The sequence below is a fragment of the Eulemur rufifrons genome, chromosome 16 (genome assembly GCF_041146395.1).
Source record: "Eulemur rufifrons isolate Redbay chromosome 16, OSU_ERuf_1, whole genome shotgun sequence".
Classification (NCBI taxonomy): domain Eukaryota; kingdom Metazoa; phylum Chordata; class Mammalia; order Primates; family Lemuridae; genus Eulemur; species Eulemur rufifrons.
Genome location: NC_090998.1, coordinates 57,857,976 through 58,135,743, shown reverse-complemented (window position 1 = coordinate 58,135,743; position 277,768 = coordinate 57,857,976). Strand labels below are relative to the sequence as shown.

The 277,768-nt window shown below is 34.9% G+C and overlaps 1 protein-coding gene across 15 annotated transcripts; it reads left to right on the top strand.

The window, feature by feature from the left end:
* Positions 1 to 53,741: 53,741 nt before the first annotated feature.
* KCNC2 (potassium voltage-gated channel subfamily C member 2) lies at positions 53,742 to 225,395 on the top strand. Of its 15 annotated transcripts, XR_011235687.1 has the most exons (7): positions 53,742 to 54,378; positions 55,589 to 56,294; positions 214,094 to 215,018; positions 215,418 to 215,521; positions 217,081 to 217,245; positions 223,106 to 223,200; positions 224,280 to 225,395. XR_011235687.1 is itself a non-coding variant. In XM_069489345.1 (6 exons), exons 2-5 carry the CDS (start codon positions 55,608 to 55,610, stop codon positions 223,165 to 223,167), a joined length of 1,839 nt encoding a protein of 612 aa, XP_069345446.1. In that variant the 5' UTR covers positions 53,742 to 54,378; positions 55,589 to 55,607; the 3' UTR covers positions 223,168 to 223,200; positions 224,280 to 225,395. The 15 variants fall into 15 exon arrangements, 14 of the variants coding, with proteins under 14 accessions (XP_069345446.1, XP_069345449.1, XP_069345447.1 ...); XM_069489345.1 differs by lacking the exon at positions 215,418 to 215,521; XM_069489348.1 differs by having other exon boundaries at positions 222,252 to 225,395.
* Positions 225,396 to 277,768: the final 52,373 nt, after the last annotated feature.

The following is a 277,768-nucleotide window of genomic DNA, read 5'->3' as shown; positions in this document are numbered from 1 at the left end:
TGCTTGTTCAATAGAGAACAATGTAGTTATTCTACTGACCTGTTGTGGTCTTTCTTTTATTCTATATTTAATTTAACTGCAATCCTTTTCATCTGCATAGAATTATTATTTAGCTAGAAACAATACAATATGGAAGGGGAAATGTTCTCTTAGATTATTAAATAAAGATCTCAAAAAGTACATTATTGCATATATGGATCTAAGGGATAATTTAGTAATTCTTACCCTAAATGTAAAAGTATATTTTGTGTCCTAAAATGAATGTATGCTATTCTAACCATCTCTTTTTGGTATACCAAACAACTAAATCATATCTTTCTAAATACATATTATTTAATGTTTAGATGTATTGTATTATAATTATTCTTTCTAAATTCTCCATTACTCACTTCTCCCTGGGAATACAGAGAGAAGAGATAACTTTATGAGTTGTTTTCAAACTCATAATTTTAATTTTTATATGTTAATAGAACATAAATTAGAAAAAAATAAGTGGTTCAAAAATGAAAATATATACTTTGTAGAATATCACTTTATCCATCTATACTTGAAGCGCTATCAGAAGTGTGATATATATGAACCCAATAAATTCAGAGTCATACTTTTCAAGATTTGAGGAGGTACTAAAGCTTACTACTAAAATATCAGAAAGAAAATATGTACAAATCTCTTAGTGCTATTTTCACTTGCTAAATTCTGTATTTCTTGGCATTTTTATTTCAGTTAGATTATTGAAATTAAACAATATGCTAGAAGAAGTTTTGGCAGAAATTAGTTTATAACTATTTCTAAGTCATATTTTTTTCTTGGGAAAATTCATCCAACCCTCTTAAACCCTACAAATTGTTCCTGTGGTAAAATGACTAATACTATGGGTGCTCAATATGCATATAGTATTTTTAGCTGATAAGTTTTTATTTAGTTCTCCTTAACAAAAACCTGTTCTTAATACGGATACACCAGAAAATGTATAGGCTGTCATATTGTAAAAAAAAAAAAAGAGAGAGAGAGAAGGTCCTTCTGGAATTTAATACCTTAATATGACAACATTCTCTATTAACCTTTATATTCTTAATATAAATATTCATATATAGTTATTTGTAGGAAATACCTCTACTTGTGAGATGTAAGTTTTTATAGTTAATTTCTTATTTTATATCATTGTTTCCGTGTAGAGTTAGAAAATACATAATCAAATATGTTTTTTGTTAGAACTGGTAACACAATAAATTATTCTGCTTTTGAATTTGCCTCACTGCCTGCATTCTTCATTGACTTTGGTATAGTAAAATCTGTTATTTAGTATACAATTTAATAGAAGTGACATTTTCAAACATACACAACATAATAATTGACTTTTGAAATCCTATTCTCAATAATCTTCAAGATTCTAAAATATTTAAATAACTAACATATTAAACTATATGTTGTAATGTTGTTACATGAATTTTATAGATCTCTAGACCTTTGAAAGTTACTTTTGCATGTGGTGTAGAATTGCTTTCCTAATTAACCATACTATTTATGGAATTATATAGACTGATTTTATTTTTATTTTTATAAATAAAATTTTACATAATTTTCAGGAAAAACTCACATTTCTAAAACAAGGGATATTATATAGGAATTTTAGCTATATTTTAATGGAAAGAAGATATATATTTGCACAATACAGCAATTATAGTATGATTAAAATGTTCCTGTTTTAAATTTTATAATATATGAGCTAATGAGCCAGTGTTTCTCCACAGAAACCATCACTTAGAATAATTCATAATTTTGATACCATTTACCACTTTTGACTTCTAGTGAGTCTAAGTTGTTGATAATTACTTCAGGAGAGAATTGTGCACAATAGACTATGCTTACTGCAGGTTGTTTAACGTGGTTTTATGAGATTATAGTTTGTAGTGCTTGCAGAAATAAAATACATACCCTGATAAACTGTAATCACTCCTAAGTTGACCGGTAAGGACAAACACCATGGTCAAATTGCTTAAAGAAGTAGAAGGAAATGAGCCTATATAACACAAGCAAAAGAAGACCAACAAGAATCCAAAGAGTTGACAGGGATGTATTAGTATCCAATCATGAGAAGCAGCTCCTATCATACCCTTCCATTTTTAAAGTTATACAACTTCAATGGAAAACTTATTTATTGGATGTGCTTCATATAATAAAGAATAAATGCCTCATATTGGAGCCACTGTAAATTTAATCGTTATTTGTTGTCAGTCAGTCATTTTTATGTGGTGAGTAGCACTATCCATGCAATTGCCCAAAGCTCTGAGATATTCCAGATTTTTCTCCCACTCTCTATATCCACTCATTCTCGATTCCTATGGGTTCATACTTTTGAATCTGTCTCTTTCACTATTCCCAATACTTATGCCTTGGGTTAAACTCTTACCACTTCTCAGGTGTATTGCCCCCTCATCAACTCTGCCTGCTCCCTAGTCCTATTTCAACTCATCCTACACGTGGATGTTGGGACGATCTTTTAAAGACATACATAACTTCCTGAATAAAATTCTTTCTGATGTTCCATATCTTTCAGAAAATTCAGAGTCTGATCTTAACACATAAAACCTAAATGATCTTGTGTCCTTAAGCTCATCTGTCTATACTCAGCTTACTCCCCACACTCCTTCAGCCATCCTGAACTATTTAACAGCTTTTAAAATGGATTGTGAGGTTTCAAACCTCTGTTCTTTCATACCTATTCTGCTACTTTTATTAATATCTAAAATTATTTTCTCCACTTAGTGCCTTTAACTTAATTCATACTAGCCTTCTAAAATTACATCAAGAATCATTTCTTCTAAAAAGTTTAGTCAGAAAAACTCTTAAATCTGATTATAGTTGTCCTTCCTTGAGATCCCATTGGCACCCTGAGTGTGCCCTTACTCAGCACCTTACTCTGTAATCATCCCTTTGCTTATGTTTCTCCCACTAGATTGTAAACTACTTGAGGGTAGGAACAATATCTTATTTAACTTTGTGGTCCTGGTGCCTAGCACAGTGTCTGACATGGAGCAGTTGTTAAATCAATATTTGTAGTCTGTGTAAATGTGTGATTTATTGAGTAGTAATAATTATGGTTTTTGCATTTGAACAGTTTTGCATCAAAACATTTTGGCATAGATCATGCAAATAGTATGAATGTGCTATATTGTGCAAGCTTCAACTACATACAGGCAGTAAATTACCCTAACAAAGAATGCACAGACTTCAGGTTTTAGCTAGCTCTTTTTCAACAAGGCCTTACTACTCAAGGACTACTATATTCACTTGAATTATATGGAACTCATTCAACATCTGATGCCCAGCTAATTAGCCTTCTAAGCACAATGAATTTTATCCATGAAAATAGTGCCTTGTTAGAGCCCTAAATGGTCTTTGGTCCACCTTTGGATTAGAACTACTCTGGTTGCCTGACTCTAAAGGAAAGGTAACCGGATGCTGCCCCCTAGAATGTTGCTGCTACTTCTGCTCATGAACCTTTCATGCACAATGGTGGCTAGAACTCTTAAAAGGACAAACTGTTGGGATTTCTCTTAGTTTATAGAACAGGTTGTGTAATCTTTTTGTACCTCCTTGCTAAGAAATGTTTGTTTAACAAATGTATTTGTCAGAATTTACTCTGAAATTTATATCATTGCAACATGGCAGCTGGGGTAGCTAATTTTCACCTGTCTCAAAGATTTCTGGGGAGAGGGCCACGATTAGCTACCAAAGGGAACCTACTCCTTGTGCGTGACTGAATTGGCTTAAGTCAGTTCATAGCTGCAATTCTCCATCAGACACTTACGCAGTAGTCACTGCAAACCCCAAAATGGCGTGGCATTTGGGCATCCAGGATGCCTAAAGTAGTAAAGTTAAAGATTCAAACACCTGCCGTCCATAATTAATATAACACAGGCATAAACTAGGCACAGAATAGCACAGAAGGCCTGCCTGTGTCATCCCAGGTGAGTAACAATAATTCACTACTCTGAAAACATAATTTATTAAGGTATTACTGAGATGGAAGTTCATGTGTTCTATATAAAAACTGAAATGGTAAACGATTTTGGAGATTTGATTGTATAAATTGTGAAAAGATATTAATGGATACACATTTTCAGATTTCTCTCTTTAATCCCATGTAAGCTGATTTGTATAGTTTTTGGATATCCACACAAGGTAAAGTTATTTGGAAGGATTTGAAAAAAAAATTACCTATCCAGTGACAAATTTTATGTGAGGAGAAAACAATCAAGGTCTCTGTTGAGTTTAACTTTTCCTTTTATTAAGTTAGAATGGGACTTCTGAGCCATGGCTAAATGAAATTATATATAAAATGAAAAGATTTTCACCTACTGAGTTTCCCGGGACTTTAAAATGATAATAAAGCCAATATGAAACAAATGACTGCATTTCAAGAAAATCTTGTGTCACTTACAAAATTTGCCACTTATTTAGTAGTTGAAGAGTCTCTTATAGAAGAAGAACATTTAGAAAATATGTTGTAATGAAAAGTAATTTTGGGGAAGCATTCAGATGACTCCTCTAAAGAAATCTCCATCAAGAAATAGTATGTAGTTATATTAATATTTTAATATAACTTATGTTGTGGAATGAACACAGTCTTTGGAATCACTGAATACTGATTTCAAACAAGCTCTCCTGGAAGTTAGCTGTATGACTTTGGGAAGCTATCACGTCACTGCTTCAGCTGCAGGTTGATGTGAGGATTGAATAGATATAGATATGCGTATAATATACATGTAGATATAGAATAGTACTTACCACAATCTAGCATGTAAATTTTATCCAGAGTGCATTTATTTCCTCTGTTTTTTTTTTTTTTTGCCTGAAATAAAGAAATTAACCATAAGTTTTCCTTTGCTTACACTGATTATCCCAAATGGCAATCATAAGAGCTGTTCTCTTAAAGCGACATTTTTAATAGGTAGGAATAACTTGCATGCCACCACTTCCTCCTGCATTTAAGAAGCTTTTATTATTATTAGTTCTCTTCTTTCACAACACATGAAGGAAAATAAAAATCTTGCATTAAGGCTATTAACTCTTTTTCTTCAAAGCGTGAAGCAAGGTGGCAGATTAAAAAAGGGATTAGTAACAAAATTTGTTGTTATTCAAATTAATTGGAAGATGATACATGTGTAAGACTAATTTTGCATCTCTAGAGACTTTAGGCAACATTCTTATTATCTTTGGTGTGCATACTGAGGCCACTGATGACCTTGAATCCTTCGGCAACAGATTGCGTTTTCCAACGATGGCGGCAATAGTATCTCTTATCCCATATACTCTTTTTACATAGTAAACTTGTCTTCACATCAAGAGGTGGGGTCTATGTCCCCTCTGCTTGAACCTGGATGACTTGTTAGTTGCTTGTAGCCAATAGATTGTGGCTAAAGTGACGATGTGTTAGGCAAGGAAAAGCAACGTAGTTTCTGCCTTGTTTGCTGGGAAACTTGAACCACCAGGTAAGAAATTGGACTACTTGGGAATGCCAAACTGGAGAGGCCATGTGCAGGTGCTTTGGATAACAGCCAGAGCTGAGCTCCCAGCTGATAGCTAGCATCAGTTGTCTACCATGTGAGTGAAATACCTTGGATTGATTACAGCCCAAGTCCACATCTTACTACTGTGGTCCCCAACCCTGGGGCCACAGACTGGTACCAGTTCATGGCCTGTTAGGAACTGGGCCACACAGCAGGTGGTGAGCAGGAGGGCGAGCGAACGAAGCTTCATGTGTATTTACAGCCGCTTCCCATCACTTGCATCACCGCCTGAGCTCTGCCTCTGGTCAAATCAGCTGCAGCATTAGATGCTCATACGAGAGTGAATCCTACTGTAAACTGTGCATGAAAGGGATCTAGGTTGTGTGTTCCTTATGAGAATCTAATGCCTGATGATCTGAGGTGGAGCCAAAGCGGTGATGCTCGTGCTGGGGAGTGGCTGCAAATACAGATTATCATTAGCAGAGAGGTTTGACTGCATGATAAATGTAATGCACTTGGATCATTCTGAAACCATCCCCTCAACTCTGTGGAAAAATCATCTTCCATGAAACCAGTCCCTGGTGACAAAAAGGTTGGGGACCGCTGTCTTACTATATTCACATGAAAGATCACAAGTGAGAAACACCCAGCCAAGCTCTGACATATTCTTGATCCATTACTTCATGAACAAAGTAAAATGTTTGCTTTAAGTTGCTAAATTGTGAGGTTATTTTTTTACAACAATACTAAGTAGAACAAATCCTTAATTAGAATTTGAATAAAAGCAAGAATATTAAAAACATTTTATCAAATATTCAGGGAATTTAATTAATATGACCCGCAGTTTACAAAATTCTTCTGAGACATTAAAGGAGAAAATAGCCACAGTTGATATGTTCTTTCTTATTCATCAATATATTACACTGTCTAGTCCAGTTCCTGGCTCTGCGTCTGGCACATAAATAAAAAATAAATACTTATTGACTGACATTAATACAAAAAATTTCATCTGCCTAAACAATCCTAATACTTTTGGATAATTTTTACATCAGATATTTTATGCTTTTTATCTTTTCTGTCTCTCTCCTGTCCCGTTTTTCATGATTTCTATATGAATAGCTGACATTTTTTGAAGCATGCTTTTGATCCAAAAACTATTGCAATTAGTTAAAATTCACAACAACTTCTTCTCCTTCTTGGTGCTTGTATTATACCCTTTTTAATAATAATTCTTTTATCTTATTCTTCTTGCTATTATTTATGTATCACTAAAATGAGTAATTAGTTTACAGGACATCCAAAGATTTTATTCTGAATTGTCCTGTCGTCCTTCAGTCACTGGTGTTCTAGGTACCATATGTTACTATTCTCTGAAGAAAGATACAGGAATGGAAAAGATGTTGGAAGTTGGCACATCTTAGAACGGCCCCTGCAGCCACCATGCAGTAGGGACAACTTGAGGGCATGCTCTAGCAGTATTGAATCACATGCTTTCTTTTTAAGAGCTCTGAATGTATCATTCCACTGTCTTTGGCAGTCTGAAACTCCTTAAATTTGGTTTGCTGATAGTTTTCTGTTTACTTTCTTCCCCACTTTTAAAGTTTGGAGAATTCTTTATTTTTTTCCTGAAATTTAAGGCTTGTATTAGAATGTATCACAGTATTGACTTCAGTTTGTTTATTCGACATCATATGAAATTTTTCCATTTCTCATATTTATTTTTAATTTCAGAACTTTTTTTATTATAATGTTGATTGTCAATTTTGTTCTATTATTCAAATAGTTTCTTCAGCCATTTCAGGGTTAGATTTCAGTGGTGTAATATCCATGTCTCTATTCTCTTTTATTAAATGTGTGCTGTTCTCCATATTTTTCTTGAATCTATCTTCTGTTTTTATAAACATCATCTCTTTATGTGTCATTCATTATATCTTTCTAAGTAAAAAGCTTTCTCAGTAGAGGCCGATTAACATTTCCATATTTACCTATATTACTTTACAAGCTCCCCTCTCTCATTCTTAAGTTAGACCTGATCAATTGCATCTTTGGAACTATTAATAGCTTTGCCTCAGAACTCAATAAGAAGTTACCTTTTAGAAAAATTAAGCCAAAGAATATGCATCGGTGTATGTGTACACACACACATGAACATTCTATTTTATAGTCTCTGTTTCCATATTATTTTCCAATTAAACTACTAAATTTTAGTTTATTTATTAAGAGGCTCACTCATATTCCTTATGCTTGGCTAATTCTGAAGCTATAGATAACTACTAATCTTAATTGAAAGTGTTTAGTCCTAATTGCTTTTCACCCTTAGGAAAACCCATGGTTCTTTTCATTTATTCTTTCCTTCAGTAAACATATATCAAATACTTACATGTCAGGCACTGTGCCAGGCACTGAGAGTATACACCATGGATCACACAGTCACTACTCTCATGGAACTATTTTTCTAGTGCATGAAATAGCCATATCATTAAGCAATTATTAAAATAAGTAACTGAGAAGCCCCAGTAATGTGAGAATGGCAGCTGATCAGAGAAAACTGCCTATAGCAATTAAAGCTAGAGATGCTTCTTATGGGACGAGGAGGGATTAAATAGTGAATATCAGGGATGGAGATGGGAGAAGTGGGAAAGAGAAAGGCATTCTAGACAGGCCAGGCATAAGAAAATGCACAGAACCAAGGAAGAGCACAGTATGTGTGTGTATGTATGTTGGTATATATGCACATACACATGCATGCTCTTGGATAGTTCAGTTTTTTTCTGGAATTTGACTAACCCATTAAAACTTTTTAAAGTTCTTAAAGTATCTTTAAAATGTGTTTAAAATAAAAAATGAAAGGAAAACTCTAAACAACAACAATAACCTGGTGCAGGAAGGGGTTGTGAAAGATGGTCTGATTGGTTGGGGGTGGAGGTAGGAATACTGTTAAATTTTGTTAAAGATTATAGTTAAGTATTTGTGTCAAAATTTTAGTGGAAACCACCAAAAAAGAATAAAAATACAGTCTACAGCTTTGGTCATCATGGAAAAAGGATGCATAAAAATGTTTATCAAATGGATAAGAGGGAAGGAATCTAAGGAAAAGTTTGATTAAACATAAACCACAAAATAAGATTGTAGTCAAGTCCTAATATATTAGTACCACAATAAATTCACTTGCACTAATCTCACCAGGCAGATTTTATTAGATTGGATAAAAAGAATAAAAGTTCATTAGATTGTATGAAAAAAATAAAATTTTAGCCACATGCCGCTTACAAGGAATACCCAAATTCAATCACCTACTTAACTAAATCAAAATCACACAAAAACGGATGAGGAGATTTTATATATATATACACACACACACACATTTATATGTATATATATTAAATTCAAAAAATGACCAAAAGAAAGCTGATCCCATTAAGTTAATATCAGATAAAACAGAACATAAGGCAAAAAGTATTTATAAAGATACAGTGGGGGTAGATTAATAAGAAGAATAAGAAGGCAAAAGGGAAGGTATAAAAAAATAGAATAATAAAAAATGGAATGTGCTGATGGAATAGTAGATAGCTTGGGACAAGATGGATGAACTTTAAGACTATGCAGAAAAAATAGCTGGGATGGGAAGATGGGTGTGACCTAGTTGCTGGAGGCCTCTCCCATCTGCGGTTAAAGAAATAGGGTTAAAAATGGAGAAGTGGGGCATTTTTATTTATTCCCAGGGGCTGTTAGCCACCAACCTATTCAAAAAGCATGAATCTCACTTCTGGGAATCTTCAACATGATATTTCACATGTTCTCAGAACCCATTCCACCAGCTGCATTAACTATGCTTGTAGTGGGCTGTGAGGCTAAGGAGTAGATAGCAATGGCAGTGGAGGGTTGGATGCCTGTTCAAAGCACCAGTGAGCTACAGGTCCTTTACCCAGGACTGAGTCCATCATGTTCCTCTGTGCCCAGTCCTCTCTGGGTCAGACACTACATCTCCCACCTGGTGAAGAATTTGGGTCCAGAGGTCTTGGCAGTCTGGAATGGATCCAGTTATCTGAGCTATTGAAACTCTACCTGGAAAAGAGATAGAAATTCCAACCACAGGAAAAAGGGGCTGAGCTTGATGGAGCTACCCTTGAAAACAACAACAGTTTGTATTGAATGTAGAAAAATGTTAAAGTCTAAGGGGTTTAACCAACTTTGTTTTTGATATTGCACAGAAACTTTTGTCCTGGCTGCCAATGTTTTGAACAGATCTTTGGCTCTTAGGATGGTGAAACCTAAAACTTGTCTTAGCTTGGAGTCTGTTTTTTCTGCTGTCTGCCAGAGCAGTTGACGAAGAATGCAATGTTTTATCCATTCATGAAGTAATCTGGATTATAGTCAATGTAAATGCACTCTGACCAAAAATAAAAAAAGTTAAAATTAATTTCAGAAAAAATTCAGTACTATGATTGGAGTGTACTGTACCTTAAACTTCTTTTGCTTATACAAAACTATTATACTCTATATTTCAGAAAAGAAAGAAATAGTGAAGCTTGTAAACTGGAAACTCAGCTGAAAGCTTGCAATTTTTTTACTAGTCTTTTCAAAAGCAAAGCCAATTTTATTAGCTTTGTGCCTTCTTAATCTGAAAGTTGAAATGTTGTGATTTATTGAATTATTGAAAATTCTGCTTGTTGTAAAGCATTCAAAGATTAATGACACTGAGTTATTTTGCTGGAGGGAGGTAGTTTCTAAATGGTTAGCTGAATATTTTCTTTAAGTGTTGCAAGAAGTTGGTTTGGATTGATGCTAAGTGCAAAGCCCAGACCCTCTGAGACCACTGTTATAATGTTCCTAAGTTGTCAACAATACTGGAAGGTAGCTGTTCTGATGAAAGTGAAAATGAAGACTCTGAAGATGTGAGTTATGGAAATTAAAGTCTCAGCAGCTCTCCACCTCAGTGATCAAAGATGCACACATTTTTCAACTTGAAAGTGACACAACTTCTGTGCTTTTCATTTTAGAAATCTAATTGTATTATGTCAAAATTTAAAGGCTGTGTATAGTTTATAAGCAACAAATGGGGGAGTAGGTATTCTCATCCAGTTTCCACGTAGGCAGGAATATTATAGACTAGAACACTAGCCGTCTATTATTATTCAGACCAGATCTGGTCTGTTTTCACATTCTAAGCCATAAAATAGGTTAGGGCCTCTCAGACAATTGAAAATAATTTAAATATTGGCACTTTGTTTTTCTCTTTGAATAACAATGATCTTTAGCTACTTGGGGGCATAGGAAAGGGGTGGATACTTTGAATTTATTATTTACCAAGAAGATTTATATAATGAATTCCATAGCTTATCTTAAATTTTGTGTAAAGTCTCCAGGCATCTTTATTTAAAAAGACTGGCAGTGTGCAAATGCTTCGTTAAGAGAAAGAGGGAATAAGCCTTTTAATGGTTTATCTTAGATCCCCTCAACTGACCTTCCCTATCCCATTTCTCAGAACAGAGAACATACTATTAAATGTCAAGAATTCCCCCTTTTAATTTAATGCTCAGTGTTCTTTCTGGTTCAGGCCCTATAAACTTAGGAGTATACTATTGACATTTCTGTGAATGTTATTTTATAATGTTTTAATGGAGGGCACAATTAAATGACAGGCTCAGGCTGTTAGCTGGTTGTGCTTCCAATGGCTGTGTATTGCCTGACAATGGACTAGTTTTGCATGCACATGTATAAAGCTGTGTAAGAAGTTCAACAGAACTAGATAGCTTTGTAAGTGATAAGTACTGTTCCATTGATTAATTTTACCTAATTTTTTTACATTAAATACCATGTTTGTATTATGGTGTTTTCCTTTCTTTGAAATTCATATTTCAAAAATAATTATTATTTATTAGCATATGGATATTAAAATTAAATACAAATTTAAAAAAGCTTTGTCATATTATAGTTTAAACTTATTTCTTAAATATGGTGATAGGGCCACAAGAATGATGAAATTTAAATTTTTTACACATAAAGTTTTATGTAGAGAAATGTGTGCTTTTTTAAAATTTGGAAAATGTTCATAAAATATGAATCAAAAAAATACAGATTTTTAATATCATGTATGTAATAGTCTAGTCATTGAATGTCATTGAATGTAGATAGGAATCATTAAATTTCTGTACCATGTATTTATATATTTATGACTTGTTTTTTTTTTACTGATAAGTCAACATGTTGAATGTTTTTCTTTTTTTCTTCATTTTTAAAAATCATTTTAGTTTATTTAGGATGTGCATATGCTTTTTAAAAGTAGTAACATTCATCGAGTTACTGGCAGATGGGAGAGGGGAGGATGGGGTGGCTATATTCACAGGTAACGGGCGCGGTGCGCACCGTCTGGGGAATGGATGTGCTTGAAGCTCTGACTCTGGTTTGGTAACCTAAACATTTGTACCCCCATAATATGCTAAAATAAAAAAAAAATTGAGATATAATTTAAAAATTAGAAATAAAAATCATAAAGTTGACCATTGTAAAGCATACAATTCAGTAGTTTTACTATATTTATTATATTGTACAATCCTCACCACTATCTAATTTCAGAACATTTACAATCACATCCCAAAAAGAAACCCTATACCTGTTAGCAGTTAGTCTTAATCCTTCATGCCCATCACGTGTCAACCACTAATCTACCTTCTGTCTGAACAGATTTACCTATTCTGGACATTTTATACAAATGGAATCATACAATATGTGTCTGGCTTATTTCACAAAACATAATGTTTTCAAGATTTATATCAGATATTTCTCTAAAGAGAATATTTTTGAAGTGGTAACAGATGACAAATCAACAATATTAATTAAGGATAAAATGGATGATTAAATAAAATAACATAATAGAACTTTTGGAAGATTATAAAGAAAAACAAAAAGATGAAGAGAAAAATAAGAAAAAAAGGATCAAGATAAATACAGGAGGTCCAACATATGATTAAGCCTGTAATCCTGTTATGGGAAAAGAAAACAGAAAAAAATGGGATGGGAGAGGAGGGGAATTATGGAAGAAATTATACAATAAAATTTCTCAGAATTGATGGATGTGATCCCAGTTTGAAAGGTCACACCCTACACACAACAGAATGAATGAAAAGCATGTGATAGATTTATCCTAGTTTCTTGAAAAAAATTACCAGTGAAAATATAGAAAGGTAAACAAAAGGAAGAAAGATGTAGAGATTATTATCTTGAGGAAAGAGTAAGAATTATAGCATCACATGTACTCACCAGAAAATTGGTTTCCCTGATCATCACCTAAATACAAATCTGGAAACGACACCAATTGGACATCAGACTGAGGTGGGGGGTGGGGGAGGGGATGGGGGTATGCCTACACAATGAGTGCATTGCGCACCGTTTGGGGAGTGGTAACACTTGAAGGTGCTGACTCGGGAAAGGGGGGGTGGGGAAAAAATATGAAACTATTGTTTTTAACTTGCACTGTTCACTTAATAATTTATCATGAATATTTCCCATATTATTTCATATCATTGTACAAGAAATAATGTATACATTATGAGGACATACTGTATCTAACAAGATATACTGTTAGACTCTTTGATTCTGTAAAATTAAATTGAAAAAAAAAAAAAAGAGTAAGAATTATAAAAGAAATGCACTGTTAATGGATTACTTGGTTCAGGGTAAACAAACTTTACATGGAAATTATACAGCAAACACTTTTAACGAAAGATTATTTTATTTCTATATTAGGAGGGTGGGCAGATGAGGAAAGATTGGCAAAGGCTGTGATTTAGGTAGTGAGCCCCTGAAAACCATAAGAAGTATTTAATAGATTTGGGTTGATAATGGAGACACTGGTGTATGAACATATTATCTAGAAATACTGCCGTAAATGCTAGAGAAACAAAGTTGTTGAATACAGCTGCTTCTTAATTGACACTAAGGTTGGAGAGGGGTGGTGGAGGGAACTGTGACTTTTTTATATAGCTTTTTGGTACTATGTGATTTTCACCTATGATAAAAATTTAAATGTCAATATTTTAGGTTTCTTTAAACCTCCTGAATCTAACTTCTATACTTTACTCATTTTTATTACTATTATACACTATTCACTTTGTTAGTCTGGCTTTTTTTCTAATGGATCCAAGATATATCAGTATTAACCTAACCTACAAGTATAGTTTTCTTTGACAGAAATTTACCTCCTTCACATGTTTTTTTAAAGGAATTAATTATTGTATATCTGTGTAATGTCCATATGAAAAATTCCACATTTAAATAAATATATAGGATCATTTACCATAAAATATATTTTCATCAAATGACATTCTTACCTGGCACTGGGTAATTATGATAGTTATTTAATAACTGGAGGAGCCAGCAGTCAAGAGAACAAAGTAAATTTTTGTTAGCAGCACTTGGCAGGTCCAAGCCTTTGCACATGCTCCATGTTTTGGTTTATGACCACTTGCCGGGGGGAAGATCATGTAATATGGGTATTGACGGATAATTCAGTAAGCAGACCAAGCACACCCATAGCCAAAGTTCTTATAAAATGTCGAATTTTTAAAAAAGCCTTTTTAATGTTTACATATTATTAAAGTAGCTCTTTAAGAAAAAATAAAAATCTTGTTGAAATTTTTTATATTTATTTCACTATTAATTATATACTTATTTTGAAATCCATACAGAGTATGAGAGGCAGCACTGTAATAATTTCAGTGCTTGTCAGCCACAAATGGTTATATCTCTTCTACTTAATGGTGGAGAGTAGCTGTGCCATTCCTGTATTATAAACTGCTAATCATGGTCCAAATCACTAAATAGCCTTTGCTCAGTCTCTTGGAATCTAATAAAATTCAGTAACAGGTCAATGATGGGTTTGCCAAAGGTTTAGAGTGTTCAACAACTGCTTTAAGATGGAGCCCACTGTGTTTCCATTTCATCCAGGATTTCTCTGGAGGGTAGAAAGTGCATTTGTGATCTCTTTGTTGCACAAAGAAGAATCCAAAGTAGCAAGAGGATTCTATTATGGTACCCAGTCCAATGCCAGTTTTCAGATTCCAAACTAGTTTGGGTCAGATTAATCAATGTCACAGAAAATACTTTAGGGTGTTGTATATTTACAAACTATAAATTCTCAATTGGGAATTTTGATGGGATCCCCTTTCTGGTCCTCTGGACTTTCAGAGTGTAGATAACAAGGCAAAGAGATTAAGAGGTCCCAAAAGAAAGATTAAAGAAACATGGCAGTTTATTATACACAGAAAAGCGTCCTGCATGGCAATGGATATGGTAAGGGGTTTGTTTTGTCAACAGAGAGAAGCATTAGCATGCAAAGTCTGACGTGGTAATGATACAGATGCTATAGGAAAATAAGAGTGTGGGATGTTGAAATTTTTCAGTGATTAAGAAACTCAGTAATAAGAATTGTTTACAGGTGATTATTTTCAGATATTTTCTATTCTAAATTTTGTGCAAGTCATTTTCGTGCAGGAAGTGCTAAACCTTGCCCATCAGTCACAGGGAGATGATAAGGACTATGTGTGAGGAATTTCAGCAGGCATCAGTAGTTCTGATAAATCCAGGGCTTTTTTAAACAGGGTTAGAAATGGTGATGAGTCATTAGTTTAAGACCCTTTATTACCAGCCTCCGAGTATCTTATAATTAATTCCGATGGTGACAAGATGATTTCCTTTAGCTCAGCAACTCTTTACTGCCAGGTCAGAAATGAAGACCTCAAAACAGGATATTTGGTTTCTATGATGCCCACCTCTTCAACTTCTTTAGGACAGTTAAAAGCATGCCAGCTGCTGAACAACGGTTACTCAGCAAACTTAACTTTAGGTCCCATAATGTCACATCTTTTGATCTATTCACCATATCTTAAATCCTGATTCTTTTGTTGGAATTATTTCCTTTTATCAACAATTACAGCAACACTATTGTCCCTCCCCCACCCCGCAAGTGCTATTTCTTCCTCATGAGAGATCTCTAAAAATGTCACATCAGAGTAGACACCACAGAACCCTTGAAGCTCTTTTTCTTTGTCGCCAAAATGATTCTGATATTTTGAAATTACATTGCACTTTTTATCTGGAAAGCATTGTGAAGAAATACTTCCCTCTCCAAGGAAGTTATTGGGTATTGAATGAGTTATAGTCCCTGTTTTCCCTGTTGGTGAAAAAGTGTTCAGATTATCTTCAAATAGACTATTTCCATGATTTATTAATGACCACATGACAGTCATTTGAAATGGTAAGGCTAGAAATAGTGAAATAAAAAAACACATTTTTATGATAAATTCTGAAATTTAAAGAGTTATATATTTTTTTGAATATTTTTATCATTTTATTTTTTTTTTTCTCTATGCCTCCTAATTTTTTTTTTCAGCTCATTATGGGGGTACAAAAGTTCAGGTTATATATATTGCCCACGTCTCCCCATCCACCCGAGTCTGAGCTTCAAGCCTGTCCATTCCCTATACGGTGCACATGGCACTCATCATGTAGGTATGCACCCATCCCCTCCCCCCACCCCATCCCCCACAGTCAGAACTTCAAGTGTGTCCATTTGATTTAGCTTGAAGGAGCTGCAGTCATATCTAGAAGGAACTGAAGGCAAGCCACTGAAATGATGGGGAGTTTGGAGCAAGTGACAAAGGGGAGTTTGTCTTAAAAGGCAGAGGGTGGCCTCAGGAAAGGAGACTTGATAAAGGTACTGAGCAAAGGCAGGGAATAATACAATTGCCAAAGTGGGTTTTTGAAGCTATCTGATGAGACTTAATCTGGAATTGTTGAATTTAAGTCTAACAAGAAAGGACAGAGTAATAGTTGAGGCTTTTATCAGTGGTTTGCTAGCCTGAGGGGTTACTAAAAAAATAATGCTAACTTCAGGCTGAATTGTTTAATTTTTACCTCTAAATGATTCTGTTCTTACCTAGATACCATAAAGAACAAGCTGACATTTATTAAACAAAATCAGAACGTATTCTATCATTTAAACATCAAATAATTTACAGAATTTTAAAAAAGACAAAATTTCACAATTGTTCTGAGAGGAGGTGGAGATTTTTGGTGGGCACTTAGAAACAGCCTTTAGAATCTGGAAAAGTCAAGAACACTGATTTTCCCCTAGTAACGTCGGAAAGGAATGCAGCCCTGCTGACACCTTGCGTATAGCCCAGTGAGACCCATTTCCGCCTTCTCCAGAATTGCAGGATAATAAATTGGCATTGTTTCAAGCCACTAAATGTGTGGTAATTTGTTACAACAGCAATAGGAAACTAATACAGACGTGAATTTATGGACATTGATGTGATTGATAAAGGAAAGAAGAGAGGAAGACAAATATACAAAAGAAATTTCTTTCTTTTTCTTTTTTTAGATTAAGTGGCCATTTGGGATAACAATGGATCCAGAGAAACAAATGGGAATTGGCAATGGGAGTTGTTTTGGGAGAGAAGATAATGCAATTCAACTGATTTATGTTGAGTTTGAGGTAGTAGAATAATATTAATGCATAAATATCCCAAAGAAGAAACAAATGGACATTGACAATATAGAGAAGCTATGGGAATGGAAAATTAATCGACAGCGTTTTAGGCAAAAGCAAAATAATGATTGAGCTTTGAAGATTTTCAAGTTTAGGAGTAAACTAAAATTTAAAAAAATAAAATAATGAAGCAATCAGAGAAACGGAAAGGAAATTAGTAAAGGATAGGGACAGGTTCTCAGAGAGTTTGTGGTATGTAACTGGAGTTCAGTGAACATCTGTTGAATGAGTATAATAGCAACATCTTGGAAACTAGATAAAGGATAAGGCTAAGGTTATTAAAAGTGACCTTACTAGTCCAGAGTGGTAAGGACTGCTCCTAGATATTATTATAGGCTTGGGAACTGACTAGTTTATTATATGTTCCAAAAAACAAGGAAAATTTTAAAGATTGGCGTTTATGTCCTGAAAAAGTACTACCTAAATGTACTAGTTGTTTCACTCATGCCCATGCCCACACTGAATGTTATAATTTGAAAAGGATGATTTCAGGTGCACCCAACTAAATGGAGGTATATTTCCCAGTACATTATCAGATGATATATGACAAATTTTTTGTTTTATTTTTTATGCCCTTTATTTCCCACCAGCATCACATCCCTTTTACTTCCCCTTTTTTGTGCTTACTTTATGTTCTACCAATCTATCTTCCGTAAATTTCTTTACTTATGTGTTCATGTAAAATATACAGCATCATTTCTTAAAATGTATTTATACGCTTATATGTAGATACGGATTATATCTCTTTCATGTAAATATGAGATTCATATATCACCATATGAGTTATATTTCTTAGTTTTTTCATTCTACCCATATAAAACTGGAAATTATTTAGATAAATATATTGAACTTATCCTTTTAGTGTTCACTTATCTAGTCTTAAAATGATTGATATCTAGATTGATTTCAATATTTTACTAGTATTGAACTTCAATGAGCATCTTTATACATGTCTATTTGTATACCTAAGCAAAAGCTTCCCCAGAATTTTTTGGATTGTGAGATATGTACATATCCTTAGTTCATTAAATGATGATATTATTTCCAAAATGAATGCCAGTGATTCCATCCAACATTAGTACATAAGGATTTATGTTTTCCTGCATGTGCACCAACACCTGATATTATTTGAATTTTTGTCAACATGATGAACATACAATGCATCTCATTTCTATTTGCACTTCTCTGATTACTACTGAGGTTCATTTTTCTTTACATATTTAGTGTGTTTGCTTCTATAAATTGCCTATTCATATCCTTTCCCTATTTCTATTCTGGTTTACATATTTCTTGATAATTTGTAAGAATTCCTTATATATTGTAGATCTTAATCCTTTGTTGGTTTGAGGTGTTGCATATATCTTTTTATTGCTAACCTTACGTGAAGGACTATTGTTTGAGGAAATCGTCACTTTTGATGTAGTGCTAGTCATGATTTCCCCATACATAACTAATGCCTTTTGTTCTTGTTTAAAAATCATTCTCCATAGACAAAGGATACAATGCACTTTCTACTAAGTCTGTTATTATGCTTTTCATAATGTCTTCAATTCTTAAAACTTATTTTTATAAAATAGAATCATACTTTTATGTTTTCCATATAGTGAACCAATTATTTTGATATTATTTACCAAAGAATCCACTTTTTATCCATTATATGCTATATTAGTATTTTGTCTTTTTACATCTGATACTGCTGTTTGGAAACCTCAGGTCAATGATTTAAATTTAAGGTTTTACTTTTTTCACTCTAGAAACTTAGAGAATTCCTCTTTGTGTTCAATGTTTTTAGATATTACTGCACCATATTTAAATATGCATTGTTTTATCTTTTCTGTCCTGCTATGTATTCTATGAAGCTTCTCAACTGAAAGTATGTATCTTTCCTTAGTTACAAAAAATTCATGACTGTTATGTCTTTAGTTATTTCCTCCCCTTCACTTTCTTTTCTTTTTTAAAAAAATTTTAAAGCTTTAGTTATTATGAATACACAATTTGTAAATTTTTAATTATTTTTTAAATTAAAAAAATTTTTTTAGTTATTTGAATTTGATCTTGTATTTAGGAAAACCTAGAGACTCCATCAACAAACTATTAGAACTGATAAACAAATTCAGTAAAGTTGCAGGATACAAAATGAACATGTGAAAACTGGTAGCATTTCTATATGCCAACCATGAACAATCTGAAAAAGAAACCAAGAAAGTAGTCCCATTTACAGCAGCTACAAGCCCATTTATCCAAAGTGAGGTATCACAAGATCAGAAGAATAGGCTCCACATGTACTCGCCATCAAATTGGCACTAACTGATCAACAAACAGTATAATGCGCACATGATAGTAATATTCTCCAGGGATTGGGGGTTGGCGGGGGAGGGGGAGTAAACTCACAGCTAATGGACTCGGTGAGCATTGTAGAGGGGAAGGGCATGCCTCTAATCCTTGCTTGAGTGAGGCAAAGACAAAATGTAACCAAAATGTTTGTACCCTCATAATACCCTGAAGTAATAATAAAAAAAAGATATTCCATGCTCAGGGATTGGAAGAATCGATATTGTTAAAATGTGCATACTACCCAAAGTGATCTACAGATTCAATGAAAATATCATTTTCTTATTTATTTTTCTCTTTCTGAGATTTCTATCAGATTAAAATTGATACTTCTGCCTTTACTTTCTGTATATCTTTTTTTTGGTTTGTTTTAACACATCTTTTTAATTAAAGAATGTGAAATTTTGCCAAATGCAGCCGAGGTTTTTGCAGAAACCAAATTTCAGATTCGTGTTGGGTTTAAGTGAATGTTTGCTGTTGTCCTTTCCTCAAAAGAACATTTTAAGGTTTTCCAAAAAAATAAGCCTTTCCTTAGTTAATACATTTAAAACACTATTTTTTATGATCAAGCAATGGTTACAACAGACATCTCTCATTTTCATGCCATTCTATACTCCATCTGGTGGTGTGGATTATGATCCTTAAGAATAGGGTAAGGACATCTCTGTACATATCAGCTAGAAGATCTTTTTAAAAAGTTTTGGCATCTCTTCCATTTTTATAGTTAGGGTTAAGGTTTGTACAGGTACGTGAAAGCTTATCTCATTTTAAAAAATAGCTGTTTAATATATTACAATATTATAAAAATAATTTATTGATGAACATTTAGGTTTCCAATTTTAACCACCACAACAAAGAAATCACTCTGCAATGTACTCTGGTGCTCACATGTGAATATTTCTTTAAATTTTTTTCTTAGAAGTAGATCTGCTGAGTCAACGGTGATGCATACTTTTATTTTGATAGACTGTCAACTTGTTTTTCAGAATATTAATAGTTTCTCCAATTTATACTCCCACTAAGAGTGTATGAAAGTACTATTCTTTGTATACTTGCCAAGGCTTGATATTATCACTCTTTTTAATTCTTGCCAATCTTATGAAAAATAATTCCCTTTAATTTGCATTTTTCTTATTACTAGTCAGGTTGAACATCTTTATATATATTTATTTGGTTGTTTGTGATTTTCCATTGTAAATTGCCAGTATTTATCCTATCCATTATTTTTATTGGGCTATTTGTTTTTTATATTGACTTTAGGAAGTCTGTGTAAATATTCTAGATAGTAATTTTTGTCTGTAATATAGGTTGCAAAATTTTCCCCAGAAGTTTGCTTACATTTTAACCTTATTTATGCATTACATTATTTTAGAAAGACTTTTAGTTTGTGTAAAATAACATGTCAGTTTTTTACTTTGGTTTTTGCAGGTTTATTTATTTATTTATTCTTTTTTATTTTTTTTAAATTTCAGAATATTACGAGGGTACAAACATTTTGGTTACACATATTGCCTTTGCATCTCCCCCTACCAATATTAATTTATGTTTTACTACTTTTGTAATATTAGTAAGCCTAGAATTTAAATACCCCCACAGGTCTACTCTATTTTTCTTCAGTGTGTAAATCCTGTTGTTCAAATGTTATTGATTGAATAGTCCACATTTTCTTCTTCACAAACCTATACATGGATCTGTTTATGGATTTTGTGTGTGTGTGTATGGATTTCTTGTGGATATTTTTTGTAATATATTTTAACCTTTGTCAATTGATGTATTTTCTCATTATTTTTACTTTTAAAAAAACTTCATAGCTTTATTTTCCATAGAATCCTTACTTTATAGTTTTAAATAACTTTAAAAATAGTTTTTGTATCTTGCCATTAGCTAAGATGGTACATAAACATAGATTTATTTAATTGTTCCTCTATTGCTCATGATCCTGCTCTCCCTTTCTAGTTCTTCTTTTAGGTCTCTTAGTAAACTTTTATAGTGTATTATTGCTCCCCACTTTTTTTAGTTTTCCATTATCATACTTTTTTTTTGTATTTTGCAATTTCCTACTTATTCTTCAGGAACATTTGATAACTAAAAGAAAATCCTTTTCTTTTCAAATTTGTTAGCATGAAATTATATATAGTATATTTCTTATAATTTATAATTTCTTTGATATATTTATTCTCTTTATTATTAACATTTTGTACATATTTTGTCCCTTTCTCTTGATGAGGTTTATCATTGCTTTTTGAATTTTACTGTCATTGCCTCAAAGAATCAGCTCCTGATAGTAATCAATTCTATTTGTTCCCTTAATCAACTTATATATAAATTTTGTGTTTATTTAAAGTTTTTCTTTGTTTTTTATTTTATGGTAATTTTAAAACAGGATATAAATAAGATAACTTATTCTTATTGTTTATTTATTTTTTTTTGGAGACAGAGTCTCGCTTTTTTGCCCTGGCTAGAGTGCTGTGGCGTCAGCCTAGCTCACAGCAACCTCAAACTGCTGGGCTTAAGCAATCCTACTGCCTCAGCCTCCCAGGTAGCTGGGACTACAGGCATGCACCACCATGCCCAGCTAATTTTTTCTATATATATATATTTTAGTTGTCCAGCTAATTTCTTTCTATTTTTTAGTAGAGACGGGGTCTCACTCTTGCTCAGGCTGGTCTCGAACTCCTGACCTCGAGCAATCCTCCTGCCTTGGCCTCCCAGAGTGCTAGGATTATAGGCGTGAGCCACTGCGCCTGGCTGATAACTTATTCTAATTATGTATTTTAAAGTAATGGAAGCTATGAAATTCATACTTCTGTTACAGCTTTGATTTTCTCCCACATAATTTGATATATGTGTTTTATTATTATCCTTAAGATACATTCTTTTTGTTTAAAGTATAAATATATAATTTAGTATTTCAATAGTATTTATTTCAATAAATGCTGGGCATTGACGTGGAGAGATAGGAACACTTTTACACTGTTGATGAGACTGCAAACTAGTACAGTTTCTATGGAAAGTAGTATGGAGATACCTCAAAGAACAAAAAATAGAACTACCATTTGATCTACCAATCCCACTACTTGGTATTTACCCAAAGGAGAAAAGGACATTTTATAAAAAAGATACCTGTACCTGAATGTTTATAGCAGCACAATTCACAATTGCAAAGATGTGGAAACAATCCAAGCTCATCAATTCATGAGTGGATTAATAAAATGTGGTATAGTATACCATGGAGTACTACTGAGGCATAAAAAACAGTGAATTAATACCTCTTGTATTAACCTGGATGGAACAGGAGACCATTCTTCTAAGTGAAGTATCACAAGAATGGAAAAACAAACACCACATGTACTCACCATTAAATTGGAACTAATCGAATAACACTTATGTGCACATATGGAAGTAACACTCATCGGAAATCAAACAGGTGGGAGGGGTCAGGAGGGGGTGAGTAAATTCACACCTAACTAGTACAATGCACACTATCTGGGTGATGGACATGCTTATAACTTTGACTAAAACTGTACAAAATCTGTTTATGTAACCAAAACATTTGTACCCCCATAATATTCTGAAATAAAATTTTTAAAAATCAACATTAAATTACCAAAGGAATATGCTAATAGTGAAAAATATGCATCAATAATAAAAATTAGAAAAGAGTGTGAAATGTGGTTTAAAGATTTGAGGAATCTAAGGGCTGCAAGAGAGGGGGAGAATGTATTAGGAAGCCATATCATTTTATAATCCACTGTAAATAAAATGTAGGCAAACTGACTGACAAAGAATTGAAGGAACTATTACAACTACCTAATTTTTAATGGCAAGAGCTAGATAAAAGTGGGGTTTATAAAGAAGCAAAATTTGATCCTAATTAAGCCTACCAAAATTTCCTGGATGCCACAGTTTATGTAGGGCAAGGTGACTGCTTTAGATATTATTCTCATATTACTCTTTTAACTAGATTAGTGAGACAGCTGAGGCTAGTTCTCAGTGAGAGCTGTCAAGTCAATGAGAATAGTTAGATAGAAAGCACTGAGAGTACTCCATAATTACAGGGTAGAAACTCTTCAGCAAAGAAAAGAAAAATCCATGCTCTGATTACATCCAAGTATAATCTCTTTGTTCACTAATATTGCAAAGTAAAATTATAAATAAACCTATGTTTTTTCCCTTCTTACTTTTATGATTTGAGCAGAGTCTCATCCCATTTCTCAAAATTTATCTCAACCTCAATATTGTTTAAACATAAGCCTCTCTTTCTAAGATTAAGTAAACAAAAAATTTGACTAATATATTGAAAACTGCACAATTTTAAATGAGACTAATCTGAGGAAGTAAAACAAATACCCACCTATAAAACAGATATTATAGAAACTAGATAAGACTTTTATAAATCCATAATCTGTAAATGTATTAAGATTTGAGATGTGTGTGTGTGTGGTGTGTTGAAAAAAAAAAAAAGATTTGAGAAAACTAGAGTAGAGTTGTGAAAGATCCAAGAAAGGTATATACAGATTAAAAATATGATAGCTGGATTTTGAAAATGAATTACACAGAATACCACCAGATGAACTGGTATTTTTATCCTGCCAAATAAAACAGAGCGAAATGATAAATGGAACAAAGAGATTACATGAGAACACAGTTGACTAAGTTTACGTTGCCAATTCTCTTTAATTTGTCTGCTGCACTTAAGATCTCTTAAGATAATGTCTCAGTTTTTCATGATGTTAATGATGATAGGTACATAGAAACTTTCCAAACTGAAATCCAAAGAGAAAGAGAATGAAAAAAGAAACCAGAACTTTCAAGACTATGAAATAACTTAAAAAGATATAACATACCTGTGATTGGAATACCAGAAGAAGAAGAGAGAAGAAAGTAGAAGAAATATTTAAAGTAATAATCTCTGAGAACCTTCCAAAATTAATGACAGACACCAAACCACAGATGCAAGAAGTTCATAGATCACAAACAAGTTAAATACTATAAATCCATACCGAGGTACATTGTAGTCAAACTGCAAAAAACCAAGAGAAAATCTTGAAAATAGTTGAGGGGAGTGGAGTGAGGGAATATTACTATGGAGTATGAGAATTACAGCAGACTTCTTGTCAGAAATCATGTAGGCAAAAGAGGCTGAAATAAAAGATTAGGTGGTGAAAGAGAAAACTCACCATCTAGAATTTTATATGCGACAAATTTATCCTTCAAAAGTGAAAACATAAATAAAAATTTTCTTGAACAAACAAATAATGAGAGATTCATTGCCAGCAGACCTGCTCTGCAAGAAATGTTTAAAAATTGCTCTTCAGACTCTCCCTCACAGCCCTCAGAAGGAACCAGTCCTGCCAACGCCTGGCCTCTAGCACTGTGAGAAAATAAATTTCTGTTGTTTAAGCCAAAAAATAAGATAAATACAATAAAAATAAAAATTGTTCTTGAAGAAGAAGGAAAATGATATAGATCAGAAACTTGGATCTATGTCAATAATGAAGAGCACTGAAGAGGAATAAATGAAGGTAAAATAAAATCTTTACCGTTTTTATTCTTAATGTATCTAAAATTCAACTGTTTAAAGCAATGTCCATAACAATATATTAAATTTTTATGGCATATATTTAAATAAAATAAATGACACTAATGTCACAGGAACAGAAAAGGGGAATTGAGAATACTCTGTTATAAGGTAACTGTACTGCATATGAAATGGTATAGTGTTATATAAATACAGACTTGGATTACTTGAAAGTGTGGACTTATGTTAGTTAAAAATGCATATTGTAAACTCTAAGATAACTACTAAAATTTAAAAGTAACTATAATTGAAATTATAAAAGAGAAGAGGAATGGTATCATATAAAAAGTTCAATTAACTAGAGAAGGCTTAGAAACAAGAGGGAAAAAAATAACAAATAGAAAATAGTTATAAATATGGTAGATATTAACCAACTATACCCATAATCATTTTAAATATGAGTATTCTAAATAAACTAATTAAAGGATAGATATTATGAGAGTGCACGATAAAAACAAAACTCAAATATGTATTGTGTACAAGAAAGCTACTTTAGATATAAAGAATCAGACAGGTTAAATGCAAAGAGATGGAGAAAGCTATACCATACTAACATTAATTACAAGAAAACTGAAGTAACTATATTAATTTTAGACAAAGAAGACTTCAGAACAATGAAGATTATTAGGTTAAAAAAAGGAATTCTACAATGATAACAGTGATAATTATCCAAGAATATATACCAATCCTAAGCATGTATGCACCTAATAACATGTGCTGGAACAACTGGACATCTAAAAATTGAATGTAGACACAGTTCTTAAACTTGTCACAAAAATTAACACAAAATGGATCATAGACATAAATGTAAAATGCAAAACTATAAAACTCCTAGAAGAAGATACAGGAGAAAACCTATGTGACCTTGGATTTGGTGATTAGTTTCTAGATACAACACACAAAATACAATCTAAGAAAGGAAAAATTGATAAATTGGACTTTATTAAAATTAAAACCTTCTATGTGAAGGATATTGTAAAGAGAAGGAAAAGGCAAACCACAGACTAGGAGAAAATATTTATACAAAACATATCTAATAAGACTTGCATCTAAAACAAAGAACTTGTTAAAACTCAACAATAACAAAATAACCAACCAATTTAAAATTGGGTAAAAAATATGAATTGGCATCTCATCAAAGGAGATGGCAAACAAGCATATAAAAATATGCTCAATATCATTTGACATTAGGGAAAAAATATTAAAATAACTTTATACCTATTAGGATGGCTAAAATGCAGGAAACTAACACTAGCAAATTCTGGCAAGGATGCTGAGCAACTCATTTGTTGGTAGTGAAGATACAAAATGGTACTGCTATTTTGTAGACTGGCAGTTCTTTACAAAACTAAACATAGTCATACCATATAATCCAGCAATTGTGCTCCTAAATATTAACCCAACTGATTTGAGAAAATTATGGCTACAGAAAACCTGCACATGAATGTTTATAGTAGCCTTATTTATAAACAACAAAAATTGGAAGCAACCAAGATGTCTTTCAATAGATGATTGGATAAACAAATTTTGGTGCTTTCATACAATGGAATAGTATTCAATGATGAAAAGAAATGAGGTTTATAGCCATGTAAAGACATAGATAAATTTTAAATGTGTACTGCTGAGTGAAAAAAGCCATTCTGAAAATGCTAAATACTTTATAATTCCAATTTTATGACATTCCAAAAAAGACACAACTATAGAAATGGTAAACAGATCAGTAATTTCCAGAGGTTTGTGGGGGAGGAAGAAAGGTTGAATAGGAAATATTCATAGAGCAATGAAACTGTTATGTATAACACTGTAAAGGTGAATATATGACACTGTGCATTTGTCAAAACCCGTGGAATGTCACAGTATTAAGCTTGCAGATTACTGTATGCAAACAGAAAAACAATTTAGGAGATTAGGGGATCCCAGAATTGGGTGGAGAATGTGACAAAAAAAATCTATCTGGGTTACTAATGTGTGAGACAATCTCAGTAAAGAGGATGGGAGAAAAATCTGTTGGCCTAAGTAACTTTGGAAGAGGGGAGTCTGTAAGAGTAAAGGCAAAATGACCTTTACGTAAGCATTGAGCTCTGCTCTTGTGGTAATGTTGTTTCCCAAGTGTATTAATTAACAATTCTGAAATGACTATATGTGTATACTGGAACTGAACAATTAAATATGTGAATGGTGAAGAGTGGGAGCGGATGCAGGAATAATCAAGGAGAGGAGGCTAGAATGAGTTATGAGTGAGAGCTGGAGACCTCAGTATAGACTCATCTTTGGCTTAATATAGAAATAGGTGGTTTCATTTGGAAATGTTTATAATATCTGTGTGTACATGGATTAGTATACATACAAATATATCCTTGTTCTGGCAGCCTAGGGACCCTAAAAATAGTAACACTGAAGTCATGGAGAGCACATCTAGATCTTGCTTTTGCAAATACCATTCTCAAATACACCAGGCCTCCTTGGGGAAAATGACTGATCGCAGGATAAGGATAAGGATAGGAAATATTCAAGATGAGCCTGGAACATCTTGTAATACCATAAAGTAAAGAAGTGCTAAAAAAAATCCAAAAACCAAAATCCCCCACAATGATGGGGGTAACTCCTAATGGCTAAAGCTGGAACAATTTGGGCAACAATAATAAATATTAGATTATAATCCAAACTATCGAATAAATATCTATAAGTAAATAGGAATATAAATAAATTATTAAATACATAAATAGGAAGAATAGACACAAATCTTCCAAGCTGAAGAATGCCAAGTAGCTTATGTAGATAGTTTGCTCTCAAGTGAAGCATAATTAATTCCCCACTTCTTGACTGTGAGTTGTGCATAGCGACTTCCAAAGAATACAGTATGAAAAGGGGAGGAAGGGTTAAAGGGTAACTTTACAGTGAAAAAATGCAACAAACATTATTTCAGCCAGGTGATCCAAATTAACAGTGACAAGAGCTTTTGATCTTATGTACCACTGGTGTGATGGAATGAGTGTAGCACTTTACCTCTGTGTTCTTCCTCTCCCAAACTCAAAACTCAAGCCAAATCATGAGAAAAAACTTAGACAAATTCCTATTGAGGGACACTTTACAAAATAACTGACTAGTATTTCCCCAAACTGTCAAAGTAATAAAAAATAAGGAAAGCCTGAGAAAATGTAACAGCCAAGAGAAACCTAAGTAGACATGACAACTAAATATTATATGGTTTCCTGTATGGGATCCTGTAACAGAAGAAGGACATTAGGCTAAAAACTAAAAAATGTAAATAAAATATGTACTTTAATTAGCAAAAATGGTCAATATTAGTTGATTAATTGTGACAAATGTACCATAATAATGATGTTATTAATAGTGGAAACTGGGAGTGGCTGTATGGAAACTCTTTGTACTATATCCTCAATTTTTCTGTATATTTAAAACTATTCCAAACTAAAAAGCTTTTTAAAAAATATCTGTGGCAGGAGTAATTTTTTTTTCATAGTAAAGCGTTTTCTTTGATCTGTAATTCTATCCTGCATGCCATTTATGTAGTAGCTGAAAATAGAAAGACCACCTAGATGGACTCTTACTAACATAGATGGTAACTGAGTATGCCTGGGGGAAAAAGATCAATGGGAGAAAAAAATGTCCTTGTGATATTACAGTCAGAAATCCTGCAGAAAGCCACAAACTTCTTGGAAAGGTTTCCTATGGTGAAAATACAGAGAACCTAATGAACCCAAAGAGCTGAGAATGGGGCCCTGAAGCTTACCTTATTTGGCAAGTGTAATGGTGATTTTTATCTACACCAAAGATAATGAATCATTGCTTTATCATGTGAAGTGGCACTGAACACATAACATATCCTGTCTCTAGATCCTCTTTAATCTCTATCCCTTGTTAAATAGTCATTTAATCCAAGGCTGGTATTCAATTTAATTGAACCATGGCTAATTTATATTTCTTTATCTTTTCTTAGGGGGTCTATAAAATACATTGCCTCTACCTACAAATTGCCATACAAAGAATGTATGACCAAAATTTCCTTGACCTGGAACCTGTGGGGTTTAAGGGAGTGTCAATCAAGAGAGTGAGAGCATCACAGGTAAAGGGAACACCATGTGCAGAGCCTGTGTGGGAAAACGCATTGGAGGATGTCAAATTAGAGGAAATTGAGTTATTGATTCAACAAAAATGTATTGCATTTTTATTACAGGTTGAATATTTTGAATCTGAAAATCCTAAATCTGAAATGCTCCAAAATCTGAACCGTTTTGAGCACTGACATGATGCTACAAGTGGAAAATTCCACACCTGACCTCATGAAATGGAGTCATAGTTGACTCAGTCAAAACTTTGTTTCATGAACAAAATTATTAAAAACATGGTATTAAATTACCTTCAGGCTAGGTGTATATGGTGTATATGAAATATAAATGAATTTTGTGTTAAGATATGGACCCTATCCCTAAGATATCTCATTATGCATATGCAAACATTCCAAAACCTGAAAAAAATCCGAAATCTAAAACACTTCTGGTCCCAAGCATTTTGGATAAAGGAGACGCAACCTGTATGTGCCAGAGTTTTGATGAAAGGGAGGCCTCTGAGGATGGAGCATACAAAGCAAAGGAGAGAAGGAAAACTAGGTTAGTATTATATCACTTGTCACTAGTAAACTTATTATTTCCTAATAATAGCAGCTTTATTTCATAAAGCTCATAAGCTATACCATTATAACCTGTTCTGGAAGACAGTCTTTGGGTCTTTGGGATTTTTTTTACCTTGTTCTCTGCCCTTTTGAATATTAGAGAGATATTAGATTCTCTCTAGGTTTTCAGTAGCTCATCTCTATTCACTAAGATTTTTAAAAGATTAATGCCTGTCATATTTCCTTCAGCAAATTCATTTGTAAGTTATTTTAACACTCTGAGGGTAATTTACCTGGTCTAAGAAAACTGGCCTTATTTTGAGATGTTAGTGTATCCCTCTAAGTATCTTGTGTTCTGGCTTTCAACTCCCTTTTTCCAGTCTACCTATTTTACTGTTTAAATATAATTATTCACCCTGTAGGAAAATACAAATGCAAAAATAATTAAATTTCTGGTGTTAGGACCAAGCCAAAAGGAGTTTCTTCTCAGAATCCATTAATATTTCCTCAAGCTGTTTCTTCTGTAGTTGTTTTTATGCTCCAAGAATGAGAAAAAATTTATTTTAGTTGTCTTTAATATTTTTGTAAGTTTAAATTTGTTATGAACAAGACTTCTTTAAAATATTCTTAAGTGCCACTATTTTATGATTATCACTAGCTTGTCTTTTTAAATAGGGTGTATCAGAAAGCTTTCTTTGTGGAAATATTAGCTTTTCTGTTTCTGCCTCTATGTTCTTTCTCATCAGAATTTCTTCCATAATGATATAAACAGAAGTACACTTTGTGGAACATTCTGAAAATGCTTGAGGTCTTTACTCTTAGGTTCTCATGGCCTGAGTCTATTTTCACTTTGTTCTTAAACTAATTAAAAAAATCACATTTTCCTCAAAGATACAGAATGTTTTCTAAATGTACCCAGGATTTTCTTTTGTTATGATTTTAAACACTAAGGAAACATTATTTCCAGTCCCCAAGGTTCTTACCACTTTTCTAACCAATTTTTCTTTTTGGGTCATTACTAAGCTTAGAGTAGCAATTTCCCCAAGTTGCTTCCACTAACCTCTAAGAGGTAAAATGGTGATTTGAATAACTCTAGTTACTATTTTGAAAGTCCAGGCCACTCCTATAGTGTAGTGGGCTAAGGGAAGTTTTTGTAGTCACTTGGGTAGAAATATTACAGCAGTTAACTTAGTTGTAATACAGCACTATAACTCATGTTATATTCTTTTAAAAAGTTATAGAGCAAAGCTGAGTTGTTCTTGCTATAGACCATAAGGTTCTACATGATCCACACTCTGTGTTTCTCTACCACTTCAACTCATACTAATCTCCTGCTCACATACCATACTTTAGCCGTGAACTGCTAGCACAGCAAGTTCTTTTTCTTTTTCAGGATATTTGTTTACTTAGTTACTTCTGCCTGGACACTGTTTCATACCACTCTACAAGGGGATTTCTTCTTAGTGTTTAAGTTTCAGCTTGCCATTTACTTTTCTATACCAACCCACTATTTATTCTCTTCATACTGCTTATTATAATCTGAAGTTATATAACTATTTATTTATTTATTATATTACACCAGTGAAAAGTAAATGCTTAAGGGGCAGGAAATTCATGTGTCTTTTCATTATTGTATGCTTATGGTTTACAATAGTACCTCATGCATAGTAAACCCTCAGTGAATAACTGTTAAATAGGTGAATAAAAGGTATTCTAAAATAAATTCTTTGCAAAACTAAATTAAATTGTTGAGCCATTATTTTTCTTATGTAATTACTACATTAGTATGGCCCACCCATACTTCTTTTGAATAACCTTTAGCAAAAGTTGGTAGAAAAGTTCTTCTTGTAATGGCAAAGAAATGTAGACTAGAATATCTAGAATATCTGGAAAAGTGGACAAGATATAAAAACAAAATTATTTGGAAGCACAGAGAATTAACAAGACAATGAGAGAAATTATTAAGTCAGATCAGGAATAGAGGAAAAACTCAGAGAAGTGAGCCTGACATTTGACACAGCATTTTAACAAGGAATATCTGTCAATTCTAGAAAAGGAATCTCAGAAGGTAAGAGCTGAGCAGAGCTTTAGAAAGACTTGGACTATGGGGAAAAATTGGTATTCAGAATTTATCAAGAAAGGATAATACTGGTAAGTTTCCCACCTTTGGGGTACAACTTGAAAGTCTACATTCTAGAAATAAAGTTGAACAAGAAGTAGAAAAACCCTTCACAAAAGCTTAGCCAAGATTCAAGTCACTTTTATCCCTGTAAAGGGATCTAAGTGATCTATGATTACTAGTTCTCGTAGCTGCATGTATTTAACAACAATTTATTTAACAATAAATTGTTGTTAAATACATGAATAAAGGGTACCCTAAAATACCAAAAAATTTTTTTGCAAAATTATCTAAATAATAGTTGAGCATCACTCTGTCCTATATAATTGCTAAACTAGAACAGCCAATTCATAATTTTTTTGAGTAAGCCTTAGCAAAAGACCATAGAGCAGTAAAAGAGATTTTAGCAAAAATAATTCCTCTCTAGAGGGAGTTAATGTCATCATAGGATTCAGGCTATTTTCATAACATTTCATATATGGGATTTCAATAAAAAATAAAGAAACTGATGAAGGCATTCAACATGGTTTAAAATTAAGGGAAACAATAGAATATATAAATAGACCAATGAGAAATAAAGACAATAAAGTTAAGAGATACAGACCTCAAAATAACTATGGTATGCCCATTCAAAGAATTAAAAGAAAAAACTTAAAACTTTGACAGAAAAATTGAAAGTATAAAAAAATAACAAGATGCAGGAGTGATGTCAGAAATATGGTGGAATAGGAGGTATCCCACCCATATCCCACCACAGCAGCAATACTTTGGCAGTCATCCACGGACACAAATGCCTTTTTGGGATCTTTGGGATCCAGGTAGGATGCTGTGAAATGTTGGCACTCAAGAAAGGGGAATGCAATTTTGAGAAGGCAGACCAGTACCCACCTGGCAGGCAAGCTGACCATGGTTCTGGCTAAGCCTGGAAACAGTTCTGTGCCTCTGTGGACTCAGACATAACTCCTTTTGGCTTTGTACTAACACCAGAATCATCTGCCAAGAAATACAGGAAGATCCATGACGACCCATACCTTGGGTAACAGGTCTGCTAACGTTCGCTGTGGACCCTTGTCCCAGCATTAGCCCTCCTGGCTAAGGGAGCAGAAGTTGCTGCTTATATCAACAAAATATACATTCTGTCAAAATCTGTTATAAGAGACAAAAAAGTTCACTACATAATGATAAAGTTGTGCTTCAGCAAGATGATACAATATATGTGTGTGTGTGTGTGTGTGTGTGTGTGTATATATATGCACCAAACATCAGAGCACCTAAATATATAAAGCAAATATAAATAGAATTGAAGGGAGAAATAGGCAGCAATGCCATAATAGTAGAGGACTTCAACATCATTCAGACAGAAAATCAATAAGGAAATGGTAAACTTGAATAACACTATCAACCAAAATGACCTGACAGACATACATAGATCATTCCATCCAATAGCAGCAGAATACAGATTCTTCTCAAAGTGCACACAGAACACTCTCCAGAAGAGACAATATGGTAGGCCACAAAAAAGTCTTAACAAATTTAAGAAGACTGAAATTGTATTAGGTATCTCTTCTGACCACAAGGTATAAAATTTGAAATTAATAGCAGGAGGAAAATTGGAGAATGCACAAATATGTGGAAATTAAACAATACACTCCCGAACAACCAATGAATAAGGAAAGAAGTCAAAAGGGGATAAAAATATCTTGATACAAATACAAATGGAAACATAACAGACCAAAACTTTGGGGATGCAGCAAAAGTAGTTCTAAGATGGAAGTTTATAGTGATAAATGCCTACATTAAGAAAAAAGAAAGATCTCAAACAACTAAACTTCACACCTCAAGGAACTATAAGAAGAACAAACTAAGTCCAACATTAGCAGAATGAAGGAAATAATGATTAGAACAAAAAAGATAAAATACAGACTAGAAAGAAAATTAAAAAATTAATAAAACTTAAGAGTTGGTTTTTTGAAAAGATACACAAAATTGTTAATTTTTTAGCTAGATACCCCATATTAACAGAATGAAGAATAAAAATCATACATTCATTACAGTAGATTCAAGAAAAGCATTTGACAAAATTTAACATTCTTTCATGATATAAACTGTCAACAAATTAGGTGCAGAAGAAATGTACCTCAACTGAATAAAGGCCATATGTGGTAAGTCCACAGCTAACATCATACTCAATGGTGAAAAGCTAAAAGCTTTTTCTCTAATTTTAAGGAAAAGACAAGAGTGCCCACAATTTGCAGATGACATGTAATCTTATATACAGGAAACCCTAAAGATGTCACCAAAAAACAATCAGAAGTTATAAAAAAATTCAGTAAAGTTGCAAGATACAAAATCAACATACAAAAATCAGTTATATTTCTGTACACTAACAACTATCAGAAAAAGAAATCAGCCACCTGATTTTTGACAAAGGCACTAAGCACACAATGAGGAAAATATAGATTCTTCAATAAATGATATTGGGAAAATAAAATCCATATACAACAGAATGAAATTGAACCCTTATCTTAAATCATAAATAAAAATCAACTCAAAATGGATTAAAGACCTCAACCTATAATCTGGTAATCATTGTTTGGATAAAACACCAATAGCTCACACAACAAAAGCAAGTGGGACTCCATCAAATTAGAAGGCTTCTGCACAGTAAAAGAAACAATGAACACAATGAAAAGGCAACTTACAGAATAAAAGTAAATATTTGCAAGCCATATATCTGATAGGGAGTTAATATACAAACAACTCAACTCTATAGCAAAAATATTCCCAAACAATCCAATTACAAAATGGGAAGGACCTGAATACACATTTTTCCAAAGAAGACATACAAATGGCCAGCAGGTGTATGAAAGGATACTTAACATCACTAGTCATCAGAGAAATGCAAATCTAAGCCATAACAAGATATTACCTCATACCTATTAGGTTAGCTATTGTAAAAAAGACAAGAGATAAATGTTGGCAATGGCGTAAAAAAAAAGGGCACCCTTGTACACTGTTGATGGGAATGTAAATTGGCACAGCCTTTATGGAAAACAGTATGAAGTTTCCTTTAAAAAATTAAAAATAGAATTACCATATGATGCAACAATCCCACTTTCTGAGTGTATATCCAAAGATAAGGAAATCAGTATCTTGATATCTGCACACTTATGTTCAATGCAACATTATTCTCAGTAGACAACATATGGAAAAAACCCATTATAAATGTTTGTTGACAGATGAATGGATAAAAAGTCTGGTGTATATACATATAATAGAATATCATTCAGCCTTAAAAGGAAGAAAATTCTGCCATAAACCTGGAGGACATTATGTTAAGTGAAATAAGGCAGACACAGAAAGACAAATTCTGCATGATCTCACTTATTTGTGGAATCTAAAATAGTTGAACTCACAGAAGCAGAGTAGAATGGTTGTTGCTACATGTTTGTGGGTGATGAAAATAGGGTGATGTTGGTTGAACAGTACAAAGTTTCAATTATGCAAGATGAATAAGTTCTAGAAATCTAATATACAGTATGGGATGATATCTTCAAAATAATGAAAGGATATGAGTGCCAAACTAGAATTCTATGTCCAATAAAGATACCCTCTAAAAATGATAATAAAATAGTCATTTATAGAAAAATGAAAATTTAGAGAACTTGTCATCAGCAGATTGCTCTGTAAAAAAATAGGAAAAGATTGTTCTTTAAGAAGCAGAAAAAAGATCCTAGAAGGGCAGGTCTGAGATTCAGGAATGAATTAATAGCAAGAGTCAGGAGAAATGTGTAGACAAATATAAATGAACAGTGACAGTGCAGAATAACAATAATGAGGTATTGTAGAGTTTATATATGTTGTGTGTATATATGTATACATATATATCTATACATGTAATAAATGAAAACAATATTACTTTAATTTGGATAAATACGTTTAAGACATTCCAAAATCCTTTCATTTTTTAAGAGAAGGTTAAAGGTGTTAATTTTCTTAGATTTTTATAAGTCGAGAATATCTGTTGCAATTTCTATGAAAGCTGCTATAGGCCCTTCTCAACTAATAGAAGGAAAATGTGAAATAGGGAAACATAATCAATAAAATGACAAGAAAAAGGAGAAAAATGAACATAGAACAGGTCAGAGAAATAGAAAGTGAATAAATATAAATACAAATATACAATAAATACATTAACATTAAAAGGCCAAATGTTTCAGTCAGAGGATTGTTAGAAATTAATAGGTAAAAGAATAATGAGAAACAGTATATTTATGTTGTTTCAAAATATCTTCCCACAAAATACACATTAATTCCAAAGAGAACTATTAAATTTCCAGTGGCAAACACCACCCAACATGTGATCAGAGTTAAGATCACTAGTGATAAGAAAAATTGAATTCCTGTGCCTCTGACATGATGCAGTGGGAAGGATACAGTATCAATTTATGGGATTCCTGCCAAAATCATTTGGATCATCTCACTGGGCAAAGAGAAAGCATTCATAATTTTACATATGAATCTATAATTTAAACACTTCTGTAAACTAACTGAGAATAGACAAAAACTTTCTTGATATGCTACAGGCTATCTTTGAAATGCCTATAGAACATACCATACTTACTGGTCAAATATTGAAATCTTACCCCCTGAGAAGGAGAACAAGGTAAAAAGGGCTCCTGTCAGCACTTCTATAGAACATAACAGAGGACATTTTTGCTATTGCAATAAATAAAAAGGTAAATAAAATGTATAAAAGTTGGAGAAAAAGCAAGAAAAGCATCATTCAAAAATTATACACAAATTGTAGTAATTCTTTGTAATAACTATTGAAAAGTAATGAAAATAAATGAAGCACGGTTACACTCAGCAACACAAATGAATCTCACAAACATAATATCCAGGAAAAGAAGCCACAAATAAAAGGAGTCAAACTGAATGATTCTCTATGTAAAGTTAAAAAATAACATAGATATGCTTTGTGTTAGAAGTCAAGGAAATCATTGGCAGAGCACATGAAGAATGTTTTTGAGATGTTAGTAATATCTCTTCCTTGACTTTACATGGGTATTACAAACCTAAAAAGTTCTCTTAAAAAGATTAAAGGCATTCCTAATGTCTAGCAATTAAAACAAAACACTATTAACAAATAAAATTGGTATATGTAATTTTTGAGCCATGAATTACTTTGACACTTCAAAGTCAGACATTAATGGACAAACAAATCATGCATAACTATTAATTTTCTTTCTCTCTTTCTTTCTTAGAAGAGACTTGTACACAAATTCTTTTGTGAACACTTGTAGTTCTGATAAAGCTGGTTTGCTTTTGATGTTTCCTAAATAATGACTTCCCAAATGTGTGTGAATCAAAGCACAGTTATTCAAGGACAGAGTGACTTACTTATGTATTTGTTGAAGTTACTAATTTCTATTGCACTTATTAAACACAAATGGCTTTATTTTAGCACATTAATTTATCTAATGGCTTCCGCTTGTTCTTAATTATATTATAGAATGACAAAGTATTTTTTTTCTGATGGTTTCCTTCTTTTGGAACCAATGATAACAATTTCAACACTTATGAAGGATGCCAACCACATTTGATGTTTGAGTATGACACATTTTTCAGTGCTCTCTTATGTATGTACTTTCATTTGATTTATTTTTTTTTATTTATTTTTATTTTTTCAATTTAATTTTACAGAATCAAAGAGTCTAACAGTATATCTTGTTAGATACAGTATGTACTCATAATGTATACATTATTTCTTGTACAATGATATGAAATAATATGGGAAATATTCATGATAAATTATTAAGTGAACAGTGCAAGTTAAAAACAATAGTTTCATATTTTTTTCCCCACCCCCCCTTTCCCGAGTCAGCACCTTCAAGTGTTACCACTCCCCAAACGGTGCGCAATGCACTCATTGTGTAGGCATACCCCCATCCCCTCCCCCACCCCCCACCTCAGTCTGATATGCAATTGGTGTCGTTTCCAGATTTGTATTTAGCTGATGATCAGGGAAACCAATTTTCTGGTGAGTACATGTGATGCTTGTTTTTCCATTCTTGGGATACTTCACTTAATATAATGGGTTCCAACTCTCTCCAGGAGAACCATAGAGATGTCGTATCTTCATCATTCCTTATAGCTGAGTAATATTCCATGGTATACATATACCACAGTTTACTAATCCAATCATGTATTGATGGGCATTTGGGTTGTTTCCACATCTTTGCTATTGTGAATTGTGCTGCTATAAACATTTGGGTACACGTGCCTTTGTTACAGAATGACCTTTTTTCCTTTGGGTATATGCCCAGTAATGGGATTGCTGGGTCAAATGGCAGGTCTACTTGAATCTGTTTAAGATACCTCTATAATGCTTTCCATAGGGGTTGCACTAGTTTGCAGTCCCACCAGCAGTGTATTAGTGTTCCTGTCTCTCCACACCCACGCCAACATGTGTTGTTTTGGGTTTTTTTGATAAAGGCCATTCTCACTGGGGTTAAGTGATATCTCATTGTGGTTTTGATTTGCATTTCCCTGATGATTAGAGATGTTGAACATTTTTTCATATGTTTGTTAGCCATTTTTATATCTTCTTTTGAAAAATTTCTATTCATGTCCTTTGCCCACTTTTTGATAGGGTTGCTTGATTTTTTCTTGCTGATTTTCCTAAGTTCTAAATAGATTCTTGAAATTCTATAAGGTAGGCAATATAGGTTTCCTTATAACCATTTTAAAAACTGGGGATACTGAGGACCATCAAAGCTAACTGACATTTTTGCCACGGTTAAGCACTAAGTCCAGGGATAGAACTAAGTTATTTAAACTTCTAGTCCAGTATTTTGTCAAGACAATAAATCCATCTAATTTTAGGCTACTATTAGGTATAGCTTGAGCAAACAGACTTATCTATTAGGGTGTTATGTTATCTTACCACTTACCCATAGCAACACTTAAACTTATATATTATGTCATTCAGGATAGGACATGTGATTATAAATAATATATATCAAATCAATCTGGTATGTGAGTGTTCCCTGGGACTTTCAGTCTCATAGTTCTTATACTTCTGGATCACAGGAATTCAGGTAAAAGATAAACATTGAGCACATTAAAATATAGACATTAGTTTTATTATATATTGGTTATTAATATTTACTGGTAACATATTCTATGTCCATAGTTTATTTCCATTATTTTATTTATTGCTTACAAAAATTTCATGATCTAGTACTAATACCATCCTCACTTTACAGATGGGGATTAAAGGATTAGAAGAGGTAAAGTGACTTTTCCAAGGCTATACAACTAAAGAGTAAAAGAGATGAGATTAAAATAAGTGTAAATTAATCAAGAACATGTTTTAATCACTGGGATAAATTTTCTCTAATACTTTAAAAATTTTTTTCCACCTGTTGTTTGTTTCTTTCCACCTCTAGATTCTTTGAGATTAATCAAATAATTTTCTTTTATTTTTCCATTTTTCCTTCTATTAACTTTTAGTCAAAATCACTTTACTGTATTATTTAGTGGTTGCACTGGAGATTACAATATGTATCTTTGACTTATTTAAGTAGCACAATATAAATTAATACTCTTTACCATATGTCAGACAACTAAAAGACATTAGAACATGTAAAATTCTATATCTCCCTCATGTGTGGTATTTTTGTTGTGTTTTTAGTTCTATATACATTTTAGACAGCACATATAATTATTTTTATAGAGTCACTATTCATTTGGATTTAGCTACTTATTTACTTTTCCCATTGCTCTTCATTCATTTTCCTTTCCTATGCTTCCAACTGGGATCAATTTAAATAATTACCTTTCTTATTTCTTTTAGATGGATCTGCTGTTGAAAAATTTTCTCAGGCATGTGCGTGTGGGCGGCAGTGGGGGGAGAAAATTTAGTGTTTCATCTTTTTTTGAGGAATATTTTTGTTGTTAGGTTGATAGTTGTTTTCCTTCAATACTTTGAAGATTTAATATTTTATTATTCTAGCATCCATTGTTTCAGTTTATAATTCATCTGTTGGTCTTTGTATAACTTCATTTGAAGGGAATGTGTCTTTTTCTTGGCTACATTTAAATGTTTTCCTTACCTTTACTCCTTAGCAATTTTACTCTGATGTGTCTAGGTGTGCTTATCATGTTATTAATATGGCTTGGAATATAGGAATATTTCTTGAATCTGTAACTTGGTGTTTTATTCATTTTGGAATATTGTTAACCATTATCTATTCAAATATTCCTCCTGCTCAATTATTTCTCTCCATTTCTTCAGGGGTTTTAACACTCATATTAGACTTTTTATATTATCCTATATATCTCCTATATTGTTTCTTCATTTTTTATCGTTTTTTCCTACATGTGTTACAGTGTTGATATTCTCTACTGATTGATTGATCTTCCACTTTACTATTGTCATCATCTGTGTCTAATGCCCTATTAAACTCATATAATAATTTCTTAATTTCAGTAATTACATTTTTCATTTCTAGAATTTCCATGTTGCAACAACTAATAAAGCAATCAGTTCAGGCAAGGATTATCAAAGAATGCTATCAAATGAAATCTTGGGAAAGGGAAATTTCATGTAATTTTCAAGAGTCACATCACAGATTATTTGCTAATTGCAATGGTCAAAATGTACTTGTACATGAAAAGATTTGGCAGTCACTTGATCACCAAATAGTAATCACCAATAGTAATACATTTGGATATTGTATATCCTCAGATGCGATGAAATTAAAAAGTACACTATATCACCTATTTATTATTCTTTCTAAACATGTTTAATTGAATCTAAAAATGAGGGAACAATCAGGCAAATTCAGAACGTGGTCATCCTTCAAGACAAATGACCTGGTCTTTTCAGAAGTATAATAAGAAACAAAGGAAGGGCAAGAAGTTCCAAATGAAAAGACATTAAAGATACATAATGAACACATGAAAATGTGTGAGCATTGATTAGTTCCTGGATTAGAAAAAACTATAGCTCTAAAAGACATATTGGGGACATTTTCAAAATTCAATATAGAATTTTTTTAGACATTATTGGATTATTATTGATTTTTCCTAGGTGTTATGAATATATAGAAGAATGTCTTTATTTATAGGAAATACATATTGACATCACGTTAAGTGAAATAAGTCACGAACAGAAAGTTAAATACTGCATGTTCTCACTTGTGTGTGGAAGCTAAAAACGTTGAAATAGAAGTAAAAAGTAGAACAGAGGATACTAGAGGCTAGAAAGGGTAGGGGGAAGGGAAGGAATTGTTAAAAGAAACAATATTATGGCTAAAAAGGAGGAATAAGTTCTAAATCATTGTAGGATGACAATAGTTACCAATAGTATATAGTTTCAAATAGCTAGAATGTTGAGTATTTATTCTAGAATAATAATAGCTAGGGTATTGAACATTTCCAACACAAAGAAATGATAAATGTTGGAGATGATGGATGCTAATTATCCCGATCTGATCATTGTACATTATATGTATCCAAACATCACTATGTACCCCATGAATATGTACAATTATTACTTGTCAGTTAAAACAATAAATAAAAAACGTACTGAAATATTCAGAGATAAAATCTCAAATCATCTATAACTTATTTTCAATTGATTCAGCAGTATATACACACATATACACACATGTGTCTCTGTATAAGTGCATGTACAGTGTATATATAAATGTAATTATACATATAAATTAAATACATATTGAAATATACATATATAATGAGTTAAACTCACCAATTCTCAAATAAATGCAAAGTAATAAAACAATAATATAGGATTTTTCTCCTATCTCAATAGCGAGGATAAATGTTTTTTAACAAAATTCTTACATATCTTACACTAAAGCAGGAATGTTAAATACATTCTAGATAACTTTTTAAAAAATATTAAAAAATAAATATTCAAAATATAAAGGGATAATGCCACATATCTTGAAAATGTAAATGTATAGGACATGTCCTAGCAATTTTTGATAATAGAAATGAAATCCTAATTTTATACCTTAAATAGAGCTGCTACTTTTATCTGGAAGTAAAATGTCCAACCCTGTGGAATCTTCTATTTCTTTCAGGGTAGGATAGCATATATGTAGTGGACATGTTATAGTATCATTCAGCAAATTATGTTTCGGTTGCCCTTTTTGGTCAGAGTTCCTTCATTCGGTTTTCACTGGAAGTATTTTTGCTGCAATAAAGTAATTTTATCTCCATTGGAAGAGGTTCAAGACTTTTATTTTGCTAGCCTGAGCACAGGGCTTCCAGGTACTTTTTCCTAATGGGTTTTGCAAGTTACCTGACTTGCCTATGCTTTTTTAGTTCAGTAATGGCACAGAGATATTTCTGTATTGCTTTTTTCACCGTATAATAGATTCTAGCATGATTCCCATGAGTTTCATTCTGTGGAAACATTTTTCTTACTAAGAAAAAAATGTATGTGAAATTAACTTGCTTCTTCTCACTCTTGGTGGAAATGATGAAACTTGATGTTTAATGATATTCTCTTGTGAATTGGAGTGCACATTTCTAAGACTAGGACAAGACTACAATTAAATTTCTAGTCTCCTCTATTGCCTCAAGGAAGAGTTCATCCAAGCTGATCTAAGAATTGCTTTCTAATAATTTCCTTTGCATCTAATATGACAATGCAACACATTTCATTCTCTTATAACCATTGAACTCAGAACTTTCTCCCTAAGTTAACATAAATTCCTAAACTTGCATTTCATTTGGTGTTCTGTTGTTCAGTGAGAAATAATGAGACTTTATAAGATATTTTTGAATGAATAAAATGCATAAATGTTTGTTTAATGATGGATATTTCCTCCACCCTCTATATGTTGCTGCTGCTGTTGTTCCAGGTATGGGAATAAAACATAATAGGAAGATGATTTAGGGGTGATTGACGTAGCTGATGGGAGGAGGGTTGAGGAATTTTTAGGGCTGGTGACTGTGCTCACTAGTACCAACATTTGTTAGCCTGGGGATCCTAACTTACTTCTTCTCATTATAATTATACATACCCCAAATCTCTAGGTGAAGGAGAAGAAATAAAGAGGCATGTGAAATTAGATTGTGAATAACTTTGCTTTTCATAAGACCACAGAGATTCAAGGAGGGAAAGAAAAAGCAGGAAAAAAATCAAAGTCATAAATATTTGTAGTTTCTTACCAACTGCAAAAGAGGGTTTTTTTTTTTTTTTTTTTTTTTTTGAGACAGAGTCTCACTCTGTTGCTCAGGCTAGAGTGAGTGCCGTGGCGTCAGCCTAGCTCACAGCAACCTCAAACTCCTGAGTTCAAGCGATTCTCCTGTCTCAGCCTCCCGAGTAGCTGGGACTACAGGCATGCACCACCATGCCCGGCTAATTTTTTCTATATATATTTTTTAGCTGTCCATATAATTTCTTTCTATTTTTAGTAGAGATGGGGTCTCGCTCTTGCTCAGGCTGGTCTCGAACTCCTGAGCTCAAACGATCCGCCCACCTCGGCCTCCCAGAGTGCTAGGATTACAGGCGTGAGCCACCGCGCCCGGCCAGAGAGGGTTTTCTTTTTCCTATTGAATCTCCACTGCACATCCTCCATCTCTTTAAGAAGAGTAACATTTCTTTATGGATCTTGGGCGACTGACGCAGAAAGTGCCTCTCTCAGGAAAGCTGCTACATGACATTAAGTCTCAGCAGAGATTTGAAAGACATAAATGGCAATCCAGGAAAAGGATTCATGAGAATAGCAATCCAGGCAGAGGAAATGGTTAGTGAAATGGTCCCAAGACAAGAACTAGTTTAGAGCATCAAGTAATAGAAATAAAGCACTTGACTGAAGCTTAAGGTTAGGTTTTCAACATCATAGGAATACTTACACTTTCGATCACAATCTGTTGAATTTATTGCTTTTGAAGCTCTGAGCTTCCATGTAAAGTATCCAATTGCCCTGGGCTGCCATACTGGAGATCCTATGTGGAGACATCCCTTAGAAAGACCCAGAGACCATGTAGACAGCAGATTATCAGCCAGTCCCAGCTGATCCAGCCCACAGTTATCCCATCTGAAGCTATAGAGAACACGGAGCCAGGATGAGCCCTCTTTGTCATACTCTAAGTTCCTGACCCACACAGAACATTAATGTTAATAACAATATGGATCTTGTTGTAAGCCATAAAGCTTGGTGGTAATTGGTTATGCTGCTCTAATCAGAAGAGAATTTGGATCTGAAAGTGTGGTGCTGCCATAACAAAAACTGAAAGCATTTGTCATAGGCTTTGGGACTTAGTGACAGACCAAATCTGAAAGGACATTAAGGAGGCTGTTAATAGAAGCTGGAAAGACCCCAGAGAACCATTGGTGAGGGCTTGAAGGAGAATGAAGAAAACATTATTGAAGATTGATAAAAAGGGGACCTTCGTTAGGCAGTGGCAGAAAGTTTGACAATACTGCTGCCTGTAGTAATGTGGAAAATGGAAAGGAAACCTAATAAATGCATGGATCTGGCAGGGGAGATTTTCAGGCAGAATGTAGAAAGTGACAAACTGGCTTCTTTTTGCTGCTTGTGATAAAATATGAGAAGAAGAAATGCACCAAAGATGAAATCGTTTTTTTTGAGCAGAATTTAGAGAAATGGTATGAGCCAGAACTTGCTGGATTTGAAAATGAAACTATTTCCTTCCTCAATCTCTCCTAGCAAAAGAATATCAAACTAAGAAATCAAATCAAAATAGAAGTCTAAAAGCCTTTGTTAAAATCCTGGAAAAGTAGAAGATGGTGTCTCATAGACACTTTGTTAGAGAAAAGCCATCTAAAGAATTTAAGGATGTGCCTTATGGACCGTCCCTGTTAAAAGAACAGAACTCCTAAGACTGTTAAGGGTTTTGTACCATAGCAGCCTCGTAGGGGACCCAAGGTTTAGATGAGCTTTTAAAAAAGATTTATGGCCATGTCTTTTGTTTAATGGAGTGGATTATAATTGGATACACAAGGATTTAAGGGAATTACATCAGCTTGGATAGAAAGGAGCAGGGAAAGTTCAAGAAGAAGAGGCTTTGGGATTCCAACGTGCTTCAGGTAAGAAGCGGACGGAGAAAATCTTTTACATTTAGGAATATTTTTTTCCTTTTTTTTTTTTTTAAATATGGAGGACTATTACTATAACAGGACATTAACTGGAAAGTAATGTCACAAAATTAATTAAAAAATCAGGAGGATATTTTTTTCCATCACATTAAACATTTATCATTTCTTTGTTGATCTATAAACCTCTAAATATCTATTACAACCTTTTAGCTTTGTAAACTTATTGTATATTAGTAACTTTATAATTATCCAAAGAAACACAACATTTAGAATTCTGTAGAAAATGAAGCAGAGCTGAATGCACAGGATTATTACATTGTGAATGAGTAAGATTGAAACATCATAAATCCAACAGAATAGGAATCCAATATCTAAAATTCTCACTTATGGAAACTCAGACTCATAAAGAATAATTTCTTCCATATCACCTGCAACATTCAACAAAACTCAACACAAATATTACTGAAAAAGACAACCTTTGCAGGCAAAACATCTGGATTCAAGTCTTATTTACTCCAATTAATAAAGGTTTGATTTCAGGCAATTTAAGTATCAAGGAAGCTTTGGAGGAAGTAATGATGCTCCAACTGAGATTTGAAGGGTGAGTAGGAAGCAAAACCTATTCCCTCAACCCCTTTTATAAGAGCCCTAATTCCATCCATGAGAACTCCATCCTCCTGAATTAATCATTAATCACCTTCTAAATGAACCACTTTTTAATACTATCACACTGGCGGTTAAATTTCAACATATGAATTTTGGGGGACACACTCAGATCATAGTACCAACTAAAGAAGCTCTTAAATTTGTTTAATTAAATGTCCAGATTTAAGTATGACGATAAAGAGATTCAGGACATTTAGAGAACACTGAACTTTTTAAATTTATGTATCTAAATATAGTATTAAAATTGATTTTTTTTTCTAGCAGAAGTTTGAAAAGTGCTTTATATCTCTTGGAAACAATTCACTGTGTATTTCAGTGTGTGGTTTAACATTTTCTTTGAGGAGTTGTTTTGTCATGCTAATCCATATTGGAGTTTTATATTATTTTTCATTTCCATTCCCCAAACCACATGATATTCTATGCTATCCCATAATCCAATTTCTTTAAAAAAATAAATAAAAATAAAATTGAAAAGCAAGTTTCTGTGGTCTGGCTAAAGGAGAAGAATTTCAATAATGTGCACCTCAATATGGTTTCTCTTTAGAACTACTTCTTTGCCCTGATGTTATTTTTACTTCCCTTGATTCCGTTTGAAAGCTGCATATAGTAGCTTTACAGAAAAGCCTGCTTTTCCACCTGTCTAGATGTTTTTCTAAATAATGAAACTAAACTGGTGTGCTTAGACATGCTTTAGTCGTATTGCAAGTCTCTTTCAGCTTCCTCATTCCTGGAGCTCTTACTTTTATTTCCTGAGGAAATCAACCTGATTACTCTCAACCTTTTGCAGAACAATATCTGTAACTTACAGTTTCCATTATTCTCCTTTTATACTAAACAAATTCAAACAACGGTTCTTTTTTTTGATAATCCACTTTACTTGCCTATTTTGATTCTGCTTTTACCATATGCTGGTTATTAAGCAGAGGGAGGAGATAGAGCTCTGAGATAGAGCTATGATAGACCTCTATTTTGATAATGAGTTTTCAATTCACTAGAGAATTGAGATACATGAAGTTTGGTATTTATTTTTTGTTATATCTATTATTTTATATTTTCCATAGAAATCATGGTTCTACATATGTTCAAATAATGGCTCTACCATTTACTCTATGATCAAGACAGGAATTAGAATTAAATACCTGTGAGTTTGAATGCTACCAGTTGTTTCTAATTAGCTGTGTGAACTTGGGCATGTTATTTTACAATTTCAGTCTCAGCCTCCTTATCAGTTAAATGCTGGTAAAAATGATAGGTTGAAGACTAAGTGAGTAAAATCTAAAGCTCTTGGAATTTTATTTTGCACTGCAGTAATTACATTTTGACAGCTGCAATTACAATAATACTTTTCATTACTCTGACAATCCTTTTGCCAAGTATAAAAATAATGAATATTCCAATACTTTCTTGGTAGACCTACAGTAATGAATAATAAAATAATATATATATATACATATATATATAAAGTGTAATGCCTGGCATTATAGTTTGTCCATAATAAACAGTTCTCTTTCTGCCTCACTCCTTCCTAATATATTCTGCAGATGGTATGTTCAGCTAATGTCTTGTCATATTTTTATAAATATTTTTTTCAATACAGTTTCCTATAGACAATGTTTCATAAAATGTAGGATACTTTTTAAAAACACAGATTTACAATTTTTTTGCACCAAATTTTACTAAAACAGAATCTCAGAGAGAAGCCTTTTGCATTTAAAAACCTTTTCAGAGGAGTGTGATGTAATTCAAAATATAGAACTCACTTATGGCTGAGAGGTTATAAAGAAAATGTAAAGATAGAAGATCTATAAGAGTGTATAACTTAGTAGAGTAAGTCATACACTTATTCTATAAATAATGAAATAATTTGTAGTAGAAATTATTAGTAGCAGAAGGAAGGAAAGTACTAAAAACACAGATTATAAAATTTTAATCAAGTGTCTTAGTGAGCATCTACGCTCTATTGAGGAACAAGACTAATAAAGCAGAATGCATTTTATTGATACCTGCCAATAATATAACCCGTAGTGGTAGGGCAGTCACCCCATGAAAAACTCATCATTGCCCCTTTGTAAGTTATAATGACTTCAAATAGTGTGGTATTAATCACGGGCTGCTCCATTTGCTAAAGTTTATCTATCTATCTATCCCCTTTTCATCTATCTTCATCTATTTAAATGAATGACTAGCACAGAAGACTATGACAGAGAATTTTTCATCACAAGAAGGCTATTTTCAACTCCTGCTTTTAATGCTTATCAGTTCACATCATCTTATATTTATGGAAATTTTTTCTCTTCCTTCAATCTAAAATGCCTTTTTACAGCACTATTGCACATTAATTATCCAAATATACAGTAAGCAAATTGCTAAATATCTAAGTTGCTGTGCTAGATATTTATGCAGAGCCCCTGGCTCTTAACAACCAATGTAAATGTGTATTTCTTACAAATCAAATGGTCAAGTTGTAAAATTAGTAGTCCATGAATTCCTCATATGTAGGTTTATTTTATCATAATTATCACAAGTACAGTTGAATAACACAGGTTTGAATTATGAAGGTCCACTTATACATGAATTTTCTTCCACCTTTGACACCCCAGAGACAGCAAGACCAACCCCTCCTCTTTCTCTTCCTTCTCAACCTATTCAGTAGAATATGATGAGGATGAAGATGTTTATGATGATCCACTTCCATTTAATGAATAGTAAATATATTTTCTCTTCCTTATGATTTTCTTAATAACATTTTCCTTTCTCTAGCTTACTTTATTGAAAGAATTCAGTATATAATATATATAATATCCAAAAATATGTGTTAATCAACTGGTTATAATATCGGTAAGGCTTCCAGTAAATAATAGGCTGTTAGTAAAGGTTTGGGGGAGTTAAAAGTTATAACTCAAATTTTCCATTGTGGGGGGGGGGGTTGTGTCCCTAAGCCCTGCATTGTTCAAGGGTCAATTATAAGCAGTTTGGGCAGGAAAAAGTGTATTTCGTAAATGCTATGGTATGAATGAGTTCTCTCAAATTCTTGTGTTGGAAGCTTGACCCCACTGTGGCGGTGTCGGAAGGTAAGGGCTGTGACGTATTTAGGTTGTGAGTGCTCCACCTTTATGAATGGAATAATGCTCTTATAAAAAAAGCTTTCAAGAGTGGGTTCTCTTTCTCTTTTTGCCCTTCTGCCATGTGAGAATACAGAATTTGTCCCTCTTTTGTGCTTCTGCCTTCCACCATTTGAGGATGTAGTAAGAAAACCCACACCAGATGCCAGCACTTTCATCTTGTGATTCCCAGCCCCCAGAACTGTGAGAGAATAAATTTCTGTTCTTTAGAAATTACCTAGTCTCAGGTATTCTTTGATAGCAGCACAGAATGACCTAACACAATAAAATGGGTCTTTAAAATGTGATTAATACATATACTTTTAAGTAAAAATAATTTGAGAGGAATGAAGATTTATTATAAGAATTCTAGAACTTCAGTTTCATTACATTTCTATGAAATAGCCAACATTTGAGCTAGTTTTGACCTCTGTTCAAGGCTACACGGTATAACAGATAGAAATTAGGGTTGCCTTCAGAGGATGTGGACTATGGTTTTGCTTCTGCCAATTATTAAATATGTGATTTGGGAGTGAGACTTTTCCTCATTTGATAATAACAAAACACCAATTAGTAGAAACCTACAATGCTCTGGAAAATTTCCCAAGTGCTTTATAGGCCTTATGTCATTTAATCCCCATTGCTACTAGAGGGTTATCAAATTCATTCTAGAATAGAAAATTGGGGCTCAAGGAGTTGTGAACTTTCTCCAGGACAGATACACAGTGAACAACATTCGGAAGATGAATTCAGTTTTACTTGGCTCAAAGGCCTATGAAATTAACCACTGTAAAATAATGCCTCTCAAAAATTTATGAAATGAATAAAATATACACCAGATACTGGTTTTCTTTTAGAATTCACAATATGTGATATAAGTGTTAGTTATTGTTAAGAGGGCAGCCATGTAGATGCACATTTTTTACTTTTCAGATGAAGGAAACTTAGAGGACGAATCAGTAATATATTCCTATATAACAAATCATTCCAAAACTTAATAGGTTAGATATAGTATTTTATTTAGCTCCTGATTCTGGGGGTCAGTGCATTAGGACTATGTTCAGCTGGACAGTTCTGGACAGATGAATAAGAGGAAGGCAGCTCTGTTTTGGGGGATCAGCTAAATATCATCTGGGGGCAGGGATGAGAAGTTCAGGTGTTTGAGAGGCACTTTATTTCTTTTGGGTGTTGTCCTCCACAATAATAATGTTCTCTGAGTTAGTTTCTAATACAGTTTCTTATTGTACTGAAGGGATGTGCGTGTGTATGTGTGTGCGTGTAGATGTTATATATGTCTCTCATCAGGATGCCAACTAGCTATTATAAGACTTATTCCCACAGTATGGAGGCAGAGTTCCAAGAAAGAGGGAGAGGGAAAGGGAGAGAGAGAGAGTGCACACAGAAGCGTGCCAGACCTTTTGAAGCCCAGGTTTGGAACTGGTACTCTGTCACTTCTACTACATTCTCTTGGCCAAAGCAAGTTACAAAGCCAGCACAGATTCAAGGGCTGGAGAAACAGACTTGATGGGAGAAGTTGCAAAGTCACATTATTAAGGGGCAAACCTATAGGGTGGGCTGAGAAATTGCAGCCATCTTTTAATCTACAGCAGAGGAATTGTGTTTATGAATATATTACTTTTTGATTGTGAAAAATAGTTTACAAAATCCTTATATTAGACTTTAAAAGAATGAACTTGTTCAGATACTAAACTTTGGCGAGTATGTCATTCTATTAATAACAGTCACAGTGTGGTTTAATGAGATCAATCCACATTTCCAATGGTGATGTAGTGCTCAGTTTCTATAGCTTTCTATGATGCTGACTCAAGAATATAAAAGAAGCAGCATTTAAGCTGCTTCCCTGCAAGGGGTAATGTCCATACAGTATTCTAAATCCTCGCTCCACACAGGCCACAAAGGAAACCACAGCTGTTTTTTCCTTCTCGGTTTTCCATCACCATCTTTCAAAGCTTTGCTTTCTTTTCACTTTTATCTGACTTTTACAGTGGGATCAGTGGAGTTAGTTGGCTGGAGGGGTTTCTGTTCTCTCCTGTCTTACATAATGAAACCTGAATATTTGTCTTAAGATCTTCCCCTCTCATGTTGACCAGAAAATAATAAAAGAAACCATATTTCATTCATTGCTTTGTGTATTAATTCTCCACTGACATGCATATCTCATCATTTTGTCTTCTCATATTCTTATTTTCAAACTTATCTGATATGTTTGCATCTAATCCTTTATGAAAAATAAAGTCTGAGTTCTTTTAAAAGATAATCACTCTGTTAATGTGATTATTTCTAGATAGCTCATATGTACTTAGATGCAAATTAATTCACTAGATCCTGGGTTTTTCATTTTTCTCCCCATGAGTCCTTTGCATCATTTTCTCTCTTCCTTTTGGTTTCTCTATATATCCCTCATAATACAACTTAATATTATGAAACTAAAGGCTTTCTTCGTTGATTTCTGTTATCTGTATGAGTTATCTTTCTACTTTCTACAGTCTTGTAACAATGTAAATATTTTCTCCATTTAAATGAAAAGGATAATTTATGTAAAGTATTTTGTACATAGTATGATCTCAGTAAGTGTTACCTATTATTATAAATATTGCTACTACTATTTCTATAATTTTTTAAGCAAATCACATGCTCCTTTTTCCTATTGACTTTATAACATTAAGCAATATAAGGAACCATCTAAACAATAACATGCATGTTAGAATTTGAATATACTTTTTCTCTTTCTTTCTTTTCTTTATTTCTGTTTTTTTTTTTTTTGAGAAAGGGTCTTGCTCTGTTGCCCTGACAGAAGTACAGTGGTGTGACCATAGCTTTCTGCAGCCTCACACTCCTGGACTCAAGCAGTCTTCCAGCCTCAGCCTCCCAAGTAGCTTGTACTTCAGGCATGCACTACCATGCTCAGCTAATCTTTTATTTATTTTGTTTTTTGTAGAGATGGGGTCCTGCTTTGTTGATCAGGCTGGTCTTGAATCCTGGCTCTAAGCAATCCTCCCTTCTTTGCCTCCCAAAATGCTGGGATTACAGCCATGAGTCACCATGCCTGGCTGAATACACATTGTCTTTGTAATTTTTCTGGCAATTGAAATTTACTGTCATTTTTATTTTTAGAAATATTTCAGTGAATGATAATTGTACAAAACTAAAATAATTTCCTTAGTATTCAAGCCTTACACTTTTTAAAAATTTTAAATTTTTTAATTATTATGGTTACATAATAGTTGTATATCTTTATAGGGTATATGTGATGTTTTGATATAGACATATAATGTTAATTAATTAAATGAAGGTAATTAGGGTATCCATCACCCCAGGTATTTAACATTTCTTTGTGTTGGGAACAGTTCAATTTCACTCTTAGTTTTTTTAAAGTATACCCTAACTTATTGTTGATTATGATCACTTTTTTGTGCTAGCAAATATTGTTCATTCTATCTAACTATGTAACTATATTTTTGTACCCATTAACCACCTCCACTTTATCCCCCACTCCCTGCTACCCTTCTCAGCCTCTGGTAACTGTCATCCTACTCTCTGTTTCCATGAAATCAATTGTTTTTAATATTTAGCTTCCACATATGAGTGAGAACATGTGAAATTTGTCTTTTGTGCTTGGCTTATTTCACTTAACATAATGTTCTTCAGTTCCATTCATGTTGTTTCAAATGGCAGGATTTCATTCTTTTTTGTAAGGCTTACACTTTTGTGTGTGTGTTAGTAATTCAAATGCTGGTTCCATATAGTTGTTGTTAATATTTACATTGTCATTATATATTTACTGTCATATTGTCAGTAATTTTCTTATGTATGTATACGTAACATATTTTCTTGCATTTTTCCCTAGAAACATCAATGACCTTCCAAAGACCATTTAGTTCTTCATTTTCTTTAATTATAGAATATGTCATAACAGACAGGTGTTTTATTTAGTGAATTGTTTATATTTCACTACCCATCTTGCAGTACTCTATATTACTAAAACTTTCTTATTAATAACTCATAAGTCTTGCTCTTTCCAAACCATAGTATCAATATTAATACCTGGTTTTCAAAGATACCTTCTTCCACATACACCCTGTGTTTTTCCTACTTGGTCAACTTCAGTTTTGCCAAACTATGCCTGCAAAATAATTTATTCCTCCCTTCCTTCCTGGCTTCCTGGCTTCCTGCCTTCCTGCCTTCCTCCTTCCTCCTTCCTCTCTTTCCTGGAACATACATATAGACACGCTCACAGGCTGATGAGGCCTGTTATAGGTTGAATTGGGTCCTCTCCCCAAAATGTAAGCCAGATTTGTTGGAGTCTTAACCTCCAGTACCTCAGAATGACCTTATTTGGAGACAGAGTCTTTATAGAGATGATCAAGTTAAAATGATCGTCTTTTAGGGTGATCATTTTAATTTGATTTAAAGTGGGCCCTAATCTAATATATCTGGTGTCCTTATAGAAAGGGGAAATGTGGACACAGATGCAGCCATGCATAGAGAGAAAATGATTTAAAGAGACACAGGGAGAAGATGGTCATCTACAAGCCAAGGAGAGAGGCTTGGGACAGATTCTTTCTTCACATGCCTCAGAAGAATCCTAACCCTATCAGCGCCTTTATATTAGACTTCTAGCCTGCAGAACTACAAAACGATAGAGTTCTGCAGTTTAAGCCTTCCAGTTTGTGATACTTCATTATGGCAGTCCTAGCAAACTAATACAAGGCCTCCCACCCAACCCCCCCAAAAAAATTGAGAAAGAGAGAAATTGGCTTATTAGAAAATTACTTTGATACTTGGGTATCGGTAGTCCTTCTCTTTAGCTTTAGATAAAGAAATATAAAATTTTACTTTCTAAAGCATTATATTTCTAGGATAAACTTTTAAAACTTGTTTTGTTTATATAACCACGATGTGGTGGCTGGAGACCTACATTTTACTAAAAAAAGCAAACCAGAGGCAATGAAAGACACAAGAAACAATATTCCGTGTCACCTGTAAGCTCTCTCTGGTCAGCTGTCATTAAGAAAAAAATGCAATTGCTCTTAGATTGTTTCTTTCACTTATAAGGAGGGGGGGGGCATGGAGCGGGGGAGAAAGGGTGTGGAGAGTAGGGTGTAAATAAGGCAGGCAGAACCTCCGGAGAGGGTGGAGACAGAGCTTCGCGGAACAAAAATATGTGAACCTGGTTGGTACAACATAGCTTCCCCAGACCGACCCACCCACCCTTTCCTTAGCTCTGTGTGCTTTGGATGGCGGCGGGAGGTTGACGGCGAGTGGTGCTGAAGGGACAGCTCCGGCAGTGGCTGCTTTGGGGGAGACATAAAATCTGCAGATCTCCTCGGAGCTGGGCGAATTCACCTTCAGGTGGGTGAGCTCTCCTGACCTCTGACCAGTCTCCGCTCCAGCCGCGGCTAGGCGAGCTGCTCGCTCCCGGTGGGGTCTGGCAGCGCCCGCTGGACCCGCCCCGAGCTCCATGGTTTGCCCAACCCTGCGCGATGGTGACTCTGGGCGCGGAGGTTGGCGACGGGCAAACCCGCAGCTCGCAGAATGAAGGCGGGCGGCGCGGCTGGCGGCCGGCGGAGGCTGTCTCCCCGACCCCAGCGCCCAGAGAAGCGGCCCAACCACCTGAACCCGGAAAACGCCAACAAGTAGTTTCTCGTCGGAGAAGGGCGGCTCAGCTGGGCGCCAAGACTCAGTCCTGCTGCCCGGAGAACCTCGTCCACTTGGAAACCAAAGCGGAACCACTTTTCTCTCGGTCTTCTTAAGGTATCTGGAATTGGGGGGCTTGGGGGTGAAAGCGGTGATTTCCCGGGAAGGGCACGCTGACCCTACAGTCAGGCATCTCCCCGCCTTTCCGCAATAGGAATGTAGAGATGAAGCCCTGGGGAGAGGTGGCTGGGAGGCTGGAAACCAGGACACTGCCAGCCAGACTTCCAGCTCAGGGACCCAGGGGGTGTGCCTCTAAGCAGCTTTTCCCTGGGCCTCGCCCCTCCTAGAAAGCAACCCCCCCACCTTCCACCCCGCAAGACATTTGTTTTTCTTGGGAAGGGGGATGGGTGGGATGGGATGCTTTGATCACTTCTATTCTCAAAGATGGATCCTAGTTTCTCATTTCCTTTTCCAAGTAATAATAACATCATCAACAACAACAACAATGTGAAAAGGAAATTGGCGAGGAAAGGAGTCAGAGGTTTCCTTGGTGAAAGGCAACAGCAGGGAGTTTTTGTTTTTGTTTTTGTTTTTTTCTCTGACTTCTACGTTCAGTCTTTTTACATGGTCTGCGAGGGAGAGTAGAGGTGAACCAAGAACAGGTTGCGCAAAGGGCATTCCCTGAGTGCTCGGGAGTAGCGAGGTGTTCGGGTTGATCCAGGGTATGAGTGCAATCCGGGCTGTTTGCGGGGTCCGGGGGTCTCACCCAACATTGCCAAGTTGCCTTAGTGAAGAGAACTCCCTGTCTAAGGGAACTGCATCCAGGCTAGGGGAGGGGGAGAAAGAGGGGCTAGGAGAGTGGAACAGAGAGACCAATCAGGGGAGGGGGAAAGAATGTGGCAAGGGAGGGGGAGAAAGAGGGCTTAGGAGGGAGAGGCAGGGATTTGGGGGAGGGAGAGAAGGGGTTAGAGGCTGAGAGCAGGTTAGACTTGAGAGGGGACAGCGGGGAGGAAGGGTGGAGGGTGAAAAGATGAAAGAGGAGAGATCAGAGCCCAAAAAGGAAGGTGTGAGGCGGGGAAAACGGTGTCATGGCAGGTCAAGGAACACTTGGACTGTTATCTCTTTAGTTCTCTGGAAACCCGGGAAAGGTGTGATGCAAGAGGCGGGGACAGGGCTGGACGCTGACTTCCCCCGGGGAGGGTCCTTTGGCCCTGCCTATCTGCCAACCCTGCATCTTGGGACTCTTGCGCTGGGGTGGTGGCGGGGGTCACGGTGTGTCTCTGACGGCCGAGATCGTTAACTTGGCGCTGTGTTCACCTCCCCCCAGTCATGTCTGAGCCACAGAGATGGGCAAGATCGAGAACAACGAGAGGGTGATCCTCAATGTCGGGGGCACCCGGCACGAAACCTACCGCAGCACCCTCAAGACCCTGCCTGGAACGCGCCTGGCTCTTCTCGCCGCCTCTGAGCCCCAGGGCGACTGCTTGACCGCGGTGGGCGACAAGCTGCAGCAGTCGCCCCCTCCGCTCTCACCGCCGCCGCGTGCGCCCCCGCTGTCCCCCGGCCCCGGCGGCTGCTTCGAGGGTGGCGCGGGCAACTGCAGTTCGCACGGCGGCGGCGGCAGCGAACACCCCGGGGGCGGCCGCGAGTTCTTCTTCGACCGGCACCCGGGCGTCTTTGCCTATGTGCTCAACTACTACCGCACCGGCAAGCTGCACTGCCCCGCCGACGTGTGCGGGCCGCTCTTCGAGGAGGAGCTGGCCTTCTGGGGCATCGACGAGACCGACGTGGAGCCCTGCTGCTGGATGACCTACCGGCAACACCGCGACGCCGAAGAGGCCCTGGACATCTTCGAGACCCCCGACCTCATCGGCGGTGACCCTGGCGACGACGAGGACCTGGCGGCCAAGAGGTTGGGCATTGAGGACGCGGCAGGGCTGGGGGGCCCCGATGGCAAGTCTGGCCGCTGGAGGAGGCTGCAGCCCCGCATGTGGGCCCTCTTCGAAGACCCCTACTCGTCCAGAGCCGCCAGGGTAAGGCCAGAACCGACCTCTTCCCTGCTGCTCCAACTTCTCCTAACTCCCTCCCCAACTTTCTGTTCTTTTCCTCCAAAGGTCTCTGAGATGGGGGTAGGGCAAGAAGAGAGTAGGGGCTTCCTGTCGGTGGGGTTAGAGGCTCATCCTGTGCAGGGCAAACCCGGGCATCCTGGCCACCATTCCTCCCACCCCCACCTACGTGCCCCTCCTCTCATCCCAACTCAGATTTACTTTGCAGATGGAACCTAAAGGGCAAATGCTGACTCCTCTGTCCAGGTCTTCTGGGACCTTGATCTGGAACCGGTATCACCATTCGTCTTCAGTTTTTTCCTCCTTGTTCTAACTTCCTTTAGCTCAGATGTCTCTTCAGGCCTCCTGGTCATCCCTATTTGACATTTTCAGTAAGGTTCCTTCACATCTGGCTCACCTAGAGCAGTGGCTCCAATTAGGTATCTAATCTGAGAACAGAGGAGGGGTAAATGGAATATATGACATGGCTGGGACAGGGGGAAGGTGTGCCAGGAGGTTCATTTTGTGAACGGAATCTCCAGAATGCTGTTTAGGCCCAGGGAGAAGAATACTGGATTGCTTGTTCCAGTGAGCTGACCAAGTGCCCACCCACACCCTGAATGTTTGAGCCTGGTGCCTTTCCCCTTGGGCTCTCTGTTCCTTACAGGCTGAATGTGAATTAGCCAATTTGGTGATCCTAGTTTTCGAAATCTGAGTAATTTAGATTGCAGCAAACTTTATTTTACTTCTTGTATTGTGACCCCAGCCTCAATTTTTCTTTCTGGTTACTAGTTTAAGTGCCAGCTTATTTTTAATCTTTGACATTCCCAGTGAATTCTTTAAAATCCCATGAGGGGATTATAAAAGTAACCAATAAAGGTTTCTCCAGTTTAAATGAAATAAAAGAAATATAAATAACCCAAAATTATACAGTATGTGAATGGTTTTTAATTATATATGAGAACAGAGTACTGTATTTAGTTAAATCTCTGCAACTGCTTGTGTCTAGGTTGCTTCTGACACCCAGAAAAGACACCCCCTGGGCAGAATGGGAATTCTCCCAACTTAACTTTGGCTCTATCCTCATTATTTTCTTCCTCTGTATGTCAGAAGTGTCTGCATCTGAGATATTATGCAGCTGTCTATCTACTAATCTGTCAGAAGATGTGCTTTTGATACTACTTTGGAAGTCCGTGTTTGTGTTTTGTTTTCAGTGTGAAATAGAATATGAAGGACACAATTTAAAGCATTGCTACTCTTTTGGGTCAGTATTTAAATGCATGCATAAATTCTGGAATGTCCATATTCACATATTGAAACATAGAATTAATAATAATTTCAACTTTGAAATCTTTTTTTAAGATCATTCTATAAATTCAACAAGAATTGGTATTCAGAAAAAAAAAGTACATATTTATTTAAATTAAGTCACAGGATCATGACCAGTACATCTGTGTTTTTTGAATTCCAGCTGAGTGCCATGGAGTGCTTTCCACTTGGTGGCTAAAAAGATAATCTGAATTTGTTTTCAGGCTCATCATGTGATTTTTTTTTTTCCAGTTCATGTGCTACAAAAAGACAGAATGTTTTATTTTCTTTCCTTATGATACCATAATACATTTTATTGTAGGCAAGATTGCAAAGCAAAAACTTTAAAAAGGTGTTCAACTTTTATCATTGCTATGAAATTTGGTTCTATTGATTATTGGTCAAAAGAGTAAACCATTGACTTAAAAATTGTGTTTTTGTTTTTAATTTTACTAAAGTTTCATTGTAACAATATTGAGGATTTGATATGCATCTATTTTAGGCCAGGAAAGAACACAGATACATTAAAGATTAACACAAAGTCAAAGAGCAAGTAGAAACAGAATCAGCTAAGAACTATAGACCTGAAAAATTTCTTGGAGGTCATGTTGTCAAGACCCTTTATATTGTAGGTGAGGAAAATGAAGACTGCTGATGCTAAGTGGTGGCCAAGGTCATACTCCAAGTTAATAGCAAAGCCAGAATTATTCTAGAGGTCTCATGACACCCTCTTCAGGCCCTTTACACCAAAACTACTGATTATAACTGACTGTCTAGATCTCTGCAGATCATATTGCTCTTGAGATTTAATGCAGCAAAGACATTCACTGGAATTCTAACTTTGAAAGGTCATCTATGACTTTTTAAATATATATATTTCAGGACTTTGGCCTCCTAGAATTTTTATCTTCCACCACCCAACAATAGACTAAAAATATAGGATTTGAATTAACTTTGTAATCCTGTTTGAACTTTCCATTTTTATTGACCCGTCAGTGTTTAATGTTTTACTGTCTTTTGTGGACCTTGTCTTCAGGAAAATCCCTTTTCAAATTACTAGGAGGGGGGTTCCTAAAAAAGCATAATCAGAAGTCACCATTCTATTTAAAAGTGATTTAGTATTTTTACATGAACACTTTTAGTTCAGATAATGGCCTGGCTTAATGTTATCTAACTAGTTTGATAAATACAATTACATTGGAAGGTCACAGGATGAAATTATATTTTGCATGGACATGATTCTAGGAAAGATAAATCAATTATCGAATGGTTTGCTTCAGTTTTCATCTTACTGCCATGGGTCTCATTCTTAATAGAAGTTAAGTATTTACACTTTTATAAACACTCTTACTTTTTTTTAATATTAGTTCATCTTTTATTGAATGGCTTGAGATGAAAAATTTTAAATGTCTGAATTTTTTTCCACTTGTTATACCTGTTTCATTATTTTCTTTATCCTTTCCCAATATTGAAGAGATTGGCTCAATTGTATACTAGATATTTTTATTTCTAACTTTTATTATCTAAATGGCAGACTAAAATCATAGTTATAGGAAAAGGATAATTGAATTTTGCAACACTTCATTTTTGCTTTTTATTTTGGTTGGCATGTCTCTTCAGACTTTTAATTTATGAAGTAAATATATATTTGAGAGGTCTAAATCATTCTAGTTCTAATTTGGTAAATAAGTTATATTTTATACTCTTGAATTCTTATCCTTAAGAATGGTATTCAAAAAATAGAAATTTATAAAAATTCAAATATAAGTTGTCATGGAAACCTGTTGTGGAGAATGAGATCATGAAAAAAATAAGAGATTATTCTGTTGATGCCAGTGAGTGATATTTACAAATAGTAAAAAGCAGGGATGCATAGATGTATTTGTGAAAATGTTATGCATTGTATATTTTCAATTTAATGCTTAAGTGTTAGGAAAAAATGAAACTCGTATGTGCTTTCCTCTGAAGACTCCACCATAAGTAGGTGGATAGGTACCAGGTAGAAATTCCTTGATAGAACTAAATTTTTTTAGAAGTTTTAAAAAAGTAGTATAAGGACAAAATACTAAAGACAATTAAAAAAATTGTTTCCATATTAAAGAGCTGAGAGAAGTTTCCCTTTCTCCCTTTGCTTTTCACTTATATTTTTGTGGGGGAGGGAAGTGATAGAATTCAGCTCTATTTTAGAATGTGGCTCTTCCTTGCTTATTTATGCATATCTTTGATTACCTGCTAGACCTTTTGTTTGTTTGTTTGTTTTTACTTTCAAAGAACATTTTAGAAAAGAAAAACAAAAGAATAACTGCCATGGAACCCCAGGTAAGATATTGGCTGTGTGTGTTTTGGTGTATGTGATTTTTCAAATATATTTTCCTGAACTTTATCTCATATCCCATTCTTGTGTGCATTACAATCATCTGGAATCATACATGGATTGTGATAGCGAATCTATTATTTTTTAATCTTGAAAATATTCACTTTATTAGCATTTTGGATTGTTTTATTTCCACAGCAAAATATACTCTTCAATAGCTATTAAAATTTAAATTTCAATGTCTAGCATTAAAGTCAAATCTGCAAATATTTAATTTACTTTTTATGGTTTACTTTTTCCTCTTCCCCAAACCACAAAACAAAACAGGAAAGAGATGATCTAAATAACTATTTGCTAGCATTAAATATAACATTTGATTTTTAAAAATTATAATAAGGTAGGGACAATTTAAGTCATATATTAAGATTAAAGTAAGAAAATATATTTTTACTCTGTAAGCATCACTCCAATTAAAAGAATTAATGGCAACATATAGCTTGTTCATAAAATATTATGGTCAATTCTAAAAATTTTTAGAAAGCTTATTTATTCAATGAATATTGATTATGCAGTCATTTTAGACTGGAAAATATGCAAAGCACTGGGAATGTATGGAAAAGATATAGTCTTTTGCTATCTATAAGCTTTCCTCTGTATTTATAATAAAACATTTTCTAAAGATAGTATTTATTAAATTTAAAAAATACAACAAGATAATAGCAAACAAAATTTCAGAGATGTTAAAGTTTTCCTCAAAACATTATCTTGTAGGAATATTGCCTCACACATGCAGTAAAATATTCCTTTTAGAAATGATCATGTTAAGTTATTATTAGTTTTTATTTTATTATAAAAATGTTAGATTCTTTTAATCTTGATTTTTCTATTTTTAAAATGACATATAGGCTCTCTCCTTGCAATATGATGAAGGCTGTGCTTATACCAAACAATTGAACTATGTGGGGGTATGGCCAGATTTCTTCATTTTTTTGCATATCAATTACAAGTTATGGTCAACCATATGACAATGCAAATCCAAGCTTCACATTCCTGAAGAGTCTGCTGTAATGGTCCAGTGTGTTTGCCTTTGCCGTATAAGCATCTAAGTGTCTTTTGACCTTTTCCAGGCCACTAATTGTACGGCTCTTAAATAAATTTAATTTTATGCTTATATTCTGAGCATTGGATAGGATCAGAGAGTATCTAATTCAATATATCACTGAAAGAACCAAGTAACTTTAATTGCCAGTTGTAGGATATTTTCAGTAGTATATTTGATCAATCACTAGGTGATTCGATCTATTTGCTGGGCATTAGGTGTGCCAAAGGTGAATGTAGTTGGACAGATAAAGTATGACTTTTTTTCTGTAAAATTTTGCTAAGAGCTTATTTGTAGAGTTGACGAAATTAAATGAAAGACAAGAACATTTTTCATCTCTGTCAAGAAAGCTCATTTTCAAAACAACTGAAAAGGAAATGTGTAAGTTTCTATAAAGATGTAGATCAGCCTTTCCCATTTGAGAATGTATATCAACGCCATCCATTTTTACTACTAGAAATAAAGGAAAAGTAATTTTCAAGTCTTACATTTTTTGAACTTCTGAGGCACATTTCCTTTTTGTTATGGCAACCTTTAAAAATATGTCTAAAAGAAATAGTAAAGGGCACTAAAGATAAACATAGATCTTTAGAAGGAAATATATAGTGGCAAAATAGTCCAGACAATAGCCATCAATATATTACATAAACTTAATTCGATTCTGTTTGAAGTATGAAGGGCTTTTCTTTTAGAAGAGCAGTCAAGATATTCTTTTATGACAGAACAGCAGGATAGCACTTTTTGCTCTCCTTACAGGTTGAAGGATGGTACTAATTTTAATACTGCATAATCAATATTTTGAACAGGAAGTGAATAGAATGTGAATGTTGGGAGGAGAAGAAAGCAGGACTAGATATTATATGGAAACATAATTGGAAAATCACCTGGATTAGCATGTATGAGACCTACACACTACCCTTGATTTCAACACTAGCTACATGACCTTGGAGGATTTACTTCATCTTCCTGAGTCTTGGTTTCCCTTGCCTTATTCTGAAAACAAACAAAAAAATTGGGGTGACATATTGAACTAGATAGTATCAAAACTTCTTTCCAGCTCTATGATTTTGAGGTTTGTAGAATAATTATTGTGAAATACCCTGAGGGTGGGGGGAAGGAACAACATGTCTGTGCCCAGTTTGATTGCACTCTAAGGACCATCAGGGTAACAAGGTAAACCCGAATCGATTTTTTTTTTTTTTTTTGCATTTGTAACTTTCTGCCCTTTTTTCCTACAGCTGTTGGGTAGCTACTGCTCTGGTTACCATAGAAACAGGTTAGCTCCTAGCTTCCTGTTTCCATTGAAAACAGCTTTCTCTCAACCACATATTGATCTCAGGAAATCATTTTGCTGTGGCTCTGTCATGAAAGCCATAAAGATGATCTGCTCTGTCATTTCCTAGGTCTCAGATTCAGTGCAGCTGTATATCCACCCACCCACAAGGGTAACTGATTAGATAATCTCAGTTTTATTTCCATTTGAAAAGTGTCTTGTCAAAGACACCATCCTTTTCCCCTTTCCTTATTTTATACAGAAGGGAAAGTCTTACTCACTTGAAGATTTACAGATATGCCTAACACATTTAAGTGTTTACAAAACAGTGTCAAATTATTCAGTTCTAATCTCTTTCAAAACCTATTCCATCAGAATAACCACAGAGAATAGTATGCTGTCTAGCACACTTCGTAAGTTTATATTATAATGTGCTCATTAATGAAGCCTATTTCAAAATAAATGTGTATGTGTATCATATAGTGCCACATATTTCTCTTTTAAGAAAATAGTTTTTGTATTTATGCAATATGTATCTACATAAAAAAGATATATTCACTGTTATAGATACATACTCAAGGAATATGTTTATTAAATTTGTAGGTTGGTAAGAGATGGAACAGACTTGCAGGGATATAGCTTAAAGTTTTGATTGGGAAGTGTATGTGTGTATTCTATATATATCCAGAATATATACTATTTTAATGAAATTGGCACTAGAAATACATGATAGACTTTTAATGTTTATGAGGACTAGAACTAGAGTGAAACTGGCGATCTTCTGACACAAGTGCCTCAATTCACAGAAAAAGCAACTGACATGTTTCAGCCACAACTAGTTAGTGACAACAGCAGCACTGGAATTTAGATTTCTGACTTCTGATACAGTGTTCATCCTATTCGATCTCGAGTGCTCAGTTTAAACTGTGTTTAACATTAAATGCACACATTTTAGCTGTTGGGAAGCAGCAAGCATGTTAGGAATAGTTAGGATAGGCTCCACCTCCCTCCATGTTTCCACATCTTAGTTTTGAACACTATCAAGAAATTGTCACCATTTTGGGTATTCACTTTATCTCCAGACTCCCCTCCAGTTACAGTTTTCCAGTGCTGCCTTCTCCACCAGTTCTATATCTTATTGTCCTACTACCTTTAAAGCCTCTAGACTAACCTTCCTATTCACTTATCCACTGTCTTTTCCCTACGCTCATAATCTCTATGAGAGGATCTATAGAAGCCTTAGATCCTAAGCTGAGCCAGGAGATATTTAGATAACTAAGAAATGATACCCATTTTGCCACTGACCCTTTTGGGTAATGCCTTTTGTTATGTGTTTTACTACTTTTGTTTGGTGTATTGTTTTGGTTTTTTTTCTTTTTAAATTTAACCTTGATTCAACCTATTGGTGATATATAATGTGTTTTGCAGAACATTGTCTTCTCAAATGTAATTAGCCAGATCATGGTGGGTTTACCCAGAGACAACTGGTGAATTAGAGTAGTAAAGTGTGTTTGGAACTGCTGGAGATCTGCAAAGGAGGTTGGATGTTGTTGTGAGGTCAGTAAATACAATGCAGAAAAAAATTTTCCTTTCCTTAATGAACAGTTAGTGGAAGGTGATGTGATGGGAATGTAAAGTGATGTTATAATTTTGGGAGTGTCCTAGAGAATGCATTACAGGAATCAAAAGAGAAGAACTTGGGGCAAAATATTATTGGTGATTTCAGGAAAAAAATACTCTTTGATTGCTACAATCATTTAACTGGTCTTCTCTCCTGAAAGTTAATAATGATAAGGACAGCTTTGTAATCTGACATTTCCACAGTGCTCCATGTGTCCAGAAAATCCTATGCAGACACTTCAGTAGTGTCCCTATCACTTTTTGTTTGAAGACCTTGGTTGGTGTGCTATCAGATCTCAGAGCTTTGCCGTTCTTCATGTATCTGACTATATTGTTGATGTCTTTGAAAATTGGAACAAAGGCCATCATAGTCTTTCTTAACAAGTTTTTCTGTGATTTAGTCTCAGCAGTGGGATGTGTTTTCTTTTGAGTTTTCTCCATGAAGAGAGACCTAGACATGAAAAACTGCCAACTTTTGACCACAGACATTCTCCTTTTTTACACCAACATTTATCCAGAATTTTTAAGTTTTTCAGTAAATGATAAGATGCAAATACATCTTTTATAAAATAGTGATTTTAAATAAGTCAATATATTCAAGTAATATTAGTTGACTCTAAATTTAAGACTACATGTTTATGAATTATGTTTAAACAACAACTATTTGGAACAATATAAATTTACATTTTGAGGGCTTTGTCAGATTGGGTTCAATGAGTTAGACATTATTCAGAACTTTTGTAAAATTTGTGTCTGTGTTTGCAAATTATAAAACAGAAATTCAAATATGGGGTTGCTAATTTTGGACTTTTAAATTTATTGATTTAGGATAAAATCCTATTTGCTAAAAGTGATGTTGTATAATAATTGTATTGGAATTATGGCACAGTAATCATTGCAGGAATAAACTTTCTTACTGATATTGATATATGAATTTTGGATAAAGTTAGTAAAATTGGTATTAGGAAAGCATAACAATACAGTTATTACAGTTTACTTTATTATTTAAGTTGTCCTGATTCTCTCTTTTATGTTTCTTGTGGTGAGCAATGAGAGGGATATTAATAAGTTATTAGAATACCCTTTACTTTTTGAGACAGAGTCTTGCTCTATCGCTCTGGATAGAGTGCAGTGGCATCATCATAGTTTACTGTAACCTCAAACTCCTGGCCTCCAGAAATTCTCTGGGCTCAGCCTCCTGAGTAGCTGGGACTACAGGCATGTGCCACCCCGCTTGGCTAATTTTCCTATTTTTAGTAGAGACGGGGTCTTGCTCTTACTTAGGTTGGTTTCAAACTCCTGGGCTCAAGCAATCTTTCCGCCTTGGCCTTCCAGAGAGCTAGAATTACAGGCATGAGCCACTGCACCCGGCCTAGAATACCCTTAATGCAATTTATCTTTCAAGTAGATGTATAGGAAATGGACAGAATAGAATCTCAACTGGCCTTGTCTGTGCAAACAGAATCTGTTCAATTTTGTTAAGCTATTAGAACTTTATTATTCGGATGTAGTAAACCTATCATAGTCATATAAAATGATTAGTTGATGCATCAAAGTTGAGCAACTATAATATTTTTATCATTTGTGAGCTTAATTCTTAAGCTTATAATGGTGTTGTCTGTTCTTTGATACTTAGAGTGTAATGCTAGGAATATAGAGTTCAAGCAAACTAATGAAATCAAACATATTTTAATGTACTATTAGGCTTTAATGACATTCAAAAATGATTAGCCTTAATGTAAAACCAGGGTTTCTTTAATTAATTGCCTCAATTTCTTCTTTGAGTTTGCAGTTCAATTTTTAGTTGTAACATGTACATGCTATCAGTTCCTAGTTTTTTTTTTAATTAGTGATTATTTTAAAGCTGTTTCTTTTTCAATTTACGTATCGATTTAATTTATCTCTGATTTATCTACCTTAGATGGTTTCTTGGTTACTTTTGTTTTTTAGAAGTAAATGAAGTTATCAGCATACTTGACATTGTACTTCAAGGCTGGGTTCCTTTATCAATAGTCTTTTGTGTGTCTTCTACCTTAGCTTCCATTTATTGCTTGATAAAATAGCATATTGTCAAGAATTTGTACATTTCTCCTTTAAAGAAACTGAGAGTGAACAAAACATCAAAGATTCTAACGCTTTTGAATCTCTTAGCTGACAATTATTGAACTTCAACTATTGGCCAGGACTAGGTTATATGCTAAGAATGGAAAACAATCAAAATTTGGCTTTTGACTTCAAGACACTTGTATTCTGTAGGAAAAGAAGAATTCTAAATCCATAGTTACAATAGAATGCATTAAGTGCTATCATAGAGATATTGGTACAGTGTAGACACACAGACCAGGGTGGGACCAACTCTCCTATACAGAGGAGATGACATTTTAGTTAACTCCCAGAAGATTGATAGGCATTTTCCAGCAGTCAAGGGGAAGGTCAACAGAGTAGTGAGCAAACATGGAGGCTTAACAGAAAATATCATGCCATGTAACATTGGGTAACAGAAAGACCAGAAGGCAGGGAACACAGCAAAGGCAAAAAAAAAAAAAAAAAAGCTTGAGAGAAGAGGGAGGGTGGACACTGGGAGGGAAGGGAAGGGACCATTGGGTTTATAAGTAAGATTTCCTGCTGAGATATAGAACTCAGTCCAGGACTGGACTGTACACTATTTTTTCAGTTTATTTGAAATTTGCAGTTCCCAAATTTAGATGTGCCTATGAATCACATATCATGGTGACTAAAATTGTACTTATCAGTTCTTATTCCAGATATCCTACTTCAGTAGGATTTGGGTAGGATTCAGACCAGGTGAATGTGTTTTGGGTTGTAGTTGGCTACTTGCCTACTATGTGCCAGTACTGTGATGCAACTGCTGAAAAAACAAATACAATTTAGCAATGAATGAAAAGAATAATCATGCTTAGACTAGTATTTTTCAAAGTGTGTTTTATATACCTGTAGTTCTGCAGGATGTTAACAGATGTTGTCTCTCAATAGAGTTCAATGGATGCATGAATTTGGAAACAAGTTTAAAATAAAAAGTAATGTGGTTGTTTTTTAGTTGCATATCTTCCTAGAGTCAAAGAGTTGAAGTCAAGGAGTTGAAGGAAGTAAATTAGTATTAACGGATGGACTCAGCTGTTGACTTTGGATTCTGACTCCATCACTGATTTGTGTTATCTTCAGCAAGTTACTTCCTTTGCCTCCTTTTTCTCATTTGTGCCTGGAGAAAATGATAACGTCTGACCCAGTGGATTGTTATTCATGTTAAGAATCCAGGTCTGGTTTTATAAATGTCATTTGTATCATCATCATCATCATCATTACTATTCTGTGAGGCAAGAATTAGTTATTTTTAGAGGTATTGTGGTTGTAATCATTCACCTTAAGAAGACTTTCTGGGATTTAAAATGTTCATGAAAAAGTAAGTTGTCTCTCCTTGAGATATTTCACTTGGATACTAAATGACTGGGAATGGTAGAAGTAATTTTTTCATTTATGATTAAATAGTGATTAATTAGAACAAGATCTAATATGGATGTCTTATATATCAGGCATTTTGCAAATGGCAAGGTAAAGGTATATTCCCTGCCCATAACACGCGTGTAGTCTATTGGAAGAGAACAACAAAAGGATGACGATGGCACAATGTTATGTTATCTTCAGTAGGAGTAAGTATAGGGTACTTTGGAGGTTAACGTAGTCTTGCTAAGGTGGGGAAAATATATTTCTGTTGGTACCAGAGGATGACAAGGAGATGGCCAGATTTTTCAGACAGTATGAGAACCTAAATATTTTCAAAAGGGAAGGAAGGCATGGACTATTCAAGGCACTGTGATTAACTGAATACAGCTGGAGCACTGAGCAAGGCATGAGGAGATGTGCCAGGAGATAGACACTGGGGTTGGCTGGAAACGTTTGGTAAGTTCTGCAGAGAAGTTCTGGTCTTTCCTTGCTGGTGATGGGGAGATTTCGAAGAATTGTAAGCATTGTAAGCAGAGCTGTGGCATACAGATTTGTAATTGAGAATATCATTCTGAAACCTTTGTAGCTGAGGAGAGGATTGAACTGTAGAGGGTGAATGTAAGTTTTTCAGGAGGCCACAGTTTTGTGTCTTATTGAATAAGTAATACAGGTAGGAGATTGAGTACTGAACCTAAAATAAGACAATGGCAGGAGGGTGAAGTAAAATGGGCACAGTTGAAGAGGAGTTTTGATTAGGTGCAGTGAATGCAGTAGAGACAAAAGTCAAGAATGTCCCCCTAGTTTCTGTTCGCATAATGGGACAAGAGAACCTTTATGACTTCTTTCCTAATTCAAGATTCAACGGTTATAATTTGAGAAGAATCTGGCTTATGAATAGTTATTCTTTCATGAGATTTAACACTATACTATTTGGTATTACGTTTTGTAATTCTTTTCTTTTCTATTTCTGTATCAATTATCCAATTATAGAAGGCTACTTCACAGGCTTTATGGTTGTGAAAGTAGAGGCTAAGAATGCCCCTTAAAATTTTTGGTTGCTATAATTCACCACCATAACAAGTTCGTGAGGGATAAGCAGTTTCCTCGACAAGAAAGATAGGTTTTGTGTTGCTACTGCTTTGGTTTAAAGCCCAAGACAATAATATTAATTATTGCATAATTCCTATGAAGTAGGAAGCAGTCTATGTGGATTCCAAAGCTAGAACTTGAACTGGGGATTAAAATAAAATGGTAATGTGATTTCATAGTTTAAAATACTTCTTAGAAAATTGCTTTAAATAAAATTTGCTTTAGAAAAGTCCAGGAAGGAGCAAAGGTAGTGAGGAAGAAAAACAAAAATGAAAACAGGTACCAAAGAGATAAACTGGAAAGAAGATGGTGACTTCAGCCGCAAGGCGCAGTAATTCCTGCTAAAGCACAATCATACCACATCATTTTCTTGTTTTAAAAGCCTTTATCCATTTCCTTTGACTACATACTGAGATCACATTCCATAGCATGGCCCTTCAGAATCTTATTACTACCTACGCTCCTAGGCATTATTCTTATAACTCCACTACCAAAAATATGGTTATGTTCAAGCCACATTTTTTGCCATTCCTGAGTATAAGAAACGTGCTCACTCTGTTGTACATTTGCATACACTGTTCCCACAGCCTAGAATGAGCCCTTTCCCTTGGTTTAACTGATTGACTCGTCTTTCAAAATCCTATGTAGTTCTTATTTGATACTCTCAAAACTCTCTCCAAAGCAGTTAGTTTCTTTCTCCAAGCTTCCATACCACTTTGTAGACACTGTATTATAGCATGTAACTAACTGTATTAATTTCCTAAGGCTGCCATAATAAATCACCAAAAATTATCACAAAGAGGTGATTTATTATAAAACAACAGAAGCCTATCGTTTTACAGTTTTGGAGGCTAGAAGCCCAGAATCGAGGTTTCAGCAAGTTTGGTTTCTTTTGGAGGTTCTGAAGGAGAATTTGTTCCATGTTTGCTGCTGGCTTCTGGAGGTTGCCAGCAATCCTTGGCATTCCCTGGCTGTAGACACATCACTCCAATCTCTGCCTTCATATGTCACCCCTGTCCACCCACCTCTCTATATGTGTGTTTCTGTTTTCTCTTCTTATGAGGACAATAGTCAATTAGATTAGGGCCCACCCTAACCAAGTAGGTGTTATCTTAATTTAACTAATTATATCTGCAAACATTTTATTTTCAGATAAGGCCACATTCTTATGTTTGGGGTAGACATAAATTTTGGGAGATACTATTCCATCCAGTATACTAATTTTTTCCCATTTTGGCAACACATTTGCAATATATAAGACATCTTTTTTATTTTCTGGTTACTCCTTTTCCATATCAGTGTGTTCTAATTTAATGAATATGATGTCATTGTGAATCTTTCTGAAGACACTAGTTAGACAATTAAAAAAATTCTATTTCATTTCGGGCATTAACTCTAGTTCTGCTATGGAATATTTTTTCTGTTTGTTCACCTTGGTTCTTGTATGCTACACTATTTGTTCTCTTCAAATATCTTTTCCTTTGAAAGTGGGTGGGCAGGACCAGGCAGAAACATGGGATTCCCTTTAGGTTGACTAGGTAGGAACAGATGGGCAAACTGGGGGTCCTATGAAGGTCTAAGAAAGGAAGTTTTATTTGGAGAACAGAACGTTAGAGTATTTCAGGCAACACAGAGGTATCTTTCCTTTTCTTTGTCTCCATGCACTTTGAGGAAATCTGAAGGTACCTTAGAATTTGCTCCATTTTTCTCTATCACACCTCCATACCTAATTAAGAACTGTCTTCTCTTCTGTTGATTCCCTACTCTATTTAGAAAGCTGTTCTTGCTGGCTAGAAGACAAATTCTGGAGCCAGCCACTAAAAGATGGGAAATCTCCCAAGCAGTTGTCCCATAGCCAGTTCCCTCTCCTGGTGTGTGTAGCCTATAAATTTGAGGTTCCTCTGGATTTCCTTGGAAAGCAAAGGACCAAACCCAGGAAATGTTCCTTCCTGTACCTACATTGACTTACATTACTCCAGGCTCAACCTGCCTATCCATTAGTTCATCCCATTTGCCTTGTATCTCAGTATTTCTAGTCCAGTGATAGCAACTTTTCCTGTTTTTCATCCCTGCGATTTTTTTTCATCATTTTTAATGAGATTGGGTAAGGGGATCAGGTTTGTTATCTTCAACTAAAATTTGATTATATGTGTATAGGCCATACTAGTTATGAACTTGTGTATAGGGACACTATTTCATTCTTTTTCTTGTTTCCCAGAGTTATGAACAGTGTTGATTATTTTCTCACTAAGTTTTTTTAAAAAAATAACTGTTTGTGTTTATAGGGTACATGTGATGTATTGATATATGTTTACAATGTGGAGTGATTAAATCAGGCTAATTAACAAATCCATCACCTCACATGTTTTTTGTGGTGAAAACATTTAAAATCTACTTTTTTATAGAAATTTTGACATATGCAATGCTGTATTATTTTAGTCATCATTTTGTGCAACAGATCACTAAAGCTTAGGCTTTTATCACTATCTGAATAATTCCATTATTTTTCTTGCCTACAAGGATGTATTCCTCCATTTTTCTTCCCTACAAAGGCAATGTTTCTTCTTCCTTTCTTTGAGCTCACCTTCCTTTCCCACTTTTTAATCTACTCTGACATTCAAATTCATACACAATTATAGTAAGAAAGTTGAAAGCGTAGGTATAGTGTGTGATTTTGTCATTGCCATGAGAAGCTTGTTAGACTAACCATTAAAAAAAATTTTGAAAATTACTACTTGGACAATAGTGACACTTTAATCTGTTACCTGCCCACTGAGAATACATTTGTAAGATCCATGAACTTTGATGGTTTAACAGATGTTCCTGAGTCTCCACAGAAAGTAAGTTAAGTTGAAATAATATTTACATGTTAATGTACTTTAAGTTTTTACACAGAGACATTGCCGGCGGGACCAAATGCCAAGTCCCCATTATGTAGAGAAGCATCTGACTGACAATAATAGATGGCACTGATTGTCCTGCTAATTACATGGAAAGGAGACCTTCACTGAAGGATGCTCTGTCCTAAGAAAAGATGCTGAAGAATGGATGTTGTGGCAGCAAAGAAATTAGACAAAGAGAGCAGGAAAAAAGGATTCCTATTCATCACACTGTTGTTACTTTTGTTTCATTTAGTAAATTAGAAATATCCAAAGGTGAATTTTTCCCATGCTATCTAGAATATACTTTGTCAAACCAATGCAGTAAAGAAGACTATTACATGTAAAACCTAATTATGCTCAGATAGTTTATCTGAGCTGTGGCAAATAGCAGGACTGAGAAAGATATTTAAAGAAATATGTATACATTATATTGGTCATGCTAATGGAAGGAATGAGAAAAGTCATCATCTATAAAAACAAACTATATATTATAGAGATCAGGTAAAATTGTTATTTTTAGGAAAGACCATTGTGAGCTAGTAAATACAAGAAATAAAATTTATAAAAGATTATAAAATTCAAAACAGAATATTAGAATGAATTTATAGCTTTAAGATGAGAGGTCTTTGTAGTTAATTAAATTTTTTAAAAACAAAAAGCGTTCTTAAATTATAAAAGTAAATATGCTTACAGTGGAAAAAGGGGGAAATAGTGAATAGACTAAGGAAGAAAATGGCCCTTTTCCTTCCAAAGACTATTAAAAATTTAGTTTATTGATTTTATTATGTCTAAGATAATTGTAACTATAAGGGTATATAGAGTTTCATTAATCCAATATTTAGTCTTCACAGGCAGGAATATAGTACCTTTTCATTTTACCAAAATCTGGTTTTAGATCTCAGGTAATAATTTTATAGCTTACTTCATATAGGTCCTACATGTTTATTTTAAACATTATTGCCAAATATTTTATGTTTGATGGTGGTTGTAAATTGCATGTTGCGGTCCATTACATTTTAACTAGTCATTGATGGCATATGAGTAAACTACTACTTTTAGTATATTAATCATATATATATAGTTATCTCTTACTGAATTGTTATCAATTGGAATCATATTTAAGCTTATTGTCTTAGTTTTTTTGTGGCTATACCATATATAAATGATAATTCAATTCATAATTTATAAAGCTATAACTAATCTATGTCTCATCTTTTTGTTTTCGTTGTTTACATATAATTTATAACTATTTTATGATCATAATTCTGAGACATATTTGTACTTGTTTAATTACTACTATTGTTTTCCTGACATTATTTCGTCATGTTTGAGTCAATTTGGAAACACCCCTTTGTGATATGCTATATGTTTTTCAATGTCTTTATGGAATTTAGGAATAATGAGTATATTTTTGTGGGTCTTCACATATCTGAGGATATCTTTCTGTTGCTTTCACATATGAAATCTATCTTGGTTTAGTACAGAATTCTTGGAGGCATCATTTTGTTTCCTAAAACACATTACCTACTATTTAGAAATAATAAAGTCTAGGAAAAGAAAAAGAGGATAGGAACATCCCTATGTCATGAGCACAGGCAGGAGCCCTAAACAAATCTTGGGTGTGGAAAGGTCCCAAGAAGGGCATGGCATTTGGCTAAGGCATAAGGAAAGTGTAGAATTTAGCTAAAGGAGTATTCAAGAAATGGGAATTTGTAGGATCGAGGGCCTAGAGGTCAGGGAGCAAAGCAGGTTGGCAGAACTGACAGAAGATAAGTGTGACTAGGGGTAGAAGGCCTAGAATGGTAGTCAGAGAACAATCAAGGATATGACCCTACAACATATTAGTTGCATGACTGTGGATGATTTAAGTTCCTCTTTCAGTTTTTGTATAAGAACCTCCTCATAAAATGGATATTATGAGGATTAAATGGTGACAATTTAAATGAGATAATATGTTTAATGTGCTAGCAGAGTGCTTGACATAAAGTGAACATTCTATAAATAATAGCTATTATTATATGAAGCCTAAGGGCAGGTTGATGTTCAAAATCTTTAATCTAATAATTGGTGATATTTATCAAATGTTTTTTGTATGGTTAGGCCTGGGGACAGGAAAGATTCTTTACATTGGTTCATATGTACAAAATCCAGGAGGTTGTGGAAGACAGCTTTTAAGATTTTTATATATTTTGTCAACACGTTGTAGAGCACAGCTGACAACCCTCTATCACTGCCTTGATCATCATTGCATTGGGTGTGGACCCTATGTCGAAAGGAAGTAAAATAACATTCTTGATACCATTACCTACTTCTCTGAATGAGATGTAGGGGATGAATGATCCAGTGGTACAGAGGAGACTGAGATAACTTTTGTTTAATAAATTACTGGTGCCTAGGACAGCCTGGTACACAGTAGGTACTCAAAGAAGTGTTTTCCTGGCAGACTGGCCCACTGTGTCGTAAGTAGAAATGTATCCTTCCGGCATGCAGCACTCCAAGGGCTTCTTCTGGTTCAACCTACGGATGCATCTCAGAGGGAAGCAATTATAAGTCTCTTTCCTCTCTCAGTTCTGTGACTTCCTGGAATGGTTGTCAGATGATAAGGAACAAGGCTCAGGCATAGCCCGGTCCTTGGTTACATTGGTGGTTGTAGACACTGTGACCACACTGGTAACTCTTTTTACCTCCTGAACTATCAAAAGAGTAATGACTGAGGAAAATTATTGTTGCAGAAGTAGAGTTCACCCCTCTTACAAAGTAGTTCCCACTCCTTGAAAGATTATTGGTGGACTGATTCTTGGCTAATATGGTTTTTTTTAGTTAGAGGTAACACCTGCACCAGCTATAATTTTCAAGCTGAATGGAGTTTTCAAATTTCTCTAATCTTGTCAGATGTTCATTATGCCTATTTCTAGAGTTTGAGCACAAGTTGCCATAAATATCAACTCTTAACTATCCTCATAAACAGATAGTTTAATTAATATAAACCCTCCCTGGATTCTGCCATACTGTTGATTTTTGTCCTTAATTTCCCAGGCTATGGTAGTGTGTTACCTTGTTGTATGTTTTTATGGCTGAAGATTGCCAGATAAAATATGATACTTGGTTAACTCTCAGTTTCAGATACACAACAAAGTTTCTACCCTGAATCTTGGGTCATATTCATACTACAAAAATTATTCTTTATCTGAAATTTACAAAATTAAATAGGAATCTTATATTTTTATTTGCTAGATCTGGCAACTCTACCTTGTGTTTTAAAGAAAATTTAGAAAGAAATTTTTGGTGCTCTTATTTTGCAGTCTTTCTCATTGTTTTTAGCATTAGTCCTATACACACAATTTTCTCTGAACATACTTATTATGATGTTCAGCGTCTACTGTAACTCTAACTCTAAGTTTTGAAGCAGTTAGTGCTTAGAGATAGGTAACTCCTCTGGCCATCCACACTGCCAGAACAAAAGCAGACATGGTTGGGTCCTTGCTAGAGTTCATTTGTGGTCCTAGGGATAGAGAAAGGGTGAAATTAATAGCATTTTCATTAAAATGTTATTGCACCAACATACTTCAAATGACCTACTATTTCTATTTTTACTGGCTCTTATACAACTTCTACCATTTGCATATTGCTAGCCTGTTCCTAGTACACTTTCCTCAAAAAAGGTATGACTTTTGCAGAAACAAATAAGAGGGCTTTTAATTATTACTAAATAATTGCACACAAAGACAATACTATTTGAGGAAAACTCAGTAACTACTTATGAGCTATATAAAAATCCATCTTTTTTAACAGGTGTATTTTTAAATATATGGATATTTTTTTAAACATTAATATAGGCATTCTGGCAATTTGAGTTACATAATTTTCATGTATAGTCCTCAGGTTTTTATATTTATGGTATTACTTGTGATATTTTCGGACAGGCAATAGTCAGTGGGCAATTAAACTTAAATTAAGCAGTCTGCTACATGATATACTTTTGGTAAGGTTGCTTCTTGTGTCCACGTTTAATTGGGTCCCACAGTCACTCTCTTTGGCCTTCATGTGCCTCTTCTGCAAATAACTCTCCTTTCCAGCATTGGCAGCACGCTCTACTGTAAGCTCCCCATAATTCAGTAAGTGAGGAAAAAACAGGTGAAGGAATATACCTGAGAAAATTAGGACAAAGAAAAAGGTTGGAACAAAGGAGCATATCCTATAACTATAATTCAAGGAGAATGATTTTCTAGCGTTTGGTAAATTGTCTTTTGAAGCAGTTCCAATAGAAGGCTTCCAAAATGTTTTAAACAATGACAATGTCATACTAAGGGCATAATCTCCCAAAGCAGAAGTGTGTTCTTCAGCACACAAGTCCTTGGATATGTTGCATCATAAAAAACAAACTCCATTCGAGCAATGAGTCACACTCTACCTCCACTTGTAAATTCACAGTGTACGTTGTGTATTAAAGCCTCTGAGAAATCTCATTTAAAACAAAAAGAAAAAGTGCTTATCTTCCAAGATTGTTTTTTTTTTCCCTGAAAACATTGAGTTTCATAGAATATCTTTGGTGGAGTACTGTTCTTAAGGCATTTTTATTTATTTATTTTTTTGGTAGCGATTGGATCTCTCTATGTTGCTCAGTCTGGTCTCAAACTCCTGACTTCAAGTGATCCTCCCACCCTGGCCTCCCAAAATACTAGGATTACAACAGTGAGCCACCACATCTGGTCCCTTAAGGCATTTTTTAAAAGGAGGAGATCATGTAATTGTTTATCTGAGTTTTGATTTGTGTGTTTTTAAAGCCACTGCTTTAAAGTCACATATTACAGTAAATGTGTTAAGATGGCTAATAAAAAGAAAATGATACCAGTGATTTATTTTTCTATGTAAAACTGCAGGACTGGGATGGGAAGACACCAGTTTTGTGAAATAAGGGTTTAGCTCAATACTGTATGATTTTGACTTTGGCCACTATTCAAGATAACATTTAAAGGTTTTGATTACCCTAACATACTAAAGGATCAAGAATTTAAAAAAATAAAGTAACATGAAAATAAGAATGTCTTTATGCAAGTTAATAGCAGTCCTTTCAATTATGAGGAAGATTGGTGAAATGCTGTTGCCTTTGTAATGAGCACAATTGTTTTGTGATCTAATAATCTTAATTTTAGGAATTAAATATAAGAAAGTGTAATGAATATTAGGAACCTAATTTTTGCATAAAAGTATGCCTTGAATAGTTTCATAATAGTGAAAATTTTGTAATAATAGCTTTAATTTACAACAGAAGGAGATGGGGATGGAATCCTCTATTGTGAAAAATATTTATGAAAAAATTTAAATAACATGGGAAAACATTTATCTTAAAATACTATCATAGCAGGTTTAAATTTTCCTTATTTGGTATATTATTAATAATTTAAATAAGTATGTGGTGAATAAATGTTAAGAACTAGCAAAACGTTATAGTTTACATAACTGAATTATACAGACTTGAGATTATTTACTTTTTGTCCTAAAAATTTCTGTATTTCTGAATTTTGTCTGGTGGTCATTTATTAACTTTCTAAAAAATATGAAGGCAACAGCGTTAGAAAACTAAGGTACTGAAGCATTTGTGAATGAAGCTTCCAGCACCTGTAGCAGGCCAGAAATTCTATTAGTCATTCTATTTTAATGGAATTAGTGAAATTACCAAAAATCTCATATCTACTATCTAATACATACCACATACTCTAATGCATACCACAGAGAGAAATTATCAGTGAGAAAAATTAAGTAACCAAATCAATTTCATTTATTCATTGATCAGATATTTGTTGAGCTCCATGCCTACTAAGTTCTATTGATGCTGGAGATTACTGGTGCTGGCCCCCAGGAATCATACAGTTTATTTGGGGTTTGGGGGTACAGAAGACAGGTAAACAGAAAATTATACAGCTTGATAAATTTATGAGAGAGATATACAGACTATCTTAAGAACCTATGGAATTAGCATTTAACCCACACCTAGGAATCAGGAGAAATTTCCTTGAGGAGGCAACACCTGAGCTCAGTCTTAAAGAGCAGGTTCACTGTAGGTAGGAAGAGAGTAAGAAGAATGGTGTTCCTGGTAGAGGGGCAACACTGGAAGTGCCTTGAGTTTGAGCATGTTCTACAGTGCAGTTGTTCTGGCTGGAGTAGAGGCAAAGAATGAGCGGTGGAGAAGAACCCAATGTGTTTTTTCAAAATGCATCAGGTGGTTCAAGAACTCAAAGTGTTCTCAAAGAAGCCTAATGAAAATTTCCCAAGGATTTGTAAACTCTTGCATTATGTGGCTCCATTGCAGGTATACCTCTATTTTTTACTGAATTACAATGAAATTGAATTAATAACTGAAGTTATTTGTTAATTCATTTTAATTTATAAGAAACATTTATTTAGTAGATGAGAATATTATATGTCTTAGTTTCATGCTGTTGTAGCAGAATATCACAGACTAGGTAATTTATAAAGAAGAGAAATTTATTGGCTCATTGTTCTGAAGGCTGGAAAGTCCAAGATTAAGATGCCAGCATCTGATGAGGGCCTTCTTGCTGTCTCATCTCATGGTATAATGGGAAAGAGAGAAGAGAGGATACGAGTGTATATGTGTGTGTGTGGGGTGAACTTATCCTTTTATAAGGACCCCGATCCTGCAATAATAGCGTTAATCCATTTGTGAGGGCAGTACTCTTACGGCCCAAACACCTCCCATTGGGACCCAACTCCCAATTCCATTGCATTGAGGATCAAGTTTCACATCAACTTTGGGGGACACATTCAAACCATAGCATTATAGTCCTCTGTTTTCTGAAATACATGGAATTGAATAAGTATGCATATGAATCAAAATACGTTTACTAGCATGTATTATCACTGTTATAGTCCAAAGGTGTTTTTCCTAATTCCATCCTCTATTACCTGATTAAATGTAGCATCTTTAACATTCCTATAAAGGGTTACAAGTTAAGTCCTTTTAAAACTCTTGATTATACTCTTCCTTCTGTGAGAAAATACAACAGATCTTAAATCATTTCAAGTATGGAATCTATTCTTATCATTCCAGACTTGATTGTATGTATTCTTTCAGCTCTACACCTCTAATCCCTTCAGATAAAGCCTGCCTTCACATGTCCACTAATGAATACTTACATACTTAAAATCTCTCATGAGGATATCAACTGTCACAATCATGCTCAGCCTGTTTCTGAATTGTGAGGATTAGACGTGTAACCACCACAGTAATTTAATCTCTGTTCTACCTCTGTGCCTTCACAGATCATTTCACAGGCAGGCACTTAGGTACGTGAGTGGCTCTTCAATCAATGCATCATGCAGAACTGGTTGAATATTTTGCATATAATCTTTCCCAGGTGTGAGATAATTAAAAGAGATCACTGTGCTTGGTGACCCCTACCTTTCCTTAACTCAGGAAAGAAATACTGTGTGGCAGCATGTTTTATCAAGCAATGTAAACTAGTAAAAAGAAAAAGTGCCTGGGGGAAATGACACCTGGGTTCACATACCAGCTCTATCAATTAAGTTAATGACTTCCAGGAAGTTTCCCCTTTCCTTGCTAAAAAGGGAGGTGTAGCAAGGTTTAAGTGAAAAAATATATAAATTGCCTTCACATGGAAGGCACTCATCCAATAGCTGATCTTATTATTAATTATTAATCCAGTACTATTAGCCCAGGTCTACTTATCCAGCCAGTCCACATCTATGGAGACTCGCAACTAGACAATTGTCAGTATTACACCTCTGCTCTTGAATAGTACAAAAAACATTCAGATTCTACAAAGGTGTGTATAATTGTTAAAATTAATTCTTTTTTGGTGTGTTTTTACAAAATAGAAGACTCTGTGTTAGTTAATGGGGCTACACAAAGAGGCTACATAAATCCTTACAGAACTTGCATCTAAAAAAGTTGAACCAAACATTACAATCAAATATTATAAGTATTGTAGCAAAGGGTATACAGGAAACATGGAAAGTGGATCTAACCAAGCCAAGGCTACCAGACAAAACTTACAGTAAGTGAAGTTTATAGAGATTCTTGAAGGAAGAGTAGGGATTAGGTTGGAGAAGAGGGGAGGAGGGATGCTCATGAGCTTCTAGATGAAGGGTTATCAGGTGGACGAGTGGTGTTTGTGATATTCTTTAGGCAATATATGAAGTTGAATAAAGCCACAGCTCCAAGAATCAGGAGTTTGAATGGAAAGAGAGAGTGACGAGATTAAAAAGGTGGATGGAGATTGTGGAGGGCCTAGTAAGCCACCTTGAGGAGTTTGGGCTTATCCTAAGAGCAAAAGTTAGTAAAGGATTTTTAGCAGGTGAGCGATAAAATCAATTTTAAGTTTTAGAAATACCATCGGCACAGTTTGAAGATGGATAGGAGAAGAGCAAGGAAGGAAATGGAATAACCAGTTAAAAAGGCATTATACTAATCTAAGCAAAATGTGTCTATTTGTACATTTTAGTATACCTCTCCTTCTAATTGTTATACAGTTTTTGTCTGTAGAGAAGTGTACGTTGGCCGGGCGCGGTGGCTCACGCCTGTAATCCTAGCACTCTGGGAGGCCAAGGCGGGTGGATCGCTCAAGGTCAGGAGTTCGAGAAGTGTACGCAATGAATAGTACACTCAAACAACCACAGGTTTCTTCAAAACAAAACAACTTTTTACTGGACTATCTAGACTTTTATTTTGGCAGGAAAAAATAGTAATTTAAGTTTTCTTTGATCATGGAATATTCCAGGACAAAAATGTTATTCAATTTCTATGTTCAAATTCTAGGATAAAACATATTTTTATTATTAAAGATGTGAGGTCATCTCAGGGGGAACTGACATTTCACATTTTTACATTCTTTTTATAGCAAGAAGACAGGTATCATTAGCTGGACTTGAAAAGAGTCATAATGATTATGTTAAAATTTCTAACATATGTAGGTAATATTTCAAAGGCACATCAAAATCTTACAAAAATTCTACATGTAGAGTTTGCTTTCATTTCTAGGGTCGTGCCATTTCCAGGTCTTTCTGGGAACTGGTTATTTCACTCTTGAATATGATTTATAATTTTGATTTATTGAGCACAGTGTTTGTTTTTTTTCCATTGGACATTGAAAAGAAAGTTTAGTCTTTTTATTATGGTAGTTACTTCTATAATAAACTACAATGTGTTTTAGAAATGATTTTGGTTGTAGAAGCTCCTACTTGCACAAAGGATTTGTCAAATTTCAGATTGGAGGTTTCTGCATGGGTGGTTTCTTTGTGGAGAATATTTGAGCTGAGGGGCACTAAAATTTCTGCACCATGTTACCTTGCTATCATGCCAGAAAATGCTAGCAGTGGAGTCACTCCTTTCAATTAATGTGCTATGATTTCCAAATCTCTCTGTTAGCATGCAAATGTGTTTCCTGAGAGGGGTAACCCTGGGGCTCTTGTCAGCCATAATGAATTAGTGATCACATTGCTAACTGCTCCATCCATGAGTCTCTGAGAGGAGCAGAATACAATCTGAGGATAGAGTGTCTAGGTGATCATGTATTCATTCTGTCTCACTTGCTCGGATGTTAGACTTCATTTATCTCATGTCCCTAGCACTATGCCAGTACGATACGTGGCACAAAGGAGCCCACAATTTCTTGTCCTCAATTCTAAAATCCAAAAAGCTCTGGAAACAGCACATTTTTAAGTAACTGATTTGCAGCAAAACTTGTCCTGAAGTGAGTATAGGCTATTTATAGTTTATTTATCCCACTTAGAGTGAATGTTTTGATTGCTGCAGAAATATTAATGTGCTTGATTATGGGGTACTGCCCCAGATCCTGCTGGAGGTGCTACACAACATTTGTTAAAGCTACCATATGTATTACCTTTCTAAAATCTAAAAATTTCGGAATTCTGAAATACATCTGGGCCTCAGCACTTTAAATAAGAGAGTGAAGACCTTAGAAAATGCTATGTAGACAGTGCTTCCCAAGAGCCAGGCAGCACACTGTGCACTTCATACACGGTATCTGTTTAAGCATTCATTGGAGGCCCCTCTTGCAAAGTGGAAAAGTAGGTTTCAAAAGTTAGACTATGTGGATTGCAATTCTAGCTCTGTCAGTTAATCACCTATGTGCCTTTGGACATGGACGTTTCCTTCCTTAACTTTAGTTTTGTCATCTGAAAACAGAAGACAATGATGGTACTTCCCCAGTTGATTTGTGATGGTGATTAAATGATTCAAGGGATGTGAAGCACTTAGAACTTTGCCTTCACAGAATTATCACTGCTAATTATTTTGGTAAAACTGTGATATTGGCACAATGATCCTCATTTTACAGGTGAAGAAATGGGGATCTGCTGAGGTTAAATAACTTACCCACGTTCACATAGCTGGAAAGTCATTGAGAAGGGTTTGAATCCATATCTGTGAGATCACTGATTTGTGGCATTGTATTCTATTACTTTTGTGGAGAAAGGAGCTTTAATGAATTAATTTGAATGGAAAAGTTGAAAGAATGGGGGGCTGTGTGAGGAAGGTCAGGCAGTGGATATTCTCTATCGGGGAGCCCTCAGTAAACGTGAAAGGGAACGTACTATCTACTTAGCAGTAGGGGGAAGAAACCAAAGGCAGAGATAAAAACAATGACTTTTGTTCTTTACAGTATTGCTTAGGATTGGTCGAATCTTCATTGCTGTAGATATGCAGATATGTCCTGTACAGACAGAGACTGGATTAGTATTGAAGAAAAGTCAAAAAATAATTAAGTTGGAAAGCAGCTTATTTTGTGACTAGAGTTAATTATTCTTAAAATGAAAATGGAAAATTACTGGTGTATTTTCTTTTTAAATGTCAATGAAGTTCTCAACCTTTTAACCTGGAATCACAACTCAGTTGCATTTTAAATGAATTGACCTTTGAGTCTTTTTTTTTTTTTTTAAATTTCCATGAGCATCCTAGAAACTAATTTGTCAAGTTCTTTACTTTTCTCTGAGCATCCTTATCTTCAGTATTGAAGACTGTCCACTCCTCTCTTTTAAGTATTTTTTTTTGAAGCATTGTAGTCAACATGTTAGAAGAAGGCCAAAAAGTATGAGAACTACTTATAACTATGTGTGAGTAAGTCAGAGGTTGTGTAGAAATTGATATTTTTTGAAAAGGCATAAATTAACAAAAAATGCTAACTTTGGAAGGCATTGAAAGTTACCAAAAATTACATCAAGCAGGCTTTTGGGTAAATATCTGTAGTGGGATTGCTGGATTAAATGGTAGGTTTACTTTCAGTTCTTTCAGGTATCCCCATACTGCTTTCCATAGAGGCTGTACTAGTTTGCAGTCCCACCAACAGTGTGTAAGTGTTCCTTTCTCTCTGCATCCATGCCAGCACCTGTTGTTTTGGGACTTTGTGATAAGAGCCATTCTCAATGGAGTTAGGTGATATCTCATTGTGGTTTTGATTTGCATTTCCCTGATGATTACAGACGCAGAACATTTTTTCAAGTGCTTTTTGGCCATTAGTCTGTCTTCATTTGAAAAATTTCTGTTCATGTCTTTTGTCCAATTTTTAATGTGATTGTTTGATTTTTTTCCTGGTGATTAGTTTCAGTTCTTTTTAGATTCTGGTTATCAGCCCTTTATCAGATGTATAGCATGCAAATATTTTCTCTCATTCTGTAAGTTGTCTGTTTGCTCTATTGATTGTATCCTTGGCAGTGCAGAAATATTTAAATTGGATCAGATCTCATTTATTTTTGTTGTTGCTGTGATTGCTTTTGGGGTCTTGTTCATAAATTCTTTGCCTAAGCCAATATCTATAAGAGTTTTTTCAACATTTTCTTCTAGAATTCTTATAGTTTCTTCTAAGTGAAGTATCGCAAGAATGGAAAAACAAGCGCCACATGTACTCAATACTAAATTGGAACTAATTGATCAACACTTATGTGCGCAGATGGAAGTAAAACTCAATGGAAATCAAGTAGGTGGGAGAGGAGATGAAGAGATGGGTAAATTCACACCTAATGGGTACAATGCACACTATCTGGGTGAAGGGCACACTTATAACTTTGACTCAAGCTGTACAAAAGCAAATTATGTAACCAAAAAGTGTGTATCCCCATTACACTCTGAAATTAAAAAAAGGCTTTTAACTTGCTTAGTTTTATACTGAGTTCCCTTAAAAGTTCAAAGAATGATAATTTTCACAATATATAATTTATTTCAGAGCATAAGAATCTACTTGTTTTGAATCTTACAGTAAAAATTATATAGCAAACTCACTTATAAATGTAGAATGCTATCTTACTAAATGGAATACTTGCAAATTGAACTCAAGTATATTAAAATATTGATCTACCACAATCCAGTGGGAATTATTCTAGTCATTAGAGAGATGATTTAATACTAGAAATTCTATTATTAAAACAAATCCTGTCACTATATAAAATAAGAAATAATACACAACTTGGAAACCTTGAAGTAAAAATGAATTAAAACTTGATCAGAACTAAAAGTGTTTAGCAATAAATCGTACATATCAAATTCATTAGTTTTCCTTATACCAGGAATAATTCATGATTAAACAGACCCAGTTTATGCACAAACCTAATATATATATATGATAAAGAAGGCTTCACATAGTTAGAAACTAATGGAACCCATTCAACAAGCATTTTTGAAGTCCTTGTATGTGACAATTTGATGTATACAGAATTAAAAAGAAAGATATGGTCTTCTCATGGAATTTTTTAGTATTAGAAGCAGTATTAATGGCTTTATGTAATTTTTTAATTTTGGTGATTAGCACAAAGTCTGCAAATAGATGATATTCAATAAATGCTTTTTTAAATGATTAAGATACAATGCATTTGTAGCTTTAAAGTTTGTATGAAATGCTAAATTGAAGAGATTGTATGTATCTGTGAAATAGTAGCAGAAATATCATTGGAAAAATCAATAGTTAATATATTTTTCAGTGACAGTAGTTATAAAACTCTCATAAAATACATATAGATACTTTCTTCTAGAACTTTGTTTCTATGACAATATGGAGACTTACATGCTAAAGTAGCCAATCTAGGGGAAAAATGTTGACTTTAAATATTTTTTATTGATATCCAATCATATGAGGTTTAAAAAAAAATCTTTGTTAGTTTCTTTTTCTTCTCTGATGTCACGAGCAATTCTTTAAGTATCTGTCAGATTCACTCCTTATAAATTTTAGCCAAAATGAAAAAAAAGAAAAGAGAATTGAGATTGATAAGGATGATAAATGGTCTTTTTCTGAGATGTAATTGATTTTCACTTTTAAAAATTCTCTGCCCTCTGAATGTTTATAGACAAATACTGTATCATATCCTGCAGAAAGCCTAATTTTTTATTAGTGTCTAATCCAAACTTATAATTCACTACTTAATTATATAATATATGCATCAAATACTGTTGAAACACATGGTTGACACTTGTTACAATGATGGGACTTAATTCTTATTTATTCATTGTCTGCTTTTCTTTAGCATATTTCTGTTTTTCATATGCAACCTTGAAGTGAGATTCCCTCCTAGTTTGTTTGTTTGTTTTCCATAGGGGAAAAATATTCAAGTTCAAAGATAGAATAGTTGTGCCCCAGGCGCCTATTACCTGATCTATTAGCTCATAGGGCTCAGAACTTTTCTGTGCGTGACTTTTTTCCCCTCTCTGAATAAGCTGGGCTTACATCCTTGCACTGTTATGAAACGGCAATCTTAACCTTGAACTACTTGCTTCACATTGGTGGTATGAATCCTTCTGTGTCAAAGGCAGAAGTATTTTTGTGCTAAGCTGTGTTCTGAATACTTTCATATGTATTAGTTCATTTTTCTTCACTGCAGTCTTATAAAGTTTTTTTTCATGGGAGAGTGTATATTTTGTTATTGTTTTGTTTGATTTAATCCCCATTTGAGGGTTCCAGGGCTCTGTAGAGTTCTAAGTTTACATAGTTGGTAAGCTGCAAATCCAGACGTGGAATTTTTGATAACAAATCTGGGGTACATTTTATTCTACAATGAAGTCTTTGAAAAGATTTTTAAACAATCAATACAATTTTAAGAAAAAACTTTCCACGCCACCTTCAGCATCAACAGTGACTCTACTAAATGAATTTGATGTTGATTATATTAAGAACTCAAGAATAAAATTCCATCCCTGTGTATCAAATTTCCAATTTAATTCTCACCTACCACCTTATTTCTTTTAGAAAAGGTCTATTTTCTAATAAGAGCTAGTAGGTCTATGCATCAATGCTAATTTATGTGGTACAGTGGAACAGCATCACTAAGTATAGATAGAGATGTCTTGCTGTGAGTCAGACAGTGACTCACTGGTTGTGATGAAAGTAGGAGAGTCTCTTGACTACTTCATCATTATTCCACGTCTGGGGTATGCCTTCAGTATGTTCCAGGGGATAAATTATAATATGAAAGTTGAGAGGTAACTATTATTCTCATTGGGCACTCCACATTCAAAAAGAGATAGGCATCAGTGGTAGGCCTGGCCACCACTTAATTCCTGGACAAAGTATTTAATCTGTCTGAGTATCATCTTTTGTTTGTTAAAATATAAAACAAGGAACATTGCTGTTTACCTACATTTTCCACTTTCCTTCTTCATAAAAGAGTCTCGAATTTTGTTAAAGTATCCGCCATTCTCCTTACCAGATATATGTCTCAAATGATACTCCCCCCAACCCAGGTACAGTGGTGGGCCTGACTGGTCCAAGAGCAATCCCATTCCTCTTGCAGGTGAATTGTTCAATAAAACAATGAAATTTTAGGACACGTCTCCAAGGAAACTTTTGAAGAAAGCATTCTCTTTCCAAAGATTGAGCCTCAAGAAGAGCAATTAATTTCCCTTTTCTGTGTGACATTATATTTGGATGTGATGATGAAGACAGTTATTTGATTAAGGATGAAATAAACACAAAGGATAGTAGAGCAGAACGATTTGGATGAACTGGACACTTCATGACCTAGCTGAGCTGATAAGTCAACCAACCTAAAAGCTCTTCCTTCCTCTGATTTTCTCAAAATTTGATAAAAATTTCCTTATATTTTGATACAGTTTGAGTTAGTATTCCTTATTCATTGTAGTTAAAGGCATCTTAGTTGATACAATTCCCAATTACTTCCAAATCAAAAATTCCTATAAAAAAATAAAACTATTATGATTTAACAGTATGTTTATAGGATTATAGCCACTTTTCCTGAACCCTGTCTCTGTTCGTGAAATAGCGTTACCTCTTCCTGGGGTTTCTACAGTGGTTTTTTTTTTTTTTTTTTTTTTTTCCCAGAAAGTAGTGGGGTAGATCAGATTTTATTAAATTCATTAATGTAAATCTGTTCGGGTTTCACTTCATCCCACTTATTCTGTGGTATTTTGTTATAGCAACCTTAGCAAACAAATACACCCTAAAACAATTGCTTTTATTTCTTCTTGTTTTCCTAGGTACAAAGTTGAAGCACAGTGTTTATATAATTTGTAGCATTGTTTTACTTAACACTTTCATGTTGATACAGTCTTCCCTCACACTTTTAAACAAGACACAATATTCCATCCAAATGTTTTTGTTTTTCACTATTTTAAATTAAATTATTGAGAACATTATTAAGGCATTGATGATAAAAACATATTTGGAAATACTCATATGCTTTCCTTTTGAGGTTTTTGCTGGACAAATTCCCAGGACTTGGATTGCTGTTTCAGAGGTTGCAGATATGTTAATGGCCTTTAATAAGAATAATATATTCACCTCCAAAGAGATTATATAAAATTACAATACCATTTGAAATTAATCATTCTATATGTTTGCTAAGCTGAGGTGGTAGCCATTCACTGTTAACTGAAGTAGGGAAAAATACAGATTGATCATCAATAGATCACTCTTATTGTATGTAGCTAGCAGAATGTCTTTATAAGAATTAGGGAAAGAATGGGAATATGAAGATCAGTTAGAAGACTCCACCAGTGAATTATGGGGCTGTAATGATTATTTCAACTATTGCAATGCTAGGAGATATGGAAAAGGGGAGTGGATTTCAATGTATTGAGAAAGTAATCTTAACAGGATATTGAGGTGATTTATGTAGAAGGTGAAGGTGAGATGGTCAGATGATTCCCAGATTTTGATGAAAGTTACAGATGTCATTAATTGTCGCGCCGCAGTTGCCAGCAAGTACGACACGACCAGTTGGAGTTCTTCCAGCAGTAGTTTAATGAGGCATCTACAACAGTTACATGGCGAGAGACCTCGAACAGGAAATGCAAGCTGCTTTTATAGCCCCGGATAGGTGTGTCCCACAAGCGTGTCCCACAGGGATAGGTGGAGGGCCTGACTATGCATGTCCTGGGCGGATACACTAGGAGGCCTAGACCGCTCCCCACAGCTCCCCCTTTTGTTTTTGCCTCATGGTGAACGGAAGCCCCAGTCCGGATCTAGGGTCACAGTTCACCAAGGGGCGTATGGTCACCACTCTTCAGTGCAATGAGCGAGAGCTCATGAAGGTGCAAGGGCTGACCACAAAATAGGGGTCGCGCGCCCTTCCCGGTGCAATGGGGAGAAGCCCTCGGGGTGCAAGGGCCACGCCATGCTGTCAAGGGGAAAAGCGGTAGTTGCCGTCCGTATGTAACATGCTTATCCACACTCCAGGAGGAGAGCCCTCATGAAGGGCAGCAAAGGCTTGAGCCATGACCACTCGATCCCTTTGTTGCTGCCAACGGACACGCATGAGCATCCAGAACACGAGGCCAAAAGCAAGACATCCCAGCAGGCCCAGGGATCCAAGACCTGCCCATTCCCGAACCCCGTGTAGAAGCGACAAAAAGGTGGGGAGGAGGCCATCAGTAAGCATAGGATCTAACCGGGTAGAATTAATATGGGTGATTTCTAGTTGTAACTGAGTGGCTAGCTTGGAGAAATTGGCAGACCAAGAGCCCTGTAACAGCCGAGAAAGCTCTTTAGAGAGATTGGCCGCCTGGGAAAGGTTAGAATATGGGATCGAAGTAATACACAATCCCGGCAGTCGTCGCTCGCAACCAAGCTGGGCGAGCTGTACCAAACTGTCCACCTGTTCTTGAACCAAGTCCACACGTTGATTTAGGAGCATAATCCCTCCCGCCAGGTGTGAGTTGATAGAGCTTTGTGTGTCCAAGGCAGTTGCTACCGTTGCTGACAGGTTATTTAGGACCTGTGCCGTTTGTACGGCGCCCGCCGCCGCGATCGAAGCGGCGGTAAGGGCCGCAGCGGAGGCCGCTGCAATAGCAAAGACAAGAGCTGTGACGCCAAAGTCCCTACGATGTCGAAAGAGAACCAACGAATCCGGTGCGTCAACCGGCCAGGGGACGTACCGGGGCATGCGTGCAACCACGGCCATCCTGTGTTCTGAGGCATTCCAGCAACGTGTATACGTGCAGTTTACGGTTGAGCAGTTAAGGGTGGCCGTATGGTTTTCCAGGCGGGCCACAATCCAGATGAATGGAGGCCAGAGACAAACAGGCGTGGGACCGAAGGTCACGTTGGAAAACTGAGCGCCTGACGCAGCGGTCTCAAATGTTCACAGTTTTGTGTAACGCAGGCCACATCCCTGTCACAAAAGTCCCATTAGCAAAGGTCCCGTTGCGGGGACGCGGCCGGTCCACCCAAGTACCCGTCTGGTTGGCAAGAAGTATACAGGACAGGTTGCTGTTAGTCGGGATAATGGTAGTAAAGCACAAGGACCCAGCAAGGATATAGGATTCATTGCCGGGAACCGCTCCAGACTCGTTGGACCACGGGAGGTAGGGAAGTCCTAGGGAAGCATTGGTAATAAAGAACCGGGGGAATATCTGCGAATCATGAGACACCGGCAGGGGTCTCGGGAATACAGGCAGGATGGCCCAACGACGTTTCGCCCTGGACAGCACCCCCAGGGCGAGGAGGGTCATGGTCAGGGAAAGCAGAATCCGCCACAACAGCATCGTCGTCAGGAGCCGGCGAGGAAGCAGCAGGATGACTGAGGCGTTGCGTGAGGCGTGTCGGAACCCAGATAGGGTCCGGGGCGTCCTGTGGAAAAACACAAACAGCTCCCCTGGATCTGCTGAGAATCAGATCCGGTCCTTTCCATTGATTACAAAGCACATCTTTCCACATCACCTGCTCAGAAAGGGGGGGGCCAGGATCCACATGGCGATCTGCCGCCGAGCGACCACGGTCATCCAGCAGCAAAAAATTTAAAGTATATAGAGTAAGAGATAGGGCAGATTTGGGAGACCTGCCACCGCCCAAAGCCCCAGCCTCCCCCTTTTGTTTTTGTAAGTAGACTTTGATTGTGCCATGGGCGCGTTCTACAATGCCCTGGGCCTGGGGGTTATAGGGCAAGCCAGTGTGATGGGTAACGCCGAGACGGCGGCAAAATTGTTGAAAGGCCCGGGAAGTATAGGAAAGCACTGGCTGACTTTTCTCCGAACCCGGTCGGACATGAAAGATGTACCTCCCCCGCCATCAACTGGTGGGGGAGGGGCGGAGGCATACGGAGGCGGGCGATAACGCTGCGCCTCATACGCCGCCGCCGCCTCCTCCAAGTCCGCCTTATCGCCGGAGAAAGCTCCGCCTCCCTCTCGCGAGACGAGGAAGAAGAGCGGGACAAAGAAGAGGAAGAAGAAGAAGAAGACAGACGGAGGGCGGCCATTTTACAAGCCACGTCCTCCCTAGATAACGGGCCGGGCAACGGGCGTCCCCGTCGCCTTCCTGAGCGCCCTCCCTTGCGGGCGGCTCCCCGCTTTTCTTCCGACCGGGTTCTCGAACGCCCCGGCCGGTCCGGACCACCCTTATCCCTTTCTGACATACTATCTTGATAGTCACTCAGAGCTTGCTGCCCCTGCTGTACTTGAATACTACAAGGAGAGTCCTCTAGGCAGGTGCGCACAAATGCCCAAATAGGAAGGACGCACTCTCGAAGGAGCCCAGTAGCATGGGCACAGCGAAGGTCCTTCTCTAATTTATCCCAGCTCGGAACGGTGAAAGAGCCCGAGTGGAGAAACCATGGTGCCACACGATCTACTTCCTGCATAAAATGCCGTAAGACACGCTCGGGGATTTTCAACTCTCGTGCAGCCAAAAGCTCCTGTAGAGCACGGAGCAGCTGGGCGCTCCGGGAATTTCCCATAGTGAAGCACGATCAAAGGTGGGGGTCCAACTCTACCTCTACTACTGCGGTTCTGAACTCACCTCTAATGAGGTCGTCTCCGCCTGGTGCGAGAGTTCCCGGGTTTCGGCACCACTTGTCGCGCCGCAGTTGCCAGCAAGTACGACACGACCAGTTGGAGTTCTTCCAGCAGTAGTTTAATGAGGCATCTACAACAGTTACATGGCAAGAGACCTCGAACAGGAAATGCAAGCTGCTTTTATAGCCCCGGATAGGTGTGTCCCACAAGCGTGTCCCACAGGGATAGGTGGAGGGCCTGACTATGCATGTCCTGGGCGGATACACTGGGAGGCCTAGACCGCTCCCCACAATTAATTGAGATTGAGATTATAAGGGGAAGTATTGATTAAAGATAGATAAAATTTAGTCATGCCTAATTTGAGGTGGCTGTGCTACAACCAGATGTGTGTGTCCATCAGGCATTTGAATAAAATGAGAGGAAAGTCTGGACTAGATTACAGTGCTTAAGGCAAGCCAGTAGAGTAATAAGAATAGCACCCCAAGTACAGAACCCCAGGAAGATAGCAGAGTGTAAAGTGTGAGTAGAGGAGGAATCATAAAGTAGCTTGATGAATAACGGCCATGGAGCTAAGGTATGGTCATCCAAGAGATGGTCAACCATCAAACTAAGTAAAACATGTATAAAAAATTCAGACAAAGGCCAACATGGCATGTGTAGTTTAGAAGTTTTGGTAACACCTGAAAAGTGCCTATACAATTTATCAACATGATGGTTATGAATGACTTTGCATGAACAGTTTCAATGTTGGAAGATTCCATATTCTGGTGAGCTGACATGTCAGTAGGGTGAGAAAAAATAGAAAAATCTAGTTTAAAATATATTTTTTAAATTGCCCAAGAAGGAAAAGTGAAAGATAGGGTTTTAGTATGAAGGAATTGCAGATTAAGAGAACTGCAGATTCAAAGGAGGATTTTGTTTTAGGTTAGACATGACTTGAACATATTCAGAATCATAACAGAGCAAGAGGTTTTGAAAAAGGAAAATAAACAGTTTTTGAAATGAGTCTAGGACAAGACAGAGATGAAATGATTCATAGTAGACTCTGAATTCATATTTCCCAAATGAATGAATGGGTAGACATAGGTGAAAGGATTAATGAAAAGCAGAAGAATCACCCATATCAGGTATGTAATTTGAAAAGAATTTCTACCATTCCATGGGTTGCCTTTTCACTTTGTTGACAGTGCTCTTTCAGGCATAAGCTTTTAATTTCAAGGATGTCCAACTTACCTATTTTTTCTTTTGTTGCCTTGCTTTTGGTATAATATCCAAGAAATCATTGCACATCCAATGTCATGAAACTTTTCCATAACAATGTATAGCAAACTGGTTGTGTTATCTCAAAAATATAAGGACAGTTTTATTGAATACTAATTTTAAATAACCAGGAAAGTTCTTTCATGAGATATGCCCATCTCAATTTTAAATAGTTTAATTATATACACAGTTATAGTTTCTTTTTAGGTTCTACATTATTTTATTCTTACTACTAAAAAGTGATATATGTGATGATTTATCATTAAAACAGATAAAGTGCTATTAATGTCTTAGAAAAAAATAGGGGAAAAGCCAACTCTAGTTATTAGGTTTTATTTATTTATTTTATATTTTTGAGGGAAATGCTAGATTATTTTTAATCTATTTTTTCTTTATAGTATTAATATTTACTAAAGGGGTTTGATTTTACAAATGGAAAAATATTCTGTGCTCATTGTTAAATATTAATAGAAAAAAAGGAGAAAATAAAAATTCAGATAATAAAGAAGAGAGTAAAAGGTCACCTATGCCTGAAGATAACTACCATTACTATTTGTATGTATATTGTTTCATATTTTTATAATGTTCACATATATCTTTACCACATATATACATAAGTATACATACCATACCATTTTTATTTTGTAAAAATTAAATCATATGATAATGTAGGTTTTTTTTTTTTTTTTTTTTTTTTGAGACAGAGTCTCACTTTGTTGCCCAGGCTAGAGTGAGTGCCATGGCGTCAGCCTAGCTCACAGCAACCTCAAACTCCTGGGCTCAAGCGATCCTACTGCCTCAGCCTCCCGAGTAGCTGGGACTACAGGCACGCGCCACCATGCCCGGCTAATTTTTTTTTTTTCTATATATATATTTTAATTGTCCATATAATTTCTTTCTACTTTTAGTAGAGACGGGGTCTCGCTGTTGCTCAGGCTGGTCTCGAACTCCTGACCTTGAGCGATCCACCCACCTCGGCCTCCCAGAGTGCTAGGATTACAGGCGTGAGCCACCACGCCCGGCCGATAATGTAGTTTTGTTCCTTTTTTTCACTTAACAACATAGACATGATATCATTTCATATTCCTGAATATAGATTCATATGGTAATTTTAAAGGTTACATAATATTTCATAGAGTAGTATATTTGTTTAACAAATTCCCATTTTTGGAAATTTAGAATACTTTTGAAAGGCAGTAATGGATGTGTAATGGCTAAAAATACGGTATCTAGATTTCCTTCATTCGAATGTCAGGGCTATCACTAATGGAAAAGTGATCTTGAGAAAGTTTCTTAATGACTCTGTTGCTCAGTTTCCTCATAGGTAAAAGTGAAATTATAATAATAATTATCTCAGGGTTATTGTGAGAATTTAATAGGTTAATGATAAAAATTATAACATTTGTATATTTAAGTTTAATTTTGCACTGGAAAGACAGAATGTAATCTCATGTGTTATTTCACTGTTAAAGAAACAAAGTATTGCTAGACGGAGAGGCCTGAAACAAACCTACTGTAGGTCTTACCCTTAGACATTTAAATCCAAAGATGTATTGAGTCATACTGAAAACATAAAGCATCTCTGATCCAGTTTGGTTCCATATCTAATTAAATATTTAGCCCCTCAAACTATATACTTAATAGCAAAAAGGATGAATCTGCTCTGGGAAAAGATTTTCAACTTAGCCTAAGTGTATTTTTAAAATAAAAAATATTTTAGATATAAATGAAAACTTAAGAGACATGTTAAGAGGCAAGAAATCAAGAGAAAAATAGACAGTAGAAGCAGACTTACAGATGATTTTGATGGTGGGATTAGCAAATATGAATTTCAGCTAGAACTGGTATATAAAGAAAACAAAGAAAATGTGAGTGCAATATATAAACAAAATGTAGAATTTCATCATTTCATTTCTTATTAGTAGAATTGAATAAATATTCTACTAATGCTGAATTTATGAACTCATCATAGGATTAACAATAGACTAGGGGCATCAGAACATAGCTTTAGTGAAATCAAAAGACAGATCAATAGAAAATACCCAAAATCAAATACAGAAGGAAAAAGAATTTGAAAAAAGAGAAAAAGAGATATGTGGGTGCAATCAAATGTATAAACATTGGAGAACTGGAGACTGGAGTACTTTGGGAAAGATTGATACAATACTATTTAAAGAGATAGTGGCTGAGAATTTTTCAAAACTGACAAAAATTCAAGTTCAAGAAGTTCAGTGAACACCAAGTGAGGAAAAAAATAATACACCTAAGCATACGATATGCAAACTTATGATAATTACAGATAAAAAAGAAACTCTTAAAAGCATCCAGAAAAGTGAACTACTGAATTCAATGGAATAACAGAAAGATTTTTTTGCTCACATTTTAATAGATCTAAGACTGAAGACAATGAAATAACATTTTTACAGCATGATGGAAAATAAAAACCTGCCAACCTAGATTTCTATATCAAGAAAAATATTGTTCCAAAATTCATGGAAACATTTTCAGATAAGCAAAGCAGAAAGTATTCATTGCTAGCATACTAGTGGCACAAAAAATACTAAAGGAAATTGTTCTTACTAAAAGAAAATTATTCCAGAAGGTAAGCATAGAACTACAGGAAGGAATGAAAAAAATTGGATATGGGTAAATATAAAAGAACACTGACTGAAGCAACGATGATGAATTATTTTAGGTACTACTGTAGGGCTTCTAATTTATGTAGATGTCAGATATATTATGCTAATAGCCCAAAAGGAAAACAGGAAAACAGGACTACACAATTTAAGGTCCTTGAATTATTTATGAAGTTGCAAAGGTAATAATTTAAGATTTACTGTAATAAGAAAATAAGGCATACTGTAAATCTTGAGGATAACAAGTCATGCAAAAATGTGTAACTGAAACATTAATAAATATAAATGGAATAATTAAAAATAAATGATTAATTCCAAAAATGGCAAAAAAAGAAGAATTAAGGGATTAAGAAATAATGAAATAGAAAGATAATAATAGCAAGGTGGTATAACAAAAACAAAATATATCAGCAGACACATTATTTATATAAATGAGTGTACTCCAATTAAAAGATAAGTATTATTTAGCTGAATTTAAAAAATAAAGAAAAAAGATCCAACTTCAACTATATACCAGGCACTGTTCCATGTACTTGTGTAATATCTAAGAAAACTTTGCCTAACCCAAGATCACAAAGATTTACTCCTATGTTTTCTTCTAAGAATTTTGCAGTTTTACCCTTACATTCAGGGCTAGTATCTATTTTGAGTTAATTTTTGTGTATGGTTCAAGTTAGAGGCCCAAGTTCCTTTTTGTGCATGTGGATGTCCAGTTGTCCCAGCACCATTTGTTGAAAGGTAATTATTTCCTCATTGAATTGTCTTGGTAACCTTGTTAAAATCAATTGACCATAACTTTAAGGGTTTATTTCTATATTCTCAAGTCTATTCCATTGATCTATATGTCTATCCTTATGCTAGTTCTATACTGTCTTGATTACTATAATTTAATAGTAAGTTTTGTAATTGGGAAGTATGAGTCCTGTAACTTTTTTCTTTTTCAAGATTGTTTTGGCTATTCTGTGTCCCTTGAGTTTCCAGTGAATTTCTGTATCATCTCATGAGTGTCTGCAAAGAAGGCAGCTGGCATTTTGATAGGGATTTAGGTGAATGTTTATATTAATTGGGGAATATTGTCATTTTAACAATATTAAGTGTTACAATCTATGAACATGTGTCATCTTTCCATTTATTTAGACTCAAACTTTTTTTAAAGTTTGTAATTGTCTATGTAAAAATCTTGTGCTTTTTAAATTAAATTTATTCCTAAGTATTTCTTAATATCAAAATAGAATTGTTTCCCTAATTTGCATTTTAGATTGTTCATTACTAGTATATAGAAATACAATTGATTTTTGCATATTGATCTGAATCTTACAAACTTATTTAACTTGTTTATGAGTTGTAACTTTTATTAGTGGATTCTTTATTATCATGATCATGTCATATCAAAATAAAGATAGTTTTACTTCTTTTTCTCCAATTTGGATGCCTTTTATTTCTTTTTATTGCATACTATTCCTGGTTGGAACTTCTAATGCAATGTTGAATAGAAGTCTTTTGCCATTAAATGTGATGCTATCTGAGGATTTTTTGTACACACCCTTTACTAGGTTAAGAAAATTCTCTTCTATTCTTAGCTTTGTTGAATATTTTTATCATAAAAGGATATTGAGTTTTTTCCAACTCCTTTTTGCATTAATTGAAATGATTGTGTGTGTTTTTTGTCGTTTATTCTATTAATATAATGTACTACGTTGATTAATTTGCAGATTTTAATCCAACCATGTGTTGGTGGGATAAATCCTACTTGGTCATGGTGTAAAACTCTTGTTATGTGTTGCACAATTCAGTTTATTAGTATTTAAATGTTTGATAGAAATCACAAATGAAACCATTTGGGTTGAGTTTTTTGGGGGTAGTTCTTTTTCAATATTTGTATTTTAGAGCTATAATTTCCCTCTGAGGACTGCTTTACCATCAGCTCATAAGTTTTAGTGTATTTTTTATTTGTTTTCCTTCATCTCAAAGTATTTCCTATTTTTTATGATGTCATCTTTGACCCATTGATCACTTAGGAAGGAGTTTAAATTTCTATTTGTGAACTCCCCAAATTTGCTTTTGTTATTGATTTCTAATTTAATTGCTTGGGGTCAGAGAACATAGTTTGTATGATTTTAATACTTATGGATTTATTGAGGCATTTTATCTCTACCATATAATATAACCTGAAGAATGTTCCATGTGTATTGGAGAATAATGTGTATTCTGCTGATCTTGGGTGGAGTGTTTTATAGTTGTTTATTGGTCTGGTTTTCTTTTTAGATTGTTCAAGTTTTCTCTTTCCATTTTGATCTTCTGCCTAGGTGTTCTTTCCATTATTTAAGTATGGTATTAAAGTCTCTAACTATCATTGTTGAATTATCTATTTCTCCTTTTAATTCTGTAGGTTTTTGCTTCATGTGTTCTGGGGTTCAGTTGTTAGATGTATATATGTTTATGGTTGTTGATGGATTGACCCTTTTATCATTATAAAATATTTCTTTGTCTCTCATAAAAATTTTGACTTTAAAGTCTATTCTTTCTGAAATACATATTGGCTTGCCAGCTTTCTTTTGGGTGCTATTTGCATGGTATGTGGTATGTATCTTTTTACATTCTTTAATTTCAACTTTTTTGTGTCTTTGAATATAAATATGTCTTTTGTAGATAGAATATAGTTGAATCATATATTTTAAAAGATCAATCTGCCAATCTCTGCTGGAGTGTTTATCCATTTTCATGTAATATAGTTTTTATTTACAGGCAAACCAAATCTTTATATCAGTTTTCTCCTATATAAGCAATACTTAAGCCTGGGAATTTATTAGCAATTTTGTATAGTTTCCTGATATCTGTTACTCTAAATATCAATATGTACATAGATATATACATACATATTTAAAATTTGCTGTTACGAAAAATAGGTTTAACTAAATAGTCTATAATTAGAAAGTTCAATTACTCTGCCTTTATACCTTGTGTAGTATGTAACAACCATGGGCCCAACACTTAATATTATCTTGAATCATTGTTCTTTATACTTGGAAGAATTAATATATACTTTTTTCTTTCAGATATAAAGTTGTTTACTAAAGAATGAGAGAGAGCAAGAGTAAATAAATGGAAGTCATAGTCTTTTACAGACTGTCTACTACATTTGATATCTAGTGAAGGGGACACTGAAATCCAATGAGAGTCTTTTTCAACATTACAGTACTGTGTTAATTGCATATCCATGTGGAAAATTAACCATGACACTTAAACAGTACTCAAAAATAAACTTGAGATAGATCATAGACTTACATATGAAAGGTAAAACTTCTGGAATAAAATATCAGAAATACCTTCCTGATGTTGGGTTAGGCAAAAATTTCTTAAACAAGGCATGAAAAGCACTAACTATAGATGAAAAAATTTATAAAGTGGACTTCATTACAATTATGGACTTATTAATAGTTAATATATACTTGAAAAAGAAATATGCACATTTGAATTTGCTGAAATAATAGAAACAACACTTTATTAAATGAGAAACTAAGTTAATAAATAGAAGTCTATACACAATTGCAATTCACTAATTTATCTTACTATGTATGTTATTTATCATTAATAACAACTTATAAGTGAAATTAGTTATTAATAAGTGTATTATGTTACTTGATATTAATATATATGATAAATGTATATATTTCTTATTAATAACTAATGACTAATTAATTACATCATACATATAGGAGTGACTATGGGGTAACATAGAAAAATAGAATATCTTGGGTTAGGCAGAATGGATTTGAGAACCAGTATATTTCTTTAAATGTATGATTTAAAAGTCCATTCTATTTATTCCACTGATAAAATACATTAAAAGAAGCATTAAATGGTAGATATTGTGGACGCTTCTAATCAGACTCCAAGATAAAAATATACAACTGTTTCTTTCCATCAGTTCCTTTCAGCATTTTTCCTCACAATGGATTTGTGAGACATTTCTAAGGAACTGTACAAGATCACTCTTTTGACTTTAACAAGTTGGAAACACTAAGAAATGAAATAGAAATTTAAATATGTATAGCAGCCATGGCTTGGCTTCAGAACGATGGTTGTAACTGCCGTGGGATGGTGGATACTTTGGTGGTAATGTTAGGGAAGCACAAAATCTGAAAAACTGACAGATTTTGTTAAACAAGTTTTTGAAGTATTAATGAATATTTAACAAATATTCATCATATTTTGAATAATTCATGTAGATGTAGTAACTTTTAGTTGAACCATTTTTCATCTATGGATAATACATAGAAAACTCCAGGTACCATACCACTGGCCATTCTCATAGATTAAATAGATTTGGGAGGGGAAATAAAACAGAAGTTTTTACAGGTCATTGTTTAAGGGACTGGAATTTACTTACTCAGAGAACATTCATGTCCTTCCTGCAGTTGCCCAGTGTATTCGTTAGCACAATTCTACCTGGCAGCAGTTTAGTCCAGAGGAATGCACTCTAGTTTGGGATCGATAGTTATGCCCAAATGCATTTAGTAAAAGCCTTCAGGGACAGTGGCTACTGGCAAAGGATCAGAAATATAAATGGTTTCTAGAAATTGGAATTTTCCAGTTAGTGTACACAGTAGAATGTGTTAGAATATGTGTGGGGCTGAGGATACAATTTGACCTGTGACACCCTAGGATATACATATGATAACAAACCAGAGCAGTCCTCAGAGTGGATGCTAATTTATTGTGAACAAAATGAAATGAATCAAGTTCAGTTTTAGGTTGGGGTGTGTTGGACTGGGCAGAGTGAACATGGGCAAAGCCAACATATACGCTTTTTTTTTTCTTTTTCTGAGACAGAGTCTCACTCTGTTGCCTGGGCTAGAGTGCTGTGGCATCAGTCTAGCTCACAGCAACCTCAAACTCCTGGGCTCAAGCAATCCTTCTGCCTCAGCCTTCTGAGTAGGTGGGACTGCAGGCTTGTGCCACCATGCCCAGTTAATTTTTTTCTATATATTTTTAATTGTCCAGCTAATTTCTTTCTAGTTTTAGGAGAGACAGGATCTCGCTCTTGCTCAATCTGGTCTTGAACTCACGAGCTCAAAGGATCCACCCGCCCATTCCTCCCAGCGTGCTAGGATTACAGGTGTGAGACACCACACCCAGCCCCATATACGCTTTTGAGAATGAGAATTGCATAAAGTCCAAACCATTTCTCTTGCTGACAACATGTAAGAAAATATACACCCAAAATTGTAAATAAATAAATAGGCTAATGATGCTCAGATGCTGGGTCTGTATTCTCCTCAAATATCCGAAAGTGAAACTAGTCATGAAATAGGGTGCTTACGTCATATATAAAAGGTAACTCTTTGAAGAGAGCTTTGAGAGTTCCTGAGTCCAGGTATCATTCTGTTGCCTTTCTTTAATATTGTTCTCTGAAAATTCCAAAAAAGGAGCGTGTGGGATCTTCCCCAAGGTAGTCTGAGAACACCTGGGGTTTGTTTCACAGTAGCAGCAGCAAACTTTGCGGCAAGTCTCATGGCAGTTTTGAAATGGGGTCACAGTGAGGAGAAGCCTACTTAACTCAAAGTTTAGCAAAACTGTAAGTGTTTTAACATAAACATGTAGCATTTCAAATTTTTAGATTTCAGGAAAATAACTTATCTTTTTTACATTATCTATATTTTTCAAATCATTGAAATTAGCCTCCAAGTATAGTGGTGAGATTTTCTAACTTGCATTTGAGATTATGTCACCAGCTTCCTCAAAAACCAAAAATGGTTGGAGTGAGTAAGTGGCAATAGATATTTTTTACATTGGTTATATATTTATCTCATATTTTTGAAGTTTAACATTCTATAGGAATATGTGTGTGTTTAATGTTGTATTTACAGCTTAGAATTCTTTAACTGTAAGTGGCTGGTGTTAAAACAAATTATTAATGTGCAGAAACTTAAATGCATTTATTCCAAATGAAAAGTGTTCTTTTTCACCATCTGGTTGACTTTAAGTTTAGGAATCCCATTTAAATTATAGGCTCCTCGTAACAACTCTGTATTCTCTATAATGATTCCACAGTAACACTTCTTTTACCTGGAGATAACCTAATCAATTCTTTTCCGTCTGGAGTTCTTGGCCAAGGGAGCTAGTTGTACAAGAAATGATATATAAATAGGAAACAAAATATCAGCTTTATTAATTAATGGAAAAGCACAGGCTAACAACAACACTCCCTTTTCTTCTTTCACCCTCTTCCCCTTCCTGTCTCCCTTTCTCTCCTCTTGCAGGGCTTCTCTGGGAAGCTGTAGCACTGGCCTTAGGCTTTAGAGCAAATGGAGCATGCCGTCTTCCCCTGAACCAAACACTGATTCATCTGTTAGGCTTGCCTGCACGAGGAGAGATGGATCTGGATCTGCAGATACAATTCTACAATCAGTCAAATAGGTCTGCTCAGTGAGGGCAGTTTATAAGAGGAAAGATCTTACCTTTAAGTACAGGAAATAAAGAGGAAGTAGGTCATGGCCTTAGACTTTTAAATCTCTAGTAAAATAGACCAACCATGTGAATGTCCCAGATAGGTGCTGCTCAAAGGAGCTGAAAATATTCCCTTCCACTAATCTGCCAATAGGGAGAAAGGGTGAAGCTACATCTTTCAAAGAATGAAGCCAAAACAAAGGGAGAAAGAGAGGTTTTTTTTGAGGATGAGTGGGCAGTGAAGATATCACTAAGTCTGTTCTCTCTCTTCAAAATCTAATACTTCATAGGGTAAACCTCTTTTTTATATGGTTTTAGCAGGCTTGGTTATCCAATTTTAAATCTGCATTTGATTTAAGGTGTAACATTAGACAGGGCAAAGGGCTGTCATAATGTTCTAAATAGCACGACACAGCCTCCAACAGTCTGAGAGCAAAAGAAAGAAAAAAACTATAGAAGTAATCCATTAATCCCAAAAGCATATCTATCAGGTGCCATTGTATGTGTTGGCAAAGAATCCCACAAACCTAAGCAGCCTCTGAGCTAATGACCTCAGTACATCATAGAACAAAGTCATCATTTAGGCTGAAAACAGCAACCCTGACCATTTAGAAACAGTTGAAGAGCAGACCTTGGAATCCATATAGACTAAACCTTTTATAAAGAAACTGAGAATAAGTATTGTCTCAAAGAAGCTGACATAGGTTCTTAATAAATTTTAGAGAGATGTTTATACTATATTTAAATTTTTTAATAAAAGAGTTTTAATTTTGAGACAGAGTAAACTCCTGGCTCAGTGAGAATGTGCTTTTAAGTCTTTGTTTATAATCCCAAATAGAATCTCACTTAACACTCCATTCTTGGTGGGTACAATTATTATGGCTTGATTGAATGGGTGGTGAATATGCTGGGAATATGAGCACAGAATTCACAACATTGAAGGAATTTAAGTTATCTTTGGTTATATTACTTCTATCACCTTTTTTCTTCAGCATGGTTTCATATTTCTGGCCGCAAATTGCTTAATTACTGGTGCCTTTTTTTCACACTTTAAGATCCCATAGTAATTCATCATGGATGAGAGAATAAGGCTGTTTTTTTCTTAATAAGAAAATTTATAGTAAATACTTTATTTCCTAGTTAGAGGCAGTGTTGTGACTCCAAGAGGGTACAATTCACATTCCAGTATATATGAATGACATTCTCTCGAATTGGGCAGTGGCCAGTCTGAGTGATTATACAATGGCAGCTTTAGTTTGTAAAACTTGCTTGACCACAAATTTTGCCAAGGTGATTTGAGTAATCATTTTTCTTTTTTTATTTTTCTGGAGGAGAAGATGGCAATAAATTTCTCTACTAAGCAGAAATTGGGATGCTTCAATTTCATATTGTTAAAACTTTGCAGACTCTTATTCTATAAAAGTCCCTGATATTGGGTAAAGTGAATTCCTCATTTAAAAGGTATTAGAGGCCAGGAACAGTAGCTCATGTCTGTAATCCCAGCACTTTGGAAAGCTGAGGCAGGAGGATTGCTTAAGGCCAGGAGTTCAAGACCAGTCTGAACAAGGACGAGACCCCATCTCTACAAAAAATAGAAAAATTAGTTGGGTGTGGTGGTACATATTTGTAGTCTACTCTGGAGGCTGAGGCAGGAGGATTGCTTGACCCCAGGAGTTTGAGGTTGCAGTGGGCTATGATGACGCCACTGCACTCTAACCCCAAGCAACAGAGCAAGACACTCTGTCTCCAAAAAAAAAAAAAAAAATCAGAATGCTCCATTTGATAGACTATTTTCATATGTCTTTGAACTCTGTTTTTGGACTACTATTTGAAAGTAGCTTCCTGTGTGGCTTTGGGTAAAATCAGTTTCTACTTGAATAGATACCATTTGCATTTTTAAAGTGTGTTTGTAGGCTGCATCTATAGCTGTTTACAAAAGTCTTTTAGATTTAATATTTTGGATGACTTTTGAAAATATAAAGTTCCATATAATATTTATTATTGTTGCTATCATGGCTCTTTTTGGAAAAAAAAAAAGCGCTCCTAAGTTTATACTTTAGAGTATCTAAATGTCCATTAATTTTTGCAATGTGAGAACTAATTTATGGAAATGCCTACAGCCTTGAATGCTATGGGCTCATTAATACCCCAGCATATAGATTTGTACCTTGCACAACCTAGTAATAAATGGGAATGAAACAGTCTGTTCTAGTTTATTTTTAATGTTAGTCTCTGCTTAGGAATAGACACAAAACATATATTCTCTTCAATTTGTTTTTATCCCATTTGTTTTTCACAAGACATATGAATATCAGTAATATGTTTGAAAATTATGTTTTAAGACTGTTTCTTGTGGTCATTAAAGCCTGCCATACATTTCATTTGTGAAACTGTGAAACTGCGATAGTGCATGTAACTAGATGTTAAACACATGTATTTCTCTTAGATCTTCATTAAGCCTTGAGTATATTTATATTATAATTTAGCAAATGAAGATCTGAATACAGAAGATATTAATGTACATTTAACAAAAACGTTATCAGAAAAGCATATTGTTTTTAAAAAAACCACCTTCATCTTTTTAAAGATTGGGTTCTGTTGTAGAAAGCAGTTACAATTCTGGATTTATTACTAGAAAAAAACACATTTCAGTGCAGAGGTTATAGTGGGTACATTGTTTGAGTTATAATTACATAACCTGGCAAACTTGTGTTTCAATCCTGGCATTGGAATTTACTGACTGTGGGATCTTAGGCAAAGGATTAATGTCTTTGTTTCATGTTGAAATGACTAATGTAGTTAATAAATCCTTTGCCTGTTGGCAAATTCTAATACATGTTTCAGTTTTCTACATCTTTTAATTCTTTTGGCCAATTGTATTAGTTTGCTAGTGCTGCCATAACAAAATACACTAGGCAGATCAAACAATAGAAAATTATTTTTTCACAATTCTGGTGGCTGGAAGTCCACGATCAAGGAGTTGGCTGGTGTGGTTTCTCCTGAGGCCTCTTTCCTTAGCTTGCAGATAACCAACCACCTTCTTGCTGTGTCCTCACATGGTCTTTCCTCTGTGTGTATACATGTCTGATGTCTCTCTGTGTCTAGATTTCTTCTTCTTATAAGGACAGCAACCATATTGGATTAGGGTTTAGCCTAGCAATTCCATTTGAACTTAATTACCTCTTTAAATACCCTATCTCCAAATGCAGTCACATTCTGAGGTACTGGATATTAGGGCTTCAATTTATGAATTTGGGCAGGGGGCACAACTCAGCCTGTAACAGTAACAAGAGTGTTTTTATCATCTATTCATTTATCTATATATTTTTCAGTTAGGATTCACTTAAATAGAACCTACTCTGAGACAGATACCTGTGCTAGGTACAGGGGATTCAAAGATAGTCAAATACTGTCCCTGTCCTCAACGAACTCAATAATGTAATTGCAGTGGTTTACAAACTTGGCTGAGCTACAGAATGACTTTGAAAAACTTTAAAATATACAGACTTTTTAGTATGTCAGGATCTCCCAGAGTGGACTTGCAATATGTAGTTATAAAAAACTCTCTGGAAGCTATGGCACTTTGGCCACCACTGATCAACTGGGAAATAGTAACCGTATATGTAAACTTATTTTTAGATAGTTGAGCTCTTTTGTGCAAATTAAGCCTTTTAGTCCAGAGATATTACAAATTGAGTTTAAGAGAGTCTCAAGTGCTTCATCCAAGATTAACACAGCTGATTTGAGCAAGGAGTCAGACTGAGTCTCCTTACTGCATTTCTCCCACATTAATACATTTTTAATTACTTACTGACATAATCTTAAATCATTTGACTTGGGTCCATAAGGGTTCTGAATGACGACACGACGAGTCGTACCACTGTTCCTAAAGCCATCAGTAGAGTGTTTCTTAAGTTTTACCTGAACTTAAGGAAATTTATTGGGAGAATAACAAAAATCAAAACAAGACCCACACTGTTTTGCACCTTAGAACTCAGCTATTTCTGAAGGGTGTTACACAAATCTATAGCTGCCCTCTCTGCCCCTACCAAGGTCATATTTTTGCCCCATACCTCCAAATCTTTTAAAAAGGAGTTTTTGTCATTCCTATTGCATAACTTGAGTCTGATTAGACAGGACCAAATTAAATTCTGTTCAGTATTGACTCTATGACTTGATTATATTCAAAGTCTCAAGGGACTAAAATAAAATCTGTAGAAGAAGATAACCCTGCTGTTAATAAAAAGCCTCTTAGATGGCCTTTGCCTTTGAAGTGTAACTACCCAGATCCATTTTCAGATAAAGCTTCTCAGAAGGTTTTTTAGGAAAAAAAAATCAAAGTAACTTTGTTGGCTGAAGCCTTGTTATGGTTTCCTCATTTCACAAGACCCTGTTTCCAGTGCTTTAAAAGCCAGATTGATTTTTTTGAATAAATGTCATGGGAAATGTCATAACCACAAAAAATCCTTGCTTTGGATTTCAAAGCGCTAGGTCCTCTTGGTAAAGAAAAACCAAAGTCACACCCAATGTAAAGACAAGAGGAAGTAGGCAGTTACTTTGTTTTTGCTATTAACTAAAAATGTGGCTGCTTCTTTTCTTCTATTTGAAGTATATCTAAAAATATAATCTTCGGTGATTTAATGAATGATTTCCAAATATATGTATGGTTTCATTTTTATTAAAGAGGCCAGAAAAGCTATGCAGTGAACTCTCCCCACCTCAAAGTTAGAAGTCAGATTCCATTGGTTTTGAAAATTAGAACTATATTTTTTGCTTTATGAAGGAACGATACTGATTTTATTACTGTTATATTTCACAGCCTGAATTTTGGTGGATGACAGACTTATTCAGATAACAAATTAATAAACTAAAAGATTGATAAAATTTATTTATTCATTACTGAACACTAGGAGAAAATGTAAATAAGTCTCCTACTGATTTCTATTGACTTCAAATGTAAATTGTGTAGATGAGGTCCATCGGATTAGTTTTATGACAATGTTTTGCCAAATACAAATGCAACTTGAATCATTGATCTGCCTCAAATGACTTAAGTGGATTTGACATCAATAAAGCCGCCCTGCCATTTAATCTAATCTCTCTAAGGGAAAATGTTTCCAGAGAAATAGGTGAACCAAAGGTTTTTAAAGTTGGAAGTTTCCATATAAAATGTCTTTAAGTGATAACATAATTTTAATTCTCATTTGCAGCATAGAGTTCAAGCTCCTAACTTAGAGATGTTGTCAGTTAAGACCATCACTGTCAGCATGGCAAGAAGTCTCATTCAATATTCAGCATCTCAAACTCCTTTCTCTAAGGAATGACCCCTTTTTTAAGTCTTTTTCTATCATACAGGGACTTCTGATGGCGTACCATCATATGAGAGGCAGTTGATTATATAATGTTACTCAAGCACAAGTGATAACAAACTGATTAAAATTGCTAAACTATGGTCTTAATGTTTACATGAATGGGTCCAAGGAGGTATATGGATTAAAGAACTCCTTGAGGATAGAGATTGAATCTGGCTACAAGAAACAGAGAAACCAAAAGACCAAAGTAAAGGCTTTATTTTTCTGATTTATCATGAATTGCTGAGGTAGATAGTTGCTGGTTCAGCAGCTCAAGGATGTCAAAGCCTGGGTTTCTGTGATTTATTTATTTATTTATTTTTTTTTTTAGCTTTTCCCTCGTTACCACAAAATGACTGCTAGAGCTCCAGCCATGATGTACACAGTTTAGGGAGGAGGAAGGGCAAGGACTAAGGACAAAAAACAGAAGGATCAATCTAACCAAAACTGGAAACCTTGCCCATTTAATTCCATTTACTTTCTCATTACTAAAATCATCTCTGGCTTTAAGACAAGTAAGAAAATGTAGTGTTTTTTGTTGCTTGTTTTGTTTTGGCTGGGCACATTGTTGTCCTTAACAAAACTGAACTTGTGTTAGTGAGGAAAAAGGAAGAATGACTATTGTGATCCACAACCAGAGCAGCTCCTAAGATCATCCTTGGATCATGGTGGATTCTCAGTCCATATTTCTTGAATTTAGTTGATTTATATGGCATAATTGATACCTTACAGAGAGTTAGTTTTAGCTATACCACCCTCTGGCTCATAAACATACAAGCTGCTTTACAGGAAAAAAAACCATGATAAACTTATTTGAATAAGATAATGATATTAAAAAAATTCTAAATGAACTTAATGGAACACAAACCATTTTACAGAAATGGTAGGCTGTGAGTTAGGGAGTTAGAGTTATCTGGGTGGGATATCTATAGCTGTAATTTGAGTTTTTATTGTATGTAAGAGACTAGGTGATAGAGTTTGAATATTTGTCCTCTCCAAATTGCATGTTGAAATTTGATCCCCAATGTTGGTGGTGGGGCTTGATGTGAGGATTCTGGGTCATGGGGGTGGATCCCTCGTAAATAGCTTGGTGCCATTCTGTTGAAAAGAGCCTGGCACCTCCTCCTCTCTTTCTGGCTCCCTTCCTCTCACCATGTGATGCTGCTGTCCTTTCCCTTCTGCCGTGAGTCGAGGTTTCTTGAGGCCCTCACCAGAAGAAGATGCTGATGCCATGCTTCTTGTATGGCCTGCAGAACTGTGAGCCAAATAAACCTCTTTTCTTTATAAATTACCCAGCTTCAGGTATTTCCTTTATAGCAAGGCAAATGGACTAAGACGATGTTAAATGCTCTTAGAGCTTTTACCATTTTGTCCCACAGTAAGTCTTTAAGGTAGAGATCATTTAAAGATGAGGACATTGAGGTTTAAAGAAGTTGTGCCTTTCTTAGTATCACATTGGTATAAGTAGTCCCATTTCTTTAGAATTTTACACTGTCCTCACGAGTAAATGATACCTACATTGAAACCTTATTGTGAAATAAACTGATAAACGATATCAGTTCACTTCCCTAACCTCGTTGTTACTGAACTATGCTCTGCTTCTGGTCAGCCTCTTGCACAGTGTCTAAGTCATTAATTTGTCTCCTGTCCTTTCCCTGCTAATCACCCTCTCAAGTTAGAGTCACCTGCAGACTTGACAAGCCTTCTAGTTTTCTGTTATCCATGGGCAAATGCATCACATGGACTTGCGCATAAAAATTAGACATAAAGCCATCTCAACATAAAGTCAAATTGCCTTCATTTTGTTCTAATCTCTCAGCCACGACCTCCTACTTTGAAGGAAATCTACATTAATTGGTTGAAACGCCAGCTTAGTACGATCATGATAGTACTGACTTCATTCTTTCAGATGATTGCAAGTTTATTTTTCTTTGTCTTACTTGCCCCTGGCATTTGTTTAAAACTTGTCTTGAAACTAGCTTTTGGGGAAAAAAAATATTGCTATTCTTAGTTTGTTTTTGTTTCCACTTTGTTCCACTGCTCCCAAATCAGCTATTAAATAGTCCAGTGTTGGAGAGAACCCGGCTTCACCCGGCACGCACTATAAAATACAATTTCCTCAGTTTATAAAATCAGACCCTAATCCAATTTATGCATTGATAGTTGTACTGCAATATTTGAACCATAATTTTGTGCAGACATGATAAAGAGGGGTGTTTTTCTTGGGAGAAAGAGTTGGAAGGTAGGATTGAATCTAGCATTTGTCATTTTCCCTGAGCTTCCCTGAAAGTGTCTGGTGATAGCTATAAAGTCCTCTTCATGCTTACCAGGTAGCACAGCATATTAGTAAAAAAGTATGTGGAAACTTGAAAGGTACTTGTTAATAGGGTCAATAAAGACAAAAACATTCACAGAAACAAATCTTAGTTTTTCAAAATGCTTAAACTGTAAAAGAAATCTTGCATGGCAGTTACTGTGTTGCAACTAGCGTAGAAAGCCACAAAACTTTTCTATTATCTATTTATATGCTGTGTATTTAGTTTTATAGCACCAGTACCATATGATTTATGAAATGACATCAAATGAAAATAGCTCAGAATTATGAAAGCTGCATGTGATTTTTCTCTCCTACTTATTTGGGTGACCAGCTCACACATTTCATGACTCAAGACACACCATTGCCAGTCAGATTTCTTTTTTAAAACATGATGGCATCTATCTATGCTACAGCAGCACAGATGGTATTGGGGAATTTAGTCAGTCTGATTTATTGTAGCTTATCTTCTACTTGCTACAAATGCCAGTAAGGAAGAGTCTTAGAAGCTTGACATTTGCCAAGGTGTAAAGGCTGCATAAAATGAGATCCACTGAACTTCCATGAGGGCATCAAGCTGGGAGTCTAGAAATAAACAACTGTGGGGACAGGTGTGATGATCCCTGGAAAGGAGAACTCAACTTCCCAAATCTCAGCTGCTCATTCTATAAATGCCAGTTTTGTCTAAAGAACATTACTTGTTTTAGATGCCAGCATTTCAGATGCTCTCATCTAAATCTTCCACAATCATTTCTCTTGATACAATAAATGTAGCACTTGTATGTTTTACTAAATACATAAATATCTGGGACAGTAGAAAGCCCAAGGAGAAATCTACTTCAGCATGCTTTATCCAGGCAGTCCTCTCATGAAACTACTCAATGAAATTCAAGTTTCCCTTTTAAAGTCCTGTTAGCAAAATTTTATTGGAAGATATAGCATACCAGTAAGAGTATATAGGAATACCGCTGACTTTTGAACAACACGTTTGAATTGTGTGAGTCCACTTTTATGGAGATTTTTTTCAATAATAGTTACACCAAAGTGTGCCTGTCTCTCTTGCCTCCCTCTCCACTTCTACCTCTTCTGCCTCTGCCACCCCTTAGACAGCAAGATGGACCCCTCCTCTTCCTCTGCCCTGGCCTACTCAATGCGAAGGCAATGATGAAGACCCTTAAGAGGATCCATTTTCAGTTAATGAATAGTAAATATATTAATATTTTCTCTTCCTATTTTTTTAAACGTTATTCCTCTAGTTTACTTTATTGTAAGAATACAGTATATAATACATATAATATCCAAAATATGTGTTGACTGTTCATGTTATTGGTAAGGCTTCCAGTTATCAGTAGGCTATTAGTAGTTAAGTGTTTGGGGAGTCAAAAGTTATGCATGGGTTTTTGACTGTGCAAGGTGTCAAACTTCATTCACATTTAAAATGGTATACATTTTCTTGGTTTTCATCATGTTACTGATAATTTTTGGAGGGAAGGCAAATAACTAGTCTTCTGAAGACTAGAAAATAATGAAAGATGGTTAATATGCAGTCTTGATTTGTGAATGGAAATTTGTGGGAACAGGATTCACTTACTTTTCACATTAATATTAATATCAATAATAGAAGTAGATTAAGTGGGAAAACTGCAAAATAAATTGCATACTTGTCATATACCCTCTGCGCACACACATATACAAACAGAGTTCTTCCAACTTTTCTACACCATTACCTTTTTTAATGACTAGATAAAGGTTTCCTTAAAATGCAGCCTTGATTCATTGAGTTACTGGGAATTGGCCATTCATCACTTGTATTTCACATTTTAATATTCTGGTGGACAGTGATAAGATGATATCAATTTTCAATTTCCTCCAAGATTCCTTTTTTATTTCTTCAGTCATCAAAAAGGATGCTTAAGCTCATTTACATCGTGAAATGCAATGTAACACAAGAAATATTGTGAGAAATAATACCATCTTAAAAAATGTTTGTGTTGCCAGATGGGGAAATCCTCAAATTGTTGAGTGACAATTGAGGCCAACAAAAATGAATTAGAAATGCTGACTAATTCTTTCTTTCCTAGATAGTTATTAAGGAATATAAAGTCAAAAACATTTCAATGTTCTTTGAAGACATTGGGCCAATGTTTGATGAGAAATTATAAGACCATAGTAATGCTTAGCAATGAGCATTGCATTATGTTTTTGGTAAAAACAAGTAATGCAATTTTATTTTACCTATAAAATACAACATAAAATACATTTTTTAAAAATCTTTCAAAAGGAAATACTGAAATATCGTCACCACATTAGATTTTTTTTAATTAAAATAGGAAGATAATAAATAGGAAGACATATCCAAAAGGAAAAACAAAAGAAAACACTTGAACTCTGTTATCTTACAGTTAGGGGCAGGCAAGCCTCCTGACCTAGGCATGCATAGTTTGAAAGCAGATCAAGAAGGAAATATCTCCTGAGAGCTCATTTTGAATGAGCATTTGTCACAAATCAAACGTCAGCCATAGAAGAGCTATACCATTTGTCAGTTTGGATGGAGGTTATCTCCTTTACTCTTTTACTAGCTACATAAAGGATAAAACTGGGACTTCTTAAATGTACATGTGACAATAAATCATAGATTATATCCTGTTGCAGATAATGTTATCTTTTTAAAAATTTTACTTTAATTAACAATAGTTATATATATTTAGGGAGTACAGTATGATGTTTTGATATATATTTACATCTTGGGGGGAGGGTGGATAGGGAAAGGGAAGATGTTGTGCTGTCTTTTATTTACAATCAGCATGCTACAGACTCTTCATCAGTACCATATGTTCTTTACCAAGTTTTTATACAACAAAGTTTTACTAATTTTTGCTTTTATAATAAAGTTCAAACTCCTAAGCCTGGTATTTAAGAGTCTTTATAGTTTGGACTATATATTTTTTCATATTTACTCTTTATCCTTCAAATCCTAAACTTTGAATGTTTGCCCCAGAAATATCTTCTAGATCACAGATTGTTGTGCACCTTTGTTATCTGAACACTAGGTCACTTTGGTCTCTTCGTGGCTAGAGCTTGGAAACTGGAATGCCTAAGTGTGGTCAAACAAGTCCTGGGGTCTAACCCAGACTTTTCCCAAAAATATTGGGTTTGTGGTCTTGGCCGGGTCATGGATCATATTTGTATTTTGTTCAGGCAATTTCACCTTGCAGTAATGATCCTTTCTCCACATTCCATCTATTCAAATTTTATCCAAAATTCCAGGTCCCATTTTAACTGTATAAACATCTTTTCTGACCACCTGAGATGCAAGTTATTTTCTAGGATTATTATAGCTTTCGTTTCTAATACTATTCTTTTAAAACCTATTGCTTGCTGAATTGTTTTAATGCACAAAAGAGTTTTAATCAATTAGATCATAAGTTGGTTTAGTGAAGGGACTAATCTTCAGCATGAATATGGTGGTCATAGAATAAGATTTTAAGAAAACCCTGTTCAGGTATTGATCAGAGTGACACTGAGATTAGATATTAGTGTGAGGAGAATTACCTTTTTCCCATGGAAAAAAAAATATATCTTTCTTTCCATTTATTTAGGTCATTTTTTATAACTTCTATAGTCTCATGTTTCTCACTGTAAATATCTTGCACAAATTTCATTTATCCTTATGTGTCTTGTTTTTGTTTTAACAAAATTAAAATATTTATTTAAAAATATAAAAATAAAACATAAACATATTTAGTTTTTGTAGAGATGCTAAGAATTTTTAGGTATTGATCATATAGTCAGCAAACTTGCTAACCTCTCTTATTATATCTAAAATTGTGTGGATTCTCTTAGATTTCATAAGTATAAAGTTTTATGATCTGTAAATAATGTTTGTGCTCTAATTCTTGGTACTTTCTGTTTTATGTTTATTTTCTCATTTCTTTCACTCAGACCTCAGTATCATTGTACAGAGACTCAGTGAAAAGAGTTTCCTAGGGAAACATAAATTAAGCCAATAAGTAGTTATATTCCATATACATAAAAATGATTAATACATTTAATGACACTAATAGTTGGTAAGATGTGAGGAAATGGAAACGCTTACACACAGCTGCTGGTGGAAGCAATTGTTACAACTGCTATACAGTTAAATTTATCAATATTTATTGAAGTTGAAGGGTCATATAGTCCATGAGTTAGCAGTTCTGTTTCTAGGTATTTATCCTTGTAAAATTTATGCTCTTGCATAAGGGTGGTGATTGTCATACTATTTTTAATAGTAAAAATATGAAATTAATCTTTCTCAGAAGTAGATTAGATAAATAAACTGTGATTTATACGTACACTGCACTACTACATAGCAGTTAAAATCAATAAACAAAATTTACTTTTAATAACATGTTTAAATCTCAAAAACAAAGTTTTAAGAAGCACTTGGATCTCCTGAAATGTTATACCTATATGAAATGGCTTGAGGTCCATTTTTCTGTGGAGAGGTTTCAGGATGTTTACTAAGTTCAGACAGAACAATCTCTGCACTTTGGGAATGAGAAAATTGAGGTGGGCAGATAAAGGACTTGTTTCTGGAGTTACAACTGGAACACAGCTGTTGCGAGGTTTTAGCCTTTGGTTCAGTAGTTTTTCCAGTAAAAACACACAAAAGATCAGAGCAGGTCTAAAACTCTTCAGTTGATTTGTGGGAATCATGTCTCTGACTACTGTAAACATTATCCTTTTCTTTGACTTTCTCACTCACTTTAGCATAAGCATAATGGCACTTGGAGCTGTGAGGGACTCTGAGTATTTCGATTATGCAGAGACTCTTTACTTTGTGAGTCCTGGTGATGCAATGTCTATGTCAAAGAAAGAGACTACTTACCAGAAACAATTTGTACTTTGAACAGCAACTGAAAATTTGAGGTCCCGAATTTTGGTGTCTATAAAGTATTTACAAGGTTTATATATTTATATGGTTAGGCTATAAATAAGGACAAATTAAAACAACAAGGAAACTCTGGAATGTGTTTTTGGTATGTTGTACAAGCATATAAATATATATATGTATATACATACATATGTGTGTGTGTATATGTGTGTGTGTGTATATATTTTTAAGAGATGGGGGGGTCTCACCAAGTTGCCCAGGTTGGCCTTGAACTCCTGGGCTCAAGCTATCCTCCTGCCTCATACTCCCAAGTAGTTGTAAGTAACTACAGGTGAATGCCACCACAACTGTCTATACAAGCATATTTTGGAGGTCTAGAAGCCCTAATTTATCACAGTAGTCAATTGTTTAATAAATTAATGAATAAAACATTAATGTACTAGTGGGGCAACTCTCTACCAAATCACTAATTATATCTGCTCTATCAGTGATGTAAATGAATGATAAGTCTACCATGTTGCATTTTAAAGATATGTAAGGATAATACCCATGTCTTTCAATAACTTATATTTCAGAAGTTAGTACCCTGTGGATACTTATGATATACTAGTGTTAAAAAAAGATAATTATTTTAAAAATAAATAATGGTTAATATTCATCAGGTAATACATTTGATGAACCTATATTTGGGCAACACTAGTATTCTGCTTTTTCCCCTTTCAGTGACAAGTGAAACTATTCTAATTATTAACACATTGTCAGTCATATAAAACTGGGTGTTCAACATGAATGGCAATTTTTCTCAGGTAGTCTTTACTCCTATGAAACAATTCTTCACCTTCTGTGTGTCATTTTTATTATTAAAGAATATGTCTACACGCATATTAGAAAAAAGTACTGCTGATAATTACATTAGTTTTATAAATCTAATTAAAACTTCCATCAAAATATATTATACATAATAGGAATTTTCAAGCTGATTTACAGAAGATTTTGTGGAAATGTTTTGCTATTATTTTTGCAAATAGAAGTTAAAATCAAGGTGAAAAATATAAGAAGTCACTGAATGCTTTTTTAAAAAGGCAGGTCTGGAAAGGGAAAGGCATGAAGAATAAATATGAAAACCCAGGATCAGATGGGGGCAGGGAATTTAGGTCATAAAATCAGAGATTTTTTATTAAAACTTTCTTGGTTGGGTGAAGGTCAAGGAGAGCTCAGGATCCTGGGCAGGGTCTGTTATTCTAGTAAAAGGAATGTAGGGCTTGAGTCTGAAGATGAATGTATGATAATAAGTCAATCTTCACAAAGGGCAGGTGGCTAGAACCACATCCAGATCAGTTACCAAACATAGTATTTACCTTCCTAGTCAGCTGTGGCGGCTGAATGATAGAGGTGCACTTGATGGAAATCATGGAAGGCAAGTTGTCCTCTGAGAGGACTGTAGCAGCAGGTACCACTTATTAGTTGTGTAGACTTAAGCAAGTCATTCCATATATCTAAGACTGAATTTTCTCATTTATAAAGTGGAAACAGTGTGAATACCTACTAAAGCATTGTGTGTTTGTGAGGATAAAAGAGAAAAACACATGATTTACTCAGCACAGCTAGCACATAGTAAATGCTCAAAACATGTTAATTATTACTTATATTATTATTTGAATTAAATCAGATGGTCTTTCAAAGCATACAGTGATTTCCTACTCTGGTACATGGTAACACTTAATAAAGAACACCTCCCTTCTCCCAACCCCTACTCAGGACCACATGGCTTATCCAATTCACTATAATAAATTTACATTAGTTACAACCTTACCCAAACATGGAAAAACGGCTTTGAAAGTGAGAAGATAAATTCAAATTCCAAATGACTTTGATAAATGCATATATTTTGGAAAATGGAATGTACAAGTAGAAAAATCATTGATTCTTCCTGAATAAAGGTGAGGAAGAGGTAGCAGTCTGTGTGGGTAAGAAAGCTATATATTGCTCAAGAATAAGTACTATTAGGAAAAGTGCCAACACATGGGAATGTTTAAAATATGTCGAACAACTATTACTACTACTATAACTCGTATTTGTTAACCATATTTTATACTAGTTACTATTTTAAGCTCATTATAGGAAAATTTATCAATTTATTTAATTCTTAAAACAATCTAATGTAGGAGAAGTTAACTTTACATTATAGTTGTCTCTGGTTAATTACAACCTAAGATGAAGTCGTCTCACTCCCTGGAAATGGGAATTGAAATTTTTGAGAGGATTTAGAAGAGTGTAGTGAAAGTGGTTGAAGGGTTTGAAAATAAAACATATAAGGGATAGTTTAGAAAATGCAGCTTAGCCCAAAGAAGAGAAAAAATAAGAGATGTCTTAAGAACAGCCTTCATGTGTATGGAGGATTATGTAATTGTGTGAAGGGGGTGGCCAGTTTTCATCCAGGTTGCCTAAGGAAAGGAACAAAGAAAATGAACCCAAGTTTTAGCATGAATAACAAGAAATATTGAGGAAGGAAATAACAGAGGACATAAACAGATGAAAAACCGTATTATGCTCATGGGTCAGCAGAATCAACATTGTTAAAATGTCTGTGCTACCCAAAGTGATGTACAGAGTCAATACAATCCCTATTAAAATATCAACATCATTTTTTGCTGATCTAGAAAAAATAATTCTATGCTTTGTATGGAACCAGAGAAAACCCGGTATAGCCAAAGCAGCCTTAAGCAAAAAGTTCAAATTGGGAGGCATCAGTTTACCAGACTTCAAGATATACTACAAGGCTATAGTAACCAAAACAGCATGGTACTGGCACAAGAGCAGAGACATAGACCAATGGAACAGGACAGAGAACCCAGATATAAAACCCTACTCATGTAGCCATCTGATCTTTGACAAAGCAGACAAAAACATACAGTCGGGGAAAGAATCTCTATTCAATAAATGGTGCTAGGAAAATTGGATAGCCACCTGTAGAAGATTGAAACAGGATCCACACCTCTCACCACTCACAAAAATCAGCTCATGATGGATAATAGACTTAAACCTAAGGCAGGAAACCATAAAAATCCTAAAAGAAAATGTTGGAAAAAACTCTTACAGACATTGGCCTAGGCAAAAAATTTATGAAGACCACAAAAGCAATTGCAGGAACAACAAAAAATAAGTAAATGGGACCTGATCAAATTAAAAAGCTTCTGCACAGCCAAGGAAACTATCATTAAAGTGAGTAAACAACCTACAGAATGGGAGATAATATTTGCATGCTATACATCTGATAAAGGCCTAATAACTAGAATTTATACAGAACTCAGGAAAACCAACAAGAAAAAATCAAACAACCCCATTAAAAAGTGGACAAAGGACGTGAACAGAATCTTTTCCATTTATTCTTGAGCAAACATGTATCCCAAATGTGTCCGCACTGACATATATTTTAAATGACATTTTTAAAAAGTGACAAAACTTAAATCAAATTTATTACACAGTAGCAAATAAAGTCAATGGTCAAGAGGGGAAGATATTGATAAACTTAGTCCAAATTTATTTTTGTAAGTCTTTACTATTTTTACTATTACTTTTACTATTAAGTTTCTTATATTTGTAGGATCCTTTATAATTTTCAAAATAATTATGCTACAGTTTTTGGTTGATTGTGAATTGTACCTGATGAATCACCTTATCTATCTACACCTTTGTGTAATCCCCACCTTCAGTGACTTGACCATGTGCCTTACTTTGACTAGTTGGATATTAGTAAAGGGGATGCAAGCAGAGGCTTGATCAATTCTTACACATTGTGCTTTGCCCCTCGAAACATGCTAGAGAAGTCATGTGGAGAAGAACAGAAGTGCCCAGAAAAACATTCCTAGCTAAATACCAGACACGTGAGTGAGACCATTGTGGACCAACCAAGCTCAGAAGATTTCTTTCATGAGTGACCAGAGGGGAGACCATTAGAAGAACCCCTCAGCTAAACATAGTCCAAATTATAGAATTCTGAGTTAATGTATGGTTTTTATTCAGATTGCTATACTTTAGGGTGGTTAGTTATGCACCAGTAGGTAACTTACACACATATTGCCATTTGATGTTCCTGTCAACACTGTGAAGCACTTAGGGAAGATACTGTTGCCTCAGCTTAACATATGATGAATTTGTGGTTCAAATATGGTCTGCTCTTAGTTTTTCTTTTTCTACAATACTTTATTAGTCACTTTAGCAGGTTTAGAAGAAAAACAAAGTCTAATAATTATGTTGTCATAGGTTCTTCAGAAATTATAAAAAAATTCTAAGACAAAATAATCATATTTTCAAAGTCAAATATTATTTTATTTCATAGTTGAAAAAATAGTTGAGGCATATTTCTGCTAAGACATCTCCTCGGTGCTAGAGAAGAGTTATAATAGCCACCACCAGAAAATGTATTTAGAGAAGGAGAGAGAAAGCCTGAGTCAGGGTAATATTTATGGATATGGAAGAGCATTTAGAATTGAACTAAATTCACTCAAAAATTCTTGTTCACATAAGAAAATTTCACCCTCAAACGTGATGTCCTTTATAAGGAAAATTTTGCATTTCTTCTCCTGATTGCCAAATCCTATTTCCCTTGCTGCTGTTTTTAAAGCAGTATATCACTTGCAGTTTTATCATCTTATCTCTAACCATAATTCACAGCTTCCACTGAAGAAGAGGTAAAATTTTGGTTTATGTTTTATTCTTTTTCATTTCCTTTCTAAGGCATGGCCTTATTATATCTGGGCCAACCTGGATGCTTGAATAGACTGCTTTTTTTGTGCAGTAAAATGATGTGAAGTGAGCTGGTTATTTTAATTCTAAAGAGAACAGAGGCAGTCAAGCTGATCTTAAAGATATAGACAATAAACAATGTGATTTATTAGGTCCCTGAGGTCTCTACAACTTCATGCTAGAATGCCTTCATTGCTTTGGCATTTCCTCAGGTGAGTAGCGCTGGCACCTTCTCTAATTGGTATCCCATTTTCATAAAAGGAAAGCATTGTTGACAACCTCCTGTGCTTTCCATCCCTCTTTCTGATTTCCTGTTCAAAGTCAACCGAGAAAAAACAATAAAAACTTGTCTTGTTCTTAAACTTTACTGTACTTAAGGATCACCTTGGAAGTCTGTTAAAATATAGACTCTTGCTCTACCAGAAATATCTATTCAGTGACTTTTCTGGGTTGTCCTGGGGTCTGGTTTTTTTTTTTTTTAATTTAATTTTAGTTTTAGTTTTTAAACAAGCATTCAGATGATCCAGAAACAGGTGGCCTAAAAACATACTTTGCAACCTCAGGTCTACTTACATTGTTATTCTGTTGTTCCAACTGGTATTGTTAATTCACACATATGTATAAAAAGGTATTTTAAGGACCATGATTAAGAGAGTGGGAACAATCAGTGGTAGAGCTTTTTGTAGTGGATACAAGAAAAGCAAATGGCTCTGTTTACAGAGGATTTTTTTTTCCCCCTTGGCAAAAGCAAAATGCAATAGCAAAAAATTCAGATAGTTACTGTGCTCTGGCATCAAGAAATACTCCAGATATGCAATCCTTCTAAAATAAGCATTACTTGTTAAAATGGAATTAGCAAGATTCTCTTTATGTCCACATCGGTGAGTCTGTCCATGTGAGGGCACAGCATGGGTGAATGTTGATTAATGACAACCCATTCTAAACAGCCACTATATTCTCATAGTGGGCTTTCAGTAATGTGCATAATCTTGATATATTAGATGTATCTCTTCTTTTTAGGAAATGAACTTAATGCTGTATATTCATTTTGGTAGCTATTAAAATAAAAGTGAACTAACAGGCACATTTCTTTATATTAAGGTTAAATCAGAGCTATTAGTCCTCTGTTCCTTCCCAGGTTGAAGAAACAAAAGTATTTGATGGCAATGAATATTTGCTAATGGAAATGTGAACTGAGAAAGGGAATTAAAGCTAACTTTATGTCTTATTTATATGCTTTTTTTGTTTCAAAGGTTATATTGACTGTAAAGCTTTCCTCATTGAGAAATATGAATGATTTGTGCAGAAATGTTTCAGCATTAAGATACATCTGCAAACAGTGCCTTGGGACAATACATTAATTATAATACTGCTATTTTTAATATGTGACTGTGTCATAATTTCTTTTAACAATCTTTTTTTTTTTTTCAGAAACGTAGTAAGTCCAAGTTTTCCATGGTTTGATGAAGAATTTGGTTATGACAGATAAACAAACATATATATGAATACACATTATGTGCAGCTGTTCATAGGATCCTGGAGCTTTGGGAAAAAGCCAGGAATGCAGATGTAGCTGTAAAAACTATTTATTATATATTTAGGTGGTAGTTAAAACCAGTACATTATATAAGATTTTCTAGGAGGCATGTGCAGTGTGTAGAGAAAAGAGTTGAGGATGGGATCCTTGGGGAACTGGTAGTTATAAGATGAAAAGAGAAAAACACCTACTGATGGAGACTTAAAAGAAATGTCAGTACGGTAGTAGAGAGCTATGTGAGACAGTATTTTGAGGACCAAAGAGAAGAGAAAAGAGAAGCCCTAAAAGTGTCCATTAGCTTTAGCAAGTGATGGTCACTTGTGGCCTTGGCAAAGGCATTTTCAGGAGAAGCTGATAGTAGTGGGTTGAAGAATGTTTGGAAGAGAATAAAAGGAAGATAGCTCAAGGAGGCTATAATTGCAAGTTTGATTGACAAGGAAAGAGGAGAGAAAGTTGCAATGGGTTGAGAATGTTGCAGTAGGAACACACAGAGTAAAGCAAAGGTTGCTTTGTTAAACAGTGGGAGGGACTTGAGTTTTATTGTAGGCTGAAGAGGTGATAACGGAGAGAAAATTCAAATATGCAGAAGAGAGAAAGGGTAATAGATGGAGCTGAGTCCTAGATGATATGGAGACCTTGTATTGAGTGTTTAAATTGACAGATTAGTCTTAACTGGAGGGACATTGAAGGTAAGTGTAAGGTATATAATGAAAAATTTTTAGTTCTTCCCCAATAAATTATAAACTTGTCAAAGGAAAAAACTATGTTGAATTAGAATATGGTCATGCTCAGGGTGCATGTACAGTGACATTAAACACAGTGCACAATTAATTATTAGAAAAGTGGACTTATAATGAAACTGTATTGTTCTAAAGAGCTAAGATAGGTCACTGATGTGAAGAAATAGGTGGACAGATATCACATCCATTGTGACAGCCACCAATTCTGTGATGTGTGGAGCAGAGAGAGGAAGCCATTTGTTACAGAACCAATGTAGAGTGTTCTTACAGTTTCTCTCTTTGATTTTCAATAATAAGCTTTCATCAAAAGTTCTACAATTATAGGATGTTGCTGTAACATTGATATTATATACTCATTTATAAGTTCCCACTTGGACTAAAACTATTTATTTTCAAAACAGTGAATGAAGTTTGAATATGTGCATTTATTTATTTAGGTATTTGTTGATTTATCTCTCCTATTTTCTCAGAAAGAATTTAAGGACATCATTAATATTAGCAAAGTCAGTCATTGAGCCTGCATGTAGCAAATGTTTGAATATATGATTGAAATAACATAGACTTGCCCTATAGCAAGGAGGGAGACATTAATTTAACTACCATCATTATCACTTTCACACAGAGCTGTGAATGCATAATGGACAGAGATTCAGTGGCATTTTTTTCCCCTTACATTTTTGCCAGAAACAAACACTTGGAATGTTGCCTAATGAACCCAGCTATTCTCCATCTGTTTTGTCCTGAACTTATTCCCATTTGCTATGTAACTGTGGATAGGGATTCTAAAGGGAACAGGAACTTGTAACCCTGGACCATAAGAATCAATAAAATCTTGACTTAATGACTTGGGCTACGTAACATTTCAGAGTGAAAATGGGGAAATATTTTGTATTTATTTAGAGGAAAATGATATGACATTGGTTATGAATGAATTTACTAAAAGGCATTCCTTTTTTGTGATTATAATTATAATTATGTAAAACCTGGTTAATCAGACTAATGAGAAAGAACTCTAGTTTGAATCAGAGTTTTAGAACATTTAAAACAAATGTGATTTTATTACTTGCAAATGCACGTTGTGTTTCCTATTAGGCTGAAAGTATTTTCTAAGAATAGGCTTTAAGAAACTTACTTTGTTATAAATATAATCCTGTCAATTAATTTCTGTGAATAGATGTTTCTAGAAAGACTGATAGTGATAACTGCTTTAAAAGAGTTTCTAATCTTAGTGCTTTGCAGAATCCTTTCTGAATCTAATCCAACACTTGATTGATCTACGAAAGAAAAATAATACCATCTTTTCCTTGGTGAGTCTGTTGATATGTTGGAATTGGTTACATTATTATAAATATGTGTGGTGGTTCATCAAAATTTCTTCCAATACTGAATTTAGACATTTAATCACTTCTAAGTTATAAAGAGAATCATACCTATTTTCTACAATTCTATCATATTTAAAAGAATAATTTATTCAGCAGAACTACAATATTCTAGTTTCAGAGAACATAGATATCAAGAAGAAGCATATTTGTCTGCATTAATCATATGTTTCATGGTGTGAGTAGAGAAAACATACATCTTTGGAATATCGAAATATTTTATTCAATAAGTATTCACTTAGTGTCTATTATAGACAGTTTATTATGTTTTAATTTAAACTATACAAATTTGAATTGAGTAGGAGGAGGGGCAAGATGGCAGACAAGAAAAACTGCCAGCCAGAGTGTCTCTTCAAGAAAGACAAATTTTAGAAGAAATTAAAAAAAATAAACAGGCAGAGAAACACAGACCCGATGAGGGTCGGAAGGAAGGGTGCCTGAAAGTACAGGCGACTACACTTGAAGAAGTTGCGGAGGAAACCTGGAAGGAGAGAGGCCCCTGAAAGGCTTGGAGACCAGCAACAAGGGTAGGTGGAGAGGTTAAATTTTCCCTCCCTTGCACTTGGGACTGCTGGTGGCCTCCTAAGTGGTTGGAGAGACCTGCCAACACCGGCCCAGAGACGGCCGCTGCCAGTGAGTGGTGAGCCTCTTGCAGACAGGGCACCAGGCTCCCAGATCCCTCAGGGCACCTCCCAGCCCTGAGGCAATCGGCAGGCACCATATTGCTTCATTCTCCCCTTCCCCTTTCCTGCCCGTGGCTGCCAAGAGAGACAATTTAGCCACCACCCAGAGGCATCTGCAGGGAACAGGACCTTTCCTTTTGGGGCCCTACAGCAGACTGAGGGGTACTCAGACTGTGAGCTCCCTACCTGCCAGCCTTCCCAGGTGCCACTTGCTTGGTGACTCCAGGAGAGTGTGGCAAATCCCAAGGCAGAGAGACATTGATCCAGCTTGGGAACCCTGTGGGTGACTTGAGACCAGCACGCCTTTCCCTGGCCTGTGAGCCCAACTCAGGCTGCAAGCCTGGGCAGGGACCCTCCCGGCCTGCATCACAGCCAGGGGAGATCCACTGGCTTGAGGTCCTGCCTGCTGGCAGAGGCCGGGAGAAACTGCGGAATAGGGGAGAGTGGAAAGGAGCCAGACCTGCTCCAGACTGCAGGTCTCAGACAGCACCACCCCCACACACAGATTTTCAGCTGAGTGGGGCCATTTCAGCCCCTCCCTGGCAGCTTTGCCTAGAAGCAGAGAACAGAACTTTGACCCCCTACTAACAGCATTTGTGGTGCTTGAGGGTAGGCTCACCTAACCCAGCTCTGCCCAAGCTCACTCCCTGACTTGCCCCCACTGAGGTGGAGAATAAGGACACACCTGGAAGTCCCAGTGCACCACCCACCAGCTGAGGCACCAGAGTGCCTCTCCAGAGGAAGAAAGGCTGGATACAGGACCCCAAAACAACACTGCAGCCTGCTTCTCCCAGCAAGCCCCACCTACTGACAGGGAGGTCATTTTGCACACCTTTTAAATGCATCTACTGACTCATCATACAGGGTGTGGTAGAATCTCACCCATAAACACCACCTACTGGCTCAGAGACTAAACAGGGCATGTCGTTATTCAAATGAAAATCTAAAGATAAGAAGCAACAGCTGATCCATATGGGAAGAAATCAGTGAAACAACTCTGGAAGTATGAAGAACCAATGGAAAGCACACCCCTAAAGAGGAACATCAGCTTTCTAGCAACGGGCATCAACCAGATTCAGAACACTAAATGACAGAAGAATTTCGAACATGGATTGTAAGAAAACTCAATGATATGCAAGAAAAAATGGATAACCAACACAAACAAACAAACAAACAAACAAAAAAATCCAGGACTTGAAAGAAAAATTCACTAAAGAAATTGAAATATTAAAGAATAATCAAGCCAAACTTCTGGAAATGAAGAATTTATTCAGGGAATTATAAAACACAGTGGAAAGCCTCAAGAATAGGGTAAATTAAACAGAAGAAAGAATCTCAGGGATTGAAGATAACACCTTTCAATTAAATAAGTCAGTATCAGAGATAGAACAGAGAAATAAGAGAAAAGAGCAAAGCTTACAAGAGACATGGGATTATGTGAAGAGGCCTAACGTGAGAATCATATGCATCCCTGAGGGTGAAGAAGAAAATACACAAGGGTTGGATAAGCTATTTGAGGATATAATAGAGGAAGATTTACCAGGCCTTGCTAAAAATCTAGATATTCAGGTACAAGAAGCTCAAAGGACTCCTGGGAGATTCTTCACAAACAGGAAGACACCAGAACACATAGTCACCAGAATGACCAAAATAACCACCAAAGAGGCCCTCCTATGAGCTGTAAGGCAAAAGAAGCAGGTAACCTACAAAGGAAAACCTATCAGAATAACGTCAGCCTTCTCAACTGAGACCTTACAAGCAAAAAGAGACTGGGGCCCCATTCTCACTCTTCTCAAACAGAATAATGCCCAGCCTAGAATCTTGTACACCACAAAACTAAGTTTTGCATTTGAAGGAGAAATAAAGACCTTCCCAGACAAGCAAAGACTGAGGGAATTCATCAAGACAAGACCCGCCCTCCAGGAAGTACTCAAAACAGTATTACATATGGATCAGCACAATAAATACTCATGAATGTAAAATCATCCAAAAGCTAAAGGTCAAAGGCCAGATACCACAATGGCTTATGAGGAAAAACAAAGCAACAAAGTTCAACTCAACAGGATGAACAGAAATCTACCCCACTTATCAATTCTCTCAATGTATGTGAATGGCTTCAACTGCCCACTAAAGAGACATAGGCTGGGTGAATTGATAAATACGCACAAGCTAAGTATCTTCTGTCTTCAGGAAACACTTCTAACTCACAAGGATGCATTCAGACTCATGGTGAAAGGATGGAAAACAATATTTCAAGCTAACAGAAGCCAAAAGAAAGCTGGTGTTGTGGTTCTGATTTCAGATAACTAAGTCTTCAAATCAACAAAAGTGATGAAAGACAAAGAGGGTCACTATATAATGGTGAAGGGTGCAATTCAACAAGAAGACATAATAATTCTAAATATTTATGTACCTAACTCAGGTGCACCCAGATTCATAAAGTAAATCCTACTTGATCTAAACAAAATGATAAACAGTGACACCATAATAGCCGGAGACTTCAACACTCCTCTGACAAAACAGGACAGATCCTCCAAACAGAAAATAAACAAAAAACAATGGACTTAAATAAAACTCTAGAGCAAATGGGCCTGACTGACATTTATAGAACATTCTTCCCTAAAACCTCTGAATATACGTTTTTCTCATCAGCTCATGGGACATTCTCTAAGATTGACCATATTCTAGGCCACAAAGCATGTCTCAAAAATTAAAAAAAAATACAAATTATACCATGCATCTTCTCAGACCACAGTGAAATAAAATTAGAAATCAACTCTAACAGAAACTCTAATCTTTACACAAAGTCATGGAAACTAAACAGTCTTCTACTGACCGATTATTGTGTTAAGGAGGAAATAATGATGGAAATAATGATGGAAAAGATTCTTTGAATTAAATGATAAATGAGACACAAGTTATCAAAATCTGTGAGACACAGTTAAAGCAGTCCTGAGAGGATAATTTATATCCCTAAATGCCTACATCCAAAAGACAGAAAGATCACAAATCAACAATCTAATGAATCATCTCAAAGAACTGGAAAAGGATGAGCAAACTGATCCCAAAACCAGCAGAAGAAAAGAAATAACAAAGGTCAAACAGAACTAAATGAAATTGATAACAAAAAAAAACTATATGGAAGATTAATAAAATACAAAGTTGGTTCTTTGAAAAAATAAACACAATTGACATGCCTCTGGCTAGATTAACGAGAAGCAGAAAAGAAAGAACTCTAATAAGCTCCATCAGGAATGAAAAAGGAGAAATGACAATTGATGCCACAGAATACAAAATATCTTTTATGAATACTATAAAAACTTCTATGCACATAAACTGGAAAATGTGGAGGAAATGGACAAATTCTTAGAAACACACAGCTTCCCTAGGCTCAATCAGGAAGAAATAGAATTCCTGGACAGACCAATATCAAGCATAGAAATTGAAACAGCAATAAAAAAACCTTCCTAAAAAGAAAAGTCCCAGATCAGATGGTTTCACACCCAAATTTTACCAGATCTCCAAAGAAGAACTGCAGAAATTATCCACTACATCAAGAAGGAAGGGATATTCCCCAATACATTTTATGAAGCCAACATCACCCTGATACCAAAACCAAGAAAGGACACAACAAAAAAAGAAAACTATAGACCAATATCCCTTATGAATATAAATACAAAAATTCTTAGCAAAATCCAAGCAAATGAAATTCAGGTGCTTATCAAAAAAATAATCCATCCCGACCAAGTGGGCTTCATCCCAGAGGTGTAGGGATGGTTCAACATGTGCAAATCTATAAATGTAATTCTCCACATAAATAGAAGCAAAAACAAAGACCATATGATCCTCTCAATAGACACAGAAAAAGCATTTGACAAAATTCAATGCCCTTTTATGATAAGAACACTTAACAAAATAGGCATAGATGGGACTTACCTAAAAAATGATACAAGCCATATATGACAAACCCACAGCCAACATCATACTGAATGGGGAAAAACTGAAAGCACTCCCACTTAGAACTGGAACCAGACAAGATTGCCATTTATGACTGCTTCTATTCAACATAGTGCTGGAAGTCCTAGCCAGAGCAATCAAATAAGAAAAAGAAATCAAGGCATCCAAATGGGGGCAGAAGAGGTCAAACTATTGCTCTTTGCTGATGATATGATCTTATATCTAGAAAACCCCAAAAATTCTTCCATGAGACTACTGGAATTGATAAATTCAGTGAAGTATCAGGTTACAAAATCAATGTACAGAAATCAGTAGCATTCCTATACACCAACAACAGTCAAACTGAGAACTAAATCAAAGACTCAATACCTTTCATAACAGCAACGAAGAAAATAAAATATCTAGGAATATATTTAACTAAGAAGGTAAAAGACTTCTACAGGGAGAACTACAAAACACTGAGGAAGGAAATAGCAGAGGATGCAAACAGGTGGTAAACTATACCATGCTCATGGGTTGACAGAATCAAAATTGTTAAAATCTCTATATTACCCAAACTGATCTACAGATTCAATGCACTCCCTCTTAAAATACCAACATAGTTTTTCACAGATCTAGAAAAAATAATTCTATGCTTTGTATGAAACCAGAGAAGATCCTGTATAGCAAAAGCAATCTTAAGCAAGAAGAACAAGTTGGGAGGCATCAATTTACCAGACTTCAAGCTATACTATAAAGCTATAGTAACTAAAACAGCACTGGTACTAGGAGAAGAACAGAGACATAGACCAATGGAACAGGACAGAGAACCCAGATATAAAACCATCTTCATATAGCCATCTAATCCTTGACAAAGCAGACAAAAACTTACACTGGGGAAAATAATCCTTATTCAATAGATGGTGCTGGGAAACTGGATAGCCACATGTAGGAGCCTGAAACAGGATCTGCACCTTTCACCTGTCACAAAAATCAACTCATGATGGATAACAGACTTAAATCTAAGGCATGAAACTATAAGAATTCTAGAAGAAAATGTTGGAAAAACTCTTACAGACATTGGCCTAGGCAAAGACTTTATGAAGAAGACCCCAAAGGCAATCACAGCAGCAAAACAAAAATAAGTAAATGGGACCTGATCAAATTAAAAAGCTTTTGCACAGCCAAGGAAACTATCATGAGAGCAAACAGACAACCTACAGAATGGGAGAAAATATTTGCATCTTACACATCTGATAAAGAAATGATAACTAGCATCTATATAGAACTCAGGAAAATCAGCAAGAAAAAATCAAACCACCCTATCAAAAAGTGGGCAAAGGACATGAACAGAAACTTTTCAAAGAAAGATAGAATAATGGCTAACAAACATATGAAAAAATGCTCAATATCTCTAATCATCAGTGAAATACAAATCAAAACCACAATGAGATATCACTTATCCCCAGTGAGAATGGCATTTATAAAAAAGTCACAAAACAATAAATATTCGTGTGGATGCGGAGAGATAGGAAGACTCATAGACTGCTAGTGGGACTGCAAAATAGTACAACCTCTGTGGAAAGCAATATGGAGATACCTCAAAGAGATACAAGTAGAACTATCATTTGATTCAGCAATCCCATTACTGGGCATCTACCCAAAAGAACAAAAGACATTTTATAAAAAAGACGTCTGCACTCGAATGTTTATAGCAGCTCAATTCACAATCGCAATGATGTGGAAACAACCCTAGTGCCCATCAATACATGAGTGGATTAATAAAATGTGGTATATGTATACCATGGGGTTCTATTCAGCTATGAAAAACAATGGTGATCTAGCACCTTTTCTATTATCCTGGATGGAGTTGGCGCCCATTCTACTAAGTGGAATATCCCAAGAATGGAAAAACAAGCACCACGTGTACTCACCATCAAATTGGTATTAACTGATCAACACAAGTGCATATATAGCAATAATATTCACTGGGTGTTGGGCAGATGGTGAGGGAAGAGGATGGGTATATACAAACCTATTGGTTGCGGTGCGCACTGTCTAGGGGATGGACATGCTTGAAGCTCTGACTCAGGTGGGGCAAGGGCAATATGTTACCTAAACATTTGTACCCTCGTAATATGTTCAAATTAAAAAAAATTAAAGAAAAACAGATTATACAAATTTAAGTGGATAATGACTGCCCTACTTGTCAGGTTACTCTGACAACTGCCCAGGCACATTTTAATTATCATAGAGATAGTAACAGATGGCCTGCTTTTCATTGTGACATGTTTGTTTAATCTTTTCAGACACATAGCATATCACAATATACTTTTGAGAATTACAGAATAAATATTAATCAGCACTTCCTATAATGTACCCTCATATCTTCTTACCCTTGCCACTTTCCACTTTTTTTCCTTCTTTCTTTTCTTTCCTAGCCTTTTCTTTTCTTTTCTTTTTTTTTGATTTTTAATTGTCCATCCCCACTCTACTTCTGTTTAAAGCTAGAACTATATCTGGTTGTTTCATCACTCTGTTACTACTGTCTAGCCAAGGTTCTTGCACAAATGTAAGCTTTATAATAATTATTAGATTAATGAGTTCTCATCTTATAAAAATGAATTACAGCTACCCCCATAGACCATTTTCACACTGTGTAGGTCTCTGTAGAAGTACCCCAAATGGTAACTAAATTTACATTTGGAACTTAGTGAATAATCTTCAATTATTGAGGATCTCTTACAAAGAAAATGAAGGTATATTTAATGAGTCATCTCAACTGAGGGAAAACTCAGGGAAGTGATTCAATTTTAGCATTAGAAACATGAAAGAATACACAAGGAAAGTTTTTCTGGAATTGTCTTGGTGTAAATTTTGGAGTTGGTGTGAGGAGATTCCTGTGAACTTTTATTTTATAAAAATCATTAGAAATGCAGTGGATGCTCATCTGTCCTAAATGATGGGGAGATAATGCCATTGAGCCTCCGAGCCTTTACAAATCCCTCTACACAATCGATGCTCAGTGAATATCAAATACTTGGTTAAAAAATCATTCATTTACACATTTCCTAACTTGTACTTAACCTGGTAACCAGATCTTGAAGATTTTTTTAAACTTGAAAGATTATTAATGGACAAACTTTTTTTTCCTCGTCTATAAACTTGTGTAGATCGTTGAATTTCAAGTTAAGTCTTGAACATCCTTTAAACAGGAAAATATTAATTTAATAGTTTTTATTGTTGAAAGCAATTAGAAATAGATATTTTGTCAGTGATGGATAAAGTCAGAAAGTCATTTATAACTTCAAACAAATGTCCATACTTCTTCAGCTAGTAGGAGTTCTTGGGGGGAATAGAACTAGTCAAATAGAAAAATAAGATTCACTGTGGGATGTCTGTAATGCAGTGTTGGTTAAATTCTCATCATTTGTTTAAAAAGGTCATGATCTGTGGATGTATGTCTCCATGGGCCTTAGACATGTTGAAAATCTTTAAAGGAGCCTTGTCACCAACCAGAAAGGAACAGTTGATTAATCAGAAAAAGGTTTTAGTATTTTGGTCTAAATGTAAGTTGAACTCACTTTCCTTTGATAAAGGACAGAAACATCGATCAGGGCAATTTTTAAAATTATAGTCCTCATCTGAAACAGGAGCTAACTTGCAGTACCTGTTTCATTTGGAACATAAAATATTGCAGTTTGGGCTATTATCGATCTCTAGCACATAGTCTTTCTTTCCTTATTTCATTTTTGACCAGAATAACTTTGAAAACTTTTTTTCCCATTAGCAATAGAGAAAAAAAAAAAAGACATTATTTTAAAATTCTGTGTTAACTTTGCTCTAAGATCTGCTTAAGTCAGAGTCACCTTCTAATTTAATTTGTTAAAAGATTTTAACAATCTCTTCAGGCATCTAGTGGACTGTCTGCCAAAATCTCACAAATGGACTCGAGACATGAAAGAGTTGGATCTGCACTTGGTTTCAAGGCAGATTCTTGTATTCAAAATTAAATTGTCCTATAGTTCAAACAGGAGGACCAACAATTGGGAAATTATCATGACAAGGAAATTACTGATAAATGAGGATTTAGATAAGTTTATAGAAGATGAAAAAAAATCACTGGTTTACAAATTTCCAACTTCTTCACACTAAATAAATACAGGATTACCAAATAAAATATATTGCCTATAAATGTCAAATGGAAATAATTTTAGGTCATAATTCATGGATATGAATTATGCTGGATAGCATATAGATCCCTAACTTAGCATATATTCTAATTTTAGCTATATAGGTCTTTCTCCATAAAAAACAATACCACCACCAACAACAAAACCTCTTTTTCCCTTTTATCCCTGAAATCATTATCCCCAATTTTCTTAAGTTATAAAAACTAGCATCACTATTGACTCCTATTTTTGTGTCATTTTTCAGATTCAATGGTATACTCATCAGAGCCTATTTTTAGAGTTATTTTAAATACAAGCTTTTGGCATTTCAAAAATTTCCACCCCATTTCAGGCCCCCATCAACACTTCTGCCCTGTAATCCATCTTTCATATTGCTATTGGGTGATTTTTTAAAATTACATAATTAATTGATTGTATTCCTTTTTTGGAAAAACAAGACAAAAACTAAAAAATAGTAGAAATAAGTTTCTTAACATAGTATTTATGATTTCTGACTTTTTAAACTCATTTTCAGTTCATTCAATCGCCTTGATTTTCTCCCATCTTAACTATTAATACATCTAGGCCACAATGATCACGGAGAGAAGGAAAATAATTGAGATGGGCTCTATCCCCTGCCCCAGATAACTTTCTGGATAGGTTCCAAGCCTTGAGTCAGGGAGGGAGATTCCAAAAAGAAAAAAGAAAAAAATCTAATAATTTCTTTCACAAGAGCTGGGCTCCTATTTCTCAGGGACAGAGACATTTCGCCTCCAAGCTCATTCAGAAGTTGGCCGAATTAAGTTTCTTATGGTTGTAGAACTAAGGTCTCCCTTGCCTTACTGGCTACTAGTTAGAGAACTGGCTTCTTTCCTGGAGACGCTGACTTCCTTCTCATGCTTTGCATGTAGCTTGCCTCCAGAAATGGTGGGTTGAGTTCTTCTCAAGCTTTGGATCTCTCTAACTTTTCTTTTTGCTGCATCTCTCTACCTTCAGCCAGAGAAACCTTTCTACTTTTGAGGGCTCATGTGATTAGATTGGACCCACCCAGATAATCCAGGAGAATCCTCCTATTTTAAGGTCCATAACCTTAATTATATTTGTAAAATCTCTTTTCTCATATAACGTAACATATTCACATGTCTGAGGGCATTATTTGGGTGACCACTCTGCCTATTACGATCATGATTACATGCCACTGCTTTCAGTAGTCTTCTATTTGAAAAAGTATTCCCAATCACCCAACCATTTTTAAAATGCAAACTTTTGCTAAGAATAAAGTATGAATAATGTAATTAATATATGAGGATAAGGTCTATGGGAAATTATTATTATAAAGTTCATATTTCCTTTTTGATTTCTGGATAGGTTTTGAAAGCCAAATATCAAGGTGTCAGTAAAAATTGTAATCATCTTTCCTGTGCCCTTCTTTATGCTTTGAGTCATTTTGTATTTATTTGAGGCATTTTAGCTGACTTACTCCATCATGTGTGTAAAAATTTATAATCATCTAGTTTTGTTTATTTTGGTGGATAATTTACAAAGTACCATGACTTTTCCCAAGCCTTAGGCCTTTTATCAACGTATGTTTACTCTAGTTATATCCCAAAGGCTGTTGTTCTACACATCATCGCACTGGTGCATCCAAACAGCAATGATTCAGGAGGTATAACAGATGGGATTGATTTGCCTGTGAATGGCATATGTTGGTCAGTCACTCAGGATTGCCAGAGAGCTGATTTGGGTCATAGGGTAGACTAAATCTAAGTGTTCCTATTTGGCTTTCCTGCCTCATTTTACCATGACCAGTATGCGCATTGTTTTTATTACTAGGAGATCTTTCATAAGATGTGAAAACCTCTGTATGATTTAACAAGTGAAGATACTCAAGTCAAATAAAAAATCTTTGTCCTCATAAATATGGATAACATATGCTTCCAACATCCACCCCGATGAAGTGAATCGGCTCTTAACTACATCCTTACAATAATTTCTTGATGTTTTCATTTTCTATGTTAAAATAATTTTTATAACCTCATTCAGTATATAACTTAGATGTGATTTATTTTTATAGCCCTAATATTTCCTAATATTGGTGTTAGCGCAAAGCAAGAACTCAATTTTTTTGATTGCTTAATTAGTTCCATCATTCATTCTTTTATTTTACATAGAGCTATTTTGGGCCTATGTTGTGTTAGTTTATGTTAGAACCAGAGATGAGAGAGACAAACAGGAAACAGATTCTCAAAAAAGTTTATGGACTAGTGGAAAAGAACAACATGTATATCAATTATTATTATACAATCATAGGTGCTATAATTGAGGGTATTAAAGGAACATAGAGGAGACAGACCTAATTGAGGCTGAAGACCTGAAAGAGATATAAATATCTGGGTGTGCATCTTTATACAATTTTCTGAACTAAGACTCAAAATGTATTCTCAGTGTTTAGATTTCTACTTGCTTTGGAAAATTTTATATATATAATACTTTAGACTGGTATTTAGGACCCATTTTGCACTGGCAGCTCAGAACCAATTAGCACAGTTTTCACATGTTCATAACATGGCAGATGACCCTAAAGGATAAACACAGAAAAAGAAATATTTTGTAGACTGAATTAAGGTTACTTGCTTTTTATGGATACTACACAGAACTTAAATGTGTTATATAGACTTAATGATCTTTAGAAAACCATGTATGAGATTTATTTCTGCATTTCTCTTTTGATATTTACGTAGTAGAGCAAATACCTACATTACTATTCTTCTATAATTTTTTTCTCATTTTCCTATAAATTTTTCAGCCTTCTAAAATGTATTAAGGTACAGTAAGATTCTAGGCATCATATCATTTTATGAATATCTTGTTGGTATATACCAACAATATCTAGTACATCAACAAGATATTCATAAATACATCATCATGGCCATTCTGATTGTTCTGTCTCTACCAAACACTTTCCATCCCCATTTTTTTGCATGATATTCACATCAGGAAAGATAGTCCAGAAAATAATTTTTTTTCTTCCCTTAGTCCTTTTTCTGCTTTCTCATCTCACTTTTCTCTGTTTCAAGTCGCATATATGTAACACTTCCTGTGTGCAGGCACCGGGGTATGTACTGGAAAGGGAACCAAAAGAGTACGGATGGACAGTCCTCCCTTTAAGGAAATTAGAACGTAAGAGAGAAAAAATATAAACACCAATGAAAGCACAATACATATTTTATACTTACCACTTGGTAAACTGAGTGGTAGGGAAAAGTGAGCTCATTATAAGCCACTTTATCCATAAAAAAAAAGAAATCAGTGGATGTTCATCTGATTTATTATTACCCAGGCTAACTGGCAACCATGGTAGAGTTGGCTGGTTGGGAGGGTGGAAGGGCCTCCTTCATGGTGTGTTAGTGCCCAGGCACCCTGACACCCTGGCTGTGCAGTATGCTTGAGGAGTGGTTGTTCATCTAGTGGTGTTGAAATGCTTGTTTGTGCTGATCTGCCACCATTTGTCCATTTGCCCTTGAGACCCATGACCTGTCTGTATAAGACAATAAATAGCTTGATAGGAGTTAGAGGTGAAATGCATAACCATAGATAAGAGCAAATATTACTAGCTTACAAGGATTTCAAGTTGGCACTTCAGTAACGCCAGTATGAACCACAATTTTTAAATGGCCTGTTTCTCCAACCTGAAAGTAACTTAGCTTGTAAAAGTCAGTAAAGAAAATTTTCATATTTGGTGACAACTTGACCTTAATTTCATGAATCAATATCAATTGAAATGCTGAGAGGCATGAAGCCATGCATCTGATTAGCAGGTGAGAAGCTAATTGTATCTTCTCTAGAGAAAGCATGGGAATAAATAAAGCATGAATCAATAGACAGTGGGGCACACCACTGGTGATTATCTGGTGGTATGCATTTCTTCATATTTCCTGTATGAAATTAATGAGTTTAAAATTTAACCTTCTTTTTGAATAACATAACCAGACATTGAAAACTCTTTCGATGCTTGAACATCTATTTTTCTTCTTCTTGTTGGATTTGAAGGACAAAGTCCTAAATATGATTTTCTCTTCTTCTCAAGAACAAAGGAAATTGATTATGGCTTACATAAATGTAAAGATCTAAAATTCCCAGTGTGCAAATGTGATATGCTCCCTTTGGTAACAAATAATGTGTTTTTGTTGTTGTTTTTTGAGCTCCTTTGTTTTCTTGAAGCCCCTTCTTTGAGTAGATGCTTACAGTTAACATTGTAAGTGACATTCATTCTCCAAGTATTCAATGGTTTTAAGCAACACCTATTTAATGGTAGCACTTGTTGACTCACAGTTTTAACTCATTTTGTAAATTAGGTGTTGGCATCAAGGAATACTGAGGATATTTGGGAGGTTAACATACGCTAATGCAAACTTCTTGCTCTTCCTTGGCATGTTTTCAAGGCGTATGGGTATGAGGCTGACAGGTAAGAATTTGCACCGCCAGTTTTTACACTGCTTGGGTCATGGACAGTTTTCTGCAGAAATAAGGCTTATTAGATAGTTACTTGCATATAATTTTATGTTGAATATGTTTCTACTTCTGAATGAGTATAATAGAGAGAACAGATTTCCACTGAGGGCCATAGAGAATTAAATATAATTTGAGTTATATTCTTCTTTGGCTAATTTTGTGATTATTACATGGAAGATTTCTCTTTATCATTGCCATGTTCATTTAGAATCTTTATTGTGAATATTTTTAGGTTTAAGATATTGTAATAAGAAAATTAGATTCACTGGGAGAAAAAGTAATAGAAAATATATTGCAGAGGTAATCTGATAATAAGAATTTTCCACAGTATTGTATTGGAAACTGGGACATCCTATTATATTGCTAGACATTTTCGTTGCTACACCACTGTAATATTAAAAAGATTTTCATCATTTTGACCTTTATTAGTGGTTTTGGCTTGATGTTTTTCTTTATTAGTTTGGATAAAAATATGTATATATTTTTAAATGGTTACAGCCTGTGTTCTTCTACAGCCTTTCATGGTTTTATTAAAAACCATTAAAAATCTTCAAAGGAAATTCCATTAGCAATTCCATAATTGACAACTTATTTGAAAAGTTACATTGAGTCTTGAGATAAATATATTTCCTTGAGATTTTTCTGAATGGGCTGAAACCTTGTCATTGCATTTGTCTTCAAAATATGCTCTCTCTTTTTTTAAAGTGTTAAACTTTGGCTTTTTCAGCTGCCTCCTCATGTTAGAGAAATAACCGTTTGCTGCCCCACATTAACTTCTCTGCCAAGTCAAGTCCTTATTATCCTCATTCCTAAGGGCGATATGTGTATTTGCCTTGCAGTCCTCTTTGCAGCTTTCCAGTTTGGCAATGAGAGTCTATGTGTTTTGATTACCTGATAAAGAACTAGTTTCTTTCCCATCCTTTTTCATTATATTTTCCAATTGACATGTTCAATTATTAATTCCAACCAATCACTAGAATTAAATAAAACAGATCCCTGAGACTGCCAGTTTTTTTCTGTAGTTCCATAAAGCTGTAGGCAATTTTCCTTAAATATCAAGCTCCTTTTTCTCTTCTTGTCAACAGTTGAGAACTGACCTTTTTCTCTGAAAGCAAGTGAGGGATCTTATAATTTTCAATATTGCTTAAATTTAATTTGAGCTGCATTTTCAACTAGTACCATCATGTAGCTACTAATTTTCACTTTGTTAAAAATGTGGCTTTTGCCAGATCACAGAGATTGTTACTGCCTGTATTCTGTAATTTCCACCGTGAGTTCCCATTCATAAATCTTTGAGACAAGTGCCAAACCCCAAACACTAACTGAGACAAACTAGAAAGCAAAATTTTTTAGAAATATACAATACATTAACTAAAGTAGGGCATGCTTAACACAGCACTGTTTTAGTAGGCATGATGGAAAGCTTTTTGAAATGTTTGATTATTATACATGAGTTTTTCTTTTAATATGCCTGTGTCATTCTTTGGAAATTACAGATAAAAGAATTGGCTCTCTACCAGGTGATTTAAGAACACAGGGACGTCCTTCCCACCCCAAATGCTTTTCTAAAGGCATGTTTCTAATTTTCCTTACTGCTAGAGTAATCTTTTTATAACAAAAATCTTATCTTGAATGTTCTTGCTTATAATCCTTTGATGGCACTCTATAGCATTCAAGATACAGTTCAAAATCTTAAGCTTAACCCATGGAACCCTTCATTTCTAGACTTATCTTTGTGCTCTGCACATTGTCCAGAGCTATTCTGAATGAATGACTTATAGTTCCTTCCACCTCTCATGCTGTTTCCACCTGTGCCTTCTTCATGAGCTCCTAAGTTTTTGGAGCATCCTCCCCTCCTTATTAAATCCCTTTTGTTTCCATAACATCCTGTGTAAACCACCTTTTTATTATTATGCTCTACTTCAATCAATGGTGTTTGTCTATTTTCTCTGACATAAAATCCTTAGGGAGATAAAAATGCCTTATTCAAGTTGTATCTTTAGCACCTTGTACAGTGCCTGACATGTTGTAGGCAGGTGCTCAGTAACAGTTTGTTGAGTGGATATGTGAATGAATAAAGATATTTCAATATTAAAAATTCATTTTCTGGCCGGGCGCAGTGGCTCATGCCTGTAATCCTAGCACTCTGGGAGGAGGAGGCCGGTGGATCACTCGAGGTCAGGAGTTCGAGACCAGCCTGAGCAAGAGCGAGACCTCATCTCTATTAAAAATAGGAAGAAATTATCTAGACAACTAAAAATATATATAGAAAAAATAAGCCGGGCATGGTGGCGCATTCCTGTAGTCCCAGCTACTCGGGAGGCTGAGACAGTAGGATCGCTTAAGCCCAGGAGTTTGAGGTTGCTGTGAGCTAGGCTGACGCCATGGCACTCACTCTAGCCCGAGCAACAAAGCGACACTCTGTCTCAAAAAAAAAAAAAAAAAAAAAAAATTCATTTTCTGTTTTAAAGACATAGTTTACCAAGTATTCTCTTTAAAAATGCAAATATGAGTGAGATAACACATTAACTCATTATTAGTTTTACTCCCTTCAATGTAGCAAATATCCATTTAAAATTAGTTCATGTAGCACTGGCCTAGGCTATAAAGATGAAGTTTTTTAGTGCTTTGTAAAATAACACTGAACATGAAATTTACTTACTTCATAATTCTTCTCATGACTGACCCTACAAATTCTAATAGTCTGGGCTAACTACCTTATAAAAATAATATCAAAACAGTTGTCACAGCACAATCGTTCATGTTTAGAATTATCATTCTCTAAAATAGAAGGATCCAAACATGAAAGATTCCACCATTCCATAAAAATATACAAAGAGTGCAGTTAAGATACCTATCTGCTTCTGTTTCTTCACTTGGTTTGGATCTTCTGCTGAGAAACACAGTTTATTAGTTTGTTTTCCCCCAGATTTATTGTTTATTTGACAGAGTAATTAACATATAATTGGTATGAAAGAACAAGAAAAAGATGAGAGTTTGGCCAAGTATGTAACCCTGAATATCACCATTATTTATTTACAAGGTAGAATAAGGTTAAGGAGTCTAGGAGATGGTTAAAAAAATCTTAAAGATACCATGAAAATTAGAGAAATTTATGTGAAAAAAATTAAGAGGGTTATAGCCTTCATCAAATGCAAGATTTTATTCTCTTGCCAACTAAAAGGAAAAAAAAGAAGGTCTGGGAGGAATTAGAAAATATTTAGCACCGAATACTAAGGTTTCTGATAATAATAATAATATAATCATGCAATCCTGAACTCTTGGTCCATTGGTCAAAATTGGCTGGTCTAATTTTGCTTCAAGTTCAAGACATAGAGATAATTTTCTAAAATATTCTATTTAGACTTATACTTTTATATGCTTTGTTCATTTATTTGTTCTCCACACATGAACCAATTGCTCCAGGAGAATGGTAGCCTCAGGAGATTTCCAACTGGCATAATTATTTCCCATCGTGGTAGAACATGTGCCAATCACCTGAACCTATTTGATGTTCTTTGCCTGGTTGGTTACCATTTTTGCCCAGAACCTTTGATACATTATGATTAAAGTCTACTCAATAGGAATAAAAATAAAGTAAGGAAGATAACAAAAATGGTAAATGCCAGTGGGAAGATTATAAACTTTTGTGCAGAATGCTGTGATCACTAATGAGAAAGCAAAATATTTTTTCATTTTTAAAGTGTTATGAGCTTGGTAGCAGATAGAGATTTAATCACAATATCCACAAATTCTACATCTTAATCCTTCTTTAATGTGTAGAAAACATCTTTATCTTCAAAGACTCACCTGTGTCATGGCTCATTTCTACAAAATCAGGTCTGCAAGCGTTCTGCAGAGCTCATTTTGTCTCTGTATATGATTAAATATTTAAATTATCTCAGACTGTTAATCCTTAATAACCTATTAAAGCATCTTAAAAGCCCCCTTTGCCAACAATTCAAATTTGCATCGCATTAAATCCCTCTTATTGAAATTGGCCTTAGTGAAGGTATAAAGCCGCTGGTTACCTGTTATACAGTAAACCTTCACAGAGCTGACGATTATGATCAAGTAAACCTGCAGCCTTTTAACTTGAAAAACACAGTCTAAAGGTGTTTTTGGGTGAATAAATTCCCTAGATATGTTTTGTAAAGTGGTAATAATCATATCTCTGTTCTTTTGTGAAGCATAAAAATTGATCAGTAGAGGACAGATTGCTTTTTCCTCTGGAGTTATACACAATGTAAAAATTGATTTGGGGAAAGGGGGATGATTTAAGCACAAACAGAACCAAATCCTGAACACACAAGATCAAGTTGCATGTAGCAAGATTTGACAGCTTTGGGTTCTTTTAGGAATTTTGTGTTATCTTCTTTTAGCAATCTTAGTTGAAATTTTATTTGCTCAACTATTTGAATGGGGAACATAAGATTTTAGAAATTGTAATGTTGATTGATGAATGGCTCCACTGTGTTGCAAAAGTGGTATTCAATTTTGGTTTTTGACAACATTTGGAATCTCTTCAGGTCAGCTTCCTCTGTAACCAAAGTACTGAGTTCTGGCTGATTTTGAAGTTTCTTCTGCTTTCTATGTGATTCTGAGCAATGCTCACTGATCCCTCATGTCCCTGAGAGAATCAGGTTCTTAAGGATTCCATTATGGTAGGAAAGAATTGAAGAGAGAAAGTAGGATGGTGCAACCCTCAGAGGTGGAACTATACTCAGACTTTACTGGGCTAAACTCTGTTGGCCTAGAATCAAGACTTTAAAGCTGATCTTTGGACACATTTGAGCTGTTTCTTTACATAAAAGAAGAGGGGATGTTGCTGTATTGGTTTCCTTAGCAGAATTGAATGATTAAGGAAGAGAACTTCAAGCAGAACTAAGGGTTACTGCCTGTTCAGCCCTAAAAGAGGCATTTGGAAAAGGTAGTTGCTTAGAATGGTGGGTGGATACCAAACTGTTTGTTTTGCTCTTCTCCTTAAGTGTATTTTTAAAACATTTAATTAGAAGAGAAGTATTTCATTGTATCTATTTTTGTGCTATTAAGAATAGAATTGGTTTCAAGCAATACTCTGCTTAGATTTACATATCATTGATTCTAAACAAATTAAAACAAGCTTAGTCTTTAGGCTTAATCTATGCAGTAAAAACTGCCTGGAAAACAGAATATTTGTCATGCATGTCTCTTCTGTACTCTTATTGGAAGCTGAAATCTTATGAAATTGCTTTCATTTTTGCCCTAAAGTGGCACCTTAAATTCATATAATGATATTAGAGAAACATTCATCTTTTAAAAATGAGCAAGGCCTATATGCCAACCTTTAATTTTATATATTTTGTTTATAAACAATGTTATGCTTACTTATTAAAAGAATATATTTAACTTAATGCAATTATTTGATCTGGTTAGATAGGAATCATATTTCACCTAGAATTTGCTAAAAATTCAATTTGAGCAATATAACAGCAGGTAAAATATCCTTGTAAATTATCTAGGCAGATTGGCCTAAGACCTGAATTAAATAAAATGTCCTCTAAGTAAAATAAATCTAAGTTCTAAAGAATATGTTGTTTTGGTAAAACTATGACCTTTAGCACTTCTGGTATTTTTCCAGCTTTCTGATTTTAACTAGTATCTGGTGTTTCATTATACAACTTACCAAATGTTAGAAGATAATGAATATTCCATAGATGAACAAAAACATGTTTGTACTTGTTCATTTTCTTTGATGTCTTTTAATTGTATTAGTCCTTATTTTCCCTAACAGAGCAATGAGAACATTCTATTCTTGATTTTTTCTGTTGTACTTACTACATAATATGCTTAATAGATTTTCATATGCTTTGACATGATTTTCTCTGATACTAAAGCCATATTGAGGAGGTGAATCCTATTTTCCGTGTCTTAAATATAGGACTACTGATCAGTTCATATGGATTAATGAATGTTTAAGATCACACAGATGCAGATGGGAAGAGTCTTTGTTCTCCGATTCAGTGGTTCTTTTATTATATGGCCATTCTTATGTTCGCAACTACATGAGTTCTAAAATAGGTTTTATCTCTTTCCACTATGGAAATGGCTCTGGGACTCATTTTCTTTGTCTGTGAAACAGAATTATAGTTTCCACCCATAGGCTGTTGTGATTGGATGGCAATTTTTATAGGATGTCTCCTGTCATGACTGGTACAAAACAGCTCCCATTTCCCTTCTCCCTTCACACTAACAAAATGAATTCTGTTGTCCACAAGTCTATAGGAGGGCAGAGATGTCTCCATTTATTTTACAAGAGGACTGATGGTTTTGTCTTGGTGGTGGCGGATGTTGGCCTGTAATTTCCCCCAGTGGGAAATTTCTCTTTCCTTGTACCATTCTTCCAAGTCCTTCTGCTGTGTCACTGCATGGTTTGACAGTGAAGTGGTGTCAGCAGCAGCCTCCATGTGAGTATTCTGATCACTCACTGTTGACACTGAGTCAGGGTTCAAGAAGCTGATAACCCAAAATTCTGACTTCTGAATTTTTCCCTTCATGAACTTGCAGAGATCTTTGGGTGAACTCAACATAGAGGGGCTCAGTTTTCTTCTCTGGAAAGTGGAGGTAGTCAAGGATCATGGTGAACACAAGAAGTAAAATGGAGAATTTTGGTCAGATATTACAACTGAGCTGACAAGTGAATATGCACAGCTGCAGAGATTATGAATCATATGCTGAATATTAACCCAACTAATACAACATTCTGCTTTCAATAGCTAATAAAAATGCACAATTAAACAAAGAATGATTATGGTCCTATGACAAAGGTAATCACTGCCTCAGGGAGCCTTCTTTGACTCCCTCCCACCCTTATATTTTTTCTCCTAGCACATATGACAACTTACACTTTCTAATTATGTGTGTGGTTACCTTCTCAGCGTCTCCACTCCTTCGTGAGGGCAGAGATCATGTCTGTTTTTCACTGCCATGTCCTTAGTGCCTTGCATGATGCTTGGCCCTGTGCTCACTAATTGTAGGATGAAAAGGGGCACTTGTTAGCAAATTGTCCCAAATCAGCTGACATGGGAAGAGAGATTGCTTGGCTTCTGTACAAGACCCAAAAGGGAGAATTTTGGAAACAAAGCAGGTGTAAATAATAGGGCATCCATTGAAGTCAAATATGTATTTAAGAGCTAAGTTGGAAGTCAATAGCACTGGTCATAGATATCTGTAGTATTAGGGACTAGGGGTGAGATGAATTGAGAACTGGAAACATTATAAGGGCTAAGAGTGGAAACACAGAACATATCAAGGCCAGTCTAAGCATCATGGATCACATGGCCCAGAGAGAGCAGGACACAGAGGACTAGTGGAAGTAGAAGGCAGACACTGTACAGAAGGCAGCTGTTGGGGAGTTGCCCATATTAGCTGCAGAGGGGGGTGAAAAGGGATATAGACAGTATCACCTATTGTTAAAAGAAGGATAGAGATAAATATTTTGTGAATTCGTACTCAGAGCTTGTGCTTAAGTAAAATATGTTGCAGCAATTTAAAAGAAATGTTAAGATGTAAGAAATTCAGAATCAAGAGGATAAGCTCAAGGCCTTCTAAAAAACATATGATGGAGCCCCTCTCAAGTAATTCCCATGTCTCTTACAGGAGACACTTCTGAGGATCAGCAATTGCCATTTCTAGCAGGGTAATTAATAGCTACATGCCAAGAAATGTTTTGCAAGAGTCTCTCCTTGTTGCCAGAGTCTTTCACCAATTCTAGACTTCTATGTCAGGGGCAGGACATTCTATTGATGGCTTTGGCCTTAGTTATGGTCTCAGTCCATGTAGCTTCAGAAGTTCAAGAATGCCAGTCCCTAGGATTTAGGATATGGATTTTTTCCAACTGTGTAAAGAACTGGCAGGGCTCAAGAAATGGCATTACAAAGAAGTGCTGCTATATGCAATCCCAACATCAAATCCTGCTTGATTTAGACTATAGGGTTGTGCATGCCAGCAGAGGGAGGCTAGGGTTCCTGGTGGAAAGCCAGGGCAAGAGTCTGTCTGCCAAACATCATTGCCAGGCTGCTCAGGAAACTGTGGTATAAACTGCAACATAAATCAATTGTGACTATTGACAAGACACTACTGCCATGTTGTGTAATCTCTGCAACTAATAAAATGATAGGATATTTGGGGATAATGGAAAATGAGTTGTTCTGCAGAACCCTTAAATGCAGATGACTAGAAATATTAAACTGAAGCTCATAAGAGACTTAGCCTTCTGTTTTATTCATTCTGTATTTATTACATTTAAATCCCCAATCTTCTATTAATTATAAGTGAGATGCAGAGGATGGGCTGGCAATCCTCTCTGAAAGCCTTACGCAGAGCATAGTAACTGTCTGATTCATCTTATGTGGTTTTACAGTTGTATCCTAAAGACAATTAGGGTATATTCTTTTTTTTTCTTTTAAATTTTTTATTTCTAATTATTATGGGTATATAATAGTTGTATGCATTTATAGAGTACTTGTGATGTTTTGATACAGACACACAATGTGAATTACTCAAATCAAGGTAATTGGGGTATCCATCACCCAGGCATTTACCATTTCTTCATGTTAGGAACATTCCAATTCTACTCTTAGTTTAAAGAATATCGTAACTTATTGTTGATTATAGTCACTTTGTTGTGCTATCAAATATTGTTTATTCTATTTAACTATATTTTTGCATCCATTAACCATCCCCATTTTATCTCCCCCTTCCAACTACCCATTCCAGTCTCTGGTAACCATCATTCAATTCTTTGTTCCCATGAGTTCAATTGTTTTTAATATTTAGCTCCCACATATGAGTGAGAACATGAAAGATTTGCCTTTCTTCACTTGGCTTATTTCACTTAACATAATGCTCTCCAGTTCCATTCATGCTGTTTCAAATGGCAAGATTTCATTCTTTTTTGTGACTATATGATATTCCATTATGTATATGTACCAAAATTTCTTTATCCATTCATCCATTGATAGACACTTAGGTTGATTCCACATCTTGGCTGTTGTGAATAGTGCTGTAATAAACGTGGGAGTGTAGGTATCTTTTCACTATCACAAATTCTCTTCCTTTGGATATATAACTAGTAGTGAGATTCCTCGGTCATATGGTAGTTCTATTATATTTTTAATGTTTTGAGGAACCTTCATACTGTTCTCCATATTACATTCCCACCAACAGCGTACAAAGGTTACCCTTTCTCCATATCCTCACCAGCATTCAGTACTGCCTGTGTTTTGGATAAAAGCCATTTTAACTGGGTGAGAAGATATCTCATTGTAGTTTTGATTTGCATTTTTCTGATGACTAATGATGTTGAGTATTTTTTCGTATAACTGTCACCCATTTGTATGTCTTCTTTTGAGAAATGTCTATTCAGATCCTTTAACTATTTTTTTCATCAGATTATCTGATGTTTTTCCTATTGAGTAGTTGGAGCTCCTTATATATTCTAGTTATTAATCCCTTCTCAGATGGGTAGTTTGCAAATATTTTCTCCCATTCTGTTGGTTGTCTTCTCACTTTGTTGATTATTTCCTTTGCTGTGCAGAAGCTTTTTAGCTTGATGTGATCCCATTTGTCCAATTTTGCTTTGGTTGCCTGTGCTTTGGGACTATTACTCAAGAAGTCCTTGCTCAGACCCATGTCCTGAAGCATTTACACAATGTTTTTTTTTTTTTTTTTAGTAGTTTCATAGTTTCAGTTCTTAGATTTAATCTTTAATCAATTTTGATTTGATTTTTGTACATGGTGAGAGAAAAAGGTTTAGTTTCATTCTTCTGCATATGGATATTCACTTTCCCCAGCACCATTTATTGAGGAAACTGTTCTTTCTCCATTTGGTAACTTTGTTGAAAACAAGTTCACTATAGATGTATGAATTTATTTTTGGGTTCTCTAGTCTATTCCATTGGTCTATGCCAGGGGTCCCCAAGCTGTTTTGAGTTATATAATCATTTCATTATCTATTGCAATGTAATAGTAGAAATAAAGTACACAATAAATTCCATTCTCTTGAATCATCCTGAAACCATCCCCCTGCCCCACTCTGTGGAAAAATTGTCTTCCATGAAAATGGTCCCTGTTGCCAAAAAGGTTGGGGACCGCTGGTCTATGTATCTGTTTTTATGCCAGTACCATGCTGTTTGCTATTACAGAGCTGTTATACTACAACTCTATAGTATAACTTGAAGTCAGATAATGTGATTCCTCCAGTTTTAGTCTTTTTGCTCAGGATGGCTTTGGTCATTCTGGGTCTTTTGAGGTTCCATATAAATTTTAGGATTATTTTTTCTATATCTGTAAAGGATATTATTGGTATCTTGATGGGGCTTGCATTGAATCTATAGATTGCTTTGGGTAGTATGGACATTTCAACAATATTAATTTTTTTTCCAATCCATAAGCATGGGATATCTTCCCATTTTTTGTGTGTCCTCTTCAATTTCTTTCATCGATGTTTTATAGTTTTTAAGATCTTTCACTTCTTTGGCTAAGTTTGTTCCTAAGTATTTTATTTTACTTGTAGCAATTGTAAATGGGATTACTGTCTTGGATTCTTTTTCAGATTGTTTACTGTTAGCATATAGAAAGGCTACTGATTTTTGTGTCTTGATTTGGTATCCTGAAACTTTACTCAATTTGTTTATCAGTTTTAATAGTTTTTTTTTTTTGTGTGGGTGGAATCTTTAGGTTTCTCTAGGTATAAGATCATATTGTTTCCAAACACTTCCAGTACTATGTAAGATAATAGTGGTGAAAGAGGGCAGCCTTGTCTTGTTCCAGATCTTAAAAGAAAGCCTTTCAGTTTTTCCCCATTCAGTGTAATACTAGCTCTGGGTCTGTCATGTATGGATGGCTTTTATCTTGTTGAGGTAAGTTCCTTCTATACCCAGTTTTTTGAAAGTTTTTATCGTAAAAGGATGTTGAATTTTATTGAATATGTTTTCAGCATCAATTGCAATGATCATATGGATTTTGGCCTTCATTCTGTTGATATGATGTATAACATTGATTGATTTGTATGTGTTGATTCATCCTTGCATCCGTGGGATGAATCCCACTTGATCATGATGAATAATATTTTTAATGTGTTGTTGAATTTGGTTTGCTAGTATTTTGTTGAAGATTTTTGCATCTATGTTCTTCAGAGATATTGGCCTATAGTCTTCTTTTTTTTTGTTATGTCTTTTTCTGGTTTTGGTATCAGGGTGATACAGGCCTCCTACAATGAGTTTGAGAATATTCCCTCCTCCTCAATATTTTGGAATAGTTTAAGTAGGATTGCTATTACTTCTTCTTTGAATGCTTGGTAGAATACAGCAGTGAAGCTACCAGATCCTGGGCTTTTCTTTGATGGGAGGCTTTATATTACTGCTTGTATCTTTTACGTGTTGCTGTTTTATTGAGGTTTTGGATTTCTTCCTGGTTCAACATTGGTAGGTTGTATGTATCTAGGAATTTGTCTATTTCTTCTAAGGTTCCCAATTTCTTGGTATATATTTTCTCATAGTAGTCTCTAATGATCCTTTGAATTTCTGCAGCATCAGTTGTAATATCTCCTTTTTCATCTCCAATTTTATTTGGCTCTTCTCTCTTTTTTTCTTACTCTGGCTAAAGATGTGTTAATTTTGTCTTTTCATAAAACCAATTTTGTTTCATTGATCTTTTGAATTTTTTGTTTCAACTTCATTTATTTCTGCTCTGCTCTTTATTATTTCTTTTCTTATATTAATTTTGGGTTTGGTTTGCTCTTGTTTTTCTAGTGATTTGAGATGCATTGTTACATAGTTTATTTGAAGCTTTTCTACTTTTTTGATGTAGGCATTTATTGCTATAAACTTTCCTATTATTACTGCTTTTACTGTATCTGATAGGGATTGATATGTTGTGTTTTCATTTTAATTTGTTTTTAGAAATTTTTATATTTCCTTCTTAATCTCTTGATGGACCTGCTGGTTATTCAGGAGTATATTGTTTAATTTCCATGTGTTTGTAATTTTCCAATGTTCCTCTTGTAATTGATTTCTAGTTTTATTCCACTGTGGTCAGATAAAATACTTGATATGAATTCAATTTTTTAAGACTTGTTTTGTTGCTTAGCGTGTGGTCTATCCTTGAGAATGATCCATGAGCTAAGGAGAAGAACATGTATTCTGCAGCTGTTGGATGAAACATTCTGTAAATATCTGTTAGGTCCATTTGTTCTATAATGTAGATTAAGCCCCATGTTACTTTGTGGAATTTTTGTCTGGATGATCTGTCTGATGCTGAAAGTGGAGTGTTGATGTCTCTGACAGTTACTGTATTGGGGTCTACCTTTCTCTTTTGCTCTGATAATATTTGCTTTAGATATTTGAGTGCTCTATTGTTGAGTACATATAAATTTAGAATTGTTATATCCTCTTGCTGAATTGACCCCTTTATCCTTATAGAATGACCTTTGCCTCTTGTTGCAGTTTTTATCTTGAAATCTATTTTATCTGATAGAAGTATAGCAACTCTTGCTCTTTTTTGGTTTCCATTTACATGGAATATCTTTGTCCATTCCTTTATTTTTAGTCTGTGTGTGTCTTTATAGGTGAAGTGTGTTTCTTGTTGGCAACATAGTGTTAGATCTTTTTCTTTTATCCATTCAGCCATTGTATGTCTTTTGATTGGAGAGTTTCATCCATTCATATTCAATGTTATTTTTGATAGGTAAGGATCTATTACTGCCATGTTGTTGTTTGATCTCTGTTTGTTATGTGGTCCTCTATTTCTTTCTTCCTTCTGCTTTTGCCAGCTTGTTCCAGGTCTTCATCCTTGATTTTCTTCTGCTTGCAATGCTTGTTCTCCTGATTCTTACAGGACAACCTTCTTCTCAGCTCTGAGGTTGAAACTCAAAGGTCACTCTTTGGAGTGGTTTGCCCCAAGTATATTATATAAACCTGCCTTGCCCCCATTTTTCTCATTTGCTAATTAGTTATAGCTGAAATTATTTTATGAATTTGTTTACCTGCTTGTTATCTATTTCTTTTCATTGGAATGTTAGCTATTCCACAGTAACTGCTATATATTGTTCTCAGCTATAGTCTGGCACATTGCAGATTATTCAGTAATGGTGCTCAGTCAATGGCCAATGGTCATGTCGCTGAACAACTTTGATTAAGTCACTTGTACTCTCTGAAATTGGTTTCTTTATTTGTCTAAAAAAGATTATAATACCTATTCTATCTAAATCCCAGAGATTTTGTGAAGCTCTCAAAAATTAGCATTTACCTTTTAAGCATTGTATCAGGATTGAGGTACAAAGAAGAAGGATAGATCCTGTTCTGAGGAGTTTGGCGTAATGGGGTAGGCACATATATAGACAAATAATTTTGACATGTTGATTATTATGTAGTATCTCTGGGTTGCCCAACTCCAGGGGTGCCATTCAATTTGTGGGATGTGTGAGTAGTGACCTCTTAAGTTATGTAATGCCCAAATTTCATTGCTCTAAATTGTGGAATGTACTGTTTTAAACATTTTTAAGCATTAATTCATATGATCTGCATACAAAAACCTGATGAAGAAGATACTATAATTCCTATTCTTATAGGTCATTATATATGTCAAAGGGTATATATATATGCTATTATTATCTATTTATTTTATGAATTTAAACTGTAATTACTGCCCTCTCTAACTTATCTTTCCAAATCTAGGAGCTCTAATTTTAGTTTGTTCTCATATGTTTCTAGTTTCCTCTTTTTTTAAAAAAAAACTTTATAAACACTCTTCAGCATTATCTTCGTTAAGGAGCAATGATACAAACTGTAGTGAAGTGGTTGAGATGTGAAAAAATAAGGTTTGACCATAAAATCCATTTATTCAGACCCTCCAAGATTACCCCTGGTTTTTACAATTGCCACACACACACAAAAAAAAGTCAGCATTATAGTCTTTTTTTAGGGACAGTTGTTACAGATAATTTATGTAAATTGTCTGCTGTCCTACTGGTGCCTGTAGTCAAGATAATAAAAGCCATGCAGGACCAGCCTGTTGACAGCACCGCTTGTATTTTTCCTACATTTCTCCTTTGTATATTTTGAAAGGAGCAGGCAAAATGAATTCAAAACAAAACCTTCTTAGAGCATCAGAAAGCATAAAAAACATTAAGCCTTTAAACCGAGAAACTTCTCAGTGTATGGAGACAAATGTGTAATTAAATCTGAAAGTTATTTCTTTCTTTTTGTCTTCTCTTCCTTTTTTTTTTTTTTTTTTTAACTGAAATGCAAAAAAGCCCAATTACTGGTGATAATGAGAGTCAGGGAGTAACTGTGCCGGAAACAGAAGAAAAATGTGTTGCTATGTGAATGGAATGGTAGGGAGAACAATTGTAAAGGGAAGCTTTTTTATGCTAGCTGGAAATGATAGCCAGAACAGATGCTATGCCACCCTTTAGAGTTAGATGATTAAGGCAAGGCTGTTTTCCTTGTAGGTGGGTGGATTGCAGGGAATAAGTTGATCAACTACAAGTTACAGATGTGTGCATGGGGGGTCAGCATATGGTGTCCACTAAGGAGGGTAGGTCCAGGCTGAGATGGCCAGGACAGAGAATGTTAGGAATGAGGCCATCTCACAGCCTAACCTTTCCTACATTACCCTTTTGTTTTACTTTTAAATGCCATTTTGTTATCTAATGATCTGAATTTCAAGATACAATATCATCTTTTGTCTTTTATTCCCACTGCTCCCATTGGGCTATTTTTAAATGTTGGTTTTTTTCTTAGAGTATTTTCCTCTATTGGAATATGTATATTCAGCCAATTCCCTCAGAATGTTCACTTTATTTGAATCTGAATAAGAAAATGATGTTATGTGAATTGGAAGAAGAATTCAAACAGATTTTCAGTAGCTGCTTTTAGAGTCTTATTTTTGGAGTCTAATAATTTTTCCCTTAGCTTTATTATTATTATTTTAATAATGAGAAATTCCAACAATATCTCCAGGAGAAAATTTTCTTCTGATATTTTTTTGAGGCAGAAAATATGAAAGTCCCATCTGAGTCCATTTGTCTCTCTAGTACCGTTCAGATACTCCTTTGAAACATGTCAATCCAGAGTCTGCAACTAGCTTCAGAATTCATTGCATGTTGACCCCCAAACTGAGAGGCTGAACCATAGTGTGCCCCCCTTTGTAAAGTTATAATTCCCTGATATTTGAGTTCTGCAAATGCACACAATATTTTTATTTAGCAAAATGTAATTAGATGGGTTTATGCTGAAACCCTATCACTTTAAATAACCTAATAACACAAAGTTCTTTGACAGGCTAGTCGCTCAGTATTTATTTGGCACTGTCCCAGGCACTACAGGGAACTCAAGAGAAAATAGATTATAGCTGCTGCTCTCAAGGAACATATAATTTTCTTAGGTAGTTTAAATAAGTGCATTCGAAGCAAGAGCCCCTGCAATGAGTTTAAGGTATGGACGATATTGTAATTATTTTCATTGTTTAGGGGGAGGTTATCCAGAGCTCTCCTTAGATACTTAAATAATAATTTTGTTTAAAAAAATAAATGAAGAATCACACAAGTAGAGAAATAAATAGGTATCAATCTGTGCAGTTCTGATTCCAAGCATACCAGGAGTTCAGAGAAGAGACGTCAGTATGACCTGAACTCATTCAGAAAAGCATGATAACATGCTGGGCCCAGAGAAATTTGACATACAGAGGAGAAAATGAGCAGAATTCCAGGCAAAAGCATTGAAAATCATCTAGCTCCTAAACTCGTAAATGAGACATGGGACAAACTGTGTTTTTGATATGGGAGGATAAATAAATAAGTAAAGAGAGAAAGAAAAGAAAATATATATGAATCTTATTTATTTTATGTATTTAATTTTAGTTTTTAGAGATGGGGTCTCACTATGTTGCCCTGAGTGGTCTTCAGCTCCTGAGCTCAAGTGATCATCATGCTTTGGTCTCCCAAGTGGCTGGGATTATAGGTGCACACTGCTGGGCCCAGCTTAAACTTTAGAGTTATACAAAACTGGCTATGGATTTTGGCTTATGCCATTTAGTAGCTGTGTGTTCGGAATCTCTCAGAAGCTCAGCTTCCTCATCTGTAAAGCTGAATAATCATGCCTATTTCATAGAAGTATCATGAAGATTAAATCAAATAATATTTAAAAGCTACTGGAAGAGATCCTGGTTCATATTAGAAGTTTTATACTTATCAGTTCTCATTTAGAGTCTGGGAACAATGACATTTGATAGAGATCACATATGTGGCTAGCTGGTCACAAAAGGTAGCAGTTGAATGTTGACTGGAGTTTTAGGAGAAAGGGTTATGGAGAGAACTGATTGGATTCCAAAAGGCAGTGGAAGAGTTCAAGGGCATTTTAGGGACAGAACAATACAAAGAAAGGTATAAAAAAAAGAAACATTATGTGAGTAACTGTTGGAATGGTGAGGATCTTAGGTCCTTTGTACTTGTGTGGAGGAAGGCTCAGTTCCTTATATCACTCAGGTTTTGCTACCTCTTTGGGTTGTAATTTCCATAACCAAAATAACATCCTCTAACATTTTCTTGCCTTGATTTATTTTTCTTTATAGCTCTTATTTATAGCTGCAGAATATTATAGAACACAGGCTCAAGAGGGCAACACTTAGTCCATTTTACTCATCACTGTATCTCTGCTGCTAGAACAGTGCCTGGTATTTATTAGATGTTCCATGTAGATGTATTTGTTGAATAAATGAATAATGCCTGCAGAATGTTTAGGAACAAGAACCAACCATATTTGCTGACAGATTTATAGGATACAAAGGGAGAGAAGAGTCAAACCTGGCAACAATCTGTAATTTAATTGTTAATTTTGGATTTTTTAAATTTAATGATAGCTGTTATTAAAATTTATCTATCTATAACTGGTTTTGAGTATCTAAGCCAGAAAAGTCAAAAGCACTCTCATATTGGTTCAGTATTTTACATATCCCGTCAGATTTTGAGAGTCATTCTGCTTCAAATTAAAAATTTAGTTGAATGAAGTTAAAATGCAAATTAGGTGAATTCAATTTTCTGACTCTTTTTATCTTAAACCATGATCTACAAATGAAATTAAATTTTCATAAACAATGTGTGTGCCTGTGTGTGTGTGTGTGTGTTGCTTTGGGTAAGAAAAAGTAGGTTTCTAAATAAATAAACCATAATGAAGCTGGATTCAGGTTAAAAACAAACATCTCTTCCCTACAGAGATTTTAAATGGCCAAAAAACTCCGTGTGTTAGCATCAGCACAGTATTTTTATGATCCAGAACTGAAGGATGTAGTAATGTCTTTTGATGGACATGAATGAGACTAAACTTCGTAATCAAAATACAAAATGGATAAGAGGTTCCCCCCATCTCTCTACTATATTGTGAATTTTCAAAAATGGCTCCTGAGATCTGATTGACAGTTTCTCACAAATAGTGAGCAGCCCATGTGTTCTCAGTCTTGATAAACTCCATTTGAAGAGAGGGTGGGTATGACATTTGGAGGTGTTGCTATAGGGGTTGGGTTGCAGCGTGGGGAAGTTAACAGGCCAGGATTTCTGACATGAGGCAGTGTGATTCGTTTATAAATACAAACCCTAAATGCAAGAATATTTTGAAAGATTATACTGAAGTAAATTGTGTATCATCTTTTTAACTGTTTTTTGTTTGGTTTTGTTTTGGTTTTTGATAATTACATGGTGAAACAGTAGCTTTAAAGTTCTGACTGTCAGAAGGTGCGTATCTAAATGACTATATTTGGATCAAGGTTGGGAATTCATCTTTCAAGAGATAGTGTTGTGGTCTTTTATTATGAAACTGAAGTATGTTCATCTTACTGGTTCAAATCCCTTGATATGAACATTGTTAATATTAGTATTTTAACTTTAAAGCATTTAAGTTAGTTAAATGATAGGCACCATTACGTCTGTATCTTCACTTTGAATATTCCACTTGTCCAAATGTTGGTAGTTATATAATTATAAGCATCAGTTTCTATCCTATAAAATGCTTCTTACTTTTGGCATCTTTTGAACTGTGTTTGGTTACTTATTGCTTATCCTTTGAGTTAAATTATAAATTGAATGCATGTTTCTTAGTTAAATACATTGATTCTGCCTTGCATAGATTTGAAAATTGTCTATGGAGTTTCAATTTCTTTTTTATTTCATTTCTGAATATTATGGCGGTAAAAACACTTTGGTTACATATGTTGCCTTTGCACCACCTGAGTCAGAGCTACAAGCATGCTCATCCTCCAGAAAGTGTGCAGCACACCCAATAGGAGTTTCAATTTCATATTATTCAAATATTAACACAATGCGGATTGTCAAGAAAAGATTAAATATTTGTATTCTCCAGGTATTTGTTAGTGGTATCTCCTACATTTTCAATTTTTTTAGTTTTGGTATGATGACTTTTTATCAGTATTTACCCTTGTATGGCTACAATTAATTCAAAAGTAATATACTTAAGATTGCTGTCAGACTGTAGGTCTCTTTATGCTCAATTGTATGGCTGTTATATATTTTTATGACATATTTAGTGACACTTTTGTTGGAACTATATCTGGGGGATATTGCTTATTAATAAAGTTCAGGCTTACATTTATTAATTCAGGTATATTTTGATCTTATAGATAAATGAAGAAAACCAGTAGGAATTTGCAGTTGAGGAGTTAAGGATAGAAATACTGGATCAGATAAATAAGCAAAAAGGAAAAAGTGGGGAAAGTAAGGACACAATAGAATTTTTAGATAAGATAGAATAACAATGGAGTGAATATACTTGAGAAAAGTACAAAAACTTTTGAATATTTAAAAATTCTTCTGGTTCCTAAAAGTCCTTTGAAACTAAATGTTATTCCTAGTGTTGTTGCTATAAAGGAGGAATTATCTCTACTTAGAAAACTTTACTTCAATTGAAATATTTTTCTTGTCTTTAGATTTAATAGTTGGAGAATAATTTGCACATTATGAATGATGTTTCCTAAGCATAGAGTTTGATAGTGCTTCTTAAGACATTAGTAATCTTTTGTGCTGGTTTATTTTATATTACTGTATTTTTCATATTATATAAAGTGATAAATAAATTATAGTGCACTTAACCAAAAAGAAAATGTATTGTAACAGACATTTTGCATTTTAATAGAAAAGATTTTTAAAACTTAAAGATACAAAATAGTGTATATTGGATGAAATGTTCAATATTTTTATAATTTTCTTCATCTTGTCTTTAGAATATCTATTTCTAAAAGGAGAGTGTTTAAAAGTTGTCTAATTTTCCACACAGCACTGCTGGGATAGCTTATTGGGGAAATCTTAAAAATGAAATCACTGTGTTAGCTGTTTATGTGTGTGCTCTAATTCTGTGTGGAACATTAAAACTTAGGTTTAAGAAAGAAGCTGAAAACAAGTGGCCCTTGAACCAAGTTTAGCTGTAGACCTGTTTTATTGGGCCCATCCAGTTTTTGCTTATATATATATATTTTTCCTCACTGTATTTTTAAAATTTTCAATTCATTGCCAAGTAACTTCACATAAAAACAAAACAAAACAAAACAAAATTGGCCTAATCAGCATCTTTTGAAAGCTTGGGAGAAGTGGCTGCACTGGGCCCTCCCTCCCACATAGCAGTGTTTGCCTGACGCTGATGGCAGCCCCTTAAGATTGGCCTGTGTGTCCCAGTTAGTAGCAATGCACATCCCTCCCTATCCTATCCCCACCTGTCTTGCTGCACTCATTTATGCCACCTACCTAATCTCTTTAGGGATTTGAGTTTGTGACTCATTTTAATGAGTTAAAGTAGTAATGATAAATCATAATTATGACTGTCTTCCTTCTAAGACCTCCAGTCACTTTATTATTATGAAGGTGTTAGGAGAGTTGATTATAAAATGTAATTAATGGACACAGGTAGCAGGAATGAAATATTAAAAAAGATATTTTGGAAAGTAGAACTTTTCTCATATTTTGTATTTCTCGTATTTTACTATTTATCTTTATTAATTACATCTTCTTACTTTCTTAATTGTTTTAAATCTTCCAGTTACTTGAGTGCTAAGTTACTTTTTTCACCTCTTATTTATTAATAACGATGTGCAAGTCTATAGATTTTCCTCTGAGTAGATCTTTAGCTATTTCTAAAGAAATCTTTTTCTTATTTTTTAGTACATTTTGTAAATTTAGCTGTGAGGACTTCTTTGACATAGGGGTTAAGAAAGAATTTAGAACATGCCATGGTATTAGGCTTTTCAGTTATCTTTTCATCATTTCTAAATTTATTGGTTTATGGCCTATTAAAATCTGTTAATTTTTAAAATATTTTTAAAAATTCTTCTTTTAAAATGTATGGGAGATGTTTAATTGCCAAGTACATGATTCATTTTTATAAAGATTCTTTGGTTATAACACATGAATGGAAATTCATTACTTGCACTATTAAATGTAATTAAATGGATACAGAGGCAAATAGAAAATATAGATCGGCATAACTGAGCTTTTTAGTTGTATTCAGAGTCCAATTTCTTAAAAAAAATGTTTTTGCTCTATATTCTGTCATATTCAGAAAAATATATATTAGCATCTCATACTGTAATTGTTTGTCAAGGGCACTTTGTGCTTTTAGTAGGTTTGGTTTTTTTCATGTAACTTTGAAATTTAAAGGTGACCTTTGTAAATTGTCTTTTATGATTACATCATGTGCCTCTCATCCTATTTAATGCTTTTGACTTTATACTTTACTAATATTGTCACTTCTGCTTTGCTTCTGTTTGTGTTTGTCTAGTAGCTGATCATCATTTTGTATTTAACTTCATTGCTTTATGTTGTGTGGTATTAAAGAAAAAATGTTTTTGTTTGTTTGTTTTGTATTTTTAAGTGACCTCTGTTCTTTAATAGAGGTAATCAATCAAGTCAGTCACATTTAGTGTAACAGATGATGAAAGCTTTATTACATGTGTTTTATTTACATATCTTCTGTAGGATTTTGCTAGTTATTTTTCATTATTGTTTCTTCCCTTGTTAGTTCAGAGATTTTAGTACATCTTTCCATTCTCCTAGTACTTTTCTTCCTATTTGCAACATTAGTTTTCAAATTCATATATCGTGATTATTTTTAAAAAGTATCATGTTCCTCTGTCCACAAAGAAAAATAATGTTTTCTTATTAGAATGCATGTATTCTTTATCCTCCCTTAATCCTCTTTCAGTCTCTAGATTTTGAGGAGATAGTTTAATATTCTTAATTCCAGAATTATTAAGCTTTCTATTTTAATGTATTACTTCAGATTTTAAGAATCTTTACTTAATGACAACGCCAAATTTAAGTGACTTTCAGTGGAAACTCATACATTACTGGTGACAATGAAAACTGGAAAAAATCATTTTGAAAACAAAGAAACGTGCAACATTACCTTATAGAATGGGTATTTATTAATACATAATGAATTAATATATTTAATTTCATTCTTTGGTATATTCTCTAGGGAAACTCTTCCACCAGGAAATATGTTCAGAATTGTTCACAGCAATACTTTTTGTAACTGGTAACCACCTGTGTTCTCCAACAGGAAAATGGATAGACAGCACAATGGATTCATGTAATTGATTATTATCTTGAAGTGAAAAAAAAATCATTTACAGAAAAACATGAATGGAATTAAGGGGTATATTATTCAATAAAAAGTAAGTTCCAGAAAATTGCATATGGTTTAAGGTCAGTTTTTATAAACCTTAAAAATGAGAAAAGTGAGAAATATATTGTATAGACTGTTACACACATACATTTTGAAGAAGTATAAGTTCAGAAAAATCAAGGAAATGATAGTGGCCCCTGGTGGTGCAGTATGATAAAAGGGTCATAGCCCAGTCAAGGTGTTGTGACTGTCAGGTGGTTGATTGGCTTGTGGATATTTATTTTCTTTTCATGCTTTATAACTTTAATAATATATATTATATTAACTACATGTTAATATATTATATAACATATTAATATAATATATAATATATTAATATGATATATTAATATATATTAACATTTTATAAGTAAACACGTTACATTAAAAAGACTTGCAAAAATTCATAATTGGAACATCACAGATCAATTGCCAGTCTCTTTATGGAGATCATTCATATAGATCTATCTGCTTTACAAGGCACATGGCTCACCACTCTGTCTTCTCTTCATCTTGTCCTATACCAAGGTCTCCAATTTTCCTCAGTTGATATTTGGTGCTTTCTCACATATTTTCCTCAAATGGGAGCATGTGGATGCTATATTCTCAGAATCTCTGCATATCCAGAGATATAATCCTTTTATTTTTTCAGGGGATAGGTGTCTCTTTTGGGTATGGGTTCTTGATCAGTCTTCTGGTCTGTCAATATTAGCCCCTATCTTGATATTTGGGACAAGGTCTAATGCTCCTCAGATTCTGTTTATTCCAAAAGTTATGTACTCTGTATGGAAGCTTAAAAGAGTTTACCTCATTTTAGTAATTCAGAATAATTTACCAGGATGCATAAAAAATATATGTTTTGGTTTTTTTTCCATTTTTCCATTAGTCTTTTCTGGGACGTGATGAACCCTTTCAATCTGCAACTCAAGTGTTTCTTCAGTTTAGAAAACGTTTTCTCTATTGTTGGCTTGATTATTCTCTTTCCTCCATCTGTTCCTTTTCCTTCATCTGAAATTCTTATTATTTGCATATCAAACCTCCTGTATTTTTCCTTCAGATCTTAACTTTACTCCCATGATTTTTTATATTCTTGTATTTTTTTCCTCTGTGTTTTGAGATATTCCTGTCCATTGATCTTTGCCAATTCTTAAAAGTTTGCATCTTCTTTCCTCTACTGCTTTTTTTAAAATTCTAGATTATTTTTTAAGATCTAAAGAATATCCTTACATGGTCTTATTGCTTTTTATTTGTTTCAAGTTATCATCAGACTCTTCTAAGTGAACTATTTAAAATAAAAGACCTCAGGTTTAGGTCTTTTCCTTGGAAGTTCTCCCACAGGTTGCTGGGTTCTATTGTCTGTTGGTAGAATCAGGTCAGGTTTTGAGGGTCTTGTATGTGCTGGCCAAGCAGGGGTATAATAAACCCAATAGATTTTTGTTCCTCTGGGCCTGGAGGTAAGTAGACAAGGGACTTAAAATCTTGTACTGAGGCATCACAAAGGATCTTCTCTGATGCTTCCAGATCTGCTGGTGTGCAATGCAAGCTTTAATATTTGTTTAGCTTCAAAGATGGTTAGCAACGTGGCCCCAGTTGCAGCTTCCCTATGGGTTCTCAGACCCCACGTAAGGATGACCTCTCTAAAAATAATTCAAGATCTTCAAGGCAAAAGTCATGTCCGTGTGCACCATGGTCCAAATAATCACTTAAGGACTCTAGTTTTTGGATTCCCATCAAGCAAAGAGAAAAGCAAATATCCGGTTTGTCTTCTCTGGCTACTGTCTTGAACCTCAGAGTGTATGGGAGGATGGTGGGGACACAAAGGTTTAAGTTCAGGACATCCTGTCTCTCCAGAATCTCCCAAGCCTTTCTTTGAACTTTATCACAGAGAAATTATGAAAGTTGCTATAACAGTCCCTCTTTTCCTTCCAGCACATATGTGAAAATATTATTTTGGAATGATATTTACTGTAAAGTTAAATTGCTATGTCTGATAGCTTGAATTTCAGCTGCTCTGTTAAGGAAAAAAATGTATAAATAAGTCTGACCAACAAAACCATTTTGGCCTTGAAACTACCACACTGGATTCATGAAAACACCTTTTCCTATTTGGTTTAGAATGGATTTAAGTGGGGAAAAAAACAGTCTATTTATTTACAAGACGGTGGTGTGAGAGCTTGGGGGGGGGCAATTAGTAATTGCTGGGTTTGTGGAATTTAACAGCTGTTCTGGAAGGGATAAGGACAGTTAAAGGCTTAGTCATGGTAAACAGTAGTCCCAATTCTGAACTTATTTTTAAAATAATTGCTCCTAAGGTGAATGGTTAAATAATAGTATTAGAGAAATTGTTCTAGATGCTGTGGAGGGTTAAAAGGAGGAAAATGGCAGGGTCTCCTTCTCTTGCTCTGGCAATTCAAGGTAAGGAACTAATCAAGACAACAGTTATCTCATTTTATATTATTCCAGACTCCTTGCCTACATGCTTTATGTATATTATCATAAGTTATCCTATAATAACTCATTAAGTTAGGAATATTTTTTCCCTATTCTATGGATGTTGAAATAAAGATCAGAGAGGTTGAGTAGCTTGTCCTGAAGGTCACATTAGTATAGTACATTTCTGTTATTTAAACACTAGTCATTTTGAGTAAAAAAAAAAAATCCATGCTGTCAATCAGTCTTTCTTGGATATGTTCAATTAGCTTTGGAGAGCTCATTTTATAAAGAGGTAGGTGGAAAATAGCCCAACATGTTGTACCCAATATCTTCTTGGTATTTATTTTGATGCATTCAACAAACATTCTTTCTTACTATTGATTAAAGTGATAATGTGTCAGCTCCCAAGGGTCATAGGCCTAAGGATGATTCTAGTGACTTTTAATTTTAAACTCTGTAATTGTTTTCTTTCTCTTTCCTTATTTTTTTGTAAAATTTTTTGTATTGTGAATACAGAATTTAAAACTAAATTAGGCTTATATGCAGGATTCTACTTGTTACTTGTAGAAAATAAGGGTGCCTGGAGAGCTCTATATTTTAATATGCATCAGATAAAAGGAATTCTTTTGCAGTTCTTCCTGAATATTTTAGAAAATGTAAAATTAATGACTTAGGAGGTATTTTTTTCTATCTGCTCTTATAGTTTACTCAAAAATTTAAAATCCTTTTGGTTGCCATCATCATATTCTTTCTACTCTTTTGACTTTTAAATGTAAAAATTATAGCTGTGTTACTTGAAAGTATTTGCAAGAAATACATTCAAATAAACAGATGCATTTCATTTTTTTCTGCTCTTCGACTGAAACTATAAATTTATCAAAGGTTTGGTCATGTCGTTAATCAAAGATTAATCTTAGATAAATCTTTCCTTTTCTGACAGAGGTTAGTAAAACAGACTAAACATTTCAGACAACACATAGAAGATGAAAAATATTATTTTACTTATAAGGTATTTGATTTTTTTCCATCTCTATGCTGATGCATGTGAGTCCTCTTCCTCAAACTCTGGATGCTTACATTTAACTTTAATTGACGTTTCTTCCTAGTTACCTTATAGCTACTACTACAGACTTAACTCGTCCCCAGATGAAATCCTGATAATGTCTAAACCAGCTCCTCCAAAAGTCTTCCGCATCTCATGGTATAGAAACTTTTACTTTGACTTGTATGGGCCAAAAACTTTCAAGTCAGGTTTAACCCTTCTCCTTTTTTTACTCCTTATATCCAATTCCTTTAAAAATTCTATTTTTACAACTTTAACATATATCTAGAATTATATATCTGCTCTCCTTCTCTACCACCACTCCCCAAGTCTAAGCCCATATTGTCTCACCTGTATTTGTACACGTGTAGCCTTCTATTTAGCCTTGTGCCTTCATCTTTGTCCTCTTAGTCTATTCTTAAGCAAAAACATTCTTCAGCTCCAAATACAATGATTTCCCGTTGCTCTCAAAGTAACAGACAAAGTCCTTTCATGGCTCTACAGTACCTAAGCCCCTGCTTATCTCGGACTTCACTTGTATCAGCCTGCCCCTTTGTTCAGTCTGCTCCTGCTGTCTTCTTGATGTTACTCATAGATATTAAGCATACTTTGGCCTCAGAGCCTTTACACTTGCTGTCCCTTTGCTAGAATGCTCTTCTCCTAGATGTATACATGTTTAACACACTCACCTCCTTTAGTCTTCCCTAAATGTCATCTCTGCAGAAAGATTTAAAATAGTAAATATTCACTGTCTAAACACATAGCCATTTTCATTCTACTTATTTACTTTATTTTTCTCCAAAAGACTGACATCCTATATATTTTACTTGTTGATACGTCTTTTTTTTTTACTTCCTCACTAGAATACAACTTCCCTGAGGGCAGTTTGTATGTTTTGGTTCTTGTCCCATTTTAAAGTAACTAAATCAGGCCAAGTGTGGTGACTCACACCTGTAATCCTAGCACTCTGGCAAGCCAAAGTGGGAGGACCGCTTGAGGTCAGGCGTCCAAGAAAAGCCTGAACAAGAGCGAGACTTCAACTCTACAAAAAATAGAAAAATTAGCCTGACATGGTGGCGTGTGCCTGTACTACGAGCTACTAGGGAGGCTGAGGCAGGAACATCACTTTAACCCAGGAGTTGGAGGTTGCAGTGAGCTATCATGAGGCGAATGCACTCTAGCCTGGGTGACAAAGTGAGACCCTGTCTCCAAAAAAAAAAAAATAAAACACCTAAGTCAGGGTCTGATCTATAGTAGCTGCTCAAAAAATATTTGTTGAATAAATGGACTATTATAATTCTATTAATATTGAGAAAATCCTTTTATTACTTATAGGGAAGTGCTGCCCAGTGATAATATTCCTGAGTCTGGAGCCATATTGCCTGAGTTTCAGTCTTGACTCTATCATTTACTTAACTGTGTGACTTTGGGCAAGTTACTTAACTTCTCTGTGTGTCAGTTTCTTTATGTGTAGCTACACAAAGATGTTGTAAAGGTAAATATATGGATATTTGGAAAGTATTTAGAACAGGACCTGGCACATATAAATCCTAAGTAAAAGTTTATTATTATCATGAAATTCATGTGTGAACTAAAAATGTTTTAAAACTATCCTAATGACAAAAACATACAGACAAAAATGCTCAACATCTCTAATCATCAAGGAAATGTAAATCAAAACCACAATGCAATATCATCACCTAACTCCAGTAAGAATAGCTTTTATCGAAAAGTCCTAAAACAACAGATGCTGGTGAGGATGCAGAGAGAAAGGAACTCTTATGCACTGTTGGTGGGACTGTAAACTAGTACAACCTCTATGGAAAGTAGTATGGAGATATCTCAAAGAACTAAAAGTAGGCCTACCATTTGATCCAACAATTCCACTACTAGGTATTTAACCAAAGGAAAAAACACATTTTATAAAAAAGACACATGCACTCAAATGTTTACAGCAGTACAATTCACAATCACAAAGATGTGGAATCAACCCAAGTGCCCATCAATACATGAGTGGATTAATAAAATGTGGTATATGTATACCATGGAGCACTACTCAGCCATAAAAAAATGGAGATCTAGTATCTTTTGTAACAACCTGGATGGAACTGGAGGCAATTTTTCTTAGTGAAGTATCTTCATTTGGAGAGCTATGATCTGTTATTGGAGATTATTTTGCAAGCAGTTTAGCACCCTCTTAGGGAAAACAGAAAATTGTCTTCATCATTCCCAGTATCTGCTCTTGGCACCCTCTGTTCATCATGCTTGTACCCATTTGAGGCACTCAATGTCCTTCCTTCTACTGTGAAGATCTGCTTTGAGGAAAGTATTAGTTACAATTTTTTATATCATATGGGAGGCTCAAACAAAACATCCCTTGCCATGTATTGATATATAAAACAAATTATCTAATTGTCAAATAGAAGGCATTATTTTCTGTTAGAAGATCTATTATAAACAAACATGTTGGAAAGGGGATGTATTCTATTGGCAGTGGCTGTTTTTAAAATTCTCTGAAAGTTCATTATGTTAGTGAAAACATACTTTTTTCTGTACTTCCTCTAATTAGTTCCGTTAAGGTACAACTCCTTAATCTTAAAAATAAAAAATATATACAATTGAAATATATGCATTTATTAACTAGAAATATGTGTATATATATATACATACATACATAATTAGAAATCCTACTTGTCTTGGCCATTTTTTAGAACAGACCTTGAAGAAATGTCCAGACATTTACATTGCTGTAGCTTTTTATTGAGGGCCATTTTAGCCACTGGCATGTTTTCTTCCCATGTTATAATTCTGCTAGGCCTCTGCAAAATTAGAGGTATGTAACCAGTGCAGATGTCACCTTAGTCATCTAAGTTGCATGTAATGATTATATTTGAAAAGCTATACCAAGTGATGGAATTTTCCTTTGGAAAAGAAAAAAAGAGTCAAATCTGTTTCACTAAATAATTCTGTCTTTTTCTCCTTACATGCTTCTGCAAAATGGCTCATTTTCCTTCTCTCCCAATTCCTGTGCACACACAGAAATATGGCTGTTTTAAAAAGGGTTCCACTACTAGCTTGTTTCGGGGTGATAACCTGATTCTTCTTCCCTAGTGAAGGAGCTGGCTGAAAATAATGATCCAGTTTTGGTGCCTAAGAGCTTCTCATACTCTCCATTGATGAAATCATCCTGTGACAAAGCACAGCATCAGAGCAATGCATGAGAAGAAATTATTCTTGACATATCCCTTGGGCCGTTGACTTTCTTCTGCTGGGCAGTCCGTCGAGACATACTATTATTATTTCCCATTTGATTATGTGTGTGCATGTGCTGTCAGTTTGCATTGCTAGGATAAGCAGTTTGAACTTGATGATTTGGTGATCTAAATACAGTCCCTTCCTCTTAAATAAAATCTCATTTTCTAGCAATTTCAAGGCTTGTTAAATTTGTTCACAGAGGAACGTATATGTGCAATATTTATTTACCTTTTCTGTTCTAGCTGTCATCGTTTTCCCCTGAGACTGGGAATGAGGAAGAACTCCACAGTATTACTAGTGCTATACCTAAAGCTTTAGAAAAATCTGTATTGAAGTGGACAACATGAAACTCTCATTGTTTTCTTAATTTTTTTTAATTTTTATTTTTTAGAGATGGGACCTTGCTATGTTGCCCAGGCTAGTTTACAGCTCCTGGCCTCAAGCAATCCTCCTGCCTTTGCCTCCCAAATCCTTGGGATTATAGGTTTGAGTTGCTATGCCTGGTGAGAACTCTCATTCTTGGTCCTTTTAATTTCCTAGGGAAGAAGCATGTTTTCACTAGTTAGCTCTTAGTGGAAAAAAGTGATTTTAGGGACTAGCCAAGTTTTCTCCTTTTTACAGGTGTTCTTTTTGTGGAAATCATGGTTTTTTAATGCTGTTAAAATGAACCAACTAAATTTTTTGTTGTTGTTGTCATGTTAAATTCAGAACTGTACCTTCAATATGTGTAACAGACCAAACAGCCAATTCTGAAACAAGATGTGGTTTCAGTATTACCAGAATATTTTCAACACATGAAATTGCCCCAGAATGAATTAGCATGTCTCTGTAATGTGTGACCTGAAATTTAACCATTCTTATAAATGTGAAAAAGATTAATTTTTATGGTCATATTTTGCAAGTAAATTGCCTTCTTATACTGTGCTGGATTGGTTTTTTCAGTAGATATATAGATCATGAGGTATACATCTCAATTAGATAGCTAGCCTTATCAATTTTAAATAATATGTGTAAGGTTTGAAATCCCAACACAAGAGGCCTAAGGGTATGTGATAAAGTCTCATGTCCAAAATGTTCAGTGAGTCTGAAATTATCATTTCAAGCCACAGTTGAAACTTATTAACTTAAAATTATCAATACTTCTGTAGCAGGTAGACATATTCTACCTTTTAGATGAAATTTCTTTTACTAAAAACAAATTAATATACATAATTCAATGTTATAATATGCTAATATACCAGACTCATGATTGAATCTGATTGATTTAATCATAATTGGAATGAATATATTTCTCAACCAGCTTCACTTTGGAGGCTGATTTCCTTGTCTAATATACAATAGAAAATTGTTTAGTATGTACATAGGTAAATCTGGCTAAATATTCTTCTAAGGCAGAAATACGACTACAATTGTCCAGAAAAGTAAAAAAATGGCATAAATCAAACTATTAACAATATATAGGGTAAGTTTACTCTTCCTTAGCTTATTAGTCAGTTCTCACTAAATTACACTGAGAAATAAATGATGAATATACATTTTTATATAATTGTAAAAATATATGTTTTCACTATTAAGGTATATTGGTAAACATGGAATTAAAGACCATTTAAAATATATAAAATAGTAACTTTGTGAACTAAAAATGAAGTAATGTATGTGAATCCGTTTGAAAAATTAAAGATTTTAAAAATTTTAAGATTTATTAATAATATAATTTAAATTCAATGTCATATCATAAGTGGCTTGGAAAATTACATTTTCTTCCTTTTCATTTGTCACCCAAAAGAATTAGATATTTTAACATTTCAAGAGCCTTTTAAAAAGAAATTAAATGCCATTATGTTTAATTGATTTGGTCAAATTCACAGAGGTGATAAGGATGTAGGTCTCCTCACCTCCATTTAGTATTATTTCTACATAATTATCAATTGCAACCAGACCTAAGATTAGAAAACCCATAAATATGAGCAGGATGGTGACTTTTCTTCTAAAGTTTCAGGAAAAAATTCACAATGCAAATTAGAGTTGAATACAATTTTATCCAAGCTTTAAGAATTACCACTTAACCACATTTTTTTTTTTTTCTGATTACACACTGATATGATTAACCTGCAGTTTCAGAGTTACCTTCATTCATATCTTCTGGAATAAACATTCCCTTTTTGTCCAAATCATTTGGTAAAAATGGGTTTTCAAGACCAATATAAAATTGTCCGTATGACCCCCACAAAAATTTATTTTTATTTTTTTATTTTATTTATTTATTTATTTTTTGAGACAGAGTCTCACTCTGTTGCCCAGGCTAGAGTGAGTGCCGTGGCGTCAGCCTAGCTCACAGCAACCTCAAACTCCTGAGCTCAAGCGATCCTCCTGTCTCAGCCTCCTGAGTAGCTGGGACTACAGGCATGCACCACCATGCCCGGCTAATTTTTTCTATATATATTTTTAGCTGTCCATATGATTTCTTTCTATTTTTAGTAGAGGTGGGGTCTCGCTCTTGCTCAGGCTGGTCTCGAACTCCTGAGCTCAAACGATCCGCCCACCTCGGCCTCCCAGAGTGCTAGGATTACAGGCGTGAGCCACCGCGCCCGGCCCCCACAAAAATTTATGATGTCATTGTGTTTGTGTGTGTGTTGTGAGTGTGCAAGCATGGATGCACAAGGAAAAACTGAAAAATTATCTATCTTTTTTCTCTTGTATTTTTAATGTAGGCATCTGTTTAACCACTCTAGACATTTTGTCATTTCCAACCATTCTAGTAGTTTTATAGTATAATAGTATCTAATTGTGGTTTAATTTGCTTTTCCTCAATGATTAGTGGTATTGAACATCTTTCATGTGCCTATTTCTATTTGTCATCTGCACTTTTTCTTTGGCGAAGTATCTGTTCAAATCTTTTGTCCAATTTTTAATTGGGTCATTCATTCTCTCTTATTGAGTTATGAGTTTTTTACATACTGTGTATACAACTCCTTTATCAGATATGTGTTTTGCCCATATGTTCTTAGAGTTTGTTGCCAATCTTGCCATTTTGTTAGGAATAACATTAATCGGGTGTCGGGCAGATGTGGGGGGAGGGGAGGGGATGGGTGTACACATACATAATGAGTGTGATGCGCACCGTCTAGGGGATGGACACGCTTGAAGCTCTGACTCGGCGGGGGGAGGGGGAGGGTAAGGGCAATATACATAACCTAAACTTTTGTACTGCCATAATATGCTGAAATAATAATAAAAAAAAAACCAGAAAACAAGATTTTATTTTAAATAATGTCTAGGTTTTTGCTTTCATGACTATTGAGTTTTGTGTTCTGTCTAAGAAAGAGTTGCCTAACACAATTGCACAAAGATTTTTTTTTCCATATTTTCTTCTGGAATTTGTATAGTCTTAGCTCTTACATTTAGGTCTGTAATCCAAATTGAGTTGGTGTTTGTATAAGATGCTTTGAAAGTCTGCTTTATTTAAACATCTTTTTTTTTCCTTTTTTTTTTAAATTTCAGCATAAGGGTAGAATGTTTAGGTTACATATTTTGCCTTTGCCCCACCCCAGTCAGAGCTTCAAGTGTGTCCATCACCTAGATGGTGCACACCACACCCATTAGGTGTGAATATACACATCCCCTCCTCCCCCTCCCATCTGCCTGACATCTGATGAATGTTACTACTATATGCACCTAAGTGTTGATCAGTTAATATGAATTTGATGATGAGCAGATGTGGTGCATGTTTTCCATTCTTGGGATATTTCACTTAGTAGAATGGGTTCCAGCTATAGCCAGGATAATACAATAGGTGCTATATCACCATTGTTTTTTATGTCTGAGTAGAACTCCATGGTATACATATATCATGTTTTATTAATCTACTCATGTATTGATGGGCACTTGGGTTGTTTCCACACCTTTGCAATTGTGAATTGTGCTGCTATAAACATTCGAGTGCAGATGTCTTTTTTATAGAATGTTTTTTTTTTTTCCTTTGAGTAGATGCCCAGTATTGGGATTGCTGACTCAAATGGTAGTTCTACTTGTAATTCTTTGAGGTATCTCCATACTGATTTCCACAGAAGTTGTACTAGTTTGCAGTCCCACCAGCAATGTATAAGTGGTCCCATCTTTCTGCATCCAAGTCAACATTTGTTGTTTTGTGACTTTTTGATAAAAGCCATTCTCACTGGAGTTAAGTGATAACTCATTGTAGCTTTGATCTGGATTTCCCTGAGGATAAGAGATGTTGAGCATTTTTTCATATGTTCATTTGGCCATTAGTCTATCTTCTTTTGAAAAGTTTCTGTTCATACCCTTTGCCCACTTTTTGATAGGGTTGTTTTGTTTTTTGCTGATTTTTCTGAGTTCTATGTAGATACTAGTTATCAGCCCTTTATCAGATGTGTAGCATGCAAATATTTTCTCCCATTTTGTAGGTCGTCTGTGTGTGCTTGTGATAGTTTCCTTGGCTGTGCAGAAGCTTTTTGATTTGATCAGGTCCCTTTTATTTATTTTTGTTGTGCTGTGATTGCCTTTGGGGGTCTTGTTCATAAATTCTTTGCCTAGGCCAATGTCTGTAAGAGTTTTTCCAACATTTTCTTCTAGAATTCTTATAGTTTCATGCCTTAGGTTTAAATCTGTTATCCACTGTGAGTTGATTTTTGTGAGAGGTAAAAGGTACAGATCCTGTTTCAGTCTCCTACATGTGGCTATCCAATTTTCCCAGCACCATTTATTGAATAAAGATTCTTTTCCCCAGTGTATGTTTTTGTCTGCTTTGTCAAAGATTAGATGGCTACATGAGGATGGTTTTATATGTGGGTTCTCAGTAATTCCCCCCTTTTTTGGTATGTTGTATATCACTTCTATGTCAGCTTTCTCAGAAACCATGTGTACAGAGCTTATAGTTTATGATCTAAGAAAAATAAGAAACGTTTATTTTATGTCATTTTTTTTTCAAGTTTTTTACTAAGACAAAAATATATTGAAAAATACGTGCAGTTTTGTGCTATAATTTCAGATTTGTTATAATCATTGTCAGTATGCTACACTGACTTTCTAGGTGTATATTCTCACTATTCAATCAAGAAGGGAGTACACTGAAATTGTAGTAGCTCTATGATTCACCATAAAAAGCAAAATAGAGTACTTAATGACATTCAAAAATATTTGTGTGTATATATGCTTTTATAAATATTTTCCATGTAAAAATCTGTTTTATATGCAGCATACAAAATAGTATGGCTATTTAATAATATATTTGAGGAAATAAATACATAAATAACTTTGTTATTTATATAAGAAAATTTGTATGGTAAATATGTAATATCATAATTCCAAGAGATAAACCAAAGTAGGAGCAAGCATCTGATATTGATCATTTTGTGGAACAGATTGTCCATGATTTATCTTAAATTCGTCATTTTTTTTACATTTTGGCTCTTAGATATACTAGAACTATAAAAATCACCTAGTTACTTAAAATATTTTTAGAAGAGGAAACATTTTTATTAAACCAAATGGCAAGATGAACCCTAAGAATAAGGAAGATATGTGTAGAGCTATTCTGGCAGAAAGAGGAGTAAAGTCTCCATGCATTGCAGCTTTTAATCTCCCTCCTTAGCCTTCCCTAAAATACCTTCATATAACCCAGATGTTCTGGAATACAGGTTTAAAATCTTTGATCAAAGATGTTAGTCTAGTCTAGTCCCCTCAATTTTTATGTGTAAAACAGAGATCTAGATATTTTTCCAAGTCACACCATCATTTTGTGTCCAGGAAAGCTCTTCTGACTCTAGTATATTGCTTTACTATTCCACAGCTCATTCTGTGGAATATTCTGTTCTGGCAAAAATTCTGTCATAGAAATGTGGCATTCTTTTTTGGAATACATTTTGTTCATTTATTAATCTGTAGTGATTCGACAGATACTTGAAGTTGAAATGGAAATAACAGAAATCTTATATTTAAGCAAAATCTGAGTTCTCTACCATAAGATGATTGTTCATTCAACAGCTATGTAATGAAGCCGTAAGAACTGAATTAGGATTCTTACAAACACCATATATTTGTATAATGATCTCTAAATGATGTCTCCTTTGTAATCTTCATGTTCATAGAGTTAGAAACTTTTCTGGATGACCTCCAAATAAAGAAAATATGTCTACCATTTTTAGCACCAGAAGAAATAGCTGGAGTACAGAATCCGGCTAATAGAGCTATGGTCAAGAATGAGTGATAGACAGATGGGCAAGCAGCTGGGCCTTTCATAGACAAAACAAAAGCCTGTGAAACTAACTTTATTTGAATGTGAACTAAATTCAACTCCAAAACCCTGGAATGCATTGTACAGTTTAGAGTTCGTGTGTGTAATACCAATGTCTTTATCTCATTTGAATCTTAGAAAGAGAAAGTAAATTTATCTGAGAACAAATGGCACCTTGCATTTGTGCCAGCCCCCTAGATACTATTGATATTTTTTCAAATTAATACATTTCAGTTTTCGTTTCATATATTATGTAAATAATAGTGATACTTTACATTTTGTAGCAGTGCTCCTTTTAAGATGTGCCTTGAGATGGGATTATTAATTCATAAAGTCATTAAGGAATATAGAAGATATTGACACTTCTTGCTCATTTGCTACAGGCAGTGAAAAAGAGTCCTTGAGCAAGGTCAAACAATGAATCAGCAAGACAGTGAGAACAGAGCCTTTCCAAGTTCTCTGAGGGCAAAGCCCCACTCAGTGTATCAGGAGGTCTCCTGTGGCAGGGGTGTGATGTTCCTTTTTTGGATTGCACTTTGCTTGTGATTTTGTGTATCTTTAGAATTCTTCCAGTATGATTGCTGAGAAATAATTCCTCTTACCAGACCAACACAATTTAAGAATTCCACAGAGAAAAGGGATTTGAGGTAGATTTAGAATGTTTGAAAAGCTTTTCTGCAGTTCTCCATGGAAGTAAAACCTGAATCAACCAACTGGAGTAATGTGAAATAAATATTTTACAAATAGCAACAGATTGCACAGTAATATAAGTGCCCAATAAGACATGTGAGTACTTAAACGGCTGCTCATGCTTCTTGTTAGGAAAAACAGAAGCAAACTTCTATAAAATGTTGATAATGTGTTTTAACATAAAATATTCAAGAAGATAATCATGTCCTTAAGTTACTCTTATCTAGTTGAGAACAGAATCTACTTAGGAAAAGATTCAGATTGGAGACTTTTTGCTATAAATTTACCACCTCTTTAAGATTTGAAAATGAGCAAGACTTCTTAATTATACATATTCATAATAATTTAAATAACAAGCTTTATTACAGAGCTCTCATAGGTAGAAGGTAGTAAATTTATACCAATGGTTCAAACTGAACCAGCTCATAACTTGATATTGTCCTTATTAATGTTTTCCTAAGACCAAGTAAAAAAACATTGGATTTTTGAATATTTCATATTGAGAAATACAAACATTTACATAATAGAGACAGTATTTGTACTATGTCAGGTTTCAGTCTGACATGTTGGTTCTTGATGCCCTCATCGTCGAAAAATGACCATGGTCTCATGCCTGGAGCTTTGACTTGGGGGGAAAGGCAGTACATGGGCAACGTATGTAACCTGAAATTCTGTATCCCCCATAATAATAAGATAAAAAAAAAAAAAGAAATAAGCTTACTCAGATTTACTTATTTCTTAAGTACCTAAAGGTAGCAGAATAACGTTGGTGTGAGTAGGTACTTTTTGCAATTTTTTTTTATTCCTCTGCTATTTCTTGTCCACCTCCTTTCTCCTGTAATTCCTAATTACTTTGCCATTCTGTTACTCAGTCTTTCTTCTGAGGAAACATACTGTTTCTCTCTTTGATATGGATACTTTAAATAACAAATTAACCATATGATTTTTCTTATACGCAATAAAAATTTTTATTTAAGTATTTAGAACTATAAGGGAACTTAGGCCATTTATAACAAAAGAATATTTTAAACAAAATGTTACAAAAAAACTCAATGAATAAGGAAGATAAATGCCAAATTACTCTGGTAGAAGAAAAGGGGAATCCACTGCGATTCCTTTCTACTTTTTCTACTTCCCTCAAAGCTGTTCTAAAATATTAAAAAAAAAACAAAAAAAACCACAAGAGGTTTTGGACACAATTTGAAAACACTCATCTAGTTCAGCATCCTTAGTTTTCATGTGTAAATTTAATCTCTGATAGTTGAGGGGAGATTGAACTGGCTCTTTTTTACTAAAGATAAATAAGATTGAGCTGAGTTATTTGTAATAGAATTGAAAGTGGCATAATATAAGCGCAAATTGTGAGATTCGTCTATTATGGTATATGAAGAAAATTAAGGACTTTGATCCAGCTGTAGATGGCCTATGATAAAGAGAGAGTGAAACTTGACTTCTATAGAGTCATTAACAGCTTTACCATTTTACCAAAGCCATTCTAAATTGTGTTTGCAAGTAAACTGAGTCTTTGGCCACCAGTATCTTACTTGAAATAGATTCCTATGGTTGGTAAAATCTGAAATCTGTATCTGTCTGCATTACTACCTAATGGAACAAGAATAAATAAATTATAATTATGGTAGGGGAGTCAAGATTAGGAAAATTTGAAAACTTAAGTTTATCTAGTAGACTAAATAAACAAATATTTAAGAACACGATCAACCTCATTCATTTATTCACTTGACAAATATTTATTAAGTGATTGTTTAATACCATAATTTTTTTTTCCTAAAAAATAAAACACAGAGGGAACAGATAGAGATCCAAAAATATTAATTCTACTACTAATAAAGATGAAAATGAAAAATGCAGCTCAGGTTTAAGAGCAGAATGTGTTTCCCAATACTGTATTCTAACAGATTTATTGCCCTATCATGGTATTGAGCAGACTAGGGATGGATTAGGTGGCTTTAGATAAAAGGAAGAACCATTCACCCAATTTAATAGGATGAGCACAATTTATATGGGCATAGTTGCAGGAAATTCGTTGAATTTAGTTGAGGGAGGAGGTAAAAATTTTCTTCTGATTGTTTTTATTTTATTTTTTTAGTAAAATAATATGTATACCCGAATCATCAACCTGAAAAGAAGAAGGAAAGAGGGGAAACTGAAGGAATGAAAGAAAAGAAGATATGACGTAGTCATTTGGGAGATTGGAAGAGTATAAGAGTGACTTGATTAGGAATATGAATGACAGGAAACAATTTGCAGGACCCAGAGAAAAAAGTTAAATTTGAGTCTCCTGTTAAAAATTTTAAGAATTTCTGTCTGGGGAACGGACACACGTGAAGCTCTGACTCGGTGTGTGTGTGTGGGGGGGAGCATGGGCAATATACATAACCTAAACTTTTGTACCCCCATAATATGCTGAAATAAAAAATAAAAAAATAAAAAATAAATAAAAAGGATTTCAAGACAGTGACAGTGGAGCCTTAAACCAAGGATAGGGCCCTTATAAGCATGGGCCCTGTGAAACTAAACCTGGAAATCTTGATCTGACTAAGAGAAGAATATAGCAGAGTTGCTTGCCAGCATTCAGGGATCACTTGAGGATTAAGATTATAAATTGCAAATGAGAGCACTCAGTATGTTTATGTAATTTTCTGTATTACTGATCAGCTATAAACCATTCTCCATCCTTCATCATCCTTATGGTTTTTTTATCTGTGAAACAAAAATGAGTAAACACAGATCTTCATCATTCGGTACTTGAATGTGCTGACAATGTATGGTCTTTTCTATGTGAAGAACAATGCCTTTAATCTGTTTTTTTTTTTTTTTTATATGAAAGGGACATTAGGTGGTGTTAATTTCTGCTTTACCTTTTATTACTTGAAAAAGACCTAGATGTTCCTAGACCTCTCTGGTCTTTTTCCAAGTACAGTGGGTCATTGTATCCTCTATTTCATTGTCACATCATTTTCTGTAATGTCTTTTCAGTGGGGTCGAGAGAGGCAGTAAGTCTTTATCATTGCCAATTTCTGTTGACAGAGCTTTCATTCGATTATTGTTCTCAAATCAGGGCTGTCATGAGGACAGATGTAGCTAATTAATTCTTATCAGTTCTGACTCAATTAAAAAAATTCCTGGAAACTTCTCAATGTCTTCTTGAATTGTCCTTTTGGAAATCTTACTGTTTGAGAAAGGTCAAAATTCTTTTTAAATAGAAATAAAGACTTTACAAGTTAAGACATTTCTCTGTGTGAAAGAGGGGTTATATTTATCAATTGATTTAAATAAGAAGGCAAAATATTACTGAATATAATTTTGGGAAGGTGAAAGAACATTTTGCTTTTTAGGTTCAGCTTTTAAGCTAGGAGAATATAAAAATAGATATATTTTCTTATAAGCATATAAGAGTAGGATGATTTTGCTATATTACTCTATCACCTTTTACAAATCAGGCTATTACTTTGTTCAACTTGAGAATAACTCATTCAAATAATTTATTATCTTGGTAAAGCAATGTTTTATGGAGATCCATTTATAAAATATTAGCTGATGAAATATTTGATGTTAGTGTAGGAGGAGCAGATAACTTTTTATTTTTAATATGTACTTTGATTATATTTAAATTTTTTGTAATTGGAAAATTGAAATACAACTTTAAAAGGTAAGTCATTGTTTAACTTCACTCTTAACAAACAGAATGTTATCCTTACCCAACCGGTGACCCAGTATCTAAATGTGCAGCACTGATATTATGAATCTTAACCCAAAGGAGAGGCAAGAATTTGCATTTTAGTTAAGTGGCAAATCACGGAAATTTTAAAAAAGACCTGGTAAAGCATTACACTGAGCCTATGCATTGTTATAAATTCAAAATGTATTAAACTGAGCTCTGTAAGTGGAACCTTCTAATGAAGCTGTCTCACATTACCTCAATTTTCTTGCTGTTCAGTAGATATGTTTCCTAACTGAACATAATAAAGATTCCTGGCTTAATTTTTTTTAATATTGAATTTTTTATGGGTAATCATGAGTTTTAGTTGTCATTGGCTACTTAAATTAAAGCAAAATTAGTTCAATAAGCTTTAGTCAATGTCAGGTTGTGCTGGATCTCCATAGCTAAATACAGGCCCTACTATAAATTATCATTGACAACTTCATTAAACCTTTACATTTAATGATAATTTCTTTTTAATATATTGTTGTTTATACCTGTAGATGAAATTAATTTTATTTGTGAATAAGCTGGAAAAGGGCTTAAAGTCACTGATACATGGGTGTGGTGAATATGTCTGGTTTTCAACAAGGAGGGAAGTTACATCTGGGGAATCAGGGTTGCTGTGCCACTAGCTTCTTACAGAGATTGGTTTTCTACAATTGCATGAGGGTAGGAACATGTTTTAGGTTGCTTTTTTCTTTTTATGGAAGTAAACTGATCTTGTATCACATGCAGAGTTGACATTACTGAGACCATTCACGTTGTGATAAAAGAGAACAGATTCTAAAACAAGACCTTTCTGAATTTAATTTAATTTATGAATTGCTGCCATTCCATCTGAATATGCATATTTCTTTTTAGGTTTATGGTTGCTAGAGTATTTTGGCTCCATGAATCTATGAATTGATAAAAAAGAAACAATTTGACTCCACTCTCTACTCTTCACCCTCATTTCTTTGAGAGGTTTTAACTATAAGGGAAGGAATAGATAGCCCTTCAAACAATTAAAAAAAATGTAAAGGTCAAATTATAATCACACACTGGATTTATTGCCTTTTAAAGTCATAGTCATTCTTGTGATAAAGATTTGTGATGAGCTGATTGAACAATATATGCAAGAATGACTTCTGAAATACAATTAGCTTACCTACATATTAGGTTTAATTTTGAGCAAAACTATTAACTTGCTCTTTTTATTCAAGGAATGTTGTCTTCAGTAATGAAATGTAATACTTGATATGTGTTTCCTTCTTGTGGTAGAGATTGTGACAGAAATATGGAGAAGAGGGGAAAAGGGAAGATTTACAATTATTCATTTATTTTTCTTAACCATAAAATTTTAATTTTTTGTGTGTTGTTTAGAGATTGGTACAATTGAGTATCATAATTATCACTTACCCAAGGGAGAGTCTTATTCTTCAGTTTTTCTAGTTTGCCTTGGAGATATTTATACAAGTTGTCATCAATGAATTTTAATGCAAACGAGTAAAATATATTTGAATATGTTTGCAAGGCAGTGAAAAATAATCTTTTTTTTCCCAGAGCACTGTTACACTGATTAAGCTATTTTTACAGATAAATTTATGTTGGCTATGTAATCCTTAGTCTATTTTGCTATTTAACTATTAAAACACTGACAAGAAAATTTGAAGACAAGATATGTTATCCTAAAGGGAAATTAATTATACAGGCTGACTATACATCTAAAGTAAAGACTTTACTTTTTTAGTATGATTTTTAAGAGGGAGCTAGAGAAGTTCCATGTAGCCTCTCAAATGCCTTTGACTTTGTCATTTAATTGCATTCATTATAAATAATTATAAATAATGCAGTGTTTTTAAATTTTGAGTTCCTAGAAATTATCTGGGTATATTGTTAAAATGTATATCAGGGCCCCCCAACCAAAATTTAGATTCTTTCAGAAATCTACATTTCAAGCAAGCATCTTGGGTGGATCTGATGCTGTTGGCCCAGGCAGCACATTTTGAGACTCATGGTTATAACTGAATAATGCTGATATTTAAGGGAAATTGTACAGAGGCGCAACATGTGTATTTTTTCCTTCAATCAACTAATTACTATGATTGAGTTCTTGAACATTTACCATAAGTTACAAAATAATTGTGATCTTATAAGTCTGGCTTACAATGGAAAGTATGACATTTGGATATATATCTTAAAGGATACAATTTTATCTTTGCCTACAGTCCTTATGGTGTTCTGTTTTCTATACATATATTTTTATGTAGCATCGTATAGGTACCCATTCATTTGTAGGTAATTTTTGAGAACTGTAAATATTTTTACTATCAATAAGAGAATTCTCACACATATTCTAACAACTTCTAAACTCTATTTTAAAAACAAAATGAAACAATACAAAAACATAGTTTGCATCATAGAAACTTAAAGCCTTCTAAATTAGAGCAATGTAATATCTGACTTTCCCCCTACTTTCCATGAGGATAAAACTGTTGACAAACTTCTGTCCAAGTATTATTTTATTGCTTCTCAAAATGGAACTGTGTATGAGGAAAGCTAAAACTCAGGAAGATTAACTTGCTAAGAGGTAGCCTCACACATATGTTACGAGCATTCAGTAAATCCTATGTTTTGCTACTAACAAGTTGCTTTCATTAAATCCGAAGCAGCTACTTTAATGTCAGACTGGTTCTAAATTGTCACCATCCAAGGAGATGGAAAAAATAGTTGAAGAATCAAAAGAAAATTAAGAAAGAATAAAAATTGAGATGTGCCTTGTTATAACAATATTCCAGTAATTTTTATTTAGGGGAAATAGAATAACATTACTAACTGGGTAGCTTTGGTATTGTACTGTGTCTGAACCATAAGGCAAGCAAACTACAAATGTGATCTTTGCATCAAGAGGTAGAAGAAATACATGACAATCTGTGCACTAAATTCAGAAATCTTATAAAAACAATTTAAGATCATTTATAGCATTGAGGTGCAACAGCCACTGAATGACTTTTAGTGGTGATGAGAAAGTCATTGGTATCCTGAGGCTACTATTCACTGATATGATTGGTCATGGCAAGTGAATGGTGCATTGTCCGACCCATTTTCCTTCACGAGTGAAATGAAACATAGGAGTCTTTACTAATTTGTCTATGCAGAGATCTTTGAGAATGCAATTAGAGACTTCAAGGCGAGAGTAAAATTAATGATGATGATGACAATGATATTAACAGCAACAATTTGTCACATGTTTTAATTCTAATCTTTGGAATTAAATATTCTTTCCTTCACTTTATAGATGGAGAAACTGAGGGTTACAAAGACTAAAGACCTTGGACTTATATCCAGGTATTTGGAAAAGGCTTCTAAAAATTGGAGCATTGAGATGCCTTAAAAATCACAACAGTAGTTACCAGGGATTGTGAGAGGGCACGAGTAGCATGTGTAGGGATTATGAAGTCATTTAATGCTATGCTAAGGAGTTTGCACTTCATTTTTCTAGTTAGATCTGTCGTCCACATTCTAGGAACACTGCTATGGCTTTTGTTTGGAATTTGGATTAAAGTGAGAAAGAGATCAGTAAGATAATGGCAGTGAGGGTGGACAGGAAAAGACAAATACCATGCGCTGGAATAAACAGGCATAGGGGCCATTTAGAGTGGGAAGAGAGGAAGAGGAAAAAGTCAAACATGTGATTTTGAAGATTTATGTTGAGGTAGGCAGCTATGAAGATGACAGTACCATAAGCATAAATAGGGGAAGTAGGAAAACAGAAACTTTGGACAACAATGTACAGAAGGTGAGCAGAGTTTCTGAAAGTAATGTGTTTGAGGGTATGTAGAAACTTCTGGTAGAGATATCATCTAGGCTATTGAAGTGACCCACCCAAAAATCAGCTGGTTTATTGATAATAATATGTATTACTTGAAAATTTTTCTATTCCAGCTTATTAGAAAGTCTTAAATTGGACTGTTATACTGTACATAGAAGAAACCAAAGCCAAAAAAGCTTCCACTAAATTCCACTAAATCTTAGTTCAATGCTGTCCAATAGAACTTTCTGGGACAATGGAAAGATTTTATATTTGCATTACCTTATATGGTAGCCATTATCCACATATATTTATTTAGCACTTCATATATGTGGATATATATGTGAAATATGGCTAATGCAGCTGAGAAACTGAATTTTAAATTTTATTTAATTTTAATTACTTTAAAGTTAAGTAGTAATCTATAGCTAATGGCTGCCAAGATGGATAGCACAGATCTTGATATTTTAATCTGAAACAGCACATTATTAGCAATTTGGAGACCATAACTCATTTGTATAATTCCACCAAATTCCTTACTTGTAAAGAAAATGGAAAAATGTAACCAATTTAAATATAAAATTGTTAAATGTTGCATGTTCTTTTGGCTGCACATTTCCCATTGATGTTAATGAAACATGTAAGCAAAACAGTATGTAATATTTAAAATTTTATTAATCATATTTTAAATATAACTAGGTTGCATTATCTTCTTTGTTTCACTATAGTTAAGATAATCTTTCAAAGAGCCCAACTCAATTACTGATGGAACTAAAGTCTATTTTATAGTTATATTAAACAGTTTTCTAAGAGAAGATATCAATTTAGGAGTATTACATAGTGAATGCTGAGAATGCAATGGCAATTTCTTATTTAACATAAAACTTTATGCATTAATTGACTACAGATTAAATACATTTCTTTAGTGTGTTACAGTAGAATTATATAGGCACTTAAATTTCAGTAGAATATTAACGGAGCAAAATAAATCACCAGGATGTACCTAATCTCATTTCAATTTTTTCTTTAGTAATTAGCAATTAAAATATATATATCTCAATGGAATGCTGACATATGAGCATAAGGATTTATCCTGAATTTGTAATGCTCTTTTGTTATAGAAATTTATAGTCAATCTTCCAGAATTAATTCATAACACTTTAGGCTTGAGATCTAAAGCTGATACTGTGTTTTCTTGCTCATTCTAGCCTTTATATTGTCTCTTCATTATGGGAATGGGAAGATTCTTAGGGTAGCAGTTGAAAACAAGAACTTCTGTTTAAAACATATTTGATTGAGTTCATGATTCAACATTGTCATTTCTATATATTAGTGGACTTGGACAAATTATTTTCTTGCAAGTTTATTTTGAGTTTTAATATAATGTAAGTATATATATACCGACAGATTTTGCATGCTCTTTTTGCATTTTCTACAAGTTTTACTTCGAGTTTTTCTGAATTAGAAGAAGAACTTTAAGAAACTTGGGAAGTAATATGAGTGCAGAAACTTCATTTCAAAATCCCCAGCCCCATCTCTTCATCTTTAAATATTTCTCTCATGTCCAATGCTACAGAATTTTTCATTAGTTTGTGTCAATTTTTAATTAAATTATATCTAAGGTCAATATATTTTCACCAGTTTATGTAAATTTTAACTGAATTGTGAAGTTACAATAATAGGTAAAAGTGACAAAAGTGACACCACTGGGAACTGATACAGGGAAAGCTTGGTAAGCATACAAGACTTCCGGCAGGAACAGAGGCCTGAAATTTATGATGATGATAAATTTATAATTTATTATCAACATTTAGATACTTTTGGGAGTGAAAGAGCACACAATTGTGACTGCCTTGGACAAACTAAGACCTATGGTAACCTTAACTAGAAGGTGGTTAACTAGCCATGGTGTTTGAATGCGTTGGATGTAAGTTTGTATGTTTTAAACAAAGAATAGAAGTTCTAGTTAATCAGGGAAGTCAACTAATTGGAGGTTGAGATTCTACTGTAACTTTATGTTTGTACAGCGTACTCACAGTTCACATTTATTGAGCATATATTATAGGCCAGACAACAAGCTAAATACTTACATGCATGACCTCATTAAATTCTTACAACAAGTTTATGGGATAGGTTATTTTTACTTCCATTGTACAGATGAAGAAACTGAAACTAAGAAAGTAATCTTTGTACAATTTTTTAAATCCTATTTATTTCACTATATGCCATCCCATGTATTAAATACTTATGTGCATTGCCTCCTTTAATCCTGATAATTACTCTAATAGATTGACAGTTTTTTCAAATCTCTAGTTAATAGATGAGGGAAAATATGTTGCCCAATGTTACATAGCTGATGAGTGTCACAGACCAGATATAAAACCCGATCTTCCAGACAAAAAGTCTACCCCTCAATTATTGGGCATATTTTTTTCCAGAACTGATACCTGTTACCATGACATTCATGATTTCATCACTTGGGGCAATCAAGAGCTTGAGAAGAAAGGCAGGGAACAGTACTGGGAGAAAAAGGCATTCCATTTGAAATACAAGTCTGTGTTATATGGATATCCTGATGTCCTTCTCCCTGACAATGCTTCTTGGAAAGATTCTTTGAATGAGGTTCTGGTTTACTGGGGTGAAGAGGCAGATTTCCTCCAGCCTGTATTCATGTTCTCATGCCTGGCATCTCTCATCCTGAGCCTAAGCTTTGCTTTTTCAGGCTCTACAGTATCATGCGCCCACAGATAGGGGTCTGCAAATTAACTAGCAGTGTTGGCCTGGGATTTCCCAAGATATGGTTGAATGAGATTAATGTGTACAAGTGGAACTAAGATCATGGGCACCAAAAAAGAAGTGGTAATTTTCTTGACTGATAAACATAATGAACCTCAAAATAATGAAAGCCCCGGGGAAGATTAACTAATCAGAAAGTGTATTTTGTCTTTACAAGATCACTAGAGGTATAAACATTACTGAAACGGCCAACTATAGGAACAAGCTTATAAAATAATTCTAAGCTCACCAGCAGATATTATTCTGCTCACCTAAAATGATAGCCAAAGGATTTATAAATCAAAACTTCTAGAATATTATCCTGAAGAAGTGGCATGTACTAATGCCAAGGTGAGTGATTAGAGGTAAGTATTCCCATCATGACTCTGCTTTCAGTTAGCTCTGAGGCCTCAGAAAAGTCATACTACAACCCCAAATACCAATGCTAACTTTAATACAGGATGTAACTATCAACCATATTTAGCTAGTAGGGTTATTGTGAAGATAGAGTGGTTCAAAATTTTGAACATCTTTTTGTATGGAATTTCTCATATAGAGTTATAATTATTGGTTTATATATCTTCCTTTGCAAGCTCTAAATTCCATAAGGACAACGGCTAACAAAATGTTATTCAGCTTTTCATCCTCATTACCTAACAGAAAACTTGAAGCATAGAAAATACTTGATGATTTCTTTTTTGTTAGATGAGCACAAATGAAATGAGTCAAAAAGTGCTTTTGAATATCACAAACATTTAAAAAATATATTTATAGTTATTCAACCTTAATTTATTAGTTGAACCAATTACTAAATAAAACTCACTTCATTAAGAATGTAATGGGAATGATTTATACATTACTATCCTGCTTAATGTGAGAAATTTCAAATGTTCACTTTTCCTTCATATACTTGAACAATGTCTTTATCATTGATCTTAAATCTTTTCTTTCTTTCTTTCTCTCTCTCTCTTTTTTTTTTTTTGCTAAATGAACCTCCTTTACATGGGACTATATTCTACTTGTCTGAAGGTGAACTAAAAATATCTTATCCCTGCAGCCTGGTGCTGACTCACTGAGCTTGTCTACTACTCGACCAAATGTAGGTTGAGAACAAATTAGAAAGATCTGACTTATTCATATGCATTTTACTATTTCAAGAGGGGGAGCACAAAGAAGGTAAAATATAGCAAGCAAACAAGGTAGAAAAAAGCATTTTATTTTTTATCTCAGTTAAATTTATTTTGTAATTTTTTTTTTTTTGTTATGCATAGTCTTGCATCTTGGCCCAAACTGCACAACTGACAAATGACAGGGACTACAGATGGCTCAACAGCTATGAACCATTTGTGGTTGAACAAATTTGGCACATAGTCTTGTTTTCTAATAACCAGATTTCTAACCTATTGACCCCTCCCCAGTTCCTCGCCACACACGCCAAGGAAAGCCCTTCTAAGTGGTTTGAGAGCAAAGCAATAGCTTTTTGAATTTTGGGGTAAAGAAATTTTAGAGTTACTATTGGTATTTCCTGCATCCTAAATCTTTCTTAGAATATGAATAGAGCATATGAATGAGTGAAAATAGGTTTATCTAGAAAAGTTGAATTACAGGAAAATTATAAGTTTTAGAACTGGCAAGAGCATGTGTCAGGCTCTTACCTTCAGCAGCAAAGAAACTTTACTGAGACATGTTTAGAGGGTAGAAGATCAAGTCTTTTGAATCTTAATGTAATGTTCTACCATTGCACAGCTTACTGGCACAGCTCTAAAGTCATCTTTGATTACCTAATTTTCTTGTCCTTTGTATTTTGAGATATGAGCCTTTATTTAGAAAGTTACTAGATAAGTAAACACAGTTAAATGGAATCTGTGTCTGGGAGTATACTACTGTGGGAGACTGAGGTAAAAACCTTTTGATAAACACCCTGGAGATACTTACATACTATTTGAGAAACACCCTGGAGACACTTATATACTATTTGAGAAATAATGATGTAAGTACATTCATTGAAGATACATGTGGCCTAAGAAGAGTTAATGGAGCTTTCAAAAATGTCAGCCCTCCTGTAGTGGTTAAGAGCAAAGGCTCTGGATGCAAATGACAAACATTAGAATCCTGGCTCTGCCACTTCCTAATTGTAGAAGACTTAAGTAATGTCCTCACTTGTAAAATGGGGCCAAGAGTACCTACAGCATAGTTTTGTAAATATTAAATGAAATGATCAATATAACATGCATACCATAGGACCTGGCACATAGTATGTACTTGGTAAATGTTACTTGCTATTGTCATTGTTATAGTTCTCTTCCTCCTCCTCTTCCTCCTTTTCCACCTCCTCCTCCCACTTTTTCTTCTTCTTTTTTGAAGTAATAGTGTTGGTTGTGGTGGTGGTGATAGTAGTAGTGGAATGTGATGATTAGAAAGTCTGCTCTGATATAAGATGTATAACATGAGGTAACCAGAATGAGGAGGGTACTGGTAATAATTTGAAATCTACTCAGACATGACATACAATTGCAAGAACTAATTAGATATCCAAGCCTCTTGAAAGGTAGCCAAGAAGACCAAGGCTACTGCATAAAGCCTAACAAGTTCTCAGGAATCTGCTTTTGCACATATAGCAGAGTGATACCTAATCAATTAAAAAAATACTAGAACTTGGATGATGCCCCATTTTTGTGAATTCCTATGGCATTTGAGGGGCTGGTTAATCCTTTTCTGTTTTGCATTTTTAATCTCTCTCTCTCTGTATATATTTAGATAATTTGGGGATAAATTAATTTCTTTGACCATATTTTCAAGCTTTATTTGTGAATGCACTTGAAGTAGTTTAATTCTAGGATACTTCAAGAAGATTATGGCTCTTAAATAAAAAATTAAACAGAAGAGTCTTTTTCTTTCCTCTGGGTAGATGCCCAGTAATGGGATTGCTGGATCAAATATTTACACCTAAAGAGTGTGGTGCGCATTGTCTGGGAGATGGACACACTTGAAGCTCTGACTCAGGTAGGGCAAAGGCAATACATGTAACCTAAACATTTGTACCTCCGTAATATGCTTAAATAAAAAAAATATTAAACAGAAGATTCTAATTAAAAGGATGTATCCAATTTAGAAACATGAGTGCTTACACATACCCTTCTTGGTTCAAGAACGTAGAATGGAGGGATTAAAATGATTACATATATATATATTCTTTGAATTTAACTGGATGTTATTTTCTTTTATTGATCTCGATATTTATAAATTTTTACTAATTACAATATAGTGCATTTCTATAAAAAAGAGGAGTAAGAAAACTATAGAAAAGCATGTATTTATTATAGTAAAATATCTTCCTAAGGATGTTAGATTTAAATATTTTATACTGATTTACAAAAATAATTAACTGGAGCTGCCAGTTTGCTGATTTTTTAAAAGCATAATCATCATACTTTAATGCTTAAATAAACCATAGATTTTTGTGTATATTATCAGAGTCAGTATTCAGATATCTATCTGTGTTAAGGTAGAAGGGCAGTTATTTGTAGCCCAATTTTATTCTATATGTGAAGAAACTGAGATGGAGATTTTTAGGAAGCAGTTCAAGGATTCATGCCTGGTAAGTGGCAGAACTGGGATTGGAAATTTTATTTTTATGACTTCTAATTTATTATTCTCTTTGGACTTTAATATGCACCCTCATTGATTTGATCAAATTCACTGCTGAATACATTCTTGACATATTGATCAGTTAAATGCACCTAGGGTGGTTTAAGGAATTTTCTCTAAATCTGGAAAGTTTCAGATATGATATCAGTTAACTACCAATGCAATTAACAAAAAGAAATTGTGATTTGAGAATATTAAGGGGGTTTTAATATTTTCTTCTTGCTGTAAATTAAAACAGCTAACAGAATCTAACAGAAGTGGTATTGTTATTGATAAAGTTATGATGGCCTTTGCTTATATTTTTTGTATTTTCAATTAGTTTTTTAAATAAAATAGTAAATATTTATTTAAAAAAATTTGGAAATAACAGACAAAAAATTGTAATCCTTACTAAGTATAGATAGCTACTTCAAAATTTTTGTTGTGTATATAAACATATCTCTCTATATGTATGAATATATATTCTATCTCTGTTGATATATTTCTATTACCCTGTGTACATATCTCTATTTTTTATCTACAAATCTATCTGTGTAGGTATATCTGTCTCTGTTTCCCTCAATCTACTTCTAGTTCTATCTCTATCTGTACAGACCTATTTCTATATAACTATTTCTAGATGCAAAATGAAATGTATAATTCCTTTACATAAACAAAAATAGAATTATCTTCAATATTCTTTTATAACCTGATTTTTAAATTAATTTGTGAATATCTTTTCATGTTATTAAAAACTTTTCAGAAAATCATTTTAATTGGTTACAACATAGTTTAATATATAAATGCACCAGGATTTACCTAAATTATTCTTTATTATATGGGTATTGAGGTCACTTCCATATTTTTACCATAAAAAGCCACAGTGTAGTGAACATTCTCATAGCTATTTTTTTCCCAACAGTATCCATGACTAATTCTTATAAGGTGATATCCTAGAAGAATTTCTAGATCAAATAGAATTTACATATTTAAGATTTAGGGGTCATATTACTAACTTAATCTTCTGAAATATACCAATTTGCACTCCAACCAGAATAATAAACATCTCTGAATTTTATCAACACTGGTTCATATATGCACTTGATTGACAGTAAATATCTTATTGTTTTGAATATTTTTATTAATAGTGAAGATAACTTTTAAAATACACATAATGGACATTTGTATTTCTTCTCTTGTGAATTCACCGCTTGTATTCTTTGAGTCATATTTCATTTTTAAGAAATCATATATTATTATGTTTTAAACAGTTTTCTTTACATATTAAGGATACTAATTCTGGTCACATATGTTATAAATCATATATGTTATTTTATTCTGAGGTTGTTTACTGTATTTTAATTTTACTTGTGATGTCAACAATTTGAGTTGTCTTTTTTGCACAGTGGTAGTCACAACTATATTGTAATTATCTACCCACACATAGGGCAATTTCTACCTGCACACTAGGTGATATCCACTCCCCCATAGTAAAGTGCCTACCCTTATATAAGGCAATCTCTGTCATCTTAAAAGGTTTTAATTCTCATTAAATGGGATAAATATAAATTATATTTTGGTCTATGAAATTAAAAATAAGTATTTATGGAACATTGATGTGCAAAGAGCAGAAGACCTCGATGGAAGTTGTAGCTCTGATAGTTAAAAGCTCTTTGACTTGAGCAAATTACTAAACATACCTGAGACTGATGGTTTCCTCACCTCTGAAATAATTAAAACTATACCCACCTTACGGATTGTTGTAAGACTCAAATGAGATCATTGCCTAAAACCAACCTGCAAAGCGTCTGACGTATACTATAGTACTTAAGAAATAATGCAGTCTGTCCTTCTTTCATATGCTTTTCAAAGCATATGAAATTATGTTATTAGTTGTTGCATTTTCTAAGGTTGTTATATAAGGAAGACTTGCCTTTTACTACAAAAGTTTGGTGTTGTTGGTGGTAGCAGGATCAGGTGTGGAAATCTCACTTCCATTGTCATTCTATAATTTTAAGTAAAATTATCATCATCATCATCTTTATTATTCATGAATTTTATAGATAACTCTAATACCTTCTAATGCATCTTTAATTCTCAGGACTTAAAACTTCCCTGAGATAACTTCTTATTCCTCAAAATTGCAGTACCTTGTATTCACATAGCACTTTTAAAAGCTGTCATCAAACAGTGCTTTAATTGATCTTTACACCATCCATGTGAGATAATATTAACAAATAAGTATTATTGTGCCTCTTTTATACATTCTGAAAATACTTAGCAGAAAGGCAACTTGTTCAAGCTTAAGGAGAAATTAAGTGATTCTCAAGAAATTATATGAAAATGCATAAAGCTAGGAGACTGGAATCATCTTTTAGTTCTAGAAACATAATCATTTTGAAGACACTGGTATGAGTTGAAATTGGTAGAAAGGTCCATACAGAACTGGCTTTGGGTTCAGTACAGGCTTCTAGATACCAATCAGTTGTACCAGAGGATGTCTACAAATACGGGTTCTGCTTGTTATCCAAACTAGACAGATGTGTATCATGATTTTAAATTTCTGTGTGTTTCCATTGAAGCATTCATGATTATCTTTTCTGAGGTACAAAAAGTTTTATATTATTCTTATATTTTCAAACTATTAAGTAGGCATTACTCTATTACCTGGAATAGACATTTTTATTGCTAACACTTTCCAGGGTAGCAAAGAAAATTTATTACAAGATGTGAATCAGGCTGTTTGTAGATAAAATATTTAGCAAACCATGCCCAGCAACCAAATTATTATGTTAAGAAACAGTTGTAAATCTATAGAACAAAGGTATTTTGAGGTTGGTCAAGTCAGTCTCAAGTCTTGTTATTATACTTTATTGTGTCTATAAAGCTAGTCTTCAGCCAAAGGGGCTTCTAAGGTCAAAAAAAAAAAAAAAAAAAAAAAGAATGTTTAAAAAGCAGCACTTTGAGAAAAAGGGGAATAGGCAGTGTTAGATTGTGCCTCTACTTTGTTCTCATAGGAACATAATGATGTACACAAAATCTAGTTTTCCCAGAAATTCAATGTGACAAAATTCACTGAATATTAAGATGTGTAGATATGCCAGAGCCCTGATGTATAAACTTTTCTTTAGAATGGGATTTGGTTCCATTTTAATATTTTTCCTGAGAGTCGAAAGATTATTGGGAAAACCTTGTTAAAAGAAACACCTCTAATAGGATGAATACTGAGGATATATTAATAGTGTACAGAGTCACAGGAAGGCTATAGAATATAATTATAGAAAATAAGAAGGAATTCTGAAAATTGAAAATTTTATCTTTGACTAGCATATATTATTATTTCCAGAAGGAATTTGTGATGGGAAGATTAAGAAACGATAATTAGTTTCATCAATCTCTGTCAATAAATATATAGTATTTCTGATATGTGTTGAGTACTGCACTATGTTCTGGGGGTTATGTTGTCATGGGCCAGTCATATACAAACTCTATAACTATCTAACAATTAAATTCTAGTATGGCCATATCACAGTGATGTATGCATGTGTGTGAGAGTGAGAGAGAAAAAAAATAGCGAGAGATTGAGAGAGAGAGAGAGAGGTGGAAAGAAAATGTGTACTAAATTACTGGCACAGGATAGAGAAAGAGTCTGCGTGCTAAGGGGCCAGAAAAAGCTTCAGTGTAGAACTAGCCCTTGAGTTAATCCTTGAGAAATAATCAGATCTTGAAAATGGGTCTGTTACGTGTCATTTGGTACAATTCCAGCTCAGTACAGCATTTCCATTATGGAGATGTTACATTATGCATCTTCAATAATGCTTTGTTGTTTTTGTTGTAAAGTTAAATCTCCAGTGTTGAATTGAATTCTACTCTCTTTATGCATGGCTAGCTGGTTCATATCAAGAGATGACTTGAGCAGTTTTCTAGATTTCTTTCTTCTCCTTCTTCTTCATTACTACTCCAGGTGGGGCTTATGCATGATTGTGGATATACACATTCTCTTTCTCACGTATTTAAAACAAAACAGTTTTTAATCCTCACTTGGTGTAAAAATGCCCCAAAGAAAGGATTATTTGAACAGTGCATCTGCTTCTGTCTTAGTAAGTTATTTACTTTCCTAAATTTGTGATTAAAAAAATATTTCCAATAAAATTCTTAAATTATTGTGGAAGAATAATTCATTGCCAACAGAATTGATCATAAGATTGAGTAAGAAAATAGGAAGAACAAAAACAATATATTTTGAAGTTAAAAAAACAGAAAAATTTTCTGTAAAATTAAACTGGATGGAAGAAACTCTTCTCTAAAAGACCAGTGTGGGCATCAAACCAGGGTCCTTCTCCCTCAGTGACTGCCAGATTTGAAATCTGATTTATTCCTCTTTATTCTCACTGCTGACGGAATGTGGAAAGGTCTCGGAGACAAAAGCAGGGAAACATTGTCTCCCAAAAGGAATCACATCCATGAAGGAAATGTTTTTGTACCAAAGAGAGACACTACATTTTTCTTTCTTTAACTCCAAAATGCTAAAAAAAATATGTCTTAGAAAATTATCTTAACTTTTGATTATTTGGTTATTTTGTATTGAGAAACTCTGATTAAGAGCTGAAAACTTCAGCTTGCATTTTGGATGCTCAGAAATATCCAAGGTTTTGGTATGTAGTAACTAAGTTTTTGTTTTATTTCTACTTAGAATTCCAGCCTGTGTAGAAGTTGTTTATATTTATGATGCATGGTAAGATTTAACTTGCAGGCAGTTAGAATGATCAGACAGTACACAAGCATATTTGCACACATGCAAACATATATACATTTTAAACATGCAAATATTCTGACAAAAGGATTCAGCTGTACTTACTTATTTACTCATTCAGTCAACAAAATGTACCAATTGCAATAAAAATTATGTTCTTAAGATTTTAAGACCTTAGATTTTTTTTTTCACAGATGACCTTTTCTTTCAAAATTGAAATTTTACATGTAGTCTCTATATTCAGTGATGAAGGGAACTTCATCTCCTGTGAAAGGTCACTGGAGTATCTCTGGGGAACTCTAGGCATTTGGGATGTGTTCTTAAGAAAGATCAAAGGTTTGTCTTTCTTCATGTTTAACAGTTCTTAAAGGAAGAGCCAAAGACCATAAATATGGTTTAACATATTCCCATATGCTCTTATTCACGGCACCACAAAAATTTTCTTCAAGTTGCATATACCATTTGGCAGTGTCTTCTATCATCTAAGTTAAAAAAAAAAAGCAATTTTACTTTCTCTGACCTACCTCCTAATCTATTTTAAACTTTTCATAATAAAATATTAAACTTTTGTGTTTTAATATTTATTTATTGACCAAAATAAGGAAATATACTTTAAAAAATGCTCTATGCCCTTAGCTTAAACTTGGGAACAGTTAGAATCTAAAGGAATTTATCCTGCCGCTATTAAAGTATTCTCAAGCTATTCTCAAGTTAGTTAACTTGTGGTCTTCAAAGACCATCTTAAGCGAAAAACATTGAAACTTGAATAGAACAAGGATATAAATTACATTACAAGTATCTTCACAACACCTTCAAGGCATTTTTTTGCTTAACGAATGCACTCCGTGTTAATCTGGAAGCCGACTAATTTGGAATCTCAGCCCTACCACTTACTACCTATGTGCACTTAACTCCAAGTTAATGTCTCTGTGCTTCACTTTCTTCATTTATAAAATGAAGAAAAGACATATTGTGATTAAAAAATATTTCCAACAAAATTCTTAACAACATATACTGCATAGGCTTTTCCTAAATGTTAAATGAGTTGATGCATGCACAGAGCTTAGAATAGTGCTGTTTGTATAGTCATGCCTCCCTGTAAGTGTTGACTATTACAATAGGAAAGACAGATAATACTGAAGGAAACAGCTATTCTAATTAAACAACTTTTTCTGTATTCTCTACTCTAGTACCATATTTTTTAAAAAATCATTACTATTATAGAAGATGGACTTATATGAAAATATTTTCTGAATGTTCAAATACATGACTTTGAGCAATGGTGGGATTTAAACTACTTTACACAAATGTATCCTGAAAACCTCAAATACTGTGTCCTCCTACCCCGGTTGGTCTCCCAGTACTACTCTGGCCTTCTGTCACCTTGAAGATACACATGCAGCATTCTTTAGTTTTCATTTAGACTACTATCTCCCTAAACTTATTCACAATGTATGGTATCTTGTGACCAGTCTCTCTAATGAATATTATACACAAGGTACCTATGAAGGGCTGAATGTATTGTATTTTACTAAAAATATTCATATAGTAATAGAAGTATATGATTAACAACATAAAGCATGAAAACAAGTGACAAAAAGAATACCGCTGGAGATTTTGAGTCGTGAGGTAGAAATGAGAGTGTGATAATAAAGATAACTAGGCATCTCCTTTTATAACTGAGAGAGTGATTGAATATGTGATATTTAGTCTTTTTCTAACACCAGTCTTTCAGGACGCTTTCTACTTCTAAATGTTATTCTATATTCTTTCCTTCTCTCTTGTCAGAATTAATAGAGGAAGTGGAATCAATTCCTTTGCCCCTTAACATGTCTCTTTGTATAGTATTTCTTGGAGGTCTTAGCCTATCAGGTATTCTAACAGAGGATGTTTCTCATTGAATAGGGTCTAAATTGCTTAGGTCTTCCTTCTAAGATTCTAATGGTTACCATATTTATTTTAAGATAGTAGACAGATCCATAGTTACAAATTAATGTGTACCTTGGAATTCTTTAGAAGAGAGGAAATTTTTGTCCTTCAAAGTTATCACGGACGAAATAATAAAAGAACAAATGGGTAATGCCAAGAAGTTGATTTGCATCAGAAACCTTACCTTGTTTTCTCAATTATGGTTACTAGGAGCTGTGGAATATCCCATTAGGAAACAAACTTAAATTTGTTCAGACAGCATGTGATGAGATATTACCAAAATTACCATGTGTGGAAAGTAATTATTGTATGAGTCATTCAGATCCATAAAAACAAGAGTTTATTAAGTCTTATGCAATTGACTGATTTTAATGGGATTTATCATATAGAAATGGTTGCATTCTTATTTAAGAAATGATGCCAAAAGTGATTTCCCCCCAACAAATACTAATAAAGCTAGCACTGGCAATAATAAGGTATACATGAGGACTAAAGTTAATAAAATTGCATTACATTAGGGATTTTTGTTAAATAATTAGATTTTAGCTGTTTTGTCACAAAAAAAGTAATTGAGATGATTGATATCTTAATCTGCTTCACTATATATAATCATTTTACTATCTATATGTATCCCACATCATACTGTAAACCTTAAATACACATAATAAATTTATTTTAAAAAACAAAAATATTTTACTAAACATTGGTGCAACTAAAATTTTTGTCAATTGACTCATGTTTTTTCCACTGACTAGATTAAATTAATAAATATTTCAGATAAAAAAGTACTACCAAATTTATTAAGACTCAATTAATAATTCTTATAAAATATTTGTATAGATAAACATAAATAGATATATTTAACTAAAAAACAAAATATTAAAAGCAACATTTATCAAGTTAACTTCTCTGCTGAAAATGTAATGTGCATTGCTGTTATTGAAATGAATAAGTATCAAGGATTTTGTATTATGAAGGATAATCATAAGTAAAACATCGTAATTACAATATCAAATACTAATGCTACTATTTATCATACAGAAGGATAAGTTGATTGAAAACTCTGGTATCTAAAAAGGCTCTGGCACTGTTCAAGAACGAATTCTGGCATCAGTTATACATTTTGATATTCTTAAGTCTGTTCTAAGTAGGTGGGAGCCAAATGTTTAAATGTATACCAGGACTTCTATTTGTGTGGCTTACACAAAATTAGTCTGGGATTTTCTCTGGTGTGTGTGTGTGTGTGTGTGTGTGTGTAATATTAAGATTATACTATGAAACTGAGAAGGCGTAAATCAACACAGATATATCACATTTCTGTTTGAAAGCTCTTTGGACCAGTAGTTTAATCATTAGGAGACTTTATCATTGTTTTTATAGTTAGAGTAGGTCATTTGCAAAGGTTAAATAGAAAGATAATCTTTGTTAAGGCAGGATTAGATAGGAATTAATCAATTTACTCAACTCCATTGTAAAGGAGGCATTGTAAAATAATATCTTAAAAAGATCCTATATGTTGCTTCTTCCCAGATATACTTTATTGAAGACCTAACATGAGTAATAGCGTATAGTTTCTTTTATTTGGAGTATGATACAGCTATGATTGCATTTATTTTATAAACCATAAGGTCAGAAGGCTCAGCATTTAGGTCAAGGACTCTAACATTTTAGAAATAAATTATACAACCATATCTCTCATCTGCCTTCCACCTAACCCCCACAGATTCAAGGCTGGCTACCCAATTTTATCCTAAAGGAGTTTCCACTAATTCCTTTTTAGTCACAAGATTTGAAGTTTACATGCTGTAGCACTTTTGCATTTTTCTCTCCTGAGAATTGGATTTAAAATTTGGAGATATTCAATGTTCCCTCAAAGAGGTCAAGGAGATTATTCAGATGTTGAAGGGGTGTTTTCTCCTGAAAAGATAATGGGAAGAAGAATCATAGCATCTTTTGGCTGGAGTAAAATTTAACCACCAAAATTGGCCTTGAGGGATTCAAGTTGGGACAAATGGATAAAGCAAAATTAAAATGTTTTAAAAAGTGATAATTCATAGGTATTTCACATTTTAATAGAGTTCTAAAGTATAAATATGATTCTATCACTCTCTTGCACAGACTTCCAATGTTGTTGCAGGTATAAAGTTCAGACTCTATAGACTCATTCAGGTTCTTAAATGATTTATTTTTATCTAATCTTTCTAGACTCACATCCCTCTACTTCTCCACACGAAACTTTTACCGATAATACAACACATCTTGCTATTTCACATTTCTATCCCTTTTCTTCTTTCTTGATCCAGAGCCAGCTTTCCTCCTTCTGTAATCTGAGCTTTGATTCTAGTCAGCCCTTTTCTGTTCTCTTGCCTGCGTTAGCTGCATTTCTTTCTGTGCTCTCATAGGCACATTGTCTTACTCTAACAAAACATTTACTACACTATGACAGCATTAACTTACCTGCTTCTCTTGTTTAGCACTTCAGTCTCTTTGAGAGTAGAGAATATAACATTTACATCTTTGTCATCTTGTGCCTTATATAATGTTTGGAATATGGTGGGTATATAATAAATGTTTATGAAATGAACAAGAGCTGAACAAAAGCTCAGTTCTTAGTCCAGATTTATAATTTTAAACTTGAAAATGTCTTCAAGATCATGTCCAAATCTTGAATTACATGCATCTTCCTACCCTCCCGACTGTGGTGACCTCAAATCTAGTTATGGGGGCTCCTCTATACTTTCTGCCCTAGAAACAGGCCACCAATGAATTTTGCGGAATTTCAACAGAAACTTTACCCAAATGGAAACAAACAAACAAACAACCTCTGTGAGCATCATTAGTTAGACCTTCTTTCCAGCTTACAGATTTCTTAGTTATTTTCTTATGACTAGTGTGTTAATAGAATGTTTTCTTTTTTTATTTAAACAGGTTCTTAAGACAATCCTAAAACCAACCACCATTTTAAACTCTAAATCTATTTTTTTTGATGATTCTTATGATACAATCTTTCGTCTCAAAATGTTTACAATGTCAAAAGGCAGACAATATGCAGAGCCATAAAAGAGAATGATCAAGTGCTGATTAAGTGCTATTATGTGTGAAATTGCCATAGGAAAAAGCCACTATCCAGAATATTTAGGGAGAATTTCGGTACAAAGCAGCAATTTTAATTAGGTTAAACATATATCTAGTTTTATTTGGATTCATTGAGTTAAAAATTATACATTGAAAGACATAGCAATATATTAAGGATAATTACTACCTAGAATCCAGGCAGCCCATAAATTTATATGCTCTGTAGAATGTTAAATCATTTCCATGGTTTCTTTAAGAAAGGCATTCAAAAATCATCAATCTCTGTATTTTTGGAAGTTTATATTTCCCTCCAATAAACAGATATCTTAATTACATGTGGTTTATATGAATAATTCACAGCCTTCTAAATTTAGATGCAGTCTTTGAAATTGTGCAGAATATTTTAAGCAAGGAAACAAACACAATACCCAAAATATGATCATCTGTATCTATTTGAAACTAATGTAATATTGCAACTATAGAGAGAAAGTTTTATTAAACATGTTGATGCTTCTTTATTGAGTTCTTTCTTAGGTTCAATTTTGTGAAAATCTTACCTATCTAAAGAAGTTAGAAGACATAAAATTACAAAGAAAATGGGCTTCATAAATTGGTGCAGAAAATTGCTTTTACTTTGAAAGCGTTTTTCTGTACTTCCCACTTACAATCAAAAGTTCTTTTCAAGCAAAATTTAGCCAACCAAGAACTTATTTTAGAATTAAGTTTATTTTAAAAATAACTTAATGCTATAGATTATCAATATCATTATTGTTATTACTGCATGGTAATATCTGTTTTAGAGCAGCTTAGAGAGTCATACAGACATTATACACTTAGACTGAATAATCAAGAAAATAGCAGTAGCTCTTTTATGATGATAGAATATCATGTCTCAACAGATAAATAACCTATACAGAATTATGAAGCCAGGGAATGAGCTCTGCAATTCTAAATTCTGTTTGCTGCAATTTAGATCATATTTGTTTTGTTTTCTTTCTTTTTTTTTTTTTGACACAAATGACATTTTCTTTTTTTGTAACAAGGGATGTATTTCTATTCCTTTGAATGGGTACCATTTTGCCCACTTCAGTGGAAACTGTATTATCAAGAGATCCTAAATCCCATAGTTGTCTGTAAGTTATATTTCTGCTGTCCCCAACTCCTGGGCTGTGACCTCGAGGAACCAGGTGGCACAGCAGGAGGCTAGGGCTGGCGAGTGAGCAAACAAAGCCCCAGCTGCACCCACAGCTGCTCCCCATGGCTCGCAACACCACCAGATCCCGCCCCCTGTTAGATCAGCAGGAATCAGACCTTCATAAGGGCGCCAACCCCACTGCGCACTGCACGTGCGAGCGATCCAGGTTGCATGCTCCCCATGAGAATCCAATGTCTGATGATCTGAGGTAGAGCTGAGGCAGCAACCTCACTCCCACCCACACCCCCCACCCGCTCGTGGGTGGGAAAACTGTCTTTCTCGAAATCAGTCCTTGGCGTCAAAAAGGTTGGGGACCGCTGTATTTATTTGGCAATTTTGACAGATTTGTGTCTTAAAATCATGTCAGATCAAAGCCATTTCATGATCTTTAGTTCAAAAACCTTTACTGAAATAGCATTAAAAGTCTGATTTAAACTGACAAGAGAAAGAAAATTGCAAGTTAAGGTTGTCATTCCCAGGCACTCAGCAAGTCCTGTGGAAATTGTTGAGGTCCATAAAAGAGTTCCTGAAAAACTAATCCTAAATGGCTTTGTGTATACAGGATTTACTTGATTTTTCTATTTTTTTTTTCTCTTTTAAATATTCTAACATTTGACATCATTGGGTTTCCCAAATGTTATGTATTTTTAAGACTTCACCTAGGTAGAGAGATTAAGCACCTGTAACACACGTGTTAAAATAACAGGACTTCCCTGAAGGGTCTCAGATGTATTTCTGAAGTACTCTTTTTCTTGTAATTAGGAAAAATTTCCTTCCCTTTCACCATTTCTTTTCGTTTCCTTAAATATCAGTTTGAAATGGCTAGGTAGGATTTACTTAGCGACTAGCATTTTTTAAAACCTTCTTAATTGAATCAAATTAGTTATCACATTTGTCTTACCACAATGCTCATACTGTCAGGGTCACTTCAGTTTTTCTCCCCTTTGATTAAATGATGTCTAGTAACAGCTATGAATAGCTACGACCGAGGTAACACAGGTAGCATCAGAAAGACAAGGAGAGCTCTATGTAACTTCACAACTAGCTCCATCACATATTCATTCTATACCAGCAAAGTTACATATATAAAATTGACTCTGTATTGAAGAACACCTATTTGAGCTTGCATACCAAGAGATTTATATAAACAAACTCTCTATGTCTGGCATTCTGTTAGCTATTAATAATGCTCTCTACCATGGAGAGTTAATTGTTCTTCATGATGATGGCCCTGAGAAATGACAGTATTCTGAAGTGTCTACTGAATTACAAAAAGCTTTATTGGGTAGGGTATGGTTTTCGTAGGAAGCACAGTTCATTTTTCCTCCAATTCTTTAAAAATTATATAATATGTATAGCCTACATAGGATAATTCTCAAGAAGGATAAACTCTATACTTAATCATTTAAGATTACAAAGAATGTGTTGGTTTTCCTCTGAATTGTTTAAATAAAAAAAAAATGAGTGTCCCAATATTTTTAAGATACCCATTTATTCATAAAGGTGGTATATCTAAAAAGGAGAGATAAAACATAATATTTATTAAGTAGCTTTTCAATAAATATGCAGGGCTGTGATGTAGGGTTTTTTTTTCCCCCTTCTTTTCTTTCTGTTCTTTTTCTTTTCTTTTCTTTTTTTTTTTTTTCTACCAAGGCATCTTTTGTGCTAGAAGAGACTCTGGCATTATGTAATGCCTTTTACATACATCAGGTCATTTTGAGGATCAAATAGTAACTATATAAAGAGTTCCATTATCTCTATCCTTAAAGTGGGACACAAATAGCCTACCTAAATTGCCTAGAGTTACACAAATAGAAAATGGTGAAGATATGATCCAACCCCAATTCTATAAAATTTACTTTCTACTATACCAAGAAAATGTAATTAAGTACACGAAAACCACGAGAAAGATGAAAATAAAGAAGCAAAATAAATGTAAGATTTAATGTGAAAAATATGTCACTAAGAAAATGAACTATTAATTTAAAAGCAAGTACTTCTAATATGTAATTTTTTGTCTGTGCATGTATATATCCTATAGATTTATGTTAGCATATAAGTCTAAAAATAGTTTTCAAAATATGTGTACTCTTCATTCATTTCCCACAAATGCTATTTTAATAAACCTTTACAATTTATAGTTTTTTAAACTAAAAAGACAGGTACATTTTATGAAGGGTGAATATAAATTAAATATGTTATAAATGCATTTACATATTTATATATTTTCATTCTATAGAACTTGTATTTGGGAATAGGTATAGGACTTTTTTAAAGTTCTTTGGTATGTCACCTTGAGAATTGAGTTGATATGGCAATACAGTTATCAGGCTGTGGGAATTTTTCTCTCAACATGTTGTATTTAATTCTTCTTCAAGTATTTGCCTTTGAAAATTTTAATATTATGCTTAGAGTTTAAAAAGTGACTATTTTGTGCCTAAAATGTATCACAAAAATGTTTCTTGGACTGGTCAACACAAACTAGCTAGAAGAATATTCTTATTTATCAATATTCTTTTTTATAAAGTACATCTTTTTCATAAATTGCATCTTCTTAAGTTATAATAGCTCATATGGACTAGCAAATGATAATTAACATCCGCATTTCCATGCACAAGTAAAGGAGCCAAAGAGAGAAATATCCCACTTCTCATGATATTTGTTGCAGATGGGTCAATTAGATCCTGCTATCTATCTATCTAGCTAGCTAACTAGCTATTTATGTGCAGATGGGGGTTACTGAAGTAAACTTTATAGTCTCATAAATTACCCTCTGAGACTCAGATTTACTTTCCTGGGTCTCCTTAGCATAAGAAAGCTGCAAACAGTGTAGCCAAGGCATGGAGGAGATATTAACTCTTTGCCAACTGGAAGCTTCATTTATCCCAAAAGTTTGTGTACTTAGATCTGTAAGAAGCTTCTACCCAGAGACTGAAGGTGTGGAAGTCACATGCTTTCCTTTTTTTGATATACCTAATAAAGGGCTATATTTCCTCCTTTTAAGTGTTTGATAATAAATAATGACTAATTGAGCCCAGTTATGCTTAGACAGGAAAAACTGAAATAAGATCTCTATAAACCACCAACATTTGTTCCACCGAAATCATTCTGCAACAGCCATATTGTATAGTGAAATCTTAGCCCATTGGAATCATTCAACAGAAATAACATGCTAAGACTGAGATGAAAACTGTTTTGATTTTAAGATTATATAAAATTGAAACTGTGTTTTAGTTCTTTGGCATGGTTCAATGGTTCTTTAATTTTAATTATGTTTAAGTTATTTTCACAGATGTGTTCTTACTCCTTTATATTTATATTCAAGCCCTTCCTTTCCACTGACTTCTTTCCTTCTGTCTATGAACATACTCAAAATATGCTCTGCTGAAAGAAGAACAAAAAAGCAAACAAAGACAAACAGATCTTCCTTTAATTATACCTTCCCTTCAAGACTTTGCCTTGAATTTCCCCTTCATGCTATATGAGTTCTGTGAAGAACAGTTAGCCCTTCTTTCCTCTACCCTAGTCATTCCTGAACCTATTACAGTTTGGTTCTAGAATCAGCACCCTCATGAAAAGATTTTTATCTGCTTATTGATTACTTCCCATTTTCCAAGCCCAAGGACCTATTTTAAGTTCTCCTTGATATCTCCCTGATATTTGTAACTGTTAATCATAATCTACTCCTTAAATCTCTTTGGTCCTTTCTTTGTGCTTTTTTTAAGAAATCAAGCTTCTTATCAGTCCAAATACAATCTTTCTGTCAGTAGACAATTCTTCAGGTGTAAGGCACCCTTAATTTGTCTGTTTACCTTCTCCTCCTCTACTTTGTACAAATGATTATCCTCATCAAATTAATTTATTGATTTATTTATAATTAAATAATTAATAATTAAATTAATTTATTTAATGACTAATTAATCTTATTAAATAATTCTTTATGCAATATAGCCACACATTTGTGTTTGTTTTTACCTCAGAGATGTATCCTGAACCTGCTTCCTCTCTTCATTTCTATGGCTGCTGCCAAAGCGTTAACTCTTGCCCTTATCTTCACTTGCTTAGTTGATTGGGATATACTCTTAGTTTTTCCTTCCCAAAGTCCTTCCTTCTCATTAATTAAAATTCATACAAAAAATATAGACATATGCCACTGCCATGCTTAAAACATCCCCTGGACAGCTGTGGTGACCAGAACATTGTTTTCACAATGATTATTTCATAATCTATGGCCATTCCCAATTTTGACCCAAGCATTACCCATTATTGACTCCACAGGCATCATGCTCCCTGCTCTTGATTTCTGCACAGGATCTATCCCCCAGACGTGCGTATATGCCACACTCTTCCCCAGACTCGCAGGGGTGGGGAACCTGCAGCCTTGGGGCCACATGTGGCCTTTTGACTGAATCCAAATTTTACAGAACAAATCCTTTTGTTAGAAAGGGTGCAACAGAGAAAAATGAGGCTTTTCTTGCTTCCTTTGGTGCTTAAAAAGGAACAATCTTGAAATCAGAAGGCTGCAGGTTCCCCGTCCCTGTGTGCTCTTTACAAATGTTTCCTTCTCTTCGAAAGTCATTTTCCCAGCTTCTTTGCTTAAAAGTTAAACCCCGTGATCATTCCAGTGGAGCCAGCATAGTTCAACTGAAGTTTTATAGAGGGCTTTCTATCTGAGTAAGGCTGAAAACATAAAGAATACGGGTTTTCTCTGCTCAAAAGAGTTCACAGTTTGTAGGAAGCGGGGCATAGAGAATGTAAGCGACATTAACAAACTGATAGGATATTATAGAAACCTAGAAGGGAGCGGCTAAGCAATGACATAATTAGGAAGTTGCAGAGAAAGTAGCTGGTGCTCTTGAATACATTCCCCATATTGATGCTTTTTCAGATCTTTCTACACTTAAAGCAGATAGTTGAGGGTGAAACCTATTTTTAGTGCTGCCTTAGAAGATTTCAGAAATGATTCTTCTTTGAACACAACTAGCCATGCAGAAGAGAATCAGGGAAGGCTTTTTAAAGAAATATGTGTAGTCCAGTATCTCTTCCACAGTGATGCCTTTCCATATTCTCCTAGGAAGAATTCATATTTTTATCTCTCCATTTTCATAGGACTCTCTTTATATTTGTCATGTTCACTGGTCTATCATGGTTCTTACATATTGCAGGTGTTCAGTAAGTATTAGTTGAATACATTGAGTACACTGAATTTCTCAAATAGGAATTAATATACTCTAATGTATTGTAATTTATCTATTTACATGTTTGTAAAATTTTAGACAGAACTACATGTAAATACCATAGCAAGTTAGAGACTTTACCACAACCTATCTAAGCTACTCTAAACATGTGACCTAACTTCTTAGGGATTTCTTGTCATCCCCAAATTGAAGGGATTAAATAAAATAATTTTAAAGTTTTTTTAAAAGTCTAAAATTTGCTTTTCTGCTAATTTATTATAAGTTGAACACAATTGAAATACATTTACTTGGTATATTTAAGGTAACAGTTACCACTTTTAAGTCCCATCTTGTTAAATGTTGAAATTCTTTATTTGCAATTAATTATTAAGAACAAGAATACATAGATCAATTCCAAGCCCAAAATATATTTAAATTACTGAAATTAAAATAGTTGAATTTTATAAATAGTTCAATTTTTATAAATATGTTCATGTTAATTTCAAAAGTGATGGTAAAATTAAATAAAACTTGAGATTTCACCTGAAGCACACCAGTACACTGAATTACTATATACTCATTGCTATTACGGGTCTTTTGAAGAAACTGAGCCAATAATATTATTGACTATTTGAATCCCCACTAGAAATTCATTGCATCCCAGCAGTTCAGTCTTGCGTTACCACTGAAATCTGTTTTTCAAGGACTGATAATCACATATAATTTTTTATTTCTGTTTTTGTAATGTTAATGCTAGCTTATAAGAAAATAAAGTTAGTAAATAAAGGTTAGTAGGTGCTCAAATACTAAAGAAATTCACTGATACTTGTTTCTCTTTCCATCTATTTACCTCTGTTATTTTGGGGAAACAGAGTCACAGTTTCATAAGTTTTATAAAAGTTTTATATAATCTTTATAGAATTTTTTTTATTTCAGCATATTATGGAATACAAAAGTTGAGGTTACATATATTGCCCTTGCTCCCCAACCCCGAGTCAGGGCTTCAAGCATGTCCATTCCATAGATGGTAGGCATCGCACTCATTATGTATGTATACACCCATCCCCTCCCCCCCCCACATCTGCCCCACACCCGATTAATGTTATTCCTAAATGTGCTCTTAGGTGATGATCAGTGAAACCAATTTGATGGTGCTGTGCTACACACACATGTATATGTAGTGGAGTGTATACGTAAATAATACAAAGTTTCAAATAACGTATACTAAAAAAATTTGCTTGGAGTAACAGTTGTAAATGGGATACTTTAATGGGGTTAAATTTACAAAATTCAAGTATTAAACTTCAAAATAAGAAAAGGAACATATTTTCTATTCAAATTTAAAGTTAAAAGGCAACATATCCTGTCACAGAAAACTTGGAAATGACATTTTTGAACATAACTTCTATGCTCAAAAGTTCACCTTTGAAAGTATCCATTCTTGTTAAAAACAGTTGCTACTGCTGATAATACCAGAACAAAAATTCAGTGGGAAGAAATTTAGATTTGTCTTCTAGTAACAACACCAACAGAAAATCAGAAATGCCATTTCTGTGTCCTGTAATCCACATGCTTTAGAGAAATATTTATTTAGTCTTTCTATAATAACTACAAATATTGCAATACTTATACTTCCTAATCAACATAAGTCAATGTACTCAGGTTTTTTACTGCAGGAAGTGAAAAGTTATAATTATTTCTCCCCAAATTGGGACAACTTATTAAAACAATCACATTAATAACATGGATTTGCATCACAAAGGATAAAAAGAGTTATGGGCAGGTAATAATGTTTATCCAATATGTGGCGTTTCTTGGCTTTAGAGTCTAATAAGAGAGATTGCACCTTAGAGTAGTATAGGGAAGGAATAAAGGAATAAAGTAGCTAATGAAAGATGTTTCAAAATAGAACTTAAGAAGGACTGCATGACATATGTATCAACTTTTGGTTTTCAGTATTTATCGATCTGGGATCAGACTGGTTTCAGAAACAAAACTAAATTTTCACACCTGATGAGCAGTAATTTCATTGCATTCTCATTTATGTCACTTATAGCTAAGAAATAATTTTTGTAACATGAATAAAGTGAAAATTCTCTATTTTTTGTGGCAATGTTCTAAAATTAATCCAAGTTGATTTGAACAATCTGTTGTGAAAATATAATAGCTCATTGTGAAAATTAACACATTGGCAAGCTAAGAAAGTGCAGGCATACTTGATAAGTCTTGCCTTTTTTGCCTTATTTTTTTCTTCTATTTCTCACTTGCCCAAACATGTTCATCATAAATTACGAAAGGATTTGTTCTGTCTCTAGTCTATATGCATGTCCTGCTACCAAAGTATGTAATAAGAAACTTAATCTCAGACATTTTATTAAATTTACCACCAACATGGTCAATGACCGTTTATAGAATGAAGTATTTGAGGTGATTTATTTCACAAAGTGACAATCTATTGTCTTTATTCTTCCATTAAATCCTGCCTGTTCAGCTCTGCCCCCACCATCACCCTCCGCCCATTGCTAACATACCTATTACTGTCCTGCTTCTCTCATTTCTGGTGTTGAAAGTCATTTTTGTATGTACAGTAATTGCCTTTCTGGGATCAGACACGGCAGGGAAGGTTACCCTGGGAAGGCTAATAATGTGGCATCGGTTCAATCCAAGACTCAACATATGAGTTAAACATTTAATGACTCCAAATTTCCAACTTCTTCTAGTACTCGCTCAACAGGGAGTTTTCTCCATTTCATCGCATTGCCTACAATTTTTTTATTGCTTGTAAATAGTGGCATATTCCACTATTCCTCAGCTACTCTGCTCTAAATCTGACTCTATGCCCTTCCTTTCAGATCTCCTTCTCTTCTTTCACTCGATCCCATGAAACCCATAGCCCAGTAATTTTTTCTATAACACTAATCTAGTGTTATAGACTGAATTGTCTCTCACCACAGAATTTATATATTGAAGCCCTAACCCCAAAATGTCACTGCATTTGGAGATAGGCCCTTTAAAGATGTAATTAAAGTTGAAGTTGAATGAGGTCACAGGGTGTCTACTCCAGCAGGACTAGTGTCCATATAAGAAGAGGAAAGGATAACAGGAGTGTGCACACACAGGAGACAAACCATGTGAGGACACAGTAAAAAAGTAGCCACCTGCATGCCAAAAGAAGAGGCCTCACCAATACCAACCCTGCTGGCATCTGGGTCTTGGACTTCCAGCCTCCAGAACTGTGAGAACATAAATTTCTGTTGTTTTGTTGAAACTCTGGTATTCTGTTATAACACGCAGATATATCCAGATTATAGTTCATTTTTCTATCATTCTTCCACCTTCTTGACTAAGCGAAACATAACTTTTCCTGAGAGGACTTAAATAAGATAGCTTCTTTAAAAGAGGTACTTTATCACTTTATTCTCTGTTGCTATGTTTGGGTCACTGTTCTGAAACCTTCTTCATTTGAAGTAAAGTTTGTTCCCATGGTTTATGCATTTGAACCTCTCCTCCTCATTGAAATTATCCACAGAATTTTTGAATCTCCTCCATTCTTTTTTGTTAATAGTAGACTTTTCACCTAGGTTTCTTTTAGATGCTATTCTCCATTTTTCTTTTTCATAATCACAGGTTTATTATTATTTTATCTTTTTCAATAGATTTAGGTGTTACAAGTGGTTTTTTGTTACATGGATGAATTGCGTAGTGGTTAAGTCAGGGCTTTTAGTGTGCCCATTACCAGAATGGTTATAAATTGTACCTGACAGGTGGTTTTTGATCCCTCACCCTCTTCTCACCCTCCCCTCTTCCAAATCTCTGAAGTCCCTTGTACCATTATTATCCTCACAAACTCATAATTCCTGAATTTATCCATTTGCTTGACCCTTTAATTATACTTCCCCTGCCACAATGGTCTTGGAGCTGTAAAGGCCCTGCACTCTGGGCAAAGGAAGACCATGGTGGTTTTAAAATATTTCTCTAATATCCACTCTCTCAGAATTTTTCAAGAATACAGTATATTGTTATTAACTATAGTTACGGTTTTGTACAATATATCTCTCAAATTATTACTCCTATCTAACTGAAATTTTGTATCCTTTGACCAACAATTCCCCACCACCTCCCACCACCGCCCCCAACCCCTGGTACCACCATTCTACTCTCTACTTCTATGAGATCAGCGTTTTTAGATTCTACATATGAGTGAGATCATACAGCATTTGTTTCTCTGTGCCTGGCTTATTTCACTATAAAAGTGATAACTATGTAAGGTAATACATATATTAATTAGCTAGATTTAGTCATTTCATAATGTATATATACTTCAAAACATTTTATTTCACATGATAGCACATATATCTGTCAATTAAAAATATATAGTAAAGCAATGCAAAAAAAATTTCCCCAAATTTTTGATATTCCTCCCTTTAAGAAGTAGAGTTTAATTTCCTTCTTTTGAATGTGAGCTGGACTTAAGTGATTTACTGCTAACAAATTGAATATGGCAAAAGCAATGGGCCATAACATAACCTCTGAGACTAGCTCATAAAAGCCATCATATCTTCCTTCTTGTTCTCTCTCGCTTGGATCCCCTACTCTGTGTGGAGGGCAGCTACCTTATTGTAATGTTGTGAAGAAACTCAAGGAGTCTGTGATGATTAATTTTATGTGTCAACTTGACCGGGCCACTGGATGCTCAGATGTCTGGTTAAATATTATTTCTGGTTCCTTCTCTGAGGTTAGTTCTAGAAGAGATTAGCATTTGAATTGGTGAACAATATAAAGCAGAATGTTCTCTCAGAATGTGGATGCACATCATCTAATCCTTTGAAGGCCTGAATAGAAAAATTTCAAAAAAGCATATGAAAGTTTAATTCACCCTCTGCCTGACTGTTGAGCTGGGATATTGGTCTTCTTCTGCCCTGGGTACTCCTGGTTCTGAGGCCTTCAGATGGGAACTGAAATCTACACCATCAGCTCTCCTCCTCTCAGGCCTTCAGACCACACTACTGGGCTTTCCTGGGTCTCCAGCTTGCATAAGGTAGATCATGGGACTTTGCCTTTATAATTGCATAAGTCCATACTTTACCACAGATCTTTATTTATATATAAAATATATATATCACTGCTATATCTATATATAGACATATATCACCTATAGGGTCTGTTTCTCTGGAGAACACTGACTAATACAGAGCCCTATGGAAAGGTGCACATGGCAAGAAACTGAGGACTTCTCCCAACAGGCAGCAAGGAAATGAGTTCTCCTGCTGACAGACTGTGAGTGACCTATCTTGGAAGCAGGTCCTCTGTCCCCAGTTAAGCCTTCAGATGACCATAGCACCTGGCCAACATCTTAACTGCTACTTCATGAAAAGCTCTGAGCCAGATCACCCATCCTGATCAATGCGAAAACTAGGATAATAAATATTTGTTGTGTTAGGCTGCTAAGATTTGGGGGAATATTTACACAAAAAATAGATAGCTACCACAATGTCCAAAAGCATGGAAACAAGGAGACTAATTAGAAGACTATGACATTTGCCCAAAGATGTTATTTTTTTTTTATGGATGTGGGTGAGTGAATTAAACACTCATGTGGGGAGGAAAAAGGAGTCTCAGCTACTTGGGAGGCTGAGGCAGGAGGATTGCTTGAGCCCAGAAGTTCGAGGTTGCTGTGAGCTAGGCTGACACCACGGCACTTGAGCCTGGGCAACAGAGAAAGACTCTGTTTAAAAAAAAAAAAAAAAAAAATTACACTGTTCAAAGGAATTTTTATATATGTAAAATCAAAAGCAGCAAAGCATGTTGGATGTGCAAGAACTGTTAAAGATCCTTAGATGGCTGATTTGCCAGTATTCCTAAAATTTGCTCTTTACACCCCCCCCCCAAAAACCCCAAAATGACAGAACAAAATAAAACAAAGCCTAGATAAAATTCTGACTCTTGCCAAATAGTTGAAGTTTTAAAACGAAGAAATAAAGTGATAAAAACTAGGACAGGAATGAAACCCTAAAGCACAATTCATAGTGATTTTTTTTCCCAATTAACCAAGATCTTTCAGCAAATATTTTCAAAGAATGTTTTATTTTTAAGAATATTGACATTCAAATTGTGGATGTCACTTTAGAGGATGATTTGCTGACTGCATTTTTAAGATCCTACATGTGAAAAAGAGGCACTTTGGGTTTCCTTCTAAGTCAGCACTGTGCAAACTCAAGAGAATATTAAATGTAGTATTTTCTAGCTCTATTAAATATTCAATAGCTTTCCTTCTGTTGTCTCTATATCAAGGGCAAGTCCTGTAAACCTTGCTCTGAAAGCTCTGAAATGAGCTAAATAATCTATGAAAACAACCACTTCTTTCTCTAGGTAGAAAATAGAGATTTTAAAAGAAATATTTAAAGGGAAAAGAAAAACTCAGCTCATACTTGTCCATTCATGAAAGCTGCACAATTTTCTAGATGCTTGAGTCCCAAAATGAATATTTACTTTGTCCAAATAATGGGCACACAATTTCTTTTAGCCTGATACTCATTTACTTGGTTCTCTTTGCTTGTATAGAATGAGCATTTGGTTATTATACCATTTGTTTTCTAAAGACCTTGAAAAAGTACCGTACAAAAAAATCTAGAAGACAAATGAGGAAAAAAAGTCTTAGGAACGTCATTCTTCTGGGCTTTATTGCTCTTGCATTATTGATAACCAAAATTTAGCATTGTGTATATATGCATTTGCATGTATATATGTGCATAAACCACTATTTATAGAAACATTCTAGTTTTTCTTTTCTAATTCTTTGTGTTCAGTAGGATTAAAGATTCTTATAAGAAAAGGTACATTCAGAAAAGAAGTATATGTTATAAAGAAGAGGGCTTTGACCCTAGTCTGTAATCTTTAGTTTGGTTCTCTATAAAATGGGATAATAGAATCTACTGTGCAATGTGGTGGTAAAATTAAATGAGATGAAAATTAATTCTTAGGACAAATACATTCTCTGAATAAATTCTCACATAGCCTCTAAAAAGCCTCACTCTAAACTCGTGAGACAAGGGGAGTGAAAGAGGCAAAAAATATTTTAGTATCACTACAAACAAAACTTGACTTTATGGACCCCAGAATAAGCCTCAGACTACTAGGAGTCCCCAGAATGCAATTTGATAGCTGTTGATATAGTTAAATTGCTAAGCCGAGTAACACTGAGGGTCATTCTATTGTACTTCTTATGGAGCCAATCAATTAATCAATGTCCTACAGATTTTAAATATGTTTTTTTCTGTTTCTCATAACCAAATTACAATTTACACCAGGACTTTTTTGTGTGGCATATAGAAAATTTGCCTCTGCTCTCTGGGGAGGATTTCCAGGTACTTGCACAAATGCCCCAAACCTTCAGACAGAGGAGTAACTGAGACTCTAGTGTCTACTACCCACATGTGTGAATATGGATACATGCTGCGGTGGGCCACAGTGGACTGGAGAGGTCCTGGCCTAGACTGACTAGCAAAGAGGAACAGACTTCCACTAATAAATGATCTTTCAGAAGAGGAAGTACTAAGGCCCCAACTTAAATATGTAAATATGGAGTTCCATTGGAGCTATGGCTGGGTCTAGCTCCAATAGCTGGGTAGGACTTGGTTACCAGGGCACAATGCCATGTTTTTAGAAAGGATTACTGAGCAAGGAGATACAGAAAAAGAGAACAATAGTCTTTGAGACTGAGGCTTTGGACACCCTCTGGTGTACAGAGACCTGGACTAACAAAGGTGCTACCCTCGGGTAGACAGCAATAGGTGGCACTGTGCAGGATGTGTTTTATTTGCAGTGCCATAGTGCTGAAAGAAAAAGACTTATCAGAATCAGAGAATTGCTTTGACAGGTGTTTGTAAGCTAGCCACCTCCCTTCACATTCAACTTCACCCTCCTTTTAACGCCCTCACTTTCAATTAAGTAAAAACAAGCATCCTTGGATAATTAATGTTGGAAAGTGATTGCTGGTTTTAAGAAAGATATACTGTGGCTCATGGTAGGAAGGGCTTAATAACGTGGCCTTCTAACCTTACATGCTGGTGGAGTAGGTCATATCATCCCAAAATAAATTTATATTAAATATATTAGAAGGGGACATTTTGGGGAGAGATTTCAATAATTGGAATTTAGAAATTACACTGCTGGTTGATGTCATGCAATTACTATATATTTCCATTTATCATACTTATGACTGAGAAGTGTAGAGTTTTTCTTCAATCTAATGAAACAATAATAAAAAATATTTTCATGAAATATGATGATTACATAAACACTTTAAATTTCATCATGAGACTTAGGGAAGCAAAATGATACTGTGTATTCATAATTGATTACTTTTAATTCTATTTGCCTAACTGTGTACACTGTAATTCATTGTGATAATACTAATAATACATGCAAGCCTCCCTCGCCTATATCCCAGAAAATTACATTTGGGTGTGAATTGATAGGCCTTGACTCTAAGCAAATAATTACAATTTCAGTAAAATCAGACTGTGGTCTAGAAATGAAAATGTTGAGGTAGTATTGCATATTCATATTGGATAAGAGTATAAAAAACATGGTGGAAGATATTCATGAGGGGTCACATATGTCTCATTGGCCAAAAGTAACATCTGCATATATTTTCTTGATTTGAGGAATGAATGTTATATTGTGTTATATCTATTTCTATACCTATCTGTATAATATATGAATGTCTATACATAATCTGTACCTACATATATAATCATATGTATCCATTCATATAAATATTTTATATATATATAGATCTAACATACTATGACATGTATTATATGCACATGCACATATAACACACACATGTATCTGAAGCTTAACCTCTTTCACTGATTTCTGAACGTAGTAATCATGTATGGTGTTGTCACTGAAGAAAGATCAGCTTTCTTCAATCTAACTCAATATCATAAATGCAGTAAAATTTGCAGATCTGCTTTTAAATGGTGAAATTTGGATGAAGAAAAATTGATTTTTACCAGCCTTAGAAGAAGTTGAAGTAATTCTCAGCTCTGCATGGAACCAGCAGCTACTGGCTCTATTTGTCCCTATTTGGCTGGCCTTTGAGAATAGACTTACTAATAAAAGAAATTTTTTTTTCTCTCTAGAGACCACAGTTCTATGAACACCACCACACTCTTGTTATTTATGGCAAAGTTCTAGTGTATGAGACATGAATATATACACAATTAAGAGCATCTGCTAATTTTATGATATTGTAGGAAAGAAGAAAAATGAAAAACTTCCAATGTATAATTTCTATAGACTAATAAAATCAAAGTAATGGTTATTCTGAATGATCCAGGTCTTCTCTTGGTCTTTTTTTTTTTTTTTTTTGAATTTTGTTTAAAATTAAATCCATAATATATGATTAAAGCTTTTTTAGAAAATTTTAACTTTGCAGATGTTTATAGAATCAGGATTCCCCCATTGGCAATATCCCCCACCCAATGCTGCTCTTATACCCAGGTATAACCGCTCCTAGGAATACAGCATTTCTGTTCATTTGTTTTATTAGTCATGTATGGGATTAGACTCTGCATATTGTTGTTCCTTAGCCATTTATTTTCAGTTTAACATGATTCCTTGGAGATCAGTCAGATGACTACATGTTGAACTACTTCATTCTTTAGAATGCTATGTTATGGCCCCATACCATTGATTCATAGACATTTATATTTTTTAAGTACAAATATCTTTTATGTTTATCCTTATATTTTCATGTAAATATTTTAGTATAGTAAATTTCTAAAAGTGGAAACTTTGTGTCAAGGGGCTTCATGAGCTTCTGTTACTTCAATATTTGAAATTCTTGCCTTCTCAATTGTTTATTTTAAGAGAGAAATGTAGCATGATCATAATAGGAATGAGACATTCTCATTTGGAAAAGATAATGTCCTTAAAATGCTTCTTTGAGTTTGCATTCTAAAGAACCTCATTTTTTGGCTGCGTGGTGGCTCACGCCTGTAATCCTAGCACTCTGGGAGGCCGAGGCGGGTGGATCGCTGGAGGTCAGGAGTTCCAGACCAGCCTGAGCAAGAGCAAGACCCCGTCTCTACTAAAAATAGAAAGAAATTATCTGGCCAACTAAAATATATATAGAAAAAATTAGCCGGGCATGGTGGCGCATGCTTGTAGTCCCAGCTACTCAGGAGGCTGAGGCAGTAGGATCACTTAAGCCCAGGAGTTTGAGGTTGCTGTGAGCTAGGCTGACGCCAAGGCACTCACTCTAGCCAGGGCAACAAAGCAACACTCTGTCTCAAAAAAAAAAGAACCTCATTTTTAAGCCCAGGCAATATTTTGGTTGATTAAAATTTCATTAGAAAATAGGGTTAACATTTAAAAAGGCAAAGTCTCCACTCTAAATTGGGATTTATACAACACAATTTGTGCCACACAGGGAGATTCAGAAAACCTGCTGCTATTTTGGGGTTTATAGTCAAGGTATCAGTTAAGAGAAATTTTAAAAAAGCCCATAATTTTTTGTTAAAGCCTGTGTGATACTCAAGTCTCTCATTTTCATCAGGTTAACCTCTAATCTTCCTGCAAATTTCAGTCTATTGACATTTTGTCAGATGTTTCTATGACCCCCTCCGTCTAAATACAATCCTGTTTCCTTTTTTTAAAATTTTTTCAAAGTATCCTATATTTTTTCCTTTACTGCACTTAACACATAATTTTTGTGTGATTAATTGTTTTATATCTGTGTCCCTAGTATATTGTGATTTCTTCAAAGGCAGGAATCATATTTCATTAACTGCTGTTAAATTAAGAACCTAGCTTGTGGCCTGGCATAGAGAGGTATCTAATGCATTTGTTGAAGAATGAATGAAGGAAAGGTAGGAAAAGATCTGATTGGAAAGAGTCCCACTGTTTTTTTATTGACAAGCATCAAAGTGTACTAGAAAACTGTTTTTGTTGTGTGGAGGTGGGCAGGCAAGCTAGGACTGATTTTGGAAGAGCAAAATATTGAGAAGTCCCACGGGATTCACTATATGAACATAGCTGGAGAGATTCTGAGACTCCAAACTTAACTGAAAAACCTTAAAAGTATAAAATAAAATTGTGGTTTAAGTGCCTTATATTCTTTAACTGTCTAATAGATAAGAATTTGTGCACTAAAACTTTTAACATTTAGCCTGAAATGCTGGAGACTCGAGTGGGGCTTGGGGGGTACTTGGTGGGTGGGAGGAGTCAGTAGGTACATATGGCAGGGCTCTAATGACAAAAGACTTTAGGTGGAATCAGAAGCAAATGCGACTCCCAAATCTATAGATAAAATTAGGGTTACATTAAGAAGCAATTTATGAATCAATGATAATTGACTCTTCCTCTAAATGATATCAGCTTTTAATGTATATACAGGGCCTTAGTGACACTAAGTGTTACAACAACTGATTTAAAAAAATGCCTATTTAGGCCGGGCACAGTGGCTCACGCCTGTAATCCCAGCACTCTGGGAGGCCGAGGTGGGCGGATCGTTTGAGCTCAGGAGTTCGAGACCAGCCTGAGCAAGAGCAAGACCCCATCTCTACTAAAAATAGAAAGAAATTATACGGACAGCTAAAAATATATATGGAAAAAATTAGCCGGGCATGGTGGTGCATGCCTGTAGTCCCAGCTACTTGGGAGGCTGAGACAGGAGGATCCCTTGAGCCCAGGAGTTTGAGGTTGCTGTGAGCTAGGCTGATGCCACGGCACTCACTCTAGCCTGGGCAACAAAGTGAGACTCTGTCTCAAAAAAAAAAAAAAAAAAGCCTATTTATTTGTACAAAGGGAAAACTGAATGAAAAAAAGTGCTAATATATCATAATATGTCTGGGGACGCTAATGATCAGATCGCAATGCCAAAACCTAGGGCAGTTGGAAGATACGCATGCAAAAGTAAGTCAAAGCCCCGAAAATAACATATCTTATAATATTAAACCACTAATGTACTAACTGGCATACTGTATAGAAACTTTTCCATCATTTGAGGTGGTTCCTTAAGGCAGGTAGTCACAGTCCTAGGATTTTTTAGGCCTTTTGTATACCTATCAGATATTTGCTGGATCAAAACTCAACCAGGTAAAAAAGGAGATGGTTTTAATGTTTTCCTGAAACCTGGCTCAGCTCCTCTCAGTGGTGGGCTTGAGGAGCAGATGTGAGGGGACAACTTTGTGTTTGAGATATACTCTATTATTCCCAAGTAAGGACTTCCCTCAATTCGACTGACAGCCTCTTTCTGAAAGATTCATTTGTTCGGATATTCAAGGAAGAGTCTATTGGTGTTCATTTAGCATGCTAAACCTGAGAGCGTATGCTGGCTTCTTAGGAAGCCTCTAGCACTGACTATAAAAGCGCCATCCCCTCAAACAAGTAGATTTCAAGTTTTCAGATCTTTAATATTAAGAAGTCTGTTATCCCAGCCTACATAATTGGGTTTTAACATATTCGTATTCCATGCTTGAGAGTTTGGTAAGTTAAGGGAACACAATCTGGAACTAAACTTTTTAGGTTAGTGTCTCAGGCCTATCACTTTGCAGCTTACGACCTTGGAAAAGTGAGTTAGTATCTCTGTGTCTGATATTCTTGATCTATAAAATGGAGTAATAGTAGTGTTGTTATGAAGGTTAATTATGTAAATTGCTTTCAAGAGTATCTTATACTAGTAAGAACTTTATAAGTGAGAGCTCTTTTATTATTCTGTATTAGTATGTGCATTCATATATTATTGGCTGAAGAAATGAAATGAGTTGAATTAAAAAAAAAACTACAACTTTATACTAATACTCTAACACTTTGAAGTTCTCTTTTAATAGAGGAAGAAAATTGTCTTTTGATTGGTCCTTTAACACAGTTTTTGTCCTCTCAGTCTTGTTTACTCTTTCCCCCTAGATTTTCTCTTTTGGAAAAGTTTCCACCTTAAATTGACATAATTTAAATGTCAGCATATATTATAAAGACTTTTTTCTCCATGCCCCTACCTCATGCTATCCAGAACATTTTATTTACAGATAGAAACTTACAGTTAAATTTGGGTGGCTTCCAGATTTCTATCAGTGTGTCATAACACCTTATATTTATCAGCATCAAACTTGATATGAATATTTTTAAGCTCATAAATAATTGTCTAAATTTCTTCTTTAATTTTTTTTGATCTGTTGTTCTCTTATATTTTGGAATGATTTTTATGCTCTCTTAACAGGTTATATTTTCTTACACAAGAGACTCAAGAAATTATACATAAAGCAAAACTTTGTGTCTTTATAAGCTGAAAACAGAAAATGTTATATGTATGCTCTAATTAATGTTACAAACACATTACTTCTTTTACTTAGGTGATATCCCAAGCAAAATCTCTAAATATGCTGTTGTTCTTTTTCATTTACAGGGATTGATGCTCTTAGATTTGATTCAAAGTATGTATTATGATTCAGATCACTCTTTTTTTTTTTTATTTCTTTTCCTTCTACAGTTTATTGCTTTTGCTTCTTTATTCTTCATCCTGGTTTCAATCACAACTTTTTGCCTGGAGACACATGAAGCTTTTAATATCGTTAAAAACAAGACAGAACCAGTCATCAATGGCACAAGTGTTCTGCAGTATGAAATCGAAACGGATCCTGCCTTGACATATGTAGAAGGAGTGTGTGTGGTGTGGTTTACTTTTGAATTTTTAGTCCGTATTGTTTTTTCACCCAATAAACTTGAATTCATCAAAAATCTTTTGAATATCATTGACTTTGTGGCCATCCTACCCTTCTACTTAGAGGTGGGACTCAGTGGGCTGTCATCCAAAGCTGCTAAAGATGTACTTGGCTTCCTCAGGGTGGTAAGGTTTGTGAGGATCCTGAGAATCTTCAAGCTCACCCGCCACTTTGTAGGTCTGAGGGTGCTTGGACACACTCTTCGAGCTAGCACTAATGAATTTTTGCTGCTGATAATCTTCCTGGCTCTAGGAGTTTTGATATTTGCTACCATGATCTACTATGCCGAGAGAGTAGGAGCTCAGCCTAATGACCCTTCAGCTAGTGAGCACACGCAGTTCAAAAACATTCCCATTGGGTTCTGGTGGGCTGTGGTGACCATGACAACCCTAGGTTATGGGGATATGTACCCCCAAACATGGTCAGGGATGCTGGTGGGAGCCCTGTGTGCTCTGGCTGGAGTGCTGACAATAGCCATGCCGGTGCCTGTCATTGTCAACAATTTTGGAATGTACTACTCCTTGGCAATGGCGAAGCAGAAACTTCCAAGAAAAAGAAAGAAGCACATCCCTCCTGCCCCTCAGGCAAGCTCACCTACCTTTTGCAAGACAGAATTAAACATGGCCTGCAATAGTACACAGAGTGACACGTGTCTGGGCAAAGACAATAGACTTCTGGAACATAACAGATCAGGTAAGGCACTATTTCAAATGCATGTTATTAAATGCTTTATAGACCAGTATGTTCCTTAGGCAGAAGGCAGCCATTCTCATTTGCTGCAAATATTCATAAGTTTTCAGTCCTACCCCGTCACAAAGCGTGTGTTTGTGTCAGACTTATAGATAGCTAGACTGTAGCATTTCTAAATGAACCCTAAATAGAAGTCTGCATAGCTGGTCTATAGAGTTTTCCTGCTTTAGTGGGAATGCCCTTTGCTGATGGTGCCAATATTTTCTTTTGCCTGTTTGTTGCTTTTGTGCCAATGTTTCTTTGTTCCTCTGCACGATGTGATGGTATGATATTGGCCATTTTCCATCCTTCATCTTCAAAATGTTGATCTCCATATCGTTTGGCTTGGTGTGTTTGTCTCAGTTTTACCTCTGCATCATGGTGCCATGCATCTCAACCTAATTCACAAGAAGCAGTTATTTAAGAAGAATGGATGCTTACATTTCAAAGGCCTAAACACCAAACAGGTGATATGGAAGATATCCCCTTTGATAACAAAGCTCTTCCCTAGTAGTATTCTGGAGGATTGATTAAATTTTCATTGTTCTTAAATTAGGTAGAGTAAGTCAATATAACCACTTTGGTGAGGCAAGATGCCATGTAATATAATCAACTCACCATTATTTAGGGGATAGATGATCTGCTTTGGCTACTCAATGGCAAAGTGAAATTTCTTTGTGGATTTTCATCTTATGCACTATGTTCCCTCCCAGAACTCAATTTTGAATGATTTACCGCTTGAAATTAGCTGAACCCCTGTTCCCTTCCATTGACAGAGGTAACCTAGAATTGATTGACTATAAATTTATATTCAATTTGCCAAAGTGATAGTCACTAGTATTATCACTAGTCTACTATATCTGGTACGAATGATATATTTTGTCAATTCAACAATTTAATTAGCTTTTACCCTACTATGAAAAGTTGAGGTATATGAATTCCTTTTAACTTAGACATATTTCATCTTTTTTCTTATAGAAAAATGGCTTATGATTATCCAATGTGAACAATTTTGTATAATTTATAAATAACAAAATAACACCAATTAATAAAGCAAATAAACAAAAAAGGCAGGTGCCATTTTCATAGGTCCTTCCATAGCTACCAGAAGTTTTTATGAGGTAAATAGATGGAAAAAAAAAATGTGGCTGGAGTTGAACTACTGTTTATAAGTTTTATATAGTCCTTATGTTCATTTCATAGATTGCTCTGCAAATTCTGTCAGTATATACCTAAAAACTGTCAAGAATGTCTTTATGAAAGTTAGAGTTTAGTTGGTGTTGCTGCTCTCAGACTGTTCTCAACGTTAACTATTCAGGGCCCTTAAGAAGGACATAGAAAAAGAGGACACACTCTCATCCCGGGTAAACATTGTAATAACAAGCTAGTATCTAGGCTAATAGGATGTGAAAGTCTTTGGCAGGGATACAGAAGTAAACAGATAGTTATTTCAAGGGCATTTGGAGAAGTTGACCTTGTTCCATTGTATGCTCAAAAATACTTTGCCGCTCCAAAATAGAGTAACTGGCCAGAAGTCTGTGTTCTTTGGAATTATTCTCATTAAGATTTTTGGAAAAAAGTGCTTTCAGAAAATAATAAAAGCATATTTCTTAAAGAACTACAAAAACAAATATTTACTTAAAAATTTTTCCTTAAATAGGCTCCACTTTTAAAGATTCCTATTCAGAGTATCTGGATAACATGCCAAAGACTGTAGGATAATAATTTACATCCTACTTCATTAACACACTTATTTTGAATTTGTGTGAAAGCCAATTTCCTATTAGATAAAATCCAAAAAGAAATTAAAATTTCTCAAAGAACATTCCTCTCCTTTTCAATACATTTTCATTTTGCCCCATGTAATTTTTTGTGAAGAGTGATGAAAATTCTTTTTCTTATTGTGATGTGATTCTTGTGTTTTGTATATCGAGTGACTGGACTACGGGCATTCTGTGTAAACTCTTTGTACTGTCTCATTTCCTCATCCATCACTGTCTGTCAATGGGCATGGTGCTGTGACCAGTGTTATCAGGTGACGACAGTACAGGAAGTGAGCCGCCATTATCACCCCCAGAAAGGCTCCCCATCAGACGCTCTAGTACCAGAGACAAAAACAGAAGAGGGGAAACATGTTTCCTACTGACGACAGGTGATTACACGTGTGCTTCTGATGGAGGGATCAGGAAAGGTAGGCATGCATTTACTCAGATCGTAACAGGTGACTTAACAATTAAGTGCTGGAAATATATGGAGTAATGTTAAATGCGTATTCATTATTTTCTAGAAAGACTGCATGCAGTGCTCTTTTCTTCTCTCCATTACATCTTCTCTCCTTAGAAACGTTTTTAAATACATCACAATGATTGCCATATCTGAAAGGCATTTCATCCTTTCTTTTTTCCTTCCTTCCTTCTTTTTTCTTTTTTCTTTCTTTCTTTTCTTTCTTTTCTCTTTCTCTCTTTCAACCTTTCTCTCTCTCTCTCCTTCCTTCCTTCCTTCTTTGGTTTGTTATTTGTCTATTGGCAGAATTGGAATGGAATATGTAAATGTTAAATCACTCATCCAATTATTTTAATATAATTTACTCAGCAATTTTAAAAGTTATCTTTTTCACTACAACAAATAAAACTCACTAATTGGCTTTATGCATATATTTGATGAGTAATTGATGGTTATAAAACAATTATAAAGCTTTTTAAAAAAAAATACTTTAGCTCACTCCAAAGCACACTCCAGTTAAGTCTCTTATCCAGTACATGGGCAGTTTTCGCTAGTGGTTTACCTGAGTGTCTCAAGGTTGCAAAGGTACTGGATCCTCAGCCACATAGAACTGTGTATAATTCAAAGGCTACTATATACTTATGAAATGTGCTTATAGAATTTCTCTTCAGGAACAATTATAATAATTTAGAGTTTATTACTATTTTCAATAGACATTGAACTGTGCCTGACACATAGAAGATAATAAATATTTGTTGAATGGATAAAATTCTGGGGGCAGGCATCTTTGTTAAAAAGTATAATGGAATACTGAAGCTCCACTTCATCACATGGTTCCCTTTTCCTCAGTTATACCACTCTCTATGGCTATTCTCTAGATGCTTTTTTTTTTTTTTTTTTTTTTTGTAGTAAACATCACAAGCCTCAGGACATTTGCAATCTTTTTCTCCTCCTTAAGAATAGTCTTGTGATAAGTATAACCCACTTTTGTCAAAATGCTCCTGTGCTCTTTATCTCATACTTTGACAATTAAAGCTGCTTTACCACCATACTTATTTTTCTCTGTTTATTAATAGAAGAGGAAAAGAACTATAATGATTTCTTATGGTAGTTGGCTAAATTTGCATGAAAATCCACTCCAAAATTTTCGTATTAGCACAACTGCATTTTAAAAATGCTGTGCCTATTTGTTATTCATTTTAGTTTCTCTCTATTGAATTCTTTACCATTTTAAGTCTGAAATATTTATTTTGTGATACCCTCTTTCTTTGAAATATCTCATTACCCATGTTGTACTTCTCTTTCATTTCTTCTGGTCACTTTAGATTGCCCTTCTCTGCCTCTATGCCTTTGACTCAAAAGAGAAGACAAAAGACTCTCCTTTTGTTCCTTCAATGAGTAATATTTTAAATAATTCTCCATTCCAATTACTTCCATAGTCTGCATCTATTCCTTGCACCAAAATATATATCAATCATTGAACAGGATTATTTGATTTACTAGTTTACATTTAAATATGTGCTAGAAAAATTTTAAATATTTTATGAAAATAGTTAATACCCTATCATAGAACTTGAGCAAAATATATGTGCATACATTAAACAATAATAATAATATTTAATTAATCTTATATAAAACATGCTGTTTTAAGTGCGTTGCATATCTTACTATATATGTATATACATGTACACATGTATATATTTATATGGATATGTGGTTAAGTTTACATAGATTTTTGAGCATGATCTAATAAAGTGTGACATGCAATATTTATACCAAGATTACATGTTTAAGGACCTCACTAGAATTTGTTTTCTTCAATGTTAGACAATATTTTGAATTTTAAACTATCAAAGGATATCACAGATAAGAAAAGGCTTTGTCAATTATAAGGCAATATGTAAATATAAAATTTTACTGTAAAATTGAAAAGTTTCATGAGCAAAGCAATTAATAAGATATTTAGTTTGCATGGAAAAATTATACATGCAATCTTATTCCACAAACACAAATTCTCTTTATCAATGAGAATATCTTTGAAAGTTTGTCCATGAGCTTTTTATTCTTTGTCATTTATTACCATAATCAACTCTTTTTCATTCTTGCTTACTTCGGTTATGGCTGTGTTTTTTCTCCTAGGTCTAGTAAAATTTCTGGCTAACTTGACTTAATCTTTTCAGTGTGTTATCTTATCATATCTACCACAAATTCATTCATTTCTTCTCCTGTTACCTTTTCTGTAGGTTACAGATTTCTCCTTTATCTTCTACTCAAACATTTTTTTCCTATGTAATCTTTTCATTTACCTTTCAAGTTGGTTGCTCTACTGATTTGATTTTAACACTCTAAAAATTCTTCCCTATATAAATGAAAAGAAATGATTGGATTTCCAGTGCATCCTTTTTCTACCTAAAAATATGAATATATTTGGGCATACATTAAGAAAACTTTAAGAATTCCATTGAACTCCTGATACTTAGAACCTATGTTTTTATTTATACAATAGTTTTTGGGAAAGCATATTATGCAGTCATGAATAAGTACATGGATAGGCAGTTTCAATATTGCTTCAAATAAGCACATGTTCTTAAGAACTGTATAAAATGAATGATATGCATTTGTTAGTTCAAACTCAGTTCAATATTGTTTATTTTCATTAATTATATTTTCAGCCATTCCAGTAAAGCCTAATCAAAATATTTTTCAAATTTTCTAATCAGAAATAAATATATAGAATAAAGAAAAAAATATATGTGGATAACATATAATTTTACTAATACTTGTTACTAAATTAGACAGGAAGGCTTTTCAAATGGACACTGAAATTATAGTCATTAAAAATAGAGGACCTATAAACAGAATAGATAATATTTAGGTTAAAAACTATAATTCAGAAAAATAACATTTAGATGGCAACCAGGAGTTACATATTACTGGTATGAATAATATAAAACTGTCAAACAGATTTTTATCTTTCAGGAGGTCCTGTAGGGAGCCTGGAGATTGTGGTGACAAATATGTGTATTTTTACAATGATTTATAGGTATTAACAGCCCCTTTGGTTCATGCATATTCACCAGTTTGCCTTTAATAAAAACTAATCAATATTTACAGTCTATTTTACATTTTTAGGTTACACAGTTGACTTATACTTCATAGGATAAATTATTTTTTCTATAATTCCCAAAGTTATATTTTCAGTTACTTTACAGAAGAGCAGTAAATAACTAACCCTCCAGGCACATGAAGGTTTCTACGTAGGGATAAATTACTTGCAATTTTTAAAATTATTTAAGATATCCTCCCATTAGCTATTCCATCATCCACCAGCATAGAATGAAATATATACCACCTCCCATGTTGTATGTGTCAGAATGCTAACAAAAAATTGGCAGATAATTCTTTAATTAGCAAAGATTATGTCCTAGAGAAGTTTATCGTAGTTAATGGAGGGCATAAATTTTCATCTACAAAATCGCAAAGAAGATATCTAGTCTGCTGAAAGTTAACGTGTGCGCATGTTCAGAAGGGCAGGGTTCATTATTTCCCTTTTCTGTCCAGTCCAGCTTTACCCCATAATAGGGCCATTATTGCAATCCATATCCATATCTGTCTTGGCTGCTCATAAATCAAATAATCAGATAAATCACTTCTCTCCTTCCTATGAAAAGGAGGAGAAGTGGCCATGGCTTCTTCCCTGGAAGTTCTGTGAAAAGATAAAATTAAAGAAAGAAGTAGCTAGAAGGAATATGAGAGAAAACAAAGGACCCATTTTTTTTTTTTCTTACACAATCATCAAGCACACTGAGGGCTAATTAGGACCCAAGGAGTGTGCTGCACAGTCTAAGGGAGACAAGTCCACTGAAATTGTATCTACTTGCTTAATTTTGGTTTCCCAAAGAGAATTTCATTTTCCTGTTCTATAACAGTTCAACAGAGCTGTCAGAACATTCATTTCTAAGGCTTTGTAGAATGACTACATTTTTAGTCAATATAGTTGCCCTAATTTAAGACATTTCACTCCCAACTTTACACTAGGTGTTCCCTGTCTCATTTAACTGCTTCTAAACTTTTGTAGTAAAAAATTCTATAATATATGAATTCTTTCAAAGGTGACCTTGATGGAGTGTTGTTGAGTAAGTAGCTAAGGAAAACCACTGGGCTAAAGTTTGTGAGATCTTTTATTTTATAAATTTATGGCTATCATGAATAAAAGATCAGGATGAAGATAATAGGAAAAAAATGAATTAAGATCAAATTGTTCTTAATTCCTGGGTGAGGGGATGAGGGGAGAAATTCAGGTGAAAATATCATGTAATCAAATTCAAACTTTATTTCACTGAAATTTATGACTCAATTTATATTTCATTCATTTTCTTTTTTCTTTACTTTTTTATTGAAGGGATTAGAAATGGGCATTCCATCCTACATCACCTGGATAATGGTATCAAATGCCATTATTTAAGAATCATCCTTTTAACACTATAAAGCTGGAAGATTAAATATGCTGGAAAAAGAGATGTCCACTTAAACTTGAGCATGCCTTATTAGCTTAGTAAATAATAAAAAATGAAAAAAGAAAAATTGCTCACTTATTTTTCTTTTTTTCAGGAACACAATATGAGATTTAAAAATATTAGTCAACCTTATATCTTACTTAAGTTGCTTTGCCTAATTCTTAAAAGAGTTCTAGTGTAATATATTCCAAAATTATATCAACACTATAATCTGGAAAAGAATAGATTTTGAAGTATTGTAACTGTAATTTGCGATAGCTGGTTTAATCTTTTGAGAATGACAACTACAGTGAGCATTTTTTTAGAGTTATAAATTGTTTCAATATTGAACTCCTTGTAAACAAATTCTTAACTTTGAGTTTGAAAATAGCACTTTTGATTACCCTGCATGGTATTGTTTGTCTGTGTCTATTTTCTGGTTGAATTCAACTGATGTCTGTGCATTTTTTCATAAAAGGATATGAAAAATCCCGAAGCTTAAACAACATAGCGGGCTTGGCAGGCAATGCTCTGAGGCTCTCTCCAGTAACATCACCCTACAACTCTCCTTGTCCTCTGAGGCGCTCTCGATCTCCCATCCCATCTATCTTGTAAACCAAACTGCGTCAGTCGACTAAATTGTATTAATTCAAGTACTGTTTACCCCATAATGGAAATAATTAAACGTAGAGTTACTCCAGGCTTCATTAATACAGCATAAATCTTGCATGATACTACTATTTGAAGTCAGAAATGCCACTTGGGTAGCTAATGAATCTTATCCAGGCTTTAAAGATTATCTAAAGTAGTGCTACCAATTCTCTATATTAATTTCCCTGATCTCCTTTTGCAATAAAATGACAGATAGTGTCAGATATTGGCCAGTACACTAATACATAAGCATATCTTCAGGGAGATATATTTAAAACAGTGTGCTTCCAAATGCCAACCACTTCATTGGAACTTCATTTTTTGTGACTCTAAACCATTCTGAAGATATTTGGGATCCTATCTTGATTGCACACAACCTGACTTTGGTCAGCTCATTTGCATGGACCATCTTGTCTCTATCACCTGAAAGCAATGTTGCCAAGTTCGGGGACTGTGGATAGCTCAGGATATGTGTACTTGCATCGAACCATCCTGCTGATATGAAAGCACTGGTCTACTGTTCTGCATGTTGACTTGTGGGGCAGGGAGGGCGAGTTGCTCCTTGACATTTTTTTCTTTATCAGAAATATTTGTTTTAAATACTTTAATTTCTTGATTGATTTACTTTTCTTTAAAAATGCTGTATTGGAGTTCTGAATGTCTCTGGTTGTTTGCACACAGATAACTGCAAAGAGGTTGTCATTACTGGTTACACGCAAGCTGAGGCCAGATCTGTTACTTAATGACTTGGGGAAGGCACAAAACATGAGAGAAAGGTAACTGCCAGCCAGGCTTGCATCGTTTAGCCAGGAATTGCTGCTTGGTACTAGAGTCATTTTTTTTTTTTTTTAAACACCCCAGGATTTGTCTTCATTTTCAGAGGCAGAGTGCCAAATATCACCCAAAGCGCTCGTGTCTTTTTTACCCCCTTCCTTTATTTTTATTTATTATTTTTGTGCAAACATCAAAGGTCATTGGTGTTCACACAGGAGGCTTTTTTGACTAGCCTTAACTTTCTGAATCAAAGGATTAAATAGATTTTCAGGCAGTGTTTAATCAGGTGCTTTGTCCTGTATGTTGTTCCTGTCTGTCTGTCTTAGCTCCCTGTCTTAACTGTATATGCCATCTGTCTCCATGAAGCACAGAAATGCCTTGATAAGGTGTTCATGATTTTAGTATTGGGTCCTCCCAACTCCCGCCTCCTGCCTTCTTTGCTATTTGGAGCAGCCTCTCTGCTTTGTGTATAAATTAATGATGCCCTGTAGACTACCTAAGTTAATCGGCACTGTGAATCTTTTTGATAAGCAGGATTTAAGCAGCAATTTTACCACTGCACTTGATTGCCTGCTGCAGTGTCAGTTTTTACTACCTAGCAACCAGCATTCATTACTACATTTCAACAAAATCCCTAGGGAGTCTTATTCGGTCTGAGTGGAAGAAAGTCTATTTATGCATCCCTGTGAATGCAACAGCAATAGTGTGTTTGGTGTATCGGGCATGGGAGGGAAGAAAAATGCCATAATATAAACGGAGGGGTAAACAGTATTTCTAAGGCATTCAGGGTCCTTGAGACTGTTGATTAATTCCTAATTCTCATGTTTATTTTTTGTTAGGGAGACAATTGTCACTTTTATTATTGGCCACAAAACATGTATTACTCTATATCTCCAAGTCCTAGAGCATGACCTGCATGTCAGAGATCTTGTACAGCAATGTATTTACCCAGACGTAAATATCAGATATTTAGAGACACAGTGATCCTTTTGATAACACCACACATAGAACATTATAATTACACACAAATTTATGGTAAAGGAATTAATATGCTGTCTGGTGCTGCTGTTATTGACTACAGTGTTGTACAGAATTTATCATGGATTTTTGGCTGCTGAAAAAGGGACAGTGGAATTTAGCCATACCAAGGACTGTACTGGAAACAGACTTCTGCTGCTGAATGTGCCCTGATGTGACCAGGTTGCACTTGGAAGAGATCCCTGCATCTTCATGAGGCATTTAAAGCTTAAAACAGAACTGTGGCTGGAACTCATCTGGTGCTCCCCATATGAGCAATCTGCTTGTAGACCAGCCAGTGTCCATGAAACAACTGTAAATACCAACGCGTGTGCATGGGTCAACAGCTTTGGCCATCTCACATCAATGAAAGCCAAATTCGTGATCAACATCTCTGAAGCTTCAAGTAAGGCCCACAACTTCTTTGAATTACTCCTCATGGGCCCACAGTAGGTTGTGCTGTGAATTATATAAGGCAGTAATACTGATGTAGTATAGGTCTGTCTTAATTTTCCTTATTTCTATTTTGTTGGTTGAATCTATGAACACTGTATCGTTTTCTTATAAATCACTTATGTTATCAGCTTGTCAATTATGTTGTGAAATTTTTCCTATTTATCAAAACTGACCTATTTTTAGTCACATATTTGTTTAGTTTTGAGAAATTGTTATGGCTTAAGTGAAACTTGCCAACACTATTCATAGTTTAAGTCTTTTGTCATTATTACCTCAATTATAAATATTACAAAAAATAAAATTCTGGCAATGAGAGTATTTTTTTATTAAATGATCAAGTAGCAATGTCAGTATATAGTAGAATATTAATGAAATTATATCCTAAAGTGTATATTTTGCATAAAAGAGATATTCTTCAATCAAGTACTTTTTTGTGAGTTTTGTGTCAAATGAAGCTTGTACTTTGTCTTTAAAACTGTTGTAGTTGAAACTATATAAGAATTTTTCATCTTGCTTAATCACTATTTCCAGAATCTATTAGTTCCCCTGGGATTCTGAATATAATATATAATCTAATTATGAACCCCTGTATCGTGGACCTTTTGTGAACATTTCAAGGTGCATGCACAACCTTGCTGATACCGATGGAAATGTAACAACTGAAATGCAGAATAAAAGGCAAATGAGCTGGGGATAAATTTGAATCCTATCTGATTAAATTATTTGTATTCTTTTCTTGGCTCTTTTTTTCTTGTGTTGCGATTTTTAACAGACTTTACAACTTTTATGCTTTATGGCACCATACCAGATACTCATACATAATAAAGAATTTGGGATGAAAGGACTTTAAAACATACATAGCTCTTACTTTCATTCAAGTCTTAGGCACATAGCCAATGTTTTCCTCTTCCTTTGCCTGCCTATCTTTCTTTCACAATTGTGATTGCAAAATTATTAATTATCATGGAATCTGATATTTATAAAGTATTTATGATTAATACTAAATTTTAACTTACATTTTCCAATTTAATCATCCGTGCAATCCTGGAGGCAAATAATTTTGTTTTCATTTTACTGATAGTAAAGCTAAGATTCAGAGAGGCAGAACTGTTCATTTACATTTTTGTTACAGATAATCTTCTTTGCCATAGTTTCTTATGGTTTAAATATTTTCAGGGCCTCTTGTAAATGCCCTATCATAAAGATAGCATCTGTCTCAGCTTTAGGTAACAGACCTCCCTTTCAGCTGCATACCGATATAGCTGGCATTTCATTTATATTGTGGGGATACATGTAAATTTATCTGGTAAAATTTTATTACACCATCTAAGGGCAGGAGAAGGGTAAAAGGAAAGAAAAAAGGTTGGTAAATTTAACACTTTTCCATAATGCATCAGCAAAATCTTCTCTATGTCTAAAAATGTTCAGTGTTGATTATTAAGAGACTATTAAGAAATTGAGCTCAGAAAAGGAAATCTGTCCAAATATAATTACTGATAAAATATTTTTAATGATGCTGTCAGGATGTAAGATTTACTGTAAAAAGGAAAAATATGTAGAAACACAAAAGAATCCATTTAAATAGATACTAATTGACATCAATTTTTTTTTAAAAAATTAGGATTAAGTAGTCATGAATAAAAAGTGAAGACATTCATTTTATCTTTGAAATAAATCACAAGACAGACTAATGGAATAGCAACAGGAACTTATCATAGAAAGACAATGAATATGTTAACAGGCTATATTACAAAGCAGGGACTTCGGAGGATTTACGACGTGCTTGAAGACATTTAGAACTAAATGAATCTATTAAAATATTGAAATCCCTAGCAGTTTAAAATGATTAAAATATATGGTTACAAATTTTTCTTTAATGAAAAGAATTGTCTCCCTTCCTTCCAATTTCCACTGTCAAAATTTAATTAATTGTTTAAATGCTTAAACATTATTAAACCGTAGATATATGTTAATTTTTTCCAACATGGGTTCAGGTGTCATTAATATTGATTTTAAATTGTATAATTTCCTGTTCTCTCTTAAACTAACTTTGTTTAAAGGGTATGATACTTCTTATTATGGTCTAAAAATTAAATAATTTAATTGAATTAGTATTACAGTATTTCTTGTGTTATCAAACTGTCACGTGAAAGTGACCGATGACTGAATATGCAATTTGAACACTGAGATCTTCAAAGAATATGGCCACCTCCATTGTGAATCCCAGGTGATCTTTTTTGTTAAATAGACTTTATTTTTTAAATAAGTTTTAACTTCACAGCAAAATTGAGCAGAAAGTACAAACAGTTCTCATGCACTCCTACCCCTATACATGCACAACCCCCACAACTATGGACATGCCACACTGAAGTGGTACATCTGATACAATCGACAAACCTGTAACTTAACTGATACATCATTATCACTCAAAGCCTAGACTTTGGATTAGGGTTCACTACAGGTGTTGTACATTTAATGGGCATTGAGAAATGTATAATGACATGTGTCCACCATTATAGTATCATATAGAATAGTTTTGCCACCCTAAAAATCCTGTTTTCGTCCAATTCGTCCCTCTTCCCCTTAACATTTAGGGGGGGATCTTTTTATTATCTCCATAGTTTCGTTTTTTTCCAGAATGTCATATAGTTGGAATTACAGTATGCAGTTTTTTCATATTGGCTTATTTCACTTAGTAACATTCATTTAATGTTTTTGTGTATATTTTCATGATTTCATAGCTCATTTCTTTCTAGCACTAAATAGTATTCCTTTCTCCGGATGTACCACAGCTTATCCATTCACCTACTGAAGGACGTATTAGGCAGGGTTTTTCAGAGAATCAGAACCAAGAGGATGAAATATATATTTTTTATATATATGTATGTATATGTGTGTTTATATACATATACATGTATATGTATACACACACATATATAGTATTATATAAAGAGATTTATTAAAAGGAATTGGCTCATGCAACTATGGAGGCTGAGAAGTCCCACAATCTGCTATCTGCAAGCTGGAGACCTAGGAAAGCCAATGGTATATTTCCGTGTACTTCCAGTCTGAATCTGAAGGCCTGACAATCAGGAGAACTGCTGGTGTAAGTTCTAGTCCAAGTCAGAAGGCCTGAGAACTGGAGAGCCTCTGGTGTAAATTCCAGTCCAAACCCAAAGGCCTGAGTGAGAACCAGTAGTGTTGTCGATATAAGTAACAGTCCAAGGGCAGGAGAAGATTGACATTCCAGCTCAAACAAGCAGAGAGAGTGAATTCTCCCTTCCTCCACTTTTTTGTTCTATTCACACACTCAACAGATTGGATCATGCCCACCCACATTGGGAAAGGCAATCTGCTTTACTCAGTCTACTGATTCAAATGCTAATTTCTTCCAGAAATTCTCAGAGACACACCCAGAAATAATGTTTAACCAGATGTCTGGCCCAGTCAAATTGACACACAAAATTAACCATAACAAGTCCACCTCTTGTCAACTTGGCACCCATGAGCATCTCCTTAAAAACCACACGTAATCTCCAAATAAAGACAATAACAAGGTCGTAATTCTGCCTACCATAATACAACGGTCCTGATTTCATCCAAAAGTGTACTAAACCCTTCTGCAGAAGAAGAGCTAAAGTCTTTGAGTGATGATTATTCTTCTCTTTAATATCCCATAACTTAAATATTGTGATATAAAATTAATAATAATTTAAGGATTTAAAGTCAATATATGTTAGGTTGCATGATAAGGAAATAAGAGAGGGAAGAAAGAAAGATATTTATACACAAACACACAAGAAATGCATAACAAAATAATGAGGAAATATCTGTGACAATTATACTTCTGTAATTGGTCACATGGTCATAGTTGACATTTATAACTTCCTTTTTCCACTCCCCATTCTGCATTTCCCTTGTCTTCAGCAAGCAGCCTACCTGTATGTGGTTCTTTACATAGTGGGATGACCCAAACTTTCTTGATGGGGTTATTGTAGCTTTCCACTGACCTTAATTACCAGACATGGAAACATTAAGAAACACCCTAAGAAATCTTCTGTGTTCCAGACACATTCTTCCTTGTTTGCATTGTGAAGGAGCAGTCTACTTTCCCCTTGGTAGTCAGGACCAATCACCCCAGCCACCACAATAACTCTCTTCTTTGCTTTTTGATTCATAGGCATGGGGGTCCAAAATAACTGGGCAGCAGTCTTAGCTTTCGTTTCAGTAAAATCATTGTTTTGTGTCCTGGGGGAAGCATTTATCCTTTTAGAAATAAGATCTTTAGGCCAGGAGAGCATAAGGTTATGGGCAAGGAAGCAAAAATATTGCTAGTAGGTCAGCAGGAGTAAGAGTGAGTGGTGCCACTCCCATTTGCACCCCTTGATTTCTGGACCTACAAATCCTGGCTATAGGAAACGGTACCATACATTGAACGCTGATTCAGAGCGTATAGAGCCTTCTGGAGAACCTTGTTCCAGGCTTGCGAGGTACTGCCACCTCACTACTGATGTAACTGAGTATCTAAAAGACCATTCAACGTTTCCTCAAAAATAACTGTTTCAGGATGATGGGGAATGTGGGAAGATCAGTGAATTTCATGAGCATGGGACCACTGTCCCACATTTTTGGTTGTGAAGTGAGTTTCTTGGTCAGAAGCAATGCTGTACAGAAAACCATACAGTGGATGAAGGATTTTGTAATTCAGGGATGGTAATTTGGGTAGAAGCCTTGCAAATGTTGTTGATTCCAGGCAGAACCTACATCTCTTCCACCACAGCTGCTTTGTTCATGAGCCCATGATTGATATGTAATTGCACACCTGACCATTTTTCCTTCTGAGCAAGGAGGACAACTAATTTACTGCTCAAAGTTTTCCCACTGGGAGTATTTTGCCCACTACTGCCCTTTAGGGATGTCCCAGTAAGAGAATGTACTGCTGCAGCTATCTACTTTTGGGTGGTGCCAGCATATCACACAGAATCATCTGTAAACCAGGCCAGAGTCTTCTCTTCCTTTGTCAACTGATGGTAGGCAACTTTCCATGAGTACATAGGTGCAGGCTGGGACAGAGAAGGCAGTGTAGCAGGTGTGAGGGCCATGGGCATTTGGTCTACTTCTTCACATCTCTTGCTTGTGTCTTCTTCAGGCCTGATCACTTATATACAGTTCTATTTGATGATGCATGCTTCTGTGCATGTCCATCCAGTTCATGATAGGTAGCTCAGATCGCATGGTAACCTAGTGGCCCATGTTTAAGTGTTCAGTTGTTAATAAGGCCCAGTACCAGGCCAAGAGCTGCTTCTCAAAAGAAGAGTAGTTATTTGCAGAAGATGGCAAAGGTTTGCTCCAAAATCCTAAGGGTCTGTGTTATGATTTACCTATAGTTTCCTGCCAAAGCCTCTAGCAACCCTATCTGTTACTGACCCTCCAAGCACAGTTGAATCTGCTGAATCATTTAGCCCAGGTGGCAGAGCAAATTGCACTGCAGTCTGGACCTGTTATAAAGCCTTGTCTTTCTGGGTCCTACTCGAAACTAGCAGCTTCTCAGGTGGTTCACTTTTATAACTCAGGCAGGTCTTTCTCAGTGACTTGGGAACCACATCTTTGAAATGCAATTATCAAGAGAGAGAGCTCCTGTCTCCCAGTTTCTGTGGGAGGATAGGAGTCAACTTCAATAAGTACCTATTATTAAGCACAGATGGCCTAATCATATTGACAGACCTGTGGCCTCACTTTTCCTCCAGCTCATCTCAGCACTTAAAAACTCTCCCACTTCTCTTTCAGCAAATGTGAGTTCAGTGTCTCTCACCCATTGCAATAGCCTTGACTCCTACTGCAAGAGTCTTGAATGAAGTTTTCCTTGCCGGTTTAACTGATTTGATGCAATTTTCCTTGACAGTTCTTTAATACATATTTTAAGTTGTGGCAAATCACAATTGACCAACTTTAAGGACCTATAAGGATTGGGTAGGGGTGGGGAGAAATCCCAACCAATCTACAAGCTACTTAAATTTTGAAATTGATCTCTAGAAGTTTTTAATAATATCATAAATATTCTTTGAAAATCATTAAAAATTAGTTGCTTTCTTTCTGTTTTGAAACTGGCCAGTCCCCTTCTTTCTCATGTGACTAAATTAACAGGAAGTTGGAAGTAAACTACGTTGGTGCCATTCATCTTTTTTCATTTTTCTGCCAAGGAACTTCATGAAATGATTTAGTTAGGCCTCCTCTTTTTCTGGTCATTGTCCCTTAGCGTCCTCCAGCTGTCATTTATTACCCCATCTCCACTGCCTTGTACATTCCCAGGTTCACAGAAGATCCTTAATATATATTATTTGTTGAATTGAACTGTTGTTTAGATTGATTTTTTGAAATTTCTATCTCACCACATTTTCCTCTAGGTGTTTCTCTCTCAATCTCAGAATAAAACACCACCTTTTATAAGTCTACCATATAAGACATTTTTTTTGTGATTTGGCTCCTTACCTTTCTAGGGTCAACTGTTAACTCTTTTATTTGATTCCTTTTTTCAGTATCTCCAGGGCCTAATAAAGTATCTGGGATGTAGCAGGCACAGGTTTTGTAGCTGTCTGTGGACTCCTTGCCGCCCTGCCGCACACCTGGGACTGAACCTTCTCACCCCCTAACCTGTGTAGTTCATCTACTCCAATTTGCCACAGACTCTATGGTTACTGTGTTTTAAACCTCTTATATATTTCTTTAATCTTTTTTCAACAACTATGCCAGAGATAGTTCCTCGGCCTGGAAATTCACGTAACTCATCTACTGTGATACCCCCTCTCCCCGACTAGCACAAGCAATTGTGTCCCATCATGCCTTGCAGATAAGCCAGTTTAACAAATGGCAAAGAAAATGGGTTTTAGAGTCAAACTAAATTTGAGTTGGAATCTGTTTCTCATCCTTTACTAACTCTATAACTTCTGGCAAGTAATTTAAACTCTGTTTTATCAAAACTTGCAAATTGGTAAGAATAACAATACCCACATCACAATCTTGTCATGATTTAGGAAGGAGATGACGTATGTAATATATTTAGCACAGTACTGGGTAGAGCGATTCTGCTCAGTAAATATAAATTGCTATTATTATGATTATAATTATTATATTATTGACTTTTTTACAAAGAATTTTTATAGTTTAAAAACATAATTTTTTCTCTAGTATCGATTTTCTTTGTGGTAGATATTATTGAACAAAATTTTGGCAAGAGTTCTTAAACCTATTTCCAGATGCCTTTAAAGAGAATTGAATCTTTCTTTAAAATTCATCCCAGCATCAACATAAACATACTTTCAAATGATTTTCTTATTGTTTATAGACTAAGTCTCCAGATATTGGGATATTTATATCTTATAACAATGAATAGAAGTTTTCAGAATCTGTTTGGCAATTTAAAGATTTGATAAGATTAGAAATTTTTAGCATAGTTCCTGAATATTTACACACACACACACACACACACACACGCACACAATTTATATTCTATTCTGTGGAATAGGTTGAAGAAATTCTAAGGTTTCCCCAGGATCACACTAAGAGTACCCCAAATTAAAGATCTTTTATGTGATATTGGTACATTTCGTACATTGGTAAAATTTAGAAAATTAAAAATCCCCATAATTACCTTGCTTGTATAGTTCTCCCACACCAGGAGATTGTATTCTCAACTGGTTAATGCAATTGTTATGATTACAGGGTTATTTGGTCACAATCCTGTGCAAAAGGGACAACATGACCTCATTTAGCTTGAGAAGGAGGGAGGCAGTGGCCAATGTTGTTAACAATAACAGTAACACACGATGTTGGATTGCTGTTTTCTGAGACAAAAAATGTGCAAAGATAGGATAACTCTTCTTTTGGGAATGTAACTTGGCATATTTTTCTTTCAATTAAGAAGAATAGAGCAGAGTTTGGAGAAGAGCAAGCTTTATTTAATGTTTCTAAAGCACATTATTGACTAATTTAGAAATTACCTTTTAGAAAATCTATAGCATCATTTCTAAATCTGTGTATTAGTGTGTGAAAGATTAAATTATTGAAGAAACTGGCTAGATACAAAAAGTAGATTATCTTTACGTGTTTATATGTTTATTTCTTAGAAAATAAATTAATTAACTTATTTTTAATTCTTAGGAAAAGTAATTTTTAATTCTTTAGTCTTTAATTCTTTAATATATATATTAAATATGAGATATATATTAAATATGAGTAATCTTTAATTCTTTAATATATATATTAAATATGAGATTTCTATTAAACATCCAAGAGTAAGTTTCAAGCAGGAGGTGGATATATGAGCTTGGAAATTAGGTAAAAGAGGTCTGGGCTAGATGTATACATCTGGGAGACATTGGTATAAAAGTGGCATTTAAAGCCATTTTAATGGGTGAGATCATCAATGGTGTGTGTGTAGATGGAATATAAAAAGAGATCTAAAGACTGATTTGTGGAGCACTTCCACATTGATAGGTAAGAAGAGGTTGCCAGAAGTAGCAAATGAGATTGAGAATGAACAAATAGTGAGGTGGGAGGAAAACTAAGAGAGTGCAGGAATCTGAAAACTTAGAACTATAAAATGAAGAAAGGAGGAGGGAGTAATCAATTGGAAGAAATGGCAGTTGAATTTAGCAATGAGAAAGTCATTGGCAACTTTGACAAGATCAGTTTTGGTGGTGCCGTGGAGGAGAAAGCCCAGTTAAAATAGGCTTAAGGGACTGGAGGAAAACTGGGAACAGCCCATATAGACACTTAGAGGAGATTTTCTGCAAAGAAGAACAGAGAAATAGAGCAATTGCAGAAGGGAGAAGTGGAGTTAAGTGATTTTTTTTCCCCTTAACATGGAAGAAATGACAGCATATATCTCTTCAGCCAGAAAAAAATAAGGTTATATTTTTAATATTTTTACAAAAAAATTCCGCTTATTTCTGAACAAAGTGAAAGGTTTTTAAATCGTGCTTTAAATCTCTGGGTTAAAGGAGATTTGAAGTGGCTAACATAGATGTGAAATGGAACTTTCATTTTCTTTTATCCCTAGTGATAAAATCTGTTTTCAAATGAAATTTTAGTTGTATTCATGATTTGTCTTTTATTTTAGGGTTTAAAGTTTAAAACATGAGAATTTATCCTTCTCCATCTTAATCAATAATGTATTGGGTATGTCTATCATTCAGTTGATTGACTGAGACAGACGCTGGAATTTAAAATTGGTCTTTTGGATGACTAAATTATATACCCCAGAGATGATAGTTTATAATAGTATAACTGGATAAATTAATATGAATAACATATCTAGTATCAGCATCAGCATTTCCTACTTTATTCTTTCTTCAATCTTACCCTTAAGAAGAGATCCCAATTTAGAAGTTTAAAGGACCATTTTTAGTGAATATATTTAATCTTTCCAAAGGGGCAAAGTATAAACAAAATGTTTAGAGGGTGCAGGCTGGATCTACCCACTCTGGATCTACCTTCTTAAGACTGGGAGGAGACAGGCTTTTGGAGGATTACCAGAAAAAAAAAGTGCTATGGCCTAAGTCTTTGTGTCCCCCCAAAATTCACATGTTGAAATCTAGTCACTGCTATGATGGGTACTAGGAAGTGGGGTCTTTGGGGGTGACTAAATTATGAGGGCAGAATCCTTATGAATAATCCCTTATAAAAGAGGCCCCAGATAGTTGCCTTGTCCCACCACAAGAGGCACACAGTTAGAAGGTGCCATCTATGAACCAAAAAGCAGTCTTTACCAGACACCAAATCTGCTGGTGCCTTGAACTTGGATTTCCCAGCCTCTGGAACTGTTTATGATATTTTGTTATAGCAGCCCTAATGAACTAAGGCAACAGAAAACAGTACTAACTTCATCACAATAGCCTAGAAAGACAGTCTAACTATGGAAAATGCATGATATACCTAGTGAGGTGGGACCCTTGGCAGCAGGGATATCATGTTAGCCAAAGATTCCCTTAACCAAGGTGCGTGTTTCAATTAGAGATGTGTTAAGCTTCAAGACAGAATTTTAAAAATTTCTCAGATAGGTGTTTATATTTCTGACTGAAGATTTAGTCCATAGCTTCTTGGCATTGTCTCAGCCATTGAGCAATGTTGGACATGGCTATTGCTATTTCCCTATTCTACCAACCATAGCATGTTAGATTTTATCCTCTTGCTTTACATATGGCATCTGTACCTCCAGCCTCACATCGCTGTTCTAGGAAACAGAATGGGAAAGTAGCCAGGGTGAAAAGAGAAATATCAGTGAATTTATCTTTTAACTCATTGCCCAGACTGTATCACATGGTTAACCCAAGCACCCACAGAGGCTGGTAAATTGAGTCTAGTGTTTATAGTCTCTTGTATTTGAGGAAGGAAAAAGAGAATAGGGTTGGAAATAGACGTTGGGTCAGACAGACTATAGATATCTTCTGTTGTACTTGAAATGTTGCCTCTTCCAAGGAAAAACGTCAACTTGAAATACAAGCATGTCTGCAGCCATCAGTGAGAACAAAAGGCAAGCAACTCTTCATTTTCTGAACTGCAAAAGACCCTGGAATCTTCATAGAATCTTAGGGACAAAAGGGAGGATTGTTTCAATAATGACTATAGTTGACTATCTTGTCACAATGGCAAAGAAAGGAATGGAATTACATTTAATCTGATTGCCAAAATATAGTCACATGATACTTTTTGCATCTGATTTATGGGATAAAATTATTATCTTTTTTATTTTAAAATTTTTATAGAAATGGCATCTTGCTATGTTACTCAGCCTGGTCTCTAACTTCTGACCTCAAGCAAGGATCCCACCTCAGCCTGAGAGCTCAGTGCTGAGATTATAGGCATTGAGCCACCACGCCTGGCCTATGGGATGAAATTAAAAGCCACATTTGCCACCCAGATTTATTATATGTTTCTAATAATGACTCTGATAACCTAAAATTTCACCCACAAAATATAATCAATTACTGATCTTTAATTGATAGCGAAGAAGGAAAGAAATATCTAGAAACCTACACATATGTACTTAGATATTTGTTTATTTTATTGGCATGTTTTATCTCTAAATATTTTCAAATAAACATGATTCAGATGATTAAAAAAGTCAGTCCTTCACAACCTTGGACTACTAAAAGCCATAATTAGAAACAACACAAAGTGTCAGAAGCCAGAAAAAAATTTTAGTAATGTCCTTTATTTATATAAGACATCATGTACTTTATGGCATTTTCATAAACATTTTGCTATTTTCATTGCTATGATATTATTTCAGAATTATATGGCTCCCTTGTACCTACATACATGCTACACAAATTCTTTATTGTTTTATTCATTAACAAATAATTGAGTTGCCAATCATTTTCCTAAGCATGTTCAATAAACTCAACAAAGCCCTTCCTGTCATAGAATTTACACTGTAATGGGAAAAGACACAAAATACGTATATAAATGCTGTCTATGTCATATGGCGATAAGGGATACAAACTAGTTAGTGATGTGAGGATAGGCAGTGGATAGTATGAGTGCCATGGTATATAGGATGGTTAAGAGAGGCCTGGCTCTGGAAGAAATCTGGGGCAAGAGTGTTTCAGCTTGAGGGCACAGAAATGCCAAATATAACTGGTACAATCAAAGAGCATTAAGGATCCAGTATGGCTGGCACTGGGTAAGCAAGAGGAAGAAAGGGGGGCATGAGCTGGGGTCTAGATAATATGATGCATTTAAGGCCAGAATTAAGAACTTCATTAAAAGAAACTCAAAATCATGACCTTAGTTGATCTAATTAGTTAACCTATTTTTTTCATGTAACATGAATACACAATGTATAATAAATCAGAATACTAGTATGTCTTTAAAATACTCCTAGGGAAAATTAAATTTCATAATGTGATTTATAAGTGACATATGTAAATAAATAACACATGCATAAATTTACATGGTTTTCAATGATCCTAAAAGCATTGACATTTGTTTATCTTTTTAAATTGAGTCTTGAAGTCTCTAAATACCTATAACTTTAGGTTGATTACTCAGAGAGAGTGCTAACCAGTTGTGTGGGCAGTGTGGGCAGAGCTGCCTACACAGTGTGATTCAGCTCAGTCAAGCCCAATTCTGGCCACTCCCACACACTATGATTAAAAAAACATTTCTCCCCTAGCCCTGCCACAGGGCCAGAAAATACATTATTCATCCCCTTGAGTTAAGGCACTGGAGGTTACTGATAATTATCTAAATACCCTTTGAGAGGAGAGGCAAATGAATTCATTGTCTATTAAAAACTCTTCAAATCCAATTACGTGGGCAGTCACCCAGTAAGACAGTGGGAATGGAAGAGAGGTAAGGTTTCATAAGACTGTGAATGTCAGAATTTGTGAACATGGCATTTCCATGGAAGTTGTACTCAAAAGGGATCCTTGGGCAGCTGAGAATCAGAACAAGGGCACTGGGAGTAATGAGGAAGATAGTTAACGTACATCGCTAGTTATATTCAGGATTAACTCTGCTCTGAGAAAAACAGCTATAGTCTGGGAAGAGCTTTAAGCTCCTGGAAGCAGAAGGCCTGGGTCTTTGGGTAAGGGATTTTATATTTTGTGAGGCTGAAGAATCAAACAGGACAATGTATATGAAAACACTTTCCTAAATGAGAAGCAGAAGCATGTTGCAATGCTTGGCTTATAGTAGGCAAAACGTAAATATGAGTCATGTTAATAGACAGGATTCACATAAAATTAGGGCATTTGAATGCAGCAAAATACTTTTAAATATTTTCTACCAGTTATATATGCAAAACCATCCCTGAAAATTATTCTTTCTCTGAACCTCACTCCATTCATGATCTTCACCATTCTCTCATCAGAATATCCACTGACATTTTAAAACACTAAACAATTACTTAATGATGCATGCAATATTCCTTCTGACCTTCAACACATGCCCGAGCCTCAGCCCAGGCAATATTGCTGCTGCTTCTCTTAAAATTTTTAGAGAAAGAACAGTTATTTCAAAACATAATTTGAAGTCTGTAAACTTACCTTGCTTCTTTTACAGAGAGTTGATAAAAGTGAATGAAGAGAAAAAGAGACTCAGAGAAGTTAAATTTAACTTTGGCCTCTAAAATGAGGGTGAAAAACATAGTCTGTCATCTCCTTTTCCCAGTCCCAATGTCAGGGATACCACAGATGCAAAGAGGAAAACTGCTGGGTCTTATACCTTATACAGACAGTTTGAAACATCTGTAAACACAGAAGCTGTTTGGGCATTGGTGGTTGGAGAAATTGACAACCAAAGAGGCCATGGATGGAAGTCCTGCTGAAAAAGAAAGCTTTTACTAGACAGTCATTTTCTTCTTCTGGGAAGATCCCTGCTTGCTCCTTTGCAAATGAGAGGCAGAAACCAGCAGCGCCAATTGGCACTGGCCAGTGATGAAGGGACAGCCACAGGATAGAGATCAAGCCTTGCCAAATAGTAAAAATATAAAAAGAGATTCAAGCAAACCCATCAGTTCCTGATTGTCCCTCTTCCTTCAAGTCTTCTCCATCCACACCTGAGGGCTAGATGACAATCACCGTGGAAGGAGCTTCTGGTAAAGACCGAAGCCTGAAATGATTCCCAGGCAGGCATGAATCTAGGGAAGTGCCTGACCTCTACTGCAATTCTTGTAGTCCTGCCTCTACCTTGTGTCTCAGGCACATACCCATCCATAAAAGAATCTGGGTAGGACAAGTGTTAAAGGTAGAATGGAGACATAGAATGTTCTAAGCAACGTTTCTGTATAGAAAAGTGAATAGCACCAAAAATTAATAGGTTGGAAGATGAAGTTTTAGTAAATTTCCTAGCTGGTATCAAAAGCATTAAGGAAATGGAAAATATAAGTAAAAAATAAGAGATTTCAAAAATAAAAGTAGAATTTTCAGCATTTGTGGGAGTCCCTGTGGGAGAAAAAAAAACTGAGAGATAAAAATATTTGCATAAGTAATGACTAGGCTGTCTCAAAAATAAAGATAAATTAAATATCTCAGACTGAAATGGCCCAGAGAATTCCAAACTAAAAGATGGGGGAAAAAAATCTACTAAAACTCCTAGAGAGGAAGAACAGCTCATCTACAAATGAAGAATAATCAGAATAACATTTGATTTGTCATTAATATGTTTGAATGAAGAAAATAATGAAATAATTTTAACATTTTGAAGAAAAGGCATTTCAAACCAATATTAGCTGTGCAGCTCACCTATAATTTAAATATGAAAGTGAAATTACAAATATTCTTAATTGTAAGGAGTCAAAGAGTTTATCATACAAAGACTTTCTTTCATAATTTTAATATTCTTGGAGGAAGTACTCACACTCACACACACACACACACACACACATGAGAAAATGAATTCAGGAATATTGCATATGGCATTAAAAGTAACTGAGTAAATGATTAAAATGTAAGGATTAAATATATCTACCTATTTATTGATTGATATTCTGTATATCCATCTATGTGTCTATTCATCTATCTATCATCTATCTGTCTACATAACTACTTTTCTTTTGAAAGAATTCAGAGCTAGATTATGACAATATGATGAGGAGGTGGGGTGTTGGAGGCTTTGGAGGAAACTAGAGGAAATTTTAAAATGTGCTAAGTCATCTCTTTGTTTTGGAGGAAGATATGGATATTATCAGGCTGAAGAAATTTATAGGAACAAAAAATACATATAAGCCTAAGTAATTTAAAGAAAGTTAAGAGTAATCGCTAGATAAATAAAATTGTAACTTTCAAATCAGAAGATTATATATCTAATAGAAGGCATAAAAGAAGGTAAAATAACTAAAGAGAGTAACAGATAGAAAATATAAGATAACAAAAATAAGTCTCGATAGAATAATCATCAACGTGGAAAATTCTTCATAAAACAATTAAAAGTCTGAAACCCACTTGAAAGAAACAAATAACTACAGTTTGAATATAAAGGCACAACAAAAAGGTAGTCCAGGCAACTATAAATTAAAAGGAAGCGGGATTGGCAATTTTAATAACTGATAAATGAGTTTTTGATGACTTTAAAAACTTCATAAGAGACAAATGGAAATATTATATTCTGGTAAAAGAAACAGTGAATCAAGAATATATGAACTAGAATGAGTATATAAATTTATATTCTTTTTAAACCCAATCATAGAAATAAATCACATTTTAGGCCTCAAAGGGAACTTTATCAGTTCAAAGACTAAAAATAGAAAAAACTATCTTCTTTGAACATAATACAATGAAATGAAATTGATAAAAAGAAAATTGCTTAAAGTCTAATACATCTGAAACCTAAAAAGTATACTACTATTCTGTGAAACAGGATATTATATGACAAATTAGAAAACACATAGAACTGCATGAAAATGAAAACACTATATGAAAGACACATAAAACTCTACTTTGAGAAAGATTTATATTTTTAAGTACATTAAGCATAGGGCAAGAAAGAGCAGAAAGAAAAAATGTGAGACAAGCATTCAAGAAATTATTATTAATAAAACACTGACAGAAAGATAGAGTAAACCCAGATAAAAAAGAAGATAAGCAAGAGATCAATGAAATAGGAAACAATAAAAAAAAAAAAAAGAAAAGAAAGAGAAGTTTAATCATTTACTGCCTGGTTCTTGGAAAATAAATGAACTGGTTAATAGGAAATGAAGTTGAGAAAATTGACTCATTTTGTGGAGAAAATAGTTTGACCACTATTGAATTCCAAATGAATTAAAAACTTAATTTCAAAGAGGTAATTCTAAACTAACAAAAGAAAAATGTAGTTGACAATAATAATGAAAATTTATGATGAATTTTCATAAAATTAAAGATTTCAGTTTAAGTAATGACACCTTATCCAAAGTCTAACAAATGGATTATTCCTTGAAATAGTCATGTTCAATTCTAAAATTTAATTTTCAAGGAAATATACAAATACCCACACACTCGCACACACATACAACACCCAGGAACGTCTATTGAAAAATGGGCAAAATAGGGAACTCCTAGAAAGAGAAACATGAATGAGTAATAAGTATATAAAGCTATTCTTACAACCTTATCAAAAAAGTACAAATTAAAATGATAATGAAATGCCCCTTTATTGTTAAACTTAACAAGTCATATTATGACCAAGCATGGTGAAGTTTTTAGAGCCTACGTTTCTAGTAGGAGTAGAAATGATTACAGTCATTCCACAGGACAATCGTGTCCTACCTAGCAAAAGTAAGTATGTATGTACTATGCAATCACACCCAGTTATAGAGCCCTAAGAATATCTCACACAGGTACATCATGAGGGACAAGCATAAAGATTTTCATTGGAATATTAATTTTGGTGTCAGAGACATGGACACAATCTAGGGTTGCATTCCTAGGCCAAAGAAAAAGTAAAATATGGGTTACTATAAAGCAGTAGAAGTAATAAACAGGATATCATACAACAACATCAGTGGATCTTAAAAACATTAGTCAAAAGAAAAATGCAAAAATGAGATGTATAACATAGCTTAAAACAAATACACACAAGACAATGTCATGTCTTTTCTATGTATATAATATTTTTCAGGCCCAATTTAAATATTTGAGAATAATTGTCTATGGGGAAAACAGATATGGGTATTTAGAAACTGATAAATATGCAAAATAAAATTAAATAAAATAAAAAAGATCTATGAATTGCTGAGAATGATTAACTCAATTCTTTTCATTGGAAGACCAAAAAACAGATAATATATATTTTCAAAATTATTAACAAAACTTGTTTTTTTTCCCCAGAAAAAATAAACTGACAAAATATGAAGTAGAATTAGGAAGAGAACATTTATTTGTTTGAGGGTCTATAGGTATATAAATTAAAATTAATCTCAGCATTAAATAACTTTGTCAAGAGAGAAGGACAACAAAAAAATAACAAAAGTCAAAAAAACTGGCTTAAAATATCATATAGCTTTAAAAATACCATATAACTGACCAAAGTATATACATTTCATTTTTGAACAATATCAATTTGATTAACAGATGGTAACAGTGATCATATTGATAATGCAAAGAAATCACACAGAAGATAAATGAACTTCTACAATATTTGTATTTGTATATGTAGAAGAATATTTCATGTAAACCTACATGAAATACATTTCTTTAGCACATTTCCCAGCATATTTACATATACAAACCATTAAAAAAAAATCCTCAACTCTAAAAGAAAAACCTTGTTGCTAGTTGAGGAATAGAATATTTTAAGGAATGGAATAGTTTATGGAGCTTCTGCCTTTACATTACTAAATTAAAGGGTTAATATTCAATATATGTAAGGAACTCCTACAACTCAATAACAAAAGAAATAAATGAGCCAACTAAAAAGTGGGCAAAAGAACTGAATAGACATGTCTCCAAAGAATAAATACAAATGGCCAACAGATATATGAAAAAGTACTCAAAATCACTAATCATCAGGGAAATGCAAATCAAAAACACAATGAGATATCACCTCACATCTATTATGATATTACTAAAAAAGCACACACACAAAAAAAAGTTTTGGCAAGGGGGTGAAGAAAAGGGAACCATTATACACTGTTGGTCAGAATGTAAATTGCTGCAGCTATTATGGAAAACACTATGTAGTTTCCTCAAACAAAATAAAAATAACTAAAATATCATCGAGCACTACCACTTCTGGGTATATGTATCCAAAGGAATTGAAATCAAGATGTCAGAAAGATATTTGCACTCCCATGTTCATTGCAGCATTACCCACAATAGCCAAGATAGGGCAGTAACCTAAATGTCCATTGATGGATGAAAGGATAAAGAAAATGTAACACACTCCCCCACACATGAATATTATTCAGCTTTATAAAAAAAAGGAAATCTTGTCATTCAGGGCGACATGAATGAACCTAGAGGACATTATGGTAAATGAAACAAATGAAACACAGAAGCACAAATACTACATGATACTGCTTATATGAGGAATCTAAAATAGTCAAACTCACAGAAGCAGAGTGGCATAGTGGCTGCTAGGGGCAGGGGGAGGGCAAAACAGGGAGATATTAGACTGAATGTACAAAGTTTGGTTACAAAAGATGAGTAAGTCTTAGCGATATATATCTTTTCTGGTTCCATGTGAAGCATAACATTATTTTTTTTTTGATCTGTGAAAAATGATGGTACTCTTATATGGATTGCATTGAATCTGTAGATTACTTTGTGTAGTATAGACATTTTAACAATGTTGATTCTGCCGATCCATGAACATGGTTATGATTTTCCACCTGTTTACATCCTATGCTATTTCCTTCTTCAGTGTTTCATAATTCTCCCTGTAGAGGTCTTTCACTTCCCTAACTAAATATATTCCTAGGTATTTTATTTTCTTTGTTACTATTGTGAAAGGTATTGCATCTTTGATTTGGTTCTTCGTTTGACTGTTGTTGGCGTATATGAATGCTACTGATTTGTGTACATTGATTTTGTAACCTGAGACTTTGCTGAATTTGTTTATCAATTCCAGTAGTCTCTTGGCAGGATCTTTGGGGTTTTCTAGATATAAGATCATATCATCAGCAGAGAGTGATAATTTGCTGCTTGCTATTGCATTCCATCCCTTCTTCACTTTGAGTCTGAATGAGTCCTTGTGGATTAGATGTGTTTCCTGAAGACAGCAGATAGTTGGCTTGTATTTATTTATCCATTCAGCCAGCTTATGTCTCTTCAGTGAGAAGTTCAAGCCATTCACATTTATTGAAAGAATTGATCGGTGGGGTGTATTTTTGTCCATCTTGTTGAGTAGAACTTTGTTGATTTGTTTTCTCTCTTGAGCCATTGTGGTATCTCGCCTTTGACCTTTAACTTTTGGGTAATTTTATACTAGTGAATGTCTATTGTGCTGATCCATGTATAGAGCAGTTCTGAGTACTTCCTGTAGGGTAGGTCTTGTCTTGACAAATTTCCTCAGTGTTTGCTTGTCTGAGAAAGACTTTAGTGCCCCCTCATATCCGAAACCTAGTTTTGCAGGATAGAAAATTCTAGGCTGGGCATTATTCTGTTTGAGAAGACTGAGAATGGGGCCCCAATCCATTCTGGTTTATAAAGTCTCAGTTGAGAAGTCTACAGCTAGTCTGATAGGTTTTCCTTTGTAAGTTACCTACTGCTTTTGCCTTACACCTTGTAGGAGCACTTTTTCATGTTTATTTTGGCCAGTCTGATGACTATGTATTGTGGTGTTTGACTCTTTGTGATGAATCTCCCAAGAGTCCTTTGAGCTTCTTGTACCTAGATATCTAGATTGCAAGGCCAGGGAAATTTTCCCCGATTATTCCCTCAAATAAATTATCTAACCCTTGTGTATTTCTTCATCACTCTCAGGGATGCCTATGATTCTTATGTTAGGCCTCTTTATATAATCCCATATTTCTTGTAGGCTTTGCTCATTCTTCTTGTTTCCCTGCTCTATCTCTGTGACTGACTTGTTCAATTCAAAGGTGTTGTCTTCAAGCTCTGAGATTCTTTTTTCTGCCTGATCTAACCTATTATTAAGGATTTTCACTGTGTTTTGTAATTCCTTGCATGAATTTTTCATTTCCAGAAGTTCTGTTTGATTTTTCTCTAATATATCAATTTCTTTAGTGAATTTGTTATTCATCTCCTGCATTGTTTTTGTGATTTCTTTATGCTGGGTTTCCATTTTATCTTGCAGTTCATTGTGCTTCCTTACAATCCATGTTTTAAATTCTTCATCTGTCATTTCAGTATTCTGATTTTGCTTGGTATCCCTTGTTAGAGAGCTGGTGTTCCCAAAAGGAAGTGCCCAAAAGGGATTGTTCTTTCACTTTGATTCTTCATACTTCTGGAGTTCTTCTGCTGATTCTTCTCATCAGTCTTCCCAGAATGACCAAGCTCTGGAGTCACACAGGTCACCCAGGACCCACTGGACCCCTGTGACTCCTGCACCCTATGCTGGAGTTGGGAAATGTCTGTGTAGGGATGAGCAAGATAAAACCTGAGGTGTTGAGGCCCCCTGGGGAGGACAAAGGCACCCAGTGGGTAGACAACCAATATGGTGCCTGCCATCTGGCTGGGGTCTGTGGGGTAGGAGGCACCCCGGGGGAGCTGAGAGCCTGGTGCCCTGTCTGTAAGAAGCTCCCAGCTCACTAGTGGCAACAGTCTGTGTGCTTGTGTTGGCAGAAGGTCTCTCCAGCATCTTGGGAGCCCACAAACACTCCCAGATGCGAGGGAGGGGGAAGTTAACCATTCCACCTACTCTTCTCTCTGGTTTCTAAGCCTCTCAGGGCTTAATCTCCACCAATGCTTTTCTCCTTCTCGTTCTGCTCTACCACCTCTTCCTGTGGAATCTCCTATAGATTCATGCACCCTTCCTTCAGACACTTATGTGATCTATGTTTGTCTGTCTGTGTTTTCTCTTTCATTTAAAACTCCTTCTTAACAGAGATGCTCTGGCTAGTAGTGTCTCTGGTCCACCATCTTGCTCCCTCATCAATAAAGTGTTTTTTAAAAAGTAATAATAAAATATGCACCCACTCTCTTTTATCTAGAATTCCACTGGAGCAATAGAATTATATTATAAATACTAATATGAATAAACTTTGGGCTTATGTAATACCATATACAGTTTCTGCATTAAATATCAGTGGATCAAAAGGGGTATAATTTTTAAGCATATCCATTTTAGTTTTTAATTTGAGGTTTATTCTCAAGTTGTAATATCTTTATTCTGAAACAGAACAAAACATGAAGGAACCAGATGCCTTACATTAAGTGTTATTTTGTTTGGAGAAGCAATATTCACTAAAGAATCAGATCTCCTATTTTCCTGGCATCAGGGGAAATAAATGGCTGCTGTAAACCTGAGCTAGAAGCAAAATCTCTTCTATATTCAAGGAGAGCTAAATACAAAGTTCAAGTATGTTGTTTTTATAAAGGTAAAATTTAAAGAACTTTATCTTTTGAAATTTTAATTTTAGAAAATTCTTTCTTTTGTAAACCTATTGCTGTTTATGACAATAGCTAGAACTTAAAATTGGGAAGTAATCTGAATGAAATATGGAATGTATATTGTAAATATTATATTTTCAATCTCTGATATGTCATATTAAAAGTAAAAGTTAGAAAAAATCCAAAAACAACTATTCCAAACATCTATTAGATTTTATTATGATTTTAAATAAGAGTACATTTTATTTATTTGTTTGAATAGAATGAATAAACTTTGAAACATCGGTGTCCAAGAATAAGGGGGAAGAATGATGATTTTCTGCAAATTTTGCTTAGTATGGTAAAAATATTTGTCGATTGATTATAATTTTACAGGCACCCTTCTAAGTGCCTTGGATGAATCAGTGAACAAAATAAAGACTGTTTTCTACATTAAACTGATGCTCTAGATTACTTAACTATTTTAAAACTCTAAAGAACAAATTAAAAAATTCTCAAATTGGCTCTGTTAAAGTATCCACAACTCCTTTATCTTTTAAATATTCATTTTTGTCTAACAATCAACTGACAAAACAATTAAAATAACACTAATGTTCTAACCTATTCAGGCAAATATATAACGTACAGATAAAATGAAATTAAAGATCATATTCTAGGTCCTTTTTCACATTAAGGAGATTGATATTTCTGGGGCATAATTGAATAAAAAGTCAGAGTTTTCTGGAGCACATTGAATAAAAGTTAGAGTTTTCTTATTCTATAATTTAGTGATGAGATTTTTAGATCCAAATTATTCTTGTTTTGCTTCTTTTCCCTTAAATATTTTTCTGGTTTGGAGACTATGAAAAACATGTAGAAATAGCAGTAAAGGAAATTGTCCCAAATTTATAGTTGAACGTGTAATTCAGAAGAAAATATGTTTTTATTTGTTTTATAATTCTGTGGACCATTAGAGCAAATTTGTCAAATTGTTCTTGAGGGGTAAGAGCTTTCATAAATTAATAATCTAGCCATTGAGGTTATTTAAAATTCAAAGGATTTGAAGGCCATTCAATTCTATAAATAAAAATGTAATAAATCACATTTTTTTAGGTGAATGCAAATAATTTTATTTCTGTGCCAATCCAAATTGCATCGGAAAGCTTCACTTACATTGTATGGCATATATGAAGCTTCATAAAAAAAAAAAAATAAGTGATCCTGACTACTGGAATAATATAGTATAAAGGCAGGTAAAGTACTAATTTTCTAAAAAAACTCTTTATCTCAAGTGATGTAGATTTTTTAATGACTTAGAATGGCAAATTTGTGAGCCTTACATGAGATCCATTTTCATAAACAATATGAAGGATACTGTTTTATGTGGCTGGTCAGATGAGGTAATTGGGCATCAAATATTTCTGTTGAAAAATTTAATTAGGCACAATGGGGTTATTGATGTATAGGGTGAAATGCCTGACTTTTGGACTCTGCTATGACCCACTTCTATTCAGCCATGATATTCACATGTATTTCTTTCTCTCTCTCTCTCTTTTGCTCTCCCCGCCCCTGCCCCCCAACTACTGCTTTCTCTTTCTCATGTCTGACTATACTGTTAAGGCTATTATAAATATAGCAGAAAATTTAGGTAATTACAGATAAGTCATCTATTTTGCCATGTTTTTCAACGTATAACTATTATAAGTGGATAGCTGTTTTCTACAAACAGAATAATGCTGAGATTATTTGCTTGAACTTTCCAGAAGATAAATTGAAAATAAGAGATTGTGAATGTTTTGGCAAGGCTTTGTTGGTTTTTTATTTGATCTGAGTTTATTTCATCCTGACTTTCCAACATGTTATTTTCTTTCAAAGGCTGCCAGACCAGAAAAAATAAAAAAGAAAAAAACCTTTATGTTTTTCAAAACCTTTCTGAATCAATGTTATTCTAAGGAATATATTTCATTCTTGGTGGCAGTAATTAATAAATGATAATGATAATTATTATTGTTATTCAGTATTGTTTTTGCCATTCCTCATGTTTTCTATAAACTCCAGCATGACATTTCATTTTCACAGAAAGGATATTCCCCAAATGCCCCTTTGCTAGCTGGATTATCAATATATTAATTCTTTCAAATAGATTTTGAAATTATTTTCTGAGGTACACAATCAGATTAATGCTTTTTGTGATAGTCCTTCAAGATAATCTGTTTATAATTGCTCTGTTTTCTAATTATAATATTTTGTCTGAAAATTCAGGGCTTGGTAGTTCAAAGATGAAAAACATGATAACTAGGATCATTATCACTGCTAATTTGAAAAGGATTCATCCATTAAACCCTTATCTATACTCTGTAATTCAGAGTTTCTGCCTGTAGATGCTACAATCTAGTATAAAAAGAGTAAATATGGACAAATATGTGAAATATGCACCATATATATTAATTTCATAAATTATAACTTAATTTGTTGCTCATTTATTTCAAAATTACCTTCTCTGGGTATAAAAACTTAATTTTCTACCTTTTCAGAAAGAGAAAAAAAGATGATGAGAAAATTGAGTAACCAACATTCTACAGTGATATTTACCTTTTTTTAGAAAGACTCCTTTTGAACACTCTGGAAGCATCTCTAAATATAAAAACATTGATAGTTTATTCATAACCTTGACTTTTTTTTTAGAAAAATAGTATAATACTTGATAACTGAAAGTTATACTGAGTTGAATGACATAAATTTAAAACTTTGTACTTTATCTTACAATTCAGATTTTCTCCACAGTTATTAGTACTTAGGCAAATGACAATGATTCAGATCATTATTATGAGAAATGAGTGAAGTTATACACTCTGGAGATTGTTATTCTTTTAGAAAAATTAGAATATCCACATGCTTCTTCTAATTTATTGTAGAATACCTTGCAAGAAAAGACTGTTTTAATATGCAACAATAAAAATAAAGTACATTTCAGTCCTAGGATGTATTCTAGAAACAGACTTAGAGGCATTCAGAAAAGTATAATCAAATGAGTTTGATTCTGAAAGGATCTGGTAAGCAATGGGAGAAGAAAATCTGGGAACGGGAAAAAGCCCTTCAGACAATATATCCTGGGGAATGGCACTGGCAGAGGTTGATGGAGGTGACTCTTCCCTGGGGTGCTACTGGAGGCCTCAAGCATTTCTAATGCAGAGTTTTCCAGTGTTTCCTTCATAGGAGCACTTTTTATTTCTTTGAAATTATGATATTGCCACTGAGTAATGAAAAACCCTAAGTACTGTGTAGTAAACTAACTGGAGTTTACTAACAATGCTAGTCACTGATCTGAGTAGAGAATTGGGGCAAGTTGTTGATGAAGATGAGGATCCTGAGGCAGAAAATTGCTGATAGACTCATAAGGAAAAGCTTGTGTATTAATTTTCTAGTGTAATAAATTTTCACAAACTTAGTGGCTATAAACAACACACATTTATTACACCCGTATTCTGTAGGTTAGAAGCCAAAGTGGGTCTTGCTGGGCTAAAGTCAAGGTATTGGCAGGGTTGCATTTCCTCTAGGGATTCTAGGAGAAAATCTTCTTCGTATTTTCCAGCTTCTAGAGTCCACCTGTATTCTTTGACTCAAAGTTCCTTCTTCTATCCTCAAATCAAGCCGTGTGGCATCTTCAAGTATCTCTGACCCTGAACCCTCTTCTGCCTCCTTCTTTCACTTTTATGGATTTTTATAATTACATTGGATCCACTTGCACCATCCAAAATAAACTCTATTTTAAGGTCAGTTGATTAACAAATTAATTCCATTTGCAAATTTAATTCCCCTGTTCCTTGTAACATAACATATTCACAGATTCCTGGCATTATCATATAGACATCAAGGAGGGCAGGGACATTATTCTATCACAGCTTGGAAACTAATGGTGGGATGGGATCAACCACTGTGTCTTACTTCACTTTGGGGAAGGAAAGCATTTGCAAAATTGAGAAGGCATTCTGGAGAATAGTATGAGGTAGCCTGCATAGGGACAACGATAGAGCCAGGAAACCAGTGGAGACAAAGCTGAGGAAGCAAATAATTAGAGACTGAATGAGGATTGTGTTTTAAAGCCAGGGACAAAGGTAGAAATGTATACACAGTATTAGGAAAAAATAGAAGTTGCCAAGTAAATTTATTGAAATGACAACCACAAACTGAATATTAATTAATAGAACATCTCAAATTAGAGTTTTGGGTATGAAAAATTTTCTCTCCACTTAATTTGTAGTTACATTATTTTAGATGCTGCCAGTAGCTCATTTTAAGATGCCATCATCCTTATTAGAGATTCTTACCTAGGTCATATTGTATATCTAACTAGCATTTTAATCTGGGACCTGAAAATTCAACACTGAAGTTTCCACAGGGAAAGACTGGGTACCCAATGCCTTAAAACAAACATTTATAACATTATTCTTTAGCATTTCTCTTGCCTTATTCTCCATAATTCTTGAAAGCAGTTGATACAGCAGCTCTAGTGTTTTTTTAAGTGAGTTTCAGATGGAGGGAAAAGCCCTAGTTTCCATTTTAGAGCTCGATTTTTGAGAATGATTAAGGTTTCAAGTGAATATCACAACTCATGAAAAAATCGCTGGCTGGAAAACAGGATCTGGAAATAGCAACAGCAGTAAAAGTAGATATGCTCTGGAGATTGCACGTCATTAAATTAGTCAACATCTTAATTACATTTCCTTTCTCTGTCCAAGAGCCTACTAGGAAATATCTTGTGACTGTCTTCATTGTTTCCTAATGATCAAAACTGTCAAAATAGATATTTTTCTGTGCTATATTTTCTGGAGAAAGCATGTATGTGGTAATGGTAGAAATGAGTGTAATGTCAGCTGAAAAGTGAAATATCCAAAAGCACTAGATTATTTTTTCAGATTTAAAAAAGTTGTGCATTATATTTGTACATATTTATAGGGTACATGTGAAATTTTGTTACAGGCATAGAACGTGTAATGATCAAGTGAAGGTATTTAGGGTACCTACCACCTGCTTGGTTCTTTTTCATAGTATCTATCTTTTTGGTAAATATCTCATTCATATCCTGAATTGTTTTTCTGACTTCTTTGTATTGGTCTCTGGAATTATTACTTATCTTAATGAGCTTGTTTAGAATCAACAATTTGAATTTTTTTTTTTTTTTTTGGAATTTTATGAATTTTTTTATTGGAATCTGTTGCTAATAAATTATTGTGTCCCTTTGGAGGTATCATATTTCCCTGATTTTTCATGTTTTTTATGTCTTTGGTTGATATCTGCACATCTGGTACAACAGTAGCTTCTTCCAATTTTTTGAATTTGCTTTTGTAGGGAGGATATTTTCCTGAAGATGTACCTATGGTGCTGGTTGGGTAGAGCACTTTGGCTTTGCTTCTGGGTATATGCAGTAGTGTAGTCTCAGTATAATCTCTTTGGCTATAAATAGGGTCAGTGATGGCTGTGATTTCCTTACTGGCTTAGGGTGTTATTGCTTGTGGAGGCTGTGTTGAAGTTTTCCTAGGGACTGGGACAGTCCAGTCTTCAGGCCCCAGTGGTGACAGTGGCGAGCGGAGCATGCCTGTCCTTGGGCCCCATTGTGGTATACACTAGCACTGGTGTTAATGGATCCAGGCAGGCCAATTCCTGGGCCTCCAAGTGGCTACTTTGGGTGCCAGGAATGGCTCCAGTCGGCCAGGTTGGTAGGCAGTTCTCTAGCCCTTAGGCAGTGGGTGTGGCATGGGCAATGGCAGCAGCAGTGGTGGGACAACCCTCTGAGACCCAAGTGGTCTGTGCTGGTGCTGGCAGTGACTAATATAGGTTGTGCAGGCCAGTCCCCAGACCTGCAGGTGGTACATGCAGGTAGGTTGTGGTGGTAGTAACAAGTTGAGTGGGCCTGACCTCAGACCCCAGGAGGAGTGCTCAGATATTATTGGTGGTGGACTAGCTTGGGCAATCTTCAGGACCTTACACAGTAGACTATGTGAAGAGGGTGGACCCAGGCCATGTGGTACCCTCAGGCCCCCTGATGGGGCATGTCAAGGATGCTTGTGGTAGGCAGGGGCAGGGTGATCCCCAAGCGACCAGCAGAATGTTCAGATGGGAGTGGCGGAGGGTGCACTGTGGCTCTGCTAGTGGGGAAGTTGAGTTTGTTTATCCTGGGAGTATCCGTAGGCAGGCAGCTGAGGGGCATGAGCTTTATTTGCACCTTGGTCCACAGCAGTCTGCAATGGTAGTGGTTGCAGGCAGTGGAATTTGTCCTTGAGGTTCATGAACATGTTTGGCTGGCCTCTGCTGGAAGGAGTAGGATTGTTGCCCCTGGCTCCCACCTCAGCCCCAGTGGCAGGGCAGGACACAGTCCAGTATGGGCTAAGCTCACAAAATGACACTGTGCTTCAGCTGCTTAAGACTCTGAGGTTTGTGGGACCCAGAGAGAGCTCTCTTTCTGGAGCAATGCCTTTGCCAAGTTTCTGAGGAGCTCCCTATATTAGTCTCAGGTTCTGCAAGGATCAAGAGCTCTCCCATGGCTAGGATTGTAGCAGTCTGAGGTGGGGATGTGGACAACTGGAAGTCTCTCAGTTACCCATTCCCCACATTAGGGAACCTCTCTATACTCCCAGCCAAATCCTTGTGGAACAGGCTGCCTCATTTCTCACTCCTTCCTTGCTTTAGATGTTTCCTGTCACTTCTATGTTGAATTCCAGTGTTATCTCTTAAAGGAGCTGTTCAAAGTGTGATTATCTACTTGCTTTTTGGTTCCTCTCCATGGAAGAGGCAAGTACCAAATGCATCTAGTCAGACATCTTGAAGTTCCTCCTTCCAAAAGCACCATGTCCTGATATACAAGTATTTGGCACTGAAATCCAAAACTGAAAGAACCCAAAGTGCTTACTATGATAATCTCTTTTAAGCTCCTATAACAGTGTATGCTCTTGATTCTTCAATATTCTTAAGCAGGGGAATAGCATGTGAGCTGTTATGTCTTCATTTCTGTATCCCTTCATCTTTCCTCGTCATCATTGCTTTGAGGACATGGAGTGTTCAACATGCAAGGTCCTCAGCTCCTTGACCTCACTGCCAATGAGTTTCTTTTCCACTCCACCATCCCATTCATTCTGACAGAGTACCTTGCTGCCATCTGGCACTATCCCATTTTCAATCATATGTAATTAAAACATATCACATTCTGATCACAAACTTCTCCCATTCCAGCTATTTTATATGTGACCTCATTGGAATTTTAAGTCCACTGACCACCTTTCCTTCTTTCCTTCTTCCCTGATTTCAAATATCTTTATATTAAGTTAGAGTCTGATGTTCATGTATACTCTTGAAAATACTCTCAATTATCTTACCCCTGTATCCAGCAAAACCCCAACTGTAAGTCCAACTCTTTGTTCTCTCAGGGACATGCTATTGAGAAAATTCTCACAAAGTGATCACCAAATTAAAATAGGTCTGAATGTTCAACAACTCTGCTACAAAATATATGCAAATAATGTACAAATTTATATTTACAGTCTTGAAATTTCTAGACTCAAGAATTTTATCCCAACTAGGGTTCCAGTATCCCTATTTGGATGTTTCAAAGGTACCTAAAAGTTGACATTTCTGAACTCAGTATTGTGTCTCCCTCCAAAATTGGTTCTCTTCCAATGTTTCCAGCATAAACATCTAAGCCAGAAATTTAGAAATTATTTGAGATATTGAATTTTCCTTTCCTTCAATGTGGAGTTCAGCATTATGATTGATTTTATCTTCTAAATATTTTTCAAGTCAATCTCTCAATCCCCACTACTATTGTCCTAGTCCGTATTGTATCATCCTCTGCCTGCTGCAATCATCCCCAGCCATTCTCCTCATATCCAGTATTGCACCATTAAATGTCTTCCTCACACTGTAGCTACAACTCTTTATGAATTGTAGGTTTAGATATGTCACCTCTTGCTTCAAAAACTACAAATGTGCCATTACTCATAGGACCAAAATATTTGACAGAGCTTACAAATAAGGCCTTGACTGATCCTACTTACCTTTGCAGGGGTATTTTCTCCTTGCTTCCTGCTGCTTTCAGTTCTCTAGACTTACTGACCTTTCAATGAATCTATACTACTATTCACCTGAATGCTTCCTTCCTGTTTTATCTTCCCCACCACTTAATGTCTAACTTTCTTCCTTATATTTCTATTCAGCTATTTACTTTGTCAGGGTAACTTCCCTGGCATACACAAAGGAGTAAATGCCCAATGTAGCCTCTTAATACTGCCACCTAATTTTTGACATAGCACTTATGACAGTTTTGATTTTATAACCTTGTATGCTTCTCACATTAATCTGTCACTTATTACACGGTAAGCTCACTAATGACAAAAAATACAATGGCAATGAATGAAACTCTTCTAATACTAGTAGTTCAGTCTATCAATGTCACCTTTGGTCTCATCTGGAAATATGCAAGTACCAGCCTGAATTTAAAGAGTGTGGCAAGTAAGTGGTAAAAAGATGCCATTGGCTATTGCTACATGACCAAATATCAAATCTGCCTTGTAATTTGTTTAATAAGAGATTTTGGTTACATTATTTGTCTTTTAGTCATCATTGTTTTTAGCCACAGCACTATATTAAAAAAAAAACACAAAATAAAGAACATTTCTTTTCTATTTTCTTTCTCATTGATTAACCAGTCATTCTAATAACTGGCCCTTTTCTAATCAACTCTAATACTACCATGACTAGATTGAATTTTTACTTGACCACCCATGAATGCCAGCTGCCAATCTGCTTGCCTCGACTACTACCTATTGAATAGCTCTTAGCTCTTTGCTGATTATTTGTTCCATTTGTTTAAATAGACTACCTGAATTTTGAGCACTGATTGAATACTTAGGTTAGAATTATAACAATCACCACTGTATCATTTAGTGTTTCCATCTCATTTGTTACTTTCTCCACATGCAATTTTCTAGTTTTTAACTTATTTTCAAGTGTTCTTTGTTATTACACGTTCACGATTCAAATGTCTAACTTTTGCTTTTCCTGTGTGTGTATTCAGAACTACATTTTGACTCTGCATAATCCTATACTTCAGTCAGGATACTCAAGCTTATTCCATGTGGCTTATCCTGTGGATGTCCAAGAATAGATGGTGCCAAATATAAGGCTTTAGTCATTTTTCTTCATGCTTAGGAGTCATACTATGTAGATTTTTTGTAATGCTAAAAATTCACAAACCTCTTCACTTAAAATATTTCATTTGATCCTCTCAATTACACTTAGAGGGTGATAGCATTTATTATTATCCCATTATATGAACAAGAAAATTAAGTTTTAAAAAGTTACCAGAATCAACCAAAGTCATATAGTTATTAACTGACAAAATTGAAGCTGAATTTTTATTTTCTGATTTGAGATCCAATCTTCTTTCAATAACAATCTTTGTTTTCTGGTAACTCTTTTTAATTATACATAAAAGATCACTGCATTAGAGGAGGATTACAAAAAATACACCCCAAATCCATATTTTGCTACTTGAAAGTCATTTTGAGAATGACCAGCATGCAGTGGGCCATTAAAGAAAATGAAAGGAAAATGAATGCGCACATAAAAAAGTCAGTACAAAACCGCAAAGGAAAACTGACCTGTCTAAGCATGGTCAAATGTAGTCCTAAAATATTGCACATCAAAGTAATGGACTGTAGTCTCTTAGGAATTACATGGAAAATCAGAGAGCAGCAGACTACATAGCTGTGTATTATTTGAAACTATTAAGGTAATAGTCTCTAGGTTTTCATACAATTTCTCACAACAGGGCTTATTTGCAGAAAAATTTAAAGCATGATTATATAAAGACGCTTAGCCTTAGGAAAATTAGTTTATACATAAAATCAAGAGATTATGAAGAGCAGCAGAGATAAGGACAGTCCTCTATGAAAACAAATGCATAATATAGCACCAAAAATAATATTATTTTAATTGCTATTGTAAATCACTAAGTTGATTACTAAGGAAGAAGTTTGGGGCTTGGGTTTTGTTTGTTGTTTCTGTGCACTTGCATTTAAGGATTAAGGAAGTAGACAAGTTACTTTAGCTTGATTCTGAGAATTAAAAATAATTTTTGCTATATTTGATGTTTTTATATTTCATAAAATTATGCCATAAATATAATTAGACCTATATATTGGAGTTCACATATTGAAATATGCAATCCTTCACTGCTTACTTGTCAATTTATTTCACCAAGATTTCACTGAGAGAAGGTCTGGAAATGAGAATTTATGACCCAATTTCTGCTTTTAAAAAATATTAATAAACAATGTGGTTTTAGAAAGACATGTTGACATGAAATAGCTATAGAAATGTTTTCATATCTGGTTACATTCCCAAATGAGTGGTATAGGCATCAGGAATGTTACAAAATTCAGAAAAGGGAGCAATTAACCAAGACTTAGAATAGTCTACTGCTAAGATCTCAATTACTTTGTTGAGTTTGAGGAAAGCAGAGGCCTCAAAATGAGGTGAGAGAAGTGTATTCTGTATGGCACAGCTATATTTTGGCCAAACCACATAATGTAACAAAGCAAATCCAAGAAATATTTAGGGATATACATGGCCTAGAATAAAAATGAAAAAAAAAGTTTTCTGGGACAAATATACATATAAGAATGGCTGAATTTTTATGAATGTTATTCCAAAACCTTAAATAGAGAAATATATTCTTGAGTATAGGCTTACAATCAAACTGTAATGTAAATTAGGAAGATATACTAGAATATTCATTTGGCTAAGGGAAGGAGTACCTATGCTGTATGGCCTTTGGGAGACAGGTACACAAGTCATGCTTGACTAAAGCAGGTTAATGTAAGAAGAAAAGCAGAGGTTGAGTATGTGGCTAATTGGACAGTATATTAAAAGACCTTCCAATTCAAACTTTAAAAAAAAAAAAACTATGCTAGCAGACAAAATAAATCTGTGTGCCACAATGAGCTGAATCTAAAATTCTTTCTGGACTAGGCATTTCTTGAAATTAGAGGATTGTGTTTTATGTATCTCAGGGGCCTCCAACTTGGTGCAATACTTGAAACATAGCATTGTGCGTTGAATGAATAAATATCACTTAACGACTGGCCCCTTTTTTGAATATAGAAGTAAAGCTGTTCACTACTTACAAAGCACTCTTGGCTCATGCTCATATATACACGTCATTGCTAGATAACAAACAATTAACACTTAGAGAGGTTAAGTGACTTGCTAAAAGTCAACAAGTTGATAAGAGACAAGGCTGTCTTTTCAAATCTATAACCTCTGATTCTGTATCTATTGAATACCTCATTGCCTAGTCCCTCTGATCTAAGAGGATAGTCAAGTCTCAAGAATTTAGAAATCTGCCAAGATTGGAAGTGAGATTATTTTAGGATAAAGCAACCTCTTTTGTGTCCCATTTATTTCAAGAACCATTTTAAGGACTTTAGGCACTATTTGTAGAAAAGCATTGCCTTTCTCCTTCAAATTTATGATCTATGTCCTCCAAGAATTCAGATCAATGTGATGACCAAGTGATTCATCTCCCTATGTCTTAGTAACTTATAACTGTCACTTTGAGAAACACTTACCTCATTCTTCCTTTCTGATATATCCTGGACACTCTGTGGTGCAAATACTGCTAAAATTATTTAAAATATCTTTAAATAGAACAGTACAAATATATGTAGAGTCAGTCCATTAGATTTTCTAACAGGTTGTTTTTAAAATCTATAGAAAAATAACAATTAATAACAAAGAGAACAAAGTGAACAAAGCCCTAGAAGCTAGAAGGATTTTTCTGAGACTAATTATGTGTTTTCTTTATGATTTTTGTGTAAAACATCCTTTAAAAGTCGCTCCACTTTCAGAATTTATCAACTACAATTGAAGTTTTTAGGTGCTTTTTATTTGTCTCAGAAGGTGGGGAAGCAGAAATAGACCAGAGTCAAATTTAATGGAGAATTGGAAAAACTTTGTTTGGACTTGAAAATAAACGTTAAATAAAAATATAATAATAAAAGCAATCATATGGATATAAAATTAGGGAAAATATTTCTGATAAAGACAGATTGTCCATTTTACTATAAATAAGACCACTGAAAAACACTATTAGAGAAGTTGACAAAAGCCTTCAGGTAAATGGCATTTATCACATAAAGTTTATTTGGAGTAATTTTTATTAATTTAGCATAAGATAATCCATATGATAATTATATATAAACATTCTTTAAACAATTTTTCTTACAGATCATGAAAATTGTTTATATGTACTTTCAAAAAATTATTTTTTTCTAATTAAGAGCAGCTAAAAAAATCTGAATCAACAACACTAACAATAGACAGCTGTGTTTACTAGGGGGTACCTAATTTCTCAAGGCCAACACATCTAAGTTTTTCTTCAATACATTCACTTTAATATTCATAGCTAGTGTAATAGGATGCTTGCACCATCCATGCTTTTAATCTTCTTTTCTTTAGGACCACTTCTTAGTTTGCAACATCAGGAAGTCTATTTTTAAAGATCAATATGAAACAACCAAGACACTGAGAACTGCTGATGAATTAAGTGGTATCACTTCAAATGTGCCATCAGAAACCATAAACTGTCTCCCTATTTGTAGACAGGAAAGTGTTTTGAAACCAATCAAGGAGCTTTGGCATTATGTGCATTGATTGCAGCTGGGGAAGATGCCAGATTGAACATCTGCCCCAAAATAAAATGAAAAGGGCAGTTGGTAAATGAAATGATACTAACAAATCTCAATGATAAGATGAGGATAGGGGATGTCTCTGAGGACCTCAAGAAAAGGTTGAAATGGACTCATTGTAATTAGAAATTTAAGGTGTAAATAGTAAAACTAGCTATCTAGGATTGCTACTAAGTTGGTGTGCCTTTAGAGAAGTAGATACATAAAATACCCATGCTAGATTCTTTAGTAGTAGGAGGATAAATTAGAGTAATAGTGTTAAAAATAAAAGGAAGCAGCTGGGACCCAGTGGGAAGATAACTGGATTTATTGTTAGTAGCCTTGGACTAGAGTACCGATGTAGTCAATTACTAAGAGCCTTGTAATCATGGTGAGCCATACTGGTTCTCTTCTCTGGTTTCCTTCCTGTCACCATACTTTACCCCTAACATTTCAGGCTTGGAAGGCACATTTCTGGCAAAAGACAGAAAGTACTCATAGCTATAACAAGCAGGTATAAAATATCTCAAACTATAAAGAACTTCATGTTCCTGATTAAATATTTATTAAAATTAAGAAACTTATTGAATACCTACTAGGTAACAGCAATGCAATATTCTGGAAGGATGCCACAAATGACTAATAAAAGGCAAAGCTGTATTCTCAAGTAGCACAATGTCCAGTAGAGGGAAGAGACAATCAAACAGGTTATTGCCAAACATTGTACAACTTTAGAGGAATATGTTCATGATGTGAGGAGGATGCTCTGTGGCTAGCTTGTGGTCCAGCGTTGGCTTGGGAAATTGGAAGAAAAGGTGAGTGGCAGCAGGCAGGTGAGACATGCTCTTTATTGTTGAGGGATACAGTAGTGGTGAAAAGCATGGCCTAGAGCATGGCAAGCACTTATATATGGCTCCGAACAATAGTGCCAACATGCCACAGGAAAGCGCAATCACATGGGTTCCCACAGGAGATAACACCTTGGTTACGTGAGTATGCTGACTCATGTCTCCCCGGAAGTCCAGCTAACCAGAGGGGCTGGGCTGGGATAAACACTGTGGCAGTCATCTTAGTTTGGCCTAAGAAACCTGGCACCTATACAGATGCAATTTCCCTTACATTCCATCCCCTAGGTAATAGGTTTCACAGCCAACACACAGGCCCATAGGGAGTCCCCTTGGGCACAAAGACCACAATAACAATACAGGGAACAACACAGTACTACCAGACCACAGCCAGTAGCTCCCAACACTAAAAGGGTCCAATGCCAGGAGGACGAGAGACAAGACGTTCCCACCATTGCTGTAGTGAGTCTCCAGTTAACTGTTGTATGGCCTGTACCTTGCCATCAACTTCCTTCAATGCAGGGGAAATATCCTCCTGGTGATCAGGTATATATACACAACATTCAGTATGTATGACTGCGCATGTGCCTCTTTGAGCTGCAGTGAGGGGATCAAAGGTCATGAGGTTTTGCAAAACTACCTTTCTCATCACGGTGACTTCACCCACCAGGAGGGTCAAGGCCTGCCTGGTTTGATTCAGGGCATGAGCAGTATGGTCCACTACTTTTATTTCTACCTCAATGGGTCCATCCCCAAAGGAAAAGATAGCTGCCACGTAGAATCACCATGGAGTCCATTTCGGCTGGCACCAGTGGGAGAACATGGCATTCCAGTTATGTGGTTTCTTGTTAAAGGTGGGGAGGACCTTCCCCAGGACATATGGCCATCCCCACATGCACCTCAAGTACACCTTCCAGTCAAACGAGCAGGAAGATAAAGCCACTCATACCAGGCGGTGTCCTACTAGCCAACCTTTGGCTTTTCATGTAGGTAACCAGACAATGAGGTCCTTAAACACGGCCCAGCTATCAGTGCAGACATGCAAAGGGGATGGCTGGCGCACCACTACAATCCACACAGCACGCAATTCAGCCCATTGGCTGCTCTGCCCCTGCCCTGTTTCAAACCAAATTTCATCATGATCCAACTGAACAGCCACTGCCATCCACTGGGCTAAGGGGCCATGACTGACTCCATTGGTATACCATCCCTCTGCTGGAGGGGGACCATGTCCTTCAAGGTACGGGGTCTCTTCCGTAGGTATTACCGTGGTCTGAGGGTCAGCTTCAGACACAAATTCAATACTGTCTGCAACTGTGCAGTTAAAGGGCTGGAGCTGAACTCTGCTCGTTGCTCCAAGTAAGCTCCCCACTTCACCAGAGTGGGTGTCTGGGCTACCCTAATTATGGGCTGGTTAGCCATGTCCTCACCCATCCTGCTATGGGGCATGTGGTGTGCACTAGCACCTTAGACTGCCCAGTTATAACTTCACAGGACTGAAGGGCAGCATACACAGCTGCCAGCTGCTTTTCCACCAAGGAATAGCACCCCTGGGGTTCCTTCCAAATTCGGGACCAAAACCCAATAGGGACCCACTGCTTATGCTGGCGTTGCCACAAACCCCAGCCCATCCCACTTGAGTTAATTATCACATCGCGGTCAAATGGCTAAGTGGTTTACTATAAGCATCTGGGCCTGTGCAAAAGCCCTCTTGGCTGCCATAAAAGAGGCCTCTGTCTCCGGGGACCAGTCCAACTGTGTCCCCTTTTTACACAATGAATGCAATGGCCGCAACTGTTGGGCCAAGCAGGGAATGAATATACACCAATACTCCAAAAGCCCCACAAGCACTTGTACTGTTTCACCATAGTGGGTCTGGGGAAGGCTTGAATCTTAGCTATAACTGCCTCAGGGATTGCTTTTTTCTTTCCTGACCAGACAACACCCAAGAATTTGACCGACAAGACAGGTCCCTGGACCTTGGAGTCGTTCAGCACCCAACCCTATTGTTCCAACAAGGTTAGTCTATTGTCATTCTCCAAGTTCCATCTGGTTTCTTAACCGGCCAAACAGGAGAGTTGAATGTACTGTGAACAGGGCACACTATGCCAGCCTTTTCCAGCTGCAATATGATTTGTGAAATGTCTTCATGCCCCCAGGGCAAATGATACTGTCAGGTGCATACCACATGACAACGAGGTGTGGGCAGAACCTGCAGTGGGTGATGGGGTGGCCACACACCATTAGCTTCACAATCCTAACCTGGAGGCGGAACTCACCCATGGAAGTGGTTAGGGTTAAGCCACACAGGATGTCAACACCCAGAATATATTCCTTCACAGGGGACACATACACAGTGTAAGGCCTGGGGACCAAAGGCCCTATCCCCAATGGAATAGTTGCTTGCTAACTATGACAGTTTAACTTCGACAGTTTGACCACCATAGCCATCTATGTAGGCTGTCTGTCCAGCAAACTGCTCAGGGTTTCCATAGATTAAGGAGTAGTCAGCTTTCGTGTCCACCAAGGCCAAAAGCCGCGGCACATTCCTAGGGGACCAATGAACAGCAGACCATGTGGCCTCCGGGAATCTGGAGTCCCCTCTAACTAGGTGCCTTGGCCTAACCCCTAGTCTATATCAAAGAGGGGGGTTTCAACCACAAAATGTTGCAGCTGTGCACTGCGAGTCTCTTTGGCAGGCGTCTCAGCTCCCCACCTCTTGGGTGCTTTCATGAATTGCTGGAGGGGAGCCAGCTGATTCCACAAAGCCAGAAATACCTCATTAGACTACTTGTCTATTTTCTCTTTACTCCTCCTAGTAGGAGGTCTAGCCACATCTGGGTTCGAGATACTTTCTGGGCCCCTTGTACTGCCTTCTTCTGCAGGGGGCCTGAGCTTGTGAGCCCGTCTTGGGTCCTTGTAGCATACATACTCATCCTTTCCCCACTTTCCGCTCTTCAGCATCTCCCAAAGCCGCCATGGCAGTGGTGACCTCATGTATCCACTTCCCCACGTAGGAAGTGAGCACAGCTGCCAGCGACCCAAACAAATCAAGAGGAGCTGTGACTAAGGTTAAGTCGCGTACGCGTGTAATGAAGCGTTCCTCATCGGCCCCCACCAGTTATCTACTGTAAAAATGCCTTGGTGCATTTCCAACTCCTGAAGAATATGAATTAAGTCTGCGTATAAAGTCCACTTACTCACCATTTCGGGTAGTTCTCCGGTGTCATCCCATACTATGCCCGAGGCATAAGCCATTCAAGCAAGGAGTGGTAGCCCTCACCATGGCGACGACTTGTCTGTAAGCCTCTGCCTCAGATAAGGATGTATAGTTATGGATGCCAATTGCTCCATCTCGCTTAGGGAGCACAAGACACTGTCCACCCCGTCATCCCATAAGCACAACAACCAGGCAGGCACAGTCTCCCCAGGACGCCCCCGGCACTGTTTTCCCAGCTCCCACAGCTCCATGGGGGTGTAGGCAGAGTAAGAGACAGGCTCCGTTACTGCAGGTGTGCCTGCGCTAACCCCGCCTCCCCCGTAGGCTGCGCATGCTCCATTTTCTGTTTTACGACCCCCGTGGGCTCTCAGCAAAGTGAGTACCCAGCCCTCAGTCTCACGCATACTTACAGTTTTGTCAGTGTCCAAGGTGGGACCTCTGATTAACTGTTTCTCCAACTCCCGAAGGCGAAGGCGGGCTTCCAAATTTTCCTCTATCTCTTGTAACTCCCTTACCAGGGCTTCTTGCCACAGGGCATACTTATGCTGCTCCTGGAGGGCTGTAAGGAAGAGCCACCCCACCCAACCAGCTGCTGCTCGTGCCCTAGGCCACAGCTACTCCTCCAAGGCCTTCACGGCCTTTTCCAGGGTGGCAGGCATACATTGTACCTGCTCTTAACCCTTGGCAGGGGCCCACGACATCGGAACATCAGCCACTGGCTGCCACATGCCCTCCCTGCTGGAGTGGAGGGGACACATACCCCTCCAGATCCTGCCAGACTACGCCAAGTGTGAGGACGATGCTCCATGGCTAGCTTGTGCTTTGGCGCAGGCATTAGAAATTGGAAGAAAAGGCGAATGGCAGCTGACAGGTGAGACATTCTCTTCATTGTCATGGGGTGGGAGGGCTGGAGATACAGCAGTGGCGAAAAGCATTGCCGAGAACATGGCGAGCACTTATATATGGCTCTGAACAATGGTGGCAACATGCCATGGGAAAGTGTGATCACATGGATTCACACAGGAGATAACACCTTGGTTACATGAGTGTGCTGACTCATGCCTCCCCGGGAGGCCAGCTAACCAGGTAGGGCTGGGTCAGGAAAAACATTGTGGTAGCCATCTTAGCTTGGCCTAAGAAACCTGTTGCCTATACAAAAGCAATTCCCCTTATACAAGCTAAGAAGTACAGAGGTGGGGCACAGAAATATGCTTCCGTACTAGTTAAAGATATAAGTGATCACAAGGTAAGATACCTGAATTGAATCTTAGAGGGCAGAGACCAATTGGTCAGATGAACAACACGGAAAGGTTATTCCAGGAAAAGGAAACAGTATTTACAAAGAAATCAAGAGAAAAAAGGTCCTGTCTTAGAGATGGCAAACACTTCAGTATGCTTGGAATGGACTATTTGTTACTGTGTTTGAAAAATAAGTAGAGGTAAATTATGATAGGTCCAATATGTTATTGTGAATTATGATTTTATTCTATAAGGCAGGTAACAAATATAAGTTAAATGGTTTGGTGAATTGCAGCTGTCCCCTTCATGTGGGCATGTGCTCTTCATTTTACCTCCATCCAATGCTGTGCTAGTAAATGTTTGACAGCTAATTTCTGAGGTTGGGTGAAGACACTGACAATATTTGCAGATTTCTGTCCTGTAAATATTCCCACTATGGCTGAATTCAAGCTACCAGCATGATGTTATTGACCTTGAAATTGGAAAAGATGCACATACTGTTTCTCTTGAGCCAGTACAAGCTGGCTGTAGCACACCACTACCTTTCGTGTTCCTGAAAAAAGTCATTACATGAAAGATGTTTGATCGTTTAGGAGTGATACAGATTATGGTAAACTGGAGAATGTCTCTTTTGTCTAAAGGAAGTGGCTACTATCAAGCTCCAAATGTAATCACCCGATGTTGCCACAACTTCCAATTTTTCAAGAAGTGTAGAAATATACATTTTGTTTGTGAAATATCACAAATTTTAATTGTTGATGAATCCAATTTTTAAAATACCACGAGGGCTAATATTTATTATACTTGAGAAAACAGACATATCCTGTGGGGAGGCCATGAATTAGTATAGGCAATGCAAGTTTCTACAGATTTTAATCTGAGAAGTAACACAATTGGTTACACTGGGTACACTAAACTGTCAGCATCATCAAGTTCCAGTACCATCAAAAGTGACCATCTTTGCTCCATATGGCTTTTCCCCATGGCTTGACTTGGTTCCAGATAGGTAGGTTCTGTGCATATGTTTTCCATATGCACTTCTATCCGTCTGTCCCTTTGGAAAGCTGACTCAGCTTTATCTCTTCAGGATTGAATGTGGCAGAGATAAGGCAAAAGTTTGATTGAATTAAGGCAAATGAAGAATATTGCTTTTTCTATGCTTCTCAGAGGCAAGCCAAGTAGTCCATAACTTGTCATAAAGCATATTATCAAATTGAATTAAATAATGAAGAACGGTAGCTGAGCTATAAAATTAATTCTGTACAACAATGTGCTAGAATTATTTCTTCAGGTCCATTTTCAAGATCTTTCCCTATTAGTGGTAAGAAGTTGCTAGGCAATCATGCCAAATCTCCCACTGTTTTTTACATAGAAGCTAGAAAATTGAATTAGCTCAATGCAATTTTCATTTTTTTTTAAAGCCAAGATTTTATCTTCTTTACAAAAATATTCAGATATGTTAGCTAAAACCAACATAACTATTGTTTTATTTATTTTTTTACTTGTTTACTTTTCCTGTCTTGGGAATAACATTCATTTATGTATATATGCATTGACACAACATACATGTATATGTTATGTGCCTATTCCATGTTAGGCTTTATAACAGAAACATTAAAAAATGCATCTCTACTTTAAATAAGCTCACTATATAGTGGGATGGGGGAGATACTGAGAAAGTTTAGACACACACACACACACACACACACACATCTGCTGTATACAGCATAACAAGTAATGGAGGAGACAAGAGCATCTATCTTTATGTCTACCCTCAATTCCTATGGTCATTTTAGGATCATTTCTGACTACTCCAAAGATGAGAAACAAGATCATTCTAGTAATTTAGATGTATACCTATATCAGTCTCACTCCAGAAATTTCACAGATGTGTTCAAGCTTAATCTATCATCTTCAAATATCTTTTATCTAAAAAAAAAAAACTATATTTTCTGCCAGCCTCTTCACTAACGTGATCTCTTTGATATTGAAAAGCCTGAATTCTCTCTAAAAAAAAAAAAAAAAAAGAAAAAAACTGAAATTGGGGTGGGACTTAGAAATTCCAAGAAAACCTTTTCTTCCTTTCCCTGCAACTGTCTGGGATGAATTATGAATTTTTAATGCCCAGTGTTGTCAAGTGCAAGGGGACATTATTTTCTGAATCTAACTCTAGGATACATACACCAACAAATGGAACAAAAAAATTTAATTTGGCACTGACTCAAAAAATCCAGAATGTGTTGCTTCTCTAACCACATCTGAATAGATGGGGGTGGTATGCATCGAATAGTTCAAAGGATAAAGCAAGGAAACTGACCATTTGACTGAAGGCAAAGCTCTATTTCCTTACACAAAGACTTAAGTCACCTGGAGGATCTGTATCATCCTTAGGATCTTTGGTAATAGGCTGTGTTTCCCATGGCTGCAGATAAGTGACAGCAGGGTTGTTTACTGTGCCCTGTGCAGATCTGAGAAACCTGGGTTGCTCCCTGCTAGGAGTTGCTTTCTTTGATTTTCCTTCTTTTCCATTAACTTCAAGAAAGGTGTGTTCTTCATGCTATCCCCATATTCGCAGAGAGAAGCAGACAGGATTCAATATACAGCTCAGCCTCAATATTTCCAACCCAGGAATAGGAAACTAAAATGCCATTTAGAGTCTATCCCAGTAATTTTATTTCACATGACCTGGAATATTGTTTTTTTTTTTTTTAAAAAAAAAAAAACTTATAAGACAAACAAAAATAACCAAGGAGTTTTATATATGTCCTGAAGAATATTTTTAATATTTATTTATTCATTTAATCCTGACCTGACACCTACTATACCACTTGCAGTACCTTACACATAATTGAACTTTTTCAAAATAACAATTTCAAAATTCCAGGACCAAGCTCCATAGAATTCAGTACATTTACCCTGGGCTGGTTTTATGTAACAGTTTGGTAGTTACACAATACCAAATGAAAAAGCTGACTTTGTTTTGTATTGTATCCTGGCCTCTCTTCTTGCATTATGGGCATTGATTTTCTAACCTGCCCATTAAATTATCCTCAATAAGGAAACATCCTTGCCCACTTATCTTAAATTGAGTCTTTTGTATCTTTTCTTACTAGAACTAGATACTCTTTTCTAAGAACTATTTTATATTCTTTTTCAAAAATGTTTTTAATTTCATAATCATTGATAACAGTCATCTTTTACCAATTTATCACATTCAAAGAGTTAGCAGCACTGAAAAGTCATCTCTTATTAAATCTTGAACATACATACTAGGGCTGGCGCTAGGGGCTGATAAGACCTTTTTTAATATTAGAACTCTGTGGTGTTTAATGGCAAGGGATTTATGATAACTAGAGTGTGTTAGTTCTTCAGACGGTAAGAATGAATTGGAAGAGGTTCCTTGCCGTTCCTCTACCCTCTGCAACACAAAATTCTTTGATGAGTTGAACAGTTTGCTGTTTGAATTGCTCTGTTGATTCCGGAATTTAAATTTTGTAATAACTCCCAAGATGGCTATGCCATAAGTGAGAACAAAAATTAGTGGTTATAGAGGTAGACTAGAAACTGAATTACTAGTTTCATTTGTTTTCCTGGAATTCATAAAATTTTACTGTGCAGTGCTACAGTGAAACACTAAGAAGAACACTTTAACCCATGTGTTCCAGATCCCCCAGGCTACAGCATGTTGTTTAATAAAATAAGGCAAGAAAAAAAAAAAAGAAAGATCTGCTAGGCACCTTATTAGCAATTTAGCACTATTTTTGCCCTTTTACCTTGGAAAATGTCCTTGTAACTCATAGACTCAGTAGGATTATAGAGACTAAGAGTAAGTGCACATCATATATTGAAAAGGAGTAAATATGAATTGTCCCATTGCAAAGTTGAGACTCAGAAATTTTTCATCTGCTATTCACTTATTCAACAAATACTTTTTTAAAACCTACAATGTGCCAAGAACTATATCTTTGTATATAGTGGCAAAAAAAATAAAGCCACTGATCTCATGGAGCTTAAACATTAGATAATATTTTGAGAAGATGCAAACTGTATCAATTAGTACTGATATCCCTGCATCTCTCTCTTACCTGTTTACTTGTATGGTATATTTCCACAAATATTTATTGATTGGGTCTTTGGTCTTCTGTGGTACTTAAGAATAGTTTTCTCAATTATTTTGAAAGGTGTTCTGCTCATTTATTTTAGCTAATATACTTGCTTGTTTTGAAATGAGTTGCAACTGAAAATATTAATTAACCAGGTGGTTATAAAATAAGCATTTTTAGTAGGGAAAGTGTTCATTTGATTACCAGCATTATTCAGTCCCTATAATTTTGCCTTTGCTTTTAGCTGTATCTTCCACAGATTATTTCCAAAATAATTGCTTTCTATCATTGAAGATCATCATTATTTAAATTTTAATTATCGTTATTATGAAATATTTTGGAATGTATGCTGAGGAGAAAGCCTTAGTAAATACATTTTAAAAAAATATTTTGGTATCCTAAAATTGCATATTGGTAAAACTCTGTTAATCTCTTTCAGAGATAGATATAAATATATATTTTTATAGGATGTATCCATCTTTTAGTTATTAATTCCATATGCTTCAACACGCATCACATAATTCTCACAAAGCACTGGTGGTGGCTGCATTACACATCCATGACTTATGGTAACCAAAATGGAAATTAGTTACACCTGCCCAATCTACTTTTTGAAATATGTTAATAAATTATGTAATTATTTCATTAGTCCATGATATTTATTCATCAGAATAACATATCTGAAAGTGCAACCCCAATATTTTTATATTGTTATGTGGCAAGATTCAAAGATATTTTTAACTAGATTAATCCTGTAGGTGCCTGTGACACTTGTCACGAATCATATGTTACCCATCTAGGTAGAAGCTAGGGCCTTATTTATCTCAAAAATCATTGTCACTGAGCAAGACTCCCCAATATTCCTTGAAGCTTCATAGTGTTCCTGACACATCTGTGTATAAAGAAGGTATTTTATTAATTAATGATATACAAATAAAAGCTGTCTCATCATCATCATTTTAGTTTCTAGGATATGTCTTTAGTTATACACACATGCAGCATATGTTAAAGAAACTTGATCTATTTGAAATATTTCCTTATTCAGGAATTTATAAGATTACTTTTTGAGTTGCTAATAGCAATTCGAGACATGGTCTATTGAGGTTACTTCCTTTATCTCTAAGAATTGCCAGTCAATGGCAGTTTTGTCCCTTCGAGATAATCATTTTTAGTATTAGTTGTGCTTTTATTCTAAAGACAGTTCTTTCTTTTTTGTCCTGAAAGTTACTTGGATTTATTGTTTTGTACTCCCTTGGGTGTTATTTATGAAATGTTCTAAACCAAAATACTTAGAATTTCTGCATCAAATACTTGTTGCCATCTTCTTTCCTTCCTTCTGTGTCTTCCTGTCTCTCCCTCTCTTCCTTTTTTTGAAATACTTATATTTTAACAACTTGCCAGTATAAACTGTTCAGTTTCAATTTATTTTTAACAATTAATTACCTATAATATTTAGTGAAACACATATATGCTTTGGGGGCATAGAACCCTGGGTTATTCTTGTAGCTTTGCTATTACCATTCATGCAATCTGGGACAAGTTACACAGGTTCTATTTCATCGTGTTTAGAATAGGCATAATATTATAATAACCGTTTCTTTGGTTTATGATGAAAGTTATTATTTTTCAAATGATTAGTTCTATAAAGATACAAAGTAGATACTCAGTAAATGTTAATTCTCTTCTTTTTATTTTATCTGAGATAGATGATACCATGATAAACAAGATACAGTCTTTGCTTATAGTTAACCAAAGAATATGATCTAAGCACATAAGTAACATGAATTCCAACCATACATATTAAAAGTTTCTTGCAATGTGTCATGGTGGTTCAAAGCAAGGAAAGATTATTTTTGTCAAAGAGAATTAAGAAAGCCTCCATGAAATAAGTTACTTTTGAAAAAAGACCTCAAATAATGGGTAGGCTTGGGCTAAACAGAAATAATTAAAGGGTATTGAGTTATTAAAAATTTCATCTGAGGTACTGACAGCATCAAGAAGTGCTGAGAGAGTATAATCATGAAAAAACAATGCAGAATGCAGTCCAGCTATCTTGGACCCTCTAACATGTTTGCACATAGTGAGGAATAACTTTGGAAAGTCAGTTTGAGGCTGTTGTAGAGACTTTTAAATTTCAGATTAAAAATTTTTTAAATTCCAATGCCTTACCTTTTTTTCTTTTACTTTTCCTCGAGTTCAAATATCCCTAACTGAGTCCACAAAGTGAGACTTTTCTTGGTCTTTCTTATACTGAAGGCTTAACTGTTCCAAACTAAGCAATCCATTTCCAATTTACTCGTAAAGATGAACTTTTGTAGTGAATGTAAAAAATAACAAATGTTTTATTTTTTAAATAAACTTTAAATCTTAAACAAAAGCATTTTTTGTTATATTTATTTATATATTTTTTCTTTTTTATTTCAAAATATTAAAGAGATACAAATGTGTTTGTTACATGGCTTGAATCAAGGCTATAAATGTGCCTATCACCTGAATAGTGTTCGTTATACCCATTAGGTAGTTTTTTGTTCCTCCCCTCCTCCTCCCCTGCTTGATTTCCAATGACTTTTACTTCCCTCTGTGCACTTGTGTGCCCATTGGTTAGTTCCAATTTATTAGAGAGGACACGTGGTGTTTGTTTTTACATTCTTGAGATACTTGGCTTATGATAATGGTTTCCACTTTCTTCCAAATTATTGCAAAAGGCATTAATTCATCCTTTTTATGGTTGAGTAGTGCTCCATGGTATACATATACCATATGTTGTTAATCCACTCATGAACTGATGGGCACTTAGGTTTGATGCCAGACCTTTGCAATTGTGAATTGTGCTGCAATAAACATTTGAGTGCAGATCTGTTTTTGATAAAATGACTTATTTTCCTTTGGGTCAATACCCAGTAGGGTTGGATGTAATTGTAGATCTGCTTTTAGTTCTTTGAGGAATCTCCATATTGTTTTCCATAGGAGTTTTACTAATTTGTAGTCCCACCAACAGTATATGTTCTCTCTCCCTCTGCACCAGTATCTATTTTTTTTTTTTTTTGGACTTTTTAACAAAAGCCATTCTAACAGGAGTTACATAATACCTCATGGTGGTTTTAATTTGTATTTTGCTGATGCTTAGTGATGTTGAGCATTTTTTCATATGTTTGTTGGTCATTTGTCTATCTTTTTTTGAAAAAATTCTGTTTATTTCTTTTGCATACTTTTTACTGAGTTGTTTGTTACTTTCTTGCTGATTTGTTTGACTTCTTTGTAGATTCTGGATATTAGCCCTTTATTGGATATGTAGATTGTGAATATTTTCTCCCATTCTGTAGGTTGTCTATTTGCTTTATTGACCTGCAGCCAACATCATACTGAGTGGGAAAAAGTTGAAAGCATTCCTCCTAAGAACTGGAACAGGTAAAGGGTCCCCACTGTCACCAATTCTATTCAACATAGTTCTGGAAGTCCTAATCAGAGCAATCAGGCAAGAGAAGGAAATAAAGTGTATTCAAATGGGGAAAGAGGAGGCCAAACTGTCACTTTTCACTGATAATATGATCTTATATCTAGAAAACCCTAAAGACTCCACCAAGAGACTCCTGGAATTGATAAATAAATTAAGCAAAGTGTCAGGTTTTAAGATCAATGTATGCAACTCAGTAGCATTTCTATACACTAATAACAGTCAAGTTGAGAGTGAAATCAAAGACTCAATACCATTCACAGTAGCTGCAATGAAAATAAAATCCCTAGGAATATAGTTAACCAAGAGGTGAACGATCTCTACAAGAAGAACTATAAAACACTGAGGAAAAGAAATCGCAGATGGCACAAACAAATGGAAAAACATATCATACTCATGGATCAGTAGAATTAACTTTGTTAAAAAAAAGTCCATACACAAAGCAATTTACAAATTAAATGCAATCCCCATCAAAATACCAATGGGATATTTCACAGATCTAGAAAAAATAATTCTATGTTTCACTTGGAATCAGAAAAGAGCCTGAATAGCCAAAGCAATCCTAAACAAATAGAATTAAGCTAGAGACATCATATTACCAGACGTCAAACTATACTGCAAGGCAATAGTAATCAAAACAGCATGATATTGGTACAAAAATAGAGACCTAGAGCAATGGAATAGAATAGAGAACCTACTTATAAAACCCTCTACCTAAAACCAACTGATCTTTGACAAAATAGACAACAATGTACACTGGGGAAAAGAAGTCCTATTCAATCAATGATGCTAGAAAAATTGGATAGCTAAATGCAAAAAATGAAACAGACCCCCTATCTCTCACCACTCACAAAATTAATTTAAGAAGGATAAAAGACTTCAATGTAAAGTATGAAAATATAAGAATTCTAGAAGAAAATGTAGGAAAACTCTTCCAGATATCGGTCTAGGCAAAGAATTTATGACTAAGACCCCAATGGCAATTACAGCAAAAACAAAAATAAATAAATGGGACTTGACTACATTAAAAAGCTTCTGTACAGTAAAAGTCTTTTTTTTTTTTAATTCAGGATATTATGGGAGTATGAACATTTTGGTTACATGTAATGCATTTGCCCTGCCCAAGCCAGGGCTACAAGCATGTCCATCCCCCATATAGTGCATTCCACCTCCATTAGCTGTGGGTTTACTCCCGAGTCCCCCCAACTGACCGGCACCCAGTGAGTATTACTACCATGTGAACACCTTAGTGTTGGTCAGTTAGTACCAATTTGATAGTGAGTACATGTGGTGCATGTTTTTCCATCCTTGTGATACCTCACTTCCAAGGATGGGCTCAATCTCTATCGAGGACAATACAAGAGGTGCTAGATCACCATTGTTCTTTCAGGATGAGCAGTATTCCATGGCACACATATACCACATTTTATTAATCCATTCATGCATGTATTCATGGGCACTTGGGTTGTTTCCTCATCTTTGCAACTGTGAATTGTGTTGCTATAAACATTCCAGTACAGATGTCTTTTTCACAGAATATCTTTTTTTCCCTTTGGGTAGATGCCCAGTAGTGGGATTGCTGGATCAAATGATATTTCTACTTTTAGTCCTTTGAGGTATCTCCATATTACTTTCCATAGAGGTTGCATTAGTTTGCAGTCCCACCAGCAGTGTATGAATGTTCCCATCTCTCCGCATCCAAGTCAACATTTGTTGTTTTGTGACTTTTTGATAAAAGCTATTCTACTGGAGTTAAGTGATATTTCATTGTGGTTTTGATTTGCATTTTCCTGATGATAAGAGATGTTGAGAATTTTTTCATGTTTCTTGGCCATTAGACTATCTCCTTTTGAAAAGTTTCTGTTCATGTCCTTTGCCCACTTTTTGATAGGGTTATTTGATTTTTTTCTTTCTGATTGTCCTGAGTTCTAGATAGATTCTAGTTATCAACCTTTTATCAGATGTATAGCATGCAAATATTTTCTCTCATTCCATAGGTTGTCTATTTCTCTAGTGATAGTTTCTTTGGCTTTGCAGAACCTTTTTAATTTGATCAGGTCCCATTTATTTATTTTTATTGATTTTATGATTGCTTTTGGGATCTTCTTCATAAATTCTTTGCCTAGGCTGATGTCTGTAAGAGTTTTTTCCAACATTTTCTTCTAGAATTTTTATGGTTTCATGCCTTAAGTTTAAGTCTATTATCCATCATGAGTTGATTTTTGTGAGAGATGAAAGGTGCAAATCCTGTTTCAGTGTTCTACATGTGGGTATCCAATTTTCTGAGCATCATTTATTAATAGGGATCCTTTTCCCCAGTATGCATTTTTATCTGCTTTGTCAAAGATCAGATGGCTATATGAGGATGGTTTTATATCTGGGTCGTATGTCTTGTTGCATTGGTCTATGTCTCCGTTCTTGTGCCAGTACCATGCTGTTTTAGTTACTGTAGCCTTGTAGTATAGACTGAAGTCTGGTAAACTGATGTCTCCCAATTTGTCTTCTCTGGTTCCACATGAGGCCTAGAATTACTTTTTCTAGATGTGCAAAAAATGATGTTGGTATTTTGATGGGGATTGCATTGAATCTGTAGATCGTTTTGGGTTGTATAGACATTTTAACAATGTTGATTCTGCTGATCCATGGCATGGTATGGTTTTCCATCTGTTTACATCCTCTACTATTTCCTTCCTTAGTGTTTCATGGTTTCCCCCATAGAGTTCTTTCACCTCCTTAGTTAAATATATTAGTATGTATTTTATGTTCATTGTAACTATTGTAAAAGGTATTGAGTCTTTGATTTGGTTCTCAGTTTGGCTATTGTTGGCATATATGAATACTACTGATTAGTGTACATTGATTTTGTGGCCTGAGACTTTGCTGAACTTATTTATCAATTCCAGCAGTCTGTTGGCAGAATCTTTGGGGTTGTCTAGAAATAAGATCACTTTGTCAGCAAAGAGTGATAGTTTGACCCATTATCCCCCCAGTTAGATGCCTTTGATTTCCTTGTCCTGTCTGATTGCTCTGGCTAGGACTTCCAGCATTATGTTGAATAGAAATGGTGATAGATGGCAACCTTGTCTAGCTCTAGTTCTAAGCAGAAATTCTTTCAATTTTTCCCCATTCAGTATGATGTTGGCTGTTGGTTTGTCATATATGGCTTTTACCATTTTGAGAAAAGTCCCATTTATGCCTATTTTGTTAAGCATTCTTATCGTACAAGGGTGCTGAATTTTGTCAAATGTTTTTTCTGCATCTATTGAAAGGATCATCTGGTCTTGGTTTTAACTTCTGTTTGTGTGGTTAATTACATTTATAGATTTGCATATGTTGAACCATCCCTGCATCTCTGGGATGGAGCCCACTTGGTCGTGATAGATTTTTTTTTGTTTGTTTTGTTTTTTTTGATGAACAGCTGCATTCAATTTGCTAGAATTTTATTGAGATTTTTTTGTGTCTATTTTCATAAGGGTTTTTGGCCTGTAGTTTTCTTTTTTTGTTGAATCCTTTCCTGGTTTTGGTATAAGGGTGATGTTGGCTTCGTAAAATGTGTTGGGGAGGGTTCCTTTCTTCTTGATGTTGTGGAATAATTTCCACAGGATAGGCACCAGTTCTTCTTTGTAGGTCTGGTAGAATTCGGGTGTGAAACCATCTGGTGTGGGACTGTTTTTAAACTAATTTTTTTCCATATAATTTTTATCTATATAGCTGGATAAAAAAGATGAAGTTATATGGAAGCATTTTTCTTTGAAAGCTTTTTTTTTTATTTTGAAGGAGATGAAACCTACATCTATACTATCGTTTTGGCATAAAATATTTCAGAATAAAGACATAATATGTTCTTCTCAACACTATTTATGAGAATAAAGAATGGAAGAATTGAGGATGCTGCTTAACAATACTGGAAAATTAGAAGAATTTATATTGCTTCATATTTGTCCACATAATACACACTAAATAGCTATACTTTCAGTACCATATTTTAAAGATTGTTTATTTTGACTGAAACATGCTTTTTTACTAAGGAGTTTTGGAATTAGATGATTATAAAATCTTGAAGTTTGTCTGTAGAAGACATTCTGCAACAATAGGTGAAGAAAAGAGACAGTCATCTTTCTTGGTATATTGAGGATATTCATGTATTGGCATACATTTTTTAGAAAGAATATAAAATTTTTGAAAGTCACTTAAAATACACAAGAAGTCTATTATAATTATACTACAGAGAAGAAAATTTTGATAATTGTTAAAAATAAATAAACATTTTTTAGAATTTCTTGTTTTTTATAATTTTTACAAACTATGAAGGCCTTTTAAATGAAGCTACACAAGTTTACATTAATTTTCATGTAAGGGTGAAAGTGGACCCTACTAGCTATACATGTAGGTTCTTATGTCACATTGTTGAAGGTAAAATCTAAACTCCTTTATTAAAGATTTTTTCCAGTTTGAAAATTAGATTTATAGTAGGATATTTATTGCCACTATAATCAAACATCTGAGAAGAGTCTCTTGCTTGGCCTAAACACTTAACACAGAACAATTATTCTACATTAGTGAGTGTAGAGAAGTAAATTGTTCTTCCAGATAATAATGGTCCTTTCCTACTTGCCCTCTTACAAAGCAGAACTAAATAACTCAGAACATTTTCATTCAGAATCTCAAGATTACCAAATTGTTACTCAACATGTAAGAAAAGTGACATTAGTGTCACATCTGTGTGGTAAGATTCTGTTGAATAAAAACTGTGCTGGGACTATAGGATTAGAGCTTTTAAACTTTAAAGAAAAGATTATATAATATATAACATGGTTTTCTATTAATAGTGACAGTTTTAGTCTTGTAGGGAAAGAAAATAAAACAGATTATTAAAAAACTAAGACTAATATAGGATGCTTGGCAATTAGTTTTTTAAGGAATTGCTTTTTGTATTCCTGTGTTAGATAACTGTATCATTTTTATTTTTGCAAGAATATTTGGAAGGTGAGCCTGAGTTAAGAGCCACTGCTGTAGGCTTCAGGACAGCTATAATTTATAAGGTATTTGCTAAGCTTCGTGTCTGTGGCCTGGATCTGTCATAAAATGAGTGCATGACAAAACTTGACTACTTCTGACACGTCTAGCATACATTTTAAGCAAACAACCTTACTCAGTGTGCTCTGAATAGGAACCAAACCATCCTTAAATAACATAATGGGACATTTGCATTATAAGGAGAAAGAATGGGAAAAATGACCTGGACCTTTAGGTATATTTAAGACATGTCTTAGAATAATTTCTATTGTACCAAGGTCCCTCACCTAAGATCTTTCATAAATGCACACTTCATTAGCCTTTGTATGCTATTAACCATCCCAGCATTCAGCATATAATTCTGTACTACTTGGCAACAATCATATGTGGTGTTTGAAAAACTAAAAATGAGAACTGTGATCTTGTAGCAAACAAGGGTGACTAATACTTAATGAATTTACACATAATTCATTATATGTAATCTACAGACACTTTTAAAACTATAAATTCTGCCACTTTCTACTAGATAGTAAGCTTCTTGAGGAAAAGGATTGTTACTTCTTTGTTTTATAATCATAGCACCCAGCAGTGTCTGGCAAATGTTTAAGTGGTTTTTAGTAAATAAATAATAAATGAAGAAAAGCCTGAATACTTTTGGTACTAAGGATTGTGGCTATTTTCATCATCAAACAAGAGTCATGGGATCACTGTGAGATGATGTTTGTTTGTATGCTTTATTTGAAGGTGGCATAACTTTTATTTGGAGCCCTGATCAAAGATGATTATAGCCCATACTCATAAATTCATTCTTATATCTCTCGAACCTCCTCGTCTGCTCTCAAGTCCTCAAGTCACATCTGTTTCGATGGAAATTTGTTCCCTTCATTCTTCAGTCTCATCACAGAACACACCACCCCTTCTTGTTAGGAATAAATGTGCTTGTTCCCAGAATACACCATGACCCCTATAGGCTTATTTAAGTTGAGGGTGCTCACTCCACTAGCACCCACTTAACATAAAAATGTCAGGTAAGGTGATATTCCCCCACCTCACACGTTGTATTTCCAATTGATCACTCTTGCATGTCTATCAACATGTGATAAACCCTTATTCTCATCATGTGTGGCACAGTCTCTAACCCCCTTTGATTATCATCTATTGTTATCACATCACTCACTCCTGTCTGTCATTCTTTCTCCTCTTCTGAGCCTGGTATTATCTCTTACTCCAATGTCCTTGTGTATGTCCCATCAAAGTTCTTTGACAAATATAGCAAGCTCCACTTTTACTTCACTTCAAGTAACCACACCTTGGGCACATTGTAAATTTTTGACTTGTCAAAGCATTTAGAATAATCTTGTATCTTCAGTTTTACGTATTTATTTAGTCCACTGGATCTGCCACTCAATCAAGGCTTCTATAGACTTTACTCAATTGTCTAACAACTTATCACCTCCTTTCCAATCACTTCCTTATTCAGTTTCAAGTAGCTTCTTATTACACTTAAAATAAAAGTCCAGCTTTTTACC

Coding starts and splice junctions, on each gene's coding strand:
- KCNC2 (XM_069489337.1), top strand. CDS start 55,608: ATGGGCAAGATCGAGAACAACGAGAGGGTGATCCTCAATGTCGGGGGC. Junction 215,019..217,080: donor TCTGGAACATAACAGATCAG/GTAAGGCACTAT, acceptor TGCTGTGACCAG/TGTTATCAGGTGACGACAGT. Junction 217,246..222,251: donor TGATGGAGGGATCAGGAAAG/GTAGGCATGCAT, acceptor TTTTCATAAAAG/GATATGAAAAATCCCGAAGC.